General features: G+C 33.8%; 4 long non-coding RNA genes and 1 other non-coding gene across 7 annotated transcripts; 3 read left to right on the top strand and 2 right to left on the bottom strand.

Annotated features, from left to right (window-relative positions):
• Window positions 1-5252: 5252 nt before the first annotated feature.
• On the top strand, window positions 5253-5334 carry TRNAL-AAG (transfer RNA leucine (anticodon AAG)). The gene has a single exon. It is a non-coding gene; the product is annotated as a tRNA-Leu (tRNA).
• A 77310-nt stretch (window positions 5335-82644) lies between these two features.
• On the bottom strand, window positions 82645-111476 carry LOC143249612 (uncharacterized). The gene is made up of 3 exons (XR_013027860.1): window positions 111360-111476; window positions 110708-110814; window positions 82645-82779 (listed from the first exon to the last, which is right to left on the bottom strand). It is a non-coding gene; the product is annotated as an uncharacterized LOC143249612 (long non-coding RNA).
• A 6037-nt stretch (window positions 111477-117513) lies between these two features.
• LOC143249613 (uncharacterized) lies at window positions 117514-212342 on the bottom strand. Of its 3 annotated transcripts, none has more exons than XR_013027863.1 (5): window positions 211896-212342; window positions 189410-189450; window positions 125984-126066; window positions 124763-125075; window positions 117514-121099 (listed from the first exon to the last, which is right to left on the bottom strand). It is a non-coding gene; the product is annotated as an uncharacterized LOC143249613 (long non-coding RNA). The 3 variants fall into 3 exon arrangements; XR_013027862.1 differs by lacking the exon at window positions 189410-189450 and adding an exon at window positions 190545-190694; XR_013027861.1 differs by lacking the exon at window positions 189410-189450.
• Window positions 207933-222099, top strand: LOC143249614 (uncharacterized). Its single transcript, XR_013027864.1, has 3 exons — window positions 207933-208093; window positions 215029-215127; window positions 221239-222099. It is a non-coding gene; the product is annotated as an uncharacterized LOC143249614 (long non-coding RNA).
• A 22586-nt stretch (window positions 222100-244685) lies between these two features.
• Window positions 244686-255426, top strand: LOC143248372 (uncharacterized). The gene is made up of 3 exons (XR_013026949.1): window positions 244686-244995; window positions 252346-252450; window positions 254418-255426. It is a non-coding gene; the product is annotated as an uncharacterized LOC143248372 (long non-coding RNA).
• Window positions 255427-288358: the final 32932 nt, after the last annotated feature.

The following is a 288358-nucleotide window of genomic DNA, read 5'->3' on the forward strand; positions in this document are numbered from 1 at the left end:
CTCTGCCGAATTATCAAAGTTTATTTGCATCACCATAATTTTATTCAAATGAGAAATTTCTCTATTTATTGAAAGCCAATCAGTTCACAATTTTTAAATCAATGATATCAGGCCATATCAAGCAAACTTAGCAACACAATGTTGCTAGAAATTTATATTTAGATGCAATTTTTAAATTACTTATTCAAATAATAAGATACTATGAATGATGTTCTGAAATTAGCCTTCTTTCATGAAGTGTTATTATACAAAAGAAATTAAAATAGATAATTAGCGTATATCTGTGCACTATTAAAGCTGTTTAATAGGTTATAGATTTGAATTCTAAAATATTGTTTAAAATATAAATAAATGGAAAATAATAGTTTTTACCATTATACCAAAATTTAATTCTATAGTATTTAATATTCACAGTAACTGCTATTCTCTTTAATAATGAAAAAGAGTACAAGTGTATTTTCAAGGTGCAATTCTAAAATTAAAGTTTATTATCATATTGCATATGTTAAACTATAAGTTGTATGTAATTCTTAGAATTTACATATCATGAAAGTTTCTGTTTCATACCATTCTGGCGTTATATTTCAGTGATGTTAGTTATTATTGAAAACAATATAAATTTAATTAAGTACTAAAGTAGATAGATGGAAATATTTCATGTGAAGTGGATTGATACCAATAAATTACAAACTGAATTTCGAAAGTTCCTCCGAACCACCTAGTGTAAGTTTCATCAGTGTTTAAATGACATTATGACAGACATTTTAAGGGAAGAAATGATTGTCTCCCAAATATTTGGCACGAAATTGAACAATAAGTGGGCAGAGCACCTGACCAGAACAATATATCTTTGGTTCATTGGTTTCTGGGGCTCTTTGAAGTCTTCTCTGAAGCCATATAAAAATTGCAAGTAGCAATTCTTACCAGAAGTGCCCAAGATCACCTTGCACGCGGGACCCGATAATTCTTGTTGTGGTGCTGGAAAAAGAGACTGAAACACAGTGATGGCCAAAACATCTCACAGCGAGAGGTTGCTTGTAAAGTGTTGTGTACACAACATGAGTATAAATGATGACCTGACATTTTACTTTGAACTTTGTGAGTGTAATGGGTAGCGACTGAGCTATGCAAGTGGACACGTAGTGGCTGTACTAGGAGTTGGTCTGAGCACCCAAATGGCACCCAGTTATTATGTGAAAACAAAACGCTTTGCTTTTTAACTCTCATTTAGGTTGGAAATTACTGATTTCACACCATTGTAGAGTTTATAAAACGGGCAGCTGTTTTGGTTGTAATTGTCCATCGGCGGGTCTGCAATATGTTTAGAGATTTACAACGCTAAAATCCGGGTTCAACTCTCTATGGTTGGCAGAGTCCGGATAGTCCATTGTGTAGATTTGTAACACGAAAACAACAACAATAACGTTTTAATTTGTTGAATGTAAATAAATACAACTGAGAAGTTCTTAGAAAAAACTTTTTGTTTTAACTCTTAAATAAATGTTCAATTTCAAGATAGAAATGTGAAGATAATATAACAGAAGTATAATCCAACCATTTAAAAACAACAATAACAGCATGAAACCAGCTTTGGAGTTATCGTACTGTATAAATGATAACCATAAGGAAAATAAGCGACTTACGTTTCAGTTTTACATTTTGACTTTTATTAGTCAGATTGTAGAGTGCAGTGCGGGCGATAGTAAGTCTGAGGCTTAAAGTCTTAGCTCTAAACATTACCGTAAGATTATTATATACAAACATATCATATGTTATGTACGTGTTTTAGTGATAAAGGAATTTTAAAACATTTTTACCTTTTTAATTTCTATACAGTTTCAGCATAAGCACATGGTCCAGAAATCATTAGATTAACTTATTCTAGTTTTTTATTATCTGTAGCAGATGACGTCTATTCTGCTTAGAGAATATTGCAGTAATATGTAGTAAGAATTGGTGGATGTGATATCCTTTTCCGGCCGAGTTGATGTTATCTAAATGGAACAGCCAATAATGCTATAATAAAACAAAGGTCTTGGGACGACGTTGTTGATCGAATATACCTTTAGATTTCAGGTATGCTTTTTAGTTCAGTTCTCCCTGGAGTTCAATAAGTAAAGATCTATCTTAAGATCTTTGTCTTTAGTTCAACGGAAGTCTTTCTTAGAGTAAGACAGTCGTAGAGCTGAACACACACTTTGGTAGAAGCGACTATGTTTCTGTCTGCGATTCTTTGCTTCATTTTAATTTTTGTTTGTCTAATAACAAAGACTGTTTTCATTTTTACCAGCTTTCTCAATTTCATTGTTTCACACTCTATGAAAACTCAATTAAGTTATCAGAATCAAAATAATCTTCGTCATTTCCCAAGCGAATACTTTATTATTAGTAGGTACGTCTATCCGATACTTCTCAGGATTTTTTTTGACATGAATATATTATAGGGTAAACACACTAGATCGCACGCTTGTCTCAACCAAACAGTTATGTGTGTGTGTGTGTGTGTGTTTGGCCTGGCATGGCTAGACGGTTAGGACGCTCGACTTGTAGTTTGAGGGTCACGGATTCGAATCCCCTTCACGTCAAACATGCCGTGGAAGTATATAATGTGGCAGTCAATCCCATTGTTCGTTGGTAAAAGACTAAGGTAGGAACGGATAATGCAGATAGTCCTCGTGTAGCTTTGCGCGAAATTAAAAACAGACAATCTATATATTTATAAATAAGATCGAAATTAGGTGTCAAGGTGTTATTTCATAGTTTCACCATAGCATACGTTGTACTTTTGGGAGAGATACTTTCAAATGTTATCTTTAACTTGTCAGTCGTTAGTGCGAGACACAATCAGTAGATTGTCCGAGACCAATACTGTGATTAGTGTTTTAGCGTCAGAGGTTGTTTAATGGTGCAGGGGCGTTATTTGGATAGGACAAGAAGGGTCAGTTGCCTTTTTCTATGCTTGATAGCGTTTGCTTACAGTATGTGCATGTGTATGATATATACGTATAATGGGTAGCTTTCACTGTGTCATTGGTTGTAAAATACTATCGAAAATAATCAAACAAAATTTTAATTGTTAACATAAAAAAACGATACTGTCCACGATCCTATCTCTTTTAGACTTAAGAAAAATAGTTATATTTCTTTTTTATTCGTTTGTACTTTTTAAAATGGTGTCTGATAGTAATACAAGTTGAGAAAAATATTACTTCAGAAACGAGGCTTACATTCACTGGTGAATGTAACATTCCCAACGTGTTATCTCAACATGGCCAGTTTTGACACTAGGAAAATCGTAAAAACACAGAAAAATCAAAAACTGTCTGTACCACTGTTTAGAACCTGCTATAGAGTATTTTTGTACCAAATCCCTTGTAAGTTGGTTGAACTACACATGAATAGTTAATGAAAACTCAAACTTCTATTTTCCTTGCTGAACAAAACTGATTAAAATATAAAATTCTAAAACTGTTTATATCTATGTTAGAGCCCTGTCAAAAGATATTTTTGTATCAAATCTCTTGTAAATCGCTCGAGATAAGGCAGAGCAATTGTAAAAAAAAAATCCTCTAGAATTACACCTTTTTTGTAACACCTTGACTTCTTTTCCTATAATTCCTAGCAATGGGCAAGTTTACTATTTTTGTTTGTCAACATGCGGGACTTGCAGAAAAGTATTTTTGTACCAAATCCAAAGTAAAGTCGTTAAAATACGGCCAGGTAATTGATTAAACCTCCCAAAGTTTATTTTTTACGATCTCCAAAAGATTCAGAATGGGCATATTTAACTTTTTGCATGTCAATAGGTTGAATGCATGAACTTTATATTTGTTCCAGTTTTTATTTTGACTGATGTGATCTCATAGGAGCGCAAACTATAAACTTTGGGGTTGTTTTACCTTTTAAATAAAAAATTCTTTAAAAAGGCCTAAACTAAAAAAAGAAAAGAAAACGGTGTGTGAACGTATAGCCCTACAAGGTTTGAAGTCAGTCTGTTGAGATATAAATGAATAGCAATCAATTGGAAAGTGTTTGTAAGAAAAGGAAAGAACAGTGTGTTTTTCTGCGGAGAAATAAAAATAATAATCATAGAAACATTCTATATATATATATATGTGTGTGTGTATCTTTTGCGTAGAGATGGTGCCTTGTTAATATGCTATATTTAACCACTTTGTTTTATTCCTGGCTCAGTTTTTACTACCGAAACTATGATCACCGATACAATTATTTTAATGTTTCAGGTAAGTTTAAAGTTCAAATATAAAGAAAGATAGCTAAATTGTAATGATTTTGTGAAAATTAAGTAACCAAGTGAACTTAGGCACGGGAATTCGGTTTATTTTACATTCTTACTTACTTCCTGGAAGACATGAAAATCTGAAATTTTTATGCAGTGCTAGCGGTTTTTGAGTACAATTACTAACTGTAAATAATAAACGTAACGCAGCTTCAAACGCTAGTATGTGACGTCAGACTAAGGGTTCGGAATTCATTTTACTAATCGTACTTCGTTTTTACAAGTTTTAGTATTCGTCAGCACGGCTCGTGGTTGATTGGATTTCATTGCTTGTAACTTGTGTTAACTCAATACATCAACAACTGTACCTTGTACTAAGAACAACCATTCTCAGAAGTTCAGAAAGGCCCATGTGATGACATGAAAACAAAGGATAAGTGAAACATAATTTGAATATTTAATTTGTATATATAATTTGTTGCTGTAAGCTGAGAGTGTATGTAATATTTTGGCGTTATTGGGAGGCACATTAAAACAAGTTGCAAAACTTAACGAATGCAAAAATATAAGTGTCTAAATTTGAGGCCTCTGCCAAATGACTTTCGCGGCCCATCCTATAATTGGTCCTAACTAAGAATGTATACATTTTTTTAAGTATAAGAAGCTTGTTCTAAAATTAAGTAGAAAAACAACTAAAAGCAATGTAACTAAATAGACGTATTTTACTTTTAGTATTCATGTTGACTTAGCCTGAGTAATAGAATTTTTTGAAGTGGTTGCTCGACCTCAGCTGTACAAATCATTTGGTATTCAGTGATTTAAATCACTGGAATTTTACTACACTAGCAAATAAAACAATCGTATGTTTAATTCAAATTATGCTAACGATAAAGTATGATCGAACAAGAAAACTACAGTAGGCCTATAATATAAAAATAATTCATAAACTTAAAAATAAAACTTTGATAACGTGATTAAAAACTATAGGGATTATTCTAGAATATTCAGAGACGGTAGGGTGGCCGAGTGGTCTAAGGCGCTGGTTTAAGGCACCAGTCTCTTCGGAGGCGCGGGTTCGAATCCCGCCCCTGCCAAATTATTTTCTTGGTCAGAATTCAATTTTTGTTTTTTCTATAATTTCAAGTTCTCACCCGTTATGAAAACGCATTTTTGAAAATGTCTTAAAAATAAAGTAGATTTTCTTTGCAAGAATTGCCAAATAATGTGCGTAGTTGTATTTCATTTCTTTAAAAAATTGCGCGTAATTATCTATTTATCTGGAAATATTTAAGTATGTAGATATGCATATATTTACTAAGACATAATAAAATATTTATTACTTATGGTTACCACTTAATAACGGATCAAGTTTGGTCATCTCGGATGTTAATCATAATTAAATCATAATACTACTCTTATGTTATTGATATATGACACATGGACAATAATATTTACATATATGTAAAAACGTTTTTACATATATATTTTCTCTACAAGTGGGTTTTCTCGTCATCATGAATACTATTTACAAACACGTTCCAAATTATTATTTCAATACATCTAGATGTTTTGATTGTAAAATCGAAAACACAAGAAATAAATTCATATTTTTCATTTGGTGCTAATTAAATTTATTTTATTTTAAAATTGGAAAAAATTGCACCAAAATGTACGCGTAAGCGATGATAGATTTGGTAATGCAATAGTGAAAAAGTAAATTTAATTTTAAAATGAAACGTATTTAATTCAAACGAAAATTTTTAATAATCGATTTAAAAACAGCAATATAATATTTTAACACCATTAGATCGTATAAGAAAGATATCAAAGCTGTAACTACCGAAGAAACATTGGTTTGAAATCATAATCAACACGTAAGCGTTTTTTAAAGTAAATAAAATGTGTACTGTATTTTTGTATCTAATTTCTCTAAGTTACACTTGAGTAAGATGATAGACACGTAGAGTCATTTTATTTCATACTTTAAGTATTATTTAATTCCTGGCCAGGTTAACCACCTCGACACTCGATTAATAATTTGAGGTTCGAATCCCCGTCGCACCAAACATGCTCGCCCTTTCAGCCGTGGGGACATTATAATGTGCGGTCACTCCAACTATTCGCTGGTAAAAAGAGTTGGCGGTGGGTGGTGATGACTAGCTGCCTTCCCTCTAGTCTTACACTGCTAAATTAGGGACGGTTAGCGCAGATAGCCCTCATGTAGCTTTGTGCGAAATTCAAAACAAACAAACAATTTCGTTCCTGCCTTTGTTTTCAACCTTGGATAAAATAACGCGACTCTGACTGAATTCGAACCCGCACTTTCGTAGAAACTAGTGCCTTAGGCCGCTCTCCCACCCTACCATGCTTATAATATTTTTTTTAAATAAATGCCTATTTTTATAAGAACCGCCTCTTACAAATCTCAGTCATTTGATTTATAAAAGATTTTCAGGGTGACTTGTTTGTTTCATTTTTTGAATATTCGCGCAAAGCTACACGAGGGCTATCTGCGTTAGCCGTCCCTAATTTAGCAGTGTAAGATTAGATGGAACGCAGCTAGTCATCACCACCCACCGCCAACTCTTGAGCTACTCTTTTACCAACGAATAGTGGAATTAACCGTCACAATATAACGCCACCACAGCTTGAAGGGCGAGCATGTTTGGTGCGACGGGGATTCGAACCTGCAACCCTCGGATTACGAGTCGAACGCCATACTCACCTGGCCATGCCGGGCCGTAAGATTAGTTACTCTTAATGGATAATTACTTCTAATATATCAAACTAAATATAGGAGTTAATATGCACGATAATTTTACAAATGGGCCGCGAAAATGATAATTTTACAAATTATCGTGCATATTAACGGCTATATTTATTGGTGTTGTCAGTTTTTAGGTTTCTATTGCTAAATTATGAAAATTTTTGTTTTCATGAATATTAATGATAAAGTATTTACAATAATTACTCCAATAAAGATGCTTCGCCTTACGTGCAAAAAAGCTACACGTGGGTCTATCTGTGATCTCCCCCATCATTTGTGTCGAAACCAGTTTTTGACATTATAATCGGGCCCGGCATGGCCAAGCGTGTTAAGGCGTGCGACTCGTAATCTGAGGGTCGCAGGTTCGCATCCTCGTCGCGCCAAACATGCTCGCCCTTTCAGCCGTGGGGACGTTATAATGTTCGGTCAATCCCACTATTCGTTGGTAAAAAAGTAGCCCAAGAGTTTGCGGTGGGTGGTGATGACTAACTACCTTCCCTCTAGTCTTACACTACTAAATTAGGGACGGCTAGAACAGATAGCCCTCGAGTAGCTTTGTGCGAAATTCAAAACAAACAAACAGACATTGCAATCACGTAGTCTCACCTCTGAGTCAACGGAGGAAGGGGCGTAATAACTGACAGATGTCTTTGGTAGGATACAGTAGCCTTACTAATCTATAACATTTGCATAAAAGGTCAAAATTTAAGTAAAGGCCTTATGATCAGTGGCGTCGCTAGGTGCTTAAAAGATTCGGGGCCTGGGCTCTTAGGCCCAGAAATTATCGGCGTTTCGGTATGATGTGGATCGTGGTTTTCTATTTTGATTTTTAAACACACCAACTGGGGATCCGGGGCATTGATTCCGCGTGCCAGTGCCAGTGCCTTGTGACGCCTCTGCTTATGACGTATATTATATAGAATGTTTAAACTGACAAAGCATGGTCTGTCTAAGTACATAAAACGTAACAATAAAAATATTATAAAATTAATTTGATAGCTGACGATTAAGGAAAAACAAACAAACAAAAAAACCCAACGTAAACGGATCACTAAATTAATTCAATTTCATTTTTATCTTCATATTTTCGCTCTGAAATAGCCTAAGTTACCGCACTATTTTAGAATGTCTCGAGGGAATATACCCTAGAGATCTTCCAGTTTCCGTCTGTCTTGTGCTGGCGTACTTCTGTAATTTAATTACCAGATTTGTTTTATCTCTTTTCCCAATCCAGCACACACACACATACCTTGTTGTCGACGTATGTGATTCTATGGCCCGGCATGGCCGAACGTGTTGAGGCGTGCGACTCGTAATCTGAGGGTCGCGGGTTCGCATCCCCGTCGTACCAAACATGTTCGCCCTTTCGGCCTTGGGGGCGTTATAATGTGACGGTCAATCCCACTATTCGTTGGTAAAAGAGTAGCCCAAGAGTTGGCGGTGGGTGGTGATAACTAGCTGCCTTCCCTCTAGTCATACACTGCTAAATTAGGGATGGCTAGCACAGATAGTCCTCGAGTAGCTTTGTGCGAAATTCAAAAACAAACAAACGTGATTCTATTAGTGACAAAAACGTTAGTTAAAACCATTTCGGTGCCGAACTACGGTTTCAATGGCGTAAGCGGATGGGTACTGACACAAATTACCCTGGACATGGGTGCTAGACCATTGAAGGTTAACTCCCATCTATTCGCTAATATCAATTACACATCTTGGAGAGACATATATGTCTCGATGAAACCTCCAGTTTACAAGTTTCCAAACCAAGCTCTAACAACTGGGCCCCCTACCTTCTTTCTGTCACATACACATACACAAAATATGCATATAAAATGCTTTTAAACACGCTATATATTTATTTCTGTGTGTGGGGGGGAATTCATATTGCGCTAATAAGAACTTATGTGGCTTTAATTGTTATATGATATATTGTAATGAACCAAATGCTTGTTTCGCGAGTTTTGCTTTTGAACATACTGAATGAGAGATTTAAACACGCCATATCAAATCTAGGAATCCAGTTGTGTTTTCTTTTATGCGTCTCCTACTAACAATTTGTTTTTCATAAGATTAGATGAAAGTATTTTATAAACTGAAACCGGGAATACTTCTATTACAACTTGGACCTGCAGATGCAAGTGCAAATAAAAAGTAAAACTAATAGGACTTGAGAATAGTTTGTTTGTTTTGTAATTTCGCGCAAAGCTACTTGATGGCTATCTGTGCCAGCCGTCCATAATTTAGCAATGTAAGACTAGAGGGAAGGCAGTTAGTCATCACCACCCACTCTTGGGCTACTATTTTACCAACGAATAATGGGATTGACCGAAACATTATAACGTCCCCACGGCTGAAAGAGCGAGCATGTTTGGTGCGACGGGGATTCGAACCCGCGACCCTCAGATTATAGGTCGAGTGCCTTAACCCCCCTGGCCATGCCGGGCCGTAAGATTAGTTACTCTTAATGGATAATCACTTCTAATATATCAAACTAAATATAGCCGTTCTACTTCACATTAAGACTCAGAAAACAACAACATCAACCAACCAAACAACAACAAGATTGACAAACACAGTTTTATGCATAATTTTGCATAACCAGTTCACAACAGACTCCTCATTCAGATATTTTGGTATAGATCGCTATATCATATATGATTATGACATCCCTAAATATCTCTCTCTACTCAGTATGTATGATAAGAAAAATGCCATGTATTTTATACCATAAAATATCACTTATATTAAGGAATTTGTTTGTTTTGAATTAAGCACAAAACTACACAATGGGCTATCTGTGCTCTGCCCACCATAGGTATCGAAACCCGATTTTTAGTGTGTAAGTCCACAGACATACGTACAACTGTGCCACTGGGGAGGGTTTAGATTAAGATATCAAAAGTGTATTTAAAGTGATATTTATATGCCTCTAATAACGTAATCAAGTGAAAATCAAGTGAAAAAGTGTCGATTTGTTAACAGAACTTTTCTGAAGTGTAGAACTGTTACATGATCATGTTAAGAGAAGTACCAAAAAGACGCTAAATGCTGTAAGTTTTGGGTTTATGGACGAGGGACCTGACGAGGGAAGTAGGTTCAGTGTAGTAACCTGTAAAGTGCTTGAACCCTGATCTCATAGTGTAAACTATCTAGCATTAAACAAAAAATAAATATGCGTTCAACGAAGAAGGAAAATATTTTCATAGCATCTGACCCTTCCAGGTCACAACAAACTCGACCAAACACTCATAAATCGACTTCCCACCTGCATTGTAGCCGAATATTTTATTAAGGTATATCTTGGTTATTATCGAAAACAAGACAAAATGCTGAAAAATGTATTACCAATCTTTGACTTGTAGAATTCTGATGTGGTGTGAGTTTTATTCAAACTAATATGTTCACAGTAGCTAGTGTAGTTCCCCCCGCTAGTACAGCGGTATGTCTCCCGATTTACAACGCTAAAATCACAGGTGCGATTCTCCTCGGTGGGCTGAGCAGATATCCCTATGTGGCTTTGCTATAATAAAAACACACACAGCTAGTGTAGTAACGAAAGACGGGTTATTTTATAAAATATTTTTATTTTTCAATATATTGGAAAATTTAATATGGTTTGCATTTGGGCTGCTAAGTTAGCATGCCAAGTTTTGTTCGGATCCATCAACTTGTTAGGAGGAGATGTGTCCATAAAAATACAGAACATTTTCCTTAATATTCGATAGTTACCGCACGGGTATGGTTTGGTATGTATAGCGCATGTGCGAAGAACGACTGTGCATCGGCTTTTGTTTTTAGCTGGGTAATGACGAAATGAACACCATTCTTTCCTTACATTGTCCGGCCCGGCATGGCCAGGTGGGTTAAGGCATGCGACTCGTAATCTGAGGGTCGCGGGTTCGAATCCCCGTCGCATCAAACATGCTCGCCTTTTTAGCTGTCGGGGCGTTATAATGTGACGGTCAATCCCACTATTCGTTGGTAAAAGAATTGCCCAAAAGGCGGTGGATAGTGATGAATAGCTGCCTTTCCTCTAGACTTACACTGTTAAATCATTTAAGAGAATGTGCAGTTGACACAAATATTGATAATACTGTCAATCCCAAATTAATCTGTATTCCTAAACTCCAAAAATCACCTTATTAATACAGATTAAGAATTGGGGTCAAAAGAGTCATTACAAACTATTTACCCATTTCACGAACACGTGAAATAAGATTGTATTATTTTAAAAGAAAGAAGTGTAATTCATACATGCTTATCGAAAATTTTACGGAATGCAAACAAATCTTAACAGGAAAATCTATCGAAACATTTGATTTCATCTACATATATTTGAGTCTACTCATAAATGAAATTCATGAAAAACTTAAGCCTACAGTTAATATGTTTATCAACAACGCATGCAAGTAAATGATCCTCATTGACTTTTTGATAATACTCATCATACAAACTATCACTGTTTTTTACTGAATGAATTAATGCAAGCCATAATTATTGAACGTAACCACAAATTCGTACGAGTAGGATCTATTTAAAAAACACGAGGTACAATAGTTACCAAATGTTTTCTACATCCTTTAGTAGTGGAAAAGATCAAAACTTTCTCTTTTTTTGTTTCCGTGTTGTAATGGCGATAACATGTCATTTATATAGTCACTCAATAATAGGTTGGATGTCCTCTTTCTGCCCGAGAAGATATATTAGTAATATATAACATTCAGGTTAAAAGGTTTGTTTTGGATTTCGCAGAAAGGTACTAAAGGGCTATCTGCGTTAGCCGTCCCTAGTTTAGCAGTGGAAGGCAGCTAGTCATCGCCACCCACCCACCTCTTGAGCTACTCATTTACTAACGAATAGTGGGAGTGACCGTAACATTATAGCGTATCCACGGCTAAAAGGGTGAGCATGTTTGGTGTGACAAGGATTCGAACCCGCGATTTTCGGGTTACGAGTCGAGTGTTTAACCACTTGGCCATGTCGGGCCAGGTTTAAAGGATTGGCACTGTAATATCTTTGCTCACTGATTATGATGTTGACTGAATGTAACAGCTGACTAAGGCCTTGAGAGAACAAAAGTCAGGAGGTCACACTATTGGTTGGACAAAGAAAGGAATATACTTGTTGAATTTAGGGGCGTTTCTTGGTGACGTTCTACTTGGATTTCATTGTGACTAGTTCCACAGAGATTCATTTTGAGGGACGGAAACGATTCAATCACTGATGAAGTCCCCCGCTAGTACAGCGGTATGTCTCCGGATTTATAGTGCTAAAATCAGGGGTTCGATTCCCCTTGGTAGGCTCAGCAGATAGCCCGATGTGGCTTTGCTATAAGAAAACACACACACACACACACACACACACAATGATCGAAAAGATCCATTTGACTAGAAGGAACGAACACTTTTCGTCTTTAATTGAGTCTAAATAAAGACTGTTTTCACTGCTCTTCAATTGAACCAAATCTGTTTGTTTTTGTGCGACTAATAACTAAACAAAGTCATCAACTACAGAACGACCCTCTTATTTTCTGACTGAATGTGTTAGTATTATCAGATGTGCCTGCGTTCCATTTGTCAGGAAATCAGTTTTTGATTTCGCTGATGAAAATAGCATACCGATGGACGACAGATTCCGTCTCCAAGCAGAAGATTATTTTATTTTTGAACTTGAATATCAATACATCTTGCAACTTCTCAAGAAGGGCGACTTAAAAACTTTACAAATTAACAGATTATGCACTTACATCGATGATACAGTACTAAACCAAATCTATCAAATTTCCTTGACATAATAATAATTTAGGGCTCCACTTGCTAGGCACGCCACGAGAGGACGCTACACGATTGTCGACCTCAGAGAGGGAGGGAAGAGGAGACGATTATTTCATAGTTTTACAAAATATCACCAGAGAACGTGTTTTAAGGAACGCATTGCTAGGTCACCAAAGACAAATTCTATAGAGGGCGTATTTACATGAAAACGTTTTACAACAAAATCGTAAACAAATCATAACTATTCTTGTAGGATGCAAATTTAGTTAGGAGTTTTTGTTTCGACAAATGCTGACAGGAAATCAGTACAATATACATAATATTGTCCTCTCCCACTCACAGGAACTTAGTTTATATATACAAAACAACAACCCTACAGGAACTTAGTTTATATATGCAAAACAACCCTACTTTACAACGATAAGCTTAGTCACATTTCTTGATCTTGGTAAATCGTCTTGAAAAAGACGTTTATTTAAATATAATGTAAGGATTTAAAATTTTCTGTTTCACAAGTCTGACTAAAACATTCGTATAATTTGACAAAATAATTCATTTACTCATGTTTTACAAAGGTGGATGATATTTAAATTGTTTTTAATATGTTTCATCATGCGATTACATCTTAATATTTTAAGTGTTACACAAGTCAACGATAAAACTTTTATAACAGTGTTATACATGCCAGTGTTTATCACACGTGCATTTGAACGAAACAAATAATTTACAGTACTTAATGTTTTTATAAACACTGAATAAATCAACACTAAACTCCCAGCAGCACAGCAGCATCTTTGCGGACTTCCACCGCTAGAAAGTAGGTTTCGATACCCGTGGTGGGCAGAGCACGGATAACCCATTGTGTAGCTTTGTGCTTAGTACCAAACAAACAAAAAAGACTTAACTTAAAGATTATAGTTTTCGTTTCTTAATAAACTCTGTAGTAACAATTTTGCTACATAATAAATGTGGTTAATCACTATTATAGAATAACAACACTTACCATTTGTTCAAAAATCTGTGAGGACTGAATTATCTTCTATACCAGAGATGTAACTTACATCTCACACGTGTGGAAAAACCGAAGTTTCAAGTACGACATACCAAGTTGGTTATATTTGTGTTCTTTCTAACTGACATAATTAACACTAAAACATACAAACACCAAATAACACTTCAACCACTTACAGCTAACGTTATGTCGATCTTTTACTAAGAAGAATGGTGACAGATAGAATTTATAGTTCAGTTTGGTCACAGTCTGACGAGTTTGATATTCAAGGCCAATGAACGGCTTGGTTTTAGAAATTATACAGGGCAGAACGTCAAGTTTGGTTTGGTTTGTTTTGAATTTAGCGCAAAACTACTCGAGGGCTATCTACGCTAGCTGTCCCTAATTTAGCCGTGTAAGACTAGAGGGAAGGCAGCTAGTCATCACCACCCACCGCCAACTCTTGGGCTACTCTTTTACCAAAGAATAATGGGATTGGCCGTAACATTATAACTCCCCCATGACTGAAAGGCGAGCAAGTTTGGTATAACTGGGATTCGAACCCGCAATCCTCAGATTATGATTCGAGTGCTTAACCACCTGGTCATGCCGGGCCCAGAACGCCAAGGACAGAAATATTTTTTGAACTTTAATATAAGCTAAAACCGATAACACTTTTATTACAACGTACGGAATACTTTTATTAAAATAAAAGTGAATTATGATAGATTGTTGGTATCTATGTATTTATATTGTATTTAATATTATATTGTAAATAAACTCTACCTAAATTCATGTTCATTTTATAAATCACTGAATGAGTGTTTGACGCATTTTAATTAAATACAATTTATGTATTCAGTTAAACTATACGTTTATAAAAATCTGATAGTCTATGATAATACATAATTCTAATGTTCACTACACTTAACTAGAGGTTTTGTATGATACTGAAATATAAAAGTCAGTAAACACAATACTCGCGTGTTACATATTGATATACAACAATAAACGTATATTCTCAACACTTGACGGTTTGGTGTACAATTATTACATACTGATATAAAACAATAAACGTATATTCTCAACACTTGACGGTTTGGTGTACAATTATTACATACTGATATAAAACAATAAACGTATATTCTCAACACTTGACGGTTTGGTGTACAATTATTACATATTGATATACAACAATAAACGTATATTCTCAACACTTGACGGTTTGGTGTACAATTATTACATACTGATATAAAACAATAAACGTATATTCTCAACACTTAACGGTTTGGTGTACAATTATTACATACTGATATAAAGCAATAAACGTATATTCTCAATACTTGACGGATTAGTGTACAATTATTACATACTGTGCCCGACAAACGGTCAGACTGTATCAGTTTAGTTAGAATAATTTTTAAAATGAAAAATCTATTAAGTTATAATTTATGATATTTACATAAACAATGCGACGAATTATACACTCGAATGGTGAGAGAGTTAGCTGTTTCTAATAGTTGTTGATAAATTCGGTTACGAGTTCAGTCACATCCTAATTTTGAATATATGTCTACAGCAAACAGTCTAAAGTTCAGCCGAATATGGGTTACTGTTCAAATATAAATATCCTGTCTCTTTCATCACTGATAATCAGGCTGGTGCAATTCTATTACATAGAGGAAAGAATGATGAACCAGCCGTTATATGTAAATGTATTGTTAAAAATAATTTCTCTACTTATAAATCTACTTTACGAGTTTTTTTTTTTTCACAGTAATGCTTATTTTCAGTCATATTCATTATATTAGTAAACAATGTTAGTTTGGTTTATTAATTACCTGCTAATTTATATTTTATTCTATTGTAATGACAAGGAATGCTGTTTACAATAATGAAATTGTGAAAAAGATAAAATCCAGCAGTGAAGAAGAACTAATAAAACAGAAACAATAACAGTTAGGTTTATCTACTGTTGTACAATAAAACAGAAACAATAACAGTTAGGTTTATTTACTGTTATACAATAAAACAGAAACAATGACAGTTAGGTTTATCTACTGTTATACAATAAAACAGAAAGAACGACAGTTAGGTTTATCTACTGTTGTACAATAAAACAGAAACAATAACAGTTAGGTTTATCTACTGTTATACAATAAAGCAGGAACAATGACAGTTAGGTTTATCTACTGTTATACAATAAAACAAGAACAATGACAGTTAGGTTTATCTACTGTTATGCAATAAAACAGGAACAATGACAGTTAGGTTTACCTACTGTTATACAATACAACATAAAGAACGACAGTTAGGTTTATCTACTGTTATACAATAAAACAGGAACAATGACAGTTAGGTTTATCTACTGTTGTACAATAAAACAGAAACAATGACAGTTAGGTTTATCTACTGTTGTACAATAAAACAGAAACAATAACAGTTAGGTTTATCTACTGTTATACAATAAAACAAGAACAATGACAGTTAGGTTTATCTACTGTTATACAATAAAACAGAAACAATTGAATCATCTTATGCCTATCCTACTGGGAACGACTATTAGATCATTCTATTAACTGAAGAATAATTTGAATATTCATATTAGAAAGTTCAAGAGCTTTGGGAAAGGAGAATTATATCTGACCAATGAAGGTTTCATTTTTTGTTTAATCGAATGGATGGTATTCAAACAGTGGATCTCAAATATTAGAGTGTAGCTTTACAAAGCAAGACTGAACAAGATTTTATTCTAGAAGGACAGAAATGTGTTATTCGTGTTGCATGTGTTGATTATATATATTTTGTTTACGTATCGATTTAATTACCATGGTATTGATAAGACATCTGATAACATTCTCTGTGCTTTACCAAATTCACAATGACAGAATTTATGTACACAGATTTCTCACTTTAATACTTACGTAATGCTATGATTCACAATGAAAAGTAACTGACTAAACAGAATAAACAAAACCTTATTAATAAATGTGCTTTACAAGTGTACAATATTTTAAAAGTATTAAAGAAAGAACAGTGTGAACTCAGCGATTTTAGTAAAACTTATCATTCTTGTAACGTTAATTTTTGACGAACGCGTTTGGCTGTATCTGAGAACAGCATTAACATGAGTGAATACATTTATTGTTCAATCTATATTTAACCAAAGAGTTAAAGTTATCAAGTTCTATCAACGACATTTGCTGGGATACTATAGAGAAAGAAACTAGTATATGGTACCGTTATATGTTAGAATAAATCAATTTAATTGGACTCCACAGATACACTTTTATAAAAACAGTGCTAATAACTAGATATTAAATTTTGTTGTCATGCCACGGCCCAAAAGGTATAGAAAATTGTCAGTGGAGCAGAGTTTACATAAAAGCTTCATATGATGCTGGATGGACTTTCCAGCAAAATGTTGCAGACTTGAAATGCTTCCCAACTGTAAAATACACCCTGGATTGTGAAACCGTCATTGCTTTTGGGGACATCTTGCACCCACCTCCATTCTCCTCCCTGAGGCAGTCAATCAGCACGCGCGCCAATAATTGATAAGCATGTGTTTAGAACAGACTTAAGTTTTAATACTTGGAAAGAGAGCAAACATTAGTGTTATTAATCAAATATATCTTGGAAGTTTTTTCGATAAAGTAGGGAATTTTAATTTTAAAGTTGTACGTTTCCTTTTTGTTAACAGAATTTATTAGATTTGTTAAAATTTGTTGCAACTTCGAATATTTTATTCAGAAATCTCAAACGATAACACAGACTTTTCAGCAGAAGTTTTCTTTTATCATGGCACCCCTCATTGGCTCAGTCTGCGGACTTATAACGCTAAAACCGCGTTTCGATACCCGTGGTGGGCAGAGTACAGGTGGCGCATTGTGTAGTTTGCACCCCGCTAGCACAACGGTAAGTCTACGGATTTACAATGCTACAATCGGCGATTCGATTCCACGCGGTAGGCTCAGTAAATAGCCCGATGTGGCTTTGATAGTTATAGGAAAATACACACATTATAATGTCTTAAGAAACAGATAATAGTTCTACTGTTATAATAAATCTCTGGCACTTTATCCGAAATTTAAAGCAAAATACTTCATTGAAATTCCGCGTTACTTATATTAGGACGTACTATGTTTATAAGATCATGAAAATAGGGGTTGAAGTTGAAATAAAAATCATGACGTAAAAGTAAGTTGAGGGTGAAACCACTTTTACTGGCCCGGCATGGCCAGGTGGGTTAAGGCGTGCGATTCGTAATCTGAGGGTCGCGGGTTCGCATCCCCGTCGCACCGAACATGCTCGCCCTTTCAACCGTGGGGGCTTTATAATGTGACGGTGAATCCCACTATTCGTTGGTAAAAGAGTAGCCCAAGAGTTTACGGTGGGTGGTGATGACTAGCTGCCTTCCCTTTAGTCTTCACTGCTAAATTAGGGATGGCTAGTACAGATAGCCCTCGAGTAGCTTTGTGCGAAATTCAAAACAAAAAGAAAATTCTTTTACCATATCCCATTCAGCATTTTTCAAAATTTGTGAGAAATATAATTTATTTCAAAGTAAGTTTTATAACATTGACAGTTTTACAAATTTTTTCATGCAATAATCAAAAAATACGTTATGAAAATTGATATTATGTTGTTGTTTTGAATTAATCACAAAGCTACACAATGAGCTATCTGTGCTCTGCCCACCACGGGTATCTAAACTCAATTTTTAGCGTTGTAAGTCCGTAGACGCACCGCTGAGCCACTGGGGGGCAAATTGATATTATAGATTAGCATAATAGTTACAGATTATACATAACGTTTTATCTTTGCCTCATATAAGCTAAGACAAACCCACACATTCCACTTCTTAAAGTTATAATTTTATTAAAATCGAAGATAAGTTGTACTAAATCAGTTATTTTACTCAGTGTGATATTTGACGCAGTTTCAATAATAACTTTCAGGAATAACGTTCGTCATTCTAATATTACATACTTCAACTATAGTTCACACATTTGTAGCACCAAATCGAGTTCAAACTATATCTGTTATGTATGACTTTCCTAAAATTCTGTCCTCTTAAAGTAAGCTTCCCTCTTAAGAAGTAGTCACTTTGGTTCATATCGTTTACAGTCACTTCCTTTTAATTAGAGGCTCGGCATGGTCAGGTGGGTTAAGGCGTTTGACTCGTAATCTGAGGGTCGCGGGTTCGAATCCCCGTTGCACCAAACATGCTCGCCCTTTCAACCGTGGGGGCTTTATAATGTGACGGTGAATCCCACTATTCGTTGGTAAAAGAGTAGCCCAAGAGTTTACGGTTGGTGGTGATGACTAGCTGCCTTCCCCTAGTCTTCACTGCTAAATTAGGGACGGCTAGCGCAGATAGCCCTCCTGTAGCTTTGCGCGAAATTAAAAAACAACCAACCTTTTAATTAACTTTAAAATACTTTTCTTCATAAACGAAAACAAGCAAACAAACAGTGAACAATAATTTTTAAGTATAATATCTTAGCAAGTGTACTCTACAGCAGTGCATGGTAGGTCTATCACTTCCTATTGTGACATTCCTTGGGAGTAAAGGGTTCTTTACGTTAAAATTCTTATTTCTTCTAACAAATCCTCAAATTTTGATTTCAAGTTGTACAAGCGGATTAGAATGGTGATCCATTCTTCCTGGACAAGATACCAGTCCGTAGCAGCCGGTACCCATTATACAGCTGGATAGACTGGAATAAATAGTATTGAGTATCTTGTTCAAAGACACAACAGCATGATGCGGGTCAGCCTCGATCTTGCAAACAGCCATTCGACTGTAAGTTCAAAATACAAAACCACTGAGCTCGGTACCCCTATTCCTTCCATTAACGTGATTAAAAAGTAAAGGTTTATGTTTTTGTTCTGCTCTCTTAATACTACAAGTGCAATATCTCCATATGCATCTATTTACAATAAAATGAACATTTAGCATTAAATAAAAGTTTATCCATGCTAATAGCTTACCAGTCAGATCCTTGGTCAGGACATGGAGGAGAAGACATTACAGTTAGAAAATAAAGAGACTTTATCTGTACGCATATGTATACTTTTCGTAGTTGGCAACTCGGTTAACACAGGCTTTACTTTTTTACTCTATGGTAACCGTGTTAGTGAAACTTAATTTAAAAAATCAGTAAATTTCTTGTGAAAATCCAAAGAGGAGGGGAAGTTATACATGACTGAGGGTATCAGAGATGTGGTTTTGAATGACTAATTCCGGAAAATCATTGGAAATGAGTTTGAATCAATTATTCTGATCCACCCGATCAACAAACTAAGTACCAGGAAAAGTAATCAGCCGGTAATATAAATTCATGACATGATTCAAAAATACTTGATTGGAGTACGTTATGCTTGTTTCAGACTCAAATCTATAGACAATATCAACACCAAAACAATCATCGTATTCACAGAAGTATCAAGTAATGAAAATAATAACACTCATTACCATTTTCATAATCATTAGCATGTATTATTATTACCATCATTATAATAATTTATTATTATTACCATCATTATAATAATTTGTTATTATTACCATCATTATAATAATTTATTATTACCATTATCATAATAATTTGTTATTATTACCATCATTATAATAATTTGTTATTATTACCATCATTATAATAATTTATTATTACCATTATCATAATAATTTGTTATTATTACCATCATCATAATAATTTGTTATTATTACCATCATTATAATTTGTTATTATTACCATCATTATAATAATTTATTATCATAAGTATCATCATTTATCATTTGTTTTATTACTACTACCGGTATCTTTGTTTGTTTGTGAATTTCGCGCAAAGCTTCACGAGGGCTATCTGCGCTAACCGTCCCTAATTTAGCAGTGTAAAACCAGGGAAGGCAGCTAATCATAACCACCCACCGCCGACATTTAAGCTACTCTTTTAATCAACGAATAGTGGGATTAAACGTCACATTAGAATGCCCGCACGGGTGAAAGGGCGAGCATGTTTAGTGCGAGTGGGATTCGAACCCGCGACCCTCAGATTACGAATCGAACGCCTCAACACTCTTGGCCATGCCGGGCCAACCGATATCGTACTACGACAACTATACACGATCATTGGTGTGTTTAGAGCTTTACTTATTAGTTAATATTAATTCGCTATACCTGAGAGGTTCTGTAAATCTATTAACTGTAGGTTGAACTATGTTAAATAACTTACATTCACACGTTTTTCCAGGAGTTTTACTAAAAGTATTATCTTTTATCAACCTACATTTAACTTTGTGTTTAAGAAGCACAACTACAGAGAAAATCAAATTTAGAATATATATCTAGTAATTTTGCGCTTAAATAGGGCCCAGCAGAGTCAGGTGGTTAAGACACTCAACTCGTAATATGAGGATCGCGCGTTCGAATCCCTGTCCCACCAAACATGCTTGTCCTTTGAGCCGTGGTGGGCCTTAATATGTGACGGTCAGTCCAACTATTCGTTGTTAAAAGAGTAGCCCAAAAGTTGGTGGTGATGATTAGCTGCCTTCTCTCCAGTCTTACACTGCTAAATTAGGGACGGCTTGCGCAGTAGCCTTCGTGTGGCTTTGCGCGAAATCCACAAACGAGAAACGCCCAAATGACCTTCTGTAGCGAAATACTTCATAAGAAGAGGTAGTGGTTTTGTTTCAGTGAACAAATGAATCAAACTAACGAATCTTTTGAATCGACTCAAAAATTGAAGTAAATCAGATGAATCGAATTTCTTATCATTAATTAATATTTTATATGTAGACAAACATTTCATTTTTTCTACTATTATTTAAGACAAAGTGAATTAGAAATTACTTTGTAAATTTATTATCATAATCAAGTTATAAGCATGTAATATACTGTAACTTAATTTCAATATTACTTATTGATAACGGTACAGAATATGAAATTCAGAAATATATCTATTTTAACTATAGTTATGTATGTTTTCAATACTGTAATAAGTAATATTTTAATATACTTCTTAGTTAGGTGGTACATGATAATAATATTAAATAAGTCCATTTATAAAAGTTCACCGATGACGACATCAAGAATCTAGTAATTTCAGATAATATCAAGACATGGGTAAATAGTAGTAATCAGTGAAGTATCAGATAAGGAATTAGTGAAGTATTTAGTGTTTGGATGTTGAATAGTTGTTGATTGAGCGAGGATTGACCAAATAGTTACTGAGTAAGAATTAGTGCTTCTGGAAGGTAATTGGTAATTTAGTCAGCATTTGCTATCACCCATAAACATTTCTTTGAAACGTTATTAATGTATTAGTTTCGAGTTTATGTTGATAAGTTTGTTGTAAATTTAGACCTATAGCTTGCGTCAAAGTGAACGAAACCTGTAGCAAACGTTATTGAAGAAATAACTTACACCCTTGTGCAAATTAATTGAAACAAGACGGAAAATTACGTTTTTTTTTCCTTTTTTTGCGTCTAATTTCTGAGAATCCAAAAATTACTCACAAATTAATACATGATGTGACCGCCTTTAGTTTTCAGAAGATCATTAATCCGCTTTGGCATCAAGTCCACGAGTTGCTGCAATCTTTACTAATTTTTGGATCGCGGTACCACACCTCAATTAGCTTATCTTTTGTAGTACAGTCTTTCCCCGAAGTCTTTCTTTACAAATCGCCCAAAGATTTTCGATAGGATTTAAGTCTGGAGAGTTTCCAGGCCAGTCCAGCACCTTTATTCGCGTTGTAGTCATAAAGTTCTTCACAAGTTTTGATGTATGGCACAGAGCCAGATATTGTTGAAAAATGCCAGATCCATCTGTAAATCTCTTTTCAATTCTGGAACGACTCTTCTCTGCAAAACTTCGATGTACTGTGGTCCTCGCATCATACCTTCTACGATATGTAAGCCTCCGATGCCATAGTACCTGAAAAAGCCTCAAAACATCTTCTTCAAGGGATATTTTACGAACTGATTGATGTGAGATTCTCGAAGTTTCTCGCATGGAAATCTGCAAACATGCAGACTTCTTTGAAAAAATGAGTCTCGTCACTGAATAACACCTTCCTCCATTGTTCTTGCGTCCATTTCTTGTATTTCAGACCCAATTGATACCGTTGTTTCTTCATTGAGTTGGTAAGAAATTGTTTTTTGACTTGTCTCCTTGCCCTTTTAATGCAATTTTGAATGTCGTAATATTCCTCAAACTTTCGTCATATATCCCAAAAATAGATCAACCGAACTGCAAAACATAGGTAATGATGCCGTCTGTGTGAAAAAATGACTATTAAAGGAAATCAGCGGGTCCAGCGAGCCTACACCGACCGCCATGCTGAAAATATTGTAAAATGACCATTTGTTTCAATTAATTTGTACAAGGGTGTAATTTGTTATTTTTATGTGGATTAGAATTCAAATTGCTTTGACCAATTAATACATAAGAACCCGACTAACAATAGAACACGCTACAATAATAATTGTTAGGTTTTAATAAAAGCTTAGCTTTGTTATTACTCTTTATTAATATATTTTTCGTATAGAATGTAAGGTTTGTATGAAAATATACAATATAAAAAGAAATAAAATATTGTTAAGTGTTTTTTTCTTAAATGGTGTCATCTATTGTTGATTTGTTTTTCATAGATAGTAGAAATATACCACGCAACATATTTAAAAGATTCAACTACAAGTAAAATTATTTAATGATAACGCATGTATATATATATATATATATATATATGAGTATTTTCAGTAACAGATATAAAAATATTTGGCTTGGTGTTTCGTATTTCCAAGAAAAATTGCAAATGTGGTCAACAGATGGCACTGGTTACCTGATATGCAAATTTAAGGTATTTATATAATGCTCTAAGATTTTCTCGATCTTTAGCTTAAGTTTAAATGTCGTTAAGGAATGGTATCGCCATCCTTAATGATGGGCTGACTATTTTTGTATTAGGCTTATACTTTGTTTCTTACTTGTTCATGTTTTATGAAGTTTATAAACGCATAGTGTATTCATTGCTGATGAAGGTAACTTCTTATAAAAACTAAGAAATGATGAATACTTTTTAAAGGATGATACTTCTAATTGTTTGTTTTGTTTCTTAATTTCGCGCAAAGCTACACGAGGGTTATCTGTGCTAGCCGTCCCTAATTTAGCAGTGTAAGACTAGAGGGAAGGCAGCTAGTCATCACCATCCACCACCAACTCTTGGGCTACTCTTTTACCAACGAATATTGGGATTGACCGTAACATTATAACACCCCCACGGCTGAAAGGACGAGCATGTTTGGTGTGACGGGGATTCAAACCTGTAACCCTTAGATTACAAGTCGAGTGCCTTAACCCACCGGGTCTACTTCTAATTACTACTTTATAAAATTACACAAATGTTTAGATAAGTCATATTAGCTCGAATAAGCTTATGGTTTGGTTAAAATGATTACTTTTAAACAACGGGATATGTTTCAATAATACACTTAGGATTTATTCAAAATTGTTATACAAAACCTCCTAGTTCAGTCATAGTTATAATGTCAAAATGTTATGGATTATACAAGAAAAATTATAAATGATTTTCGAAACATAAGAATCCTAATCATTGTTGGGAATGTGTCTAACAAAACTTTGCAATATTGTTTAATTTATTATTATTTTTATGATTTGCCTTATTTACCGAAGCTTGATTTCTTTATAAACATGTAAGTCACAGAAACATAGCACGTGGGAGACATATCTCCACTTTTCCACTTAGCGCACATAAACTGTTAACAATATTGTTAGCGATCCTAATTAGGCACACACAATTAGGTTTAAGAGATTTTCACTTGAAAAAACTGAGACTCTTTGAAATATATGAAAGGACACATTAAGTGTTGAAAAACAATTTAAATTACAATAACACTTTTTACCGTTTACAAAATAATTTAGTATCTGTTGCATCGTGTTTTAAATCCACAGACAAAATATATTACCGAACACTTATCTAGTTAAAAAATAATAAATAAAATAAAAACTCACTTAAGTTGTTATGAACCAACTTCAGGAAAAATGTTGCGATTCGTTTTTTTTTTTTTTTTGGCGCGGATGGGCAAGTCTTCAAATATCAATTCTGCAGCTGCCCAATGACAGATTAGGTTAAGAAAACGAAGCAGATATGGCGGGATCACTATGTTGTGTGATTTGTCTTTGTCAGGTTCGTCTGTTATTTTCTGAGTAATATTTAAAGGAGTCAAGCATAATGACAAACCTAACTTACCAAACTTACTTCAAAATGCAAAGAAATTGAGACAAGATAATACTTTTGTTGTTACTGATTGCGACAAAAAGTGGGCTAAAACATGGGAAGATCCTGGTCTTACTTGGGCGTCTGGTAAGGCGACACACGATGTATGATTACACCACGTAAGACTAATAACAGTTTAAATTAGATTTGTTGTCATGAAATAATATCATACGCTTGCATATTACCACATTTTTTCTTGTCTTTGTTTAGTTGATGTTCTATAGGTCGCAAAGAATTTTGTAAGTAAATTATAACTGTAATTATAATGATTAATTTATTACTCAGTTGAAGTAAACAGCAATTAATTAATTATTTATACTATCTGTTAATTTATTAAAAGTTAACCTTGCTTAGAGCGAAATTGAAAGCATAAAACTTTTAGCACTTCAAAAAATAAACAAAAAAATAAAGAAAAGGTGTTTTATCATAAATTATAAAAGAATTCTTTTAGTTAGTTTTTGTAAAGTAGTTTGAGATTGAAGCTAAATAAATGTTTCAGAGTTTCTTAAATTTTCTTGAAAATAAAACAAACAAACAAACAAACACAAAACAGTGACGCGCAATTCAACGTGCAAATCATTCAAGTCACGTTTTCTTAAAAATAAAAATTTAAACCTTGCGCTCCAGTAATTAACAAAGTGGTAAAATCCCACTAGATGGATTTATTATCCACTTGTTGAACAAGCGAAAATCTTGACTTACGAGCGTCATATATATATATAATATGCACTAACGATTAAGGTAGCTTGTTACAAAAACGAGGGAATGCTAGGTAATGTTTTCAAAGACGACATCTTTAAACGTACGTTATTCGTTTTCACTGACATGTTTGTTTTGTTTTGAATTTCGCGCAAAGCTACTTGAGGGCTATCTGTGCTGGCCGTCCCTAATTTAACAGTGTAAGACTAAAGGGAAGGCAGCCTAGTCATCACCACTCACCGCCAACTCTTGGGCTACACTTTTATCAACGAATAATGGTATTGACCGTAACATTATAACGCCCCCACGACTGAAAGGGCGAGCATATTTGGCGCAACAGGGATTCGAACGCCTTAACCCACCTGACCATGCTGGACCAACTAATAGTCTAGAGCAGTGGTTCTTAACCTTTTTCAGTGTTTGCACCCCTTTCAAATCAGTAATCATTTCTCGCACCCCCTGGAAACTTAGAAAACTTCTTCTTAGGAGAAATATAAAGCATACTCTTATGTAAAAATATAGATTTGCTTTAATTATTCATGGGCATCCTCGCACCCCTTGGGAATCATCTTCGCACCCCCTAGGGGTGCGGGCACCCCTGGTCTAGAGGGAAAGAAGTTGATCAACAGCTCTCACTACTAACTACTGATCCAATAATGAGATCTGACTGTCACTATTTGTGGTCGTTGTGATTAGTAGCATTAACTGAAAAAAATGTTTATAATTAAAGTGAAATAAATAATTTGTTTTACCAATTATTACCGTAAAAAACCTGATTTATTGATAAGTAGTTTACAGCCATGTCTGTTGTATTCCAGCTGATCTGCTGAGTTCTGGTATTGGGCGAAAGGTCTAGTCGGCACTGGATATGACAGATTTCGGATGGATGACTCATTATAATATATTCTCATTTGCTATCAGTCGTGGACTCTTAGAATTATGGAACTTCTATGGCTCCAAAGTGTTGGGTGGCATTTAGTTGAAACTAATCACAAATTATTCATTCTTATATTCACAGTCCTAATATCCAATATCCGATTCGGGAAAAGGTAAAAAAAAAGTGTACTTTGACCTAGAGGTAGCTTTAAAGGAAAAAAACAACAACTGTGTATTGTATGCATGGTATAACTGTACACACATAATTTTACAAAAGCAAGTTACTAATGTTCCCAGTAGATGGCAAGACATGCCACATTTAAGGTAATTTTTATGGCCTAAACGTTTTGTTAAAAGAAAAATGGTTTTGCCAGGTTTACCTAAGAAAGTCATAGGGCAAGTTTAACATTAATGATATTAGAAAACTTAGCAAAAGCTAATTTAAAAAGGAAGGAAAAAGGAAGTTTTCAAATGAACTTAATTGTTTATTCGCAAATGAATAAACTTATTATTTTTTGCATTTTGTTTCAACAATTTTGGTAACTGTCCAACTCTGTAGAAACATTTGCAGTCATTTCACTTTGATGTAACAGCAATTTCTGAAAAGTTTGATTTTATACGAACCGAAACGGCCCGGCATGACCACGTAGGTTAAGGCGTTCAACTCGTAATCTAAGAGTCGCGGGTTCGAATTCCCGTAGCACCAAACATGCTCACCCTTTCAGCCGTGGGGGCGTTACAATGTGACGGTCAATCCCACTATTCGTTGGTAAAAGAGTAGCCCAAGAGTTAGCGGGGGGTGGTGATGACTAGCTGCTTTCCCTCTAGTCTTACACTGCTAAATTAGGGATGACTAGTGCAGATAGTCCTCGTGTAGTTTTGCGCGAAATTCCAAAAATAATAAAAAAGAAGCGAACAGAAACTATAACTGTTGCACTTTCAGGATAAGACGTCATTATAATTATCGATTGCTTTCTTCTGGGTTTTAACAGAATTCACGTTACAACTGCATGCCTATCGGGTACGTTGCAAAAGTAAATTGAATTCAATTGTTTTTCGTGGTAATAGGTTTACATATTTTATTTTCGGTTAAAATAGAATTTAAATTTATTTGTCATCACTCACGAACGGAAGACAGTAAAGGCCAGAAAATTACAGGGTTTACATCATTTCAACTTCGATTATCACTTTATTACTTGAAATAAAAAAGAATGAAAAAATGTAAGATGACAGTTTTTCTGTGAGACTCCAAGTACACTTTTTATCATTATTTTAAAAACTTGGAGGAAGATATATTAAATTTTCACGTAATATGAAAGTCAGTCGTATTTCTTGGACCCCAGTAGATTTCCCAGCGGCGAGATTAAAAAAGAAGAAGGAAAATGTTTTAGTTTGGCCTCAGGTTCTGAACGTGGAAAGCAATAAAACTCTCATGATAACTTTTCTGACATTGAAGAAAAAACAGATTCTGTAAATCGTTTATAGTTTCATTTTTGATTTAATGGAAGAAAAATGTCTTATTATTGTTATTACAAAAGTCTATCTGAATTTATGGGCACTTGATCTATGTCTTTTTTTTTTACAGTTTTATGATTTCTATCTTTATGCAATATACTTGGCATAACATGTGTGGTAATACCTATCATAGTTTATGTAACAAGTTGTTATGGCTATGTAACTAATAGGTGGTTCAAAGGTTCAAAGATATAATAATTCAAACGTAGACGTTCAAAGTGTGTGACTTGGTGAAGTGAAAAATAGACAAATAAGAAACATACAACTCAAAGTACAGATGTGTTATTTTATAATTTTGTGAACAAATGATAAATCAGATAATACACAAACTAATAGGAGAAGAAATTGGACACTATTTTATAGAAAAACAAATGGGAAGTAAAACATGAAATACTATTTTACAGAAGAACAAATGGGAAGTAACACGTTAGATACTATTGTACAGAAGAGCATTGGAGAAGTATTTGACACTAATGTGCAAAAGAAAAACTGAGAAGTATAACATTAGACACTATTGTAGGAAGAGTATTGGAGAAGTAACATATTGGACAATAATTTACAGAAGAACAATTTGGAAATAAGACATCAGACACTATTGTTCAGAAAGGCATCTGGGAAGTAACCCTTTGGACACTATGGTACATAAGAATGTTACAGAAGTAATACATTGGATGCAGTTTTACAGACTAGCAATTGGAAAGTAACACACTACACACCATTGTGTAGAAGAAATACTGGGAAATAACACTTTAGACACTTACTATAGGAAAAAAATTGAGGAGTAAAATATTTGACACTATTTTACAAAATAAAAACCTGAAAGTTACAAATTAGACACTATTTTATAGAAGTCAAATTAGGAAGTAACACATTGGATACTATTATACAGAATAATAAGAGAGAAGTAACACATTACACACTATTGTACAGAAGAAAAAAAACTGGAGAATAATCAATGATACACTATTGTAAAGATGGAAAAGTGAAAAGCAACACATTGGACGCTATTGTACAAAGAAATAAAGGGAAAGTAACACATTCGACACTATTGTAGAAAATAACTAATATGTGAAACTTTGTACAATATTATACAAGTCAACAATTAGGAAGCAACAAATTTAATACTATTGTACGGAAGAACAACTTGGAAGTAACACACTGGACGCTATTGTGCAGAAAAGCATCTGGAAAGTAACACATTCGACGCTATTTTAGACAACTGAGAAGTAAATCTTTAGACACTATTGTAAAGACTAACAACTGGGAAGCAATACATTATACATCATTGTATAGAAGAAAAAACTTGAAAGAAACTCATTGGATACTATTATACAAAAAAACATCATGAAAGTAACATATATGGCACTATTGTACATAAGAAAACCCCTAAAGTAAGAGATTAAATACTATTGTAAAGAAGAAATACTGGGAAGTAACAATTGAGACATTAATGTATATAAAAAAACAACAATTGACAAATATTACGTTATACACTATAGTACAGAAGAATAATTGAGAAGTAATAAAGAGGGTTCTGTTCTGTATAAGAACAACTTAGAAGTTACATATAGGATACTATTTAACAGAAAGGGACTATAAAAAGTAACACATTGAACAGTTTTGCACAGAAGAAAAATTGGAAAGTAACATATAGGATGTTGTATAGAAGAGAAACTGGGAAGTGACATATTGGACACTATTGTACAGAAAAAACACGTGAAAAGTAACATGAGAGACACCATTGTACAGAATAAAAACTAGCAAGTAACATAAGGGACACTGTTATATAGAATAACTAGGAAACTATATATTTGACACTATTCTGCAGAAGAGTAACACTTTATACACTATAGTACAGAATAAGAACTTGGAAATTACACATTAGTACTATTGTACAGAATAACGACTTGGAAGTTGCACATTATTACTATTGTATAGAATAACAACTCGGAAGTTACACGTTAGTACTGTTGTACAAAATAACAACTTGGAAGTTATACATTTGTACTGTTGTACAAAATAACAACTTGGAAGTTACACATTAGTACTATTGTATATAATAACATCTGGAAAAATATCAAACTCAACACTATTGTACATAAAAAAACTGCGAAGTAACACATGGAATACTATTGTATAGAAGATAAATTAGAAAGTAACATATTTTACACTGTTGTACAAACTAACAGTTGCGAAATAAGATATTGGATACTGGGAAAATACATTAAACCGTATAGAAGAAATACTGGGAAGTAACACTTTCGACACTTAGTATAGCAGAACAACTGAGAAGTAAAATATTGGACACTATTTTACTTTTAGGTTTTTATTCTTCTCAGTTTCAAAGCTGAGAGAAAATACGGCCTGCATAACAGCAGGATATATATATAATTAATCTGCGGATTTTTTATTCTTTGTTAATTTCGCTCCAAGTTTCGTGAGGGCTATATAAACATAACTGACTTTAAATTTGAAGTAATATACTAGTCGTAAGACATCAAGTTAACAACACCCACTACTTTTGTTTTATTAAATAGTGAGATTCAATTATCACATTTATAGCGTATTTACAGCCTCAGAATATGGAACATGTTTTTAGAGCAACGGTCATGACCCACAAGTTCTCAGGTTCACAACAGACATACTAATAATTAGGCACTTGTCCAAAATACATCAAACACAACAACACAGAAACAGTGCCAATGGAAGTACAATAGCAGAACCTGAGTGTGCTATTTCTTTATCAGCTTGTGACGATCCAGACTTTGGAAAGACGTTAAATGATTTCTTCCCGCCAACATAGTTCACTCAGGAGATTATTAAAATAACAATATTTAATTGTCCATATAATGAAGCTACAACACTAGAAAATCTTTCAACATATTGATTACAAGAAAAAATTTGGATGCATATATACATCTAAATAAAATACTGTACGAGCTAGGAAGACAAGATTTTGTGTGCATATAACCTATATAAAAACGAATATATCTCACGTTACGTATCGTCACGCTTAATTTTTCGAAATAGGAGTAATAATAAAAGCTAAAATGCATTTATCCAGATTGAATAGTTTGATTGCTGTCTGCCTATTTCGAGTTTAGAGACGGGGTGCAAAGGAGCGTGAGGTGGGAGTTCTGTGAAACCTTGTAATTGTAGTAAGTGCTGGTATAATAAGCCTAAAGTAAAGACGTAGTGTGGATCACCTAATCTGCAGCCAAGTGCATAAAATGTATCACGAAAGTAAAATTATATATTTAATTTGAAACTTTAAATCGTTTTAGAAGTTTTATAGTTATTTCAGCAATATATTTGATAAACTATTTAATCAATGGAGAATCTAAATTAAGAAATCAACAAATATTTTTTTTCAGTTTTGTTGTCTATACATTTCATTTAATATTTTTAGTACCTAGACTGACAATAATGTTAGGTAATACTTTTATCGCTAAGCAGTATGAGATAAAACCATTGTAACCAAAACGTACTAGCTTTTCTATATATTAGAAGTTGTTAATATAACTGCTTTTCACCAATAACAGGGGCCTGCAAATTTAAATCTCATAAAAGTTGTTTTGATATTAATAACGGATTTTTTTTTAATTCAACTATGTAGATTTCGAAAATAATATTTACTTTTTATATCCAATGAGATTTTTTTTTTTTTACAAATCAGGAATAAGAGCTCTTACTAAGATCAAATTTATCACACATATAACGTAATATGTTTGGGTCATTTACACAAACTTTTGTCGCCATTTTGACAAATAAATAATATTTAAAAAAAAAATATCAAAGTGCACGCACAAACAAATAATATCCAATTATTAGTTGATGCTCATAAACTTCAAATTCTTAAAGTGCGTACGTTAGTACTAATTAATGCCCATGTTAACTGTGACTATTGTTAAAGAAGCTTGTTAAAAAAAGTTATTAACAGGTTTCGATCAAAAGTAAATTTTTTCATAACCAGTAAACAATATATATTTATGTAATTATACTCAAGTAAATATTTCTAAAGTTTTATGCACAACTTGAGGCCATTTTCACTACTAGGGTGGTACAGAGACTTGTACAAGTTAGTATCAATTAGGAGTTTATCTTCTTTGAATTTGTGTAATGAAAATGATAACTGACGCAGAAATAGTTGGATACTGCATTAAGGCTTAGCGATGATTTAAAAGTGTAATATTATTTTGAGCCCCACTTTCATCTTGCTTAGAGCTGTTCCAGCAGCCATAGACGTCATAATAACAAATATTGAAGCTGGCGAGTATAACAAAGCTATATAATTTTTCTTACTTATGTTAGCTTGTTTTCCTTTACTGTCCGTGATAATTTTATCATTTTGCTACAGCCCCCATCCCTCGGTAGCACAGCAGCATGTTTTTCAACTTATAATGTTAGAATTAGGTTTTGAAATCCGTGGTGAGCGTAACACAGATAGACCATTGTGCAGCTTTGTGCTTAACTACAAACAAACAAATAATTTTAATACATTTCCAAACAACTTGTTTATTGCAGAGTTGATTTAGAATGTGCTTCGTTTTCTCTTTTATTAAACAATGTGCTTACTGTCAAGTTTCCAAACTGTGATTCGGAAAAGGCAGTTCCTGTGAAACATGTAGATACTATAGAGGAGACGACAAAGTTACAGTTGACATAGAGACATGAAAGGCCTCTTGGACCATGGGCTTTTGACAGCCATAGTATATGTCTGCATACTTGACCAGTCTTTGTAACTAAGAGCTTGATAGATGACTAAGCTATCTAAGCTAGTACAAGGTAACCTCTCCTCATTACTTATAACTAGATGTAACAAAAGATATGCAGGGTTGAGGATAAGCTATTGCAGCAGTTGCTCTGGGTAGTTTGAATTAGTAGAGCCTGAGCACTCATTATTGTTATGTCTTGTTTAGATATGTTCCAGGATTGATCTCTTAGTAGAGCTGTTAGGTTTCTGCTCAAGCATTCTATGTATCAGGCACACTGAGGGAAACCACCATTTAGGCCAGTTAGTAAAACTTTGTTCCAGTAAATGGTAACAAGTTTGACATGAGTGGAGAGGTGTGTCAAGAACTTTGTTTTGGTTATATCGCTTAGTTGAGTTAGATGTCTCCAAGTTTGTCTCAAGCATTAGTATCTTGGAGATGAAAAACAATGGATATTTTCAACCAGTAATGCAGAAGGTGACTACAATTCTGTAGAAAACCATCTAGTTCTAAAAGATTCGAGTATAGTTGATTGCACATTTACATTTTAAGATGAAGGAATTGCGATTACAAATGATATATTTCATGGTTCATTTATATATAATTAATTTTGTTTTGACATTAGTTTCATTATAAGTAATTCTGTCAAAAAAACATTGTAATGTTGGGTGGATTGTGAGTTGTAAAGAGCACAGTTTTTAAAAATATTTAATGATGCAAAAAGTTACAAGTTTGAAATTAAAGATTTGTTTCTACAAGTATTGAAAATTAATCTCAGTTCAAGTATTATAGATTTTTAATAGTGAAATATTTTTTAAGAATGTGCTTTGATGGAGTTTAGTAGAGTCACGGTAAACCTCAAATAAGTTTTGTTTATGAATGAACATTCAAGTTCAAATATACATAAAATAGTAAATACTGGGTTGCATCCATTCTTACGTATCAAGTAAACTTTGTACAATGTGTGTAAAATTGATGTTCTTATTATGATTTATTCTATAATTATCATTCAGTAACGTGAAACATTGACTTACTGCTGTGTTATCGATGAAACTCTTCTTGACCTAATAGTTTTGGCACCATCATCGGAATCTGTGGGTTCGAATCCCCTTCACATCGAACATGCTCACTCTTTCAGCCGTTAGAGTGCTGTAACGTTACGATTAATCCCACTGTTCGTTGGTAAAGGAGTAACGTTGGTGGTGAGTGATGTTGACTAGCTGCCCATTTTTACACTGCTATATTATGGATGGCTAGTTCAGATAGCTCTCGTGTTTTGCACGAAATTCGGAACAAACCACAATGAAAGCTTTCTTTATATTTTAGTTTTACCAGTAGGAAGATTAATACTGAAGATTACTTAGTTAATAATCTTAACTGTTTTCGCATTAAAATCTTTAATTTTCTCTTACCTTCAGTAGAATTAGTGATAAAGATAAACGGATTACTACTAATGTTGTTATTTATGTATATTTTATAACAAGTTTAAAATCCTTACTAACTGAAACTGGTAAATTCTTCACTATAACTTTTATCACAACAGAAAAAACTTACATTTGTGTAGTCATTTATGTAACTGGGGAATCTACAACAATTTAGGTTGTATCGAAATGAGAAGACGAGAGCAACAACAAGACAACAACACCAGAAAGACAAATTTAAAGAAAAATCACGGTAAAATAACTTCCCAGACAACATATGATGTCTGGAAATCCTAAAGATTTACATGGTCTAATATATTTTAAAATGCACTTCTTCTTGCACGACTGTAATCTTTAGATAGAAACCACTCAGAGGTTTAAGCATAAAGGTAATACATTTGTGAAAAACAATTTGGAATAAGGCTTCTAGTTTACCAATATTTCGTTGAATTCTAATTCCTTTTTGCATTAAATTCATCCATATTTACATAAGTAATGGTAGGATATATGTTTTTGATCAGTGATAGCAAACCCCTGAATCTAAACTTTTGTAGTGTTTCTATATAAAGAAAATAATGCATAAAAATAGCACTTATCTATAAAAATATGGAAAATTTGGTTTTAAAGTAATTGATTGGGTTGTGAGTTTTTAAGAACGTTTGTGCATGTATTTAAGAGTTGTAGTATTAATTTATTAACATTTTAACTAGCTGTAAAGTTTTAATTTACGTAATACTGTAAAATGTGTGTTTATATTTTGAAAGTTTAGTGCAAACGAAGTCGCCTTATGTGTTTAAGTAAATGGCTGACTTTCGTGGTTTATGGTATAGCTATGCTCAAGTGATAGAATAATCAAGGAAAAAGACACGCCAAAATGGAAATCTTAAAACAAAGCAAGTTGAAAAAGAAAATTCTCTTACAAGAGAACATGGCATCATAATTCTTACAACCAAAACAAATTTGTACAAGACGACATATTTGACACTATTAAAAATGCAGGTGTTTTATCCGAACAGTGACGTCATTCTCAAGAGTTTTTGAAGTAGATTTTCATGACCATTCATGGATGATGGAGCGAATTGAAACAGGTATGGACATTAAATATCAGCATTTTGAAGTTAAACCAATTGCTTGAACTCAGCGAAAGTTGTTATTTCTAACGTATTACCTGAAATAAATCATGGAGTTACAAAAAAATTTGTGCAAATTTTAGAAGGGTAGTCAGTCCTGTTTGTACGTTGCCTATGTCAACACATTATCCAGAGTTTAAAACACGTTAAAAGGTTTAGATTACAAGTGTATATTGAACCGATCAGCGATACTGACGTTAAAAATATTCCAAGCCATTTTAATTATTTTTAGATGGTTATGAATGTACATTTTATGTAAGTTTGTCGATACACTGTTTCATTTATTAAAATATATTGCCCTTTGATAAACGAACGTGAAGAACCAGTGATTGTTAATTTAAATAACGAAGACATAACACAAAAAGATCCTCAATTGACAACGTTTAATAACACTAGGGTTTGTCAGCGTCATATTGACAGCAGGTATATAAGTATAAGATTGTTAGAAAGAAGAATATGAACAACTAATTGTTAATATCATCTTAGAAAACAAATATTACAGATTTGACCCGAAATGACTGGAAATGAATTATGAAGAAAACGACAGAAGGTCAGTTACAACAAGACAATCAAACTGTTGCAAAAAAAAGGTGAGAAATAACATAAACCAAGAAAACTGTAAAGCATTGATTGATATGAACAATTTAAAGTAAACGGTAGGGACTAATACACAAAATGGAATTATTACGAAAGAAAAAGATAATTTAGGACCAAGTGATATGATTAAAGGTAGTGTTATGACCAAAAACGACAGAAGCTCAACAAGCAGAACAAGACAATCAAACAGATTTAACTGATGTAAATGAACAACAAATTGTTACGAAAAAGATAAATAATATAGACCAAGATAATCTTAAAGCAGTAATTGATATGACCAATTTTGGGGAAAAGGTAGAGACTGATGAGCAAAATGGAATCTATACGTAACGCTCTTTAACAGAATCTCTTTCATAAATTAATTCAGTAAATAATGGTGATATTGAAAACAAGTCTGCGTAATGATTTAAAGGAAAACGGATGTGATGAATTAAAATACTTCGATACAGAGATTGGTGATGAGATTTGGAAAAGCCATTATCAAAACCAGGCTTTTTAAATTTTGAAATGAAAGTTAAAGGATCGTCTAAAATTACAATTGACTCTAAAATACACAGACAACATAACAGGTTTGACACATCCAATAGCGAAACTAAGAGGACATATTGTAAGTACAAAAAGATCAGAACAGTGTAAATAAAAGAAAAAAACTATATTATTTTGTTCGTTGCTTGATTTGAATTTCGCGCAAAGCTACACGAGGGCTATCTGCACTAAGTATCTCTAATTTATCAGTGTCAACTTAGAAGGAAGAAAGCTAGCCATCACCACCCACCGCCATCTCTTGGGCTATTCTTTTACCAACGAATAGTGCGATTGGCTGTAAGTTATAACGCCTCTACTGCTAAATTAGGGACGGCTAGCGCAGATAGCCCTCGAATAGCTTTGCGCGAAAAATTCAAAACAAACTAAACCAAACAATCCTTTCAAATATACCTTATGCATTTATGAGTTAGAAGGAGGCAATCATTAAAGAATCACTTAATCAACTTTCACAGTTTTATACTCTCATCTTATCTCTGAAGAAATAAGTTGTATGGTAGTTTATCTGGTAGGTTAAGAATAATATAAAAAAGCAGCAAGTTCTAAATTAATAACAACTTCTGAACAATTCAAGCTACTTTGTTGTTCCATAACTTTTTAAATTACTTTGATATCACTTACTCCTATTTAACATTAAAAACTAGTTCAAACAAAAAGTCACAACACATTAATACTTAATAAACTTACATTAGTCTTGTTACCTCGCAACTCATAAGCGAAACGTTATTGTAGCCATAACGTTAGATATAAAAGTGCACGCGAAGATGAATATGACGGAAAGAGGTACAATGAACAACCAAATATTTTCAAAATATTTACTGGCTGAAATATCGTTCTTGCAACATACTATGGTATAGTACTATCTCTTTGTGATACTCGATTCTTGCAACTGAATTGATTCTAACTTCCTACCAGAGCAAGTTACGAACTTAAGAGTAAAACTAACAATCATCCAGGCAGTTAGCATAGCGAATTATATGTACTTTTATTGTTTTTACTTATAAATATTAGAATGAATTGTTTCACCAGTTGGCTATCCTTGTCGTTGACGATATTTTAGGCCATACTCCCAATAATGTCTCACCACATTTGATTAACTTAGAAGATTTAGATTAGTCCTAAGTACATTATTTAAGTTACAAATGGTAAACAATCTCTGTAATAAAAGTATTATAATAAAATTTTAAATTATAAAGTAACGACATTCGATATGTTAAACAATATAACCAATAGTAAGTTATAACTACTAAATAATATAGATATTTTACGTGACAAACAGAAACACCAGAGGTTGGTTTGAACTACTGTCCTGGAATTAAGTATCTTTTAACCAATGAGAGTGACATCTGTGATAATTTATGACGCGCGTGTTACTGTTTGAAATGTGTCGACTTAGTAGTAGTACGTTTTCTAAGGTTACACCCAAACATTCAGGTTTATCAAGATACAAAATAATAAATAGAGAATAATACCTGAACTGTCCAGGAAAATATAATTATTACGATGCCATATTACCATACTGTATAATGTGTAAGAATAAGAAACTGTCAACTCTTCAATTTTGTAGTTTTAAAAATATACATACAAAATAAAAACAATACACACGTAAAATATTAAGTTATATATAATAATTTACAAACTGTACAATACAAAAAATCTCTCTTTCTTGGTAGATTCGCGTAGAAACTGTCTCTCAAATTCAACTTAATCATTTCAAACATAGTTTGTTGAAATTCAGTTTTAGGCCGTATATTCAAAGTTGAAATTCACGCTAAACGTATAGTTACAAAAGTTTACTGTTCCAATGTCAACTGCACCAAAAACTTGTTCATATTTTCATAAACGGTTTTCAACAGTTCTCAAAAAAGCACCAGACTTACAGAATTTACAAAAGTTAGGACTAAATCTTAAACTTACTAACTGTTTAGAGTCGTAAGCTAAAAACTAATAATAGCTTATAATAAATATCTACGATTAATACCTAGGTTCAAAAACTTTTAAGAGCAATAAAGAAATCTCTGTCTCAAATGGCCACGTAAACTAAACTAAACCAAACTTCTCAAAAAACACTTCTCTCTTATTCTTAATGGAAACTTAAGACTTTTTATATAAAACCCCAAAGAAAACCGTTACAAAGAGATCGCGTGCCAAAATCCGTTAAGTTATACGTTAGTAATTAGGCGAAACACCTGCAGCGCCTCTCAAGTGAGTTTTTACAGAAATATTTCAAAAATACGGTATTGTATCACAATGTTAAATGTAATAAAATAATAAACATGTTAAACATACTATTTTGTATGTCTGACAGTATCACTTTCACTAACTTTAAATTCTTTAGAAACACATAAAGTTGGTTACGTTAAAGGTTTGCTTGGAATTAAACACAAAACTAGACAATGGGCTATCTGTGTTCTGCTCACTACGAGTTTCGAAGCCTTGTTTCTTGCGTAGGGAGTCCACAGACATACCGTCGTGCCACTAGGTGTCAGGTTACGCTAAATATTCTGTAAGAGCGGAAAAGGAAACACTATAAGTCTGTAGAAAGTTCAATAAAATAAGGCTTAGGAAGGAAAGATTTAACACTCGTTAATATGGTAAAGAAAGTAATCATCCAAAAATACTATAACTAATGAAGTACTGTCATACAATATATGATAATGCTATATAACTAATATCAAATATATGTAACTTAAATTAATAGGAGTTAAAACCAGTGGTGGTCAGTAAACTAAACTGGTTCACTGTTACTCCAAACAACATTTGAATGAATTAAAGTGAAAACATAAAAGTTTTGAAAAGATCGTAATAATTTGTAAAACTCCTCAACCCACAACCTGTAGCAAAATTATTGTTGAACTTCCCACAGAATGGAATTGTTTGTTTGTTTTTTGAATTTCGCACATAGCTACTCGAGGGCTATCTGTCCTAGTTGTCCCTAATTTAGCAGTGTAAAACTAGAGGGAAGGCAGCTAGTCATCACCACCCACCGCCAACTCTTGAGCTACTCTTTTACCAACGAATAGTGGGATTGACCGTAACATTATAATGCCCTCACGGCTGAAAGGGCGAGCATGTTTGGCGGGACGGGGATGCGAACCCGCAATCCTCAGATTACGAGTCGCACGCCTTAACACGCTTGGCCATGCCGGGCCCAGAATGGAATTAAATTTGCGTTTAAGTATCAAAGAAAAACCATGTTCGTGAAAAGTGAGACTGAGTTTGTGAGTTCTCCACAACATCTTGTAATGGTGTTTGTTTGCTTTGAAATTCGCGTAAAGTTACACGAGGTCTATCTGCGCTAGCCCTCCCTAATTTAGCAGTGTAAGACTAGAGGGAAGGCAGCTAGTCATCACCACCCACCGACAACTCTTGGGCTACTCTTCTACCAACGAATAGTGGGATTGATCGTTACATTATAACGTACCCGCGGCTGAAAGGGCGAGCATGTTTGGTGCGACGGAGATTCGAACTCGTGTCTCTCAGATTACGAGCCGAACGCCTTGACCCACGTGGCCATGCCGGGCCTGTAATGGTGAACAAATTATATTGTATCTAGTAAGCTAATGGCAGTAAACATTGCAATATAACTTGTTTCTGTTAATCATACTTTGGAGTGAAAAGTTTATAAGTTTAAAGCTGAATGTGTTTTTTTTAAATGATATGAGTTGATGATATTGATATTTAAGTCCAGATGTTGCTCTTCGTTTTCAGCGTAAGTGCTGTTGTTTTTTGGAGAGTGAGCGTTGGCGGATAAATTTGTTTCGTTGTTTCAAGGATACCTAGATATAAGAATATCATCGATATATTTACAAATGTGCAAATGTTTATTATGGATTTTTTTCTAAACTTTGTAATGTATGGGAATAATTATAGAATAAACACAAAACTGCAAATTGTAGGATGAAATTACTTTTAATTGGAATTCCATATGTCTATTGGACGACAAGCTGGCCGAGTTACACAATTCTGTTATTAATTAGAAATATTCAAGGTCTTCAAGAATTCCTCGTGAAACAGTGGCAAACTTTGTGAGTGGCAAGTTATAGAGAGTTCTGTGCTTAATGATGCAGAGCAATAACTTACCCAAATTATTAAACTACGTGTTTTAATTTTATCATTAGGAACACTGACATAAAGGTTCCAAAATATTTGATAATATTGTAGTATTTCTTTAAATGTTCTTTAATGTACTTCAGACTATTACCTATGACAAGTAACAAATACCCAGGCGTGAATTTTTAACTTTGGGAATAAATTTCTATCTGTGTGATGTTTTCCAAACGAATTCAGGTATAACACTGTTTGGATGGACCAAATCTATTTTTAGAGATGTATAGTGAAAACACAGAACGATATTAGAAAGTTTAGTTTATTTTCTTATGTTCAGCCAAACCGAATATTTTTACAGAAAACATTATGACGTGTTAGTTTTGTATTTGTTTCACTGATCCTTCAGACAAAAATAAAGTTTTAATGCACCGCCCGTTTCTATACCCACTCTTTGTAGCTTCAAAACCTCACGCTATATGTACTGTGTGCTGTTCTATTCAGTTTAATTTAAAATAATTATCATTTGCACGTGCAGTGTTTACGGATTTTCAACCTGGTAGAATGTTCGCAAACTGAAGGTCAAGTCTAAAATACATATAAGAAACTGGTATTCAGATGCCATCTTTTTGTGAGTTGTAAAGAGGTCAAGTCACTAACGCGCTCCATCAACATTATCTTGCTGTCTTAGACTTGATTAAGAAAGAGAACTGAAGAAAGACATTTGAGGTATGCTGGGAAAACTCGTAGATTGTTATTTGGCACCAAATTGTCGGAATCCGCAAATAAAAGAAAAGCTGTTTTATTATTTATTTATAAATTGATTTTTGCTCTAAGAATTCTTACAGACGTTCATCATCTTTTTTTCTTCAAGCAATTTCTTTCCAGGTTATTGTTCACCAAAAATTCAAAGTAAGAATTGTCAAACAAATTATGCATTCTCCCAGCCTTGATGTTATAATCTAGTCATGTGCTTTTCTAATCTACCGCCTGTGAATTCGAAAAAGCTTTTACGAAAAAGTGGGGACTTTCGAAGAAATTAGTTCATCACAACGCTCGCAAAAATGCTTGGGACTTGAGGGTTATAGAAAAGTTTCGAAACTTCTCATACGTTAGTTCTGTACAATATTTAAATAACATTCTAAGGTATTGCATTAGTCTTTGTGTTATACAAGATTCTAAGAAAGTTTTAAAAAGTTTCATATGAAATTATTAGGAAAGTTAATTTTCGTTTTTTTTTTTTTTTCTGTTTCAGCACCACAACAGTGTTGTGCATATCACGGGATATAGAATCCTGGAATCCACTGAGGGACAGTAAAGTTAGAATCTTAATGTACAGAAAGTTCACACAATATTCTTATTTGATAAGTTATATGCGCGGTAAACTGATCTACTTAGAAAAAACAATAAGTGATTTTATTTCTGGTAAGCAAAAAGCTACACAATGGGCTATGTGTACAATGCCCAACACGGGTAGTGAAACACGGGTTTTAGCGTTATAATCTTACATACTTACCACTGAACCACTGGAGGGTGTGACAAGTGACAATACTTGTGTAAAAATGATTATAGTTAAATATTTGTCCTAGTTTGAGAACAACCTGTAATAATAAAACCGATTATAATGTGAGGGTCCATAGCTTGTGGCCTGTTGTTGCAAAAACGCGCTTCACGTTTTGGAACTATGATTACACTTGAAGATTGAGAGACAAATCCCAATATTCGCTCAAACAAGAGCTATTGGGTGGTACAGTTGATCAGCTGCCTTCCCTTTAGCCTACTAATTCAAAATAAGGAACGTTTATGCACAGATAGCTCTATGTGTAGTTTTATCTAGTGATTCTGAAACAAGTAAACAAACCTCTCTGTTCCAAGTTTAACATTAGAAATACATTTTATTTGATCTTGTCTTCATTTATCAACGATTCAAGATGTGGAATACTGCTTAAATATTCGTTAGTAAAAATCAAAGGAAAAGCAAGATCCAATAACCCAATCATATCATAACCATCAAATACTAGGTCTCCTTTATCATCTCTCAAGGGTCCTACTCCATTTTAATATCTTGTTTACCTATAATGTATTTAAAATAAATCGTTACTGTTAATTTTTATATTTGCACCCAACCGTTTCTCCGACATCTGTTCTAATTTCGTGTATCACAAACTTTCTTGATCTTCTATAACCTTATAACTCTTCTATTATATCAGTAGATTTAAATTTATGTCTTTAATTTTTTCTTAAATACTTTGTGAGCCAATCTCGTTTTTTATTTGTAGCTATCATTTTCTTTATATAAGAAATATGTTTGCCTTGAATAATAAAAAATCAGTGTCTCTAAATAATTCAACTGCCCAATTCACAACAAATAATTATTGTTGCATCCCTTCAACATGTGCTTTTTTGAAGTTTGTAACCAAAATATTATTATTTCTTATCTCCATATGCAGCAAAACATAAAACCTAATAGAGCAATGATCACTTGTACCCACATGATCCCCAATTTCTACCCCCTAGATCATTTCTGTATTTGATGTTAACAATAAATTTAAAATAACATTGTTTCTAGTAGTTTCCTTGACTAATTGGTAAATAAAGCTAACCTGAACAGTTTCCAAAAACTTTTCTCCCTCATAGTTTGAATCTAGTATTTTCCAATCTATTTGCTTGAAATTAAAATCACCCAGAATTATTACTTCATTAACAGCTGAAATATTAATCTCATTATGAAAATGTATTTTAAAGACGACTGGTATGGGTATTAAAACTTTAATTACAATAACGTACAGAACAACGTTTTGACCTTTTTGGTCATCTTCAGGTTAACAAAAATTTCACGCTAGTTTCATCAGTATCATTTGGTAGTTTGCAACAAATTCCCAATAAAAGCACTTTCCTCTTATATTCACTAATATAAACCCAAATGGATTCAGTCTCCTTGCTATTATCATTGATATCTTCAATTTAAACAGGATGCAACTCAGATTTTATATATAAAGTCACTGCACTCCTCTTTAATAATCTATTCCTATTAAATAGCCTGTAATTCCATGCTTCAAAGAAATTTCTGTCATTAAAATCATCTACATTTAATCATAATTCAGTTATTCCCATTATATTAAAATTCTCCATTCCTACCAGTGCTATAAAGTAATCTATTTTATTTCTTATAACTATGTCTGTACTTACTTCCTATGCTAAACCTTTCTCTGCTTTCTAATTCCATTTGCATTTAGTTCTTCTGGTCCTTACTATAGTTTAGTCCTAGCTTAAAACTTCCTTTACAGCTGAGTTAATAGCCGTAGCAAACAAGTCAGCCCTTACCCTATTTAAATGTAATAAACTATTCATTTCAAAAAACTCCCTTCTTCCACTGAACCGACACCACATGTCTGACCAGCCAATCTGCTTATCCTTATATATTAACCTAAGCCTAGCATTTAGCCCTTTTGACCAACTTCTAACTTTATCCCCGCAGTTAATTCTGTGCAATGCCCTTGATAAAATTCAGTTATAATCTTTTACTTTAAGAACTTTTATCGACTCCTTGTATTTATTAAGTAGTTCCTCTGACCTACCTTTCCATACATCATTAGAAATCTACATGAACCACAAAAACTACATCTATGCAAGCCCCCTACAGTATATTTTTTCTCTGCCAGTTATAGCCAACACCTGTGTCTTTGGATAGCATAAGTTGATTTTTTCTCCCTATTTACCCAATAGACTATCCTATCCACACACCTTGTCAAGAAATAACTATAACTTCCTTATCATCCATATCCTTCTCTGACTCTTTTGCTTCCATTCCTTTCAATAGTTCCTCATCCGCAGAAGCCAAGGGCTAAAAGTTGTTGCTTAATAGAATAAGTTCCTTATAACCAAAATTCACTACTTTTAGGCCAAATAGTACTCTTTATAATTTCATAAAAGTCTGTTAGCTGATGTATCCCTTGCGTGGAATAAGTTTCTCCTGAACTCCTGCTATCATTTCCCACAGTCTACACTTCTCTTTATCTGTTGCCTCTACTTTAATTAGGATAGCCTCCAACTTTTCCTCCAGCTTACAAGCTCTACATAAAAATTGCAAATATTCATTACTAGCTTTTTTAAAAGTACATGCCAGTCCGAGTTCCCAAATAAAGTCCGCTTTTACACTTTATATTTACACCTAACAAACTATGAACGCTCAACACCCACAATTGTCTTCACCGTTGTATTTATATTTATAGCCTGAAAATAAATAATCAGTAACAAATACCAGTAGCCTGTTGTTAACACTGTTAATGTTACTATTAACCTTAACGTTTAAAAACCAATTGTATTTTTATCACTACTTTGTCTTTATAGTAAAGCAATAAAGTTTATCTTTAATTATATAGAGATTAGAAAAAGAACTGAGTAAGTTAATGCTTAAAACATTAAGGGATTTTAAACTAGTTTTTAGATTATATTTATTCAATGACACAGTGTATTTATCCTGTTTTACAATTTACCATTAAGTTGAATATACCTAAGCCTAAAGTACCGTTAGCATACTGAAACTATTTTATTGTAGCAAAATTTACATTAAACTTTAAGTTAAAATTTTGACCAACTTATTTTTACTTGCCAAAATTACCGTATCTAGTCATTATTGTATTATCTAACCCAAATCACTACAAATTATATTTGTATAACTTTCAGAAATATATAATTGTATAAGAGCTTAAATTTTCAACGTCCTCCTTCAGTTGGTCCGACTTGGACAGGTAGATTAAGGCGTTCGACTCGTAATCTAAGGGTCGCGGGTTTGAATCCTCGTTGCACTAAACATGCTTGCCCATTCAGCCGTTGGGACGTTATAATGTTACGGTCAATCCCACTATTTGTTGGTAAAATAGTAGCCCAAGAGTTGTCGGTGGGTGGTGATGACTAGCTGCTTTTCCTCTAGTCTTACACTGCTAAATTAGGGACGGCCAGCGTAGATAGCCCTCGAGTAGCTTTGCTCGAAATTCAAAACAAACAAACAAACATTCTTCAGTCATGCTTCAGACACATTTACCAGAGAGTATACAGGAAACCCACAGATAGTTGTAAATACGTTCACTGTAAAGCAAGCCACACAACTGTATAAATAATTACAGACCGTACGGTTTCATGAATAATTAAGAAAAAGATGTTGCTGCAATATTTCTTGACGATGGTTAGAGCAACACAACGTGATCACCAAACCACTCGAAGTCCAATAGAGAGCAAAAACATTATTATTAAAATCAACATTATTTCCCTTGTGATAGAGGACTCCGGTACATTGGAGAAACGAAAATACTAGGAAAATTTACAATCAAATAGCGTAACAAACACACAAGACTAAAATATCAGTATATCTTCCGAGCGTTCGACTCGTAATCCGAGGGTCGCGGTTTCGAATCCCGGTGGCACCAAACATGCCCGTCCTTTCAGCCGTGGGGGCGTTATAATGTTACGATCAATCCCACTATTCGTTGGTAAAAAAGTAGCCCAAGAGTTGGCGGTGGGTGGTGATGACTAGCTGCCTTTCCTCTAGTCTTAAACTGCTAAATTAGGGACGGCTAGCGCAGATAGCACTTGAGTAGCTTTGCGCGAAATTCAAAACAAACACACAATATCTCCCGAGTATATGAATATTTTACGTTGGAAAGGCTTATTACATAACTTTTTTAACAAGTATTCAGTGTTCACCGCCTTCTCATCATCTACGTACAAAATGTCAAATGTTGTCAAAATGTAAATTTTTTGCATAACCTTTAAAATTATTTGAGATTATGTATAAAATTATGCGCAACGTTGACAGAAAACCCGAAACCTTATGTAAATAGCAGCTCTATACGAAAGCTCACAAAAAACTTCGAAATTCAGTCAAAGTGTATCTGTATAAATTTCACAAAGAAGTTTGGATGTTAAATAAAGTTGATGTAATTCGAGGTTCTTATCCAAACTATGGTTCTATTTATATTTTCAGACGACCTTAACACCTTTTATACAATTATAACATTTTGTAGTTCAGCACAACTTATATCCTTCACAAACAAAAGTTCAAAACTTTAATTAAAAGCAATTTCTGCTACAAGATACAAATATTTTCCTTTTTCAGTAATTACTAACCAGGTTATTCTGGCTTGTTGTTCAAATCTGTTGTATTTTATAATTAATAACTTGTTTGTTAAATCTGTCTTTAAGTAAGGTGTAAAGTTTCTTGAAAAGCTCTCTTTAGAATATATGAGTCTTTAATAAGAGAATCCTCTTTAAAACATAACGTTCATGTCTTCTACAAGGGTAATTAATTACATGCTTAAAATTTGATGGCTTTCTAAGTAAGCTGAGATGAAGTTTGTGATTCCAGTGAAAAGAGCCACTGGTGGCTGGAAGACAAGTCAGAAAGTTTAGTTCAGGTCACATGATAGCAAGTTGCAGATTGTTTCATCTTAACGTGCTAGTTGTAATGGTATTATAAAAACTGGTTTGAAAACATTTATATGAAATTAGGTTATATTACATAAACAGTATATCTGATTCTAAAAGGCATGTTTTCATGACTTACTACTAAGCGTTTTATGTAACACGTTTGGATTATCAGAAGCTGAGACGAACAACAATAGATATACCTGTATTAGCTTTTGAAAATGGAACACATACAAGAAGAAAAATGAGGTTTTTCAGTATACAAGAAATAACAAACAAAATTGTAATTGATAACTTCAAGTCAGAATAAAATATTTTCATAGTTACGAAAACTGGAATTTAATGTAATGCTTCTTTTTAGTGTCGTGTCAAACGAATGATTTATCTCTGTGCAAACTGATCAAGTTTTTATACTAGTTCAAGTATTATTTATACCTTAATACCGCTTATGTATGGTATAATTTATGTAAAAAATTATATTTGTTTTTGTTGAAGGACCTTGATTATAAATGTGATTAGACTCTGTCTGTGCGCACTTACGACCAGAGCGAATTTCTCTTTCAAAATCATATATATATTTATATATTATTTAAGAATTGTCCAAAAACAATTTAAACAAAGATTGCTGGCTCTTGGCACAAAGCTTAAGGCTAATGGTTTCGGCTTCTTGAAGTTATAAAGTGCTGCTTTCACTTATATACCACTAGGAAGAAAAATGTACCATTAGTTAAAACTAAAGACGCTTAAAAAATTGTAACCTTATCATATACGTTTAAAAAACTGAGTAAATCCCAGAACTATGTTTTTATAAAGTCGTTATTAAACTTTTCTTGCTGTTATTTTTTGAATTGTAATAACAATTTAGTAAAAAGAAACAGTAATTTGTTAAAATCGACGGTGATGCCGTCAGCTGCAGAGACAGTTAAGTGATGAAGCTTGGTTTGTTTGAGAAGGAAAAGAATACCACATATCGTGAGACAACTGAAAATCTCATACACAAGAAAAGCTGTAGAAAAAGAAACCTCCTATAAGAAAAAAAAAATAGTTGTTTTTACTTATTCCTGACAGAATGAATAGAGCATATAGAAAATATCCTGCCGTTACGAGAGTTGCGGCTGTACGAGATTAATAGAAAACAACGTACGCCTCGTGACACTCGAACCGAAAAGGATGAATCAAAAATCCAAAATATCTGATATCCTAGTTAGCTGTCTAACGCAGATTAGAAACGAAAAAAATTAACATTACACTCTCTTACAGATTTTACCAAAGGACATAAAAGAAAGTTACTAAGTGGGAGCTAGTTTTTTTGTAGTTATATTGAAGAATGGTTTCTTCAGAAGGTTCCGAGTATGAAATGTACTGATTAACGACACTTGTGATAGAATTTGTTTGTTTGTTTTATTTTTGAATTTAGCGCAAAGCTACACGAGGGCTATCTGCGCTAGCCGTCCCTAATTTAGCAGTGTTAGGCTAGAGGGAAGGCAGCTAGTTATCACCATCCACCTTCAACTCTTGGGCTACTTTTTTTACCAACAAATAGTGGGATTGATTGACACATTATAACGCCCCCACGGCTGAAAGGGCGAGCATGTTTGGTGCAACCGGGATTTGAACCCGCGACCCTCAGATCTCACTTGTGATAGAAATAAAAAAAATATTTTTATTGAAATAAGTCACAACTGAATTAAAAATTAACAAATTTTGCTCACTTACCAGTTACATTTAGGGTGTTTTAAGACAATTAGATTGTCTACATGAATTGATATGTAATATAATAATTATTATGTGGTACTTTGACAGACGCAAAGGGATAAGTACAGCAAGCCATTGTAGGGTTAGGCGTAAGCAGCTTTATATTTATATTAATGACTTGCGTCGCCGCGGATGCAAGCCTGCGCCACTGGCATTATGTTTAAGACCTGTATATTTAGTTGACGGCAAAATCCTAACCATTCATCAGTGCAATGAGTTACAGTTGGCCTTATGACTAGAGATATATTCATAGCGTGAGATTGTTGAATGATTATGAGTAAAAACACAAACTCGCTGAAGACTAAAGCATTCAAAGCTCTGCATGGAAACAGTGGAAAAATTTGTGAAACTGATGATTTAAAAGTGTTCTCTCTGTTTTTTCAGAAGCCTGTTGCAAATAAGTCTGTGATGTCAGACAGTGCCATTAGATTTAAGCACGATCCACGATAAAAGTAGTAATTTAGGTTGCAAGAGCCTAAAACATCATTCTTATGAAGAGAGAAATTAGTATCAGTGTTATAATAACGTGTAATGAAACTAATTAGAATACTTAGTGGTTAAATTAATAAGAGTAGCCTGTAGTAAAATTAATTAGATAAAAGTACTTATAATAGGATATAATAATGTATTATAACAGAAATTAAATGAGGGATCCGAACAACCCTAGAAGACATATTCTATACATAGAACAGTAAGCTTTTAGGGGCAGCATGCTGAAATGTCACATGTAGTCACTTTTGTTATGTGACTTAGATTATCAGCAAAATCTTAGACTGATTGTAAGGCAGCGAAATCATAATTCGTAAGAGGAATAACGCGGAATAAGTGACTAAAAAGGCTAATGACGCAGTGCTTATTTTTAAATTTAGCGCAAAGCTACACGAGGACTATCTGCGCTAGTCGTCCGTAATTTAGCAAAGACTAGAGGAAAGGCAGCTAGTCATAACCACCCACCGCCAACTCTTGGGATACTTTTTTACCAACGAATAATAGGATTGGCCGTCACATTATAAAGTCCCCACGGCCGAAAAGGCGAGTATGTTTGGTGCGACGGACGGGGATTCGAATCCGCGACCTTCTAATTACGAGGCGAATGCCTTAACGTGCCTGGCCATACGGGGCTTAGCAGTGTTTATATTATTGGGATATTAAAGGGAAGAGATCATTGCCAGTGACACTTGAGTTATCTTGACCATGTAGGATAGCTACAAGGAAGTGGTCTACTGAATGCCAGTGACACCTGAGTTATCTTGACCATGTAGGATAGCTACAAGGAAGTGGTCTACTGAATGCCAGTGACACTTGAGTTATCTTGACCATGTAGGATAGCTACAAGAAAGTGGTCTACTGATTGCTGGTGACACTTGAGTTATCTTGGCCATGTAGGATAGCTACAAGGAAGTGGTCTAGTGATTGCTAGTGACACTTGAGTTATCTTGGCCATGTAGGATAGCTACAAGGAAGTGGTCTACCAATGGAAATTTTTACAATTCGAGTAGAATAACAAAAGAACAACAGAAAAACAAAGAAAGAAGTGGATAAACAACAATAAGACAATGACTAGAATTTTGGTGTTAAAAAAAGGTTCCTTTCAGCAAGATTAGAGAAGGATATAGAGATATAGGTGCCAACCTTTACAGCAGAGAAGGAACCTCTGATCTGACTGGTCAACCTAAGTAGAATATTATGAAATAAAATAATATTTAATGATAAGAAGTCCTTGTGAAGTTACGGTTTCTTCATTTGGCAGCTGTTAACGTATGTGAAAAACGAGTTACAATAATTTTGATATTTGTTTATGTTTTATCACGACTACAATATGTTACAGTTTATTCGTTTTTACTAAGGCGAAGTTTATTAATATGGATGTAACTACAAAATTCAGAATAACTCCAACTTTTGAGACTTTCAAATACACTTTTCTAAAATCATGCATAATGTTAGGAAAACACGTAGGTTCAAAAAATCAATTAAAACTAAGAATATGGGATCTTAAAACTAAAGCGATTTCAAAATGTGAGCTTCTCTCTATCTTTCTTTTTCGCCCCTGATGGAGAAATGTCCTCGTTTCGAAATCTCTCGGGTTATCAGGTATTATTTGTTTTAGAATCAGTCAGTCAATCTATGCATATAGATGAATAATTATATATAATTAAGACGTACATTGCCTCTGCAGTTTGAAATTTCTTTGTTTGTAGTTTTGAATGTAATTTGAACATTTGATGTTTTTTAGTTTATTAGCAAGCATTGACTAGTTCTAGCTTTCCGATTTATAAATTAATGTCCAGAAAATATGGTTAATATATGTTGGGACACTTTATTAAATAGTTATTTTGTAAAAAAAAAAAAAGTTCTCATTAGAGAGTCGTTTACAAACTGAATTTTAATGAAACTAGGCTTGTACATTTTGATAAGAACTATTGTAAATCACATATGAAAGAAATCTAGCGTTTTCTTACAAGACGTAGGACTAAAATGCGTTTCGTAAGTGCTTGTTTAATTATTAAAAAAAACAATCATAATGAAATTGAGTGTTTCGGCTAGTTATCAATAGATGCCGCTCGTTCTATCCAATCAGACATAAAAATTTTTGCTCAATCCCGCCTTTACTGTCTGCAATGATGAGCAGAAAGTAAATGATAGTTGACTTTCGCTAAGAGATTAAAACGGCAGTCACGTGATCTGTTTTTAGGTTTTGGTGATTATACGAATCTAGAAAGGATTAAAATAGTATGCAAGAGAACTTCTGTAGTCTCTTTGTTGACGTTCTTAAAACCTTTGTTTAATTAACGTACTAATTAATCATTCATATTCTTCTCGTCCGATCAGCTAAAAGAACATAATCCAAGAGTATTAGCTCTGCCTATCAACTGAGAAGGTTCTGATTGCTTATTATTACTATATATATAAAATAAGGACTGACGTGCTTCTAATGTTTCTAAGGTCTGGATGATTGCAGTTTAGGCATGACAGGAGTATTGATAACAATGTGGTACCTGTTGTATTGTTGCTAGAACTTAACACATATCGTAGGTATACAAAATTAAACACAACAAAAAGCTAATTAGGTATTCGTTAGGTAAACTGCAAAATGTATCTAATGAGGGTTCTGAAATACAAAATAAACACAGACTTTCAGTTTGGTTTAAACTTGTTTATTAGTAGAGTTTCTCTTATTACTATAATCAAAGAGCTATAGTACCTTATTACTCTAATCAATAAGCTATAGTACCTTATTATTCTAATCAAACAGCTAGTGCACATTATGCTATAATTAAACAGCTAGTGAATCTTATTACTCTAATCAAATGCTAGTGCACCTTATTACTATAATCAAACAGCTAGTGCACCTTATACTATAATCAAATAGCTTGTGCACCTTATTACTATACTTAAACAGCTAGTGCACCTTATTACAATAATCAAACAGCTAGTGCACCTTATACTATAATCAAATAGCTTGTGCACCTTATTACTATAATCAAACTGCTGGTGAACCTTATTACTATAATCAAACTGCTGGTGAACCTTATTACTATAATCAAACTGCTGGTGCACCTTATTACTATAATCAAACAGCTATAGTACCTTATTAGTCTAAACAAACAGCTAGTGCACCTTATACTATAATCAAATAGCTAGTGCACCTTATTACAGAATATGGTTTTGAACTTTAAGTACCTAGCTGAAGCTACGAATGTAGTTCTAATGGGGAAGCATTTATTATTCATATCAAACATTTTCTTTATTTTAAATGAAATAAGATGTCGTTTTAATATTGTTTAAATTTGTTATTTTCCACCATAGAGAGGTTTCTGTTCAGTTTAGTCCGTGCTTTCCTGGTACGATAAAATATGTTCTATGCAGTTTCCGTTATGTTTATTTAAGCGTGTTACTATGCACCAGTTGGTGTGAATATTCAATGTGTACTGATGTCGTCAATACACAAATGAATGTTGGCAATGGTAAACATTTATATACAGTCTTCTGATGAGAAATAACTGTGAATAAAAATGTTATCCTTGCACATACCGAAATCCAGGGTTGGAAACGTATCGTCTTTCAGATATACACTGTGATTTACCGTTTCTAAATATAGCAAATTTAACGAGAAATAGGATTGAATGATGATTCAAAAACAAAGACCCTGTCTTTTTAAGAATCGGTCTTTCACAGCTTGTCTCACGACATTACTTTAAATGATCTATTTCAAAAGTTACCGACAGTTTTGCGTGATTTTTAAAATTATATTTACACACAGCTTTCTGAATAGAACATAAATAGAAATTGTGCAATAGATTTATAAACTGAATATGGCGATCAATATAAACTTGTTTAACTTAAAAGTTTAATGTTTTTTTGTCTTCTTTAGTTTCATCTTTTACTACAGTTCCTCAGAAGCTGAAAACTTAATTCTAGGAGCCATGGTGGGCCGAGCAAAGGTAGCCTAGTGAATAGTGTTCCTGACTGCGGATTAGAAAGTCCAAGGTTTGAGCTAAGTTACGTTGCTGGTCGCACTACGTTTTCAGTTGTAAGCGCTTTAAGTTTTGATAGCTATGCTCGATACTCGGTTAAGAGTAACCGCTTTGGTAGCAAGTGCTGTTACTGGTTGCCATCTCTCTGGTAGCGGTTTAATATTATGGATGACTATGTCTGAATTTGGTCTACAACTTGTGGCCTGGCATGGCCTAGCGCGTTAAGGCGTGCGCTTCGTAATCTTAGGGTCGCGGGTTCGCGCCCGAGTCGCGCCAAACATGCTCGCCCTCCCAGTCGTGGGGGCGTTATAATGTGACGGTTAATCCCACTATTCGTTGGTAAAAGAGTAGCCCAAGAGTTGGCGGTGGGTGGGGATGACTAGCTGCCTTCCCTCTAGTCTTACACTGCTAAATTAGGGACGGATAGCACAGATAGCCCTCGAGTAGCTTTGTGCGAAATTAAAAAAACAAACAATATTTCGTTCTTCCTTTAGTTCTGTATTTAAAGTTTGTGCGAAAAGTAGCTTTGTGCGAAATTCCAAAACAAACACACACAAACAAACAAACAGGTCTACAACTTAATTATATAATTCATGCATCGCAAAATGTATCATTTAGGTTGAAAATAATTAACACTAAAAACTCAGTTATTTGTGTCATAATGAAACTACTGCGATAGACATCATGATAAAACCAATCAAATCAAAGAGAAATATTGGGGATGTATATATATATATATAAGAAACCAGGTTAAATTATTGTTACTATTTATTCCAAGATGTCGAACGAAATAGCAAGTGACAGATTGAGAAATATATTTTACTAGATGTACTTGCGCAGTGTGTCCCAAAAGCGTTCTCTTTCAAGAATAAATAAAACCAAAATTAAGAGTAACAAATATTTTTATTCCTTGCTTTTGAACTTAATATATCATACTTGCTACGTATTACAATTTATCACGGACCATATGTATCAAATTTTTGATATTTGTCAACAAGATTGATGCACACAGTTTTCTTTCTTAACACAAATATATTCTAATATACAATCAGCAATACAACTTATAATAACGGCTATTACAAATAATTATTTAAATAGAACATTTTTAGAAACTTACAAACAGTATTAAGTCTTCTATCTGGTCTGGAACTGAATATTTTATCAATGTTTCGCGATGAGCGAATTAGTTTGGAGTTGGTATCAGTACAGTTCACTTAATGGGTAACTCTATTCTTGTTTGGTCTCTTGCCGTTTACAAATTGGCTTTTATCCGACGAAGATGTATAATTTTTCCTTAAAAAAGTAACGTTTTAATTTAATGCACTGAAGTTAAAGGGCTTATAATGTTTGAAATTTATAAACGTTCCTGGTCACATATTTGTATTTCTCCGATTAATAAGCATTTATCAGAGATGTACACTATATGGCCAAAAGTATGTGGACACCCCTTCTAATCAGTGGGTTCGGCTATTTCAGCCACACTCATTGCTGAAAGGTACATAAAATCAAACATACAGCCATGCAATCTCTATAGACGAACATTGGCAGTGGAATAAGTTGTACTGAAGAGCTCAGTGACTTTCAACGTGGTACTGTCATAGGATGCCACCTTTCCAACAGGTCAGTTCGTCAAATTTCTACCTGCTAGAGCTGCCCCGGTGAGATGTAAGTGCTGTTATTGTGAAGTGGAAACGTTTAGGAGCAACAACAGCTCAGCCACGAAGCGGTAGGCCACATAAGCTCACAGAACCTCACTACTAAGTTCCAAAATGCCTCTGGAAGCAACGTCGAGTGCTTCATGAAATGTGTTTCCATGGCCGATCAGCCGCACACAAGCCTAAGACCACCATGTGCAATGTCAAACGTTGGCTGGACTAGTGTAAAGCACACTACCATTGGACTCTGGAACAGTGGAAACGCGTTCTCTGGAGCGGTGAATCACGCTTCACTATCTGGCAGTCTGACGGATGCCAGGAGAACACTACCTGTCTGAATGCACCTGTCTGTGCCAACTGTAAAGTTTTGTTTGGGACTGTTTCTCATGGTTTGAGCTGAGCTCTTTAGTTTCAGTGAAGGGAAATCTTAATGCTACAGCATACAATGACATTCTAGAGAATTGTGTGTTTCCAACTTTGTGGCAACAGTTTGGAGAAGGCCCTTTCTTGTTTACGTATAAAAATGCCCCCGTGCACAAAGCGAGGTTCATAAAGACATGGTTTGCTGAGGTTTGTGTGGAAGAACTTGACTGGCCTGCACAGAGCCCTGACCTTAACCCCATCAAACACCTTTGGGATGAGTTGGAACGTCGACTGCGAGCCAGGTCTTTTGCCCGACCTCACTAATGCTCTTGTGGATAAATAGGAGCGAACGTCGCAGCCATGTTCCACAATCTAGTAAAAAGCCTTCCCAGAAGGATGAAGGCTGTTGTAGCAACAAAGGGGGAACCAACTCCATATTAATTCCGATGGTTTTGGAATGAGATGTTCAACAAGTACATATGGGTGTGATGGTCGGGTGTCCACATACTTTGGCCACGTAATGTAGCTTTTGAGGTCAATAGTTTACTAGCTTTAGCAACACAACAATACAATAGCTGTCACTTGTTGCGTCGATTTATAAACGTTGAAGCGAGATTCTAGAAATTTCAGTTGGCAACAATACGTTAGTGCTTTCGTGAAACGCATATTGTTGATTCTTACATTCGATAATCTTCTACATGTTTAAAGAATAGGTGTAAATTTCGCAATACACATTTGACACTAAATGTTACATGACTTCTAAATATATATTCAACTAAAAACATCGATATTAAAAGAAATACATAATAGTAAATCTTTTACACACTGTGTTGTCATATACAGAGTAAATATTTTTTCTCGTGATTCATGTCGTGCCACGTTTTGCTCACGTCGGGAAAGTACTAGTTGCAATGTTAAGCATTCCTTATGAAACGTCATTTTGGTGTCTACTGATTGACAGACAGACAGGCAACACACTACTTTATACTGGTGCGAATGGCAAAAAAAGGGTGATCCATTGAGGATATTTCGGCCCCCTTTCGAGGAACGTAGGCAACACAACCACTATGCACATTACGTGGTTCGCATCTAAAAACTTCTAAATTTAGGCCATCTTTTCTTTTTGGTCATAAATTGGTAAGACATGCTTTCAGTCTCACCAGTTATGTTAGAGAAATAGGAGAACAATAATTAGTTCTCGATTATAATGCTGAAATTATTTTGACAGAAACTCGTAATTATCTTGACAAGTCCAAACGGAACGAGCAAACTTCTGAAATATCAAAACAAATATAATGCCAATGAAACTTTCAGCTTTTAAGATCCATGTTTTAGGATTAAAGTAGAAATGTGTCCTTTGTGTATGTTATGTTAGAAAAATAGATACCATGCATAACTAGACTAAGTTGAGGTTTTTTTACGTGGTTTATCTGTAAAATTTATTACTCCTGGTAGATGGTGCTGAAGCTCGACTGACTGATTATTTCGGCAAACTTTGCAAGTTAGTAATTTTTGTGAAACCAAAATATCAAACAGACGCATTAGGCTAACATGAGCACATATCAAAACTTTTATTCTAATTATCCACGGATATTTCACATAGGACAAGAAGTTACAGTTCTTATAAGAAAATATGAAAGTTTTAATGTTGAAATACTACTTTCATGAAAGTATTAGTTTGATTTATTTTGAATTTCGCGCAAAGCTACACGAGGGCTATCTGCGCCAGCCGTTTCTAATTTAGTAGTGTAAGATAAGAGAGAAGGCAGCTAGTCATCACCACCCACCGCCAACTCTTGGGCTGCTCTTTTACCAACGAATACTGGGATTGACCATCACACTATAACGCCCCCACGGCTGAAAGGGTGAGCATGTTTGGTGTGGCTTTAGCCATCTGGCCATGCCGGGCATTTTTATGTAAGTAAACAACTTTAGATGCGTGTGTATAATGTACTGATGTTGCTAATAAAAAGTTAACAACATTTATGCATCTATTTCACATTTTTAATTAACGAAAACATAACTCAGATACTCATTGAATGTTGGTATTTTGTCCGAATTACACATAATAACAGTTATAGTGTTTAGAAGCTATGTTAACTCAGCGATTTCTCATAAAATAGATTGATGAAATACCAAGACCTTATTTCATTAGTTTGAGGCAAATGTAAGTTCCATTTGATTTCGAAAATAAGTTTTGATAAGTTGTGTCAAATAAAGTATTTTAGATTCTTGAAAAAACACAAATGAATAAAAATAACAGTCGAGGTTTTGGATCATCACACAACGAAACATACCCACAAAAACATTGCTCCAAGGATCTTACTTAATGGTACTTTTCGGTTTTGGAAACGTGAATGTTGATTTTAGCTTCAGCTTCAAACATTCCCACTTCCGCTGCTACTTTCGAGTGGCTTATATTGGGAAGGGAACTTAGAGAAAATGGAAATTCTAGCCTGTAGGAAACTTCCCGACTTGTAAACAAGGCCAACAATTGCACTTCACGTTTGAGAAATATTATGCGAGTGAATTTTGCTGCTACAGGGTAAGTCTGGGTAATTCAAATGACCAGTAAGTTACCTGATGCAAAAAGAGTAAAGAAATTTAATATCCATATCATTAACTTTAATTAATTACATTCTACACAACGTTCTCTTTCTGGCCAGAATCGAAAATTAACCATTATGTACTTTATGAAATTAAACTATTTGCAAGAAGCACGAGTGGTTTTATACTGAGTGTGACTAACGTTGTTTCCAGAATTCCGTATTTGGAAATGGGCATAACAGGAGGAAGAAAAATGAATAATCTTATTTCAGTGGGAGGTAAAATTTAGAGAATTTTTGAATCTTAAAAGATTAAATATTGATATTTCAGCTGAGAGGGAGAGATATGCTGAGGGCAAAACTCTCTAATGGAGTCTGTCTCCCCTTCACTTCTCCCAAACCTACCCTGTCAGATGTGTCAACATTGTGCGTGGTAGTATAGTACATGCGTATTTTAATTTAAATAAAATTATTATAAATGATCAATAATGTAAAACTTGTGATCCAGACAATAAAATTAAAAAATTCTGTATAATCTTAGATGATTAGAAATCTAAAAACATTTTAAACTAACTTTAAGTGTTTGTGAATATAAAATCAGTTGTACAGATTAACTCAAGAGTTAGATGTTACGCGCTTAAATCTCTTCTTCCTAGATAACATTAATTTTGCACACTAAGCTCATAGGTCCTTTGTCAGCCTGTTTTGTTCATACACTAAATACTCATAAACAAATGTAAAACCGATGACCACTAATTAAAGAATCTGTATATATGTTTTGGAGCACTCTTATAGCAAAGTCACATCCATCGAGGGAATCGAACCTCTGAGTTTAGCGTTGTAAATCTGTATACTTACCGCTGTCCCAGCGGAGGACCAGTCTGAAGAGAATACACCGAAATTCATCACAAAATTCACTGTCTTTGCCACCACAATTAATAATTTGCATGTCATAAAGTGTTAATTTCTTTTAGGAACTTTGTAATAAAATCTAGTTACCAGATTAAATTAGAAAATGTATTTATTTTAAAGTTATATCTGTAATTATTCACCACCCGTCACACCAAACGTGTTCATCCTTTCAGCCGTGGAGACATAATAATGTGAGGGTCAGTCCCACCATTCGTTGGTAAAAGAGTAGTCTAAACGTTGGTGGTGGGCGGTGGTCACTAACTATCTTCCCTCTAGTCTTACAGTTTGCGCGAAATTAAAAAAAACAGACAATTTAAAAACATCTAACTAGTTTCTTCAGTACTACTTAACACTTACTTAAATAGATAACGCAGCCTCTTTTGGCCTTATTTATGCCTGTGTGGTTTCAGTTCTTTTTTGGAATTTTTTTCTTTTTTTGGCGGGAGGGAATGGTGTACATTATTTGGAAACAGTAGCCACAAGGTAAAACAAGTAATTTTTGTTTAGCACAATAACTTCCTAATAAAAGAAAATCTTTGTTCATGTTCCCGGGAGCGCTAATACTTATTGCCACCCAAACACAGTTCCTGTCATAAACTTAAAAGTTACCAAAACATTTAATTGGAAATTCAATTGGTTTATTGAAAAATAAAAAAATATTCCACACTGTTTTCACAGAGAGACTCCTTGTTTAGGGTCTGAACTGATAACGATAAATGACCAATACTTGCATCTCTGATTGCTTTGGTGTGCCAGTTTATGTACTTTATTAATTAAGTCATTAAATATAATTGAGAGGGAAGAAGAGGGATATTGTTCATTTTGAATTTCTTTTGCTTTATTTCTAACATTTTCTTACAAATGTCATTGAAGTCCAGTTTTTTAAATCACCTACCATGATTAGTTTTCGCAATCTTGTGTCAGGTTTTACTTTACATTTACTGAATAGACATATCTAGTTAATTAATGTTTATTGTAAAAGCTACATTGTAATTTTGGAATAGTTACTTGTGTGAAACACTGATTTATCCATACATGTATCTAGTTTTCTTTCTATCAAGCACCTAGCTTCAAGACATAACGGATACAATCGCAACTACTAATCGAAAATATACCTTAATCAATCGTTACTAGCACGAAAGCTTTCAGATGTTAGGTTACACAAGCATCTAAGATTAACTATATCTTTTCACCAACTCCGGCAATATTCGTCTAGGACCTCAGGTTTATAACTTTAATGACGCATTTGAGAGGTTCGAAGATATATTATATCTAGGTAAGAGAACACAGATTATTTGCATCTATATAGCGTGTAGGCTTTTTTTTCTTCCAGTTACGACCATAAATGTAACCTGAGAATAGGTCGAAGCATTCAAGTAAGAGAAATATTTCATTGTAAGTTTTATTTATTTTTTACTAGAAACTTAATCTGAGAGTTGATCGCAACATTAAAAAAGAAGAGATTTTTCCTTTTCAGTAACAAAAAAACAACAGTTACTAAATATTTGTTTATTATCCATCCATTCTTATTTTTATAAATTTGAAATTACTATATTATGTGAATTTATTCATAATTAAGTACAAAACTACACGTCGGGCTTGCTGTGCTGTGCCCCTACATGTGTGTTTTCTTACAGCAAAGCTACATCGGGCTATCTGTTGAGTCCACCGAGGGAAATGGAGACCTTGATTTTAGCGTTTAAATTCGATGCCCCTACAGGTATCGAAAGCCGGTTTTTAACGTTATAAGCCTTCATACTTATCGGTTAGCCACAGAAGGCAGTGTATACTAACCAGACGTAAAAATGTCGAAAACCCAGTTATGTTATACTCTTTATATACATATTTGAGTATAAAAGAGTTTTAAACCTCAGTTGTTAAACTATTATGTATATTCATAAATAACAATAATTAGTATGCAATTCCATTTGTTAGCTCTAGAAGCTTTCTACATTTATTCTGAAAAAAAAAATTGAAGCTCTTAAGAAGTCGAACACGTCTCAGTGTTAAATCTGTTTTGTTTTAGCGTATATTTAATAAGCCATGTGACTCTTAGAAGCGCAAGTGTTAAGTTTCAGACCACGTGCATTACCAAAGTAAATATTTATTTTACGACATCATTGTGTTTTTTTTACGTAATGGTCCATCACGTGGAGCTTACATAGCATAGATATAAAATGCTTCTAGACTCGGTACGACGTGACGTACGTCTTAAACACGAATTTTTATTGGAAAAAAAAACAACACGTGTAAAAATAATGTATGTGCGTTAGTAAAGCTCGAACGTTCAGGTTCACGTACTGACCAATACTTACCCATCTGATTGCTTTAGCATGCAAGTTTATGTACTTTACTGACAAAAGGATTTTCTAAGAGAAGATTCATCATGATCTGATTTTCAGAATCTTCTGCACATCGCAATTTATAGTATCACAAGTTTATATCTCGTTAGTAACAGTGTGTTTACTTTAATTAGATGAAAGTCTTAATGCTAAGAATTTCCCTCGATTTGAATTTAAGCAACTTTCGTTTTATAAGACAGTTATTATTTCTTTCGTTTTAGAACCTTCCGTTGGCGTGGATCTAAGCTATGCACCTATTTTTCTTCGTAGTTATAGAAGTTGTCTCTTGAACACAGAACTAGAGGAACCATATATCACTTTGAGTTCCATCGCTTTCCTTCTTCGATATTCTGTGCCTTATTGTAAAGCTTTCTATTTCTTTTCGGTTTTCTCGTCCATTTTTTCCTCCAGATACTTTAACATCTGTGGAAACACAACCACACTCAATTGAATTTTCCGGGGAAGGGGAATTCTTTTTTTCCGTCTCTGTAAACCCTTAACAGAATTTTTGTGGAAAACTAAAATTTTTCTGGAAAGTAGAAAAATTATATTTATATTTCCAAAAGCCTGTAAAGCAAATTAGAATTGACCACTTACAGACATTGCATTTCTGTAACAAAATGTAAGTTAAAAGAAGAGCTCTGTCTTTCTTTTATAGTATTGGTTGCTTTTATAGGAAATTTGAAAAGTTAGTGATACGCACAGACGGTAGAAAGAGAGAGTAAAGAAAAGAAGAAACTTTCGAAGAATAAGAACAGACAAACATGAGATCTGTCAGACAAACACTTGTTGAGAACATAGCTACGTTCATAAATAACACGAATTTTGCAGGAATAGCTTTGGATAGAGCACACACTTTTATAGCAATGTCAAAACAAGTTTTTCTAATAACATGCAAAGAAAAGTCAAGATATAAACATACAGAGTTTTAATAGGTCTGTATAAAAAACAAGGAAAAAGGTTTAGATATGATATATAATTCTTTAAATGTGACCCTTTAATACAGCATTTGGGATCGATTTTCTGATCTTTGCTGATGTGTTTAGACCTTACGTATTGCAGGAGATAATTTATTTTGGGATGTTTCTTTACATTAACAATATGCTGATTTTTGTACAACTTTAATGGTTTAAGGAGTTAGAATATCTGGTAAATTTGGGTTAGTTTACATGTGGTTATATTATTCTGTGCTACGCTTGATTTACTTATATTTTATGACAGTGTCGTTCTGCGACTTCCATTTGATTATTATGCTGTGTTTGTCTTGTCAAAGTAACGTTACGTTATCAAAAAGTAATGAAAATAAATTTAAAAGGGTTGATTATTTTAAATGACATTAATTCTACGACACACAGTGTTAACAACACTTTGTATGAACAACTCGTGTAGGCTAATGCAGTCGTGTCATCGTAAGTGCGAGTTGTAGGGCAATATGTTTATCATCTATAAACCTGATTCATAGCAAATTTCTGATAATTCGATAGCATAATGCCACTACAGTGTGACTGGAAGTATATGCCACAGCTTGTCCGACAAAAATACATTTTTTGTGAGGTGATTAAATGATGTAGAATTAAAAGAACATAACATTTTAAGAATGGGGCTCTAACAGTACATTCCAAAGTAACCGGATCTTGCTTATATCCACATAAACTTTGATTACGAAAGAGGATCTTCTGACCCAAAACGCCATTGTATCGAACCTTGATAAATATTATACCATTAATGAGATATTAAACTAAGATTTGAGATTGACGAAGACGCACATATTAAAATTTCACAAATGTCCAGCTGTATCTTGAAATCAACTGGTATTTTCTTGATAAAAAGAATGACCTAAAAACTCGAATCACAGCAATTCCATTCGACCATACTTGTAAACTCCCAGGATGTAGCTTTAATAAACTTTTACGTTACTCCTCTGCTTAAATTTGGTCTTGGAAGTAGACGTTCACCAACAGCGGAACATTTGTTGAGAGTTGTAGTTTAATATTGACCTCACTATCCTTCACAGAAGGTTGTGATAAGGAAACTAGGGTTTCAGGCATTTATTCTTAGTTATGGTCATTAGGCTGAGCAAGACCTACTGCAGATGAAGCAACTTCAAGAGCAACAAGAAATCTGACGCATTATTCTTATGAAGTGTAATTAACCTCAACATTTGCTTGATGTCGTAGTTATTCATTGCTAGGACATTTTATTATCAATTATACAATGCCCATAAAGAATGAGATAGTTCGTCTCCTGAAAGTATTTGGTTTAAACTGTGTTATCTTTAGTATCTTCATATTCTTTTGTTTTCTATATTTATCCAAACTCTGTTGTTCATGTAAACCATAAATATTAAATAACATTATGAATGTTATTGAATTTGTCCTTAATTAATTTCCAAACTTATATATATATATATATATAAGTTAGATTAAAATGTCAAGTTAAATTTCATACCATTTGTAAGTTTATCAACATTTTGAATTTGGACTTTATCAATAAAAAAATAATTTATCGAGTTTCTTTGTTACTAAGGTTAAATATACAAACAAAATCTTATAAATAATTGTTTTGTTTATTTCGAAGCTACTTAGATTATGTGCTACTGTTTCTACTTTTGAAGTGGCGATCAGCAGGAAGACATTACCCATTTCAGCTCATCAACGAATATTGGAATTGCCGTCACGTCATAACGCTTCCACAGATGTAATGACAAATATATTTGGCTCCAGTTTTCGATCCCGTGAACCACAGGTTACGAATTCCTAACACCATATATGCCGGGAACCAATTGCACGTAATTTACTTAAAGTTTAGGATTGAGGCTAACTATGAGTATTTCTTCTTCGATTGCGACAAAAGTTAAATACGGTGTCGTGTTCTCGTCTACAGCTGTGTCCAATAACTACCTAATTTATTTTCATCCATCTGCTAACGTTCTGGTAATATATTACATTGTATATTTATGTCACAGAGTATAACGATAGAAAGGTAGATTGAAGGATTATTAGACAAGCGAAACGGATATATGTACATATAGTGTAGATCAGACATAGCTTGCACTTCGTTCACCTAACATTAGCTTGTAACTTGAGAGATTACAAGATGTAATACAACAGACAGCCTGGTCAACTAGGATGGTATTGGAATAAATGGATCATTGTCAAATCCCCTTATCGCTTGCACATGTATAATATAAACAGATGGAAGTCTTTGGTTCTGATATTGTGTTAAGTTTGATCAAAAAGGATTATCACCCTGCATGGGTGGGTAGTTGATAAGATGATAGAACCATTTAATTAATTAATTGATGTATCCACAGTCTTTAACATTTGTCTGTCTCGTCTCTTTATTTATGTGTCTTACATAAAACCCACAACAAATGTAAAAGCAGAATAATTGATGACTTTTCCGCATTGCTCCAACATCCTGTTAGTAAAACAGTAGTACTAAAGAAATGCTTTCAACTAGCCTTGTTTCCACAATATGGTTGTCGACACAACGAATGGAAGTGAGTTGTTTCTTATTTTGTATTATTTTTACCTTTAGATTCACCAAGTTCTACTGTTAAAGTTAAATGGTTCCGTTGAGAGAAAAACATCTGGAATATGTTTGAAGAAACAAGTCGAGCATTTTTCAAACTGTTTAGGAAAAATAACAAATCAGCCACAAAATAAAAGAAACACAAACTACAAGAATGTGTAGAAACATTTTGTGTAGAATTTTATAGTTTTGGTGAACGAACTTTTGGGTACTTTAATTTGTTTTTTTTTATTTCGCTCAAAGCTACACGAGGACTATCTGCGCTAGCCATCTCTATTTTAACAGTGTAAGACTAGAGGGAAGGCAACCGCTTATCATCACCACCCACCGCCAACTCTTGAGCTATTCTCTTACCAACCAATATTGGGATTGACGGTCACATTATAACGTCTTCCATGGCGGAAAGGTAGAGCATGTTTGGTGTGATGGGGATTTGAACTCGCGACCCTCAGATTACGAGTCAAGCGCCCTAACTACCTGGCCATATTTCTCCAACTTATAGAAATTTATTAAATATACGTAAATAACAATTAGAAATTTTAGAAGTTTTATCTCACCTATCATATCAGGTAAGCTTCATGTTTTGTCATTGTTTGATTTTCAGGTACTTGTTTTCGGATTATCTGAATATGTAAAATTTTTATTTTGGAAAGCTCTTACATTTCTTTATATACAAACCACCTCTCGCCAAAAAAAAAAAAAAAAGGTTTTGTAAACTTCCTATTAACTTTTTGTCCTTATAGCTAGTACGTTTCTCTTTGCCCCTTGGTATAAACATATCTTATCTTTGAGAATAAAAGCTCGAAAAACTAAATAAATACGTGTGAATGTTCAAAAGCTGTTCAGACTCATAGCTTGTAAGAGATCACGCGGTATTAGTATAAGAAAAGTTAACAAACGTATAGAAAGATTGTTGTGTATCCAGAAGAGTCATATGCTACTTATTATTTAATAATCCTTTTTAATCATTTTTACTATCCAGTAATAAGCCACAGTCGACCCAGGTGACGTATGCATTATCTTCTCAGCTCGTTTTCATTAAAAAGGGTTTCCATGGTAACAGCTAGAAAAAGATTATCTTTCGAAGAAGGTTTCAATAATGCTTAGGATACATACTTTGACATTCTAGGATTTCAAAATATTGAAAGATAGCAACATATACTTCATTTTATAGTCGAATAAAAAGAGAAACCAATCCAGAGAAAAAGATCCCCGAAACATGAGCAACTAAAATGCACGAATTAGAAAATTAATGAAGCAGGAAAAGTGAAAAAAAAAGAGAACAAGAGAGCAAATCACGTGAAAGAGAATAAAATGGAGTCATTACTGTAGTGTTCTTTTTTCATTTTCTATCCAATATCACGAGCAAACAGCAGAAGAGAGCTTCTTACGTTTCATTTCTCCTCCACTTTCACAGTACTGATATAAGTAGGAACTAGATAGAAATGCCACTGAAATATTAGTCCTCAGGTGCTGGAAAAACAAGATTTCAATCAAGCTCAGCAATATGAGTTGTTTTTGATGTTCATACTCAACCGTTAAGTATTGTTGACACAAGGCTCAAAGCTATCGTGACCTTTTCCTTATAAAAGAATCTCCCATTGGTATTTGATGTAGATTTAGAAGAAGACCACATGACCAACTCAAAGTTGCTGTAAGGTTAGAGAAATTTTAGGTTCTTCGATATGCGTTAAGATTTGTTTTGCTCGAGAACGTAAACTTGTCTACGTACTTGTTCAATAATACGTGAGTATAAATTTGTTCGAGTGTTTGTTAGTAAGATTAGTACAAGATAAAAGGAGAATTTGATACAAGGATAAAAAACCTAATATTTGTATTTTTGGCCAAACGACTAAGGTTATCTGTTGTCATATCTAATCTTGAACTACTGACTAAAGGGAAGGTAGTCATCCGTCTGTAGGGTTGACTTTTGGAGTACTTCAACAGCCTAATGAATGAGAAAAGTTTTGTATGGGTTCGAACTGGGCTTGCCAGTTCCAAAGTTCTACTATAGGGACAGTTGTTTTAGCAAATATACCACATTTACTATTTTATTATATTTGATACTAATTCTTGCTACTAATGTTCTGTTTGAAACATTAAAATAAGATTTCTTGTACCTTTAAGCATATTCCATTTGGTTTTATAGCCAACACAGTCGCATTATTTCTTACTGTTCAGATGGCCTGAAGTTAATTAAGGTTTTTATTTCTAATATCTGCTTGTTTTAAGTTCGAGAGGAACTAATGATTAGTATCCATATGCAGTAAAAAAAAACAAAATGTATGTTAAAAATGAAACGTTTTATAGATATTGGTTCCTCGGTAGGACAGCAGTAAGTATTCGGATTTACAACGCTAAAATTAGAGGTTCGATTACCCTCGGTGGACACAGTAGATAGCTTAATGTGGCTTTGTTATTATAAAACACACATATTATGGATATTGACTACTTTATTTTAAATGGAATAATAGAATTTTACTTCAAAGTTGAAGTGGCTTTAATTTAAACTTTTTTCTTTGTCAGAAATTGTTATTTCCATCTAAAGAACAAGCTTTTAACAGTATAATAAAGTTACCATTTATTTACCAGCTTTTAACAGTATAATAAAGTTACCATTTATTTACCAGCTTTTAACAGTATAATAAAGTTACCATTTATTTACCAGCTTTTAACAGTATAATAAAGTTACCATTTATTTACCAGCTTTTAACAGTATAATAAAGTTACCATTTATTTACCAGCTTTTAACAGTATAATAAAGTTACCATTTATTTACCAGTAATTATTCTCCGAAACGCATATCACAGGTTTTTCTTTCTCAGTATTTCCAAACTTTAAGCAATATTTCAAAACACCAACATATTTCAAAGTAAATTCACACTTGTGACAAGCTCTTTATGTGTGATTTATAAGTTCCAAACTTACTGACGCACTAAGATTACGCGACCACTCACCACCAGATTAAATAAAACTGGTATAGATGAATTTCTAAAACACTTTCTTTATAATAAAAAAATCACAATCAATCTTAACCTATTGTGGTCACTCACAAAACCGTAGCGAATTTCGTTAAGGTACAACAACTTAGCACTCGTTTTAAGTGTACCTGTTAAAACTGTGTCTATGCAGTTTGACTGATTTATCTTTACAGCGAGATTTTACGATTTTCAAACGTTTCAGGCGTTTCTTTTTGTCGTTTTTAGAAGTACTAAAGTAAACCTTTTTCGTTGTTGTTTTTAAATAGACAATTAAAAATGGTAGATACGATGCATGGGCCTCTTTTATTTTTCAGTTTTATAGAGCTCGTTTCTTTAAAACACATTCACGAGACACTTGAAAGAAACCACAAAGCCAATAATGTTTCTAAAAATCATTCAGCCATTCTTAGTCGTCTAATTTTATTTTTCTTACCCGTTTCGTCGAGTTAAAATCAATAAGTTTGCTATAATTTAGCTGAGAATATAAACGACGTCTTGTGCTTCATTTCCATCATAGACTTCTTTACTTTAAGATTTCGTATAAGATTGAAGATCTCTAAGAAGTTTTTTTCTCTAAGCTTTCAAAACAATAACTGGTTTACGCAAGGTAACCTTTCTTGAACATTTTCCAAAGTACAAACCTTCTCTGTTAATGCGAGTCGAGCTTTCATGATGACTCTTTAGTACAGATATGAGGAAAAATTCGTATATAATTTAAGTGTATTCTCTATGGAAATTATATATAGTAAGCAAAAGATAATTTTATGGACCATAACGACTTACTTTCTGCGTCTTTGTTCATAAACATCTCTGGGCCCGGCATGACCAGATGGGTAGAGCGCACTGAGGGTCATGGATTTGAATCCTCATCTCACCAAAAATGCTTGCCCTTTCGACTGTGGGGTTACGTTATACTATTACGGCCAATCCCAATATTTGTTGGTAAAAGGGTAGCCCAAGAGCTGGCGGTGGCTGGTGATGACTAGCTGCCTTCCCACTAATCTTATGCTTCTCAATTAGGGATGGGTAGGGCAGATAGCTCTCCTGTAGCTATGCGCAAGTTAATAAAACAAACAAATTGAAATGTCCCTTGTTAAAGGGTTTCATCTTACCCAGAAAACATGTATTGTTCTACTTAGAACTACAGACATATTTAAAATGAGTGAAGATATCTAACAGTGATTTAATCATTAATATTTGGTAGGAAGAAGAGGATAAAGAAAAGGCTCTACAAAATTTTATATTTCTTAGCAGTAAGAAACCAAACTAATACACGACTGTCTAAAATTTCATTATTTTCAAATTCGTTACGGTCGATTCTCAGATTAGCGTTAAGTTTTTAGAGAAACATTATGAATTATGTATGATCAACTGTATTTAACTGAAGCTAAATATTATAAATACGAGAGTTTAAAATGTAAAAAACTATGACTTAATAAAGAGGGTTGTTCATGTATATAGAGGCACAAACAAACCTAACCCTGTAAACTCTATTACATCACCTCAAATATATGTAGTAGAAACCTTATTAGAACCTCTAAACATAGATAACATAATCTTCATTACCTCTCGTCATAAATAGGTAGCATCAAGTTACACTGCACAACAATTCTTTTGAAAAGTTTTGCTTCCTGAAAAGTGTTTGCTGATTGTGGCAGGTGCCTGGTGGGTATTCACAAATATAGTTTTGATTTTGCTTCATCACGTAGAAACTCTGAGAAATACTTAACTATTTACCGGGAATAACGTATTTAATTGCGTTTATGTTTCTAATACGCTATTACGTTCAACATAATTAAAAGTGTTTTGCAACGTGATGCACCGGACATTGAATACAAACGGAAATCAGGAGCAAAAGTCATCGAGCTTTGACTGATTCCAGTTGCCCTGATGTCGTTTTTCCATTGAAGCAATGTCCTGGTGAAACCTTTCACCGTGTTCGTCACTGACAGCACCGAGATTTGCGGGGAAGAAGTTCAAGTGTGAGTGGAGGAAATGAATCCTGAGTGACATGTTGCACTTCATTGTTTTGTATGCTTTGAGAAGTTTGTCTACAAGCTGAATGTAATGTGGGGCTCTGTAATTGCCAAGAAACTTCTCAACAACGTCTTTGAAAGCTTTCCAGGCAATCTTTCCGGCCCAACTAAGAGATCTCCGAACCGCTTGTCACTCATAACATATCTGATCTGAGGGCCAACAAAAATGCCCTCTTTGATCTTGGCCTCAGTTATTCTTGGGAACATCTGTCTTAAATTACGAAAATCTTCGACTTCTTTGTTCATTGCTTTCACGAAATTCTTCATAAGTTCCAATTTTATGTGAAGAGAAGGCAAAAAAAAATTGAAAGTCGTTGCTCTGTTACTGAGACTGCAGCTCGGCTATACAAAGTACTGTTGTTTCATCTGTGAATGGGACAATCGTGCCAAAGAGTCACATTATTCTAGACAGAGCTGGCCACTCCGTAAAAAGTTAGTTCCAGGACAGAGCAACGACTTTCAGATCTCCACAGATATTCCAGTTGTATTTGCTGTACTGGATGTGCTTCAGCAACATTTCCATGTTTTCGTAGGTTTCTTTCATGTGTACTGCATAGCCAACAGGTATTGAAGGGTGAACGTTGTCATTGTATAACAGAACAGCTTTGAGGCTTAACATTGACGAATCAATAAAGAGACGCCACTCTTGCGGGTCATGGCCACAATCCAAAGCAAAGAACAATCCTTCGATGCCAACACAGAAACAGAGACTGTCAACTTGTGCAAAGAATTTGGTTATATCATCTTGGCGGCTTCGAAAAACAGAAATTTTCGTACCTGGTGACAGCAAACACCATTTCTGCAGTCTCGAACCCAGCAATTCGGCTTTTGCTTTTGACAGACCCAAATCTCTGACCAGATCATTTAATTCTGACTGTGTTATGAGATGTGGATCTCCTGAGGAGCACGGTTCAAAATCCTGATCAATGTCACTGCCAGTTCCCTGCATTGCAGTTTCTTCATCTAGTTCGTCTAAGGTTCATCCATCTGGTGGTTTCGGAATTGGAAGACTGTCGTCATGTGGCACGGGTCTCATTGATGAAGGCAGATTAGGGGTATTCAATTGACTTCTTGTTTCTGGCAGAGAAACCAGACACATTGGTCAAACAGAAGTAACAGTCCGTCACATGGTCTTTCTGTTCTCGGCATATCATCGGGACAGCAAACGGCATTGTCTTTCGAGTGCCTCTGAGCCAAGCTCTCAGAGAGACAGCACATGTCGCACAACAAATGTGAGGCGCCCATTCCTTGTCTTGATCACCAATTTTACAGTCAAAGTACAGGTGATATGCTTTCTTCACAAGAGCAGTCATTGAGCGTCTCTGATGTGCAAGCGTATACTCGCCACAAATATAGCAGAATGTATCGCGGTTGTTACGACATTAACGAGTCATATTGACCAACACCAATCGTCTTGTAAAACGTCTATAACATCTAACTTACTTGTTACAGTGCTACTGAGGCAATGCTATATTCTGAAACAATACGTACACACTATAAGGTCAATATCAATCCAATGAGCAGCATCTGTGTATGCAAGCCACTTTTATATCCTGCTTCGAAAGTGTCAAGCTGGCTCCGGCCTGCCCGGGCTGCATACTTCCATAGAACAGCTTCCAACCTGGCCTGATTTCATGCCTGGACATGCCCAGACTGCACATAACATTGTTCATAGGTCTCTTACAGAAACGAAAATTTTTGGACACAAATATAAGAAAAAACATGACAAAACTGAAGATTTCGATGAAACAGTACGTGATGGGCAAATTTGCATGTGATTTTTGTGATCAGCAGCCAAAAATTTATAAGGAACACCCAATAGTGTTCAAGAAGCAAAACCTGTTTATGACCTCTCGTCATAAATAGGTATCATCAAGTTATTACTTAGTTGTTGGTAACATAATCTTCATTACCGCTCATCATAAATAAGTATCATCAAGTTATTACTTAGTTGTAGGTAACATAATCTTCATTACCGTGCGTCATAAAGAGGTAGCAACAAGCTGTTACTTATTTGTAGGTAACATAATTTTCATTACCGTGCGTCATAAAGAGGTAGCGACAAGCTGTTACTTAGTTGTAGGTAACATAATCTTCATTTCCTATCGCCATAAATAGGTAGCATCAAGTTATTACTTAGTTGTAGATAACATAAGCTTCATTGCATCCCGCTAGATGACACTGGTTTATTTACTAAACCGTGTTCTTTGTTAATTCACATCTGTGTCTTACTCTAATGCCATGTCAAAACGAAGGATGTACTTATTTGATTTCGTGCATTTCAGAAACTCTCTATATAATCTGTATATATATATAATATATAGCATAAACTCCATTAGCACACAACGCTTTGTTCCTCTCTATAACTCATGGTTAAAATGTATTAAGACCTGGTGGGTGGTTGCTGATAGCATTGATGAAGAAGATAATGTATGTTCTGTCTGAATAGAAAGAGAAAATAATAACAACGTAGAAAAAAACAGAGTCTTATAATATCTATCTATACACTACGTATATAGTAATATAATCCTATTATCTTGCCTAACAATCTACTTTTCCGTATCAACTAGCTGTAGATTTATTACATATACATTCATTCAAGTATAGTGAAACACATGGCTTACTGTGTTTAATAGAACTGATTGCTGGTTGTTTCTTGTGATTGACATACCTTTTAATGATTAATATTTTTTCTTGTTTTATTTACTGTGCTTTGCTAAGCCTTTATGTTAAACTTTGGTTTACATTTACATTCCTTTATGATTTTCTTCTGTTCTAATCTTTTCATATTGTATTCTGTAGGTGTGTGATTTGTAACTTAAACAAAGACAACTTTCTTATAATCTGTAATTTAACTAGAAAATGTTTATGTTATCTCTGACCAGATCAACAAATCTAGTTACTATGTAACATCTTCACTGTTTGTAATTTCCCTTTTTTTCTTCTATAGATGAAATCCAGTTTCTCTTTTAGTTTCTTATTTTAAAACCTGATAATTTAACTTTACTATTTTAGTTCAGAAATGCGTCGTGAAATTTAGTTTTTTCTTCTGTTTCATGTACTGAGGAAACTGCCTTTCCAAATCTAAAATATCACTTTTCCCTTTTGTTAAAAAAGATAAAACTTCGCTTTCTAAACATTGTGGAATAATGTTCTCTGCTTCTGATACAGATGTTGTTGAATCGTGTCTGCTGTGTTTATTTAATTACTTAATCGTGATTCAAATGTTGTTGAATCGTGTCTGCTGTGTTTACTAACTCAATTCTGATTCAAATGTCGAATCGTGTCTGCTGTGTTTACTTACTCAGCCCTTATTCAGATATTGAATCGTGTCTGCTGTGTTTACTTACATAATCCTGATTCAGATGTTTAGAGGTATGTGACTCGTAATGTGAGAGGCGAGGGTTCGAATCGCAATTGCTCAATAATAAGAAGTTAGTTTGTTATGATGAGTGAACGACATATCTATGATTTTCAACAAACTGATGAGAAAACAGCTACTCCCATATTTCATTTAACCTCGGGTCGCTATTTGGATATTTTATCTAACGACAACTCATTCAATATTAGAAGCTTAAACACAATTATGTATAAATGACGACTGGAGTTAACTGGGATAATTAAAAAGATATGTAAGTTCCAATACATTATTTCTAAATGAAGAGTTGTTTTTTTCATCTGTTGAGAGGTGTAGTTTTTGTTAGCACGCCCGTTTCACAGTTGAACTAAGTCCAAACCACCTGTTAGTCCTTGATGTTTTTTCCTCCGCTAATTAATTATTGTATACTGAGCGCCCACACAATTTCGCTGAAAATGTTTGTACTATTATACGCCCGATATTGTAACAAACTATTTGGCTAGCTCGACCAAGTGACTGTAACAAGCTATGTTTTGATAAGTTACTTCGCTAATACGAGAGAGGATATGGGATGTGTTTTAATGAAAAGAGCAATAAAAGCTGGTACAACTGATTATTTCTGTGCCCTTTTTACTGGTGTGAGGCTTTATTTTCTTAGATTCTAGCATCAAGGTTGTTTATTGCATACAAATTTATTTTAATGACAAATTTATGCTATCAAAAACATTTAGCACGAATAAGATTCTACAGTGTGAGTTCAGTTTCAACTAAAGTTTTGGATGAATAATATAGGGAAATAAAAGATGTTTATTTGTGAATTCCTTTCCAGAGTAAATTATCTTTCATGCACCTATTATTAGACTTTTTTTGTATTAGCTTACATACAGACTTTCTAATTCAGATGACAAAAATATTTATTTTAGGACGATTTTATATATTTCATAAAAATTATTAATACTTCAAGTTTTGAAGTGTATAAGTTTTTATTATGCAACATAAAATAAATTAATTTATTTGTATTCACTACGTTGGTGTCAAGAAAATGGAAACCAAAGAAATTTGACTTTTCACTGATGTGACGCAAGAGTATATAAATCCGTGTCTATTGCCTTTATATTTTTCAAAATAAAGCTGTATGTAAATTACAGGTTGAACTATATTAAATGTATCTTACAAAGTGAATTAGTTTAAAATATATTTTAGAAACAGCTTAATAACACATGAGAGTATTGAACGCCCTCTGTAGAGTTTGTGGTTTCCAGAAAACATGTTGCCACATCTTATCATTATTTTTAAAATTCAAATGCGAAACTATTTAAGTAATTAATCTTCAGGAGATGAATTTATTTCATTGGTTTTGTGTCAGTGCTAAGGATGCATAAGAACAGTCGCTCAACTCAATTTTACATAAAATAAAGTTCTTTGAATACTTTTCGCATAATCAGGGCTGTCGGGATACGCTGTTCTAATTAACAAAGTTAATTATCTATTTCACCTGACAGTTAATTTAAGTTAAGGCGATTTGATCGAACCTATTTAATTGATTATTACCCCTATTAACCTTTGTGGAAAGTTTGTAAGCACTGCTATGATACACAAAACAGGAACTTTCCAAACAATATATTTGCTGAAAGCGAAAGGCTCGGTCAGACTCAGGAAATAATTTTTGTTACTTAAATATACAGAGAAAACACCACAAACAAATTACAGACTTAGACCAAAGTATGATCGAAATTTAATTAATATAATATTTAAGAGAGTAGGAAAATGATAATAGCTTCATTTTCTTTTTGTCATGAGTGTGCATAATAAATTTGAAATTAAACATGTTACTATATCTCACCAGATGCCACCCTTGTAGCAAATCTGCCTGCTCTTAGATTCATTGAAAACTTTTTCAACTGCAAAGATGATCCCTTTCTCTCTCTCTATCACACGTAAGACGTGTTTCAGCATTCTTCATGTACAACTTAAAACGTTGTAAGTTATACAAGGTAGCTACACAAGGAGATATATGTGCTATGCTCACCACTGCATCGAAACCCGGTTAATAGCGTTATAAGCTGTCAGACTTGTGCTGAGCCACTGAAGAGGTTGTAGAATCTTACTTTTTGCCTCCACAGAGGACTGAATATTATCAATTTGTATCAAGGCACATAGTACGTACAGCCTAAACAGTCTGCTGTAGAACACATTGTGTGCAATTACCAGGAGCGGTAATCTACCGATTTTCTGCCTGTTGTATCTTGGCCTGTGGTAATCTAAACTACCACGTATTTTTAGTGAATGTGCACTACTGGACTCTTACTTCACGTACAAAGGCAGTCCTTTGAAAAACATTTGAGATATAACATCCCCAATTATAATTGAGTTTCTTTATATTTTTTCTTTGCACCAAAAGTACGGAAACTTTGTTTGATAGCAAAACACACTAACCTTTTATGGATTGTTTTTTTCTCATTTAGTACGAAGATAAAATTTTCAACTTACGATTAAGCTACACGTGCAAAGTTATTCAACAAAAATCACTGAAAGTTGGCAAACATTTTTGCGCACGCCCACCCAAATATTCACGTGAGCTATTGGTCTAACACTTTTACCACAGCTTTGCCTAAGAGTGAAAGTGAAACGTTTCTTAGTTTTTTGTTATTCGGATTAAAGATGACTGGTTTAGAGCACAAAACTATAAGGTAAAAGGACGTGCAGATATATAATTATTGGTTAGGCCAAGCAAACTAAATGATCAGTTTCTAACTCAAATCTTCAAACGAATCCTATGGTTGGACATTATTATTGATTAGTTATTGCCAACGTTTCAACTTAAGCAGTTAGCATAAATAACGATATATCGATTGCATGGAACGATAACAAGAAGCTATTAATCTAAATTCCATGGCGTTTATAAGAATGAAGCTATTGACGTTGTTTTAGAAAGAAAAAACTACCATCACAAATTTTAAACAACATAGTCAGTTTTATAAAGTAAGGCCCGGCATGGCCAGATGGTTAAGGCACTCGACTCGTAATCCAAGGGTCGCGGGTTCGAATTCCTGTCACACTAAACATGTTCGCCCTTTCAGCCGTAGGGGCGTTATAAATGACTGTTAATCCCACTATTTGTTGGTAAAACATTAGCCCAAGAGTTAGCGGTGGGTGGTGGTGACTAGCTGCCTTCCCTCTAGTCTAACACTACTAAATTAGGGACGACTAGCACAAATAGCCCTCGTGTAGCTTTACGCGAAATTAAAAAAGAAAACAAAACTGTTTTGAGTAACACGATTATGATTTTATAAAACTAATGTAGGTTACAACTAAGTGTCACTTTTTCATTTGCTGTGGTTTGTTTGGTGTGTATTGACAAAAAATAATAAATAAACTAAGTTATAAAAAAAGATGCGGTCAAAAACGGATTGAGCGTGTAACTTAAAGGAATGAAATTAAAGTTGGCGGCTAAACTGGTACCTACACTTTTACCATTGATAATACTTATACAGTAAATATTCATTCATTAGTTAACTAGTCAGCGTATTTTGTTTCACCAACTATTATACCTCAAGCTGAACCAAAAACGCGGTTTAACTAACTTTTTGGACGTACTTTTTCACATCTAAGGTGTTTTTGATTAGATTATATACATTGAGATTTTAAGACAGTGCTAATTTCCTTTATAGACAAAAAGTAAGAAAATTACGTACTTTATACAGAAATTTTTAGTTAATTTTTATTTATTGTGTTGATTTATTTATAATAAAGTCGTTCCGATGTATCATACATATAGTTAGAAGAATACAGACTGAAAAATGGTTTCTGTATAGTTGTGGAGTTAAAAACCATTAGTCGGTGCACAACACTTAAGAATTGGTTGTCATTAGTGCGACCGGTCGTTAGTTTCTTTGTTCACTTTATTTTCTGTTGTGTGAAGTGTTTGTTTTCTTGGAATCAAACTTCATGTACCTGAAGCATGCCGGTTTACATAAGAGACAGTGGAAGTGCCAGGATGTTTTCAACAAGAGTCATTATACTTTTGGTATCACATTCATGTACCTAAAGCATGCCGGTTTACATAAGAGACAGTGGAAGTGCCAGGATGTTTTCAACAAGAGTCATTATACTTTTGGTATCACATTCATGTACCTAAAGCATGCCGGTTTACATAAGAGACAGTGGAAGTGCCAGGATGTTTTCAACAAGAGTCATTATACTTTTGGTATCACATTCATGTACCTGAAACATGCCGGTTTACATAAGAGACAGTGGAAGTGCCAGGATGTTTTCAACAAGAGTCATTATACTTTTGGTATCACATTCATGTACCTAAAGCATGCTGGTTTATGTATGAGACAATAAAAGTGCCAGGATGTTTTCAACAAGAGTCATTATACTTTTGGTATCACATTCATGTACCTAAAGCATGCTGGTTTATGTGTGAGACAATAAAAGTGCCAGGAAGTTTTCAACAAGAGTGGAGCTTTGAGCTTAATTTCAAGCAAAGAAACAACATTTATTAAGCAATGTTTGAGGTTTCGTGTAATCAGGCGTTTAAACAAGGGAAGTATGAAAATTAGTAGAATAAATCACCCTCACAAGAATAGATAAAAAAAGCTATGGTAATCGTCTACTGTCAGAAAACTCAATGAAGTAATCGCAGAAAACCACGTAGAGAAAATGTGCTATAGGTTGTAAAAACTATTTTTATATTAATGCGTATTTAAAAACTTCAGAGTTTTTCAACAGCGAAAAGTGAAGGACTTGGAGAAATTCCTCAGGAGGAAAACACGGAGATCCTTAAATCAGTTTCAAAACAGCCTCATGACATACAACATTCATTATTATTATCTAGGTTTCAATAAAATAGTTGTAGCAGTTTTTTTTTTCAGTAGTGGCTTGTAAAACTATAATCAATAATAATATGGCTGGAGATACTGCTCTGAACAAACACAGTTTATTCTAATAAAACGAAGCGATACTGACTGGTATAACGGTGCATAAGTGGCTTCTACATTCTTGAGATGTTTGATTAAGTTCGAATAACTTATGATTTCTTCCCTGTCAGAAAATTTTAGAGAATGGAAATCTCGACTTTCAAGAATTAACTTAAAACAGCCTTACCATTTTTGTAAGAGTTTGTTTAGTTGTTGTATATAGCGTTTGGTGCAGTATGGCGAAATGTTTTTGCTGTAGGCTTCAATGTTTGAATGATTTTGAAGAGAAACTTTGTCTGTAGAGATGAAAAAATGACAACAAATAAAATATGTTCTTCCTTTACAAGATTTAACATAAGAATAATCTTTTAACATACGCTGTATATTTTTAGTAGTTTTGCCAGGTTTGAATAAAATACTTACAGCAGTTTCTCTTGTAGGCTTGTGAAACAAGAATAACATGAAAAACGAATGGACAAATTTTCTGCAACAATTGGAAAAATCAATGGTTTTGGCATTTTCAATATTTTAGCAGTCTTAGCCATTAAAAAAGAAGGTTTTGATTTTAATTTTAAAACGGTTTTTGCCCTATTTTCATTAGAATATTTGTGAAATTCCTGAGCGAACCCTATTATAAACCACTATCGTAGTTCAATATTGCATAGCAGTTTTAATATTTCTTTAAGCTCTTAGAATACTATATATATGATATAGATGTAAAATAGCTTGTTGAAAGAGTGTACAATATGTTTGCTCAAGTGACAGATGAATTTTGATAATCTTGAAAGGATGACTGCTTGTTTGACAACAATGCAAAAGAGTGAAAACGTACCAATATAGAAAAATGATACAGAATAGAAAGCTGTGGTGGAAATATACTACAACTAGCGAGATATCAAAGTTCAGTAATAAATAACTTTAGAAATAACAGCTAGAGGACTCTGAGATAGGCCAGGTTATAGTTGTCATGGAGGAAACAAAAATATGAAATAAGGTGTCACTGAAATGCCTAGTGATAAATTAATTAGGCTAACCATATTTTACCTGCTTTCGGAGGTTAGCATGTTAATCTGACAAATGAAAGTAGACCTAAGATTGTTTTTAACTCTTAAGATGGCTTTTATAAATTTTATGTTATCATGCCATTTAGCAATTGTAATACATTTGAAAGTTTGATGGAGCTTGCTCTGAGAATGGTAGAAATGCAAGATCTATGTAGATGGCATCTTGATGTTGGGAAGCATGTTTACTTTTCCTGCTGAAATTTTAGATATTGTTCTTGAGAGAATAAAGATAAGGCGAGCCTGAAATTGGAACCAGTTGGTTATATTGTTGGTAAGGAAGTAGTGTTTAAGAATGCTAAGAATAACATAACAGTCACAGACTGGTCCAGCCCATGATTAAATGAGAAATATGTAGCATCCTAGACTCTGTATCACGCCACTAGCATTTTGTGGGCAACGTTTTCTAGATAATTTTAACATTGTCAGCAGTTACTAAAGCTGAAATACACTTTAGGTGGAATGAAACATTTCAGCCACTAAAATATACTCTATTTGAGGTTACAGTGCTACAACATCCAGGAGAAGATTGTTTACGGGTATTCGATACTAATACTAATGATAATGACATTGTAGTTGCATTGTAACAGGTGAAGGATGGTGTAAAACATTTGGAATGTATGGTAATGACTCCTGAACGTTGACACCATATGACAGGTTAAAATCTATTTGTAGTTGTAGCACTGCAAAAGCTTTAGTTTTAGAGCTTGTTCATGACTGTGTAAACCATGTTTCACTGAAACAATTTATGGATTTAATAAAATCCAAAAATATGTTTTATTACAATGTTGCAAAAGCACAACTTTGATATACATCATTGTTTGGAGGATCACACAGTAATGCAGTTAAATTGTCTTACCTGCCAAAGAAAGCAGGGCAATTTATTGAATTTTCAGATCCTACACACTGTGTGGCTGAAAATCCATTGTAGCAGCAGTGGCTGTTGGTTGAGTTTTACATTGAGTGATGATTCCATAACACAAATTACTCTTTAGGATCTCTGAGAGCAGCAAATATGGCAACAAAAGTATGTTTTACTGCTGCAACAAGACGTGGAATTGTGGTTCTTATTCTGTATCCACAGAACTTTTAAACAAGATATATTTCGGATTTTTAAGTTCAATTTCTAGAATTTACCAGTGCATATCTCACTCAGGAAAGTGGTTTTACAGACCTTGTTTACATGACACAACTGATTTTGATACAAACAGTTTACTCTGCGTGTTGGTAAATGGAAAAGCGGTAATGTCATAGAAATCTATGGTAAATATGTGTAGATTTTAATTCGTAGAAAAGTGGCCCTGTAATGTCTATTTTATCCCCTACAGACTGCCAAAGGTACTTGATATGTACTGATTGTTATCAAATATTTCAATAAGTAGGTTCAAACTCATCCATGGGTTGATCTATAAACACAGTCTATTCTGATATGTTGGCTGAAGATCTGGAGAAATCAACAAGGAGCTAATTTTAAGACTTAGGTAGAGGTTCTTTGGCTCTAGTTTTACCTTAGAATACCACCCAAGACTTAGGAATAGCCTGTCGACTCCATTTGCAACTGGGAATACCGCACAAGAGTTAGGAAGTGACCTGTTAGCTCCAGTTGGACTTAGGTATACCATACAAGACTTTAGGAGTGACCTGCTGACTACAGTTCTACCCGGGAATGCCACAAAAAACAAACTTAAGGAATAGTGCCCATTACTGAGAACTATTGTTAGTTATCTTGTATGATTACATAAGATGTTTGTTTTTTGGAGTAACTTCTTGCGCGATTACAACATTATAATGTATGAGATAAAAGTCCCAGGACGTCCAGAGCACTTTTGGCGTCAGATATGCTGTTAAAGTTGTCTATATATTTGTTTAGAGAAAGAAAAAAGCAAACAAACCAAAAAAGACTGAATATGACAGAAGACTTATGTATTTACTATAAATCTTTCAAGGGCCAGAACCCCAACTCTTTACCCATTCAATGAGTACTGTTATACTTAAAACTTCGAAGCTTTAATGTTTAAATTCTTTATTAAGACATCTATAAAGGTAATTTCATCAACAGACAACATATTATCAAATTTTGTTCCTATATACTGTGTCGTTAACGCATCTGTATTGTTTTCATCCAATAAAAATATTTGTTATGTTAATACAAAGTCCCACCTTATCAAATGTTTGAATTATACAACAAACAATAATACTTTTTTAAAAGTCCCTTCGTTTACTTGGTTTGTGGGTGATGTCAACTGGTGGTTTAGTACCACAACTCCATCATTTAAAGTTCCGACGTTTTATCGACGTTTCCAATATTGTAAGATCAGAAAGTCTGACACTGTTGATATACTGAAATAAGTTGAACTAACTTTAAAGGTTGAGTATGTAAACAAGCAGACTTACAAATACACTCTAGGGCACAAAAACTTTATATAAGCAGGTTTTAGCTTTAACAGCTCATCGATTCGAGGGAGATACAAGTATTACATTGCTCCAAGTCTTTTCCAAGTTTGTTAAGTCTGAATAATGACTCTACCTTGACGTACAAGTTACGTAAAGTACATCTAATGTTCGACAAACCTCAGGCAAGGGGGAGGGGAAACATATGTAACTACAGTTCGACTGATGATTAAATTAGCCTGGTAGGAGCAACAAGATTCCGTTCTTAATCTTCGGAACGTGCGATGAATTTCATGAGAATATATGCTCACCAATCAAATAACGTCAAGGATAATTTATTTTATAAGAATTATAGCCATAATCAAAGTTAGTGCAAAAAACACATCGTTTTACAAGAACAAGCTGAGACGTAATCTAGCCTCACCGTTTACAAGCATTTCAAAGTTAATGAGGTATATAAAATACTGTAAGATATTGAAACCTTATATTGAACGAATTTGCTCACGCGCTTTTTTCAAATAGTGTCAGAAATAAGTAGTAAAGTTTACTTAAGGACAACATAATATGCAAAAATCTTTCAATATTATTGTATATGTTTAAAATGCCATTCAGCTTTCGCAGAATGTGTATTAGAAAACTAATAGGACTGAGTTTAGACTGTTTCATTAATATTATGTATACACCATGAAGAGTCACATTTTAAAATATATATTTATTTGTTTCAATTGAATGAGATAACACAGAAAATCTGCACAGTCAAACCATTGTAAAGAAATGAATCTACCTCATTGCCTATCTCTCTCTCTGTCTTTTCGTTTGTTTGTTTTTGAATTTCACGCAAAGCTACAAGAGGGTTATCTGAGCTAGTCGTCCCTAATTTAGCAGTGTAAGACTAAAGGAAATGAAAGTAGTCATCACCACCCACCGCCAACTTTTGGGCTACTCTTTTACCAACGAATAGTGGAACTGACCGTAACATTATAACATGTTTGGTATGACAGGGATTAGAACCTGCGACCCTCCGATTACCAGTCGATCACCTTAACCCACCTGGCCATGCCGGGCCCTCTGTCTTTCTAATGCATGACTATCTAGATCGTATGTGAAATCCGTACAGGTTTTGATAAGTTTATTATAAAAGAATACTAAGCTCTCGATAACATAAAAAAGGAATTTATATAAATTCTTATGGCAGAAGTAAGTCTTCCTTTTTTAATATTGTTATAAAAAATAACAAACATATATACTTCTTTGGTAAACAATTATTTATTTCACAAGTAACGACTGTTGTTTTGTTGGTGCAAAGCTACACAACAGACTATCTGCATTCTGTCAACCATGAAGAATTGAACTCCGGGTTTTAGCGCTGTAAGTCTACAAACTTTCAGTTGATCCAGCGGGGAGGACTACTAAAAAAAACATAGGAAAGCATTAATACTGGCTTTTTTTAATGATATTTTATCAACTTCTCGAAGTAGAAGTTAAGTTTTTCTGTTCTTTGTCTTGCATGTAAAGAGAATTTTCAAACTAACCTGAAGTTTATAAAGATATATGTATATATTTATTTCTTTTAGATTCTGAAGCTAAAAGTCGTTTCCGATCCGTAATGTAAAGTGAACCATGTTTTACACATTTACTGAATTCACGTTAACGTTATATCAAACAACAACTTGATAGCGTTTTTTTTTTTTACGTTTTGCCTTTCAACACACACATACATCTCGCACCATTCGGCAAATTTAAAAGCCCTTGTAACTGTATAAATAATTCTTAATAAAGAGAAAAGAAATTCAAATATACTGCGACATCACATAAGATATTACAGTACTCTATTATAAAGTGGGTGGTTTTGTGTACTTTAGTAAGTGGCTAGAAGCTCTTTCACATAGTGACGTAAGCATTGGTTGCCAAGCAACGTACACCTGTTTCAACATTCGTGTTTAAACTTGTTTAAACAACTCACATAACAAGCGTGTGGACTTGCGATCATAGAAGCTGAGGAGATAAGAAATATATCGTATGTGGAATCACTTATAGTGCAATAGTTCAGATGTAATGTCTGTCTTCCAAAAATAAGATAGCTTTAGAAATACTTTCTGTCCATCACATTATTAAATACGAAAACACGAAAGTCGTAATTTAACACAAATATTTCACCGAAACTGAATAAAATCTTGTAGCTTAATATAGTGTTTATCAGAGTACTAAAACACAAAAATCGCAAGGCAGAAATTCGCATGTACATGCCTACTGGAACTAAGAGAACTTAGCTAGCCAGGCAATTATATATACGTGTGCACTGTAAAAAACGAAAAAAAAATACTTCACGGTAATCCTATGTATGTGACACGTGCAAAGCAGTAGCAGAAACTATTAATACAGAGCCGTTGTAAAACGATGGTTTTTGGAATAGAAAATCAAAGTTTCTTTTAACATAGATACATATTCAAAGAGTAAAGAAAATGATAATGATTTCTAGTAACTTCAGAATACAGTTAAGAAGAAATGTTTCGTGTGCATGAGGCCATATGATCTTATTTCATCTTCTAAACAGACAAATCAAATCTTAGAGTAGAGACAGCACTATAGAAACTTTTCTGGATATAAATTTGGGGACGTAGGGCTTCCTTATTTTGCTATGACAAAAACAACGGTGTGTAGTTGTGATAAAGTCTGAAGTAAGTAAAATGTCCAAAACGTTCTTATACTGTATATGAAGTGGCACATAGGGAAGAACGTAGTTTGAGAGAATTTTTAAATGAGGCGTCAACAGTAGGTCGATAGATGCAAAAAAAAGATATTCTTTAGAGAAAATTGAACACCTCACGTTATAAAGGGAACTTGTAGTCCTTCAGAAAAAACTGAACACCTCACGCTATAAAAAACATTTGTAGTCCTTCAAAAAAACCTGAACACCTCACGTTATAAAAGAAACTGAACTTTTCAAGTTATAAAAGACATATGTATTACTTTAGAAAAACTTAACACCCCAAGTTATAACAGGAGCGGGTATATTTTAGAAGAAGCTAAAGACCCCAAGTTAAAAAAAGTGTGTTCTTTCAGAAAAAACTGTGCATCTAAGTTATAAAAGAAACATGTATTCTTTCAGAAAGAAAATGAACACCCAAGTTACAACATAAACATGTTTTATTTCGAAAGAAGCTATAAAAAAACATATATTATTTCAGAAAAACTGAATACCTCAAGACATATAAAAATGTGTATTCTTTCAAAAGAAACTGCATGTCACAAGTTATGAACAAAACGTACACTTAAAATGCACAAATTAATCCTATAGCTTTAACAGTTTTTAAAATATTTTACTATTTTATCTGGACTGTGCATAGGTAAAATTGGCGCAGAGCGTATGCGAGGGGGGTCTACCCTTTTCTGCAACGTGATAATGTATTAGAACTTCACAATAAAACGTGCTAGGAGTGAAAAGGAAAATACTCAACAGAAGATCTTGTTTGTTTATAGTTAGACACAGTTTGTTTCGAATTTCTCGCGAAGCTACTATAGGGATATCTGTGCTAGCCGTCCCTAATTTATCAGTGTAAGACTAGAGAAAAGGCAGCTGGCTAGTCATCACCACCCTCCGCCAACTCTTGGGCTACTCTTTTATCAACATATAGTAGGACTGACTGTCACATTATAACGCCCCATGGCTGAAAGGGCGAGCATGTTTGGTGTGAGGGGGATTCGAACCCGCGACCTTCAGATTACGAGTCGAGTGCCTTAACTACCTAGTCATACCGGGGCAGTTAGGTATACATCCACACAATGGGCTACATATGCTTTGCCTATAACGGGTATCGAAACTCGATTTCTAGAGTTCTAAGTTCGCAGATATTGCTGTGCCACTGGAGATCGACATAAGAGAATCTAATGCTCATAAATTAAAACACTGGAATATGGAGTTACACTTGTTTAAAACATTCCTAGGCTCTTTCTAAAAAACAGTGAAGGATAGAAAATGTAGAAAAATAATTTTCTTTAAAAGATTAAAAGCCAGTTAATACGGCAGATTTTTCTAAAAGCACTTCAGTCATGCGTTATGTGAGTGTAAGAAAAGGTAATGCAAAATGCCAGGTATTGTGAGATATGTTAGATAACAACTAAAAAGTAAATTATCTAATAGTCAAATATAAATATCTTTAATTGAAATGAACATGAGAAAGGAAAATGTGAGTGTTGATATTACTAAATATGTAAACTTATGAAACTATGTTTTAAATTAGAAACAAAACTGTGAAGTATCCCAGTACTGTTGCTGACAGTTTTAAAATATCTATCTTCACGTTTCCCTCTCCACCTTCCATTGTCTTCAACTGGGGCAGACAGAGGTCTAAGAAATTGTATTACTTCTAAACACCTTTTGTTTGAAGTTTAGCACAAAGCTACATAATGGGCTATCTATGCTGTTCTAACCACGAGTATATAAACCCTGGTTTAGTAATGTAATCCTTTAGAGTTGTCGTTAATAATAGCCTTCATTATAATATTTAGTTTACAAATTTTTACCGTTATGAACTCGGGGAACAATTATTGATATATTTTATATATTTTATTCGATTTGGTTGTATTATAAGCGATAAAATCATAACACACAGCCTTAATTAGTTGTGATACTTTATCTAACCATTAAATTCTGTTGTATTTACCATATATTTCTATTTCTTGTTCCTTACGGCGGAGGCCCAGCATGGCCAGGTGGCTAAGGTACTCGACTCGTAATCCGAGGGTTGCGTGTTCGAATCCTCGTCCCACCAAACATGCTTGCCCTTTCAGCAGTGGGGGCGTTATAATGTGACGGTCAATCCCACTATTGGTAAAAGAGTAGCCCAAGAGTTGGTGGTGGGTGGTAGTGACTAGCTGCCTTCTCTCTAGTCTTACGTTGCTAAATTAGGGATGGCTAGCGCAGATAGCCCTCTTGTAGCTTTGCGCGAAATTCAAAACATAACAAACCTTACGGCGGCGGGCGACTGACTTCCCTCTTGTCCATAGTTCAGAACTAGTGATTTCTGTAGTGGAATTTTATGGACCTCTGACCTGGTGATTTAGTATACGTAATCATAAAGTTAAATTAATACTGAGAAGTTCAGTTCATTACTAGTTGAATTCGACATCTTTATTTAGTTAAAAAATGTTATCAAACGATGTTTCTTCTTTTTCTTTGTCAAACTTTGTTTTCCTACAAACAACACGTGTTCAAATTATTGTATCTTGTTTTACTTCTTGTTTTTTATTTGTTGTTAAGCATCAAACCTCACAATGGGTTATTTGTGCTGCGTTCAACGTAGAGATCGAATTCCGAAATCTAGTAGTGTGAGCCTTCAAGCGAAACAGCAGAGCCAACAGAAGTAGCTATCGTTCTTAGATTTCCTTTACTTAGGATTTGTTGCAACATATAATGTGTACCGATTGCAAAAACAAAGTGGTTTTACTGCATCTTCAAATCCACGTAAAAGTAAGCATTCCAACTTTATAAATTATAACAAACACACTGCAGACTGTGTACGCACATCAAATGCTGATATAAAACTAGATATCTATTTAAATTCTTCCATTTCTTGTCGTTTGTAGAATTATAAAAACCTAATCAACTGATCTCTGAGCAGTATTGAAGCTTGCCATCTTAAGTATTTCAACCATTAAGTCTTAGAAAAAGATTAAACACGCACACACAAATGCAGTCACAAGTACATACAAAGCAATCGTGTAAAACGTCCAATCTCGATAAAGATAATAAAATACATCTGTGGAATGTAAGCCTGTGCAAATATTGACAGAAACGTTTTGCAACTGGGGGAGAAACTAATATGGAAAACCTTTATCATATGATCGGTCTAGTTACTATACATGCATAAAAGCCGCAGTAATGTCTAGTCGAGAGCTATAATTATCAGTAATTTTACTTTCGTTGACAGAAAGTTTTACTGCTCAATAAACGACACTCCAGTGCACACGTCAGACTTCAAACTGTTCTTCAACGAGATTTGAAAAGACAGCAATATCTACTAAACATCTAACATTGTCCAAATGTAACGAAAGATTTGATAATTGTAATACAAAACCATTCCCAGTGATTCGGATGTTGATTTTTTGTGGTGTTTTTTTTTTTCTTCAGGATCATTGACTTTTATACCATTAAGTTGTCTTTCTTTTCTACCAGAGGAAGAATAAAATTATCTGAACAACGACGAACTTAATACATTACTACAATAAAAATACGAAATAATTTACCAGCCGTCAAAATGTGAAGTTTAAAGAGTACTTAGTCCAACAAATGATACTGGTTCTTAAAACAATAGCTGTAATACTGACTAAAACCTCCAACAACAGCTGTAATATTAATTACAAATGCTCACAAGGGTAATGATTCCAAACAAGAGAAAGCAAATTTGATTTTAAATAAAAGATTGATGTAGTACTTATTCCAATAAACGACAATAACGTTATTGATTTCCAAATAAAAGATAATACTAGTGAAGATAATTCTAATAAAGGTAATTTCAAAATTAATTTCTAATATGTAAAATTTCTTAGGCTTATCCTAGTTAAAAAGTATCGTGAATAATGAACAAATACATCGTTTGACTATATTACATTAAAACGATTAATTATTACATTAAGTCTAACCACGAATTTGCAGTTCATATAGTCAAGTCCAGTCATACTCTGTCTGACGTTCTTAGATCTTGAGAACAGCCCTGTAATGTATTTTCCAGTCCAAAAGGCTCTGTCGTAAGGTTTTTGTTTGTTTGTTTGAATTTCACGCAAAGTTACTCGAGGGCTATCCACGCTAACCGTCCCTAATTTAGTAATGTAAGACTATAGAGAAGGCAGCTAGTCATCATCACCCACCGCCAACTCTTGGGCTACTTTTACCAACGAATAGTGGGATAGACCGAAAATTTTAACGCCCCTACGGCTGAAAGGGCGAGCATGCTTGGTGCGACCGGGGTTTTGAGAGAGAAATCCTTCTTCATTATGTTGCATACTGTTGACTATGGTATAAACGACTTTTGATAGAAATTCTAGTGTTCGTGACTTATCATCCTTCACAAGACATCGCATTGCACTTACAGCTGATGAGGTACGACTAGTTACAGGTTTCATTGGGATGTCTCTATGTCTTAAAGTTTATACATATTTCTTTATATTACAATGTCATAAAGTATAATGGATACCCTCGTCTTAAAAAAATCCATAGATGAACAGCTTAAGGATCTGAGTATATGGATATTTTATTACAAAAGCGATCAATTTCAGTAGCATCACATTAACAGCCAAACAATGTCAATGTGTATTCCTGATACATTTTTTCTTACCGGGACTTTCTATTGGCTCTGATTGTCATGTGACTTACTGCACTGCATATCGAGAATCATTTTGATAGAACATATCCAACCTTACCTGGACAGACCTGAAAATACTTTTAAAACAAACATAATTTTTTAACGAATAAAGAATCATGTGGTGAACGTAATAACATAATTGTTTTTCCTAACAGTTTTTTTTATCAATTTCGTATTTGTACGATTTATTTCAAGTAATTTTTAAAATCGTGTGATGATATTCCGTTATCTTTTTACTATTAACGACATATTAATATTGTTTCTGTACACTCAAGGCTACGTTCCAAGTTTATTGTGAGACTAATCGCTACACAGTTCAATTTGAAATTAACAAGTGTTACTCTGACAAGTTATGGTAGGACACAAGGGACACATTAACAATATTAGCATTTTATTTATCGTGACATATGGTAACGTGACTAAACAAGGTTAGTACTTTAAAAAATATAAATGCTTTGACAGAGCAGGGAAGTTTTTAATCAAAGCTGTGTATATGAACACATCATTCAGGTTAGTCTGTCAATATTAACTCTCTACGAATTTGGTTTGTTTCTTTGTTTTAAATTTCGCGCAAAGCTACTCGAGGGCTATCTATGCTAGCCGTTCCTAATTTAGAAGTGTAAGGCCAGAAGGAAGGTACCTAATCATCACTACCCACCGCCAAATCTTGGGCTACTCTTTTACCAACGGATAGTGGGATTGACCATCACATTATCACACCCACGCGGTTGAAAGGACAAGCATGTTTGGTGTGATGGGGATTCAAACCCGCGACCGTCAGAGTACGAGTTAAGTGCCTTAACCACCTGGCCATGCCGAGCCTTCTATAAGTAACAAAATTAAAACAGAATGTTGATAAGAATTATTTTGCTTATTATTTTTAAAATTGTGACGATTTATAGGGAATTCATCATCATTAAATGTACATGGAATGTAATTTAGCCAAATGGTAACAGTATATACAGAGTATAAACGAGTTAACTGTTTAAAGTTTTAATCTGAATTTGTTAAAACATGCAATGAAAACTTAAGATATGCTGAATTCCATGGACGAGAGATTTTTTCGCCATCTCCTCTAGCATATTTATATCGAAGAGTTTATTTCTGAATTATATATAGCCATATGTACCAAAGATGAAGGGCATACATTTGATGAATGGGTCTATAGATCAGAAAATGGTTGTCGTAGTTTCATCATATTTCGTGCAAAATATCACTTGAATTATTATAGTTTTCAGTATTCTGGTTTTAAGACTTTATTTTATTGTGTACTGGATTTAGTTTGTATATATTATAGTATTCGAGTGACGTATTACATTAGGGTTTTTCTGTATATATTTTGTTGTTGCTGAACGGGGCGCTGCTCAAAATTAAATCTAATTTGTTTCGTTTTTTCATACATACGTCTCCCCTTATGCGCCTCCTGTTTGAAGTGTTCTAAAATTAAAATTTGGTTACAATGGCTTCCACAACTTTACGGAGTTTGAAAGAATGTTGTTATACTTTGCTTTTTGTTTTATTCACTCTTTTCATAAGAAGCAATATTATGCACATTTGGCAGGCTTAGGCATGAAGGTTTTACAGTAAAAAGAAAAGACTGTAGGACTGTTTACTGTAACCTGCAAGAAATGACTATACTTTGAAGATATTACTGTAGACTCAAAAAAGTGATCACGCTATGGGGTTTATTTGCTGTAAACTTCAAGAACTGGTAACACTGTAGGGGCTATATACTGTAAAATGTGAGATATAATTCAACTATGGATAACTTGTGTGTGTGGTTATATTCATCCATACGTTTCATTTACTTTTCTATTGATAAAAAACTCATTCTCTTCTGTATCCTTTAAAGTTGACTGGTCATAATTACTTATAAACAAAAGTGTTCACATTAGAATATTGTATAAAATTCGGTGGAATTTCATGTGTCTCAAAGGTTTCTTTATATAGGCGAGTTCATTGGCAGTTTCTTCACGATTAGAGTAGTGTATGATCACCTTGAACAAGATGTTAACACACTATTCACGCTTCACGTGGCCACCAAAATTACCAGAAAATGTAATTATTTCTTGTCGTTAATGGCAGAAGTTACCGAAATTAGTCTGTAAATGTTGGATTTGCATGTTAATTGCATTTGCTATTCTTTCTACGCCTAAGACTTACATATGTAAAGATGAAAGTGTACGTACACTTAACATTTAAAATATAGATACATTTTTTATTTTGCATACAAACTCAAATATCTAATCAGTAATTTTACCATTTCGCCAAATCCTGTGATGCTTTTTTGATAACCGTGCACCTTTATAGTAACCTTTCAGTGTAATTTTCATTGCATAAGGCTGTCATGTCCAAAGTACACTAAACCTTCCTGTGTTGCTCTCATAATCCATCTAATGTTTATGAGGATGACGGTTTCCTAGCGCCAGTTTCAAAAGCCCGGTATGTCTTGGTACGGAATAGCAGGAATTCTCGTTTCATTCTTCAGCTGTTTAATGTCTGCAATAGTTGAATGGGAAGGCTTATTTATGTTTATCCGTGTTGTCCTCGTTTTTAGATGAAGATCTTTCCTGATTATGTTTAGTACTGTTGTGTGATACACGAAGTTGGCCTTTACTACTAATCTTTGTATTCATGGTTTTGATGCTTACTTGTTACAAAACTTTGCATTTTGTTTAACACGAATGAGGTACGACTTACTGAAGGTCTTTTTCTAGATGGTCCTGGGTCCTAGCTTCATCAGTATTCCTTTAGTTTCCAGAGTCATCAAATACGTGAAATATTATTGTCTTGGAAATCGTAAACCTCCCAATCTGAACAGACTATGAATGTTAAAATAATAAACATGCAACGTTAAAAAAGCCAATACACAATTAAAATGATTTCAAAATAATGACTTTACATGTCATCTTCAAGAGTGAAACTGTAAGCAATGAATTTCACGTTTTATATTTTCTTAAATACCACGTGTAATTTTGTATAAATATCGGAACAAATCTCGCTACATTCTTCTACAGACATTCGTCGAACCTTCATCTCTATTAACTAATTTACAATTCTTTTTAAATCTCATTATGTCCAGTGATTCTTGGTTAATGTAATACCTTTAGATTGAGCAAATACAATTGTTTTTTTCCTGAAATGCGCTAGGTTGTGTGTGTGTGCTTTCTTATAGCAAAGCCACATCGGGCTATCTGCTTAGCCCAGGGAGATGATCGAACCCCTGATTTTAGCGTTGTAAATCCGTAGACTTACCTCTGTACTTGCGGGGTATGCTAAGTTGGGTTTTATTTACATGTTCTGCTATATCCGAATTTTTTATATTTTATACACCTACTATGTTCAGCTATACAGTATTTTGAATTACGTTTTGTTTGTCCAACATAAATACTTTCACGTTCGTATTCAATTTTATAAATCCCAGATTTATACATCATTTTACTATTGTATGAAATTTATTTTATTTTATTTTATTTATTGGTTCAAATGTAGAATTAAAACCTCTGTTGTTTTAAAAAAAACATTAAATAAGCTAGTAATTAGATCTGGAATATATCGTAATATTAAGCATTCATTTTTAATTTTTATCCTAATTTCTTTTGAATAAGATGTGTGTTTGTGTGTGTTTTTCTTATAACAAAGCCACAAAGGGTTATCTGCTCAGCCCACCGAGGGGAATCGAACCCTGATTTTAGCGTTGTAAATCCGGAGACATACCGCTGTACTAGCGGGGGGCTTCAATAAGATACCTTGATATATTATCGCCACATAAGTGAATCCGTTAACTGCTCTATGAAGCCCCGCATAGCCAGGTGGTTAAAGCACTTGACGGTTAATCCGAGGGTCACGAGTTCGAATCACCGTCACATCAAAAATGCTCGCCCTTATAGCCGTAAGGGCATTATAATGTGACGGTCAATCCCACTATTTGATGGTGAAAGAGTAGCCCGATAATTGGTGATGACTAGTTGCCTTTTATCTAGTCTTACACTGATAAATTAGGGACGTCTAGCTCAGATAGATCTCGCGTAGGTTTGCATGAAATTCAAACCAAACTGCTCTATGTAAAATAGTTGGGTTAAATTCTATTTTAACTACTATATATTTTACCAATAACAATTCATTCTTAAATCATCTTGTTTTGCACAAATCCTTAAAATTTTATGAATATCATTATAAAATGCAAAATTACAGTCAGGTCACGTGATATTTAAAAAAATATGAAATTTGAAATTCATCGCTTGTAATTCACTCCTGAAGATAACGTGCGACACGTCTAAACATGTATTGTCATTATCTTAATCGTGTATTGATTTGAACGTTGTATATTTATCATTTTACCGTTATACACAAGTGATTATTTATATATATGTATGTATATGAATGATTTTCGTCGGAAGAGAATATTACATATCATTCACAAAAGTGATATATTTTCGGTGGTATATCATTAAACGATAAATATTGTCAACATTTAGTCCTGATATATCCTGTTACAGCACAATTTTATATCGACTTTGGTTGTCACGTGATTTGCTGATTTACATATTCAAAATAATGTTAATATAACTAACTCAAACTGTTGCAAAATTACTAAAAGAAGCTTAAACATTTTTTTTCAGATTTGATAACTGTCTTCTGAATTTAAAAGCAAGACTTATTAACGTTTGGTTTATGTTTCTTTTTTATTTCAGATACAAGAAGGAGAACAACACATTAATAATCAATTCAAAAATCCAATTATATTTGTAGAATTACAAAAGTCAAAATAAATAAGGGATAGAATGACCACATATCTGTCGTGGTAAATTGAGAAGTACTTTAGGTTAAAACTAATTTAATCATATTGAGATAAGAAACGGAGAACAGAAAATGTACCAGAAGTCTGGTTCCACAGGGAAATGAGATTCGAGGTATAACACATGAAGAAATCATATGTATGTCTCATTTCATTAGATGGTTAGATTTGTGGGACATTTTATTAAGGTTAAAAAAACGGGAGATAGTTAAATTGAAGTTGATATAAATCAAACACACGATAGAAAGAAAATAAGACGACGACCAGTCCTTGACAGTACTTCTGCTTTATCATTAATTTAGATGAAAGCAGTGTTTAGGAGATTATCTTTGCAAGATTCTTGCATGACCTTGTATTGAAGGAGTTGGAACTTTTATTTATAAGAACACCCTTCTGTTGATTTCTACAATCGCAACTTCCCCTTCTCGTCAACTATAGGCCCTGCATGGCCAGGTGGTTAAGGCACTCGACTCATAATTTGAGGGTTGCGGGTTTGAATCTCCGTCACACCAAACATGCTAACCCTTTCAGTCGTGGGGGCATTATTATGTGCGGTCAATTCCACTATTCGTTGGTTGGTAAAAGAGTAGCCCAAGAGTGGGCGGTGGGTGGTGATGACTAGCTGCCTTCCCTCTAGTCTTACACTGGTGAATTAGGGACGGCTAACGCATATAGCCCTCGTGTAGCTCTGCGCAAAATGCAAAACAAACCGTTCCTCAACTATATTATATTGTAAAAACCAGATACTAAAATATTAAACACATTATTAAAACGATGAACGTAACTTAAATATAAATTGGAATAAAATTCTTTGTTCAATTCAAAAATGAAAATTTATTAAATTTAGTATTTTATGACAACAAACCATAGTTTGGAAAATGCTGCAATTATATGATTAAGATAAAAAAATAAGAAAATAAACCATGAATCTATAGTGATGTTATTTCTGTATAGTTCTAGTTTTATCCACCAGGTTGGTTAGTGTGGTTAAGTTAAAAAAGCCTACGCTAAAAAACGATTTTCAATACAATATATAAATAAAGCATGTCTATAGTTCGAGAACTTCAAGGCGAGAAACTGAAAGATAGCTTGGAAAGCAAACTTCCTATTTCATTTAATAAAGATCCTAAGGCCTTCTTCAGCTAAATAGGAGAGTGCGAAAACCAATTTCACCTATTAAATTAGGGATGAAAACAGCTGGAAAACTGAATAGAACAAACAAGAAAATGTATTTCATAATTTTTTTTAGTGTTCGTTTTATTAACAGTGTTGTTCACCTCAAAAGGAACAATGTTGAGGCTGTGAACTTATAACGTTAAAACAGAGTTTCGATACCCGTGGTGAGAACAGTATTAGCTAGTCTATTATATAGCTTTGTGCTTGACTATAGAAACAAACATTAAATGTATTAATTGAAATGTTTAATTTATATTATTGTTTATACTTTTTGTTTGCTCTTTCGATACATCATTTGTATTTCCAGTTTTGACTATGGATTTAGGATTATCCGAGTCGCGTGAGATATTATTTGTATTACGGCCAGTATCATAGATAACATCTAAGGTACTCAAATGATGATATAGTATATTCTAATTGCTCTTCGGCGACTCAGTGGTAATTCTGAGAATATCTAACGCTAAAAATTGGCTTTTGATATCCATGGGGACAGAGTACAGGTAGCCCAGGGCGTACCTTTGTACTTTACAACAATAATTTTAATAATTATGAATTTTGTTTTATGGCATTGCAGTGCGGTATGTTAAATGAGTTACATTTTTTAGTTCTGATGAAGTAGGTAACTTGTTTTATTAGGAGTTACTGAAAATAATAAAAATGAGTGTCACAAATATGTAAAAAATTACAAACAGAACTAAAGCAAACAGAATATTAACAGTCTTGGCACGTGTAAGAAAAGCTCATTTTCTGAAAAACAAGACTACGGTAAATAAGTAACATAACTATTAAATCCCACTCTTTATTCTTTAACATTAAGCTCAGTATTGTTCATATTACAAACGCAACTTTACATTTCATGTTGTTAAAAGCTTTTGAAATTTCACGTCTTTTAGTTACTCTATCGCTGAGGTAAATAAATTTAACTAAGCTGATTTCGGATATCGGGACGTGGATCCGAGGGTCTAGGGTTGAAGACTTAGTGTTACCATATATGGTTCAAACTTTCAACCGAAACCACGGTTAACCCTGTAACAGAGTGCTGAATTTCGGCCATAGATAACTGAGTTTGAGTTCATGAGATACGACAAATTATTTACCGCACTTTAATTTTTGTGTGCGTTATAAACGTGGCAGACGATCTCTTAGCATGGATGGTGGGTGACAAGGTACTGATGGCTGGCTGTCATTCCTCTTGTTAATAGTTAATCCAGGGAAAGCGGTAGAAAACCTTAGTACCTTTGCCATAAATTCAAACAGGAAACAAAGTTTCCATAATTCCAACCGTGGAGAGGTTATAAACAACATTAGTTTAAGAGTAACAACTTCACACTGCAGTCGTTATCAACTTTTTATTTTCTGTCTGGTACGCAGTTCAAAATTAGGGACGGATGACGCTATGCCTAAACCTCAAAGGATTCTGACATGACCCTTCAGCCCAATGCTTACATAAAGTTCAGGTAAGCAAATTAAGCCAACTCTTATTCGTTCTTTTGACAGATTCACCACTAAGCACTTGTAAGATCTTGACTATCGCATATTAATCATTGTTATTAGTTATAAATTTACCAATTAATAATTAGACTTAGATGATCCTATAGGTTGTTATTTATAGTAATCAAAGATTCATCACTGGCTGAAACTTAAGCCTTGCGTAGATAGCAGAACATTACTGATTGGGTTTCAGTAAAGAATGTTCAGGTTTCAGATGTCTTCCGTTTAAATAGTTGTCACTGTTTTTATGCCTGGAGATTTTTAATGTGATTTGTTTTGATTAATTATTATTATTCATAATTAATTCAATGTATATATATATATATATATATATATTTTGTTTTGACTTTATAGTTTATGGTATGCGACATCTACCTTAAAGTTAAGTACACTAAACATTATAAACAATCTTTCTATCACAACTGTGACAACGTATTTATAACATTTTTACAAAGCGTTTATATTTACTAGACCAGATATCAAAATAAGTTGAAAATAGCATAAGTTTTAAGATATGCGTGTGTCAGCGTTAATAGGTTTACGTGTGCTCTGAGCACCATGGTGTTAATATGTGCTCTCAATAAGATGGTATTTACTTATTTCTGGTGTTAGCATGTACTCCAACAACAGTGTGTTAATTTGAAACCTCAGCAATACATGTTCTCTCAATATTACAGCATTAACTGTTCATAATGCCAACATGTACACTTAACAGTGCAATATTTACATTTACCTTTTGAACAATGTGATTACGTGTACTTCCAGTAACATGGTGTACTCTCAGTATCATTATGTTTGCTTTACTCAGAGAGCTTGTTTATAATAAGTCGAATAGTTGTTTGCAATATTTCCTATAAAGTATGTTTGTGTATATATTTTCTTATAGCAAAGCCATATTAGGCTATCTGCTATGTCTGCCGAGGGTAATCGAGCTCCATGATTTTAGCGTTGTAGTTCCGTAAAGTTACCGCTGTACCAGCCAGGGACATTTGGATAAAGTCATTACTTGTCTAACTTAAAAGGTTTTAATTAAATATTTATATAATGTACATTATAGACGTATGAAGTAGCCATAAATATACATTTGTATGCAAATCATTGGTAACAGAAAACGTCTATTGATTCTGTTTCAATGTGTAGATATGCAGAAATGACGTTAATTCGGTATCCATACAGAAAACCATCTGCCGTTATAGGTTTTTAATTATCCAGTTTAGTATTACTTATTTCGAACGGATCGTAACTTTGTCATAGTGGTGCACTCTTTAAAATTACTTAAATTTATAAATATACAAGCTGAGGTACTAGCCCTTTGTCTCGATTATGAACTTCAAAAAGTGTTGGGGATCAAAGCTATGATTGTTTGTTTTTTGAATTTCGCGCAAACCTACTCGAGAGCTATCTGCGCTAGCAGTCCCTAATTTTGCAGTGCAAGATTAGAGGGAAGACAGCTAGTCATCACCACCTTCTGCCAACTCTTGGGCTACTCTTTTACCAAGGAATAGTGGGATTGACCGTCACATTATAACGCCCCGACGGCTGAAAAGGCGAGCATATTTTGTGCGACGGGGATGCGAACCCACGACTTTCAGATTACAAGTCGTAGGCCTTTACCCACCGGGCCAGGCCGGGCCCCAAAGCTATGATAAATAACACATAAATCTTAATTTTCACACAATTTATTTATAACATAAAATATTATTACTTCACCAAATGTTTGGCTGTTGTTGTTTGAACTAAGCACAAAGCTACACAATGGGCAATCTATAATCAGCTCACCACGAGTATCGAACGCGGTTTTTAGTGTGGTAACTCCGTAGACATACCGCTGAGCCACTGGGTAGCCCAAGCATTTTGCATAAACCTTTATAACTCAGTATGAACATATATTTAAAACAGGTTTACACTGCATGATGGTCACGATGACTTTGTAGGAAGACGTAGCAGCCAATGTATTGGTGATACGGGTCTTTCTGTTACCTGCTTTTAACACCCACTTCTTAATGCTCTTATAAACTGTATCACATTGTTACTTAGTTGACAGTCATTGATTTACGAGATGAAATTATAAGATCAGGGGTTAAAGTAAGTAGTAAATATAATTCAAGAAACGCTTCTTCGTCTTGTGTTATCAAATACATCTGAGTTTATGTATCATTGCGATAATAACAGCCATTTTTTTCGTTACATTTCTTCATAGAGACTGCTAGTGCACTATCTGAGATATATAAGACATCGTGTGTCTTCACTCACGCTGTGTGTTTGCTGTGTTATAGAAAATTTAATGTCCGTGTATTTATTTATAGCACTGAGTGGAATCAAAATCTTAATTTAGTTTTGAAAATTTGAAAATTTACCGCTATCTCACCGCGGGGAGTGGATGAAAAAATTAATAGTTTTATTTGTTTGGTATAAGAACATGGCGCTACCTATGAATACAGTTAACGTCTTACGTCAAAAATCATGAACGCTAAAAAATAGCAATAATGGGGGTGGAGGGTTTGTGAAAAACTAATTAACGTTCTTTGTTCCAGAATATCATTCATGAAGTTTGTTTGAGACCAGCCCAGCAAATTAGGGGTAGTAAGATAAGGGACAGACGGACACAGTTTTTTTGTACTTTATATATGTAGATTACTGTATAGACAGCATAATGTGTGAAAACAAATGTTGATTTAACATATAACACAAAATATACTTTAGTGGTTCAAAGTAATGTAGTTTACAATATTTAAAAAACAACAAGAGAAATGCTGTCATAGTGAATAAATTACAACTTTCATTGCCACATATGTTATTGACTGATTTACAGAAGCAAGCAGCAGAGCGAATGTGGAAGTACTTTAAAGGCATCTTTTCTGTGCGAATCCTGGTGGGTCATGAAAATAAAAGGATAAAATGCTGACTTAACACATCTTCTTCATGGACCGCCTTTCACGTGTTAACACTAGCTTGAAGAACTAGAATACAGATGAAGAAACAGTGCAAGTGAAAATGTTACAGTTGAGGAAGTGGTAAATAAGAAAGAAACAATAAGTTTGGGAACTTTGGAAAGACAGAGGCAAGGATAGGGCGTGGAATTGCAGAGTCTTAATATGAGAGAAAACAGACCTATCATGAATGAAGCTAGAGAAGAAAGAAAGACAGACTTAAAAGAGATTATTTAAGTGTAGGAAGAAGTAAAAACAAATACGGATGATAAGACTAGTTTGTAAGAGCGGGAGAGAAAGAATGCAAGAGAAGGGAAAACGAGGAGTTTTAGGAACATTAAACGATAAGAGTATGTACTGAAGAGATTTAGCAAAGTGATGAAATAAAGGTTTGGTAAATATAGATCATAAGAATATGTACTGAAGAAATTTAGCAATGTGAGGAAATAAAGGCTTGATAAATATAGATCGTAAGAGTATGTACTAAAGAGATTTAACAAAGTGAGGAAATAAGGGCCTAGTAAATGTGAAGGTCCGAGAAGATGAAAAGAGAAGAACAAAAAAAAAAAAACAAGCGTGAAAGAAATGATGTACATCAGGAGACGTTACACATAAGACCAAACAAGACATGAAGATTTGGGAAGAAAGCAGAAACGTCATTTAGAAAACGATTGGGAAGGGGTTAAAAAAAGAGTGACCTCGTCTGGACACCTCTGTTCAACTAAAGTCCCTATGTTATGAAAACTGCTATTTTGGACCCCTTTCCGAGCTAGAGGGCTACGATCGCTCTTGTGAATTCTCGCAAATGATGACCCTAGAAGAAAGATGAGGCGAGAGAAAAGGAAAATTCAATGTATGTTGTAGGTTAGAACGATAGAGGCTGAGCAAAGGCTTGCTAACTAGATGCTGTTAGTTTATTTTTGTTGAAATGTCTTCTCATTCAGCTGATATAACGTAATAGGGAGCCAGCCAACTGAGTGAGGCTAGAAGTTCAAATATTTCACATACAATCAAATTTTGTGTACTAAGTTATGCATAATATGGGCTAATATGTTACATGATGCTCAAATAAATATTCAAAGAAAAATTGGTTTCGTTTGTTACTGGTATTTGCGCAAAACTATACAAAGGCTTCTAAGTGCGGAGTGTGATTTTACAGTAAAGGAACATGAACCTTGGGCTATTAGATTCATAGTCCAGTACACTTAACCCAAGAGTTTTCTTCCAAAAACTGAACTATCTTCTGCAACAGTTCCTGCGCATGTGATATATTTCTTTTACGTTCTCAATAAGCGGGAATTCAAACTTTGTTTGAATTCAATTAAACATATGCGTAATCGAATAATTCACACTATTAAAACAGTACGGTTTTCTAGTGTTCACCTATTTTTTTGGGGAGGGAAAAATTATTTAAAATATTACATCGTGTCAGGTTCCTTTCAAATCGTTAAAGACAACATAAAATATAAGCATACTTAAACCACTATTCTATTACGAAGTCAACGTGTTGACCATGTTCACCATTTTGCACAAATTCCCACTCAAAACTGTATATTTATTCACAAGTTTTCTTTTTTCTCCATTTTTGCATACAAATGAACTGCTTTTGATACTTTTCTTTTGTTTTCATTATCAATCTTCGACACATTTTTAGAAGAGACACAAAAAGCTCCTTAGGATTCAACTTCTATTAATTCACAATTCTGCTGACACTAATCAATCTTGACGTTGATAAGGAAAAGACACATTGCTTTCGTTTGTCATTAGCTAAAGAGTTGCCGTAAGTTTCCCAAACCTCGTCTTTTTATTTCAAGTAACGACGAAGTTGACAGAGTAAAATGAGGAAGAAGTTGAAATTTAAAAAAAACAAAAACTCTTTTAATATTAATTATGTATAGTGAAACAGCATATTAAATTTATGTCGGGAATGTTTTTTTTTAATAGAAGAAAGACCAAAACCATAAAAATAAAATAAAAAACAATAACGAATGATATGATAAAAAGAATTTTATTCTAAATTTGTGTCATACTCTTTCAAAGCTAGGTGAGACAGCAAAAAAAACAAAAAAAAACAGTATGAAATGCATGTTTATTTGTTTTAAATTTCGCCCAAAGCTGCGAAAGAGTTATCTGCACCAGCCGTCCTAAATTTATCAGTGTAAGACTTTTGGGCTACTCTTTTTACTAACGAATAGTGGGATTGACCGTAATATAATAACGTGGTTTGAGCCCTTGACCCTCAGATTGGGAGTTGAGCGCTTTAACTACCTGGCCATGTATTTTGTGGGACAGGGATTCGAACCGTGACCCTTAGATTTGGAGTTGAGCGCCCAAACAACCTTGTCACATGTTGGGTAAATTACATCTTTTCCTCGAACACGTATTGTCATTGCGAATCGCATTGTGTGTGTGAATCTGCGTCGCAGATGTTTGACACTAGCTTATTATATTTAGAAGAAAACAAAGAGATCCTATGGCGCGTGATTCTTGTTGTGTTAGTTTTGAAACGAAGCACCGAAAAAGGAGGGTAGACAGTGTAATTTAATTTTTTTACAATCGTTCACTTGTTTTCTTAGAAAACCTAAATTGTGTAACAAAAACGCATTCTAGTTTTTTTTTTTTAAATATTATTATATAAAGCAAATCCGTTGACAGGGTGGGGTTAAATGGGGGCAATTGCCCAAGGGACGCGATTTAAATGGGTCCGGCCGAATGGAATAGATAAATTTTTAAAGTTAAAATTCTAATTCAAATTACCTGTTTCGTACTACTATTAACATAATAAAAAAAAACAAAGACTTTGTCATAACAGTCAGCAGTGTCATTATATAGGGGGCCCGCCATGGCCAAGCGTGTTAAGGCGTGCGACTCGTAATCTGAGGGTCGTGGGTTCGCATCCCCGTCGCGCCAAACATGTGCGCCCTCTCAGCCGTGGCGACGTTATAACGTGACGGTCAATTCCCCTATTCGTTGGTAAAAGAGTAGCTCAAGAGTTGACAGTCGGTGGTGATGACTAGCTGCCTTCCCTCTAAATTAGGGACGGCTAGCACAGATAGCCCTCGAGTAGCTTTGTGCGAAATTCAAAAAACAAATAAAGAAACATTATATAGGGTCTATGACTGTTTTGCCCTGGGGCCAAATATTGCTGTCGGCGTGCCTAATAAAAGTTATAAAAATAATTGTTTGTATTCTTTATAGCAAAGCCACATGCAGTGGTGGATTTAAAGTAGTTTGAGCCCCGGAGCTACTAATTTTTTTGTGCTCTACATCTCATGTAATTTTACATAGAGAAAGCCATCTCTGGGTCCCCATTAAGGCCATTGGCCCTGGGGCTGAGCCCATTTCTAGTCCCTACCTATATACGCCACATGGAGTTACCGGCCACGTCCACCGCGGGAATCGAACTTGGATTTTATCGATCAAAGTCTCTAAAACTATTGCTGACACATTAGGAGATAGTTAATTAAAATTTTATTGAAGAACTTGAAAATACGACTTGATTGTTTGTTTTTGGAATTTCGCACAAAGCTACTCGAGGGCTATCTGTGCTCGCCGTCCTTAATTTAGCAGTGTAAGACTAGAGGGAAGGCAGCTAGTCATCACCACCCACCGCCAGCTCTTGGGCTACTCTTTTACCAACGAATATTTGGATTGACCGTCACATTATAACGCCCCCACGGCTGGGAGGGCGAGTATGTTTGGCGCGACGCGGGCGCGAACCCGCGACCCTCGGATTACGAGTCACACGCCTTACGCGCTTGGAATACGACTTGAAAGCTTAGAAAATGTTTTAACACACTTTGGATCCTTTTAAGAATGTATAGTTTATGTTTTTGTTTTATCAATAGAGAGGTGCATAGTTGACAAAAATAGCTTGTATGTTTTATGGTAGAACTGTGTTATAGGTTAGGTACTTTAAACTTGCAAAAACAAAACCTTCCTTAGAGTTTCTTCGCTAGAATAAAAAACATAGTTATATATATTTCTTCTGTAATATTGAGGAAACACTTGTGATTTATCCTGTGTTTTTTTATTATAACGAGTTATTATTCTATCTGAAAAGTTTCAGTTAACATAATTTTCTTTAGACATTTCAAAGTTTTTACTTCTGAAGTTATTTAGGTTACTGTATAGACTCCTTCGCTTGATAATAGCTTCGGTAAGTGAATTTATTTAAGCTAAGTTCTTGAGTTTGTGAGAGAAAACAGAAAAGGCAGTCTAGAGATACATTATGAAGAGGAAGTTAACACTGGTGTCAATACTGGCACGTATATCATGCTTTCTTGCACTGTTTTGAATTGACCTAAATACCACTCCAGTTGTTCTCGTGTGGGCTATTCTAGGGTTTTCTTATGTATCTAACGAAAAAATAAATATTGCAAATACCAAACATAAACTTACCGGTTTTCTTGAGTGAGAAATTTAGACTTCCTACCAAGCTTCTACATTAATACATTCATAGAATGCAGAATAAACTCTGATGATGTTTTATGTTAGATAAATCAGTGGTTTTTAAATAGAATTTTTATGAGTTGGTAATTATTTTGACTTTTCTTTAGATTTCTAATATATATGGAATCTGTCCAGAGAATAACTCCACACCTGTTTCCATTATTTCTCACGGTATAAGAATAGAGTGGCACTGAAATGATCAATACGATAAAAAGTTTACAGATAGCAACGTTTCTAAAAGAAAATTTTTGAATGTACTGATTAAAGAGTATTTTGTTAAACCTGAGAATTTTTTGTTATTCATTAAGTTATTTAATGTGTTTCGGAAATCTATCTCTCCATAGTTTTATTTCTAACGATATGGCCGTGGTTACTAAGAGCTGGCCATTATTTAGATCTCAAAGAAGAGTCATTCACTAGTGTTTTGATGTTAAACTTCTTAGAGACAGTATGTATGTCAATGAAACATAAAATGATTGAAATAGTCATTTTTCCAATCGAATTTTTGTATTTAAATTTTTCGTAACTGATTTGATTCCATAAAAGTTTGTGTTAAAATTTAAGCTCAGTTATAAAACGGTAAAGACTGGGAAATAGCTACATGTGAAGTTAAAGACATGGAAAGTAAATTAACATCTCTTTCGGTCACTACTGAGTGACACGTTTAGTGAAAAGAAACGCTTCAAAAATGATTAGGAAACAGAACTACAGCTGTATTAAAAGACAAGTTTAATATTATTAAATACAGTAGCGCACCTACGTTCTACTTTTTTAGCATGGAAGATGAACCTTATTATCAGCTATATGACTTCAGTTGTAAGGAATATATTGACGAAAGTGTAGTTGATAAATCTTAGAGAAATTTCTATAACTGTTTCTCTTAGCAACGAACTTAACAACGCAAAAATTCAGGGTGCGTCTCCCGCAGATAGCTTATTATGCAGCTTGACATTAAAAATGAAAACAACAAAAATAAACAAACAAATAAATAAAAGCAACAAAGACTACAAAATTTTTTATAATAAAGATGAAAACGTTACAGCAAGATATTTTTCTAATTTAGTAAAACTATCAGAAGAAACAGTGTAAATATAATGCTGAAATCGCTCTTGCCGACTTAACTTACTTGTCAGGTTTTATTTATGGAGCAGATTCTTTGCAGTAGATATTTGTGACTTGTTGGTGATAAATTTTAACAATAAACAAACAACACACAGCCCATTTGTTTAAAAAATTAAAAACAAGCCACATTTATATACAAATGTTCTTTACACCGTTTGATATCACAGTTGTATCCATAGTTTTAAATAATTGACTATTTTCCTCAAAGTGCACAAAGGCTGATTCAGTTACTTTAAAACACAATTTTACAAGATAAATTATTCTTCCTGCTTGGTTATTACAATACAGTATGTGATAATGTTACTTTAAAAATCGTCACTGTATGCTCTTTATCCCCTAAACTCACTATTACGCAGTTTAAATCTAAGTAACCATATCGAACTACAATTTTGAGGCGTATTTGTACTCCAACAGAAGCCTAGAACATTCTATACGCTTCACGATATTATGATGCAATAATATTCAATTAAAATAACGAGAAAAACCTAGATGATTCTATTGATATGACGCAATAATATATTAATCACCAACTCACACGTAGAGAACTACACAACGTATGATTTGCAAACAGTAATGCCAAAAACAACCCAACCGGTAATACACTATTGAAAAAAAATAAATTCAACACATGCGCTGTATAAAGAGTCTAAATCATAGCTTTCGTATTAAACTTACAAAACGGAAACAGTCGTGTATATCTAACAATGTGTTTGTAAGTTTTCCTCACAGACAAGAGTTCTGATACCGATGGATTGTCACTAGAGTGATACCTTAAGTTCTGGATATATTTATGTTATTCTTTATTAAGACTACTTGAAGAATTTCTCGAATATAAAAAATTGTTTGTATAAATGAAATTATACCAAAAACAGTGATCTCATTAATATATAACATGGAGAAAAGTCTATTTTTTTTGTCGTGATTATAAAATTTTATTAGTATTATTTCCTATCGAATAAATCAATTGTACAAGAAATCTTATGTAAATTAAAGAGATATATATTACCGATGATAAGCATATTTAGATCCCCAGTGACACAGCGGTATGTCTGTAGACTTACAACCTAAAAATTGGGTTTCGATGCCTGTGGTGGACAGAGTCTGGATAGCTGATTGTGTAACTTTGTGCTTAACTTTGGAATACAAAGAAATACATTTGATAATATTCAATATATATGGGATATTTTTACACATTTCTGTTTCCAAAACAGAAAATGTGGCTCTTGTAAACTAAGACTTTGAAAAAGTTTTTGATTGAATTTATCAACGTTAACTGCATAATGCCTTAACTCTCATTGGATTTGATAGTGTAGTAAGCAAGACATTAAATTACCTATGATTACTGCATCATTTTATGTAATGTATGAATCTATTCGTTTGACTAAAATCAACTTTCATGGAGGAATACACGAAGGTGAATACTTTACTGTCTTAATCTTTAGCAGTAGAATATTTTTTATTTCTTACTTAGACTTCGTTTTGTTTCTACGAAGATACTTTTTATTCTTACTGGTTATAAACAACTTTTCATTGGAGTTGAAATATGGAGAGGTGATATTGATTGCCCTTTGATTTGAAATGGAACATTATTTGTATGAAACGACTAGGAATCCTTCCATTTAGAAAGCCAGATCTAGGGTAATGCGATTAACCAAATAAGAAATAGATGGCCATTATTTACAACAGTTTGAAATGTAAAAAGTAGAACTAGCTGGTGCGACAAAAAAATGAAGCAAAATGTGGATAAGACTAAGGACGGAAAGAACCATGGTGACTGACAAATCAACATAACGATGAAAATAATAGGATTTAAATAATAATCCTGGAACATGATGACTGTGTAATGAAACAAACAGGTGATGTGTTTATGAAATTCTACCATTAACAAAATGAGGTGATTATTCCAATCGAAAGAAGAAAAGCAGTTGAAAAAGAGTCATTGACTAAAAGACAACACAATAGAAGATGACTGTAAATGTGCTTTAATGTTATTAAAAAAGTTAAAACAGTACTGAAACAAATGAGGTAAATAAATTACCAAGACCATACGGAGTAACCAAAGAGATGTTAAAAAGATTAAGATAAACAAATGAGAAACTGTTTCAGACCTTCAATATGAGCTAGAACTTCAAGAAAAGCTTCATCCCAAAGAAAGGGAATAACATGAGAAAAACTACAAGCTACAAACCTTTGAGTTTTACCAGCTCTGTTGGAAAAATAATAGAAACGATCATTAATGCATGAACCATACCGTTTCTGGAAGAAAATAGGATTATTTTCAAGGAGTTGTGTGGATTTAGAAGTATCGATCAACGGAGGACCAGAAAAACTGCCCTAGCAAAGGAGGTTAAAAAGATTTTACAAAACCAAAAACGTGTATGGACAATCTATGTAAATCTTCAGACAGCATACGATAAAGTTTGGAAAGAGAAACTGGAAATTAAATTTAAAGATAGAATCAATGGCAATATGTACAAATGGATCTACTAATTCTTGCGCAACGGAAAGCCATGAATGAAGACTGGATCTAGTCAAGGAATGAAAAGAGGATTGAGAAAACGAGTGTCAGAAGGTAAAATTTCGTCACTAACCCTTTTTTTCATTATAATCAATGATCTGATAATAGAACTCCCTACGCAGCGTGAAAGCATCATTGTCAGCCAATGATTTTGCCTTCCAAAATGTAGAATACCTAAAAATGACAAGAGTGCATGTAAATGGAAAGGCAAAACCAGTTAAATGATGAACATACTTTACTTTAGAAAGAAATAATAACGTCTTTAGATGTAATTATAAGCAAGCTATAAACAAAAAAAATTTTGAGCTATGCTCAAAATCACAGAGGCCAAATCTTGACTTAGATTGACTCTTATGAAGAAGCTGGCAAGTACGGCAGAGGGAGCAGTCAACAAATTCCAAAAAAAAAAGAGTACGTGTGGGAAGAGTATTACAAACTCTCGTGTACAGAATGTTACCCTGGGCAACAGCAGCAAAGGGAAATATCAATAACAATCCCGCATATAACACCTAAATCATGAGACAACACTAGTAAAGCTGCCAAAAAGAATATGAACAAACCCAAGTTTATCTCCAAGCCAGATCCCTCATGGGAAAATAAATCCATACACATTGGTTTCGCTTACAGTGACCACTAAAAATCCATTCAGGTGCAACGAAAATATGACTGACTGAGACAAGGAAGAATGGTCTAATGCCTTTACAGTGGATCGTAAATAGATGCAGTGACTAATGAAGAAGTAAATATCTATATCTGGTGAGCAAGAACGAAAGATCGCTAAACCAACAGGGAAGGTTTTTACAAACTACAAAGCCAAAGCTGAACCAATTCTAAAACAGCAGATATTCTGTTAAACAACAAAACAACTGCAGGCATCAAAATTGTCGATTTTAGTGATGCAATATCAGTTATACAGGTTCTCCGAAACCACAACAGGATAAAATAGCAATCCTTACCAGAAGCTTGAGAAGACTAGGAGAAACATGAAGACAGACGTTGCTGTAGTATATTTCATTTAAGAAAACAAAGTTGCGGGTGACTTTGCCAAGCAAGAAGGCCAAGAAGAGCACACAGATCAGCCTACAGCAGTATAGTGTCTGAGATAAAGATGGAATGCAGTGTATACAAAATACTACCCTGTACATCCTTCAGACAAGACCTGGTGATTGTTTTATACCTATAAACAGGGAACAGCTATTTAAATCAATACAAGTACAAAAGTTAAATATAGAAATATTGCAAATTTTTTGTGTAGCACCAGAATGGAGACTACAGATCCAGTTTGTAGCAGTGCCTTCTTTAAAGGCAGCAAAGAAAGACTTTACAGTAAGTTGACATCCTCTTGTAGAAGTTGTATGTTAATGCAGACCAACTCGTTCATCTTTCTTTATAAGGTTAACAAAGGTGGCTTAATTTAGTTTCGTTTGCTATAAGATCACAATTTTCAGGAAAGTTTATCTGCGACAGTTAATTCCAAAGGAATTTGTTATTTGCTAACTGTATTTTTGCTACTGTTTACATACTTTATACAGACGATTTAGTACATTACATTCCAAAGAGTTTGGTGTCTTACGCAGTGCTTATCACTTTCTGTGAGATAGGACCATTTAAAAGGGCGAAGGAGAACTGTCATTCTCATATACTAGATGGTGTATGGAAAGCATGCAGGGGAGGAAGTTACGCTTTAGAGAGAACCTCCTTACGGAGCATTTCTCAATTGAAACTGCATTGCAAAGCTATTTATAGTATAAATTCAAGGTCGACAGGTCATGAGCGGGTGTAGTGATATGGTGACAATGACGCGGTAAGACTTCAGAATCGTTTCAGTACAATGCACTGAACATATTAGCTAATATGAGTTGATGTTATACAAATTAAACAAATGATCTGTTTCTCAACTAACATGAGTTGATTTTATAGAAATTATCCTATTTCTCAGCTAATATAGATTTTTGTTAAAACTAATCTAGTTATTTGTTTTTCAGCTGATAGGAACTGGTTTTATACAAACTAATTCATTGATTTGTTTCTTGGTTAATATGTACTTATTGGCCCGACATGGCCAGGTAGGCTAAGGCGTTCGACTCGTAATCCGAGGGTCGCGGGTTCGAATCTCGGTTGCACAAAACATGCTTGCCCTTTCAGCCGTAAGGGTATTATAATGTGACGGTCAATCTCTCGTTGGTAAAAGAGTAGCCTAAGGGTTGGCTGTGGGTCGTGGTGACTAACTGTCTTCCCTCTTGTCTTACACTGCTAAATTAGGGACGTCTAGCACAGATAGCCTTTGAGTAGCTTTGCGCGAAATTCAAAACAAACCAAACGTACTTACTTTATATAAATCAATCTACTCATCTTTCTCTTAGTTAAAAAAAGCTGACTTGATACTAACTAGTGTAGTGATTTGTTTCTCAATTAGTATGAGTTGGTTTTATATAAAATAACGCAATGATCTTTTGTAATGCTGACTCTCAATGGTTCATAGGTAAGCATGTAGGCTGTAACGCCAGAAATGTTGTTTCCATACCCATGATGTGCAGGGCACAATTAGCTCTTTATTTAGTTTTGTGCTTATGAACAGCCTACCAAGCTTTTCAGCTGAAATTAATTCACTTTACATAAAAACTAATTTCGTAATCTGCTATTCATCAAATACGATCCAATGAAAAACATAGTTTTGTTAAAACCGTTCTTCATCTGACAATTTTTTTATAAAGTTTATTCTTGAAAGAACATGTAAAATATTCTGAAATTATATTTCAGAGTAATATATATTTTCTGTTGTGAGAGCTATCTTTAAAAATAACTGTAATTATATTTTAGCTAAGGAGAAGAAATAAAAATTAACGCTCTATCAACTAACATATATTAACTAGCTATGTACTTAATAAATTTGTATCATATACAAGATTATTTAACTTTTCTAGATTTTTCTGAGTCACTTGTATTTCATTAAATTTGTAATCAACGCATATTGTATTATTAATTTTGATGTACTCTAAGAAAGAAAGCCATCCACTTTATGAAAATTATATGACAATGTAATCAAATTAATTAATTATTTATTTATGATAAAGATTCACAAGTAAGAGTTATATAAAGTTTATATTTTACGATACAAGCTAGATATTGAAAATATGAATTCTTCATATCTTAACCAACGAGTAACACGAGGCATTGGTTAATTTTCAGCGAACGGAAAGAATATTAATTATACAGGAAAGAGTTTCTTGTATGTATTTTATGGTATTTTATTTGTTATGTATTATTCTTCATACTGTGTATAAATTTACTTTTTTGTTTTAATTGCACTTTTCTCCTACCTGAACTACAGATATCTGTAGCTATGCTTAAAATTAGTTCTTTGACAGGTTAAAATGTTAGTGCTCAGAATATTTGCAGAGATATTACAAGATACTGTATATGTTACGTCTTGAAACTTATATGTTAGGAAAGTTTATAAAGCAAAGGATATTTGAAGCAATCTACTACCGAAAAGTTTAATTTTACTCCGCTCACCCCTAGTGCAGCAGTAAGCCTATGGATTTATACCACTAAAATCACGGGTTCCATTCCCCTCAGTGGTCTCCGTGACTTTTCTATAAGAAAACACACATTTTGCTCTGTTATTCAAGTTGCCAACTGACATGAATTAATGAGATAAGAATAATTTTATATATATTTTTAATTTGGTAATTTAACATCCATACTTTCGTAGTACTACTTAAGTGTGCTGAATAATTATTATATACATCAAATTTCAAAAGTTTCTCCTCATGGCTTAAAACGCAAACTTAGAAACGTAATACGCTGAAATTTCGCTATTTTTTCATTGCTGTGGAAAGTAATGAAAAAATGTTTAATGTTCATTTAATAATGAGAAATTTATATTTCTCTAAGTTCTAACAGTTGTCTACTCGTACGATTTGAGTTAGTTTTCTGTAACAGTACGTAACATAAGACACTTCTAGGAAGCTGGCTGAGGCCATTTAACTCCAACAACAAAAGACTGAGTCTAAGTAGCTCGTAATGGGTAGAAATTACGAATAAAACGATTTAAGTATGAGGTCACTCCCCTTATAACTTACGACGTTTTCTATTTCTCGTTTAAACTAGTTTCATGTTTGAAGGAAATGTTACACACATAAGATTTTATCACTCAGCTGTTTTAGATCCTGCGTGACAAGTTCATTCATTCGTTAGTGCACGCTGACACAACGACGAAAACAATATCCTGCTCAAAGGCGACAGACGTTGGGGCAGGATGAAGTGACAAAAGTTATAGCTATTGCTTGGAAACCATCCAACGATGGCTGGCAGGCTGTCCACTTTCACTGTCGTTCTTCCATGACTCGACGCCAAAACTTTAAAGATATCTCACCAACTGATGACAGGCTAAAGATCAGACCTTCGTTGAGTATCAAAATTTGTGAAAAAAAAAACCCAACAAAAAACATGACATTGTAGGAGCACTGAAAGTATATCTGTAGTTTAAAGATCTTCATTAAGGTTTCTTAAATGTTCTTTAACAATTAAAGAAAATGAAACGGTGCGTGTAAAATTTGTTATCTTATTGTTCTTTTGTTTCATGTTTAGCATAACTACATTTTTATAAAAAATCTCTATCATGTGATAAAACTGTTGTTTTGTGGCTAACACGGTTTAAGCCATTCCATTCGTTAAGGAAAACTTTTGAATGATTTTGATAACGTTTGTTCTAAATATATTTGAGGTTATATATTTGTAGTTGTTATTAGCCGACAAATTTGTTTATATATTTGTAGTTATTAAAATATAAAACATAAATCAGGAATAAAAAGGCAAGTTAATAAAACATTTTTTTCTTGGAACTTCTTTATTAATTATTAAAACATACGTTTTATATTTATGAAACAAAATGTGATATAAACAGTGGCGATAAAAAACAGATTTTATTAAAACTACTTGCCAGTGTGTAAAATATGACGAAAACGAGTAATGAGCTCTACGTGCTAAACTTATAAACACAGAGAGAGCTCAGAGGATGTTAGTTATTTCCTCAGTGCGAATAACAATTACTAGAAGTATATACAGTTCTTGCATTAAAATCGTTAAAAAAAATAAAGAAATATGAAAATTGGTCATTATCAGTAAACCTGGGAAAGTTTTTAAAATTTTCAATCACGAAAATGTTGACTGAAATTATCAGTATGTGACTATTTACTAACTTACAACGTTAAAATTTGAAGTTCGATTCCTCTCAATAGACACAGCAGATACCCAAACGTGGCTTTGCTCTAAAACAAACATTATGTGACTAATTAGAATTAATAATTTTTTTGCTTCATTATGCGGTACTGAAAACGTTTAGAGGTTTTTTTACAAAGTGAAGTAAACAATCTTTTCTTTGAAGAAGTTTCCATATTTTCATGTTAGGGTTAAATGTTATGTCAAAACATTATATAATCGAGTATTGAATAAGTGACATGTCTCCAGTAATGAGGAAGTACTTAAAACTTTTTGGTTTATATCTTTTATTTATTAATTAGTCATGTTTTTTGTTTGAATAAGTTAGTTTTCTATTATTATTTTCTTAGAGAAATGTAAGTTATTCAGTACTTATACTGTAAAACCAAATCCTTGAAGCAACGTAATTAGTCTAATTTTCTAAACAATACAGGTATAGAAAAGTCGCTGATTCTAGGTGTGTGTAATAAAATTGACATATTTTCCAGTGTTACACGTTTAGTTTGTCTAAGTTTCAGAAATGTTTCTATTACGGTATTGATAAAATATTCAAACATTTCTGCAATGTGTACTAGACTTCCGTGTTCATTTAAAAATGTATAAACGATTTCATATTTACATTTTTCAAAATTTTGAATTCAGATTTTGTTTAAAATTATTAATAATCGATATACAAATTACGAGTTGAAAACACGATAACCGTGTATCATATTGATCTATATATCCTCAGGATATCTTGCATAATCACTTTTAACAGAATAAAATTGCTAAGAAATCAGACATTGATCCTCTTTTTTTACCATCAGATCAGTTTATCAGATATATGTATTTCTACTGACTACTTTTCAGTCGTAGTATACTTAATTAAAAAACAAATACACTTAAATTTAATCTCATCAATTGAAACAGATGTGGTTTAAGTGCTAGAATTATGAAATTACAAAAATGCTTGAAAAACATTATTACATAGATCTCTAGCTAATAAGATTAACACACCATTAAAACTGCAATTATTTATTATCGCAAAAACAAAGTTACCAGACATAAGAAAAAATATATACACGTATTTAATTGCATTGTTTTATTGAAAATTGACTTTTAACGCGTGTTTTTGGGAACGAGTTTTTTTTGTCAGTGCAGTATATTTTCTGACGTTGGTCGGAAGAAACGTGGACGAAACACGTAAGAATATATCTTTGCTTTTTTAATAGTAAATAATTGTGATTTAAATGCTGTGTTATTTCTGATAATTAAATAAATGCCACAAGATATATGAATAAACCAATTAATTATATGAAGCTCATTGGTACGAAAAGCTCAAATAGAAGCAAATACTATAAACATACAAAACAATTAGAATTTGATACAATAATTACATTGAAAAAGCTATACCTAGTGTGATCATAAATTTTTGCTTTTTAAATATAGAAATATGTATACATAAACAACTCGTATATAAACCTGGTGAATGCCATGTAATTGCTTTAAAGCTCCCCTATAATTTAATTTATCTTACAAAAACCTGATTTCAAAATTTATAAAACGCCACATAACTGTTTCCGAATTCCCCCAATAAAAGTATAAACGCGAAGGTTTGAGAACTATTATGGGTACCTCTACCAAACTCCACGTGCATTTTACTGAAATTAAATACTAGGAAACAGCCTGCATACTAAATCGATGCACATACCCTTGTGATGACACCACATCTCTGAAGGGCGTTAATAAAGAACGTGAAACAACCACACCACTCTGGAAGTTCTATCTACGCTTTGGGTGGTGAACCACACCACGCTGTAAGTTCTATCTACGCTTTGGGTTGTGAAATGACAAGTTTGGATTGCGAAGTTTATCATAGAATAGTCTGTCGAGGGCTCTTACAATTTTATACGCAATTTTCTTTGTTAAACGTACATCGAATAATACATAGGTACTGTATTTCTGAAGATGCAACTGAATTGACGCTTAGCATATTCTAAAAAAAAAAAAAAAAGGATACTACCAACTAGTTTCCCTTACGTTTGTTTCTCATAGCTATTCGAATGTAAAACAAATCTCCAGAAAAGGGGGCCAGAAGAAGAGGGGGTTGTACAGATTCTGACAAAGATTTACATGAATGGGAAGTGAGTGAAACGTGAAGAGAGGAGCGCCGCTGTCAAAACAGCTGACACGTCACTTCTAGGGTTAATGTAAAGACTAACGTACAGTAGTGTCTCTGGTGGAGCTACTTCAAACAGCGAAGAGCTACTACAACGTGAACATTCATTTCGCGGCATCGTAACATTTCAAAATGTACCCACATCTGTAAAGTTCCTTTACAGAGTCAGTGAACTGCTGCCCCTTTATACATCATACGATTTTGTCATGTATAAATCATAGAATGTCATTATGTGTTTAAAACAACAAGTATGTTTTCTTTTTGTGATGCGGAATATCTCTAAAGAAATCCCGCCAACCGAGGGTTCTCATATGTCTTTGTACAAATGTTTTTTATCTTTGGTCCTCAGCTTCAAGTATATCACCACGTTGACACCAGTGCTCATTAATTCGTTCTGCTTTGACAGCGAGCGGCTTCTGCTCTTTAGATCCAAAAGGCAGATTCGCGACTTCCTAAAGCTGCTGCTAAATGGTGGCAGAGGGCTAGGAACTGATGTGTGGTAAATCTCTGTCTGATATTTTGACCCTTTTGAAAGATACAATGAAGGGACATGTCTGCTAACTACTAGCTAAAACATGGATGTTAAACGTACAATTGAAGTAAATGAGCTCGTTGCCTAATTTAAAAAAAAAAGTAATTTTTTAAATGTTAGGAGATCTTTTGATAGTGCTTATAATAAACTTCTCAAGTTCCGAGAGGAGAGCCTCATTTATGGCAAAGCTGTTAAAAACTTGTAAATGTCAGGCCTAGGAGCTTCACTTATAGAAAAGCTGTGGTCTCTAAAGATGCTTTAAATAGATATCAAAGAACAAGAGTCAAGGTTGATGTATGTTTTTTATCGTTATATAGACGTATATATAAAAAACACAATTGAAAAAGTATTTTTTTTAGAATAGTTTGATTAAATAGTCCATGAGATTTGATTTCATTTAGTGTTTAATCAAATGAAGTTTGATTTCTACAATCATGTCTTACGGTATTTCAGTTCTAAGAGCTACGATGGATTACATTACTACTGTTGAGCATAATGTAACTGCTTGTATTTTTATAGGCTTTAGACTTATGTGGTACTTATCGATTGGTTCTATAACAACTAATTACAACTTAAACTATCGAGACCTAATTGCACTCTGGTACATTCTCACACTGACATTCACGAAGCATTTCCTCTTTATGCCCTTATTTCAAATATTGTATCTATATAAATATAACAGTACTGTTACATGTAACAGGACGCCATACACAGGACATACCAAAATTGGTATAGAGGCTCATTAGATCCAAGGGGTACATACAAATTTTCACTTTCGCGTTTCTTGCCGATACTTCGCTCCTCTATAAATGGATCTTTGCCAACTGTGGTTTGGAGGTTTATTGGATCAGTAAGGAGACACATACAAAGCTGCGACTTCACATTTTGTGTTTTGCAGTTTTAATGGATGCTTTATTGCGTTTTTATACTTATATATAACGGAAGCAACTCTTCATTTTCTAAGATAACCTGTCATTCAGGGTTGGGCTGGGTACTCCAACTAATATTTATTTTAGAGCGATAAACACGTTTATACATCAAAAGTGCAATAAACGGTACGTTTACAACGCTAAAATCAGGGGTTCAATTCCCCTCGGTGGGCTGAGCAGATAGCCCGTTGTGGCTTTGCTATAAGAAAAACACACAAACACACGCAATAGTGGGCAGGTAAAGAAACGGGTAGAAACAAACATGCTAAGATAGGTATGTATAAAAAAAAGCGAACATAGATAGACACTTAAACATAAAAAATACACTAAAATACATTAGACTCACAAGCACATATAGATAAATATATAGCGTGTTTGAGTAACAAACTTACATATAAAAAAGCGACCAGATAGTACTTCATATTGAACGTTATTAATTATGTTAACAACAGATTATTTAACTATGGAACACAGGTGATGGGGTCATACAGATCATAAAGTTTTTATTTTTAGAACGTCTATACGTATATTACTATATTCTAAATCTTCTAAACCTGAGGGAAGGTTTTGATTGCTTTTTTCCTTACAAATAAGCCCGATATCTTTTGAATTTAGCACAAAGCTACACGAGAGCTATCGGTAAAGAGAGCTACATCATCTATAAACCTCAGTTCTGTTAATGTTTCACCATCTATTTCATACCTTCATTTTCTAACTCAGTTTATCTGAATACTGTAAACACATATACTCAGACATTTGTAAAATTAATATATCAACCAACGTAAGAGTCACAAGTCCCTTTTTGTTCTCTTCTAAAGCCTTATAGCAAAACCTGTCAAAGTCGGAAATTGCATAGGGCGGAAACCTATGCAAGCCGGAAATATCAAAATGTTGCAGCATTTTCTTAAGATTTCTCTTACAAAAAACATTTATATGGTGGAACCTGCGTAACACGGACGGAAGCTAGCTTTCACCAACCTTGTCTATCAACAAGTAGGATAAGAACCTGAGTAAAGTGGAAAAAATGTTTTTGATTGAATATTAATTTCTTATTTATTTAATAATTTATTTAAATATTAATAAATTATCGGACATTTGTTTACAGTAAGTATTGGTTAAATATGTTCTGTTCTTTTTTCTGCCGTCATTATTTTTGCAGGTAAATAAGATTCATGATTTATAGAAATATTTTTGTCTTTTAAGTGCAAAATTATACTCTTTAAATAATTCCCACGGAAAAAGAAATTCCTATCTTCCATAATTTTAAAATTTAGGGAAAAGTTACCATGGTAATAGATAAAAGTGAAAATCAGCGCTGTTTCAAAAATTTAAGGAAGAATCAATTTCCTGTAGAATGGAAAGCGAATAATAAAGTGTGGATTCCTGAACAAATTAGAATGAAAAAAGCGAATAATAAAGTGTGGATGACAAGTGCAATATTCCAGGAATTTTTGAACAAATTAAACAAAAGAATGGAATCAGAAAATATGTATATTCTACTTTTCATAGATAATGCAACTTGTCACCCTAAAGTTCAAATTTCAAATGTTCGTTTAGTTTTTCTACCTCCATGTACAACATTAGTTCTACAGCCATTAGATAATGGAATTATACAGTGTATAAAATTGAAATACAGAAAACTGATATTATTACAAACATGGACGACTGTAAGAGAGCATCTGAAATGACCGTGAAAACTGACATGTTAGATGCAATTACATTTTTAAGTCATTCAATGAAATGCGTAAAATATGAATGCGTAATAATGTGCTTTCAAAACTGTGGATTTATTCTTAGTAATGGCGGAGATCGTGGAGAAGTTGTTTGTTATGACGATTCTAGTGAAATCCAAACTCTGATTGAGAAAATTGATGCAGGTGATTCTGTGAACGCGGAATGTTTTGTGAACGTTGACAAGAATATTTTAACAGAAACTGATGAAATTGATTTAAAATATATAATAAAATCGCAAGATGGTAACAGTGTGAGAGATTCAGAAAGATTAATACGCAAGTGTTAAGTTACATTAACGCTATCAAATTGTAGGCAAAAATGAAGGGAGAAAATGAACTTCATGAAAAGGCCGTAGATTTGACGTTCTCTTTTAACCGCATGAGAAAGTCCATTATAAAAACGAAACAGTTGAATCTGGACACTTTCATTAAATAAATTTGATTAAGATTTTGTGTACTTAAGTATATTTTGAATGTCTATTTTTATTCAAATAAATATAGTATAAATAGTGTAATAACTTTATTCACAAACGTCTTACTTCCCTTGAATCAAGTAAGTATAACGTTCTGCTCAAAAATTATATATATTTAAGTTTTTGCATGTTCACTATGTCTGAGCCAGAAATTTTACTCGGTCCCCCGCGTTTCCACCTTAGACAGGTTTTACTGTATAAGCTTCTCAAATCTTCTACAACTTTTATCCCTTCATTGAGCACTTACTTGAACATTTCTTTTCCCACCTGTCTCATATTTTGTCCTATTACATCTTTTTAAATTCTATAAGAAATATTTCATCGCTTGTATATTATAGAGCGTTATAATGTGACGGTCAATCCCACTATTAGTTGGTAAAAGAGCAGCCCAATAGTTAGTGGTGAATAGTGATGATTAGATGCCTTCCCTCTCGTCTTACACTGCTAAATTAGGAACGGCTAGCTCAGATAGCCCTCGGGTAGCTTTACGCGAAATTCAAAACAAACAAATAAATAAATTCCGTTATGTTTCAAATCTTTTATTTTATATTTGTTGCCCATGTATTTCTTCTGGTCCATTAAAACATCTTATCCTCAATATTCCATATCCCAGAAATTAGTATGATAATACATTGATACAGACATATTCTTACTGATTTATTCCACGTTTTTATTATTTTCATTTTTCTCTTTTTTTATTGTATTTCTAAATAAAGCTCCTTTATTTTTTCCTTCCTGAACTTGAATGCATTTTTTCGTCCTTTTGGATCTTCTCGTGTTTCTTATCTTATTTGTTATCTTTCTATTTCTTTATATAGTACCTAAACAGCTATGTGTTTATTTAATCTTCATAAACATTTAGTCTGTAAATTATCGACCTCATTCTGTAATCATTCTTTAATTTCACGCCCTACATCAAGATGGCGCTCTCTATAGAATTAAGCTTGAAAACTTTCTTTCTCTTTTTCTCTCTAGATTTAGTTCATTATTATTCTAGCTTGATTTCTATTGTTGTTATTAAATGTCGCGCAAAACTACACGAGGGCTATCTGTACTATCCACTCCTAATTTAGCAGTGAAAGACTAGAGGGAAGGCAGCTAATCATCATCACCTATCGCCAACTCTTGCATTACTCTTTTTACCAACGACCAGTTGGATTGATCGTAATATTATAGCACCCCTCACGGCTGGAAGAGCGAACATGGGATTCAAACCCACACACCTCAGATTGCGAGTCAAGCGCCCTGACCACCTGGCCAGGGCGAGTCCTTATTATTGTCATTTTACTATTTTAAGTTTTTCTTAAATGCTTTTCCAAATGATACGCACACACATGTATATTAGATAGTAAAAGGTTTAAAGGCCTACTTTGTTTTACTCTTGTATTCATACAGATTTTTGTTTTGATTATAAATACAAATAGTTGTTATATCGCCCCCCGCTAGTACAGCGGCATGTCTCCGAATTTACAACGCTAAAATCAGGGGTTTGATTCCCCTTGGTGGGCTGAGAAGAAAACTCTGTGGCTTTGTTATAAGAAAACACACACTGTTGTTATATTAATTACATCGTCACACGTTTCAAACGCTTCCCATCTATTTACATTTCGTATATAACATTATCAATTTTTTCTATATTAACTAAATGAAAAGTTTTAAAATTAATAAATGCCTCCCAGTAACTCAGGGCTTAGTCTGGATGTTTATAACGCTTAAAATTACGGCGGGTTATAATTATAAAGTTGAAATCTGCCGGTTGTTTCTTGTGATATGCACATCTACAAGTAATTTTAGAGGAACCATTTACAATTTTATTTCAAAAAACCCTTAAAGACATGGCATCTGAAAATGTTACTTTTTCAGTGTATATGGTGCTATACATATTGTATCACAGGTGTCTGTTGTATACACCAGTGAGTTTTAGCTCCTATAATTTATAATAATGGTTTAAAAATTAAAAGATTGTGTTTTGTTTCCATAACTTAGCTGTTTTTTTTTCTCAGACCAGTCAATCATTTCATATTGCAGTACTATCATTTTCACTTTTCGCACATTTCTGAGATTTTTATCACTGAAATTTATATAGAATCTTTGTTGTAAAGCTGTATGGTATAATATATGCTTAATTTAGTGCTTAACAAAGTGAAAAACATCGGTTGACAAGCTTAAAAAGAAGTTCCACTCTTCTGATACTCAACCAGTTGCAGGGGTGACTGAAGTTGCCAATAGTCTATTCAGAATGAGCTGGAAACATCAAGATAAAGATGAGCACTTCACCACATGAGGAAAATACCACAGAATCTAGCAAGACAATAGGAGCTCTAAATCTTGCGTGCATTGTTGAATAAATGATGAAATCTGAGGATATAATCATTACTTATCACGGTGATGGAGGCAGACAGTTGGTAAATACTCTGTTATCATTGATGGCAAGTACAGGTCTTTTCCAACATTACCTATTGCCAGTAAGAACCGCTCCAGCCTTGCACAACTTAAGTAAAGATTTTGAACATTTTTTGCCGTATATGGTGACGTTGAAGCATCAGACATTTTTAAACAATTACTTTACAGGAAATATATGTTACAGCTCATTACTTTGATAAACAAGTAGTCCTAGAACTTGGAACTAATCGTATCCCAGTTCGCTTGCTATACCATACACACTGCACTTATGCTCAACAGAAAAATGGTGGAATTCCACAGCAAGGTGGAGAAAGAAATAGGTCCATACAAAGCATATTCCTCTTGTCTTGTTAATGTCTCACGACTCTGTGACAAAGCAGTTCACTGACTGCTTCACTCCGCTGGTTCCACGTGACTTTGATCCTAAAGCCTGGAATAAAACAACATAATTTGATGTACAGATTGCTCAAAAAAAAAGTTTAGCAGTAATTTTGAAAAAGAAAGTTCCACTGTAAAATTCATTGAATATTCTTAGTTCATATCCATAAAGGTTTTTACGACCAAATAAATAAAAAACTCTATAGTTATGTTTATTTTTACCCATATTTTAATAATTAACCAGCATCAGTTCAGTTCTCTAACATTTTTGAAATAACACCCTTTCCAGGTTTCGATATTCATGGTGAGCACAACACAGGTAGATTTAAACAACAACCAAACAAGATTTATAAAATTCATAATGATACTTCACGGTAATTGCTTACCTTATACGTTGCTCATATTATTTATTTACTGTTACGTATTCTAATTTATTTTGGGCGAGTACCAGACTTAATATGTTATATACGTTACGTGTTAAGATTTTAAATAGCCGGAAATTTTAATTTTAATTTAGAAGTTAATTGAACGTCGACATGTATCGCAGTTATTTGCCAACAAGATTAATACACACAATTTTCTTTCTTAAGACAAATGTATTTTAATGTACAAACAAAATTACAACTTAAAATAACGGTTTTTACACATAGTTATATACAAAAGTTTTACAAACTTACAAACAGTGCCAGGTCCATACCGTTTCTGATCAAATATCTGTAGTTTTCCAATTAGCACGCATTTATCACAATTATAGCTTCAGAGGTTTATAACATACTAACTGTAGCAACCCAACAATATTATAAAAAACTGTTTCCCCGCATTATGTTGATTACCGTTTATAAGGTGATGAGAATTTACAGAAATTTCAATTAAGGCAATAATACTGGTATTTTTCATACACATATCGTACATTGTTGATTCTTACGCTCAAGAATCTTCTATAAATTTATAAAACAGGTGAGCCTTTCGCAATACGCGTTTCACAATACAATTTACATGCATTTCTAAATATATCTTTATCCAAAACAAAGATGAATATTAAAATAAAACTTAAATAGGAAACCAGTTACACTACTTATATTCTTGGAGTAAATTATCAAGTACCGTTTCTTATTGTCCTCACCTTCTAGTCATTTGTCCTTTAACCCAGCAGTATCAAATTATTTCATCTTTTCTATAATTATCCAGCTCTATTGTTTAGTCCAACTGTATTTGATGCCGTTATTCTATGTAACGTTTCTTTAAGCAATTCTTCCACTACTGTCAATCTCACTATTTGTTGGTGAAATAGAAGCAAAGGGGTGGCGTTAGATAGTGATGACCAGTTGTTTTCTCTCTAGTTCCCAGCGTCCGTTTCACCAGTAAAGTCATACATAATTCCATAATCGCTGCTTTTAATGATATGTCTTGATGTGGTATATAATGAATACATAAGGTATGTGATGACTGAATAGAAGATACGACTGGAAGCCTTATCATAGTGAGCCCATATTCGATTTTCCTCGTTTTCAGACTGAGATACTTTTATGTTGCGTAATCGTTGCTGGGAGCACATGGACAGCTATTGCCACTGACCTTTGGTTTGTGGATTCTTATATTTTACAAGACGCCGCACCTTTCTTAGCACGGCTAGGATTCAATTTGTTGCAAGTCTTTTTGTGGATAATTCTGGTGTCCTAAGCTAATTCATGCTATTTAATTTTCTGAATTAACTTCAAGCTTAGGAGTTTAAAATCCACGCTCTAAACACATTTTTACAATTTTAGTGTACGAATATTTTGTGTCGAAAAAAACCCATTGCATACTTGTGACAAAAGCAATAATTTTTATGTGATATAACACTACCTAAGAAACGACAGACAGTATCAAGATATAATTCTTATACACACGGTTTCATCGTGACTTTATAACGGATGTAGATGACACATGACTTTTGATTTGCACATTAAAAATAATTTAAAAATCACGTACTAAGCCATGCAATTCCAATGTTTTCCTTCTTTCCACTTTAGATCATTTGCCTCTAAATACTGAACTTCTAAGAAGACAATTATTGACTCCTTTTTCATCTCTACTTCCAATTTTCTAATTTCGTATATTTCAAACCAAATTTTCATTATAATTTTAACCCTGTTTTCTCTTTCTGCCTTACTTTCTTCTGTTTTCCTTTTCCATTCTCTCTTTCTTCTTACTATAACAGTTGGCCAGGTGGGTTAAGACGTTCGACTCGTAATCTGAGGGTCGCGGGTTCGAGTCCCCGTCGCACCAAACATGCTCGCCCTTTCAGCCGTGGAAGCGTTATAATGTGACGGTTAAGCCCACTATTCGTTGGTAAAAGCCCAGAAGTTGGTGGTGGGTGGTGATGACTAGCTGCCTTCCTTCTAGTCTTACACTACTAAATTATGGACAGCTAGCGCAGATAGCCCTCGTATAGATTTGCGCGAAATAAAAAAAACCACCAAGAAACCTTCTTCTTGTGTTAGGTGTATTCAATTATTTAAAAGGATACAGACTTCTTTAATCTTCTTTCCTGTTGATCACAACTTTTCCTGAAAGGTTTTACTAATTCTTCTAATACTTTCATCAAAGGTCTGATCTTTTCTTCTAATTCTTACCTTAATCTTTAAACGTATACCCTGTTTTGTTACGCATTTGTTGCTCACTTTCAGCCCCCCGCTAGTACAGCGGCATGTCTCCGGATTTACAACGTTACAATCAGTGATTCCACTACCATCGGTAGGCTTGGCATATAGGCCGATGTGGCTTTGCTCTTTTTCTTATAACATTTGGCTCAATCTTAAAAGTCATGTTCTGTTCGTTCCTCATACAACTTGCCTTAATCTTAAAAAAACGTATCTTATTCTTGCCCCCCGTAGTACAACAGTATGTCTCCAGATTTACAACGTTAAAATCAGGGGTTCGATTCACCTTGGTGGGCTCAGCAGATAGCTACATGTGGCTTTGCTATAAGAAAACCCATATCTTATTCTTTCCTTATAAAATTTGCCTCACTATTTTAACACATATCCTACTCTTTCCACATGTATTTTGCCTTAATCTTCAAACACATGTTTACATACATTAAGCTGTTTCAAACTTCATCATCACTCCTGAACTCGTTTCTTGTCCTTTCTTTCTATCAGTTTCCACTTCTACCTACTCATAATTTCTCATATTCTGAACGTCATTATATTTTCTCAATAAATTAATACCGGTTAGGGTCGTATGGAGCCATCTGAACAGTTAAAAAGTTAAGAAAAGAGCTACAACGTTTAACTTAGGAATATTAATTTTATATGAAATATAAACCACAAATATATGCTGGTTATTGCATGAAATTAACATATAAAAAGCAACAACAAACAGGCTGAAAGTAAGAGGGCAAGAAACAACAATTTGTCATTAAAATCACCGAGTACAGTTATAGTCCTTTGTTGTAATAGAACAAAAAGTTAAAGAGTTAAATAAATAATATCTGCAGATAAAGTAACTTCTACAATGTTAGACAATTTTTTTCAACTAACGAATTGCTTATCGAAGGTATAAAATGGTTGTACTATAACATTCTCCGTAGGGTGTTTTGTTAAACTATACGACAATTCAAGTATATTGAAAATTGTGTGAAATGTGGAAGTTTTTCACAGAATGTATATCGATATAGGTTTCTATATTGCTTTGTTATGTCTTAAAAGTTGTCACCCTACTTGACAACTACCTTTCAAAGACGGCTTGGCATGGCCAGGTGGTTAGCGCGCTCGACTCGTAATCTGAAGGTAGCAGGTTCGAATCCTCGCCACCCCAAATATGCTTGTCCCTTTCAGACATGGGAACTTTATAATGCGACAGTCAATCCCACTATTCTCTGGTAAAAGAGTAGCCTAAGAGTTGACGGTGGGTGGCGATGACTAGCTGTCTTCCTTCTAGTCTTACACTGCTAAAATACGGGCGGCTGGAGTGTTAGCTGCTCCAAGGGAACTGAGAGAACTATGTCAAACACAATCGTGTGTCAAAGAGTAAGAACTAAGAAACTGTGGAAAAAGAAATGAAAAACAGCTTTTAGTTACACGTTCATGATGAAATCTGAAATCACTTGTCTGTTCTGCTGATTACAAAGAAAGGTGTTCCAATTTTACACTTTGGTTCCTGAACTAATAATGAGGAGCTTTGATTACCAGTGACGTCACTATTATAATCTTCTGTAGTTTACCTTGAGCTTAATCATTAAATCTCTAAATTAGAAATGTCACATGATGCTTAGATGTATCGCATATTGCTTATTTGACGATTAGAGTATTTCCCACACGAGAAATCAAGTGGCAAATCTGTTATTAACGCCACCGCATCGAGGTGTTATAAGAGGCTTAAAACAGATATTTTAAAGCATTCCTCCTGCAGTTGCAAGCACACAACCATGCCTCACTTTATCTGAGGCGTATTAATGACTCAAAGTTTGGTTAAGTCATATCATTTTACGATTTATACATAGAGAAACTCACCAATGAAATAACAGGTCATTCTTGGCAACATTAATAAAATGTACAAACTAAGAGAGTTATGTGGCAAACTCATAAATTGCTAGAAATGTTTGCCCTCAATTTTGTTATTTATTCGAATATTTAGAACTGTTGGATATACTATATATGCTGCAGTTAATCATAATTTTACACTTAGCAATTGCATAAAAGAAATTAAAATAGTTTTATTTATTTTGAAAAAAAATGTTTTATTATTTATTCATGATATATTTTCTGATGTCACGTGATTTATCACAATTTTCTTTTTTATTCAAGAGGATCCATTTTGAACTTTGACGGAATTTCTGGTGTAGAGAACAAATGCATGTGTTATTATTGTTAAGAGTACGAAGAGGTTCTTTGTGACAGGAGCAAACAAGTCGTTCCGACAACGGAAATATCTGTATTCACTGAGCCGTTACCAGGATGTTGCGCTGTCCTTAAAACATCTCTGTCAAAACGTCTTCCAGTATAGCGTCACTTCCGGTTTTCCCAGTTGTTTACCCTAATGTAGAAGAAACAAGTATTTCTTAATTTTAACGACTCACGATTACGAAATGTCAAAGGTCTGCTTGAGGAACAAATGAAACAATAATTTCCTTTCGAGGTACCCGACTAATACTTGAATATTCATTAACTCTTCTTGTAAATACTTTGTATTAGGGTTATCATCTTTGTTTGTTTTCAGTTCAACTTTTATAAAAATGTGATAATAAATTTTGAGTTAAAATAATTTCAAAAAGCAAGAGAAATAAGTAATATTTATTTTTATGAGATATGATATTTTCTCCTAATTTTTTCAAGAAATAAAAAATCAAATAGATAAAGACAGCAAATAAGACAAATAAAATCCAACTAGAAAGGCTGGACAAGGCCGAGTTGTTAGGGCGTTCGTCTTATAACGTGAGCGTCACACAAAACATGATCGTTCTCTTAACCGTTGGGGCGTTATAGTTATAAAGTTACAGTCAATCCCACTATTCTTTGGCCAAAGAATAGTCCAAGAGTTGACGGTGGGTGGTGATGACTAGCTGCCTTTTCTCTAGTCTCACACTCCTAAATTAGGGACAGCTAACGCAGATAGCCCTCGTGTAACTTTGCGCGAAATTAAAAAACAACAAGAAGCAAACAGTCGAACCACAAAGCAGAATAAGAAATAGAATGAGCAATTTAAGTTCGAGCATTAATAAAGCAGTGAAGAAATAATTGAAACATGCAAGTATAGTGAAAAGGGGAAGGAAATAAGGGATATCAGAAACAAGTGAATAATCAAAATAAAAGCTCAAAGGAAAACGTAAAAAATCGAGGGAAAAATGAGTTAAAGAGACAGAATAAAATTTGATTGGGAAATAAAAGACAACAAAGCAAGCAGAAAGCGATTTTTAATAAACAAAATTAGCTGTGGAAGATTTTGTAATGAAGTCAAGCGTTGTATTTTGTACTTGTATTTGAAATTTGGAGCAGCGTATGAAAAATTCGAGTGAAGAACGTTCTAACAAAATATATCTATTTTATAAGTAATAAGATCATTCTGTTTGTTCGCGTTAGAGCTGTTTATTTAACTACAGCTCTTCGTTTTCTAGAAAATGTCGGACTGGTACGAGTCGGTGCTGTAACTCAAGCAAGCTGAATGAGCGGTAACGTGTTCTCTTATTTTCTCAGCTTTTCCACTCTCACTCTGAACAGACTTCTGAAGGTGGTCGAGTTTCGGTGTACAAACCTCACACCGAAGTACTGGGCCTCTGTACGCGACCAGATTTATGGCTTCATAACTCAACTTCAATGAAAGCGAAGTAAAAATTTAGTTAAGTGTTTGTCTCCGCACGAATCGACATATTCTTACAGAGATAGAATAATACCAATGTACTATATAGTTTCTAATTTTCGTTCCCTCGCAATTTGTTGCTTGTGAGTTGAATTTATTTATTTTTTGACGCTGATAAAGTAGCGATAGGCTTATAATACGTCTTTTACAAGTCAGTTATTAATTACTTGAGTTACAGGCAAGCTAATACCGAGACCCGCCATTGTGAAGGAGTTGCGAGCAACACAATAAAGACGCCTCATAAGAAGAAATGAAGAGCTTTTTGAAGTTAACAGTGGCCCAGCGCTTTGTCTGGCAACTTGCCAATTTATCAACTTAAAAACAGAGGTTAGTAGGGTGTTATAATTCAAATATATTATATCATACAAACTGAAACTGTCACAGCATACAATTTATTTATTTTTTCCCTCAAATACAACACTGACCTTTGTTCAGATAAGAATTCACTCCAACTTAATATCTGAAAATCATTTTAACAGACTTAGTCCAAGTAGTTCAAGTACTCTTTCGAAGTTCCCAAGAAAATAGAAAAAGCAAAATGAACGATATTTATATTTTCGTAAGCTTCGTGTGTTATAAAAAAAAAATGAGAACGTAAGAATTATGATATCAGGTTTAAAATTCAAATGTCTAATGGTAAGGTATCAAGAATACAACCCTCCAGTGACACAGCGGTATATTTGTGGACTTACAACGCTGGAAAGCAGGTTTCGATATTCGTGGTGGGCATGGCACAGGTAGTCTATTATGTAACTTTGTGCTTATTACAAACAAATAAACCGAAAAAACAAAGTAGAATTTCATTAAATATCTAAAAATAAAAAAGATTTTGTTTGGTTTTATCATTATTCATTTTCACATTTTGTTCAAATTTTAGGTAATTTGAATTCACTATTCTAGTGTTTTGAATGAGTATTAATTAAACTAGCACAATATAACAAAGAATCGCTGTCATAGTTAATAGTTTGTACAATGTAACTATTAATTACTAACTATTCTATGTAATTAAGTGCTAGTTACTAATTTTCTTCACTGTTTGGGCTGTTAATGTACATCCATCAATAAAAAAAATCCTGAGAAGGTCTATTTCTGTTTTTATATTATAGTGACAGGGATTAAGATTGGTGCATTATCTACTGGCCTGAGTGTTGTAGTTCGCATTGTGTCAGACTGTGATCTGAGATACCATGGTTTGCGTCCCATTTTCTAAAATTCGCGCTCCGAAAATTGGGGCCGTGGATGCTTTAAAAGAATTACGATCGTATCCCTGTATTCTATTGGACGAGCCCAAGAATTTATTCGGGCTTTTTTGACCAGCTATTTTACCTTTAAACTGTCAGTTCAAAATAAGGAGTGGTAGCTTAAATAGCTTTATGCAGCTTTGTGCAAATATCTGAAAGAAACAAATTCTCGAAAAAAAACACACACTACCAACAAGCAAACAAAGAAACTTCAGATATGAATCTAAACTAAAAGGCTGTATGTATTTTAAAAATAATCCTATCTTGTTTCAAGCAACATTCATTTCTGAATACTTTATCTTACTATTCTGAATATGTAAGTGAAACTAATTTTTTTCTTTCAACTCCTAAACAGAACGGAGCACGTGTATGAAGTGAAGATGATATTATTATTAAAAACTATCAAGAAGTCTCATTTACAGTTTTAAAGAGACGAACAATTTTGGACTCATATCCACTCATACATTTTGAAGTCGAAAAAAGGTATGTTTGTTTTTTGTTTTTTTTAAATTTCGCACAAAGCTACTCGAGGGCTATCTGTGCTAGCCGTCCCTAATTTAGCAGTGTAAGACTAGAGGGGAGGCAGTTAGTCATCGCCACTCACCGCCAACTCTTGGGCTACTCTTTTACCAACGAATAGTGGGATTGACTGTCCACTGCTGAAAGGGCGAGCATGTTTGGCGCGACGGGGATGCGAATCCGCCACCCTTAGATTACGAGTCGCACGCCTTAACACGCTTGGCCATGCCAGGGCAAGCGACAGCAGGTAAAATGATACGTAGTTTTGTCCAGAGAAAACTAACCTTCCCGTCAAAAACATTTTCTAGTCTATCAGAAATATCGAAACCTGTCTCAACCGTCCTAAATTGTTAAAAGCTGCAAATTGGGATACAACTGAAAGATAGCAAGCTTATTTATATATATATATATTAATGTAATATATTTTGTAAAATGTTGTTCAACCAACATGGTTAAATAACATGTACGAATTGCGTGTTTTAACGCGTGGCGTGCTCATTTATTGGAAATTGAATAACTTACACAGTTATAATATATAATAGTTGTCACGTTTATGAATTTTGTTGATACTTCTAAGATGGACGCAAATGTAGAATTCATGGGTGTATATTTATGTTATAATTATTCACAGCAACCATCCTTACACAAATAATGGACGTGATGAAGGTTCTCGAGTTTACAAGATGTGGAGTCAGCATAGTTTTGGTGAGTTGTATGTTTATTTTTATGCCATATTGTTCTTTCTTATTGATAACTCTGTATGACCAACAGAAAGTAGACGTGTTTATATGATCCTATTTCTGAAATAGCTTATACAGAAGGAATATTATTTATTGTACACAACAATATAATGCATTTGCCCCCTGGAGATATAACCTTCAACACAGAGATTCGTCTTCCGCCTGGAGATATAGCCTTCCACCTAGAGGTAGAACCTTCCACGTAGAGATGTATTCTCAACCATGAACTGTATCGTTCATCTTGAGATATTTTTTTCTATCTACAATAGACCCGGAATGGCAGGTGGTTAATGCATTCGACTCACAATATGAAGTTTGCGGGTTCGAATCACCGTCACACCGAACATGCTCGCTTTTTCAGCGGTGGGGTCGTTATTATGTACGGTCAATCCCATTTTTCGTTTGTAAAAGAGTAGCCCAAGACTTGACGATAGGTGATGATTACTAGCTGCTTTCCATCTAGTCTTACATTGCTAAATTAGGGACGGCTAGCGCAGGTAGCCCTTGTGTAACATTGCACAAATTTAAAAACAAACACACAGATAAACTATCTATAAATAAGTTGTCTTTATATTCGACTTAATGATATGACTTCCATATACACACACATACACATATGCTATCTATATGTAGAATTGTATTTTCCAGTTAGATAATTTTCTTCTATTCACAGAAAATCTTAAAACCTAGGTATTAATTCAGTCTAGAGGTACAACTTCAACCTAAATGTATGCTGTTTATCTAGAGAACTTTCATATATTTTACCTACAGATACAACGTTTATTACTAGATGAATCTTCAGTCTAAGGTTACATCTTCACTGTAGAGGGCCCGGCATGACCAAGTCGTTAAGGCACTCGAATCGTAATCTGAGGGTCGTGGGCTCAAATCCCCGTCACATCAAACATGCTCGTCCTTTCAGCCGTAAGGGCGTTATAATATATTGGTCAATCCCACTATTCGTTAGTAGAACAGTAGCCCAAGAGTTGGCGGTGGGTGTTTGTGACAAGCTGTCTTCCCTCTAGTTCTACTCTGTGTAGCGCAGATAGCCCTCGAGTAGCTTTGCGCGAAATTCAAAACAAAACGAAAACCACTCAATGTTGAGACAGGATTTACATCAAGAATGACGTTTTCTATGATGAACTTAAACACTCAAAAACTGTTTATTATAGATATATAGTGGTAATGTTGAAACGGATACTGAAGATAATAAATGATTTATCACAAACAATAATTGTTCACATAAAGCAACGCACATTTAAAAAAAGTATTCATATAATTAGTTGCTACAGTTACAGAAATTTCAAATAACAAAATGTGTTGCTATACTGCAAGGAACAAATAATTCAGTAACTTAAACTTAAAGCCGAAGATTGTTTAACGATATTTCTGACTTTGATCTTAAATAGGTGCATGTACTTACTTAGCTTTCGCTTTTATTTTACCGTTTTTAAAGTATTCATCTGAATATTTTAAAGCACGCTTTTTTGTATAACAGTAAAGTACGACTGCTCACGGTTTTACTAAAATTTTCCCTGCGTTATTAGATTTGATTAAACTGCGATTTGGTTATGAAACATAACACGTTTATGATTGAATATGTCGAGAAGATTGTATAAAATTTAAGGTTTAGTTGACATGTGATCATCTCTTTATTTAACTTTTATTAACCAGTCACAACTAAAATAATTTGTGCGTCACATCTAGCATCCTAGGCATCCGAATTTTCAAGAAGACTTTAATGGCTGGTTTTGGATTTTATTTTCTTTCTTATTTTCTCATTTGTATCACAGTAATTCATTAGAAAGACATCACCTTCACCTCGCATCATACGCTTCCTTTAAATTTTACGGAAAATTGAATCCATTTCATGTTCACACCCGAGCGCTAATGATTACGAGAATTAAATTGGTCATCATTTAAAGACTGTAGAAAACAGATTAGGATTTAGCTGCAGAGAAATGTTGTTGTAATTTCTACAACTGCCACGTAGAAAAGTTGTATTCAAAGAGGAAAGTTCCTTGTTCATTAAATTTAAACAAAGCATGTCGAATCACATGTTAAGTTTGAAACTTTTAACAAGCTTGTCCGGATGCAGTGGAAATATATTTCTCAAATTACATTAATTTAAATTCAATTAAATCCACAATTAAGAAATATTTCTGGTTCTGAACTCAAAGGTTTATTTGAATATACTGTATATTGTAATCTTCAAACAATAATAACTATTAAAGACACAGAACTTCGCCAATGTTTAATTTCTGGTTATGGCTTATTAATTCTTAATATTACTTATGTTAAATAAAAACAAAACACCAGTGTGTGTTTTATACACAGATTTTTGGTTTTCACCTGTTGTAAGCCTTTTCTACTTTAAAGTAAGAAAGATTTTATGTTTCCTCAAACCCTAAAATTAATATAAAATCAAACTGAAGAGTGATTCAAACTTTTCAGCTTAGGATATAAGTTAGCAATCTTTCACAATAAATACTGTAAGTTTGTTTTTCTGTAAAGTGTCCGAACAAAGATAAAGAGAGCTTGTTTTTGAACTTTGCACAAAGCTACGCGAGGGTTATCCCCGCTAGTCGTCCATAAGTAGTGTCAGACCAGAAGGAAGGCAGCTAATCATCGCCATCCACTAGCAATTCTTAGGCTACTATTTTACCAAAGAATAGTACGTTTGACTCTCACATTAAAACACTGCCATGGCTGAAAGGATGAGCATGTGTGGTGGCACGGGGATTTGAACCTGCGATTCTCAGATTGTGAGTAACGTGCCTTAACCATCTGGCCATGTTGGATTCATTTAGAGAGAAATTCACCAAATTTTAAACTGAAAGTGGAAATAATAATAAACAATTATTTTAACTGCTAATATTCCGTATTTGGTTTAAAAATTCAAGCCTATATGTCTCTATTAGGTATAAATAATCTACTACTGTGGAATAAGATAAATTAGTTTAATATTATATACATATACATGTGCCAATGGGTTATCTGTGTTCTGCTCACGACGGGTATCCAATGTGCCAATGGGTTATCTGTGTTCTGCTCACGACGGGTATCCACTGCGAGACTTGTCATACAGACACTTTTAAAGCGATGTTAGAGGAATAACTAGTACATATATATGTCCTCATGTATAACTTAGGCATTGTTCTTAACCAGAGAAATTAGAAACTTCTTAGCTATGTTTATGAATATGAAATAGCGGAAATTTTATGTTCTTTTATGCAAAGAAATTTATAGAAACTTACAAGAATTTTAGGCTTTCGTTACAGAGTTTTTGAAATTTATATACTGGTTTTAGTTATACCTTTCGTTAATGAGTTTTTAAAAAGTCGTCAATATTAATTAATTTTCATTCCTTTAAGGTTGTTATACAATTTATGTCCGAGGTTATGCATCGCGACCTGGAAACGAAAGTGTTTTTTGCACAACAAGCACAATACAGTAAAAAAAAAAAACCAACAACGCTGAATTAATATGTCCGTGCTATTTTTTGCGTCGTCATTCGATTTATTGGCAGGATGAGTAGATGCACATGCAAATATATAGAAGCTGGAGTATTCTGCACCGCTTTATATAACCCGCTAATTTGGGCAGCTTGCAAAACTATTAATCAAGTCTTGTTGTCAGTTTTCCACTCCAACCTCAAGGGTATTCAGTAATGGAATTCTAAATCCCACGAGCTTCTGTATCGACAACGTTTACAGGCTTTCTTGCGTGTTTTCATTTCATTTAATAGATGTATTAAGAACATGGTAATTTCGGAAGCTTTTACAAACCAGTTTAAGCTACTACCGACCTGATGCACTAACATGAAAATCAGTTTCGTAAGAGCTGTAGTTCAGGTATGCCAAGTAGATATGGTCTCTAGAAATTGGATTAAAAGCTTGGATTTTTGTTTGTTTATTAGACGCTTTGTGACAAGGAACGTTATTGCATTGCCTGGAGAGGCAAAATGTTGTTCTGCTAAAGTTGATATGGCAGAAACTTGCCGTAATAACTTTTCAGAGTTAAGGCATTTAGGGTTAAATTTCTATTAAAAATCTGAGGAAGAAAATTAAACTAACACTGACATACTGAAGAGAATTTCATCCATGGTTAATTTGAACATTACACTATAAAATCACAAGAATGATTTTGTATACTATTATATAATTTCATAAAATAACTTTTAAGTTAATTTATATATATATATATATATATATATAACACAAAAATCTATGTGTCTGTCTTTTAGTCCGTTATCTATTTCTACGTCTTTAGGCTACTATCAACCGAACTTTGTGGGATGATCAGGTTATTCGAAGCTCATATGTCCTCCACCCTGTTATTGCTGTTACTGAGCATTTTTTTTAATCTTTTGAAGTAAATTAACGAGAACTCCATTCGTAGATAGCGCTACGTTCTCCCCCCCTCCCCCAAAAAAAAAGTATTAAACTTTCTATAACTCAACATACACATAGTGTAGGGGAAGACATACAAACGTCTCATGTCTATCTCAGTGTGCTTTAGCACCCTCTATCGAGGAACGCAATGAAACAAATGGTTACCAATATTGCAATATTAAACTCAGCTGAAGTTTCTACACTGACAGCCACCATAAGGTTGATAAAAAGAGATGTTTCTTGAGTTATACTAACTTCTTACTTAGACTGGTGATGTTTCAACTTCAACCCATAAGTCACTTCTGCGGTCAACGACCCTCAGTTAATCAACAACGTGAAACACTGTGGACGGACATTAAGAGGTGGGTGTTGAAAACGGGTAAAAGAAAGCACCCCTACTTTAACCCTGATCATTGTACATTGTATACCACATTTTAGGTATATATATATATATTGAATTCTTAAAGCTTGTACAACACTTTTGGCGAGGTAATAATGAATACTTAATAATAAGTTAGGTTATAAATAAATTGTGTGACAGTTGGGATTTTGTCTTATTTATCATAATATCCATCCCTACATGTTATAAGTTCATAATCAGAACAAAGGACGGAATAATCAGTTTACATATATCGTATTTTTTAAGCCAGATATAAATGAAACTGTTGAGTAGTTAGAATATTTCTGTGTAATATCTTCTGTTCTTGTTGTCTCAAAGTAAATGTTTGTATATAAAAGGGATATTCTCGTCAATATTATTTACATAAAATAATTTGATAGTATGTGTTGTTGTTGTTTTGAATTAAGCACAAAGCCACACAAGGGGCTATCTGTACTCTGCCCACCACGGGTATCGAAACCCGGTTTTTAGCGTTGTAAGTCCGCAGACATACCGCTTAGCCACGGGGGGTGGTAGTTTGGGTTGTATTTTCTTGCTTATAAGTAAGAGTCAGGAACACCTAGAATATCAGTTTATAGTTATATGTAAATATACAATACATAATTGTTTTATTACAAAGCTTCAAAACGAACAATCGGTATTCTACCCACCGCAAAGAATTAACACTTAAATTTTAGCGTTGTAAGTCTGTTACGTTACTGCTGATCCACCAAGGAACATAATAAGTGTGTTATTCACTTTTGGTGGTTTTTCACTTAAAATTGTTCATAGAATTCATTTTAAGTACAAAACGAACAAAGAAGAACTAGAGGGATTCCTCAATAGCCACTAAACTTGATTTTGTTTTATGCAGGATTAGGGTAAATTAACCTATGAGACTTTTCTTATTCGTTTTTATTAGCTGTATATTTTGCGCCAGCAATACGAAGCGTGGGACGCGCGTGTACCCAATTCTATTTCATTACTCATTAGGATCTATACCAGGCTTCCCTCAAACTGAAATTATTTTAGGCAAGATTAGAGTAAATTAATCTATGAGACAGGGGCATGACCAAGTACATCAAACAAAAGAATTTTACCTCCCGAGTCCAAAACTGTAATTCGATCTCAAATCTGCCAAGAGATGGAAGAACTATGAACTAAAATTATCTACTTTATAAATAAACAAAAAGTCAAAATCGTTCTATGATTCCCTAAGCCGCAGCTGAAAACGACATACCTGTGAAATTATACGTAATGGATGATTATAATGGGTGTGGAATAAAACGTCGATTCGTTCATACCTCATTGTGACTCAACACTTCAATCAAAATACATTTCATCTCACTTTCATAAACCTAATCGTTTTGCATGAGTCTTATTAATTCAGAAATTTAATCACCTACAGGAAAAGTTTTTGTGAAAATATGTCTCAACATACAAAATCCCAATCAGCTGGCGAAAAGGTTTGTTTCGTTTGTCTCATCTGTTTGTTCTTATGTATTAGGCGAATTTTTGTTTAGCTGGTATACGTTTGTAAAGCCTTTTAAATTTTATGATATTATAATCGGATAAATACGTCATCAACTAGTCATCAAGCACGAGGACATGTTCAGTCTATAAAGTAGAACTTGTTATTAACATATATTTTCACAACAGCGTATTCGAAATGAAAATAAAGATCGAGCACGTTATTCTAAAGTGATTCTAAATATGCAAATTAGCAAGTTCCATGATAATCACAACAGATTTAAAGTTGCAGTACAACGGCATGATGTATTAGGACTACATTTTGGTATTGTTTAGCCCTCAGTAAATGGCCACTTTTGGGAAGGGTGTGTAACAGCTCTTTCCGATGTGAAATATTCATACACTAAGATTATTAAAATATTCAAGGCAGGAATATCTGTTTTATTTAATGCACTGACAAATAAAGAAATATGGATCACGTTTGGGTACCAGGACCATTCAAAAAGAGTTAATGTAGAAGGATCTCCATTTGAGAAACTGAAACAAGTTACCTACACAAGTTACTTTCACAATATATCCGTTAAACCGTTCCATACATTCAACAGTGGAAGAATAAAATGGTTATTCACACTATTCCACAGGAAGACATACCATTCAAATTACCGGATGCAACACCTACGGATTTCTGTAATTGGACATTTAGAAACTAGAACCAGGAAACTGTGATTCTCTTACACTGGACAAATTATGAGAACCAAACAGAGAGAAGTAGTGGGCTTTAGACATGACAACCTTGCGTGGAACCTTTTGCAACTGAAACTGCGCTGAAAAGCTATTGTCCAGATACACGATCGTCAAATAGAGCATGATCGTACGTGGCAACACGGAATTATTTTTTTATAAAGTACTAAATTCTGTATTCATAATAGATATACTGAGTTTTTACTACTTTATAAGAATAATATGTCCAAATTATGTGCTGCTCTTGCATTTATGATGTTTATAATCGACCGTGGCCAATCAGTTATTGCCTCACAGAAGAAGGGAACGTTAGATCCAGACTATATGCCTTGATAAACTTTCCATAGTTCATTCGCTATTGTGACTGTCAGCTTACAAAGCTACATTTAAAGACTGAAAAGGCAGACACAAATATCCATTGGAATTGTCTAAGAAGATTTTTCAGTAACATGATTGAATGGGACTTCAATTCCTTTGAGCTTCTTTCTCATGAAAACAACCTTTGTCGACTTCAGCTCTTTGTTTATTATTTCCTTAACGCTACCAGAAGATTCATCATAATGGTGTTAGGCCTGGAGGATTCTCTTGTATAATTACAGTCTTCACATTGCGGAGAAGAACACTGTTCCAGAGTAGCTTGACTGTGGTTATCGGAGCTTCCTAAACACTCAACCGTGCGAAGTGTCTTACTACCCTAGAAAAGACAGAAGACACTCCTTATCGGAATATTGTTCTATCTGCCTTTACACTTCATTCATCTAGTGGCTAAACAGTAAGTATGCAGGCCTGCGATGTTAAAATTGGTGTGGGTACAACACAAATATCCCATTGTTTAGCATTGTGTTTAATGACAACAAAGCAACAGTTGAGTAAATGGTTTCCATGAACAAAATATATAGTTATCAAACACTGTGCTGCCTCTCAGTATGTCCGCAGATTTATAACGCTGGAAACCTGTTTTCGATACCCGTGATGGGCTGAGCACAGATAATCCATTGTGTAACTTTGTGCTTAACTTCAAACAAACAAATACTGTGACAATGTACCACTACTTGTTTTTAAGACTACACACCATTGCTCTAATATATAGAAATAGCCTAATAAAGTCCGATTAAGTCATTATATCGGCCCGGCATAGCCAGGTTGTTAAGGCACTTGACTTGCAATCTAAGGGTCGGAGGTTCGAATCCCCGTCATACCAAACATGCTCGCCCTTTCAGCTGTGAGGGCGGTATAATATGACGCTCCATCTGACTATTCGTCGGTAAAAGAGTAGCCCCAGAGTTGGCGGTGGGTGGTGATGACTGGCTGCCTTCCCTCTACTCTTACACTGCTAAATTAGGGACGGTTAGTGCAGATAGTCCTCGAGTAGCTTTGAGCGAAATTCTAAAACAAAGAAATGAATTCATTATATATATATTTACTGTCGCACGTTAAACTATGAAACTACTGTGGAATTGTTACTTGCATTTCTTAATAAAAACAGTGCAATAAGTTATTTCAAATTTAACAGTAAAGTGAGAAGTTACTGATGCATATTGATCTAATTTAACTGTGCATTTAATTCACTAATTTTAAACATTTTAATGAAAGTATAATTTACGTACATGAAAGGTGTTAGTTTGACTCTTTGCTCATAGGTTATCCAGAAATAAAAGGTTAACTCAGATCACGTAAAATATAATTATTAAAAAAAGCTTCTGGGTGAAGGTTACAAGAGTGTGTAGTAATACATCGACCACATTGTGTCTACTATATTCAGAGCCGACGAGGCTTTTTGTTAATAGCAGGGATACAACAGACATACTATATGTATTAACGGTTGAGAAGCTACTTATAATAATAATAGCACATTATTGAAATTCAGTGAAAAATGAAGGGAAACCATGGTTGAAATATTAACGAAAATTATAGAATTTAGCTAAAACGAATTGTTTGTACTTTCAAAATGCACTTACCCTTCACTTATTTCATCAGAAAAAACGTTTTCGTGAATAAAAGTACGTGTGTATTCTGAAAGAGACTTAGCACTCTTGAGTTATTTTACTGTATTCTAGATCGGAAATTAGAAAACATAGTGCGGAAACAAATTTTCAACTCTTTCGACTGTGCAAAAAAATAAAAGAATATTTGATAGTAATAAACGTTTATTTTTCTTTATGTTTTAAAGCTAAGTAGGTGACATATGTGTTAAAGTACCAAAATAATATTTATTAATTAATATTTATTCACCACTTAAATTAAAAAACAACAAAAACATGAAAAATATTTCCCACTCTTTCGTTTGTACAACGGTTAAAATATATTTGGTAGTAATAATAAAATAATAAATACTTATTTGTTTATGTTTTAAGATCAAGGACGTAACGTATGTGTTAAAATACCAAAAGATATTTAATAACATTTATTTACCACTTAAACTTATTTAACCATTTTTTTTAATTTCGCGTAAAGTTATAAAAGGGCTATCTGCGCTAGTCATTCCTAATTTAACAGTGTAAGACTAGAAGGAAGGCAGCGAGTCATCACCACCCACCACCAACTCTTGGGCTACTCTTTTACTGTCAGGGGATTGACCGTCATGTTATTATGCTTTCACGGCTGAAAGGGCGAGCATGTTTGAACCCGCGACCCGTAGATTACGAGTCGAGTGTCTTAACCACCTGGCCAAGCCGGGTCTCCGTCCAACTCACAGAAGGAATAATAGTTAAGGATGATTGCTTGACAATGAATGTTATAGCATGAACGGGATTAAGTTAGTGCAATGTAAATTTTCATGTTTTTTTTATTTGCTTTGCAGCAAATCAGTATTAGGATAATGATTTTATAAAACTATACTATTTATTTATTTTAACATAGTATGTTACTAAATATTATTTTCTAAATTAACCTGCTCATCATTCAAAAGAACTGGCAAATCAGTAAGCCTGGCTTCTTGATCCCAGAACAGGTCTAGCGGCCACAGAGACAACTAAATTAATAATTCTTGATAAGGATTTTTGAGTGAAAGTAAAACTAATAATAGTTTGTAAACTACATTATATTTACTATACTCAATGCTGACGAGACCTTTCTTCCGACACTAGGGATTTCCAGAGTAGCTAAAAAACAAGACATCATTGCAGTGGAGATGACAGTCTATATTTGTGATTACCATCTTGAGCAGGAAAATGTAGTTTTTAATCAAGTAATAAAAATAAAAAAGAGGAAGAAAGAGAAAATAATGGTGTTCTGACCTCAAGCGCCTTATGATATACAACTCATTCATTATATCCTAATATTTTATTAAAAATTTCCAAGTGTTGAATAGATATGGTTACGTAAAAAGTGATGAATGAACAATTTTTACGGTGCATCTAACACCAACATTAATCCTTTTTCAGGTTTCTCCAAAGTTTTATCAGATCGAAATACTTAGAAGTCTGTATTTCCAGAATAACTTCTAATAGGTCTTAAGGATCATGTGGTTCGTGAGAAATTGCCTGTGTATTTAATAATGTTGAGTTGTTGTTTTGAAGTAAGCACAAAGCTACACAATGGGCTATCTGTGCTCTGCCCACCACGGGTATCGAAACCCGGATTTTAGCGTTGTAAGTCCGCAGACATACTGCTGAGCCACTGCGGGGTCAATAATGTTGATGCTTGGTGGTTTGATGACACAAGTTAAAAAAATAAAGTGATTTAACAAGACGAGAACTATTTAATTAAAACACGCTATATTGAAGGTAATTACTTTCGTCTTGTATAAATATCAGCATTTTGTTTATTATATAGCCAGTGAAATATACTTATTTCTTAGTGGAGACTGATTTAGAAAACGCATGTAATGAATGTTATATAACTGATATATGAACTAGAATCAAGGGAACCAATAAAAACACTGTAGTTTAATGATGTGGTTTAGTACCATATTTCTTCTTATGATTTGCAGTTTCAATAAAAGTAGAAAATGCAACACGTGTATGAGCTATTTGTTGGATTGCATTTTAAATTAAATCCCCGCGAAACAGGATCATACATCATATTTAATTACTCAGAGTGTAGGACCATGTAGTGACGTTAATATGGCCGACACCTGCTGCAATCATAGTTCAAATTCAATTTATTATTTATTTTATCACATATATTTATCCAGTACAATATATATTATAATACTTGTTGAAATAAAGATGTTATAATCAGCGTGGTTTCTGTAAATGGTCACTCATTAACAAAGAGGCCCTGACTAAAATTATTTCTGTAAGACGAATGATCAAGAACCAAAGGGTTAGAATGTTTGTTCTTTTTGTAACTTAACCTGTCAGGTACAACAAAAACAACAAGTATCATGGTTAGATAGACTTGCGTGATTTGTTCCATCAATTACAACAAAGGTTTTTCAATTGATAAATTTTTGTAGTTTATCAAATACAGTTTGTAGTTCTTGAATGAACAGGTGCGTATAATTTGTTCAGTTGGCTATAAAAAACACAGCAACATAAAACAAAGCGTCATGTTTGTGTGACTCAATCTGTCAGGTACAGTCAAAGGGTTATGGTGACTATGATCAAAAGTTGGGTATAATTGGTTTCTGTCAACTATATATAAAGTGTCGTGATCGAAGAAGTTTATGTAATTTTTATTATCACAATTGTTCTACCTAATAACGATAAACTGTTAGGCTTGACATCTTTTAAAAGGGTGTTATAAATAACGTTGGAGCTAAATCTCTTTACTTTCTACCTCGACTAGGCAAAAAAGAGAAAACATGAGAGAAAACTCTCGTCAACCGAGGAAGTTGGAGTTGTTTCATACACTACGTTCAAAAATGATTTCAAAGGGAACAATTGATATAAATTGTTATCCCAACTTTAGTAGAAAACAACAATATCATATCATGATTGGATAGTTTAGTTTGAAATATTTCCAGTCAACTAAACGAGTAGAGTTATGATAAAAGAGGTTTATGTAATTTAATCCTTCAATAATAATAAAAGAATCGTGATAGAACTAGGGCATTAAAGTTTGTATAAGGCTCACGTCTGGAGAGACATGCAAGAATTATCATGTGAATGAAAGTAAACATATCATAATGGGGGAAGCTGGTGCAATACACAAACGTTATGTCCAAGAGATTTGTGGAAGGCATTCTGTCCAAAACACAACATATACTTTTGATCAGGGAGGTCAGTGTGAATCTCTTCTGTCAAATGCAAAAAGTAACTTGAGTTAGATAGGCTTGAATAAATTGGTGTGCACTCTACAACAGGAATTTCTGAGAGGATATCTCTGCACAAGTTATCCTGTCAAGTACAACAAAAACTTTTGATCTGGATGATATATGCAAAGCCACATGGTTAGGGTCCTCGACTCGTAATCTGAGGGTCGCAGGTTCGAATCTCTGTCAAACATGCTTGGTCCTTTCAGCCATGGCAAAGTTATAATGTGACAGTCTGTTCCATATTCGTTCGTGAAAGAATAGCCCAAGAGTTGGCAGTGGGTGGTGATGATTAGCTGCCTTCTCTCTAGTCTTGTTGGCGGTAGGTGGTGATGACTAGCTGCCTTCCCTCTAATCTTACACTGCTATATTAAGAACGGCTAGCGCAGAGAGATCTGTAGAAATTGTTCTGTTGACCACATTAAAAATATCAGAAAAATCTGTAAAATTGTTCTGTTAGCAACATAAAAAATGTATTATCAGAGAGATTTGTAGAATTTGTCCTGTTGACTGCACTAAAATATATTATCAAAGAGATCTGTAGAAATTGTTCTGTTGACTACATTAAAAATGTATTATCAGAGAGATTTGTAAAAAATGTTCTGTTAACTCTGTGGGAATTAATTGTTCTGTTCATTAGAGCAAAACTATTTCATGAGGGAAGTAATTAGAAATTATTCTATTGTTTAAAACAAAAATGCATGTACCAAGAAACCTGTGTAATTTGAATTGCGAAATTCAATTGAATGATTATAATAGTTTAGATTTTTTTGCAATTCTTTCTATAAACCGCAGCACAAATTTCATGATCAGAGAAATTTGTGTAATTTTGTATAAACTTTTATAGAATGTCACGGTTTGAAATATTTATGATATTTATATCATTTAATGTAAAAGAATTATGGTTGCAGATGGTTATGTGAAATGTCTTGTCAACGTTATAACAAGATGTTAATGATCAGATAGGTTTACAGATTTTTTGGGGTAATTTTGGTGCTTAAGAGTAACAAAATGTTTCAGTGGTTTGCTCTGTTGACTTTAAAATAGAATTGGTTATGTTTTAAGACTGATAAATAATTTATCCTGCTCCTAATAACAAAAATAAGATGTTCAGAGTGGTTTGGGTAACTTGCTCTAATAACTATGATAAAAGACTTGTATTCGAAAAGGTCTGTGTAATTTACTTAAATTATAACATATGGTATTCTAAAGATGACTGGTATGGATATTAAAAATTTAATTAAAATGAAGTTTTAATACCCATACCAGGCATCTTTATAATACATTTTTACTTCAAGTTGGTTTCTCATAATCATGTATAACACAGGGTGTTTAGGATCCAAATGAGAAATGTCACAAAAACATTTAAAGTGATTTTAGCGTGTTTACTTTGAAGCAAAATAAAGAAATTATGAAAACAGAAAAGAGAGCTACATACATTCGAGTATTTTCTACGAGGTAAGTTATTTTTTACAAAATTATCTCAAGCGATGAAAAACTAAAAATAGCGTATTGTCAAATAACAATGATTGAATATACTCCAATGAGCACGGGAAACTTAACACGTGCATAGGAATAAGAAAAGGGTATAAGTTTATTTCGCTTTTAATCAACATGCTATTATCTACCACATACATGTGTAGAAACATTATTTCCCAGAATTCCATGCAATCACACATAGAACTGAAGATTGCATATTGTGAAACTTTTGATCTATAATTTAGGATATGTTTCATAATTTTAAAGAACAACGAAAAATAACTTATAGAAATAGAAATGTGTACGATATTTAAAGTAATTGAGACATATTTGTTATTCTGTATATTAATAATGTTGAAGGACTATGTTTATTTATGATTATGTTATCTGTAAGTGTTTTGTAATTTTTACTTTAGAGCAAAAGATAAATACAACTTCATTTTTCTATAACTAACACAGGAGGGCGCTGTTTCGGTCTTACTGGAGAGAAATGTGTCCGTTCTTATAACAAAAATCGCATCGTTTCTTCAGTTATATTCGAACTTTTTATTTTGAACGAAAAACAGATGTTAAATTTTCTTTACCATGGAGTTGATTCTGTATATTCTGTAGAATTCAATAAGTAACTGTCTTTCTCTTTTACAAACTATCATATGAATGATTGGATCTTTGTGTACTTTTAGGTCTAGTACTTGGTGTCATTTTGATTATATACAAACAATAATGTTATTGTACTTCAAAAGAAATTCTGGAATGCTTATAAACAAAACCTTTACCAACTAACGTTCCTATTAGAGATATATACAGCTCTCTTGAATGACTTTTACTGTCGTCAGCTTAACTTAGATTGGCTGAAACAAACCTCGAAACCACAGTTTTTAGTTGGTGGTAGTACAACTTTTGTTACTTTTCTGTGGGAATATTACTTTTAGTTTTTACACTCTGTGTTGTAAGATACTTACCAGACAACTACTGATTATTTCAACAAGGTGTGCACCTTCCAGATCTCATATATCTTGTTCTTAAAGCAATGTTTCTCAGAAATATTTGAATAGAGGCTCAGAATATTGCAAAATGATTGTATGCTTTGTGAGAGACTAGATATTTGTTTATGCTTTACGAATACACTGATTTTGTTAACAAATAACTCTGACCAAATATTATGATAAATACACAAGTATAACAAACATTTGATATCACTTTCTATAAGAATGCATGATAGATTTTTTTTTCGGACTAACCGCATTCAAGCCAATTTTTTAAAGAAAAAGCAAATATTGGCACATGGACTGTACGTTACAATAGTCGAAATTCTAAATACTTCGGCTGCAGATCCTTCTGTGAATGAAGCAACAAGATTCGTGAAAAGATAAACTGATCTGAGCACAGTACAACAACATTGAACAGGATTTTAGCGCTATCTTTCTGTTTCTTTTGTTTGTCAGTTCATCTATATATTTTTCAGAATCTTTAGTTTCTGGTATGCTATTTTATTATTGTTTTTTCATCCAGTATGTAAGTTAATATATAGGGTGTATATTTATGTATTGGTTTACTAGGCAGAATCCGTAACTGAAATTGCGTTGTGAAGGTTCTGGGTTTCAGTTTTGTTCACAAAATAAAACAAACACTCTGGAAAACAGATGGCACTGATCACACACACACACCAAAAAAATGGATTGGTGCAAATGCTAAACTTTTTGTATAAAAATATATTTAACTGATATAAAAATAATATCTCAAAATAAAGAAATTAAACGCATAAACAATAGTTTTCAAAGGATATACACTTGTTTATTAAACAGAAGAATTTTAAATCAGGTTGGTCTGTGGGTTATGCTTAACCTAACCACCAATGAATGAGTTGCTTGTTTTTTTAATAACTTCTGATTATTAACTTTTAATTTTGATCATAGAAGTCGTAATATCAATTAAACAACAAAACATTAATAAAATTAACAGTGAATATTAAGTTTGATACTTGACAAAACTTAAAGTTTTTTACAGTTTTGTATAGACAGACTAACAGGCCAAGCGAACAGATAGATAGAGACATGAGATATGTAGAGGGATTGAGGCACGAATACATATGGAATTACAATGAGAAAAAGAGTACCATGAATGCAAAGCGTGTAGCATATATATAAAAGAGAGAGACAGAAAACCCTCTGTGCAGACTACTATGTGTGTAAACTATGTGGTTAATGTATGTAATTTTCTCAATAAAGAAACAACACAAGCATTGGGAAGGAGGAGGCTTAGGAAATGGATAAGGAATGCTGTTAAGCAGGTTTCTAAACCTTCCTAACTGCGCATGCGTGGGTTCTTCTCGTTGGGCGACCAGATAAGATTTTACGTAAATCTCTATAAAGCCGTACAACTATAATTCATTTTCTGTGTTTCACATATTTTACAGACAATCTTGACAAACGAGCGAACATATACGGATGTCTTTTAGTAGAGAGGCTACAGTACCTTTAAATGTTTCAACTACAACTCGCATTTAGATATGTTATATTGGGTGATATGTTTACTGAAAGCTGTTTGTCACTACACGTGGCCGAAATTGATAAACGGTCTTTGAAAAGATTGAGTGAGATCAGATGCAGTAAGAAAGAAACCTTAGTAGAAACACCCTGAACATTGGGGAAAGGAGGAAATTTCAAATAGTATACGAACATATATTAGATTCAAATTAAAACCTCCAGTGGCACTGTGGTATATCTGCGGACTTATGCAGCTAGAAATCGCTGTGCCACTGGGGGGCAACTAAAGTCTAAAGGAATGTATGTGCAAGTTGTATTAAAGACAGTAACATGACATACTCATGTTAACAATTTTAACACTTTAACAATTTTGTTTGTTTGTTTGAATTTCGCTCAAAGCTATATGGGGGCTATATGCGCTAACCGTCCCTAATTTAGCAGTGTAAGACTAAAGAAAAGGCAGATAGTCATCACCACCCAGCGTCAACTCTTTTGCTTCTCTTTTACCAACGAATAGCGGGATTACCCGTCAGATTATAACACCCCCACGGCTGAATGTGCGAATACGTTTAGAGTGACGGGGTTTCGAACCCGCGATTCTCGGATTACGAGTCGAGAGCCCTAACTACCCGACCATGGCGGGCATACCTGAAAAAGAATGGATCTTTTGGCCAGTACTATAAAACACCTGATACGGCGACATGTTGCTCTCTTCGAAACTCGTAAAGACCTAGCTAAAAATGAAACATTTGAAAATACTAGTTGTCTTATTGTAAAAATGTATAATATTTTTCATTCTGTGAGGTTTAGTGGTTTTCGAAAATTTGATTTCAGTGTTTAATGTCTCTTTCGTGAATGTTTTAGATCGCGTTTCAGCTGAAGGCTTTACTTGTTTATTTTGAATTTGCGCAAAGCTACTCGAGGGCTATCTGCGCTAGCCGTCCCTGATTTAGCAGTGTAAGACTAGAGGGAAGGCAGCTAGTCATCACCACCCACCGCCAACCCTTGGGCTACTCTTTTACCAACGAGTAGTGGGATTGACCGTCACATTATAACGTCCTCACGGTTGAAAGGGCGAGCATGTTTGGTGCGACCGGGATTCGAGCCCGAGACCCTCACATTACGAGTCGAACGCCTTAACCCGCCTGGCCATGCCGGGCCTTGGCTTTGCTTATTGTAGTTTCTCAAATGGTTTTATTTGTCTGTGCATAACAGACACGAATTTTATTTACTGTCTTGTCTAGTAAAGGATAAAGTATTAAACCAGAATAAAAGTTCCTTTATGGCACTAAATTATATCTTATAAACAAACAAACAAACAAAAAACATTTATTTCTTCATCTTCTTTTATATAAAGCTCAATAAAGAACGAAAACTATGTTACTTTCTATGTCATCCCATTACAAATGCCACTAATATTTACCATAACAGTATTCTGTATTTTAAATAATTCAACTGTGGTGTCTATATTTAAACACTTGTCAGGAAAATTCAGTTTTCACTTCCGAACTGAGTGCTAGTGAACGTATGAAGTCTAGATGTACCTTTGAAAAATGTTATAATCTACACTGCGTTCAAGTAGTATTTTAACTGAAGCCGTCTGTAATCTTCTCCTTCGTTCATGGCGTCAAGTTGTGATTGATTTGCTCTAATTGCTTTAAAGTTCTGTTGAGAAGGAGGTAAATTCAATTATGAAAATAAATTTACGAAATCAATTAAGTGTATCAGAATTCTAGTACATGCTTGAGATTTTCGACGAATACATAATAAAATTAGGACGTAGGATACACTATAAAATCAAACGTATAGTTTAAAATGTAACTTAAGAAGTGCATATTTTAATGTCTATTTCGTGGAGTCAATTTTATATCATGAATTTATACAATTTAAAAGTTGTTTATGCACCAGGAAAGCGCGACAAAAAATAGTTTCTAGGCCTTTTATTTTTAGTATTTTTCAAATAACACATGGGTTCATTTCTGTTTCATAAAATAAACACACAGTTATATTTGTCTCTTGCTTCAAAATCATGAAACTCAATAAACAAATATATTTAATTATATATAACACAGGACAAAATATATCTGGTTTATTTCTCTTATTTATTAAACGTAGTATTACGTAATAAATGATCAAAAATGTATAATACATGATTAAGGTATTATGTGAAATGCTGAAAGTAAAATTATTTTAAAGGATAAGAAATATTCATTGTTAAGGTAAAAAAAATTGCAAGTTTCTATATCAAAAAGAGAGAAGCTAGTAACTTGCAAATAAAAAATAAATTAAAACATACGCACATAAATTTATTCTTTCACTAAAAGGAAACGTGGTTGTAATCCATCACTTCAGGACTTTGATTAATGTTTTTGTGTAATTAAACGGACGTGGATATGGCACCAGTGGAGAGGTATTGACTAGAAATAGATAGAGTATGAGTAACCTCCAGAGAGTCACAAAGACTTTTAGGGGAAAAATCCACGAAAGCTCCTGTTATTGTATGATGGAAACTCATTATTTCCATTTTCACTTTGTGTGGCGAGAAGGATAGATTAAGAAAATAGCAAAAAAAGTAGAAAACAAGAGAAAGAAAGCCTGAAACTAGAAAAAAAAACCCATTCTGAATACTGAGAAGAACAAAAAATGAATGTAATAATACACTAAAAAAAAAGAGATGAAACATTGGGAGTGAATTGAGATACAGATGAAATAAAATTCAAACAGTGACTAAAAATAATAGTAACAAGTATCACAGAAGGAAACACAGGGCTTTGGTGTTCCGGTTTTACTGGCCTATTAAATTTGAAAAATATTTTCGCTTTTAAAATTTTACATAAAAAAGTTTTCTCAAAACTTATTGGTCCATCCCAACTAATAATTTTTGATATTGAACAAAAAAGCCTTCTTGGTGTAATAGTTTTTTTAGATAAAAGATAGGTTTGAAAGACTAGTTTATAATTATCTATTCTGAGATCCATAATGGGAAAATTAAGACGAATGTGACAAAGAAAATATTTGCAGTAAAGCATGAATTTCAACACATTTTTGGTTTGAGAACTTGTTACGTCAAAAGTTCGTTTACACTGTAGCAAAATCATCCGTTATCCCATGTGTTTATATGAATTATATCACACTGATTGTATAACAGTTTGTGGTATGGAGAAGTTTAGAATTAAAATTGGGTCACATATGGATCAAACTATATTCGTCAGTAGCTATTTAAGCCTTTTCACAACAATAAGCCTGTCGATAAAACCTTAATATAAAATTATTTGGTTTAATACATGAATCATTTAAAGATTTAAGTCGTTACATATATAAACGATAAAATAATACTTCGTTCGTTTTGGAGATTTCCATTTCCCTGATGATTATTTCAGCCGAGTTTTATAGGTATATACATACTTGCAAAATAATGTTACGGTTTCTTAATTTTTGGGAATATTTTTCATATTTGATATACTTATGCTAAATCTTCTAATTGCATAAGAATGAACATTAGTTATATTTTTACAAGAGTTTACAATTATCCGTTCCTAACACGAAGGTCTGTACCATAAAAAAACAACAAAAAAACGAAACATTCTATCTGTCTATCTATTTATCTATATCTATCTATCTATATATATGTATGCATTAAAATCGCGCACGTGTATGCGAGTATTTTGTGCCTGTCACGTAGAGGGTGAAACACTGTTTCAGTGATGACAAAAGTCTTGTGAGAGATGAAGTTGTGTATGCAAACTGGTTTCACTGCGACGTATGCAGGTCACGTGATAACATAAACAGTCAAAACGTTGACAGTAACAGGTATAATCTTGAATTTTTATCGCATTCTTTGTTTCCATTGTCTTGACCGACTACATTTAATACACCTGCTACCGTGACCTTACTTTTATTAACTTTCTGAATAGTCATTCATTTAAGGGCTCCTGGAAGACAAGTTTTATTTTTCGTCACGTAATTGTAAGCATATCTTAGTTAAAACGACTTTAAATGTGTTTAAAGAATCGTGATCTCATTTCTCACGATGAACAGAAAAATAGATTTAAAAATTCTTTTCTTATCCAGTTTTCAAGAAAAAATCACTAATGTTGCTGATGTGATAGGTTAAATCTCGATTTTTAGAATAAACAAAGCAGTACACGCACACGTTCGGGCCAGTTACTATAATATAGGCAAGATTGAATCTCCAAACTTTTTCTGAATTTTAATTGCATTAAATGTATGTAATAATAATTATAATACACCTCAAAGATAGTGTCATGCTTTGATTTACTATTTGAAAAATAACGACTGGATTATGAATTTTTTGTGAAAGAATATTCATTTATCTTTATATATCTGTAATCGCTTATAAGGCTAATCGAGAAAAATTTTGAAAGGATGTTTGTTTTGAATTTCGCGCAAAGCTACTCGAGAACTATCTGGGCTAGCCGTCTCTAATTTAGCAACATAAGACTAGAGAGAAGGCAGCTCTTGGGCTACTAATTTACCAACGAATAGTGGGATTAACCGTAACATTATAAAGCACCCAGGGCTGAAAGAGCGAGCGTGATTCGAACCTGCGACCCGTGGATTACGAGTCGAACGCCTTAACGCGTTTGGCCATGCCGGGGCCATTTTGAAAAACATATATAATAAATTTGGTATTCAATGATTAACAACTAATGTTTCGTTCGCCTTGCTTTTTCACTGAATAGCATAATTTGTACAATATTTAATAAATATATCGATTAATTAAAGAGACTAGTGTTTAACAGCGGCAAGAATTGATAACGAAATATATCAGTACTAGTTAGTTTTGTTACCACAGGTATCCATGGATGTATCTCCTGGTTTACTAGTTAGAGTTTATTTTCAGTAAATCACCTTTGATTTATTTTGTTATGTATGACACCGTGAGTTTATATTGAATGACGTCAAACATATGCATGGTGTAGAAGCTCCATCTCGTCTTCCATTTTTAACACTTGTGTGAAAAAGTCATTTTATAATCTTTCTCCCTGGCTACTAGTTACATAGTTCTGTGGAGTCTATGTTTTCTTTCAGATCACAGCTTCAGACCAAGATCTCTAGTTTGTCATAATAGAGTTGTAGATAGTTTATATTGTGTATTATCAACTGTAAAACACTGAGTTGGTGAGCATCAGTTGCCAGTGAAACATGTTTAGTGTGCAATGCGTTAAAAATCTAAGCAAAATAGCGAATAGCACTGATTAATATAGTTGATATTAGATTGTTTTTACTATAGATGCATTAAAAATTTCACATTGCAGAAATTATCAGATTATTTTCGTTAATTGTTTTAGACTTAAGAGTGTTAGTTCATTTCAGATATGATACTTTTAAAACCAATTGCTTATTTTAACCTATTAATGTGTGTGTCTTTTTTCTTATAATAATGCCACATCAGGCTATCAGCTGAGTCCACTGAGGGAAATCGAACCCCTGATTTTTGCGTTGTAAATCCATACACTTACCGCTGTACCAGCGGGGGACCAACCTGTTAATTACCTGCACGTGAACAATGAAAATAATAATATGTGGTATTTTCAGCCCTTATAGCACTTCATTTAACAATTGTGCTTAGCTGTCAAATCAGAGGTGACCCCAAAATCTAGGCATATGTATTCTTAATTCAAGAAGAAGGGAAACTACTTAGCAGTACCGTACGCCTACATAGCTACCCTTAACCGAAAAACAGGGTTGATTTTTATTTTTCTTAACGTGTTCTCAGTAAAACACGTGTTTGTTTTCAGATATTTGCGCCAGACTATGTAAGGACTATCCACATTAGTCGTCTCTAATTTTAAACTGACAGACTACAAGGAAAGCAGTTAAATAACAACCTTCACCGCCAGCTTTTGGGCTACGTTTGTGTGACGAATAGTGCAATGACTTTCATCTTTATAACTCCCCCTTGGTTCAAAAGTGTGGAGCATAATTTTTTTTTTTTTTTTGGTAACGAAATAAGATTGATGGATTTCTAGATCCATCTTCTAACACGCAAGCTAATGGACCACGCTCGGCTTCACTTGAAAGTGCTGAGTGGGTTCAGCGGCATATCGCGAAGTCGAATCTTTGATCCTCCATATGGAATCCGAGCATGCTATCCACAAAATTACTTCTGACTTTAACTTTTTAGTTTTGCTAAAGTATCTAGGTTAATTTAATGAACGTTTGTTCAGATTGTTGAAACTAAATGATTTCCTTAAAAACGAATTAATTATTTATATAAAAACTATTTTGAGAGTGTACAAAAATTGCTTGAATAAATTAAAATAGAATCAGTTATCTCACATCATATCATTATTAAACTAACTGATAGTATTAGACAGGTAATGTATAGCTGTGTAATATTCAAAATCACACGATATCATTCTTTTTTTATAAATCGATTAAAAATCTTTGGACGAATATGTTAAAATCTAAATCCACATTAATTTGTATATATGTATTACTTTCTAATGTAAGCACAAATTTAGGTAAATAAAATGACAGATTTATACTTTATTTATAACAGTTTTATAGACTTCATGAGAATACTTTACATGTGTCAAAGGTCATTTGTATACAAACTGGTTCAATTTCATTAAAACAAACCACGTATGACTGTCATTATTTTAGCGGAATTGTTTGTTAAATAGGGTGTTTGTGTTATAAACTCGGGATTGAGTGGCATCATTGGGGCGCTTTAGGCCTGGAGCCGTTTCTGATGGAAACCGGTTATTGTCCCTCTGTTTCAAGGTCATCATTATATTACTATATCGAATGAAATCGACTCCAAAACATTTATGTTTATCCATGGCTTACGGCGTCCTCTGGTGGACACATTTTATTTCGTTTAAGTCTGATTTGTAATTTATTCAGGAAGAAAAAGTAAAACGATATGAACTATAAAAAACAAAATCTATCACAAATGAACCTTATTTCTATTTGTATCTTTACTTGATAAGTGATTAAAATTATTCTTAATATTTGCAAAGAAATAAAAAAACGTTACTCACACACTAAATCTGTTTTATTATTATTTACAGAATTGTTATTGAAACGGATTTTATTATTCTTCGAAAACTGGTAGAAGTTCGAAATATTGTCAAGTATTTAAAATTTAAAAATACATAATAATAAAGTAAAATGATGAAAAGTTCCGACTAGTTCTTACATTTCAATAAGCATAATATGAGAAACCCTGTCCTTGAGCACATTAACGAAAGATGTTTATTATGAGATACATACAATATAACATTTTACTATATAAGTGGTTTTTGCATTGCGTTTGGATTTTCGTATTTTGTGTATCTACTTAGGATGCTTAAATAACTTCAGTATGTTACTAGACAGTCCTCTGAGTACTAGGGCAAAATAATCCATTTTCTATGTTATAACTTCCCGATTTATTGTTTCGTGCCCCCCAGTGACTCAGCGGTATGTCTGCGGACTTATACGCTAAAATCCGGGTTTCGATACCCGTGGTGGGCAGAGCACAGATAGCCCATTGTGTAGCTTTGTGCTAAATTCAAAACAACAAAACAACTTATTGTTTCGTACGATTTTAATATTTTTATTTCATTCACTATCGAATTGTCAAGGTAATATCTACTAAAACGAGAATCTAAAATGCTTATTGTATATGCCTGCAGTAAATAAAATAGCTTGTGTGACTGTAAATACACATATCTATATATACATAAATATGTTACATAAGGTCTGTCATTAACACTACCTGAAGGAAATGTCTTTGTTTTTTCTGAATTTCGAGCAAAGCTATCTGAGAGAGCCGTCTCTAATTTACTAGCGAAATACTATAGGGAAGGCAGCTAGTAATCATCACCCATTGGCAATTCTTGGGCTACTCTTTTAAAAACCAACGAATAGTGTGTTTAACCATCACTATATAACGCCAACACGGCTGAAAGGACGAGCATATTTGATGGCACTGGGATTCGAACCCGCGACCCTTATGTTGCAAGTCCCCTGTAACCCCACCTTTATGTAGAGGTGGCTCACTGAGATCGCTTAACATAAAACACTATCTGGTATCCGATTCACGAACGAGTATTTTAGCATACAGTCATTTTATACAAGACTATTGGTCAATTTATGCCACGTTACTATTGCATATGTACGTTCATTGAATTGAGAGTTATTTTATCTTAAAGTTAAATCAACAACAAATTTGAAATAAACTAGATATATGTCATTGCAGATTTTCCATTTACTACATTTTCAATCCTGTTTGAAGAAAGTTTAATACATTTCGTACCTAAAGTTTTGATATTTTATCAGTTTTTATTTTTGTATCTGTTATTGAGATATGTAGTAGATCGACATATAGGTAGATAGATAAATTTGAACCTAGAATGAAAAGTTTGTGGGATCAAAGTTTAACACAACCAGCTGGCAAGAGGAACCACTCATGCATGTGAGTTTTCTATATCGTATACAGAAATCTCAGGAAACTGAATTAAAAGTGTGTAATCCAGTTGGCAAATTGTGAATATTTGTGAAACGCATTCTTAATGATTTACATTTTAACAGTTTTTGAGATAATAATTCTGAAACTTTTCCAACTTAAAAATTAAGAAAAAAGCAAATATAATTATAAAAAAAATCAAATGAAGCAGGGAAAGACTGGAGTGTGCAGATGAAGTTAAAATATATATGTATATATATGCAATAGGTTTACCTGTTTGAAATGTATAATTTGGAAATAATTTGCATCTTGATATCGTATAGCAGTGAAAACTGTTCAACAAGAAACGAAAAAATGTAAAACTGAATGGTTTGTATCTTTCTCTGTGTATATATATGTATGAAGTTCAATACTGACGAAACTTGAACGTTTTTTGAGCTTTGAATCTGACGAAAAATACGCATTAAATATTTATTTTAATTCATATAAGCATTATTAAAACTCTTACATAATTTTCTTAAGTTGTGGATTTTATCTTCTAAGAAACTGTAACACAAATAATTAATTTTGATAATCACTAATTTAACTGGGATTTAGATTTAACTTAAATCATCCAGTAACGCTGGTAATGTAATCAATGTTTAAAACTATATCTCATAATATTTTGTATGCAGTAGTTACTAAACATTTTAAAACAAATATTTGTTTATTTGTAATTACGTAAAAACTACACCATGAACTATCTGTGCTGGCCCGGCATGGCCAAGCGTGTTAAGGCTATCTGCTAAATTAGGGACGGCTAGCCCAGATAGCCCTTGAGTAGCTTTGCGCGAAATTCAAAAACAAAACTTTCTGTACTCTGGCTACCACGGGTATAAAAACCTGAAACCTGCAAACATACCGCTGTGTCGCTGCTGGCTTAAAAAAATTAGCTAGCGATTAATAATGAATATTCTATAATGAAGAAGAAAATGATAATTGGGTGTAAAATTAATTTACAATAAATCAAGAAGATGAAACCCCTTACATGATCTGTCTGAAATAATTCGGGTGTCTTTCATTTTTCAAACACATGTTCCTGAGGTAATTCGAGAAATTGTTTGATTTTTTTACTAGCCTTCTGTAACATATAATATCATTAAATACTTAAATTAAAAATAACCAACCTTTTTCTGAGCTCATTTCTTGAAATTTCCTTAAACGAAAGGAGTTGAAGTGAATATAGATAAAACATGTAAAAAATTAACTAATTGAAAATGCAAGTTAAAATAAGCCAGTGGGCTTAAACTTTACTGTTTAAATGTGTCATTTAAAATATATTATGGTTAATTGTTTACTGTTTTGTTAGTTTATTCTAATTTATTAAACATGCTAAGTTAAGTCATTTATTTTAGATTAATATGGATAATTAAGTCATTCATTCTGGATCAAACTAAGTAAATTAAGTCATTTATTTTTACATTAAGCCAGATAATTAAGTCATTTACTTTGAATTAAACTAAGTAAATTAAGTCGTTTATTCCAGGTTACACTGGATAGATTAAGTAATTTATTTTAAAGTTAGGTTAGGAAAATTAAGCCGTTTATTTTAGATTAAACTTGATAAAATAAGACGTTTATTCCAGATTAAACTGCGTAAATTAACCTGTTTAGGTTAGATACTAAACTAGTTTAGTCAATTAGTTCAGTCCAGTGTTGAAGTAATTACAAGAGGTCGTATATTCTGGAGTAAAAGTCACGATAAATATCAAATAAGTATTTCAAATAGCTTTGAAATTAAGTTGCTAATAATGTTCTTATTGAACTTCTGTCGTGTTGTGTTTCCTGTACGAAAAGAGCACGATAAAAGAAACTTTATCAACATTTCTTCTGCCAGAGTTGACGTTTTCATTAAATTAAACCTTTAAAAATCAAAAAACAAAACCTCGCAACGTTAATGATTAGAATAATGAAAACATGCTGAGACTAGACATGACTTTATTTTTTTATCAGTGCGCTATTTTGCTCTTCAAGAAAACTTTTGGGTTAAACATATTCTTTTACTTTGATAAGTTATAACAAGGTTTGCCATGAAAATAATGTTTAACATAGAAGTTCATAAATCACTGTCAGAAGCTGTAATGTTTTAGATATTGTCTTGTCCGCCAGAGGACTTTGTGTAAAGTTGACTTTTTGAAACTGAAATAGATAACAGAATTTATTAATAATGAACTTTGGGTGGCAGACTCCATAAAATAATTTTATTTTTTTTAATATTGCGTTCTTAAAGTATATTAAAAAAGTACACACATGAGTTTTGTTTTTTTAATAAAATTTGGTATCTGATTAAAAAGACATTGTCATCTTGTGTTTGTTAGAAATTTTGTGACATTTTATATGAAACCTTTGTTTAAATTTAATAATTTAAACTAAGTATTGGGCAACAAATTCACTTTTATTTATGCAGACAGATGTCATATTTTAACAATTAGTAATATTAACGAGGTTAAATATAAATAAGTAAATGTTTGGGAAGTGGTAATAAATCTTCATTTAACTTTAGTTCGAGATTTAGGTATGCATTAAATATATTTAAGCCCGGCATGGCCAGGTGATTAAGACGCTCGACTCGTAATCTGAGGGTCACGGGTTCGAATCCCCGTCGCTCCAAACATACTCGATCTTTCAAGCGTGGGGGCGTTATAATGTGACGTTCAATCCCACTATTCGTTGGTAAAAGCGTAGCTCAAGAGTTGGCGGTGGGTGGTGATGACTAGCTGTCTTCCCTTTAGTCTTAAACTGCTAAATTAGGGACGGCTAGCGGAGATAGCCCTCGTGTAGCTTTGCCCGAAATTCAAAAATAAACACTATATTTAAAAAATATTTTGCGACAGATGTCATGAGTGGGTTGTGTGCGACTTAGTTCTTAGCATGTTCGGACTGTGAATCCAAGGAATCATGGTTCGTAGTACTTTGCCGTAAAAATGCATTCTTTACTTTTAGACCTAGGGTTTTCTGTAAACATGAGATCAAATTTTGCTTTCGATCACTTAAGATGTAGCTTAGAATTGGCGGTGGGTGCTGTATTTTAAGTGCTTTTGCTCTATTCTATCAACTCAAACTTAGGGACAGCTAAAGTTATGCATGCTTGTGGGAAAATTTTCAAACAAAAACAAACAAATATATAGACTATTACTGAGAGGAATGCCAGATTTCGGATGCTATATAATGTTAAGAATGAGAATACGAGTTTCAAACGACATCTACTTAAACGAATAAATAAAATGAATTTCAGAAGTTTTAAATTTCTGCCACTTAAACAAATAACTCACTATACATCACAGATATATATATGATTAAACAAAATTTTATTATGAACATTTAATACTAAAATCATGTTTGTAAAAGCCTTATATTATAACATGCAGTAATGAACAAGTGTATAGAAAGATACGTAAGAGTGGTACAGTTGGGTTTTGCTTTAAAATGCTGTAAGCTATGTAAATAACCGGATTCATGAGTTACATCTTGGAAATTGTACTTTTTAATTATAAAAAACAACAACTTGTAGCTAAGCCTTTCTATAGAGTATATTCAAACACTGAGCTAATGTTATCTTGAACACTATTTTCTATTTTTATTTTACATCAAGTTTGTCGCTCAGAGTGAAGGCAGTTTACCTTTTGATTGTTATAGCGAGCACAGGTTACTATCATTAACACGCGGTTTGCACAGATATATTTCTTTGTTTAGATATCAATCTGCACACAATGTTATAAACCCACAAATGTAACTGGTGGAACTGCTTGTCGTAAAAGGAGAACACAAATATTACGTTAATCTTTCTGAGTAGCATGAATAATGATTTTTCCCTCATGTATTAATATTCTTCTAGTATACCTTTTACAAATTAACGTAATGTTCTTTGAGTTGAATGGTTTATTATGTCATTAGTATACTATATACAAATAATGTAGAATAGTAAATGTTCTGTTACGTTAATGTTTCAGTGCAACTCTTATAAACAAATAACGTAGGGTTTTAAAACAGAGTACACGACAGTTTGGGATTGGTTTAAACATTTTTAAGGTTGCGATTAACGAGTTACTAAAAGATAAAATGCGTCATAAGAACTCACCTAAAGTTTTATTGTTGATTTCTAATTCAGAATATTTCGTATTGTCATGTTTACTGCCTTAAGTTAGTTCTAATTAATTTTAATTTCAAATTAGTTAAAAAAAACTTCTTGATATTAATTTTTAACAGTGTTTGATGATTTCCAAGGTTAATTTAAACCCTTACTATTAATTGTGCAAGGTAGTTATTAGTGTAATATTGTTTGTAGTGTCAATGTGAATTATGATGAGTAATTCTTAATAGTCCCTCAGTGAACTAACGGTAAGTTGATGGACATATAGCGCTGATATTGGGGCTCAGATCCCCACGGGTGACACAACAGATAGCCCAACGTTGCTTTGCTCTAAAACAAAAATTCATACAATAGTTCTCAATATTAAATTTGTTAGTGTTTATGCAGTTTCAACGTAAAAACTGACCACGTCACTAACATTGTTCTTATTTATAATTTTCAGTGTTCAAATTGCTTATTGGATGTTTTATCACATAACTTTGATATTTGCGTTTTAACAGACAGCATGAATCATCCTCTTCAGAATACGTGGGTTACGTTGTTAGCATAAACTTCCCAGACTTAGAAGTGGTAGCCATAGGAAAAGAAACCAGTAAACTGTGCCCACTGCCGACATGATTATTATAAACCAAATAACAGGATTAACTGCCAGTGTTATGACGCTCTCACAAACAAAAGTGACATATCACAACTTTTAAACTTGAACCTTTCTTCTATAATCCAACACACTAGCCATTGCATAGGCTAGTCTCGGTCCATATAGCCGTGATTATCGGTAAAAAGACAACTTATTATTTTGGACAGTTATAATTTAGAATAAGTGTTGGTTGACATTCTTTAAAAATACAAGGGTTTAAACAAATCGGAAAAGATACTTTTAACACTCGGATCATAATGAAAATAAATAATTCAGTACGTAAGGTTGTAATTATACAAACAAACTTTTTTAGGCAATATACACCGAGCCTCACGTGGTCACAAACATCAAATATAAAGCCCTCCATTTGAGTGTGAATGTATACTGTGAAACCAAACACCGAAATTAAAACAAAAAATGGTAGCATCATAATACAACGAAAACCAAGAAGTAAACTTCGTTTTGTCTTCAATGATATTCGGTTTATTGTATTATTAATTGGAGAAAACTCACAAAACTAGTGATACCTTGGACTCTATTGTTTTATAAGAAAAGCACATTATATCTACTTTCAACTATATTGAAAACGTATTACACTATGTAACACATTTTTTACTTTTTCTTGTTCCTGGGCAGTAACTGTTATTTCCCGATTGCTTATGCCTAAAGTAAATGAAAAAAAAGGCCTATTTTTCTCTTTAAACTTTGTTTTTGTGACCTGAGTAATGAAATTTTCAAATTTACCCATTTTCCAGAATATTCCAGGTAGATTCAGTGCTGTGTAGGTGATAGAAAATTTTCAAGAACTTTATAGAATGTTGTAGAACTTACAAGATTTTTCTAAAATGTTGTAGAAGTTACGAGAATTTTCAAGAACCTTTTAGAAATTTCTAGAATTTTCCATAATAATATATATACAGGGGATTACTACTCACCACTTCAGTTTAGTTCTAGCTGTCTATATAAGCACATAGACATATCTGATTTTATTAGAGATGGCTTCAAGAAGCTGCAAGCATTTTCCATACGCATTCTGCTATGTATGTAGCCAATTTATTAAGGCAAAAGCGAAAACGTACCCTGTGACAGCATCTGCTAAAATACATGAAGCCTACAAGACACATTTCGGCATGCCTGTCGGGGATCAAGACAAACCCTGGGTACCTCATTTTACCTGCGAGAACTGCAAGAAAACTATAGAAGGTAAGACGGATAATTTTTGTTTGCTTGAATAATAAGATTTTATATTATACAAATTTTAGACCTTTTAAAATTTAAATATATTTCTGTGCACCTCAAAGAGGAATACAACAGCGTCAAGACCTTGCTAGAAGCCTCGAAGTATGATGAGTATTGCTGGGAGGTTATTGGATACTTCAAAATGGTGGTATTTTTGATGGGTCTCCAAGTAGGCTTTACCAAGTTTCCCTGTTATCTTTGCCTTTGGGACAGCAGGGACACCGCAAAGCACTACAACAAGAAGCACTGGTCACAACGGATCGAGTTCTCTGTGGGGAGGCACAATGTCAAGTGTGAGCCACTAGTGGACCTCCAGAAGATGTTGTTCCCACCATTGCACATAAACTTGGGTCTCATGAAACAATTTGTCACAGCTCTTGATAAGGAGTCTGCAGCATTCAAGACTTCTTCCCTAAGCTGTCTGAGACAAAGGTCAAAGCTGGTGTCTTTGTTGGACCACAAATAAAGATCCTGGAGTGCACAGAATTCCCCAAGAAGCTCAGTAAAAAGGGGGAAAAAAAGCTTGGGGCAGCTCTGTCGTAGTGGCTCTTGGCTTCTTGGGCAATCACAAGGCCGAAAATTATGTGGAACAGGTTGAGGCTCTGGTGAAGAACTACTGCAAAATGGGCTGCAGGATGTCTTTGAAAGTCCATATCCTTGACGCACTACGACAAAATAGGCTGCAGGATGTCCTTAGAAGTCCATATCCTTGACGCTCATCTTGATAAATTTAAGGAGAACATGGGAGCATACTCAGTGGAACAAGGCGAGCGCATCCACCAAGATATACTGGACTTTGAACGCCACTACCAAGGAGCGTATAACGAAAACATGATGGGAGATTATATTTTGGGGCTGATACGTGAAAGTGATTTACATTACAGTCGCAACTCTCGGAAAACTACTCACTTCTAAACATTTTTGTATAACTTTAGTACAAATACATGTAAATCTTGATTCACATGCTGTTTTATTCAGACCTTATGTAAATGAAAATGTGCAAATTTGTCAGTTTATACACAGAAAATAGATTAATTTCTAAATTTCATTATTTTGTTCATAAAAGCAAAGTTTAAAGGAAATAATTTTCTGTACTTTGATAACATAAGCAATTAAGAAATAACGCATACTATCCAGGAACAAAATTTGTGCTACATGTGTTAAATTTGTGTTATGAAATGTCGTTTCAAATCAGCTGAAAATACCGATAATATTTTGCAAATACTTTGGTAAGTTAAACATTTTACTTCGAAATATTTATGCTTTACAATCAGGAACTCTATTAAAATATTTAATCGGTATTGAATTGACTCTAGCACAGTGGTGATAACTAGAATATCGAAGAAGGACATCAAGCGTGGGCTCAAGAACAAGACAGGGGCTGACATCGTTATTCTCAAGCAGCTCTAGGAACCAAGTGTAGAGACTAGAACGAAAATGGAGACTTGTATGTGCTAAAACAAAGGTAAAGTTTAAGAATCCTATAAGAACTAATTCATTATTTTATTCTTCATCCGAATTCCCGTCACAACAAATATGTTCATCCTTTCAGAAGTGGCGTAGTGTTATAAAGTGATGGTCATTCCTACTATTCCCTGGTAAAAGAGTAGTCCAAGAGTTTGCAGTACGTGATGATGGCTAGCTCGCTGCCTTCCCTCTAGTCTTACACTGTTAAATTAGGGACAGCTAGCGCAGATAGTCCTCGTGTAGCTTTGGGAGAAATTGAAACCAAAACCAAACCAATCTTTATCCGATCTTTATCCCATCTAGTTTTTGAGTCGCCACTGGGGGTATATAGTATTAACCAAGACATTTTACATTCAAGTTTGGCCTTGCTATTAACTCTAAAGAACGAGTATGTTTAGTGACGGGGATTCGAACACACTATTCGCAAAGTATAAGTCGAGTGCATTGGCTATTAGACCACGTCAGGTCATATTTTCATCCACCTATAGGTACCAACAAATAGACTTCTATTTTCAAACAAAAGCAGCGTTTAAAAAACAGATAGGTTTGTTTATTTGTTTTTGAATTTCGCGCAAAGCTGCTCGAGGACTATCTGCACTAGCCGTCCCTAATTTAGCAGTGTATGACTAGAGGGAAGGCAGCTAGTCATCACCACCCACCGCCAACCCTTGAGATACTCTTTTACCAATGAATAGTGGGATTGACCGTCACATTATAACGCCCCCACGGCTGAAAGGGCGAGCATGTTTGGTGTGAGGGGGATTTGAACCCGCGACACTCAGATTACAAGTCGAGTGCCTTAACCATCTGGCCATGTCGGGCCTCTTGAAAAGGTAAGGTTAAAGGTTTTGTTCTTTAAATCATTTTACGTAAAACAAACAAACAGCTGCCAATAATATTTTATTTAGTGCTCCTAGTTATTTTCATTTAGAGTAAGAGGACATTCGATACATTAAAGTTGTCGAATGAGCTTAGATTTTGTGCACATGTTTCTAATAATTATTAAACAAATGCTTGGGTTGAGTCATCAGTGTTACAGCAGTAAGCATGAATGCTTATAATGCCAAAAATCTGGTTTCAATACCTGTGGAGGGCGTAGCATAGTTAGTCCATTGTGTAACTATGCGATTAACAAAAATCAAACAAACTGTGCGTTGAATTTGATTTCAGACTCAAGTTGAAATGAAAATTAAATGAATTACCACAACAGGGTTAAGGGCCCGGCATGGCCAGGTGGGTTAAGGCGTTCAACTTGTAATCTGAGGGTCGCGGGTTCGAATCCCCGTCGCACCAAACATGTTTGCCCTTTCAGCCGTGGGGGCGTTATACAGTGACGGTCAATCCCACTATTCGTTGATATAAAAATTGGCCAAAAGTTGGCGGTGGGTGGTGATGACTAGCTGCCTTCCCTCTAGTCTTACACTGCTAAATTAGGGACGGCTAGCGAAAATAGCCCTCGTGAGCTTTGCACGAAATTCAAAAACAAACAAAAAACAGACAGCGTTAAATGTTTGATAAAAAATGTAGACTGATAAGAGACATTAAAAACTGTCAGCCTGAAGGGTATAGAAACATCCATATAGACGTTTAAATAGGTTTGAACAGGGGTTTCTTTCAAATCACTAAACCATCAAAAGAAAGTATTCTGATATCACTCAATACCGTAATAAAACCTATTCCACCTGGCCGGCTTAGCAGGTGTTCTATTTTTATATTGTATCACGTCGTATTTTCATTTTAGTTAGACGTTATGTTGTAAATCTGTTGTTGCTAATGTGAATCGCTGTGAAGGGTATTTTTTGTTGATAATACCAATATTTATGACGGATATTTGTTGCTGCTAACGTGAATTATCATGACGAATTTTTATTGTTGTTAATGTGAATTACCGTGACGAACAGTTGCCACTAATATGAATGAATCACTGTGACGGACAATTATTGTTCTTAATGTCAACCACCGTAAAGGATTTTTTGTTGTTGTTAATTTGAATCATCGTGATGGCTGTTTGTTGTTGATAATATGGATCATTGGGGTGAATATTTGTTGTTGATAATACGAATCGTTGTGGTGGATATGTGTTGTTGATAATATGAATCTTTGTAGTAAATATTTGTTGTAGCTAATGTGAATTGCTGTGACAGATAGTTTTTGTTGCTAACGTGAATCGTTATGACAGATATGACAGCTCTTCAGGCTACTTAACAACCATTTCAATGTGTAATGATCTGCCGCACAGCGCGACTGCAAATTTACGACACTGGAAGCTGGGTTTCGATACCTGTGGTGGGTAGAGTACAGATAATCCCTGATGTAGCTTTGTTTTCACTTTAAACAAAAACAGCAGTGCATAAACATAAATAAAAAAATACAATAGAAATAAATATATTTCTGTAAGTGCATGTGTGTGTGTATTTCTTTTATAGCAAAGCCACATAAGGCTATCTGCTGTGTCCATCGAGGAGGATCGAGCCTCTGATCTTAGCTTTGTAAATCCGAAGATTTACCGCTTTCCCCGCAAGAGACATTTCTGTAAGAGAAACATCTTTAAATATAATGATATTACCTATCTCGATATCTTTCTTTTGGAAGTAAACCATTATAAAAACAAATTATAAAACTTGGGATAAAATTCTGGTAACATATTTTTAGAAATTTTTAAAAACTGTTTTGGAATTTTAGAGAAATTCTACAAAATACTTCATTTTTTAAGAAGGTTCCTTAAAACATTTTCCATTAAACAAATGCAGCTTTTAAAAGTTTTGTAAACATATCGATATTTTAAAGCAGTTTCAAGAGTTGAATTTTATTTGTTTAGAATGTAATTGTAAATAAGTAGTGGTGGGCTTATATCATAAACATTGTTTTCCTATACTTTTTAATTGTATATTCATTTTATTTAATTTTATAGCTTTTTACCTTGCAAGTAAGTCTGTTATTGATGCTTTGCAAAAATCTCTCTAAAGTAGTTAGTTCACTTCTCTAGTTGTTAATACAGCTATATCCTTCCAGGTTTAAGTGATAGGCTGGAAGAAAGTTAAATAGATAAACCGCTCACCGTCAACTCTGGAGTTACTCTTTTCGAACATTAAAACGTTCCCTTACGTCTGAAAGGCGATCATGTACGGTGACAGGATGAGAACTTCAGGCCCACAGATTGCGAAGAGAGCGCCCTACCCATCAGGTCATGCCTCCTGGTGTCAGTTGAGATAATTTTACTCTTACTTAATGTTAATTACATATTTTACTAATCCTACATTTTAATTTTATCCCTTAATTTAAACTACTGTATAAAAGTACGTCACATTGATATTCTTAAGTGAACATCATTGTTACAGGGTAATAATAACATGGAATTTGAAATCAAACGTTTTGGTAACAGACAATCAAAACATGAATTATAACAAGCATGAAATTAGCTTCGACGATTTAGTGTGAGGCTAAAACAACATATCCTGGCGACAAAGCGTATTTTTGATTTATAAGTAATGTGCTATTTTCAAGTACCCCTGTGTTGAATTAGTCGTTATTTATAAGTTAATAACCGCACCCTCTAGGGGTATCCCATTTACATGTTCAAACTGTTTTCCGTCTGCTTTAACGTATAATTTCACCAACCGTGCACTGCATTATTACTTACGTCGACTATAGTGTAATAAATTATTTAGAAAGTGAATAGCCATTATTCAGACCATTTAAAATTTTCTTTCGTGCGCTTTGAAGTTTGACTGCAATTGCAAACGCGCGTGTCCATTTTAATTCATTTCATACAAAAGTATTACTATGTTAAATGCACGTAGTACAAATTGCCCGCTGCTAGTTGTTCATGAAACTTGTGTAAGTGAAACACGTGTATTAATGGTTTTAATTTTGTTTACGGTCCGTGTTCTAAAATTCCGTAAACACTAAAATGGGATAACACGTTTCTTCAATTAGTTAGATATTTTCCAAAGTTATATTTTTCTTTTCGTTGTTGTGTAATATGTTTTACAGCTAAAATATGAGTGCAGGCTGTATAAAAATACTATCCATTCTATAAAATCTGCACATTAAGTGATTGGTATAAGTGTGTTTGTTTGTTTTGAAACAAAGCTATCTGTACTATGTCCACTTACGTGAATCAAGACAATTGCTTTAGATCTTTGTATGTCCACAAACATACCATTGATCCACTAGGGGACTTGACAGTTTGATTTGATTTGTTAGAATTAAACACACAGTTACTCAATGGGCTATCTGTGCTTTGTTTACAACGGGTATCGAAATCCGGTTTCTAGCAGTGTGAGTCCGCAGACATTCCGCTGTGCCACTGGAGGGGGCTTAATAGAAATGAAAGTTTTCTTTCATCCTTGGAGCATCTCAAATTTTTATTTTTGTTAGAATGATTGGTTAAAACGGGATCAGATGTGCCTACTTGACAGCATACCAGTCTAAGAATTCGTGGTTCGCGACCTGTTGTTCCCAAATCATGCTCTGCACTTGGAGCCTGTGGATGAGATAAGAGAGTGGCGTTGAAATTCCACTACTTGGTCAGATGACAGCAGCCCCAGACTACTGTCGACTGTCTGCCTTCCTTATGGTCTGTCAGTTCAAAATTATGAATTCTGCACTACACATACGTGGCAGGGGTTTAGCTTAAAGAGAGACATGCCAGTGAATTTCTCTCCCCCACTGGGGCGTTCAGGAATATTCTTGTTCCTCTTTAAACCCGCCCGTGGAATTTGAGTTGACTACTGTGCGATGAAATCATGACAGGTATTTAGTTTTAAAGGAAAGTCGACTTTCCCAACTGGGGTCGGGGTTGTCAGTATCCCCTTTCGCTCCGCTCGCGATTTGACTTAGGTTAGAACTATTGTTTTCATGCTTCATGCTGACTTTTGTTTGGTTGTTCTGAAAGTTATTGCTAGTTGTGGTTCTCAACGTGAATTAGTTGATTGATTTTGACAATATTAGAGCTGTCCGGTCGGGTCAAGGTGGCAGAGCGATGGCCAGCAGAGCCGTTGGCATGACGTTGACTGTGATGGTTGATGATCTGACTGGAGAAGGAAGAAAGACCAAGAAGGAGCAAGACAGCAGGCAGTAAACGAAACACTTTTCAAATGATCCAAGAGCAGGGTCAAGGTGTGACTGGGATCTATTATGAGTTCCTTTGCACAAACAGCCATATATGTAAGAAAATTTTTGAACTGATATCTAAAACTGATTTCTAATCTGTTTACATTCTTTTGTAATTGATGTGAAAGCTAGAAAGAAAATAATGATCAGTTCCAAATGTGTTTCTTAATTAAGCCGTTTGTTAAACCTCTATTTTGTAGCTTGCACTTTAAAAACAACAAAACAGTTAGGCCTAACAAACAGGTAGTATGTTTTTAAAATTTTATGTTATATAGAAAATAAACGCTTATACGAGATTAACATATTTCATGAAAGTGTTTTTCTCAAATGAGGAGAATATTTAAAAATTATAATTGGTAGAAAAGAGTGACAGATCACCATTATATTATGGATGTATAGGAAGCTTTTACCACAGAATAAAATAGAATTTTATTTAAAGATGGCGTAATAAATTAATGTAATTAAGTCAAAAATCAAAATTTATTCTTTTAAAACCCTGATTAACCCTGACCAACATAATTTCAAAATTGATAGATTAAAACACTACGAAAAGCATTTAACCTTGTTTTTGTGTACATGTCTGTGTAGATATCTAGTGTAACAACATCCAAAAATATGCATTATTTGTTAAAATTAATTTTTTAATCTTTTTAACGACTGAAACGCGGGTTATGTATTGGTAATGAGTGAACGTTTAGTGTACTTTTTCAGTTATATTTTAATTCAGCCTACTTTGCCTTTTACTCAACGATCTTTTAGTTGTTCAACTTATTTTCCTTCAAACCTTCTTTCTTTTAATCATTTATTTTGTTTTATATACTGACAAATAGACAATGCTTTGGTAGCTGGATACATCAGGCAAGATATTAGACAGTAGTAAATACAAAAATATGATGGAGTACTATGAATTTGTTTCGTTTTTTTAATACATAGGATTAATAGATTGATGGATAAAGAGAAATAAATGTATTCAGTATACCATACAAAGCTATGTAATGGATGGTGTATATCCTTGTATAGCACTGCTTACAATGTATATATATATATATATATATATATATATATATATATACCTACAAAGAATAATAATGAAGATAAGTCTGTAAGCAGCCTTTCTAATAACCTCTCTAATTCACTCCAGCATTATATAGTATTCTGGATGTAAGATATAAGAAGTGGAACTGATATGGACTGTACCCTCCAATCATGTCAAATTCTAATGGATTAGAAAACGTAGACAAACATTTCAATTGGCTGCCAGTTTGTTATCAGTGATTATATCAGCAGACTGAGAGAAGGTTTTGTTTCTGGCTTGTTACCGACAATAAGCTGCCTTACGTCCATGGACTTAGAGACCTTATTGTGCAATTCTTGAAGCTGGTTGTTAGGAGGTTATTGTCAACTACTTTTTCACCAGCTGCAATAAAGTAAAACAACTCTTACACTTAATGTAAAACAACATAACTAAACGTGTAACACAACTCACACTTTAAGCAGCCATATTCAAGAGTGATTTGTATGCAGGTCGACTGAAGACATTTTGGGTTAATATCCGGACATAATTACATTGATACCTGAAACACAATTACAGATCTACGTCAGATAGAGAACTAGACACTTCAACTGACTTAGAAACAAAATGAAATAATGGGAAGGTAGTTAATTAGCAGGTTTGCAATTATAAAGAACATTTGTCAAGATGAACAAAAGTTGCCGAAACGAGACACACAGAATCCAAAATGTATTTGTATGAGTAGCATACAAATATTCAACTTGTTATTTTATTTTTTTATTCTATAGTAATTGATGTCCTTTCTCCAATTAGTTTTAATGAAGAACACTATCTCTAGGGGAAGAGTATTAAAAATCTTCCCTGTAATTTTGTTGAAAAAAGTGGGTTGAGTTTCTTGCAAACTTCACAAGAAAAGAGTCATTTAGTTATCTGTTCGTAGCCCTTTACGAAGCCCGGCATGGCCAGGTGGGTTAAGGCGTTCGACTCGTAATCAGAGGGTCGCGGGTTCGAATTCCCGTCGCACCAAACATGCTCGCCCTTTCAGCCGTGGGGGCGATATAATGTGACGGTCAATCCCACTATTCATTGGTAAAAGAGTAGCCCAAGAATTAGCGGTGGGTGGTGATGACTAGCTGCCTTCTCTCCTGTCTTACATTGCTAAATTAGGGACGGCTCGCGCATATAGCCCTCTAGTAGCTTTGTACGAAATTTAAAACAAATAACAAATAGCCCTTTACAGTGGTGCAGTGTTTTGTTACTTGCTTTTATTTAAAAACAACTTAAAACGATAAAATTAATGGATTGTTGTAATCATATACAGAATGACATTGTTTTTAAGTGACCGTTTGATATGTGGATAAAATATATTTAATCACGATATTTTAAAAATCAAAACACCATCATTAAGGTTTGATAAAATATTTAGCTGTAATCTTCAGCTTTTCATAATAACCTTTTAATGCAGGTTTCTTAAACTATTCCCTTTATTACAAGATAGCTGTAAAGAAAAAATTGAAAATGTTTTACAGTTTCAAACAATTTTATCTCCAACTTAATGGTAAGTAAGATTTGCAAGGGATAACATTAATTATTGGTAGTTTTTGTACCTGTCATAACTAATACACTGAGTGTTTTAATTATTAGATGGCACGGTTTTGTTCAGTCACTTTTTATACAAAGAAATGAGAAAATTTAGAAGAAAGTCATTCGTACTTTAGGTATATAAATAAACCTTAGGTGAATCATTTTATCTCTTGGTAGGCATGTCCTGGGGATTATAGTAGGCATACAATGTGAGTAGTGCAGGATATGTGGTTACAAAAGAAAATGCGATGCACATTTTAGGGCCGTGTTACGGATGCACTACAAGAGTGACAGTCAAATTTTACTATTCACTCAGACAAGAGTAGTCCAAAAGTTGGCGGTGGATGCTGTTGACTAGCTGCCCTTCCTCTAGTCTATCAGTTTAAAATTAGGGACATCTATCTATACGCAGATAGATTTTTGTTGTATGACTGTGTAAACTTTCTGAAGTAAATGTTTAAAGTTCTTGAAGTAACAAGTTCTTAGTTCTTTGTCAATTTTACAGAATATTATTGGGTGCTTTGCCAGACCTGCTCACAAATAAAAAGATCACAGCATTTACATGTTTTTTAAGATTTATCGTGTACTTATTATAAACTTTCTCTTTAGCTCTAAAAGCAGAATACTTCAGGCAAATACATATTCAATCACAGATGTGGGAGATGACACGAGAAATCTAACTTCGTAAATTCAAAGGAAGAAAAGAAAGCATTTTTAGCCAAGTCACAAATTCCTGACCAATAAGTAAAGGAAGTTAATAACAATATCACCAGCAGATGGAGCCAGAACGCTATATTTCTTTGTGTTTACTAAAGATTATGCCCCCATCATTCTCCCCTCTACCTGCGTGATATGACAGAGGTAAATCTAATTCTAAGTATGAAGAACATATAATTTTATCTACTTTTGTGTCTTCACACAATTAAAGATTATGTGACTACTAGTCACGAGTGTGTCTTTCAAAGCGGGCCCTCTGACCTGTTATTAATGAAGTTTTCCAATCGCAGGTCAGTGATCTGGTAGCTCTTGCTAACCTCAGATGCTTTACAATGACTGATCTAACTGAGGTTGCTAGTGCCAAAAAGTGATGAATATAATATATATATTCATCACGTGATGTTTAGTGATCAAACATGATGGTCTCAACTTTAAAATCACCAGGTGTGTGATTGAAGAAAGCCACAACATGAGGAAAGAAAATCTTATGCAATCTAAGGGGAGGATAATGAAAAACATTTTAACATAGGCATTAAATAAATAATTGGCTTTAACTATATTATCTTTGGTTAACGCACGATTTGAAAATATATTACAATCAGTTAACCATAGTTAAAACTATGCATATATCTATCTATTTGTTTGTCCTTTCCTTTTGAATGTCTTTTTTATATTTTGTGGCGGCTCTATGAAGAAACAAATGTTCTAACAAAGCACAAAGTACGTAAAAATAATACACAGATCACGCATATGTCGTTCTTCGCATTTTCATACCTTATTCCTCTGCACTATCGGATTAAGTGTTAATTAAGTTGCACAAGATAGGTCTAAAGAATCTTTAGAAATGTCTTTGGAATGTACACTCTCCGAGAGTTGAAAAGCCAAAAGGTAGCATATCGAGACAGCTGTTTGTTTGTTCTCAAATAGAGAAAATATGTTTTTTGTACGTACTAATTCGTTATCGTCCCTGGTATACACTTCCAATGAGCCAAAATAAATTTAATCCTCAGAGAGTTCGACTTAAAGTAAGTTGGAATACGGGTTTTAATACGTTATTGCTTGGTGTATTGGTTTGTTTGTTTCGCATTTCGCGCTTGATCTCTCTAATTTAGCAGTGCAAGACTAGAAGGAAGGCAGCTAGTCATCACCATCCACCGCCAACTTTTGAGCTACTTTTTTACCAAGGAATAGTGGGATTGACTGTCACTTTATAACGCCATTACGGCTGAAAGATCGAGAATGTTTGGTGTGATAGGGATTCGAACTCGTGATTCTCACATTACGAGTCGAGCGTCGTTACCACCTGGCCATGCCAGGTCGAAAATTTAAGTATTACTGTGGACTGAATACATTTGTGTGTGTTTCTAATGGAATTATTCTACGTTTTTTTTTTCTTCAGTGAATAAATAGTTACACTGTATGCGTTCATCGTATTTGTCTGTGTATGAGGCGATATTTTATACTTTTAACGCAATGCATAATTTTACCCCTTGTCTTACACACATGTTCGAAGATAGGGATAAAGTAATAACTATCCGGTTATCAGCATATTTAACCAAAGTTTCGTTGTTCCTTTAATTTTTGTTTTCCTGAGTAAGTGCGTTGACATCTTGACTCCTATCGAGTTACAATAACCTATTTGTAACAGTATCATTTGTCTCGCTTCTTTGTAACTAGAAATTATTTGTCTCACATGAGAGTCACAATTAATCAAGGTATCTATGATTTGAAATGTATTTATTACATCCGCCATACTATACTATTGGTAATATTATATCAAAAAGATTAATTTCTGTAACGTACATTAATTTTGTTAACGTGTTTTTGTAATAGTTCACTATATCTTAAGGTTTAGTTTTTGTGATAGAAAATGAGTTCAATTAAGATGAAAACTTTGTAAAGCTTTTTAATACATGTTTGTGACTTAAGTTATGCCATATTAAGCTGTCTGTAGCGTTTGAAGAGCATTTTTTAACACATCTGTGGTTGTATTGATTAGCCCATAGCGCAGGTTAGCACAGTTTAAAACTTATAAAAGTAATATTCTAGACTTGCTTGATAACAATAGAGGTCTTCCTATACATCGAAACTCAAAGAAATGCATTTAAAGTGCTCTAAAAATCTACGGTTGTTTCATACACCGACAAATACAGTATTTGTGCAAAGGTTATCTTGACTATTAACTATTGACTATTTTGAACTGATAGATAAGAGGGAGGGCAAATAATCAACAGCATTTATCCCCAGCCCTTGGTCTAATCTAGTCGAAGAGTTGGATTTTACAGCCACACTTATCACACACGCGTACCCCCAAAGGTTGAGCGCGATTTTTTAGTTTCCGTGGTCTGTAAATGTCTCTTTATGAGGATTCAGAATATAAAAAAATGAAACATGAAAAATGAATCTCGAATAAAATAGGAATGGTTGATCACAGCTAAAAGTTACCTCATACTTTAAGATGCATTTGTTTAAAGTTCTCTGAATATTTTTGTAAGGATACATTTTCCTTTCTTTCTTAAGTATTTGTCGTTGCTTGATAATCATTTGAATTATATGCAAAATTTAGTGTTAGGACCAATGTTTTCATACCGTGTTTCTCTGACAGAACTTTTATCAATAACTTATCTTCAGTAAATTGTGGATCATTTCAAAGTGAAAGAAACTGTTTTCTTTCTGAAACTTGTTTTCGATATATGTAAACAAAACATTAAACGATAACATAGGAGATAAACAAAACACTAAACAATATCATAGGAGATAAACAAAACGATATAAAATCACTTTTAATTTCCAGCAATTTCTCACAAAAAATTAAAAATATATCTTAGAAATAATGGGACACTTTAGAAATATGCCATTTTTATGCATAGAAACAGATGTCGCATGAGGTTATTTGGTTATAACAATATATGATGTTTTTCATTACTTAACGTTATTTTATTTGGACGTCTTGTAAATCAAATACGACGTTTCTCTTTAATTTTCTTTCTTTAACTTCAGTCTTTTTCGTCCTCTCTGTATAAACAGTCTAGAGACAGGCTTATTTTTCTTACACTGAACTGTAAAATTCGAGTGACCAATCCAATACTTTTCAATTTTAACGCGGTCTCATTACGAATTTGATGGTTAGAAACTTGTTTGTATCCGAAAAAATTTAAATTACATGGTGGGTTATTAAGTGTCTGTCGTTTAGTCATGTGAAAGAAAATCGTTTATAAAATTTACGTTCCACCAGCAGCTACATTACATGGTTTTGCTTCCCCGTTTCACGGCTATTGTTGTCAGCACACATGTAATCGGCACTCTTGTACGATACATGTGTTACTATGGTGAAAAGACGGATACCGGTTAAAAGACAACAATGCTTATAGCCGCTATGCTTGTTACCCGGAGGGTTCTCCTTACAAGAGTATTGATAGCGGGTGAAAGATATAGGTAGATAGGGTGAGCATGGAATGTGGTACAATGAAATAACACCAGGGGGTTTCATTCCAGTGAAAACTGTAAAAATGGACGAACACATGCGAGTTCCATGAACCGGAAGCAGATGGCTGAGCGATACCATTATGCGACCCAATTGTGTTTTTGATGTATGATCAACATGGCGTTACTTTATAATAGAGTTTTTCTTAGCTTTTCACACTGTACTAAAAGAGAGAACACAAAAGATGACACATGTATTACACCTTGTCGTACATGTCGCTACTGTTCTTTTCCTTCATGATGGAACGAACACTTACTGTGAACGTTATGAAATGTCAGTGTTATTTCCTACGTTATTCTTTCTTGATATTCGCCACGTTCATCTGTCCATCTGTTTGAATTTCCTGTTGTAAACTGTCTCAAAGTTACCTTACGAAAACAAACCACGAATTAAAAGACGGAAAGAACCAATTATGAACATCAAATGACATAAGAAAAACCGTTTTTGGAAGAATTTCAAGCTGACTATTTGTTTACAAAAGTATTCCCCAGTGGCGGATTTTTAATGCAAAAAAAAAAATCCGTTTCAACGTCCACAATTGGCAGATCACAGATTGAGTAGCTTTGTGTTTAATAACAAATAAACAAATAAATTCATAAAATAAAATAAAAATGATTTTAAAATGCCTAACAATCGTTCATTCTGGGTTCTTTTAACAATTAAGAATTTAATGTTTTTAAATATCCGTAGCGTGCAGATTGTTTGAAATAGTCAAAAAGTAATTGAAAAAGACAGTAGTTTTAAAAGATATTTACAGACACGTTTAACATTACAAGGTACTTTGATTTGAAATTCATGTTTTAAATTACAAGATTCACGTGGACTGCCTAATCATTTCACGACGGAGGAACACGTCGTATTGAAAAGTTTAGTTGACCTGTAAATAAATGAATTGTGTGAAATATTTCATGAACATCTCGTTGAAAAGAGGTTCTTCACTGTCAAACCATAGATTACCATAAATCTAGTAGGCATGGTAAACTGATAGTTGAAGATAAAGGGAGTCAAGAGGAGAAAATATTAAACATATATATATATATTTTTAGTCTGTTCTTTTCGTGTGAAAACCAATGTATCTTTATGGTAGTGTAATTAGCTCACGAGTACTTTATGGTTATGCAGAATGTGTCACCTTTATGTCGTGAAGGTATGTTTTTTTCTTTACTGAAAGAGCTCATTTATTGTTTGCTTGTTTTTGAATTTCGCGCAAAGCTACACGAGGACTATCTGCGCTAGCCGTCCCATATTTAGCAGTATAAGACTAGAGGTAAGGCGGCTAGTCATCATCACCCACCGCTAACTCTTGGGCTACTCTTTTACCAACGAATAGTGGGATTGACTGTCACATTATAATACCCCCATGGCTGAAAGGGCGAGCATGTTTGGTGCGACTGGAAATCGAGCCCGCGAACCTCAGATTACGAGTCAAGTGTCCCCCACCTCGCCATACTGGACCAAGCTCATTTATATCTTCTTTTAAATGTTCTTCGAGGTAAACTGGAAGGAAAAAGTAATTGATCTTGAAGAGCATAGGTATTGTGGAAAAAAAACCCGTAAGAAATCAAACATAGGACAAAAATAATCAAACAAAAAGGACACTTCGTCAAAAATTGCATACTGATACACGAATACAATGTCTGAAAAATTCGCCCTGAAAAAGACCAGTCTTTCTGTTTGTTTGTTTTTATATTTAATCTGATAAGATAATCTAACTTTTAAGATAGTATTTTTTCTGGTAGTATTTGAGAAAAATCAGAAGATGGCGACTTCTGAAGTCTTGGATGCAGCTGAAAAATTGTTGAAAAACAACATAACCAGCCAATCAGGTGAATCTTCAACTGTAGTTCTACAACGATTAGAAACAGGGGCTATAAACTAGATGTACTTTCATAAGGTCTTCGAAAGTGTCTTGTTACAAAAGTAAATAAACCCAAAATTAATAGTAACAAACATTTTCATTTTTTTCTTTTGAAGTTCATATATTATGCCTACAGAGTGCATAATTCTTCTCGTGATTCATAACATGCCACGTTTTACTGACGTCACGACAGTACAAATTGCAACGTTAAGCGTCCTTTATGTGACATCATTTTAATGTCTACTGACTGACTGACAGACAACATGCTACTGTTTAGTGGTGCGAGTGGTTCGAATAGTGATTTCTCCAGGCAGCCTTCGACCCCTTTTCGGTAAAATAACAAAACATAAGCAAACGGTAAATATCAGTTGAAAGATATGGACGTTATTTGTAGAATTGCATCATTTACACAAGATACGATGTGTGATTTTGTAAGTATTTGTAGAAATATGTGTTCTCTTAGTTCAGACACATTGAACTTAGAATAAACAACGAAAACAGAGAAATTCGTACTATAGGATAATACGTTCTTTATATATATATATAAATATAAAGACAGAAACAAGGAGATATTAATATCGAAACAATCTAAATGTTAACTCAAGAAGCGATACAATAGTATGAATGTATATATTATAAGACATTTGTGACACGAGAATATTGGAACCAGCGTGTTTCGGTAGGCCACCCACCGGGAAGGGTGGTTCCCTCAAAGCATTACTTCACATAATGACAGTCTTTACTTCACGGCTCTGTGACCGCGGAGCCGAGCAAGGTTGATATTAACGCGGTTCTGGTCCGTCGCTGACCTGTCGTTTGGGTTGTAGACGTGAAGCGTTCCGCCTGTAGGCTGTGATTATTGGTTATGTTTTATGTTACTCTCTCCAGAGATAGTACACACCTTGTCTATTGGACTAGGCGTAAGTAATAGTAGTGTTGCGACTTAGCTCTTCTGTGGTTGGCTTCTTCTCTTCTGGAGACATCGAAAACGTTTTTTTTTTCCTTGTCTAATTTGAGTTTTATTCACTGTTCTTTCATTTATAGTTTTCTTCACTAATCGCTCGCTCTCTTGCGTTCTTGGAAATTTTGAGCATTTATATTATGACAGGCGAAACTTATGACTAAGTGATTGACTAGGCTCAATATTTTCGTTTTTTTTTTTCCCGAGGGAAATAGTTATGGGAATTTTATATATTTTTTATTATTTTAAACATCAGCCTGATTGTTTTGTTTGTTTGTTTTTAATTTCGCGCAAAGCTACACGAGGACTATCTACGATAGCCGTCCCTAATTTAGCAGTGTAAGACTAGAGGGAAGGAATCTAGTCATCACAACCTACAACCAACTTTTGGGCTACTCTTTTACCAACGACTAATGGGATTGACCGTAACATTATAATGCCCCCACGGCTGAAAGGGCGAGCATGTTTGGTGCGACAGGGATTCGAACCTGCGACCCTCAGATTACAAGACGAACGCCTAAACTCACCTGTCATCAGCTTGAGAAAACTAATTCTATTTTTCACATATAATCACGCCTGTACTTCCCGTGTGTCTGTGTTAAGTACACATACTTTCTAAGTCCTGTCTTCCATATCATCTCTAATTCAATTACATTGAGTCACCTGTCGCTGTATTTTTAGTAGTACTTGTATATGCTTCAGAACAATCCCGTAAAAGTAACAGATATTCAAAGGTTTAACTTCATATTGTCTAACTTCGACAACTGAACTCAATAAACGTTATTAGCTCATGAAGTCGTAGTGACTTTTTTTTTTTTGCAGTAAATAACTAGTTGGTTTCATACTTCAGATGCAAAGCTACTCAAGAGTCCTAAGCATTGCCATTACTAATTTTTAGCTGATAGACTATAGGAAAAGCAGCTAACCAACAACACCCACCACCTACTCATGTTCTTCAAATCACACGTATTTTCTTCCTTTCCAATTTTTTGTATTATAAAACTAAAATCATCTTTGATGTTTTACAAACCATATTTGCTGTATTTTAATGTAATTATGTAAGTATTAAGATAAACTGCAAGATTTATATTTTTCGTGGTGTACAAAACGTATTTTTTAACTCCTCGAAAGCTTTATCTGTTTTAGTTAAAACTGTTTTATCTGTTTTTCTTACTGTTCTTCTTTTTTCTGTATAATCAAAATTCTTATAATCAAAATTATATTCCCATTTCTAAACTTTTGTTTTAGTTTCACAGGAAGAATAATGTTGTTGCATAGGTGCCATTTCCGTTTTACAGTTCCGTTTCTATTTCACACGTTGTATCTTTCTTTGAAGATAATCCTTTAGTTTTATTGCTTTGTTACTACCCTTTAATTAAGATATTGTCTATTACTTAACTTTTGTGTCTATGCGTTGCAGGTTTTGTTTCCGCTTTTATTTGGTATCGTTTCCCGCTGGAACGTCGTTAAGTCTACAGATTTACAACGCTAAAATCAGGGTTTCGATTCCCCTCGGTGGGCTCAGCAGACAGCTCGATGTGGCTTTGCTATAAAAAAACACACACCTCTCGGTGGACTCAGCATATAGCCTGATGTAACTTTGCTATAAAAACACACACACACACACGCATTTGGTTTCACGAATCTTTCTTTTCCGGTTTCACATATTTTCTTTTCCTTTATTAAGCTTTTTCAAAGGTTTTTTTTAGTTTATCAATTTAATTTTCATTTTATTTCTGTTTAACATGTATTATTCCTATTTTATGGGAGTTTCTGCTATTTTACACGTCTCACATCTTTCACTCAGGACTTATTTTTTAAATAAGGCTTTATCTCTGTTTCTTAGGATGGTGTCTATTTTTGAAGTTCTGTTTCTCTGTTAAACGTCTTGTTTCTATTACCCATATGTAATTTCTGTTTCACGAATCATACGGCCAAGCGGTTAAGGCACTCGACTCGTAACCTGAGGGTCTCGGGTTCGGATCTCCATAACTCCAAACATGCTCGCTCTTTCAGCCGTGGGGGAGTTATAATGTTACGTTTAATCCCATTATTCGTTGGTAAAAGAGTAGCCCAAGAGTAGGTGGTGATGACTAGTTGCCTTCTCTCGTCTTACACTGCTAAATTAGGGGCAACCAGCGCAGATAGTCCTTGTGTAGCTTTGCGCGAAATTCAAAAGCCACGAATCACACTTTTATTTCATAAGGCTCATTCTTATTTATCAAACTTTATCTCTGTTTTCAGTTTCATAAGTTTATTGTTTTTGATTTATAGGTTTTGGAGACCATACCTGATATTTTCATTATTATTCCTCTTTCAAATATTTTGTATCTTACACGGTTTAGGTTTTGATTTCAAGCTTCATTTATAACTTATACTCTTTGTTTTTGTTTCATGATATTTTCTTTATATTATTTTTGTTTTCTCCTTTTAAGTCTCGTTTCAATTTTTCAGGTTTGATTCCTGTGTTACAGGTCTTGTTGCTGTCTCACATGCATGGTTTGTATTTTTTTCCCAGTTTTTATTCATGTTTTAACATATCCTTCTTTCCATTTTAATGCTTTAATCACTGTTTGGGTGGTTGGTGATATTGTTTTCGCGTAGCTCTTGTTCCTTGGCCCGGCATGGTCAAGCGTGTTAAGGCGTGCGACTCGTAATCTGAGTCCCGGTTCGCATCCCGGTTGCACCAAACATACTCGCCCATTCAGCCGTGGGGGCGTTATAATGTGACGGTCAATCTCACTATTCGTTGGTAAAAGAGTAGCCCAAGAGTTGGCGGTGGGTGGTGATGACTAGCTGCCTTCCCTCTAGTTTTACACTGCTAAATTAGGGACGGCTAACACAGATAGCTCACGAGTAGCTTTGTGCGAAATTCCAAAATAAACAAACAAACAAATTCTTGTTCCTCCTACGTAAATACATTTTCTGCTTCAAGACCTGTTTCCAATTCCACGAGTTTCTGGTGGTTTTTTTTTTGTGTCTTTTCAGGTATTTGTTTCTATCTATAAATAGTGTTTTCATTGCTTAAACTTATTTCTGTTCCAAAGTTAACACATATTATGGATATTATTTTATTAATTTTTAATCCATTGTAAATGATTGATATTATGTTAGATCAATTACAAACTTATATTTGTTTGTTTTTTTAATTTCACGCAAAGCTACACGAGGGCTGTCTGGGCAAAATTTATCGACTAAATGGGCTAAGACTAAAGATAGGTTTAAAATAATGATATCAGATTGTTATGATAGTTTTAGCTTTTCAGTACTTTTACAATTTTAGCCTCACGCAAACAAAAACAAAGGCGGACATTTTCCTTTAAGTGAGAAAATTTTTTGTAATTGTTGTTTTTGTGAAGAAAAACGCTGCACAATAGACTAGCTGTGTTTTGCTCACCACAAGTATAAAAACTCGATTTTTAATTATATAATCATATTACTTGCCGCTGAGCCACTGGGAAGCAAGAGGAAGAAATACTAAGAATTTACAATAATCTGTTGGAAATGGCATTACGTGTTAAATAGAAATTAGCTATTTTACGTTTATATGTTATTTCTTAAGGAAAAATGTTTGATAGCAAAAGCTATGACGTCATGATTACGTAATATTTTATTTTTGGGTGCAGTGTTTGTTAATATAGAACAGCAAAACAGAGGTTTGTGTAAAAACAACTATATAAATAACATATTTAGTATACAGACGCTTATATTTTGAGAGTAATTTCTGATTAAAGACAAAAAACATTCGAGAAACTATTTAATTTTGTGTATTTATTTTTATATGAATATGACACACACACACCCTTTCTTTATGAATCTAACTTATGATAAGAAAATCACTGATAATTAAACGGTTATAAGCTTGTACTTTTTCCGATTAATATAGAATAATACTATAACGTTAGCATTGTTTATCATTATTTTGCCATTTATATATAAGTTTATTTTATCATTTTTTTAAATAAAAAATATCTTCTTTAACAAACGGATGCGTGGAATTTTCGTTTTCAATACGTCATTCCAGGAGATGTCTTTAGTTTTGTTTTCACGTTATCATTTTATGAAACGAAGAAACAAACCTTAGTATTGTCTGTTACAAATTTTTCGAGGTTTTTGTGTATTTGTAATGGACTTGGATATAAAATAAAGAATAGAGGTACAAGCTATTGCTGTTACTCGTAAGACAGACAGACAGTTTCACAGATATGATTAGGGCACATGACTTGCAATATTTGGGTCGTGTTTTCGAGACTCGTCACCGAAGACGCTCGCTTTTTCATTCGTGAGGGCATTATAGTATGACGGTCGATCTCACTTTCCGTTGGTGGAAGAGCAGTCCAAGTGTTGGCGGTGTGTGGTGTTGACTAGTTGTTTTTCTAGCAGTCTATCAATTTGAAATTAGGGACAGTTAGCGCAGATAGCCCTCTAGTAGTTTTACACGCAATTCAACAAAACAAATACACATTAAAATTCGTCTTTTGGTTTAAATAATTAAAAATTGCCTTATTAGTAATTCCAAAGGGGTTATCCCTTTAGCTCAATTGGTAGAGCACTCATGTCGTATAGGGTCTTGGAATCAGGTTCAGATCCAAAGAGAAGAGATATATATGAAAAAAGAAAATGACGGAGTTTCGTAGCTGGTTGTTGTTCTTTAAAAAACACTATTTAGCTGCAAATTTATAATCGCCATCATTTCTTCAGCATCCTCAAATATTCTTAACTTGATTTAGTTTCTTCGTCACAGCTTGTACTCTTCGGGATATCTGTTTTTTTTTAAGTTGGTGTGTTATTTTCATTACAGTTACGTCCTTAACACACTTTTAAGCGTCACATATATCAAATAAAGTATGATGTTTACAGAATTATTCATACCAAGGAACGTAGTTCCTCAAAAGAATAGGGCGTTATTTATACCATTAGATGAAATCTCTCAAAACATTAGAATATTATATATATACCACTGGATGAAGTCCCTCAAAACCGTAAGGCATAATTTATGCCATGGAATATAGGTTTTAGTGATAATATATCCTATACATGAAAAAAGAACAACTTTACAGCAGTTCACAGGTGTGCAATTAAACCACATTTGTGTGTGTGAATTATATGTATGTAGTAATTTTCATACCAGTGTATTACACACATAATACTTTCGTTTGACTAACGGATATTACCTACTTTATAATTTTAACACATGTTGACCAAATTATCTTTGAAATATTTCCGTTTACTAAAAATGCATATTTTGTTTCAAAATTGTTATTTTTGACAAAATGTTATTATTAAGGTTCTCTCTGTGTGTACGTGTTTTATAGTAAAGCCACACCGGGCTATCTGCTGAGCCCACCGCGGGGAATCGAATGCCTGATTTTAGGCGTTATAAATCCGTAGACTTACCGCTGTACTAGCGGGGTACGTTAAGGTTCTAATATGACTGCGGTTAGCAGGATCGAATTCCTTCACCGAGTGTGCTACTCTTTTCGGTAGTGGGTTGCGTTGTAAGTGAAAGTCAATTGTTGGTAAAGAGTAACCAAAGAGTTGGCGGTGGGTGGTGTTGACTAGTCGCTTTCCTTTTGGTTTATCATTTTTAAATTATAGGACGGCTATCACAAACAGCCCTCGATATTTGGAAGAGTTCCGAAACATCAATAATAGTGGCCACGAATTTACAGCCCTCATTAAACAACATCGCTGAATACTGAATAAAAATTAATAAACCAAAAACACAAATCTTAGTTCAGGCAGAACTAAAGAAACTAATTATAATGAACCCCAAATTTTATATTCGCAAAACGCTTCTCAAACAAACAGCGACATTTCTTTGTCTTACCTTCGATACAAAATTAACCTGACAAAAATGAAATCTGAAACAAAATCTGGTAAAGAATAAAACAAATTAGAAGTCTGTCAGGAAATAATACAGGAACAACACCAACTAACATGTTAAACATATACAAACAATTCATATAACCAATCATAGAATACACTTGTCCAGTCTGGATCAATGTCGTACCGAAGAAAATTAAAACTCAACTACAAAAACAAGAAAATACAATACTCACTAGCACCTACAAAGTTCCCCGCTCAATAAACTCTAAATTTTAAGATAAATACGTGAGCATACAACAACTCCATAACAGACTTCACAGCACGTACTTTAAGAAAACACATAAAAAAAAACGAAATGTTATGGGCATTAGATTGCTATATCATACATAATGAAAATAATGTACCCCTCACTCTTAAATATGTACTACAAGTTTAGTAATATACCACCTATTGCTAGACCTACCTAATTCCTCATGTTGTTATTTTATCACACAGTGTATTAAAAAGGTATTTGTGTACATACACATAAAATAAGCCAACAACGTGAAAAACATTGGATTATATGGACTATCTAAGTAGCAAGTGTGTTCCAGTGTAAATGATAAATGTTCGAACGTAAATGGACATGACCCTGATACGGGTTTAAAATTAATAATAATGAACATTTGTGACAGCAACACCTTCTTTTATGTTGCGTTTAACATTTAACAGTTGACTCAAACATAAAATTATTAACAACACCATAAGTGTGGGAGGGAGAGGTCAAGTTTGTACCTGACCCTTCCAGGTCCACCAAAGGACCTAAATATCGACAGTTAGAAACAGCGAGTGATTTATATAGTGTCAAGCTTTATATAGGAGTATAAAGACACTGCAAGTGCTTATGGTATTTTCTTTTGATTTGTTTAACATGATTTCTTGTTTCAAAGCATTACTTTGAGCTGCTTGTAATTATTATTATTTTTTAAATTCGTGTCTTAAACTAAAAAAAATAATAGATGTTATACAGTTAATCAAATATTTGGAGTAGTTTTCTCTCCTCAAACCCTAAAGATATTTTTTATATATAGGTATGTTTAATTAATAGCATTACGAAAATGTTTTTAAAGGTCGTTTGGTTTGTTTGCTGTTAAATTCAAAGTTACACAATGACTCAATTTTTAACGTTATAAGCCTTTTAAATTACTGCTGAGCTACTGAAGGGGACACGTTTTTAAAGCTTCAAAAGTATAACACACAGTTTACAAGAACATAATTTTGATCTATTGGACAAAGCTGTAGAACCTGATTCAGTTTTTTTTTTTTCAAAGAGATTTACATACTAGTCATAAGAAAAGTTACAGATAAATTGTTTTCATAGTGGGCTCGAGCTTAACTTTTGTTTTTCCTTTGTCTCTGATCTGCTCTAAGCTTATATAGAATTGTACACGTGTGTATAACTAATTGTGTATTTATAGGTATGCATAAGTAACTGTGAGTTTGTGTAAGTACATAAATATTTTGGCTACTTATAGAAACTTATTGAAGTGTGTAATTATTAAAAAGGATTATAAGTTTGTGATAAATAACAGGTTAAAAACTGAGTGAATAGATTGTTCAGTAGTCTCTAAGGGAATGAAACTTCATGTCCACAATGTAATGGATATATTGTTCTGCTCTCTTATGTACTTTCACTCACAAGATCAAAAAAATAGTATTGCTTGACCTGCTTTGGAAACAGTAAGACTAGCTTGTTGGTTCGTCAGTTGTTCTGAATGACGACTGTAGTTAATTCAAGTGAAAATAAGTAATAATAATAAATAACTAGTGGATAAACTCGTGCAGTTATTTGTCTACTGAAACATTATTTAGAAAAAAAAATCTTTCACGCAATGTGGTATTGTAGAGCATCGAAAAAATGAAGTTGTGGCAGTGGCTATTAAGGCAAATTGCACAGATAAACTAGTACTTTGCGTACAAAGCGTGTTTAAACTTTGAGCTTAATAGTCGAATTTTAAGCGTCTGTTTCAATGTGTACTGAGATGTAATGGTATCACCTAATTTATAAGTCACTGGAAAGTAAAGAATTAACTTAATGTGCTTCATTGCGTGTTTGTTTATATTACTGTTATAAACATCGTATTTTTTGCGTTCATATTGAACACTGTACATGAAATGTTCTTTTCACTCGTATAAATGTAAACTAAAAGTACCACTGTATAATTAGCCAATAAGAATATTGGACTTATATGCGAGCTAGTACGCATAAACATACATACTCCTTAGAATTTTTATCATATAACGAGTGCACGTTAAGAAACAGTTTAAGTCGTGACAATATAAATTACACGACATCAAGAGCAAACAAGCTTTTTAAATAAAAATCAGGCTTATTTTCAATTAATCCAATGATTAACTTCTCATAATATCTACAAAAGAGTTAAATTTATATCACATTCAAGCAATAGTTAAGAAAATGTCAGATCTGGGCATCGGGAACGTGTTAGCCACAAACACTATCTGTACATGACATGGTTGAGCTATTAGATTTAGAAAGCAATCAATCTTTCATCATATTTGAACAAGCTTAAAGCTTATATAAGATATTTTCAATAGTAAAGATTATAAAGAGGTTGAACAAGTTATATTAAATAAAATTGGAGCCTTACCACGTCGTTAAAGTTCATGTTGCCACGTCTTGCGATGCTGTATCTGACGAACCTATATTTGGAAAGCCCAAAATTATATCTTCCACCACAAAAGGTTGTTAAGCACACCATTTCTCTTTCTTGGTTTCTATAGTCCGTCTAGTTTACGAAGAAGACGTTTTTTCTTGCACCTATTTCAACATTGTGATCATATAAAAATCCACGAACAATACGTCTTTGTATGGAAAAGCACGAATTTCAACTACTTAAGTTATTTTGTGGCTGTTGAAGAGGAATTTCGTGGAAGAAACTTGTGTACGAGTGACTTTTTTAGACAGAGATCATTCTTGATTATGTTGTGCACTGTTGTCTTGGGCAAGTGGACCTCTTTTACCACTGTCCTTTCTGTTCGTGAATTTTCATCTGTTACAAGACGTCTCACTTTGCTTGCCACGGCTATTGCAAATCTCTTTCTGGTTGGTCCTGGTGCCCCAATTTAATCCTTATAGTCTTTTCTTTCATGTGCTCTTCCAAAGTCATTAAGTGCAAGAGTCACCCTTATCTTGTGAATTTTTATGAGCTAAGCGTATGAATATTTTGGTTTTGATAGAATCACACTACTCATGAAACGCCACATAATGCTAAAATGTAGTTCTGATACATGTGTTTCCACCGTGACTTTATATCGGTTGTGATTGTCACGGGACTTGCTGATTTGTGCACTGAAAATCGTTTTAACACAACATACTAAACTGTGTGAACAGTGGTCATCCAAATGACACATCTGGACGCAGAGTTAAACATATATTAAATTTTTAAAATCATTCATAACTTCTTATCCAAATTAAGTTTAAAAGTAGCTTATGAATTAGTAACACACTCCTGTATAACAAACTTATGAGTTAAAACAATGACGAATACATTCTAGTGTGTCAAACATATTGGTTTGGTTTGAATTTTGCGTAAAGCTACACGATGGCTATCTGCGCTAACCCTACCTAATTTAGCACTGTTAGACTAGAGGGAAAGGCAGTCAATTATATTACAATTGCCATAACAAGTAGCGATAAAACCATTTGCCCAATACTAGAGCTTATCAGTCCAACTGGGATATCACGAACATAGCAGTGGTTGAGGTTCTATTTATATCATCAGTTTTACATGCGCAACCAATTATGGCGTGAATTAAAATAAATGAATTAAAATTATTATGAATTTTATCTAAATTGCTTAACTATCAAAATTTTTGGGTAAGGTTTAATAAAACACGATAATATTTATTTATTTATTTTATTTTGAACATAAATAATCATTATCCAAAACTATACTGGTCAAAAATTGCAAATAATGCTTTCAGCATTTTGACTTGTTTCCCATAGTAACCAAAATAAACAGTAATAAAATAACGAAATATTATGCTTAGAGTAATGATATTGTTGTTGTTTAAGCTTTTTACTTTTTTTTACTGATTCGCGCAATTTAACTCCGGTTTACAATAGGGTTAGAACAAGTGTTAAGAATGGATTAGAGAGTTATTTAATAATTATAACATTTCTTTGGATATTTCTTACTTCTTGATATAGAATATAGTTTTTCCGTAGAAACAAAATTGTAAATTACTATTAAATATACCAAATTCAGATTGTAGAAATCTTGACCACATCTCTACTGTGAAATGGCTATTTTGTACAAGAAGTTATGTAATTGCTTTGCCATTTCTGCCAAGTTTCTTACTCGACTGCTAAACTTTCTCGCTTTCAATGCACTTCCTTTGTATTTCAAAAATTTTCTTAGAGAATAAACGCTAGTGAAAATCCTCCCATAAATTTTGCTCATTTTAAACAAATTTGTGTAGATTTCTCTTGTTTTCAAGAATAAAGGGACGAAGGATTCAGTCTCATTAAGATAATCCGCAAAACTTTTAAAGCAAGACATTTAAAGTGAATTACAGAGCTTGAAAAGAAAGCCCGTTATGGGCTGGGAGTTCACTTTTACTTGTAGACTTTCACCGGATACGTAGGACTTTGACCAACGGCAGAGCAAGGTATGTAATTTGCCGCTCAAGACATTAGTCAAATGCACATATATTTATTTATTATTTTATATGAATTAACATTAATATCATTTGAAAAAACTTGTTCTCGGAGGTTGTCGAAGAGCCACATCGTCAGCGGGTAAAGACGACATTAGTAATTATATGAAATTGTGACTAAAAGCAAATAAGAATATGTTGTAGTGCCAATCAAACTATTTCTACCACATAAAGCGCCGACTAGTCCTTTCGCACAATACCAAGTCTTCTATTAGACTGTATTAAATCACTAGTTGAACACCTTCGATGTTAGCTACAATTTTAGTAATACATAACAAGGTTTAGCACATGAGGACAAGTATAGGATAGTCATAAAATATTCAGACCTATGTTAGAAGTGAGACATTATATTTGGGTTAGGGTTAAGGGTGGGTTAGGTCTGACGTCAGGGTTGAGGTTATTCTGAACGAATATTCCGAAAAGGGAGACAAACTTATTAAAATTGAACAATAACCCACGACAACAAACGAGGCCAACGTGATATTTGTGTATTTTGATAATTCACACAAAAGAAGACATACTTGCAAACTTGAAAGCCTACAATGACACAAGAAGGTTCGAATGAAGACACATTTTTTATAAGAAGACGCAATAGATTTTTGAGCAGGTGGACCTCAGTTCAATGATTGACTTTTACACTTCGATAACTTCGACTTTCCTTTGACTTACCATTACGTATTAAAGTACTGTTGTTACTAAAGTTCAAGGGTATGGAACATTCTTAGGTATAAAGCTTGACACGAGGCTAGGACGTAGCCCTGGCTCATATTGCCAGCAGACCACCCAGTCTACATTATTAACGTCGGTACCTAGTCCGTGTTGCACGTGCGGCCACTCCTCCTTTCTGGTTTCTAGCCGGGATTGGCCCTAATGTTTTAACCTTCTTCTAATTATGATATAGGCTACGAGGCAAAATAATGTCGAGAAAATATCAAACACAGTCGTGCATGTGTGTGTGTGTTCTGAGGACTAAATTGGAAATCTCAGCTCAAAAGTTCAATGCTCTGCTGTGACACCTAGTGACCACATTATTAATCATAAAAAACGCAGCAGTTAAATCGAATTGTGATAGCATCATTCATCAAAACCATGGCAGCTATGCCTAACCTATCAATTACATTGTACAAGATGCCAAACCCATTAAAGCAGCCGATAAGGATGAAAACGAAAAACTTACATCTATATAAACCCCCTCTTTTTTTAACTGCCACAAGAGAATTACAAAAGATGGATGGAATACTGAGAAATATATTCATTCCAGAGTTTAAATCAAGACCAAATGGCACTAAGCCTAAACGTTATGACAAAGTCTCCATTCAGTAGTATGTAAAACTCTATGGACGTGTTTTTGCATAAAGCGATTCAAATTCCCCATTTTTTGCTCTTTCATTGATATGCAATTTGTTCTTTCTTATTATCACTCTCTAAAACTTCATCATTCCTAAGGCTGGCAAATAAATACATTTTTGTAAGGAATTCGGTAAAGAGTACGTGTATGTTCCTTACAGCAAAACCACATTGGGTTATCTGCTGAGTACACTGAGGGGAATCGAACCCTTGATTTTACTGCTGAACCAGCAGTGGACGGGTAAAAAGTAAACGACAGTATTTGATGTAAGCGTTACTTCATTATCTAAGGGTTTTTTCTCATACCAAAGATACGTTAGGCTATCTGCCATCGAAGGGAATCGAACCCTTGATCCATTAATCGGGAGAGTTACCGCTGTCCCACCAGGGAGCCTTTATTTAGGTATCTACATCTAATCTGCTCGTCATTCTATGAGTAGTTTGGATAAATGTGTGTGGGTAATATCACTGAGGAATATCTCAGCAGTAGTCAGAATATTATAATAAATGTATCCGCCAGATTGTTTGTAATTAAGCACAAAGCTACACTATGGGCTACCTGTGCTCAGCCCACCATGGGTATTGAAATCTGTTTCCTAGAGTTCTAAACTGTAGACATACCGCTGTGTCGCTGGGTGAGTATTAGTACATTTTGACCTCCTTACATCAATTACAAACTTTGCTTAACGTCGGTAGTAATTTTATTTACAAATCTACTCTATAAACATCTGGTAACCTCCTATATATAATTATTTGGATTAAACTTAATAATAAATTATTAATTTATTTATATAACATATCCACATTGCTATTAAATTTGACGGGATACTAAAAACTCTCTTAAAAATTGCCAATCTTACCACTTGGCCAACTTCAAAGGGCATAATAACGTGATGGTGACCTATAGCAGAAGAGATAAAGATTCGTAAATGACAAAACTAAAAATCAAGAAACGTGTATTTTAACCACAGGCGTTACAAATATTAGAAGAGTAATTCTTACAAGAGTCAAAATCTTGAAAAATTAGGGAGGGTTAAATCCTATTGATACTGGTATATACACATATAGTTGTAATAAGACTGTTATTAAGCACAAAATTACACAATGTGCTGTGCCTACCATGTATTTTAAAAGACAAAACATCGACAAGTAAAAATATCACAATAATGTAATTATACATAAACAAAGGCTGCCAAACATCCTTCTCTAAATACGAAGTACTACTAAAGCAGATGAAAATAAAGATACTAAAATATTAAGAAAACGGTACGTAACTAATAATAGGGCCCAGCATGGCCACGTGGTTAACATACTCGACTCGTAATCAGAAAGTCGCGGGTTCGAATCCTCGTCACACCAAACATGTTTGTTCTTTTAGCCGTGAGGGCGTGAGAATATGACAGTCAATCCACTAGTCGTTGGTAAAAGAGTAGTCCAAGAGTTGGCGCTGAGTGGTGATGACTAGATGCCTTCCCTCTAGTCTTACACTGCTAAATTAGGGACGGCTAGTACAGATAGCCCTCGTGTAGCTTTGCGCGGAAGTTAAAGAAACAAACTAACTAGACATAATCGTAAAATAAGTAAAGTAGCATTATAAATTAAGAAAAATGAAGGAAAGGATTGGAAGGGCCTGGTATAGCCAGGGGGATAAGGCACTCGACTCGTAATCCGAGGTTCGTGGGTTCGAATCCCCGTAACGCCAAACATGCTTGTCCTTTCAGCCGTGGGGGCGTTATAATGTAACGGGCAATCCGACTATTCGTTGGTGAAAGAGCTGTCTTCCTTCTAATCTTACACTGCTAAATTAGGTTCGGCTAGTGTAGCCCTCGTGTAGCTTTACGCGAAATTCAAAACAAACCAAGCCAAGAATTGGCAGAGTGAAGAATTATCCAATCATCTCGATGTTTTACTTTCTTGGCCCAGTGTTTTCTTAAGAAAGATAGTATAAGAAATTAATCAACTTAAAACAAAGATAAGAGAAAAACACAAACTTACATTTGTTTTAAGATTAATGAACTGGAACGATATAAAGAAATGTCAGAAATGTTACTGTGAGAGATGTCATCTGATACATTTAACTTGAAGATGAGCCACTGATGATGAAGATGTCAGAAGGTCGACAGGTTGAAGAGCTGGACAGATTGTCTTTGGAAGATAAATTGTAGATTTTGATTAAAGTAGGAAAGCTATAGCCGTTAACTTTGCCTTTTGCAGTTTATAACATAACGTGGAATGAAAGTATTTTGATTTGTTTCAGACAAACACGAATCTCTGAAGTTGTGAAATAACAACACGTTTAGCCAAGTTATTAAGGATTGATTACAATATTAACAGAAGTAAGACCATACACATTAACATGTATCTTTGAAGTTGTGAAATAACACCTTTAACCAAGTTATTAAGGATTGATTACAATATTAACAGAAGGAAGACCATACACATTAACATGAATCTCTGAAGTTGTGAAATAACAACACCTTTAGTCATGTTATTAAGGATTGATTACAATATTAACAGAAGGAAGACCATACACATTAACATGTATCTTTGAAGTTGTGAAATAACACCTTTAGTCAAGTTATTATGGATTGTCCTTGATGATGAGAAACCCATTTGAAATAAAAATGTATCTCAGAACGGCTGGTATGGGTGTTAACACTTTTCTTGATAATCAGAGAACAGCGTTTCAACCTTCCTATGTCATCTTCAGGTTAACAAAGACAGTTTGCAACTGACCGTTGCCTGACACGTCTCAGGACGTGTACGGGATTGAATGGGGTGATGCAGTTGGATCTCAAGTCATTCATGAGTATAGGTATAAAGGCGTTTCATTATATTGGTTTAATTTTGGTTTTAGTCGCTGTATAAGTAGGGCTTCTTTGATTTTGCGTTTGTTTATATTTGTTTCTATACTTAGTGTCTGAGTGTTTTCTATGCTTGCGTTTATTTGATTTGCAGTGTTCAAAAACGTGTGAAGGTGTTTTCATCAGTTTTATGAATGTACTTTTCATTTTTCTGCTTGTTTTTCCAATGTAGACGTCGTGGCAGTTGTTGCATTGTATTTTGTAAACTATGTTGGTGTTGTGTTTGTCAGTGTAGTTTTTACATACTATGGACTTCAGTTTTGTACCAGGTTTTTGAATAAATTTGGTGTTTACTGAAATGTGATGTTTTGTTATAAGTTTTTTTTTCTTCCAAATGTTGGTTATTTTTTCGCTGATGTCAGGAACATATGGTATGTAGCAGTGTAAGGTTTTGTAGTTTTGTAGGTGTGTGTGTATAATTTTTTCCACGATTTTTTGAGAAAATTTGTTGATGTTGATGAAGTGTTGTTTTATTTTGTTGATTTCATTATTAATTTTATCAGATAAACATAGTTTTGTGGCTGTGTCTATTTGGTTTCTTAATATGTTGTGTTTTTGTTTTGTTTCATGCGCTGAGTCCCAGGGAATGTATAATCCAGTATGGGTGATTTTTTTTATTTCTGTTTTGAATTGTGTATCAGTTCTAGTGGTTTTGAGGTTAAGAAATGCTACTTGGTTAGTTGTTTCCTGTTCACAGGTGAACTTAATGTTCGGGTGTATCGAGTTAACGTGATTGAAAAAACTTAGTGTGTATTCTGTAGATGTGAATCCAGCAATTGTATCATCAACATACCTGTACCAGAATAGTGGTGGGTGTAAGGTTGAATTGATCGCTTGTGATTCAATCTGTTTGATAAAAATGTTGGCTAGAACTGGTGACACGGGATTACCCATACTTCGGCCATTTATTTGTAGGTAGTTTTGGTTATTGAACATAAAGTTAGTTTTGGTGGTAGTAAATTTTATGAGGGTTGCTACTTGTTTGCTGGGGAAGTACATCAATGGGGTTGGGTCTTGGATATATAGTTCTAGAACTATCCTGCAGACTTCATTAGTTGGTACTTCTGTAAAGAGGGAGATTACATTAAAACTGGTCATTAAGGCTTTATGATTTAGTTCATTAAGAATATATTTAAAGTTTACAATATTAATAGAAGAAAGACCACATACATAAGATTCGAAGTCGTTTCTACATATCACAGACAACAGTGTACAACATAATTTGAAGGATCTGTGTCTGTAAAAACGAAATAAATAATATTTACACAAGTTATTTCCATGAGATATGTATTCAATTGCCACATACTTCATGCAACTGAGGAATGAAACGGGTATTCATGTTATTACGTACCAAGACATACTGGTCAAGTTTTCATATTGTTGAAAGTGGCTCAGAGAAATTGTCATTCTCGTACCAAAAGGTATTATGGAAAGTAAACAAGGTCTAATAGAGTGCTTTCGATATTATGGGGTCCGGCATGGCCAAGTGTGTTAAGGGGTTCGACTCGTAATCCGAGGGTCCCAGGTTCAAATCCCGCTCGTACCAAATGTGTTCGCCTTATCGGCCGTGAGGGCGTTCTAATGTGACGGTCAATCCCACTATTCGTTGGTAAAAAAGTAGCCCAAGAGTTGGCGGTAGGTGGTGATAACTAGCTGCCTTCCCTCTATTCTTACACTGCTAAATTAGGGACGGCTAGCGCAGATAGCCCTCGAGTAGCTTTGCGCGAAATTCAAAACAAACAAACAAATCGATATTATAGCCTAACGACAGAGCTTTTTGTTATAAAAACTACACTATGATCATGTATAGAGACTTTTAATGACGTACTGGATTTTCAAATTGGTATCACAATAACATGTGCAGTCTCTGTGGGCAAAGCGAAATATATATTTAACTTCAAACACTAATTTTTAAAGTAATGTTTGGATATTATTACTTATTAAGTTTCATCTTATGAAGAATGACATAAACGACTTAATATTACAATAATGAAAAGCTACAATTTGAAACATTAAAAGAACGTTTTAGAATTTGTTTTACGCGATTAAACAGGAATTTTTAAAAGCGTCAGAAAACTTTTTCCTTAATGATAAATACAGTTCATGATCTCATAGGCCTGCAAATTTAAACTTCATAAAATTATTTTGGTCTTAATAACGGATTTTCCAGATTTTGAAAGTAATATATATATTATTTTCTATTACGTAAGGATTTTATATAAATCGAGAAGAAAAACATCAACTCTCACTTAGATCAAATTGTTATTTCGTTTACCACAATAAATATTTTTTATTATATTCTTAACAAAAGATACAAACAAACTAAAGAAAATTGGGAGATACTTGGAACAACAAACTAGAGAAAATGGGAGATACTTGGAACAACAAACTAGAGAAAATGGGAGATACTTGGAACAACAAACTAGAGAAAATGAGAGATACTTGGAACAACAAACTAGAAAAAATGGGAGATACTTGGAACAACAAACTAGAGAAAATGAGAGATACTTGAAACAACAAACTAGAAAAAATGGGAGATACTTGGAACAACAAACTAGAGAAAATGGGAGATACTTGGAATAACAAACTAGAGAAAATGGGAGATACTTGGAATAACAAACTAGAGAAAATGGAAGATACTTGGAACAACAAACTAGAGAAAATGGGAGATACTTGGAACAACAAACTAGAGAAAATGAGAGATACTTGGAACAACAAACTAGAGAAAATGGGATATACTTGGAACAACAAACTTGAGAAAATTAGAGATACTTGGAACAACAAACTAAAGAAAATGGGAGATACTTGGAACAACAAGCTGAAGAAAATGGAAATACTTGAAACAACAAACTAAAGAAAATGGGAGATACTTGGAACAACAAACTAAAGAAAATGGGAGATACTTGGAACAACAAACTAAAGAAAATGGGAGATACTTGAAACAACAAACTAAAGAAAATGGGAGATACTTGGAACAACAAACTAAAGAAAATGGGAGATACTTGGAACAACAAGCTGAAGAAAATGGAAATACTTGAAACAACAAACTAAAGAAAATGGGAGATACTTGGAACAACAAACTAAAGAAAATGGGAGATACTTGGAACAACAAGCTGAAGAAAATGGAAATACTTGAAACAACAAACTAAAGAAAATGGGAGATACTTGGAACAACAAACTAAAGAAAATGGGAGATACTTGGAACAACAAGCTGAAGAAAATGGAAATACTTGAAACAACAAACTAAAGAAAATGGGAGATACTTGGAACAACAAACTAAAGAAAATGGGAGATACTTGGTGTCAAATGAAAATGTATTCTCGTTCCTCCTGATTTTTGTGTGTGAAATCTATGTTTTTTAGTCTCAAAACTACATGTTCTCATCTTTCTTTCATGTATTGTGTCTGAAGCATCTAGTTTCAGAGACTAACAATAATCATGTCGTATTACTGATGTTTTGATGAAATCTTTTCACGTGTTTTTCGTTGAAGGCACCAACATTTTCAGAGAAATAGTTAATATCTCAATATAAGAAATGAACTTTCAAGCTTATATTACGACCTAACTCTTGAATTTATAGAGCATGCTATTGAAAATATTTTCGTAATTTGGGTCCTCGTTGTTTTTGAAAAAAATGTCATTAACATCTTTAAAGGCAATCTACGATTCTTTCTAAACTTTCCTCATTATTCGTTCGAATTGTTCCTTCAAGGTCAATTTCCTGATCTGAAAACCGACAAAAATGTACTACAAATATAACTAAATATAGTCGGGTCATTTAAACAACCTTTTGTTGCCATAGCGACGAATAAATTATATTGAAAAGAAAATAATAATCTCAAAATGCACGCCATTTGGTCCGTTAACCTTTTATATACTAGCGGTATGTTTCTCGTGGTTTCTAGAATGATGGATAAGACTCTCACATCGCGATTGTTCTAGAGAAATCTTTCGCCGGTGATTATCAACATTTTAAGCGCAACACAACATGACTCGATTTTTATGAAAATGATTCATTTATGTAAAAGTACATATGACGCATTGTGAAAAATCTTTACGTGATGGAGAAAAATGTATATCATTTTCGGATTCAGTGTACAGGAATTTGTGTAGAAATTTTAAGACAATAAAACCATCGCAGACCTGTGTTATTTGCAAGAGCTACCAATAGAAAAATGAACTATCAAAAAGATTTAGTTATTTGCAATTAAAACTAGTTTTAAAATTATCTGTATAATACCTTAGCAATATGTTGGATGCAAGAGTAATCACATAATATATTTATATAAAATATACAAACTATTTATTGTTAGAAATATAAAAAAAGTACAAAATTATGAATGATGCATAACAATTAAATACTCATGATACACTGCATTTAGTTAATTTTAAAATACCACTTTTATGACAAATCAATAATGGAGTAACGTTTTATGATTGGGAATTCTGGTTATATTTGTTTTAACAGTGAAGAAGCCAGTTCTGTCGGGATTTTATTCTTCATGTAAAGTAGAGACAGTTTAATGTGCTAAGTGATCATTAGCTGGATCAAGAGATATGTCCACTTTTATTCTTGTTATGTCTGGTTCTTTTTTTCCAAGTTCAATAGCCAACCATACATTGTTTTTTTTTTTTTTTTAGCGGTAAATATGTTTATTAACACTTCTCTTAGTATTGTGTTCAATACAGTCATGCCAAACTTCGAGTAACGCTTACTATTTAGTCAAGCTGTTTAAACAACCATGAAACAAAATGTTGTGTACAGTCCGAGAGAATTGAATCCGTGTTTGAAAATCTTGAGAGCAGTGTAACAGAAGAGTGTTCCGTAAACACTTCAGTGTACAGCACTTTGTTTTCAGTGGAAAAAGATAAGATATAAGGAACAACACTAAACAACACCTGCATAGAGCATTATTTACTTGCTTTGAGGAACTTTTAGCGCTTGTATAACAAAGAGAAGAGGTAAGAAACAAAAGAGAAAGATGACGTGTTGTGGGTTTAGTTTCTGTTTCTTTATCTGAAAGTGTGAATACGGCTGTATGTGTTCACATCTTACTTAAACCACTGTGCACATAAAATATTTGAGATGCATTTAATTATATTTTGTTTTTTGTTTACAGGCAATAGTTAGAGATGGTTAAAAGGCTAGATGTTTTTTTTTTTTTCAAGTAAATAGTTACAAATCTAGTATGAAAATTAACACAGGCTTGTATTATTGTAGTCTGATAAATAGGCGAAATTTAGTAGTTCAGTGTATTATAGATTGCTACCTTGTTTTAAATTTGAAAATAAATTATGAGATAATTAAATTGCTCACAATTAATTGTACTTGTCCCTCTGTAGCTTAGCTGTACGTTTACGAACTTACAATGTCTGCTTTGTATTAAAACACGAACAGCAACTGCAGTCAAGGTAAAAAACAATTTTCTGCTGCAGTTATTGTGAGATAGTATTTTAAAAGGTCAAACATGTGAAAATCTGGATATTTTGGGAGAAAAGCGAGTAAAATATATCCTGTTCTAAAGTTAAGCTAATTGCAAGACTAAATAAACATCTAAACATGCTAATTTGAAGCGAGTTGTATGAATTACCTCCTCAGCTTATTTACGATTAAGGTTAGCTCCTCAGTCATTTGATGAATGGAAATGAAGAACGGTGATTAAAGTTGTTTGTTTGTTTTTGAATTTCACGCAAAGGTAAACGAGGGGTATCTGCGTTAGCCGTCCCTAATTTAGCACATGTAAGGCTAGAGGGAAGGCAGGTGGTTATCACCACCCACCACCAACTCTTGGGCTACTCTTTACCAAAGGATAGTGGGATTGACGACTGAAATGGCGAACATGTTTGATACTACAGGGATTCGAACACGGAACCCTCGGATTAGAAGTCGAGTGTTTTAACCACCTGACTACGCGAGTCGGTATTACAATTCGATACACTGTTTTATTTTATTTAACGAGTTTCTTTGCTTCTTAATTTCGCGCAAAACTACTCGTGAGCTATCTGTGCTAGCCGTTCCTAAGTTAACAGTAATAGACTAGGGTGAAGGCCAACTGTTGGGTTAGTCTTTCGCCAACGAATAGTGGGATTTACCAACACTTTATAAAGCCGAAAGTTCAAACATGTTTGGTGTGAAGGGGATTTGAACCCTCAATCTTCAGATTACGAGTCGAGCACCCTAACCATTTTTAACGAGTTGACAGAGTCCTTTTCACCCTGGTCCAGCACGGCTAGGTGGTTAAGACACTCGGCTCGTAATCCGAGGGTCTTGCGTTCGGATCCCCGTCACGCCAAACTTACTCGCCCTTTCAGCCATGTTGACACTATAGTGTGGCGGTCAATCCCACTAGTCTTTGGTAAAAGAGTAGCCCAAGAGTTGGTAGTAGGTGGTGATGACTAGCTGCCTTCCCTCTAGTCTTACACTGCTAAATTAGGGATGGGTACCGCAGATAGCCCTCGAAATTTAAAACAAACCAAACTTTTGAGCCCATAGTTGCAAATGGTTAAAATAAATGAAATAATTCATGCTGATTCATCAAAAATACTAGAAATATACTAGAAGGTTTAATTCAATACATTTATGCTCACGTTAATAGGTCAACCTGTCGTGATTTCAGTTTTGCTGATTTTTATACTATATGATAAAGATCTAACTGGTGATGTCCCCCACAGGGATAACGGTAAGTCTACAGACTTACAATGCTAAAAACAGGCGTTCGATTCCCTTCGGTTGACACAACAAAAAGCCCGATGTGGCTCAACAAACACACACTAACTAATTTGTTTTCAAAATTATTTGATAAATAGTTCGTACAATAGAACTTATTGTAAATGTAATTGTAACTCTAGAAATACATAATGTTAAATCTTACAGTGAATTTTGCATTTAGCATAATTCTATACATTTCTGAAAGAAATTATAGATATGCATTTCTGCGCTAGTTGCAGTCCAAAGATGACAAATCCATAATTCATATCTCTTTGCTACCCTCCCCCACTGCCACCCTATGGCTATAATGCAAAAAAAAAAAGAAAGAAAGATTAATATGCGTGGTTGGGTACAGCATGATAGCTTACTGTGTAGTTTTGCAATTAACAACAAACAATGAAAATCAAGAAGTGAAGAATGGTGTACTTTGGACATAGAAGTTTTACGAATGAGCCTTTTGCAATGGAAATTATGTTGCAGATCTGTTTTAAGTAGCACCACAGTAATCTGGAATATAACTAACCATGACGACACGCACTGTAACAACGTGGAGAGGCTTGCAAATCGTTTTATCATTGCTCAACCATTGTATCTCAGAACGAATGGTATGGGTATTAACATTTTTATTGATAAGCAGAGAGCAACGTTTCGACCTCCCTTAAATATTGGCTATTATCTTCATTTTACGATTTGTTGATTATGAATAAACCGTGTTTGTTCAGCATTAACTATAATTAGCTTCATTAAATTAGCAAAATGTAAACATACTCTTGTCACGGTCTTTCGTTTCACTCGGTTGCAAGCAGGACATATGACTAATAAATAGTGGTTTAAATAATAAGGTAGGACTATCCTGAGCCTAACTGGACCTGACAAAATATTCTGCTTTCCCAGAAACAGGAAACGAGACATATTTCAGCCGAATGACATGTCTTAAAAGCAGGAGTATATTCATGCTGGAAAGCCTTAAAATGATAAAGTGTCATTAGTATTTTGTACGCATGCGCACTACAAATTGTGTGTTGCCATTTTAGCGTGGAGTGTGGTTTGTTCTGAATTTCGCGCAAAGTTACACGAGGGCTATCGGCATTAGCCTTCTCTAATTTAGCAGTGTAAGACAAAGGGGAATGAAGCTAGTCATCACCACTCACTGCCAACTCTTGAGCTACTCTTTTACCAATGAATAGTGGGATTGACCGTTACATTATAAAACCCCCACGGCTGAAAAAGCGAATATGTTTGGTTTGACGGGGATTCGAACCCGCGACCCTAGAATTACGAGTTGAGTGCCTTAACCACGTGCTCATGCCGGGCCATTTAGCGCAGAGATATACATTATCTACGCAGTGTTTATCGCGAGTAACAGGATCCCGGATGTGAAGGTAGGAGCATATTGAAAGAATAAAAAGTTCAAAAGTCAGACTATGTACGATGCAGTCAGTGAATTTAAATTCCAAATTAATAGTTGCCTTCTTAAATACATAGGAAATAAACAAGGAACAAACACCTTTTCGTTACTATATTTATTTTAATATGTTATGCAAGATTTGACTGTGTATTGCTTCTATACAAACTTGTACATTCGTCGTATGAATATTCTAATGTTTCGATTACAGCTCTTGGTAGCAATTATGACAGCACTAATAAACTAACACTGTTTGGCTGTGACAGCACTAATAAACTAACACTGTTTGGCTGTTTAGGAACATATATTTTAAATTTTTTCGTAACAATTAGCAAGTAGCAATTATAACAGCATTAAGAAATGGTGACATTGTTTGGTCAATAGTATGGCCTGGTAATTATGACACTTAGCTCGCAATCTATGAGTCAGAGCTCGAATCTCGTCACCGAAAATGCTCTCCATCGTAGTCGTGGGAGCTTTATAATATGACGATTAATTATCATTGTTCGTTGCTAAAAAGAGTAGCACAAGAGTTGACGATAGGTATTACTGATTATCTATTCTAGCCTATCAGTTCTAAATCAACTGTAAAAGTATTATTAAACAATGACAATGTTTGGCTATTTCAGTAGCAAGTTTTTGATAATTATTATAACAGGTCGTTATAATTAACTATTTTAATTATGTTTTAGTGTTATTTCTAGAGATATGTAGGTTGTATAAAAAAATATGAAAGGTTTAGAAAATGAAATGAAGATAAGAAAAAACCGTTAAAAAAAGGTTTCATCAGTGAATTTTACTGAAAGATCCCCAGGCAGTATTAGCTTGAAATGCAAAATTGTGACATAAAATTATTTTATTACTAATAACACTGTATGTGGTGGAGTTCTGGTTCTAAAAAAACATTAAAGCCAAAACATGAATTTGTCAGACTGTATTTAAGAAAAATATGAAGGAAAGAAGGGAGAAAAAAAGATGTGGAGGCGGAGAACAGTGATAAAACAGCTAAAGAATGTGGTAATGTATAGAATAGTGATGTGGGTAGGGCATGTTTGGCATATTGATGAGAGTCGTAAGAAATAAACTTGTGAGAAACGAATTCAGAAACTAAAGCTTCGATGGAAGGTGACACTATAAATGAAGACGAGATAAAGAAATTTAAGGATAAGGCAGTTCAAAACAGGCACATAGCTCATGGAGAAATAAGGATAAGGCTGTTCAAAACAGGCACATAGCTCATGGAGAAATAAGGATAAGGCTGTTCAAAACAGGCACATAGCTCACGGACAACTAAGGATAAGGCAATTCAAAACAGGCACATAGCTCACGGAGAACTAAGGATAAGGCAATTCAAAAGGCACATAGCTCATGGAGAACTAAGGATAAGGCATTTTGAAACAGGAACATAGCTCACGGATAATTAAGGATAAGACAGCTCAAAACAGGCACATAGCTCACGGAGAACTAGGTTTGCAACGGAAATATATTACTGATTGAAATGATTTTTTTTCTTCAGCAGCCAGATGTTAAGTCTGACAGTAGGATGAGGCCTTTTGGACCTTAGCACCGAGTGTAGCTCCCCGCAGTGGGAAAACTACCAATGTAACTCACGTGATCATTAACCACGCCCTGCTAATTACTGAAATTAATCTGTCAAAAAGTTGTCAAGTGTCGGACCGGTGTTTGATTTGATTTTTTTTTCCCCCAAGTGAATAAATTTATCTCAAATCAGTTTAGACAGCGGTATGTCTGATAATACATTAATGTACCTCTAATTATAAGGAAACTAGTTACAATGGGAGGATAATGATAACATTTTCAAAGTATTAATTTATAAAACAGTCACAAAAAACTGTTTAAACAAAATATAAAATTGTAAAAAAAACGTTCACTTATTTGCTTATTTTTTATCTATCATTTTGTGTATTGTTTAATGGGATGTTGTGTTTACAGGAATTGTATGACAAATAATGCTCGATTTCTATTGGTTAACTTGAGAATAAATTAAAATATCTTTGCTTTACGTAGTCTTTCTTCTTATACAAATAATGCTTTATACTGCACTTATTAACAACATAAACGGAATAATTATTTTGTTTGTTTGAAGTTAAACACAATGATACACAATGAGCTATCTGTGCTCTGCCCACCATAGGTATAAAACATGATATCCTATGTCACCACCGCAATCTGTATATTTTTCTCATTGTTGAAAGGGCGTGCCATCTAGCAGTGAATAAATCAAAATAATTATATCATTGCATAAGCGCAGTACTCACATCTATTAAGTTCACGTTTTTTTTTTAATTTCGCGCAAAGCTACACGAGAGCTATCTGCTATAGCTGTCCCTAATTTAGCAGTGTAAGACTAGAAGGAAGGCAGCTAGCCATCACCACCCACCGCCATAGCTGAAAGGGCAAGCATGTTTGGTGCGAAGAGGATTCGAATCCGCGGTCCTCGGATTGAGACCTAACCGCTTGGCCATGACGGGCCACTTGAAGTACATGATTCTGCGTCATTTTTATCATACTTTTGATCAATATATTATAAAATCAAACAAGGAGAAGTTGTCCAAACTTGCCTTAGCTGGTAAAGGACAGTTATATAGTGCTTTAAACAAGAAACGGTTTAGAAACATTCGAACAAAGTGTTAGCAATAAAAGCGATGTCTTAGCCTGTTATTGGAGCTTTATTATAGGTGATTTACTTTGTTACTCTGGATAAAGTGTTTAATGAAATAATATATTTTTGGAATTGTATAGATTAAAATGATAGACAAGTGTTTCGTTAGAACACGTAATTACCATCTCTTTCTTTTCATTTTTATTGAGATTTCTGGCCAGGTGGTTAAGGCATTAGACTCGTAATCCAAGGGTCGCGGGGCGTTGTAATGTTAAGGTCAAACACACTATTCGTTGGTAAAATAGTAGCCCAAAAGTTGGCGGTAAGTGGTGATGACTAGCTACCTTTCCTCTAATCTTACACTGCAAAATTGGGGACGGCTAGCGCAGATCGCTCTCGTGTAGCTTTGCGCGAAATTTAAAACAAAGTATTGAGATTTCAGAAATGTTTTTTGAACTAGAATGGATTGTACGTACTCTTGTAAGTTTGTTGCTTGAAGACTTATTATAATAAAGCTAATTGAAAATGCTGTACCAAAGCATGTCCAAAATTTATTGAATTCTTTCTATATTTACCTACATTTTGTAGCTGACAAATATAACATTGTGTTGATAACATATATGTTCAAGCTATTATGTTAATTTGATATTAAACAAAATAAAACACCCATACAGAGCAAACTAGAACGTCTTTCTTTTTTCATTGACAAATTAAGTTCTAGTTTGAAAGTGATTATAGAACTGAATCGAACGCGTGTTCTTAAATATCGAGAAATTTATAGCGATAAAAAGAAAAAAGTGCTTAAGTGGTAATGTATATTTGACTTTAATTCTTGGAAATCCAAAATGAAAATTCTAGTTTTCTTTACATGGAGATATTTAAATTTCAAGCAATTCTGCCATGCTTATTCGGTTTCCTGTAAAGCTAAATACGCAGAAAGTGCGGTAGGAAACGACTTGAAAGCAAACAAGAAACAATATGTGAAGATGTATAACTTGTTTCAATAAAGTTACATCCCAGGTTTACCATTTGATAAATACAATTCTTTTCTTTCCAAAACCTTTCCCCTTTTCTTAATGTAAACAGGGATTTTCCGTAAAAGATCTGGAAATAATGAATAATGTAATTCAGTATATAGTACACATAGTATGTAGCCGTATATCAGCTGGGCTCTATAAAGGCCCTTTGTGTGGTATTCATAGGATTTACCTCAGTTAGTCTAACGGCACGAGTCTCTTTTATTGCATCTGACGGGATTAGATTTAGAAGGAGAAGACGAGAAGATGGAGATTTCAGAATAGCTATAAATATGTTGAGAACCGGTTTGTATTAAAGCTTTTACTTCTTAGATCCACTATCAAAAAGCCTCGATGACAAATGTAAATCCTATTTGTTGCAAAGTTTGCACGTTTTGCTCTTTATTTTAGGTATTTATATATATATATGCGTATATTTACAAAGTACATTTTCTAATGTAGTAAATGGGTACAAACCCGAATTAAGTTATTGGTGCTTTGTAATAACGAACAGAAAAGGTAATAACTCTGGCAAAATATCTATCAATGTCCTGTTACCACAACGTTCACAGAAACGCACTCGTAAAAACAAAAGTAATTTATTTGTTATATAGAATAATTAAGTACCTCTACTTTCCTGTTCAATTAAAAGAGCGAGACTATAGAGGTTTTTCTTCTCTATGTCAATGCTTAACTATCATGAGCTTATTTTCGTTGACTTAGTTTAACACATACATATACTCATATATTAAGTCTGTAGTGGAGAGAAGACAGAGAAAGCAGCTTCATTCGGTAGTGCTTACTTAAGTTCAATATACAGAACGATGCTTGGTTAAATATGATATCATTATTGATATGTCTTGTATCTACGTTAACATTCTGGAAGTCAGCGGTGTATAAACTAAACTTCTGTATTCCAAAAAGCGTACAAAACAAAACGCTTTAATATTTCATGAATATACGTTTTTGTTTATGTAACATCAATATCACTCCTCTCAACAGGTTTTATCAGGTACATTTATAATTTACCATTTTTGGAAACAGCACCTTCTACTTCAAATTCTTTTTTTTTTCTTCTGAAAATATCGGTAAGTGGTTTTATTTAACATCCAGAATGCTGAACCGGCACTCCAGGTTTGTCAGCTTTTTAGCTGATATCAGTATTTTGTTTTATAGAATCTGAAATATTTTAGAAGGCCGATCTTGATCTAAAATATTAATGTCTGAGTTCCCTGAAAGGATAAGAGATTTTGAACCACACCAGTGCGCTCTCGTAATACTTATTAAGCCTTTTTTTATATAAATATATAACATGTGTTATTTTAGCATTGTTGAGAAAATAAAATGCTTATCAGTAAGATTTTTTTCTTAAAATCGGTGACTGCTACAGAAATGATTAGTGTGTGGGACATTGACGATGATAAGGCAAATTCGTCAATAACGCAATTTCCTTTTATTTGTGCAAATAATTTGCAAGACAAAGAATATCAGTGCTAAGTATAACGATATTAGTTGTGTAGTTTAATGTGCCAGGTCTAGCACAGTGATTAGCGTGCCAAAATCTAAACATGAGGGTCCATAGTTGGGTTGCATAACGGCAGAATTGAGCTCTGTACTCGCGATCCGTGAATACTTTATAAGAGCGACTGTCAAATCCCACTAGACGATTAGAGTACTTCAAGTGTTGGCAATGGTTTCTGTTTACTAGTTGCTTTTCCTCTAGTTCATGAGTTCAAAATTAAGGTAGAATAGCTCAGATATTTCTGGTGTAGCTTTTCGCAACATTCCGAAACAAACAAACAAGTGGAGATTAATGCTCGTTTGTAAAGAGAATACTGCATTAATTTACGAATGGAACTAAGTAGTATTATATATAATATATATATATATATATAAGGACAATCTAAGTGTTAGTCTGTTATAAGATTCTTAGGAAATGCAAGTTTTCTAGAGATCGTTAGAGGCAGGATAGAAGGAAGAAATATAATATTTTGTTTACAAATATATAAGACAAAATATATTAGAAATACAATGTGTTATTAACCTGAAGATGACCTAGGAAGGTCAAAACGTTGTTCTGTACTTTATTTTAAAGTGTTAATACCCATACCAGCCGTCTTGAAAATACAAATATAATGTTTCTAATGATGGCAATGTACAGAAGAATAGATCAAAAAGACAAAGATATGTTTCGGTTCATTACAGCACAATAACCCCAGTTAATTTTACACTTTACATTAAGGATAAATCGAAAAATGGATTAATCTATTGTGAAGTAGAGAATTGCGCCCTCACGAAAACGTCGTCTGTTTATAGCTGATAACTTGTTTAACTTTATTCAATCTAAAGCTAAGTTTCCTTAATATATGATATTTGAATTTATTTGAATATATCATCTACGTCTATAATTTAATATTATTAAAGGAGGAACACCAAAGGAAACTAAAGTTGGGTAAGTATGTTGAGGTAGTATTGGTACAGGAAGGAAAGAAACTGAAACGGAAAGGTCTGTTTGGCATAGATGAATTGATACATTTTAAAATTGATGTGTCAAGGTAGCATTTTAACTGGCGAGAAGAGAACAGACAAGAGCAAAGAGCAAGTACCTATGGGATGTGTTGGTGGCACACTAGAAGAAATTTCAACTGGTCTGTTGGTTTCAGTGCATAATTAATGATGCAACGGGTACAAAGACCAAAAAAGTGCTGATCAAGGTTGAACGCTATTCCCATACTAAGACCTCCACCTGTTTCAAGGTTAAAATGCTGTCTAAAACTACAAAGTCGGTATACTTCCCATTGTCATAAACACAAGGTGTATTGTGCGTCTCAGTGAGAGTCTCACAACTTATCGGCTGCTTAGCAAGCGTCATGACGAACTAATAAACTATAGTCTACTTGAAGTGTTCTAAAAAAAGATCTGCCGCCAGATTTATTGCTTTTATTTTTCTTTTATTTATTAGCTGCATCAGCAGGCCCGGCATGGCCAAGTGAGTTAAGGCGTGCGACTCGTAATCTGACTGTCGCGGGTTCGCATCCCCGTCGAACTGAACATGCTTGCCCTTTCAGCCGTTGGGGGGTTATAATGTGACAGTCAATCCCACTATTCGTTGGTAAAAGAGTAGCCCAAGAGTTGGCGGTGGGTGGTGATGACTAGCTGCCTTCCCTCTAGTCTTACACTGCTAAATTAGGGACGGGTAGCGCAGATAGCCCTCCAATAGCTTTTCGCGAAATTCAAAACAAACAGAGGTTACAGTTCTTACATACTTTTTTAAAAATAATTCTTCAGTAAATTTCAGGAAATTTTGTCTATAGGTTAAGTGTCTTTCAGGAACAAAACCATTAGGCTGATATTACTCCAGGTGAAACGCTAAGGAAGCAGTGTGTATTGATCTACACGTCTCAACGAATTTAATCATATTCCGGGCAGTGACTATGTTCAATATGATACACTTTCAGATGAAAAAACTCAGAACTGTACAGATTGAAGTTACGTATTTTATTTGAGCCTTGTTTTAATTTAGTTTTCGATCAGAATATTTGAAACCTACATACTTTATATATTTTTCCCTTTCAACAACTAAATGAAAATTATTCCGATGTATTAAACTTCTATTATAAATTATTAAATTTGATTCGAAGTATTATTTCTTTTAATATGTGTAAAACTGAACATTATGTATTTTTCGCTTTCAACCAACAAAACAAACTTTTCTGACGTATTAGAATTATATTAAATTTATTGAACTTGGTTCAAACTATTATTTGTTTAATATGTGTAGAAGTGAACATTCGAGAAACATTTCACATGTAGAAAATGCCAAAAATATAAAACTAACGTATAGATAAAAATGAACAAATTTATACGATTAAATAACTCACTTAACATAAGACCCTGAGCCAGAATCTCAGTTAAGATCACATTTATTTCGATTTTAAATGTTAAGCCACGTATAAAAATGTTTACACTTTATTAACCTACACACACACACACACAAATATCATAACCTGACAGATATACTTAGGATCAAGTAAACAAATGGTTCTGGAACTTATATTTCTATGCGGAGCTTCCATCCATTAAATATCAGTTGCTGAAAGCCACAGAGAGAACTGAATATTAACTAAAATATTCAGTGCAGATACAATATACCTAACAAAATTAACGTATGCTGGTTTTTATGTCTTCTTTGGTAATCTATTGTAATAATTTTGTAATCAGAGGGAACTTTATATATATATATATTTCTTTTTTATATATAATTACAAATTAGGATCTAATTATCCCGTAATCTGTGTAAATAAATATTTGTGCGTATATAACAGGCAAAGACCTAAATCGAGAAATGTAGTCAATGGCAGGACGATGCTGTCATTCTTGTGTTATGAGGCATTGATGACAATCCGCCGATTACAATATCGCCTGATTACATCAGTCAACTTTTTACTGAGGTTTGAATTAACAACATTGGGCGAGAAATGATCAAGACATACCGCGCAATGTTGTTAATGCCTGGCAATTGACTGAAGTATTGTTTTTTATCGGACTTGAAACAGCATCGTCCAAAATAAGTAGCCAGTGTTAGTGGCTGGGCATTTTCAGCAATGCCCAAGATTTGTTTGTTTATGTGAAGTTAAGTACAAAGCTACGCAATGAGCTATCTATGCTCTTCCCACGAAGAGTATCGAAAAGCGGCTTCTAGCGGTGTGATTATGCACTAATCCCGCTGTGCCTGTTGGAGGTTGATGCTTAAGAGCAGAGAGAAATTACAGCATTGTCTCTCCTTTGACTTTAGCCGCATTTCTGCTATTGTCTGTAAAACTCCCCCAAGTGGCACAGCGGAATGTCGATACCCGTGGTGGGCAGAGCAGAGATAACCCATTGTGTAGCTTTGTGGTTAATTCCAATCAAAGAATCAGTCAGTAAGGTATGTATACATGTAAATATATATAGATATTGTATATAGTGTTTTTAGTTGTTATTCTTTAAGGTACGTAGACACGGTCACGTTTATTGTATTTTAACATATATACGGGTGTGTGTGTGTATGTATGTACATATCAGCTTATTACATACACAGAATAAAGTTTTGAAACTTTAAAGTACAAATCAAGTACTCCAAATTATATATATTCCACATATTTTTCTGAGTAATTCGCACTTCACTTACACGGAAGCTAAAACCACATAGTTTCTCATGTATTTTACTATAGATGTTGCTATGGTCCAGCACATATTTATTATAAACAATTTGGTTGCAAGGTTTTTCAATTTCAATCAGTTACGTTATTGAAGGTAGTATGTAAATTTACTTCGAAAATTGTTTCATCAGTCTCAAGATAATCAAGTCTTTCAACATATCAGTTCTCGCTCGAAATTCGTGAAGTATTAATAATACGACATTTAGAGTACGGCGAAACTGATCGAAAATAAAGCTACTTTCTATATGGTAATAAGGTTCTCTAGGTAAAAAATAGGGCTTAAAATACCCAAAGCGATAAAATAAGATTGAAGCATTATTCCAAAGACTGTAAACAAGCTCGAACACGTGGTATCCCATAATCAATAGCAAAGTGTCATGTTTTGTACAGATGGTATGCTCCGATGTTATGCTCTAACACAGCAAGTGTAGGAAACATGACCAGATTTAACTTGACTTGATTTTTTTTTAAGGAAAACACACATAATTGACACTCACAGGAAATGTTGTGCATAGAAAAACAATACATTGTAACAAATTTAATTCTGGTTTCCTTAAAGACTGCCTTTTTCCATGAACTTCCTACAACACAACCTGATTTATTACCAAATATATACCTGGTATTAGCTGGGACAAGAACAGCAGGATGCTCAACTCATGTTGCTCTTTTAAAGCTTCTGGGATTCCAATGTCACCAGGACGCATCCTTAACATTTTTAAGCATTGGAAATATTCTGATTTTAAAAGATTTTTCTAACATTTCGTGAGAATACCATTCTCTGATTGACATAATCGTAAACCAAGATAAGTCACTAAACCTGACGTTCTTATACAGCGCTTTTTGCTTCTTTCACTCAGATTTCACATCTATTAATTAGATGTACGAACTATATCAGGAGGTAGATTTAAACTGTATAAGTCACAAGAATCACACGTACGATGTAAACGCACATCAAGTGCTGATATCAAACTCCAACTATTGATTCTTCCTCGTTTGTACGGTTATAAAAACCTAATCAACTGATCTCTGAGTAGTGTTTAAACTTGCTAGTTCATGTATTTCAACTATTAACACTGTGATAGCAGCCATGTCCTGATAAAACAAAAGATTCGTTAGCTTATTGGGCACATAACAGACAACGTATGTTCCGTGTAGCTATTCTGTCATAGGTAACGACATAAGTTTGTTTGTTTTGGATATTTGTGCAGATCTCCGCAAGAGAGTCATGTATTTGCCTGGCTTTTCTTTATTTTGAACTGATACACTAGACTAGAGGAAAAATAGCTAGTTAACAACACCAACCACAAATTAATGAGTTACGTTAATTGAATACTGGGATATGACTGTCACCTTTTAAAAACATTCCTGGTCCCAAAGCGACGAGTACGATACTGTAGTAACGCTACGTGAGCCATGCACCGTCGGGTTTACTGTTCGACACGTTAACTACTAATATTTACCGTGCTCAATGAAATAATTCTCCTCTCTTTATCATGTGAATTGATATATGTTATTTTTTAAAATTATTTCACAAGTAATTAGTAGGTGAATATACTGTGATGTACAAAAATTATATACACGTCAATATCCACTAACTGGGGAACTATGTGATTGTATGGACTTGTTGTATACGTCTTTATATTTGTGCAAATTTGTTATCTAAATCCGATGTAGGTGATTTTGGGTCCATATTGACACCCCAGTCATTTACAAAAGGGAATATTGTTAACCTGTAAGAAAGGTTATGGCATTTATTAACAGTGCTTTATAATAGTGATTCCCACATGCTGGTGCAGGATTGTGTCAACGCAGATACGTGCCTTGGCACCATTCATTTATTTAATTTACAGAAACTTCCTCCATCACTCAATACTTCAACGGGTAGATAAATGCCACGGGTTGACTTCTGGCTAGAGAGATGAGATGTCACTGCCCTTTCCCAGGAAATATCGTCGTTTAACAAACAGCAAAGTGATGCAAAGACCGGAAATCATGAATTCCAAAGACGGGTATTCATAACATAGCGAACGGCTTCAGTAAGAAAGTATCAGTACGTCCATGTAAATGGTATCCCTTAATGCTTTATAGTCCTGGTATCATTGTCAAAGTTCGAAGGCCGATCATCTCAGAAAGCTTCTCCATCAAGAAAGTGATTGCTAGAAAGTTCCACATGTTCCAATCAACTGTGAGAAAGATATTTCACAAAAATTTTCCTCTTGTGAAAAAGCATAAGTCACAAATGTACAAGCTGCTCCCAAGCGAAATATTAACAGCAGAAAACTGTACTAAAGTACCTTCCACGTGGGATTTGATAGTTTGTAGTAACACTGGACGAGATCTAGATCCATTTGAACGACTGTGGCAGTAAACGAACGATTTGCAATCAGTCTTTAGATGATTAATAATTTCAACATGGTATGGAAAATACATAGAAGATTTTCGTTAGGTTCTATATTTCCGTAATTTTCTCCTGTAATGGAATATTTAATCCTTATAGTTCGACTTTGCTTTACTATAGTAACTATATCAGGGTAACTTATTAACAATTATTATACAATTAGAAATATTTACAGCGCATGGTCAAAACGTCAAGAAGGTTCAGCAACAGGGATGAAATCTCAAATCATACGTTTAATTCTACATCATCGTTTCCATAAACCATTAAATCTTTTCACTTTCCCGACATATACGTCAAGTAACCCGACAGCACACCCCTTGAATTTCTGTGCATTTGGTTTGGTAAATCAGGGTTATCGAGGTGGACGTCCACATACAGGGTACATTTTTGGAAATTTGGAAAGTTTTCAAGACTTCTGGTCTTAGGCTGATTTCATTGTTCTTCCAAAAGCTTGTTACTTCGGGTTTGTTTTGTTTTTTATTTTTGCGCAAAGCTAGCCGTCCCTAAATGAGCAGTGTTTATGTGTCACTTATTTAACTCTACATAAATAATATTGTTTCAAAGTAATAAACAATTAAATTTGCGTATTCACGTGAAACGTGTTCGTTATTCAAACAATTCTTACACATGCCCCCTTTTGTGTATTACCACTTTACTCTCCCAAAGTAAAAGTAATGTGAGAGTGGGCTTGCGTTGTACTAAATGCGTTTTTTTCTTGACGCTTGGCTGCTGTTAATCACGAATCTACACGATACACTATATGTGCTCTTTCATTCCCTGTAGAAAAACCCGATTTGTAGTATAATAAGCCTGCTTATTCATAGCTGAACCACTGAATGAGTTCTTTGCTAAGAAATCTAATTTTAATATCTCATTTTAAAATAAGAAATCTTGTTTGTAAACTGTATTTCATTTATCATTAACTCGAAAGACAAATTACTACATTTAGACAAAAATATTTTAAAGAAACAACTATGAATACCTTTTTTATTTCGCTTAGATATTTCAATTATTCTTCAGACAATACATAATACTTATTGGCTTTAAGAACCTTTATCTTTTGCTATGTTCTTTCCTCTACTTATTTAAGCTATGTAGAACGTTTCAAAAGAAAATGTTTGATTTCTTACCGAAATAAGGCTGATAGAATATCTGATAAAAATGATGTACACTGGAAGCTTGAGACGAGTGTAGTTGGACGTTAAATCTGCTTATTATCACGGAAAGTTTGCTAACGGTATAAAAAAATCATCCTTTGCTGGTTCGCGTACTTTAGAAATAAAAGTTGACCTTTAGGCACGTGTTACACAGTTATAAGTTTTATGTGATTACGATTTCGTTCACCTTTACTGTAAGAACGCTACACGTGTGTTTCCAAGCAGGAAGAAGCCAAAATTACGTTGTTCAACTTTCATCAAACGGGATCATTCTACCAGAACGAGGCCCGAGGATTTCGATTTCACGGGGGTCCTGATAAAATCTTAGCCAATTTCAGGGTTGAACTCGCTCCACCCTTCCGTCTAGCTCTGACTGAATACAGATAGAAGCAGCGTCTCTTCACAGAACACCAGACCCTCTTAAACCCACTCATCAAAAAGGAGACCACGTAATCTATAACATAGTTGAGTGCAGCAGTGAAAAGGAAAATAAACACACAGACAGATCGCTTACTGACGAGGAAGTAGGCCCTTTTCTAAGACTAAATAACATTGTTCGGGCCACTAGACTTCTAGGTCGTCTAATAGTATATTTCTACACCCAAAGTAAAGTCAATTGGTCGTAAAGCACAATACGAGAAATTCCTCTAGGACACCTGAAAGCCTAGTGTTCGATTTTTTGACATATATATCTTTGTAGGTATATAGCACATACCAAATTTTTCTAAAACTCTGTATCTTAAATGCATCTAGGGATCATCTACAATCTTATATTTGAATTAAATATGAATTAAAGAAAACAGAACATTTTAATCAGTGATGTCGAGTAAACCCACTTGTAGAGAAAAATATATATGTAAAAACGGCTCGTTTGGGTTGAGAAAATATTTTACGTAGAGGAGCGAACAACGTTTCGACCTCCTTTGTGAACCTGACGATGACCGAAGAAGGTCGAAACGTTGTTCGCTCCTCTACGTAAAATATTTTCTTAACCCAAACGAGTCGTTTTTACATATATACAGAACATTTTGTATTACACTGTATTATACTGTAATACTGTTAGTTTTTCTTTAGACTGTTTTATAACAAATTATTCCCTAGATGAAACCAGTATTTTTTGTTCTTCAGTTGGACTTGAAACAATAAGGAAGACGTGTGATAAAAAAAATTACGAAAATATGGAGCCCCCCGCTAGTGCAGCAGTATGTCTCCGGATTTACAACGCTACAATTAGGGGTTCGATTCCCCTCGGTGGGCTGAGCAGATAGCCCTTTGTGGCTTTGCTATATGGAAAAACACACACACGCGAAAATATAAATACTAACTAGTATTTCTGCATACATAGCTAATTATCTTTAAAAATATTTTGTTTACCATTTTATTTCGAGGTTCTATTTTCTTTTCCAGATTGATTCTAGTGTTAAGTATATGTTCATAAGATCTGTTTACGATACTCCAGATTTTTATATACGTGATATTTTCTGCATGGATAACCGACATTATATGGGTTTGCCCCTTAGGTAATAGTACTCTAGGACACGTGTGGAAGATTTTTGTTGTTTTGAATTAAGCACAAAGCTACACAACGGGCTATTTGTGCTCTGCCAACCATGGGTATCGAAACCCTGTTTTTGCGTTGTAAGTCCGCAGACATACCGCTGTGCCACTGGGGGGGGCTCGTGTGGAAGAAATATATTTCTTGGGAATAACCTCTATTCAAATAATACACTACAAATAGAAATGTATTTTAGAAAGGTCAGTTCAAAATCTTTCTAAACTGCAAAAAATAAACAAACAAAAATATTACATTTATTTTCCTTAAGAAACATATCACTTTTTTTGACCATACTAAATGTATTAATAAACATATCACTTTTTGGCCATACTCCATGGCCATGTATTAAGTTGTTGTTGTTATTTTTTGAATTAAGCACAAAGCTACACAATGGGCTATCTGTGCTCTGCCCACCACTGTTATCGAAACCCGGTTTTTAGCGTTGTATGTCCACAGACATACCGCTGAGCCACTGGGGGGGGGGAAATGTATTAAGAAACATATCACTTTTTGGCAATACTAAAAGTATTATTTTGATTCCACATAATTTTCTAAAGAAAGAAAGAAAAACAACATGCCTTTATGTGATAGATGTTTAAAATAGAAATAAAAACACCTTATTTGGAAGTTAATTCACCTAAAAACTCCTTTGTTCTAGATAAATAAACTTTAAATCTAAGAATTTCTAAATAGAATAATCTTAGTAATCTGCTTTGATCAGATTAATATCTCTCTACCTGATTGTCTGACTTTTCGACGAACATAAGAAATTTACATATACTAGATTCTAGAAGACGGGTAAGTCGTAACTGAATCCGTAAAAACGACAGAAACGTTAGCTCTTAGAGACAGAACTGATTATCGGATAAAATTTTCTTGCTAAACAAGTGGCAACTGTTGATGCCTACACCTGCTCAGCATCTAAAAATAAGATCGTAAATGTTCCATTATATTGAAGTAGTACCAAAACCTTGATTTAATATCGCCCTTAAAACTATCGCTTCTGGTAAAAGTTACAAAACTTCTTTAAAACTAAGAAACTATGCTGTCAAACGATCAATTTAAAATACTAACACGATGTTTCCGTTAAGAAGTATACAGTTTGTTTGTTTTTGAATTTCGCACAAAGATACACGAGGGCTATCTGCGCTAGCCGTCCCTAATTTAGCAGTGTAAAACTAGAAGGAAAGCAGCTAGTCACCACTACCCACCGTCAACTCTTGGGCTACTCTTTTACCAACGAATAGTGGAATGTACGACCACAGTATAATGCCCCCACGGCTGAAAGGGCGAACATATTTGGTGCGACGGGGATTCGAGCTCGTGATGTCTGATTACGAATCAAACGCCTTAACACATCTGACCATGACGGGCCAAGAGAAGTACACAGAACAAAGCACTCTCTAAAGATGCATTGTGACGAACGACAGCCTTCTGGACCAGAGTATAGAGTCAATAATATAATTAGAGTTTCCAGTTACCATACTGTCACATAAAGCTTGAAAAAAGGTTTTTCATAACTTATTTTGTTTTTCAAATATTTTCCTATAGTGTCACGTCTTTACGGCTTTCTGTATTTCGAAATTCCTAACACTCCAGTTTTGTTATGCAGTTGATTGATGAGGTGAAAATTTTGAAAGAAAAACAAACGTAAGTTACTTTGAGTTATACTTTCTATACAGAGTAAACGTTCTCTAAAATTTGTGCCTTTATGCTGATAATTTTATGCACCAAACAAATGAACAACATTGTTTTGAGTGAACGTTGTAGACGTAGTTCTTAAACGAATAGTTTTTTTTATCTGAAATAATTCTTGAACTTACAAATTATAAAAACGTCCTTGCTCACCTTCACTCACGTTCGAATGCATTGTGAGGCTTAATGTTCGAGTAACTTTAAATGTCTTTTAAGTTAAGTCGCTCTAGCAAATTAACACCAAACACCTATACATTTTTGTTATCAGAAAGTGACTTTTGTAAATTAACATCAAACACCCTTATAGTTTTATCGTCAGAAAGTGGCTCTAGTAAACTAACACCAAACATTCTCGTAGTTTTGTTGTCGGAAAGTGGTTCTTATAAATTAACAAGAAACAACCACGTAGTTTTGTTATCAGAAAATGACTTCAGTAAAGCAATACAAAGCATCTATGAAACTTTGTGTTAGACAGCGGATAGAGCAAATTAACAGCAAACCAAAAGTATGTGACGTTTTGTTATCAGATAGCTGATCCAATAAAGTGATCGAAACACCTATATTGTTTTATGTAAGAAAATTGATTCAGTAAATTAACAGTAAACCAAATATAAATGTAATTTGGTTGCAAAATTGTAGCTCCAATAAACAAACATCAAATACCCAGTAGTTTTGCTGTCATAATGTAGCTTCACTAAAGCAAACACCATTGTATCGAAAAGTAGCTTTAGTAAACACTCATGTAGTTTTGTCATTAAAAAGTGAATTCAGTAAACTGACTCCAAAAATCACAAAAGTAATTTTATATCGGCAAGTAAACTAATAAACAAACATCAACGAAAATTTGTGTAGGACAGTGGATCCATTAAACCAATATCAAACCAAACATTCATGTGGTGTTGACAGCGTTTAGCATCTCATAAAATTAGGCCCGGCATGGCCAAGTGTGTTAAGGCGTTCGATTCGTAATCCGAGGGTCGCGGGTTTGAATCCCCGTCGCACCAAACATGCTCGCTCTTTCAGCCGTGGGGGCGTTATAATGTTACGGTCAATCCCACTGTTCGTTGGTAAAAGAGTAGCCTAAGAGTTAGCGGTGGATGGTGATGACTAGCTGCCTTCCTTCTAATCTTACACTACTAAATTAGGGACGGCTAGCGCAGATAGCCCTGGAGTAGCTTTATGCGAAATTCAAAAAAACTTACTAACAAATAATCATAAAATTAACGAACTTCAAATGAAAAGCAGTTGGTACAAAGATGAAATTATACATTTCTTATCTGCATTTTCATTGTTTGGAACTATTTTATCCGGCCTAATAAGTCCTGCTACAGGCCTATTCGGCACTTAATATTGCAGGTGTAGTGTGGTTAATATAGTTTTAGTTGCTTTCACACATAAAATCCTAGGAATGAAAATGTGTGAAAGTAAACGCGTCTTTCTTAGTTTTTAACTTTAAAACCATGTGATATAAGTAACTATTTTAATAATTCTTTTGCTCATGCAGGGGCTTTACTTAATACATAATGTTAGTAAATGTTTCACTATAATGTCTACTTAACTAAACTACTGAAGTGACATTATTTGTTCTGAGTTAAGTCTTCCTCTAAGGATGCAGTTTGATTTAACTATTAAAAACTCTTTCATTTACTTACTCACTTAAGCCCTTATTTAAGTTGTCAATAGTAATATTCCTTGCAGCTTTTCTTAAATGTAAATGTCCAATAAGTTACAAGCATTTTGATAGCTTTTTCTTCGATTAAACAGCACACAGAGAACTTACAAGAAGTTATGTTAGCTGACAGGGCTAAAATGAAGATGTTAAACGCCACAAGGGGGCAAAGTCAGGCGTCAAACCTTTTGCTATCTCGTGAAATTTATCACCTCTAGCGACCGAGAGGTGATATTTGCGCTGAACTAATCACAGAAGGTGGGTGAAAGAGTACAGATTTCGAATCGCATGTCTAATATTGATTTCAATGACTTATTGCACCAGCCTAGTAAGTGGCACACGTAAATCACATTTTTCTCTTTTTTTTTCCACCTTCCCACGACTTACGTTGTATTTAAAACTCATTATTCATGTTTGCTTCTACGGAAGATCAGACGTACGTTGTAAATTGTATATGGTGTAATATGCATGTAGTCTTAGCACAGATTAGTGAACGTGTGATACGGGGCGTATATAATTGTTTTTCACCTGTAGCCTTACTGAATTAAGGTTCCATAGTTCAAAACTTGTTTCGACGTTAAATTACGAGTTGCATTGCTTAAAGACTGTAATAAGATATGTACACCTTGTCAAATAAACTGCTACTAATAACACAGGCCTGCGATGGTTTTATTGTCTTGAAATCTTTACATGTTCCACGGTTATTTCCGTACACTGAATTCAATAATGATATCTGTTTTTTTTTTTCCATTATGAACAAACTTTTCACAAAATGTCAAATGTACTTTTGCAAAAGCGAATCGTTTTCATTGAAATAAAGTCCAATTTTTTGTGCTTAAAATATTTAGTACCACTGTCTAGAGATTTCTCCAGAACAGTAGTGAGTGAGAGATAATCGATCGTTCGAGGCCTATAAATTTATCACTGGCCCATCGATCGGATAAAAAATCAGAAATAATAATTTAAATATTATATTTTAGATAAAATAGCAATTATAAATACCGTTAGTTAAATACAGACTAAAACGACAGTATAAAATTATTTTTAATTTAAAGAAATATTAATTCATCCTGAAACTATTGAATAAACTTTGTTAATTTAGGTTAAAATATGTTATCTGTATTCTTAATCTTCAAAGGATTGTTTGTTTGTTTTGGAATTTCGCACAAAGCTACTCGAGGGCTATCTGTGCTAGCCATCCCTAATTTAGCAGTGTATGACTAGAGGGAAGGCAGCTAGTCATCACCACCCACCGCCAACTCTTGGGCTACTCTTTTACCAACGAATAGTGGGATTGACCGTAACATTATACGACCCCACGGCTGGGAGGGCGAGCACGTTTAGCGCGACGCGGGCGCGAATCTTCAAAGGAACAAATGGAAAATATCCGCTAGAGGTAAACTAGTTTCTTAAATAAAGTATTTAATTTACGTGAGTGATTTTAAAAGACAACAAATTTTCTTTGAACTTAGTAGCCTTAAAAACTCTTTATAAAGTTTACTTTCTTTGTCACACATAAAGTAGATGTATATAACAGTTTGTTTGTTTTTGAATTTCGCATAAAGCTACTCGAGGGCTATCTGTGCTAGGCATCCCTAATTTAGCAGTGTAAGACTAGAGAGAAGGCAGCTAGCCATCACCATCCATCGCCAACTCTTGGGCTACTCTTTTACCAACGAATAGTGGGATTGACTGTCACATTTTAACGCTCCCATGTCTGGGAGGGGGAGCATGTTTGGCGCGACGGGAATGCGAACCCGCGATCCTCAGATTACGAGTCGCACGCCTTAACACACTTGTCCATGCTTGGCTGGTATATAATAGGACCAACCGATAAGCTTCAGCTTTCTTGTTGTTAACTTATTACGTTTTATAGTAACCCACCCCAGCATGGCCAGGTGATTAAGGCGCTCGACTCGTAATTCGAGGGTTGCAGGTTCGAATCCCCGTCGCATCAAATATGCTCGCTCTTTCAGCCGTGGGGGCGTTATAAAGTAACGGTTAATCCCACTATTCGTTGATAAAAGAGTAGCCCACGAGTTGACGGTGGGTGGTGATGGCTAGCTGCTTTCCGTCTAGTCTTACACTGCTAAATTAGGGACGGCTAGCGCAGATAGCTCGTGAGTAGCTTTGCGCGAAATTCAAAAAACAAACAATCTTAGGTTTTGAAAAATTTTTTTGGGAATAATTATATATGTATTTTTATAAAGACTGTTCAGCATTATGATTTATCTCAGAACTGTGTTTGCTTCAAATAAATGATAACTGAAGATTTAAAGTTGTTTTAGGTAATCCTCCTATCGTTGATTAATTAATTTTAATATGAGAAGAGCGAACCTAATTATCTTTTGTTATGATTAATCTGAGAAAATGGAAACAAATTAAATTATGTTTAATCTGAGAAGAATGGCTCTAATTCGATTTTTTTATATTTAATATGAAAAGATTGGATCCAATAACATTTTATGATATCTTTTGATAATTTTAAGAAAATGATCCAAACGTTTTTTAACCAAATCTGCTGTTATTTTCTAAAGTTTACATGCAATGGGTGGATTCCAATAGTTATTCTACGTCACATTAATTCGTACAGTTCCTAAGTTTTACCGAGATAATCGCACATTTGAAGACTATGGAGTTGCATGAGATACATAACAGTAAGGTATACTATAGAAGATCTTAGCTTTCCTAGGAAACAGCTTTAGTTCATTTCGATTAAAGCATTATAAACATACTCGGCTCAAAATTTCCATAGGTATTATATACTAAAATATTGCAAGCACATATTCCGGATATGAAAGAAATCCGCTTATCGAATCTTAGGGCTAAAAATAATCTCTACTGAGGAAAACATTTTTTCTTCATATTTTTGATACATATATTTCTTTCATATCCAACATTCACATTTGTAAATAAAATAATACTTTCGAGATTTATCAAATTTTGTTAGCGACGACTATATTTCGACTTTAGAACTGGAGGCCATAACTTATCCATAAGAACTATACCTTGCGTAGATCTTAAAAATAAACATAATAAGATAGCGTGGATGATATACGGCTAGACCAACTGATGTGGGCCGTTCATAATTTGCTGCGAGTGGTTACTGATTATGTACCTTTTCTTTTATCAATACTGGTCTTAATGATTCCGTGAAAATGGCTAAAATTGCATCCAAATTATAAAAGACTGCTTTCTCACGTGACGGAAATTCATATCCAACCTCTGTTCTTTTGGTTTTTTTTCTTTGTCTTCAACATCTGGCTAGCGCGCAGGATCCTGTTCATCCAAGCCTACTCGATGCCGTAGGCAAGGTTAGGCTATGCCGAAAGTGCGGTTATTTGTTTGCTTCTATGATGGTTTCGAAATTTGTTGTAGGTGCCATTTAAACACTAACCCCGATAATCACCCGTAGTTATCTTCTCTCTGTTAGCTGAGTTACTGGTTCTGGATTAGTTAATTTTGTTAACTTATTGTTGTAAACTCAATTTTAACCAAACGAAGTGTTAAAGTTTTCAGTTTTTACAAATATAATTAAAACACCTCCTGTTATCTACCTATGTTTGCTTCTCTCTCTTTTTTTTCGAGAATTGAGTTAAACAGTTGTGTTTAAAACTTAGCGGAGTTACTTTAAGATAAAAAATGGATGAAAATGTGGTTAACGGTGTCTTTAAGTCTTTGTTGTTGTTGTTTTCATTCAGAACAATTAAAACACTTAGCTCACGAGCTATAATAATATTTTGCATATCATCTAATTATTCGAAGGAAGATTCCCCTTAATTGGTTTTGAAACAAAAGCACACACATTCATTTAATATCCATACAACCTTTAGAAACAGTTTAGAAACCGCTTTAGTTTCCTATTTGATAAAGTATACTACAAATTTCCTAAACGTAGTATTATCTTGTAATGTAAAATAAAAATTAGAAAGTTAGCGTTATAAGAATAATTTGAAAAAGTTATAAGCAGTGAGATGGGAATTGCTCTTGCACGAGACCCCTAAAACAATAACAACTAAACTACAGAATCTACAGTTACATTAAGTAGAGTATGCTGGGAGATGTGTAATATATTTGGAAAATCAGAAATAAGGTGGGCATTTAAGAACTGGTTAAAGTCAATTTTAATCACAATCACTCTTTGAGTAACAGTACATGAAAGTCGACTTATAGATAGTAAATCATAAGACAGTTGAACATTGCTTTGCGAAGAACTGGAGAAACACATTTAATTTAGAAATACTATATCTTCGAAACATTTCTATGTACGAGTATAATGTTAAACAACACAGTTATGTTTTTTGGTCATGTACCTCAATATGTATAAAATAAGAATTTGGGATGTAAATCTAGAAGTCAACATTGAGTGCAATAATAGTGTGTGTGTTTTCTTATAGAAAAGCCACATCGGGCTATCTGCTGAGGTCACCGAGAGGAATCGAGCCCCTGATTTTAGCGTTGTAAATCCGTAGACTTACCGCTGTACTAGCGGTGGGCTGCGATAACAAAAACTACTCAGAAACCAGGGATGAAGCAGAGATTCGACCAAAGCCAATCAAAAATTTTTTAACCATTTGTCTTCCATTTAGAATCAATACGATAAAACTATCATTATACGGTCACTAAATAAAAATAGGTTTAAAAGATTTAATCCCATGTAGTACGAACTATATAAGCGTTATCGATGTTTCTTTGTTTTTCATGTTGAATTTAGTACAAAATACCTGCCACATAATCTTAAAATGGTTGACTAGTTTTCAGTACAACTTAAAGTTAAATATGATATTTAAGAACCCTCGCTTGAGTCACTAATCTGTGTCAGTCTTAATTATTAGGGTTAACTTTCTTTTGCGAATTGTTTCTAGTTTAAGCACTATTGTTTTATTGAAATATTCTATAATCCACAGAAGCCACAGTGTTTGAAATATTTCAGGACATACAAATTTTGAAATACATGTTTGTTTGTTTTTATTGAAAGAAGCCTATCTTTAGGCTTGTAATGGGCAATGTGTACAAAAGCTTGAGAGATTAAAAAAATTGTAAACTAGCTAAAACTTGGAAATACATATTAGTTGTTAAGCAGAAACTACACAATTGGCTGTCTGTATTGTACACACCAAAAGTATCAAAACTCGCATTTTAAATGATAAAGCCTTCAGATTTACCACTAAGCCACTAGGTGAAACTGATTAGCATGAAAGAAATTTGCAGATTTTTAAGAAGCGTTAACTTCTTATCACTGTTTTTTTTTTATGAAATGGAGGAAATTTGTCACTGAAAAAACATTGCAAAATTACGTTCTAATTTATTTATCCTGGATTTTCTTGTTCAGCAGACAACGGAGAAACTAGGTTCTGATATGCTTTAGGAATGTCTTGTCTAGGAAAGATATGAGAAATTTGTTTTCAAATAGTTCTGTAACTTTTTGTTCATAACAAATCTAAGAAATTACGTTTCGAATTATCTTGTGAATTTTTCGTTTAAGAAGCATAGAATAAATTACGTTTCAAATTTTTCTGATAATTTATTGATCAGAACACACAAGAAATTACGTTTTGATTTATTCTGATAATTTATTGTTCAGAACACACAAGAAATTTTGTTTTGATTTATTTTTGAAATCTTTTATCCCAGGAGGAAGAGAATCAACTAAGTTGCTTTCTCTGAGAATTTCTTTCTTTACAAAACACTAAAGAAATTATTTTTGGATTTTGTATGTTGTATAAACAAAATATTCACAGAACAAATCCGTTCGACTTTTACATTTTACTACAGATTTTACAGTGAGACTATAAGTAAGAGTTACCTGAGAAAAAATGTCTTGTTGAGAAGATGTAAGTTACGAAGTTTCATTTTCTTGTATTCTATTTTTCGTCAGGAGTAATAGATACGTTTAGAAAATTCTGTGTATGGTTGGTTTAGGAATTGTTTTCATTGCTATAGTTCCTCATTCCATAAAGATGTATATGATGGGTATTTTTACGTGATCAAAAACCTTTAATTAAAAGTCTTCAAACTTATTTTTATGGGTTTGTTTTTAAACAAATGAGAATTTCCAATAAAGAAGAAAAATTTTACTTCATTCATCCAACCATTTCAAATACGTAATCGCATATAAAAATGGATAATGCCTTATAACTCCATCACCTTTTTCAACCTTTCTACACTATAGATGCAATTTTATGGATATATATACCGTAAAAGAAATTCTTCCTGTTTATTTACAAAATGCAGCCTTTGGTAAATTCCTGACATCAATTAACGTTTGTACAAGGTCCTTGGGTATCCTTGACGTCTGTGAAGTGTTCACAGACTACTTGCATGTTCGTCAACGAACTCAGTGACCTATTTTGGCCTAATTAAACATTAGCGGTGAAAAATGGAAAGAAAAAAACTTAAGGAAGCTGAAATAAAATGAATACTGAAATGTAAAGCTGAAGATTTACAACTAATCAAAAATCAATATTATTATTTTCGATGGTTTTGCCATTTTAATTAAAAGTTAGGAAAAACTTCACACTTATCTCTATTAATTTTATATGTCTAAAAGTTATGAAAATAATAGCTTGAAACTAAGGCTTTTATTCTCCTGTCGATAAAGTTCTTCCATAAGAACGATTTTTTCAGATCTATAATAGCTGTTAAGTGAAACGAGTGTCAGACGTGAAAATTTGTGTTAACAACGTTCCCCAGGTAGAACCAGAAAAAAACTTGAAACAGAGAAACGACACCCTATTGTTAATGTGAGGTATTCAATTATATATACGCTTAGAGATAGATTTATAGAGGGTTTTTAATTTCAAAGATTGCAGTGTTAACCCGCCATCGTAGCGATCTGAGTTCATTCGCTATATCTTCGATTTAAAAATGCACATATCGAAAAAAATTCTATGATTGTTTATTTTCGACATTTTTATCGGAGAATTACATAAAAATTATTTGCTTTAGCCATTTCTATTTTTTGAGCTGATAGGCTAGAGGGAAGGGAGGTAATCAATGATTCAGATTATCGTGTGTGTCTAAAATTTGAGGTTTAAACCATCACTCTTAAAGTGGACTTGCAGCCTCAAGGTGCGGAGCGTGTTTTTGCGCCAAAAATGCGAATAAGCTCTCCGATTCACACTATGGTTACGATAGTCAGCAGGCTATTGACTGAGCTGAGAAAGATAAGGCTTGATTTTTGTCACACGATATCGGTAGAAAGAACTTTTCTTTCTTCTTATTTTGTTTCTAGTTTTGAAATGAACTTTTAGGCTTAAATATATATACATATAAATGTATGTAAATTGCTAATATTCAAAACAAACTAAATAACTTAGTAATTCAAAATGTTTGGTTATTTTTAACACTATTTATTAACTTCAATATAATTAAGTGAATTACTGTTCAAAGAGTTAGAAAATTTAAAACGTTTTTTTTAGAAAGTGTTGCTTATTGCTATTAATACGAAATGGGTACTTTTAAGTTGTACATTTATATTTTTATTTTCCTACAACAATTTTTTCAGAAGTATATCTTAAAGTTACTGACATATGTTCGTCCGGCACAGCCAGGTGGTTAGGGCACTCGACTCGTCATCCTAAGGTCGGGGGTTCGAATCCTCGTCACATCAAACATGCTCATCCTTTCAACCGTGGGGTCGTTATAAAGTAACGATAAATCCCACTATTCCTTGGCAAAAGAGAAGCCCAAGAGTTGGCGGTGTGTGGTGACGACTAGCTGCCTTCCCTCTAGTCTTATACTGCAAAATTAGAAACGGCTAGCTCAGATAATCCTCGTGGAGTTTTGTAAGAACTTACACATAAACAAACAATACTAATGCATGAAATATCGTTGTTAATATAACTGCAATTGTACTGAAGCATAATTGATCACGTAATGAAAAATAACTTTTACGCCATACATTTCAATCCTCTTCACCCAGGGACATAGTGCTATGTCTACTAACTTGTAGAAGCTGAGTTTCGATACCCGTGGTGAGCATAGCATAGTTAGACCTTCGTGTAGTTTTGTGAATAATAACAAAACAAATATTTCGATAAACTTAAAGCCTTATAATTATTGCTTGTTTGTTTGTTTTTGAATTTCACGCAAAGCTACTCGAGTGCTATCTGCGCTAGCCGTCCCTAATTTAGCAGTGGAAGACTAGAGGGAAGGCAGCTAGTCATCACCACCCAACGCTTTTTAGGCTACTCTTTTACCAACGAATAGTGGGATTGACTGTCACATTATAACGCCCCCACGGCTGAAAGGGCGAGCATGTTTGATGCGACCGGGATTCGAACCCATAACTCTACGGATTACGAGTCGAACGCCTTAACACACCTGGCCATGCCGGGCCAAGAAATAAATAAAAGTCTAACTACCATGGAGAACAAGTACAGAATCTGGTCAGTTTCCGACAATTCAGTTTGCCTTAAGCATAAAATATAATGAAATATACATAGAAGATACATGTGCAAACACACAGAACAGAAGATATATTTAGGGATAAAAATCAAAATATCATTGGAGAAAGACAGAAAGATAACTAAATTAACATATAATGAGATAGATAAGCAAACTGGAAAATGTTAAAAAGGTTTTAACAAGCATGCATTTTAGTAATATATTGTTTTAATGTTCCGAGACATCAATTTACTATGTGGCAACATCATTATATATTTGATGAACATAAGCTACACTACCTAGTTTTCATATTGAACACCAACACAAAGATCATAATTTCTAATCAGAGTTGTCTGGTATAGTTGGCTAATGAAAGTGATTAATCTACAGTTTGCATGTGTTGCGAATACTTGCTCTGATAGAACAACCAGAACGTAAGGACAGCCGTGTCGTGAGATAATGTACAGGAGATTGAAGGATATTCAAACAGCTGTTTTCTTTGTCGTTCGGAATGTACTTTGATATTATTTCCTGATGCACGCACCCTAATGAATGAATATATATATATATACACATAAGTAGTCCAGGTGTTTAGAATAAGTCAGCTCCCTGATCAGTCATCTCTCTTAGAGCAATATTCATCATGTAGTCATTATGTCTGCATGCAAACTCTATTCTCTAGAGATACACACGCGTAAGTATGTAACAGTTAAGGTGTTAGCATAATGTCTTTGGGCGTAATAAAAGCAGTCTATTGATACTAGTTTAAAGTTTCTAAAATAGGTGTTATTTACCACATAAATACGAATATACGCCCTGGTTAAATTGAAGATTTTTTTCCATGAGTTGGCTATTTGAAATTAAATACTTTGTATTAGTTTTTTATTTATTGCAATTTCAGTTTTTACAGTGTTTTATACAAGTTTTATACTAAAACATCGATTTTTTGCGGATCTTAATCTTAAAATTATGTTTGTTGTTGTTGTTTTGAATTAAGCACAAAGCTACACAATGGGCTATCTGTGCTCTGTCCATCACAGGTATCGAAACCCGGTTTTTAGCTTTGTAAGTTCATAGACATACCATTGAGCCACTGGGGGGCAAAATTATGTTTAAAGTTGGTTCTCTAGCTTTCGTGCTGTAAAATAAAACAAACACATTTCACTTAATATGCTGTGATTTCAAACTGGTGATTTAAATCTGTACGAAGCATATCTTTATATGAATTAATTTACCCCAGTATTTACCAAATACTTGACTTTGATACTTTAAAGGAAAATCATTATTCTTAATTTTTCAGTACGCCTTCCAGTCTTCTTTACCTGTCTCCGAAAATGAATACCATAGTAACAAGACTACTCCAAACAAGCGCCCAGCAGGGATTAGGATGTTTCTGTCGTTTTGCGTGACTTGCGTGACTGTCTAATTCTGCAATTCTATTATTCGTGATAAGAAGGTCATTACATAGTGTTCAAAAGGTATATTTCAGAATTCCAACATGAAAAATTGTAATTTTTTTTCGCAAAAGTTCTGAAAAAGAAATCGTATTTTAAAGGAGAGTTTAGTGTGTTTGAAAATGCTTTGTCACAGTTTAAGATTGGTGGTTCTCAGCTTTCACCAATGAAGCTAGTGTTACTACTTTTTTAATTTTGCAAGTGAAATAGTTTGAAGAATATCGAACAAAATATTCTGAAGTCTCGCTTATAAATGTGACAGGAAGGATGACATTAACTGAACTCAGAATAGAAGGTTATTGTTTTTGTAATAAAAATTAGTGATTACATAAGGTATGAACTTCTAAACGGAGAAGGTTGGACGAACAATATTTCCTCACTCAGTGGGTTCCTTCATCAAGGAAATATATATAACAAAGGTACAGACTCTAAAAAATAAAACCAGAATGTTCTGTAATTAGCTTTTAATGGATTTGTAAAAAACAAAAAAAAAGAATGACCGAAACAAGCAAACAAAAAGAAAGAACAAGGAAAAAAAATTACCTTCTCACAGTTAACTTCACTGGGACAAAGAAGTATTTTCTTTTCAAACAAGGTCATTTATTGTCGCCAAGGGAAAAAAACCAACTACAGAAACGGTTGATACAAGTGACACGTGTCTGGGCTACAACGACTTGTATTGATTCAGCCTGACAGAAGCGACATCGTCGAGCCAGATGGTCTCTCGATTGAACGACTCTGGTAGTTCAGAAAAATCTGAAATATTCGGGGGTTTTTCCACCAAGAGATCTCTGTTTCGCTAACCCTTGTCCCAAGTGTTATCAGTCCCGACTTTCTTGTCGGCCCCTACTGGTAGGATGGTTTTCACGTGACATTTCTGAGAGAACTTTCCTTTTGATATTATGTTTCGACGGCACATAAGCTTCAGCTTGATGTTTAGCAAACATCTGTGAATGAGCTCGGTACAGCCAGAGCCGGGAATCGGTTCGGGTTAGATCGGTTAGAGTTACTGATAATTACTGTGGTGATTCACACCAACTAGGAATGTGTGAGACGTGTCAGGGAAAATCTAATGATACTTAGTGCGTTACTGTTACGCATCCCTATAATACGAAATATAATTTATACCGATGGATGTTTTTCAATCTGTAATGCACGCATATTTAGATCGTAAAAGAAACTGCCTGTGTTTGTTCAATTCCCATACCCAGTTCTGACATCTGTTTGTAAGTCAGCTGTAAAGGAAAACATTTATTACTGCGTAGAAAAGTAGTTTTGTCGATGTAGTTTTATGCACATCGCTTAGTATTTTACAAAAGGAAATAAGAAAATTCCGTAAGTAGAAGCGGATTTTTGAAATCACTTTTGAAGTGTAAACAATCATGTTGTGAAACGGAGTAGTGATATGTATAGTTTTGAAAGTCTATCAGTTTCAATTGAAATCCTAAATATGGTTAGTTTTTGAATTATGCACAAAGCTACACGAGGGCTATCTGTGCTAGTCGTCCCTAATTTGGTAGTGTAAGACAAGAGAGAAGGCAGCTAGTCATCACCACCCACCGCCAACTCTTGGGCTACTCTTTTACCAACGAATAATGGGATTGACCGTCACATAATAACGCCCTCACGTCTGAAAGGGCGTATATATTTGGTACCACGTGGATTCAAACCCGCAACCCTCAGATTACAGGTCGGGCGCCTTAATCATCTGGCCATGCTGGACCTCTTAAATATGGAAATATAATATCATTCTTGATAAGTACAGCAGTGACAAGCAGCAACAAATCAATAACAATTATAATTATGCTGTCACTAATGATAAGAACAAGAGGGAACGATTAGCAGTGATGAGTCTAAAAAAACAGGAATATTAAAAGTAATCTCCATTTCCTGACTGATCGGGAAAGGTCATTTTATCATGGTCGTTAGAAACGCAGTTCCGATAGCTTTTTTATTGATTTTTACAAATTAACCCGAATTAATGATTTTATCTTTCTTTGATGTGCGGAATCAGCTAGTTTAATTACACTATTAAACTTTGATTACCGTCTGGTCATCTATCTCTAAATACGTTTATAAACATACACAAGTACTAGTATTCAGCGTTATGTCCACGTGTAAGCACATCAAAACATTTGAGTCAATTTCGTGACTTCGTCTTAGGACCCAATCAATATAGGATGAGATGTTCTACATGGAACTGAACCATAAGAAAGTAAAGTGGCGAGGAATTATCGGCCTACTCAGTAATTAGCATCTCGCTGCCGCCCGGTAGTCCCGATAAGGATCTGTTGTCAGATTTCATGAAATGCCCTAAGAGGTTTTTTAGTGAAGTTAGCCTTACTTTAGAAATCTGCTACTTTGATCGTTTCTCCCAGTGGTTTTAAGTTATAATGAAACAGACATTTCAAACTGTCAAGTCCAATGATGCAGAAAACCATCCTATTATCTGTCAAGATTAACAAGACTTTACTTTTAGCTTTAGCTGACAATATCTGGGGATGCCAAAAATGCAACAGTTACTGAAGATTGTCTCTCAGGTTTTAAGTTCATTTTTCAAAAGGTGGAATGCATCTAAAGGTAAAATAGCAAAGGTACTTTTTTATTATGAAATATTACTTCTTTGGAAATTTCAAGAGAAAACATGTCAATTAAGTTATTTTGTTACAAAATATGGCTGGACGTTGGTTGAAAGTGGTTCAGAAGGTGCCATATTTACATCACCATTAACTTGATAAAATATATGATGTGCTTCTTCATAATAACAAGAAGCGCTAGTTTGCCCTGTAATAGAGGCCTAGAGTTCTGAACTGGTGAGCAATTTAACTTTCGGTGCGTTATAAGAGTTAAAGTTAATCCTTGGCGTGAACAGTAGGTGGTGGAGTGCTGCACTCTGGCTGCTTCCCTTCTGCTCAACAGCTCAAAATTAGGAACGGCGACAGATAGTTTTAGTAACTTCACCAAAATACAAAATATAAATCATAACATCAAAACGTTTTAAGAAAAAACCATTAATGTGCTCTGGAATGAATCAAACAACTAATGAGCAGTTTAATTCTTTGAGTGACAAAAATTTTTAACGGATAATTTTCGTAAAATGAAAATTTACTTTATACAACACTTGAAATAAATAAAAAGTGACATGATTTTTTAAAACCAATTTCACACGAAACGTTTCTGTTAATTCTTTCTTTTTCAGAAAAATATCTTTCAATGAGATTATTGTCTATAAAATCGTCAACTATTTTACACATTGAAATTTACTGTAGTGATTTGATAGTGTGGGCTGCAAAAGGTTACACTATATTTAGAAGATATTTTTAAACCCGCTCTCTCTATGTATATATGATGTGCTTTGTCCGTGATTCTACTCGCAAATTTTTACAGAATTTTTCCCATTGAAAATATTTCACAACAAGCTTAAATTAGATTTCTTTATCAGAAGAAGTATCGATTTTTTTTTTCTCATTTCAACTCAAATTCTTTATTGCTTATAATCCATCATTCTTTTGCATCTTTAATATTTTTATTTCACGTTCTGTTCATATAATTAACCAGTTTACAACTTGTTTTTTCATTTATTTTCGTTATTACGTTTCGTGATTTTTGCTCTTTTATTTTTTCAGATCTCTTTCTTTAACCGTTATTCTCCAGTGTGATTTTAATTGAGTTCGGATAAAGTATATAATAACTTCAGATTTGACAAATATTTCGTTCAAAGTATGTTTTGTTAGTCGGCTGTTAATGAATTCACTATTTAAGAAGGAAATGTTTTGTGAGAAAAAGCCAAATAGCTGTCTTATTGACTTTAAGGAGAGTATATTTGTTTTATTGACACTACGGTTTGGATAGCTGTTTATTCAGAAAATGGAGTGGATTCTCTTTTATTGACACTAAGAAGCGAGTAGCCATTTTATTGAGAATATAAAGAGGAAGGCTATTTTATTGACACCCTAAGAAATAGATAACTGTTTTATTGACACTAAAGGGTGGATACCTATTTTATTGAAAATGAGTAGTTGAGAGCTATTTCATTGATATTATGGAGTGGATTGTTGTTTTGGTGTATAACCTAGATTATTTAGTGCAACGTTAAAAATGCATTATCCAATGTGTAATATAACCACGATTAATAAATCGGGCGTATAAATAATTATTATTATTTAATCTGGTGTTTAAATTATTTACATAGGTAGGAAAAATATTATTTAATCTGGAATGTAACTGTTATATTCAGTTGAGTGTATTAACTATTATTATTCAGTCTCATGTATGACAATCATTAATCAACTTGACATATAAATATCATTACTCAATTTGGGGTAAAATATTCATTTGTTACAACAACAATTGTTATGGTGCGGACAATTTCTGTTTTTTTATGTCTATTACTATGTGAGCCTGGTGTATATCTATAATTTAATCTGACATAGATATTCTTATTCAGTCTGATGTATAACAATGATTATTCATCCTAGTGTATAATGCGCATTCTTTAGTATATAATATAACGTAAGCTAGTCAGTAATGGAAGATAACCTATAACGACCAGGTTGAAACATAACATGATCAAATTGGTATACTTTGTGCTAGATATTGTGAAGTACAGTATATATTGTTTGGGATGAGCTATTTATTGGACATTACTCAATCTGAAGCAGTTATATCATGAAAACTAAAAGTGAATTTTATAAAATTGTGATTTGTACTACTTCTGTTAGTGGTGATGTATCTTTTATATGTTCTATCCAGTTAAAAAACCTTTCTCAGTTTGCTAAACCTCTTCTAAAATAAGCAGTTGACTTTCAAGGAATAGAATTAAGATATTGTACAAAAAGAGGGGATTGAATGTTACCATAAAGCTGTTAAAGTAGTTATTTCGTAGTTACTGAAATATGTTAAAAACAAGGAAGTCATAAAAGATACAGAGAAGGAACACTAAGATAACACTCAGTGCACTGATAAACAAAGATTAACATATAACATAACAAGTGTGAGTAATAGACCAAGAAACCTAAGTAAGGTGTAGATAGAACAGAAAATAAAACTTTAAGAATCAGTGTTACGTATTAGAATTTATCTCGGATGAGCATCCAACTGATTATGTTAACGTATTACGATTTCAAATAGCCTGAAACTGAGTTAAATTTTAGTTTTAATATAGAAGTTAGTTGAATGTAAAGATGTATCAAATTATTATGTTTGCCAACAAGGTTGATATTCAGTTTTTTTCTTAATACAAAAATATTTTAATATACAAATAATAATACAATATATAATAACAGTTATAACAAATAGTTACTACAAATAATGACTTATACATGAAGGTTATGCAAACTTACAGACAATACTGAGTCTTCTATCTGGACTGGAAATGAATATGTTATCGACGGTTCACGATGAGCGAATTAATTCTGAGTTTATATGGCTACATTAAACTTATCGGGACATTTTTACCGCTGAAGTTAAACAATGTCTTAACGTCCAAAGGTAATTCGTTGAAGTTAAATGATTTGTAATATTCGAAATCTATAAACGCTTCTGGTGAAATATCTACAGTTTCCCGATGTTTATAGCATACAACTGTAGCAAATTAACAATATATAGAACCTCCGCGTGTTGCGATGGCTACTTTTTACAAGCTTGAGAGGAGATTTTTTAGCCATTTCAGTTAAAAAACAATACTGGCAATCACTAGTATTTACATATACACATAGTAATTGTTTATTCTTACACTTGAGAAACCTCTACAACTTTAGCGAATAGGGGGGGTATTTTACAATAAAAATTCAACAATATAACTTACATTCATTTTTAAATATATATTTAACTGAAACAAACGTCGATATTAAAATAAATACATAATAGTAAATCCGTCATATCAATTAGTCGAATGGGAAGAGGATCATGCTAATGAGATGTCCCGTGCTTAAAATTCAAGGGCCATCTTCGAAACAAATATTCATATTGATTAATATGCGCTTCTTGCTAGTACAGCGGTATGTCTCCAGATTTAAAACGTTAAAATCAGGGGTTCGATTTCCCTCGATGGGCTCAGCAGATAGTTCGATGTGGCTTTGCTGTAAGAAAACACACACACTCTGTCAAATAAGTTCTCCACCTAACTGGTCCAGGAGTAAATCTGAAGGGTTATAATGTTAAAAGACAAGTTTCGATATCATTGATAAGCACAGCTCAGACAGTCCATTGTACAGCTCTGTGTTTAGCAAGAAACTGACGAACAATGCGTCAAATATATATACAGGCACAGAGCAAGTGTAAGAAGACCACCTAAGCATCAGGATGAATCCTTCGTTCGACAAGAGTGAAAAAAACGTACTAGTGAGAGAGACAATCTAACAACTTCCGAACAGCAAAAATATCCGAGGTAAAAAATAAAAAATGGGAGTTTACTATATGCGGTAAAATAGCTAATCCAATATTATAGCAGGAACGGAAATATGTGACATAAGTCATTTTATTGAACAAATATAACATTATATGTTAAGGAAGAAAACGGTGAAATGACTGATGAAAACATTAGTTTTCATTCAATTGCATATAAAGGAGTCATAGCAGAATATAGTAACTAGTGGAAAATTTTGCCTTTTACCAATGGTTGCAAGACTATTCACAAAGAATGATCTAGAAACCAATAATAAATTTGTAAAAGACGAAGCTGAATTCATAGATGGTTAGGATACTTGATATTATCCTTACAACATAATATATTATAGGAGGGGTTACAGGCGTTTCTTTTTATCAGTTATCGACTTCATAAACAATACCGAGAAACAATGGTCTAGTGGGAAACCAAAGTTCATTGTGGACTTCAAAATACCTTAATGCCTTGAAAATGTAATTTCAGCCAAGAGATTGTGTGGTGGTATCAGTAAAAGGAAAAGTTGTTATTGTTGTTAGTTATAAAGTGCAACTTCCGGTGGTTGTGTCAGAAAAAAAAATTATTATTGTTGTTTATCACAAAGTACAAAGCTACACAAAAGACTGTCTGTACTCTGCCCGCTACGGGTATCGAAATCCGATTTCTTGCTGTATAAGTCCACAGACCTATCGTTGCGCCACTCGTGAGTTAGGGGTACGGGTGAAAAAAGATAAAAAAGCTGTGTGATTGGGTCTCTGTTCAAATGGTTGGAAGTCAAGGATGCAATCAATCTACAACACAGCATTTCATATCTAGTCCATATGATCTGATCAGAGATTCTGTGATTAGGTTTAAGTTGTTTCGTTATCATTAAATGCAATGTTTTAAAGAGCTTGTGGCATTTTAACGACGTGAAATTGTTCACTGAGAAAAACAAACAAACATTTTCAACAGCAGCAAGAGACAAAGTTTTCATTGAGTATTAAAAATAGCAGAGATTTATTTGTTTAAAAGCAATGTACTTCAGCCAAAACCATGGTTAATAACAAAGCTGTGGAGTATAAAAACGTAAATGTTTTCTATTCAAGGTAAGAGATGGATGCGACCACATTTAAAAGAATGAACGCACAGTTGGTGTAGCTAACGCATTTTAAAAGTTATTTTACCCATTGAAAGGTGGCAATATTAAAAGAATGTCCCACCTGAGGTTTTACCGCTCTCTAATAAGGTCTGTTGAAATAAATAGATCTGAAAGAATGATAGTAAAGAAGGTGAAATGTCAGTGCCTGAAAACTTTCAATAAGGTTTAATATTCAGGGTTACACGAGACTCAGGAGGTATTTCCGTAGTCTACTTATAAAAGTCAAGACAAAGCTTAAGAGATTATTTGATAAAATTGTTGTAATGATACCTGTGGTTCCGCAAAAGGTAAGAGGGATTAGTGGTGGTAACCGACAGGAATAGGCCGGAGATTACCCAGTGAAGAACAATAAATGGATCAGGATCAGAATTCAATGATGTCACTATGATAATTATACCACCAATCAGTAACTTATCTTGAAATGGAATGTTTTATGAATTGTCCTTTTAAATACGACAACTCAACATAAAGTAAAAGTGAATCATCAAACATCTTATTTAGAAACCTAAATACGTCTTAAAGTGTGTAAGATATGTTGAGCAAAAACTGTACACTGTATATTTATAATTTTCTAAATAGAACAGTTTTCTTTGTTGTAAGCACAAAACTACCCAATGGGCTATCTGTGCTGTGCCCATCACGTGTATTGATATCCGATTTTTTTTCTTTTTAGCGTTGAGCCATTGTGTGTGTGTTTTCTTATAGCAAAGCCACATTCGGCTATCTGCTGAGCCACCGAGGGGAATCGAACCCCTGATTTTAACGTTGGAAATCCATAAACTTACAGCTGTTTTATCATTTTGGGAATTTTTTGCTCAAGAAACAAATCAGTCGGTTGGAATGCTGTGAAATTACGACAATGTTTTATAAGTAAACAAATACGTATATAAAAACTGGAGCCACGCGAATGCATAAAATTTACATGTAAAAAGTTATAGATTACCCAAGGGCGGGACATTATATGAAAGTAAGAACAATGGTAATACAAGAGAGGAAAACAAATGTCCAAGTGGAGGTTTTATAAAAATAGTGATTATATTATGGCAGAAAAACAAGACGTCTATAGATTTAGTGTATATATTTTAGAGCGGTAAACTGAAATACACGAAAAAAAAAAAAACCAGCAGTTATACAAGGATGAAGAAAAGCTGAATTATTGTGATTTCATAAATACACGTATCTATAAGAAAGATGTGTCGGAAATGCTGAGAATAAAGGCAAAATGATCGAATCTGATCTTCAACGTAAATAACTTTATTTAAATAACACGATTTATAGTGAAATAAAGTACACTTTATGTCAACTGTTATTTCAATTGATTTGATCATTACTTGGTTGTAATACACAAAAAAATTTTACAAGAATATTAGAGATTAAGAATGGTAGTTTTTGTTTTGAAAAAAAATAATATTTGGGAGTTTTAACTGAAATTGAAATGTTGTACAGTATTTACTCTATGCTGTCGGTTTTCATTGTTATGTATTATGAAACGTAAGAGGGTACACCATAAAAGGTAGAGGAGAAAAGCATATTTTAGTTATAAACACAGCAATCTTGAGTCTTCATCACATAATATATACAAATATATCTATAAAACACAAGAGCTTTAATTTCATCATATATCTAAATGATTAAATATATATGAATCTGTATTAAATAAACAAGTACAAGAAGCTTACCGGCCCGGCATGGCCAAGCGTAATCTGAGGGTCGCGGGTTCGCATCCCCGTCTCGCCAATCATGCTAGCCCTTTCAGCCTTGAGGGCATTATAATTGACTATCAATCCCACTATTCTATGATAAAATAATAGCCCAAGAGTTGGCAGTGGGTGGTGATGACTAGGTGTCTTCCCTCTAGTCTTACACTGCTAAATTAGGGACGGCTAGCGCAGATAGCCCTCGAGTAGCTTCGTGCGAAATTCAAAACAAACAAACGAGCTTACCCTGGCGGTGCATAGCTTAAAATTATCTTTTAAGGATGATGTTATAAAAATACAAACATTTTTAAATTTATTCTTGATAATGAGAAACCCACTTGAAATAAAAATGTATCTCAGAATGGCTGGTTTACAGGTTAACAGTTTTTTTTTTTTGTTAACCTGAAGATGACCTAGGAAGGTCGAAACGTTGTTTCAATCAAAAAGTGTTAATACCCATCCCAGCCATTCTGAGATACATGTTTAAATTTAGTTGTCACTATAAATACTGAACACTACTCGAGTGTACCTAAAAAGAATGATGCATCACATTTTTTATGAGTCAATAATTAATATGTTAAGCAGTTTACATATGATAGATATTTTATAAAATTAGAAACCTTTGTTATAATTCACAATGGTTCAGGTTTATATAGTTTTTGTTTCAACGCAAGTCAGATTAAATCTGTTATGGTTATAGTTTGATTTCAAAAGAATGAAGTGGTTAAATAAAAGTGTTCACTGGCCTTAGGTAGTGTCAAGTCATTCGTATAAGAAGTATGAAAGAAACAAAGACAGCAACGCACGAATATATTAGTTCGTTTTACTTTTTCCAAGGCTCCGTTTGTTTTAAAATTCGCGCAAAACTACAAGATGGCTATCTACGTTAGCCATCCCTAATTTAGAGTGTAAGACTAGAAGGAAGGCAGTTGTCATCACCACCCACCGCCAACTCTTTGGCTACTCTTCTATCAACGAATAGTAGGATCGACCGTTACATTATAACGCCCCCACGGCTGAAAGGGAGAGCATGTCTGGTGTGACGGTGATTCGAACCCATGAACCTCGAATTACGAGTCGAGTGCCTTAACCATCTGGCCATGCCGGGCCGGTTACTTTTTCTACGGACCAAAATTTCTCCTTTGCAATTTTCTAATCATTGAAGCATATGTATCTGGATTTCATTACGTAATTCGTCAAGGTATAGCGTAATATAAATATATATCTACTACTCAGATTCTATAAAGCTAGCAGTACGTGAGTTTATCCATCCTGCTTAACCCTCATTAATCACGTGCTCTTGTGAATCTGTACTTTGGATGTTTACATAGAGTTAGATATATTTCATTATATATATGTAGTTTAACTCTTCTGCTATCGTATTTCACGGAGAATTGTGTGATAAATCTCTTCAACTTAATACGTGATGAGTAAGATAGCAGTAAAGCCCCAAGCATCTTGTGCGAGTGATGAGACCAAGTTTACATACATCAGTCAAAATAGAGCGAAACTTCCTTTTCCATTAAGAATATATTTATGGTTTAAAGTCTTACTGATTTCCTTATTAACTTTGCTCGAATTTTTCTTATAGCATGAAGCCGTTTCATGTTTTTGCTTAACATTTTGATGTCTATTTTATTTAGTTCACTTTAGTTTACTAAAACTTTCTTAACGGAATCTATTATTTGGATATTTTTATTTGCTCTCGGTACTTATATATTTCCAATAACTGAAAAATTAACTTTTGAATAATGACAGTTTATGAACTGAGTTAACAATTTTGAGCCCATGTTTTTCATAACTCTCCCTCGATTCTGCAGAAGATGACCACTGTTCTTTATAACTAATGGACTTATCTCCCTCTTTGACAACCCTAAATAGTGATTATTAGCTTAAACAACACGTGCATTTCTATAAATAATAAAATCACGAAAGAAAATATATTATATAATTTCACGATCTGTATCAGAAAGCTGAAACGTTGAGTCAATTATTGAGATCAAATATCATTGTTTGTTGTGGATAGTTCTGGATTCTCACGTGATCACGATAAAGAAAAGTCACGGCATAGCGTTTCACTTCACTCGCTAGTCCTGTTTAACGAGTTAGGTAGCGTTGAAGTTTAACAATCCGAGAATGACCTTTAATTTAAGATTGATACGTGAACAAAATTAAAGAAAACTTTTATTGGCATTATTATAAGTCGACTATATTGTCTTATATCTGAGCATCCTTTGTTTTGGTGTTTAAAACCATGAAACGAATTCTAATTTAGTCTAAATTTATAATTCAGTGACCTTTTTATCTAACGTTTTACGTCATGTTTACTTTGGCCGCTCTCTATTTTCTTTGTCTTTGATGTCCATGCTAATGATATCTTCTTAGTAATGTCGAAACTGAACTAGGAGTGTTTAACATTTTGTCTGACAGAGCCTGCGTACACTATTTGAGTTCAGGCAAGAAATGCACAAGAATACACCAGAGGTATGCAAATGTCTGCATTTTAGAAATCTTAGCAGTTTATCCATGGAATATGAACAATAAGACATAGAACTGGTAAATAAAGTCTAGCTTTCGAAAGCAGTTGCGACTTTTGAATACAAAAAACTCTACAGTCTGTCAAGCTACTTTCTCTACTTAATAAAAATAGGAGGGTGAGTATTTGACTAAACCGAGTTCAAGCTACTTACCACTGACTAAACGCTTAGAGGATTTTACTTGTTAGTCACCTGTTAATTTCTAGCCCAAGGATATTCACTTTCTCTTGGGAAGAGGATTTAGACAGTACTTTATCAAAAGCAATGTTTGAAAGTAACTTCAACCTGATAAGTGAAACTCCCATCACGGTACCAGTTTAACATATTTCTGAGAAAGCTTATTACACTTGGAGTTTTTCTCAGTCCTCTTCGGGTATTGTATATATATATATATAAGAATACTATGTACCATGAAATCTGTTTCTAGGGACCGTTTTCATAGTTCACGCATTTTTTGGGGCGGAGAAAATAATGAAAATGGAGGAGGAGGGATATTTCACCTGATAAAAGTTCCTACTATAAATCTTCCTTTCTTTGTTCGTTGTCCAGGTGTGGTTATTGTTAATTATAAACTAAAGACCTCCAAGCAGTATTTCAATTAACGTAGGGGCTGATAATACCTCATACATCAAGTCATTTTCCCCAATGTTACTAATGGATATACTATAGCACGTCCCTAAGGAAACTAAACAAAAAAGGAAAGCCGTCACTCTGAATATCTAGAAACCTTAGCCCCACCTCGTAATATATGTATACGTATAATTACTTTCCAGTTCACTCAAAAAGAAACCTATGGAATCTGATACTGTCAAGTCTTGTGTGACTTGAATGAAGTAAAATGTATGTATATTATCTACCATACTTCAACTTTGTATTTTTTTCTTTCTAGTTTCGGCTAAACATGGCCAGGTGGTTAAAGCGCTCAACTCGTAATCCGAGGGTCGTGGGTTCGAATCCTCGTCACACCAAACATGCTCACCTTTTCAGCCGTGGGGGCGTTATAATGTGACGGTCAGTCTCACTATTCATTGGTAAAAGAGTAGCCCAGTAGTTGGCGTAGGGATGATGATGACTATCTGCCTTCCCTCTAGTCCTACACTGATAAATTATGGACGGGTAGCGCAGGTTGCCCTCGTGTAGCTGTGCGCGAAATTAAAAAACAAACAAACAAACAAACAATTGACGCAATCACAACAAATCCTTTGAACTTTGTGTACATACTCTTGGAGTTTATAATATTTTACAATTATTTATCGCTGTTCTCTTTGTTAAACTAAATACCATATGAAGGGCGTGATATATATCAGTTCTTTGCTAAACATAGTTGCGCTATGGTTACGTATTGTGAAGTGTTACTTATTCGTGTTTGGTGAAAGTGTCAAACAGGACTACTGTCAATTACGAAGCGGTACTAAAGTTATAAGTATGTATATGTATAGCTTACATTCGGTTTCATGATGTATACAGATCAGTTAACACAATAATTAGGGTAGGAAACCGATATCCCGTAAGTATAGAGGAACGTTATCAGATTGCAACCTCCAAATGAAAACTTTGTTATATGCGTTTGAAATTGGCAACTGTATATGTATAAAAAAAGTATTCTATTAACAAAATCCAGACTTAGACTCACGTGGAAGGATAGTTTCGTAGAGTCCGTGACAAAATAATCTTCATTGATTAGTGCATTCAGTGGTGTTATCGTCAGTTCCAGCAGGAAAGTCAACTTAACTCTGACCTTTCCAAACCGGATGAGGACTTTTTGAAGACATTGTATATAAAAACGCTAAATAAATTATACACTTCAGTTCTCCCATTATTTGTCTTTCGCCGGCTAACATGCTTGTCTGCCAGAAGGTAACGACGGGGTTCCCTAATGTGACACTGTTTTAAAGTTGTTTTTTATTTTTTCACACTTCTTACAACATACTTGTGAATCGTGTACATTAAATAATCGTGGTAATTGGATTATCATTGAAGTTTCGGATGTACAAAGCATTGGATTGACTAGTTATATAAATCTGACAGATAATACCATAAAAAAACGATACATGGATACTAGTTCGTGTTAAGAAAGGAATCCAGAGTTTTTAAAATCTTCAGTTACTTATCAGGATTACCATTCCTCATTATTTACGTTCACCTACCCTCTGCTGTCTTTCTGTGACGTCATGACTAATAGTATTGTTTTCGCAAACGAATACCTACCAAGACATTCTGTCCACGTTACAGAAAACCATAACAGTACATCAACCAGCAGGTGAGGTGATGACTTATGCCCCCAAAACTGGAGCTCACTAAGATGTTATCAGTAAAACCACTTTAAGATAAATGGTGACGTACAATAAATTTTCATGGTCCCATTTTTGATTTGAGCAGAATAGGATCCATGTATTGTATATAAGCTGGTCATTTGATAAGGTGATTTTTTCTCCCCCATTACAAAAGTTGTGAAAGAGGTTAGAACATCCGGCGGATTTTCGTGTAATGATCCGTGAATGGGGTTTTGACGACAACAACTACAAACAATCACCATCCGGTCCTGATTTCTACTCTAACCTCTAAAATACTTTCGTGTAATTATTCTATAATCTTATATAATCTGAAGTAAAAGCTGTGGGAAAACTGGTAAACTAATAACAGTCATATTTGTAAGTGTATCAAAGAGCAATTCAAAAACCACTGGGCTCGTACATATAGGACAGAATAAAAACCAGGTGCCAGTTATAAATGAAATTGCAGAATGGGTGTTAGAGAGACAGATGACCCACGTAGCAGTGTATATGCACTTTTTATCAGTAAAAGGGGTATAGTGATAACTTCACAAACTCACTTGAATATATATAAATATATGCGCGCGCGTGTGTGTATTGTACTAGTTTTGAAACAACAAAGAAAGCAATAGTGCTCATGCAACTAGCTAATGTAACAATGAAGAAGTGAGTAATCTTTTCTAGGTAATCAACTAAGGCAATCGGTTTCTGCAACACAGTTTACATGTCTATGCAGACCAGTTTTATATAATTATCAACGTGTTTCTAACAATACTTTAAAAATGTTCATGCTATAGTTAATACCCGCATTAATGGAGCTTCTGAGGAACAAGGATATAGTAAAATAAAGCTAAAAATGATCATAATCCAAGGGTTTGTTTTGATGCAACACATTTGTGTAAAAATGTGTTTTCTGATAGCAAAGCCACATCTGCTGAGTTCAATAAATGTGTGAAGGTTAACATTTTAGAATAAACCCAGATTATCAATAAGTTGATAATTATTTGTGGGTATTTTATCACAGAGATTTTTTTAAGTTTTTGTTCTTCTCTTTAAGAATCGAATTGACAAATTTATATGCAAAAACTGCTCGTTTGGGCTGAGAAAACACTTTTACATAGAAGAGCGTTCTATGTAAAAGTGAACCTTACGATGACTGAAGAAGGTCGAAACGTTGTTCGCTCTTCTATGTAAAAGTGTTTTCTCAGCCCAAACGAGCCGTTTTTGCATATAAATTTCTCAACAAGTGGGTTTCTCGTCATCACGAATTGACAAATGTAATTATAATATGTACCTATGATTCTTAGGTATATACGCATAGCAGGGAGAGATATTTGTTTTAGAGAAGTTGAAATGTCCGATAGTAAATCATAATTTACAAATCGTTTAGAAAACATTGTTAAATCTGTTCGCTCAGAAAACATTGTTAAATTTGTTCGCTCAGAAAACATAAAGTTATGTGAAAATGTTAAATAAGTTTACACACTTATAAGCACGATAGTTAAAAAAATATAGCAAACGTAACAGTTTCTAAAATTTATTTTACACGAGTAACGTTTTCTAGAGATAAGAAATCAGAATTATTAAAAACAATTGTTATACTAATTTATTTAATTAATATAAATACATTAACGTTTTAGTTAGACAAGAGAATTTCCTTCAGTCTTCTCGCACAGAATATATGCTCTGAATTGGTATTAAATATTAAAAAGTCGTTTTTCATACCATTAATAAGTTATGCGCCTCTTTTTTCATCTTTATTGATTGCACTGAACAGTTACAACGTTGTAATGTAAGCGAACCTAACTTATCATATTTTGTATCTTAATTAAATTTAGTTTTCACAAATACAACAAGAGTTGAAAGAAAATTTTATCTTCATATTCATCATTTTATAACCAGGAAGCTCAAGTTTATTTAGATAAGGAAGGATTTCCTGTTATGACTCTGAAGAGTCATTTAAATTATATACATATATACTACTTTCACACAAAAACATATTTTTCTGCTTGTGTACATAGCGAAAAGTAATCATGATTGCCATGGTAACTCGTATCCTTCAAATTGAGGCTTTACCACGTCAGTATGGTGGAAGTTTCTATGGCTTTTTGATAAAATTCAACAAAAAATTTTCTGATAGTCCTCACCATGATTCATATTTCGGCTCATATAAACAGACGTACTACTTAACAAGGCAATTAGAATACCGTTTAATCGCACCAGTTTATGACCTTTATTCATCTGACGTCACATGTTCATGTGAAGTACGTAAACAAAATTCTAATACAACGGACACTATTACAGGTTTTCAGTACCTCTTTTGACGTTGGCGTAAGCAACTGTATGCTCTAATAGCATATTTATACGTGTACTTACTGAGAAAAATCATTATTTATATCTATTCATCGTGAAAACTAACATATGAGACATTCTGATAATCGAAGGAACCATAGTTCCACATATTGGTTTTCAAACACATATTTATTTCTATACAAGTATTATTTAACAGTAACGTTAAATTATCACACTACATATATTTAATCTTACTGATAGATTGATAATATAAATTAATTTCGAGAGGTGAAGATAATTTTGATGGAGTACTGAACTATGAGAGCCTGGCATAGCCTAGCGCGTAAGGCGTGCAACTCGTAATCCGAGGGTCGCGGGTTCGCGCTCGCGTCGCGCCAAACATGCTCGCTCTTTCAGCCGTGGGGGCGTTATAATGTTACGGTCAATCCCACTATTCGTTGGTAAAATAGTAGCCAAAGAGTTGGCGGTGGGTGGTGATGACTAGCTGCCTTTCCTCTAGTCTTACACTGCTAAATTAGGGACGGCTCGGTGCAGTGGGCTACCAACCTACTCTCTTAAATACTTGTTGAAGAATCTGCAAGCGATTGCGGCCCTACGTTCCTAGATGGAATCTAATGTTGATAACTAACTAACTGAACTATGGAAAAAACATATTTCATTGTTTGGAATAATAGATTAATTGTTATTTCACGGTTTGTATCTTTCTGATTTGTATTTTATTGTTTTCGTTTTATAATACTTGAATATACTTGCGGATTATACATATTGCCTGGGTAGATGTGAGTAGATATTTACAAGAGCTAAATATCCCAAGATTTGAGCTGTTAAATTCTTTATTAAAAAAATGAACACCAAATTAATTTAAGTTATTTTAGTACAGAAAACAGTAAACGGCGGAGACAGCAGTTTCTTTTGTGGCGTTAAAATGCTCGCTATATTAAAAATAACAAAACATAACCGTGTTCTTGAAAATATGGCAAGTTTGAGAATTATTAAACAATACAAAAATCATTAGTTATGAGATAATAAGTCTTGCTTATAAATGTGAGAATTTTTATCATCTACCTCAAGCTTACAGACAAAACTACATGCATTTAAAATTAATGTTTTTGATAAAAAACTAGACAGACCCAGTCATACGTTTCTAAACAAACAGTAGGTGTATCAAAGTAAGTTATGTTGTTAAATATTTGTGTTTGTTTTCAGTCAAAAAAATAAAAAACGAAGGCAAAAATGTAAAAACAGAGTTATATTTAGAATGAAAAACAGGTTTACTTTGACGCTTTATTTATATACTGTTAGATGGAAGAGGAAGCCTTGACTCTTACAGCCTTCATTTTATGATCATTTTTTGCGTCAAGTTATGTTTAAAACATTCAGAATTATTTATGAATCTGATGAATATACTTGACAGTTTAAGCTCCTGGAATGTAGGTGGGAACCGGATCAAATATAGCAGACTAAGTTAGATAAAATATTTATTTTTTAATCCTATGCTAAGAGCCTTGTTGACAGTTCAAAAACGAAGATGGCACTACAAAACGATTCTACTCTGATATTTATTTACTTCGTAGTTTTAAAAAAATCGGTAAGAAAATATTTTTGTGAGTATAAGCTTCAGATCATGAGATAAATTACCACACTCAAATCGGGCGAAGCTGTCTGCTACAGCTGCACTGTGAGCCTTCGTGACAGACGAAAGACACGCAACCACAGCTGATGATGTACGTGTCAAGAGCTCTGGATGATGGCTTGACGCTGATTAACCCATTAAACCAAGAGTTCTACGGTAAAGTTGAAATGAGGTAGTCGATTTCTTCTGACACATGCGGTAGACGTGACCACATGGGACATGAAACAAGTAGACCCATATATCTATGTATCAGTAATTCCCATCACTCAGAACTGCAGACCTTCCCAGATTAGCTACAAGACAATATCTGTCCTTTCAAAGGAGACTAAATAGAAGGTAACGTCAGGACAATATCTTCTATAAAATATATTATAGGATTTAATATATATCTTTACTTTTTCAAATACAACTGCTACTTGTAACTACGTCGTAGCTTTATAAATGTGACAGTGAAAAGGTCTAGCTAAAAATAACTACTGATTTTCTGTGTGAATAAAAACGATTAATATATCTACATGTTGCTATCACATACCATTTCTGCTGTCACGCAGGTTTAAAATACTCATATAGCGATAAAAATAACAATTGAACTCGCAATTACTCCCAATGACCTTCTGATTTTGTAGATAATTATGTTTCTTCTGTCCTTTTGCCCTGAAAATAGAACAAAGTATAAGTGTATTCTGACCTAACCCATATCCTGTTACAAGGTTTTTCTCAACTACCGGTTAAGTGAATTTTACTGTCATTGGATAGAACAAGGTTTCATGTAATTTATAAGAAACAGTCGTGGTTGGTATATATAAAAAGGGTTTGTTATTTTTCTTTGTCGTTTGCTTTGATTGTTTCTTTCGAATTCGCGCAAAGCTATACGAGGGATATCTGCGTTACTTTTTAGCTTAAACAATAACAAATTATTTATTCGTGTATCAAAACGCCCAGATTGTGTTAGGCAAGGCCATTATGTTACTCCCTAGTTTTAGCTGCACATTTTAAGAAATTACCTAATTGCGCAATAGGTAATTCTCAAACGACATTTTTTAGACTTTTTTTTTGTACCGAAATAAGACAAGGGCTATTTTCTATATCATTTCGTCTTTATCTCCCATTCTACTGAAGTAAAATGACAGTTGAGGACATTGTCTCTAAGATAAGGTCACTGATTGCTACATATGTTATGTTTTACATACCGGAGAGGATTTATAAATATTCTATTCAGAATAAGCTAGGAACTTTTTTTTTTCTTCTTAAGAATCCTGCTCGTTTATCAATGTGGCTAGTAAAGTGTGTTGTAGTGAAATCAGGGAATCTTCTTCATGACAATAATACTGAAACATTTTGATGTTTATGATTCATGAAATGATGATATAGTCGTCTAGGAATAGAGAAGATTAAGTTCGTAAAGGAAGTAATTATCCACTGGATAACGTTAATACCGTGAAGAAAATTAAAGATTTTTGATGCAAAAAGTTGAATAGAAAAATTATGCGAGGAATGATGATCAATTTGGTGAAGAAAGCTAATTATCTGTAGAAATTTAAAAAGTTAGAGGATGGAATGAATTATATATAAATATATGACAATTGATGAAATTAGTGAAGGCTAGAATAAAAAATTATAAATAGAAATAATAATCAAAGTATGAAAAATGTCATGGAAAAAAACAGTTAATCAAGAAGAAATAAAGAATTTAGCGATGAAAAAATATCCAAAGTAGAATATAATGTTTGATGAAAGAAATTCAAAAAATCTATACCACAAAATTGACGAAGAAAATGAATTATTTAGAAAATAATATCGAAGTTGGCGAAGACAACAAAGTACTTAGGAAATTAGTCCGTTAACGTTGGTAGAGAAAATAAAGCATTTACCGAATTAGAATTCCAAAATGCCAAGAAAAATTATATGTTTAGAGAGAGGAATAAATTTGGCGAATTGAAGAAAAATTGCTATCAACAGAAGGACGATGGAATTAGTGGTTGTAAAAGTCATGCGCAAGAATTTAAAATGTTGGTAGGAAGCTTAAAATTATTTTGAAAATGACAACAAAGATGGGAGAAACATAAATGGACACGAGACGAATAATAAATTTCGTGAAAAAAAAGAACAAAATAAAATATTAATTTTGAATTATGTTAAGCGGTTAAATGTCTGGGTAAATGACGTTAACCAGTAAAGTAAAACTCCAGAGAAATATTCTAGTCTTAAAAAGTATTCAAGTTAAAACATAAACAAAAAAACTGGGTTAAGTTGTCGATATGACAGAAATTAACTACTAATTTTAACACAAAATGTTTTTATTTGTGTTTTTAAACTTTATGTTGTGCTTCAGTTATGTCTTAAATAGACTGAAGAGGTAAATAAGCAGATAATTACGAAAAATCAAGAGAATAATGATATGAATATCTTTGTAAGATGATAAATTATTCAGAGAGTGATGACGAAGCTGGTGAAGGAAAACTGATATCCAGAATAAGATAATAAAGGCGAGAAAACTGATGAAAATGAAGAATTATCTAAAGAAAAATATTAACGTTAATGAAAACAACTTAGCTACTATAAGTATTAGAATTGTAGTTAAGGGAAGAAAGTTTGAAACATTGATAGTATTGGTAAAACAGAATAACTTAACATTATAAGAATAACAATATTGGTAAAGAAGATGAAATTAACTATAGAAGAACGATAATACTGATAAAGTAACACATTTTAATTTCAGAGGATTTACAATATTGGTAAAGAAAGGCCGGTTAAAGAGTGAATGATAATAATAATATTGGTAAAGGAGAGCAACTGAATTAAAGAAGAATGATAATACCGGTATATTTGAGCAGCTTATTTTTGAATAAAGTGATAATACTGGTAAAAGAGAGCAAATCAAATAGAGAAAATAATAAAAATTGTAAACTAAAGCAGGTTATTTGGAAAAGCATGATCATATTTATAAATATGAAGAGCAAAATTTGAGAAGACTGAAAATACTGGTGAAGGAGAGAAACTTATTTAGATAGAGAAGAATGAACATACTGGTGAAATAGGCAACTTAATTAAAGAAGAATGATCTTACTGGTGAAATAGATAACTTAACTAGAGAAAAATGATCTTACTGGTGAAATAGATAATTTAACTAGAGAAGAATGATCTTACTGGTGAAATAGGTAACTTAATTAGAGAAGAAAGATAATACAGGTAAAACTAGCAACATAGTTTGAGAATAACGAATATACTGGTGAAATAGGTAACTTAATTAGAGAAGAATGATCTTACTGGTTAAATAGGTAACTTAATTAGAGAAGAATGATAATACAGGTGAAACTAGCAACATAGTTTGAGAAGAATGAACATACTGGTGAAATAGGTAACTTAATTAGAGAAGAATGATCTTACTGATGAAATAGGTAACTTAATTAGAGAAGAATGAACATACAGGTAAAACATGATAATGTTAAGAGTGTAAAGGAACATGTCTTAAGGAGAAGAATAAAACTGCTAAATGAGAGAGATAGCAAATCATAATGTTATGAAAGGATAACAACTTAACTTTAGAAGGATGATAATCCTGGTAAACGAAAGTAACTGAGGTAGACAAGAATGACAATACTAGTAAAACAGACATTTTTTTAATAGAGCAAAATGGTAATACTGGTAAAGTATAGAAATTTATTTGAAAAAGGTTGATGAGACTGTTACAAAAAGTAAGCTAAAGCAAACAAAAATTATAATATTAGGAAAAGAAACAAGAGCTGCTAAACTAAAGAATAATTATAGACTGGTAAAGATGTTAAATTTTCAATATAATAGTGCTTATACTCGTAAAGGAAGGCGACTCAACTAATAAAAAACGATAAACTAATAAAGGGGTCAAATTTCCGAGATAATAGTGCATATACTGGTAAAAGATAACACTGGTAGAGGAAACAGTTTTACTGGAGAAGAATGATATTAGTAATAAAGAAGAACAACTTTATTACAGATGGTTGAAACTACTGGTGAAGGAGAAGAGCTTGATTAGGGAATAATGATAGTACTATTAAAGAAGATCAGCTTATTGAGAGAATAATGATAATGCTGGTTGAAGAGGTAACTTGACTCGAGAAGATTGATAATACAGCTAATGGTCAGCAACTTGAATAGAATTGAATGGACGTACTGTTAAAGGAGAAAAACATAACCAGACAAGAATAGCGATACTTGTAAATAAGAGAAACCTATAGAGCGACGAATGGTAATATTGGTAAAGAACAGCAAATTAACTAGGAGATAATAATGATAATATTGGTGAAGAACAGCAAATTAACTAGAGAATAATGATAATATTGGTGAAGAACAGCAAATTAATTAGAGAATAATGGTAATATTGGTGAAGAACAGCAAATTAACTATAGAATAATGGTAATATTGGTAAAGAACAGCAAATTAATTAGGGAATAATGGTAATATTGGTGAAGAACAGCAAATTAACTATAGAATAATGGTAATATTGGTGAAGAATAGCAAATTAACTAGAGAATAATGGTTATATTAATAAAGAACAGCAAATTAATTAGGGAATAATGGTAATATTGGTGAAGAACAGCAAATTAATTAGGGAATAATGGTAATATTGGTAAAGAACAGCAATTAACTAGAGAATAATGATAATATTGGTGAAGAACAGCAAATTAATTAGAGAATAATGGTAATATTGGTGAAGAACAGCAAATTAACTATAGAATAATGGTAATATTGGTAAAGAACAGCAAATTAATTAGGGAATAATGGTAATATTGGTGAAGAACAGCAAATTAATTAGGGAATAATGGTAATATTGGTGAAGAACAGCAAATTAACTATAGAATAATGGTAATATTGGTGAAGAATAGCAAATTAACTAGAGAATAATGGTTATATTGGTAAAGAACAGCAAATTAATTAGGGAATAATGGTAATATTGGTGAAGAACAGCAAATTAATTAGGGAATAATGGTAATATTGGTAAAGAACAGCAATTAACTAGAGAATAATGATAATATTGGTGAAGAACAGCAAATTAATTAGAGAATAATGGTAATATTGGTGAAGAACAGCAAATTAACTATAGAATAATGGTAATATTGGTAAAGAACAGCAAATTAATTAGGGAATAATGGTAATATTGGTGAAGAACAGCAAATTACTTAGGGAATAATGGTAATATTGGAAAAGAACAGCAAATTAATAAGAGAATAATGGTAATATTGGTGAAGAATAGCAAATTAACTAGAGAATAATGGTTATATTGGTAAATGGGATCAACATCTTTGGAGGAAGCTGATAATAATGATGAAGGAGATTATTTTATTTAAAGAAAAATGAAAATGTTTATAGATAAGAGCAACTTATCTATAGAAGAGTGATAAATTGTATTAAGAGAGAATGTTATATAAGAAAGTGTAGTTTAGTGATTAAAAGTGAAATAAAATGATAGAAAAATTTTTTGAATCTGGTTGTTAAGGATGATGATATTGACAAAAATAAAAGATAATTATTAGAAAAAGAAATGCAGAAATGTAAAGGAAATTCTATATAAGATGTGAAAACTCAGAGGATACGTTGTTTGAATAATTATATTATAAAAAATAAAAGCAAGTAAAGAAATTATATTTTCCCCAGAAAACAAAATGAGTTGTCGAACGGCATTAAAAGGATCTTTAAAAGTTTCTACTGAGTGTCGATAATAGTAGATTTTATGAAACGTACATAATCAGTTTGATTACTGCCATCCCATAAATCGTTTTAAAGCTGTAAACGTGGTATATAAAGATGGCTTACTAAAAATTTCATGATTTAGTATATAGAATCTTATTTCACAATAGAAATTGTGAACTTGATTGTTATTAGCTTACATAAGAAATCCATTTCAATATATTTTGAAGATGGCATGCTCTTAAAGATGGAATGCTTTAATTATATTTTTAATCACACAGTGGTGATTTAAAAGACTGGTGAATTTTCATGAGATTACTCATATCGTGTCTAATACTTGTACGCAATAGCTTTTTCAAGTAGATGTAGAAAGTAATACACAAATGAATGCATGACTCCTCTCTGTATTAATATAGTAAAACAAAAAATAGAACTGAAGCTCCAACCACATTTCGAAGGATTAGGTAGGCTCTTCTATTGATTCGTTATACAACTCTCTCTATATATTTCTTTCTATGGTTTTTACTAAGTCACAGGTAATCGTTAAAGTAGTTTGTAATTTATAAGTATCACAAAGATATAATCTTTTAACTCCTGCATGTTATTAGGATATTAAGGTAGTTGACATAAAATATTAGTGAAAGGATTATTGGTTGTAGTGGACGTGTTTAACTTAAAACAGCAAAACGAAAACTGCATAGTCGTCATGAGGATATGGAATTCAAATAATCATAAATATATTGTGATAGCTGTTTCAATTATCCAACTGTTCTACAATACTGGACATAGACTTTTTTTTTTTTTTTCCAAGGGAACATGATGCTTTCCTTTATATCTCTAATTATGTCACATAGTAGAGTAACTGCTGCAGCTGGTACAGTTGGAGTTTAGATATCTCGATAACCATTTGTTTGGAACATGAAGAAAATGCTTATGTATATATATATATATATGTATGTGGTGTTTTTAATCTTATACTATAATGCGAATACTTAGTTTGCGCCACTTGTTTCTAGTATATCATTCTTATGGATTTTATCAAGCCACTTTAGAATTAACCTTGTGTCTTATGTTATTCTTGCATCTAATATTTTTATATATTTTACAGTGATAGGTATAATTATTGAAACATTGAATAAGTTGGGTAGAAAACACAAATATCACTTACTTTCTTGCCTTCTATTGTATAACTTTTTTTTTTGTTTTACACCAGAGTGTAGTCACATGTTGATAATTCGCACTCTGAATGGTTTCGTCCAACCAACCAAAGAGTGACACGTCATTATAATGCATCTAAAACTACAAGCAGCGCTATAATTTCAAGCTGTAACGTAAATTCTCTAGTGATTATAAGATCAAGTATGATACATGACGAATGTGCAGAATTCAACATTTCAGCCGATAAGGTTATCCTGTAGAACAGATTGTGGCGAAATTCCTTGTTTCAAAAGGAACTTTACTGACCTTATGTCGTGAAACCAATAGTGTTGATAATAGAAGAAATTAAGGTAGAGATCCTAAATGTTTTTATATGATAAAAACTGTAATAAACAAAGGATCTTGTCAGATCCAGAACGGTAAAATATATATTCTCGTCTCATTAGATGTGATACTATTAAAAATCATTACACATATAATTAAAGTTAAAGCGTGAAATAGGCATCATTAGTGAAAAATGTGTTGAGCAAATCAAAATGAAAGTTGATGCAGATGAATCTAAATTAAAAGCATTCGAAAATAATACACGGCAGTTTTTCTTCCGATGGGAAAATCGAAATCATTTTGGCGTAAAGCACCAACAATAAAACATGGTGGAGAATTAATACACATGTAAGATGCATCTCGGCCAAAAGTGTTGAAGGTGTACACAACACTGATGGCACTATGACTGCTGATAGGTGCAAGTATGTCCTTATCTAGCTTGTCATTCCCTCAGAAAAATAACTTGTTATGTAAGAACTCATTTTCCAGCAAGATAATAATCCCAACCATGCAGTAAATTTAGTGTGTGTTTTCTTATAGAAAAGCCACATAGAGCTAGCTATCTGCTGAGACCACCTAGGGGAATCAGAACCCTGATTCTAGCGTTGTAAACCCGTAGACTTGCCGTTGTACCAGCAGAGGACGGTAAGTTTAGTAGAACATTATATAGAAAAAAACACTTGCTACCATGACTTGGTCTGGACAGTGTTTCGATATGAATATTACTAAAAGAGTGTAGGATTTTATAGAAACTGTCAAGGTTATTCAGCAACTACATAACTTGCTTGAATTGTGGGTAGTAATACAGTATACTTGGAACAATATTTCACAACCATTCTTACTTATGATAGCAAGAACCAAAGAGTAATTTTTTATTTAAGTCAGTTATAAAATATTTATATACTTTATTTTGTATTTTATGTAATAACGTATTATTTGGACGCTAAACTAACTACTTAGATGTAAATTACTCGTTGTTTGTGGCTTCTGTATATTTATTACCTGCTATTCCATAATTATTTCCTTACTGATATAAGCTTAATAAATGACTTTAACTATACAAATGCGGTCGATTTCAGACTCGGTATAACTATTGAAGATAGTTAAATGAATAGATTTAATGAGATGAAATACTGTGGTATGAGCTGTTAAGTATGTGTGTGTTTTCTTATAGCAAAGGTACATCAAGCTATCTGCTGAACCCACCGACAGGAATCGAATCCCTTATTTTAGCGTTGTAAATCCGTAGATTTACCTCTGTACTAGCGGGGGTTAAGCCGTTAATTAGCGAAATATTTTGGATGTGCTGTATTTACGTTTTTTTCTTTCTAACAAGTTTCTCTGGTATTGTTATTTACCTGTTGAATTAATATTTGGTGTGTCCTAGCGAATTATACTGAAATCGTTCCTCAGCGTCTCATTTAACGAATCTGTCAAAAAATTAAGTTGATTGAGGGCGTGGAGGTGGAATCAAATCTGTAGAGGAACAAAAGAGGCTATTGAATAATGCACAGTCACGTTTCGTATCGATGTTCATCTCCATTCTTCACTATATAACCACAATGGAGGTAATAAGAAAAGCTATTAGTGAATTTTTGTTTTATATTGTGAGCGTTTCACAATAATGAGCGCAAATAACCCAGTGATAAATGAGAGACCATTAGTTAAAGTAGTTTTTTTATCGGGCCGTGTTTTGCTTGAGTGTTTTAATGGAGCCGAGACGAATTTCTTTGTATTTAGAGGTAGACATTTGTAGACTGATATGTGAAGAAACAATCCGTAGTTTCAAGACTTGTAGTTTCATAACCGAATGGGTAATCAACCAATGATTTGAAGTGTTACATAATAAAATATTTTTTAACGGACTGTTTTTGCAATATTTCCAAAGTTTTATAAAAGCTCTAATCAAAACTTGTGAGAAGAAATGTAATTGGATAAACCGAGATGTATGAGGTTATTTTTATTTCTGATTTTTTTTTGAAACATCCCTAAATCGGACTCTGGATGAGGTGATTACATTTAATCGAATATCAACATCTCTCTCACATGATTCATAAAACAACTTTTATGAAATATAATATACAATAAATTATTCTGGGTAGGTTAAGGGTAAGGTTAAGGAATTACAACGCTAAAATCAAGGGTTAGAGTCTCCGCGGTGGACAGAGTGCAGGTAATCTAGTGTGTAGCTCTGCATTGGCAAAAACAACAGCAATGGTATTTCAATTATCTTCTTTATTAGCGATCTCTAGACTAGATTTGGGATAAACTTAAGTAAAATGAATATTCTTGTGAGTGGCAACCAGTCCAACTAATCTCGTGTACAACGGTCGTTCTAGACCTAATTTAGCAAAATTTACATTTGTTTTTAAGCAGCAAGTAGAGTTTAAATGTTTCTCTCTTCGTCTTTTAAAAATTTTCTTTTTGTTGGTTTACAGTAAAGTGTTTTATGTTAAAACATTAACGTTCTGTTTTATTTTAATGTATTTATTCATAGACTGCGCAAAATACCAGTGGTCTTACGTTAGGCTTATTTATATTAGAAGTTAAGTTCACATCTGTTTTATATTAGAAAATACTCTCTTTAAACTATCATGATTTACTTTCAACAGCCATTGCTACTTACCATTCGTCATGTGTTGACTCGATTTAAAACCAGAAAAGAAGACGTCTGGTGTGCATGAAAACAATTTCTAAACGGCCTGATGTTAATGCGGATAAAAATGGTTATTCTGAAATTAGTCCTGTCTGAAAATACCCATAAAGTCAACTTCATGTTCTAAAATAAATTATTAAAAAATACTCATAATATGCAAATTACGAATATTTGACCTATAAACAAACAAGTAACTGCCATTGAGAACAATACTAAAACTGTATACTGTAGTGTTATAAAACAGATTAGTACTGAAGAGAAGAAAAAACAAGTGTTACAGCTAGTGTTAAACTTTGCGTATTTGAAATCGTGGATGTAAAGAATATGGAAGTTTAATATTTAGTGAGCAAAGTACATTCGAAATACAATACAATAAAAATTCTCAAACTATGCTCCTTTAGTATTTCCAGTTTTCATATTTCATTTTTTTGATCAGACAATCAGTTAACAAAATTTGAAAGAATTCTTAAATAAGTATTGCCGATTTTTTTTTTTCCATAAGCACTTATCGATTAACACAACCGGATTTAGCAGGGTGATTTCCTGTCGTCAGCGCCTCCTAAGCATAGGAAATGAAGAATGTCTGTGGTTGTTAGTTTGAGTCACCCTGGCGCCCTTTTTGGTGCATCGAAATTTTGTCTGTTGTACTCTGAAAGATTCATTTCAACTTTATGTCCTTCGCCCGAGAGAATCGTCACAAAACGTGACAAGTGGATCAAAAGCAGAAACTGAATGGAGAAAAGTAAACAATATTCATCACACTCGTAGAATCGTAGTTTTCATCTCTGAGTTAACAACTACCTAAGAGAAAATACATTTACAACTGTACCAAACTAACTAATAAGTTCTTCACATGAACCTTCGTAAGCGAAAAATTCATCAAGCAATTACGAAACTACGCACTGACATGTACTTGACAGTTTAATTACATCTCTGGTAATAAAACATCTGTATTGTCTGATCAAATAGTTCGTCCATTCTTTGCCGATAATTGATAATACAGACTAGAACAATATTATATAGTACAACGATTCAGAATGATGTTCCACAGTATGTTACTATCGGAGCTTTGACCTTCGAACTCTGACATCAAGTTAGTTGCTTTATTTATCTCCAGGTGCGTCTTGTGTAATGTGTTATCAAACAACATTCAGTTAACAACAAGAACAACAACTCAGACTACTCAAGTGTCTTCGGAGAACGACGTAAGTTTATGACCAAGTATATATTCTCCTGGAAATTCTCAAACTAAAAAAAACCCAACAAATACATGATTATAGTAACTCTCACGTCCATTAAACAAAACACTTACACACAGAAACTCACAAAAAAAAACTGAAAAAGATAAAATCGCCTGCACTATCTCTTTCTTCAGCATATAATAATATTAAGGAAAAATTAAATGGAGGAGAAGACGAATAAAAAGTAAGTGGTGATAAAAATCCAGTCTGAACCCATTTGGTTGGTATTTGGATTAACGAACACGAACTCAAACAATGTCGTCTGAACAAGTAATATAGCATTCCTCTGTTGAATGAAAACTATTAGTAAATCTAGTTGTGTCTTTCGACACTTTTCAGGGTGATAATGAAAGACCACCAAGGTTTTAACGTTAATTTGGTGTTCATGGTTAATTAACTAGACCAATTACTGACAAATCTTGTAACTGTATTCATTATGCATAGTCGTCATCGCTAAGATAGCGACGTTGTTTTTGCATTTGTGAAACATTATTGGTATAATTACTGTTTATTAGAAAGTTTCTTTAGAAAGAGTTTTTAACATATAACTTAATGTAATTTATTGTGTTCGTTATTGTCTAATTAACACGTTAAGTAGTTGATTACTTCTTTCTGACAAGGGTTGTATTGCTTTTAGCTTGTTCTGCAGAACAGGAATATTTTATAGACTGTTCCTCAATATTTCTTGAAGTAGATAAGACTATGAACTTTATGATATTACTTTAATTAGTGGAAATGTTTGCTTGAAGTCCAGTTGTTGTCTACTTCAAGAACAAATGCTCGAGCGGTCCACAACATATCTGTTCAAGTCCTAAAAAAGACAATGGAAACAAATATTTTTTTGTATTTTGCAAAACGCAGTTTAAAGTATTATTTATTTTTGTATTGTACAGTGATGTCCCCAAACTAACTTTATCCTTCTAGTTAACCATTTTTATCTGTACTGGTGTAGTGTGTTATTTCAAATCAAACGTTTATTCTTCCACATACGTTTGTTGAGTTTTCTGGCACAGTAAGTTAATCTAAATTAACGTTTATTCTTTAACAGATTGTTTTTCATTGCTCTATTATAATTTGGTTTCTCATACTAGTGTATAACACTACTACTAGACTTTATTTAAGTCTGGAAGTTTCAAGCTTAGTTTCGTTATCCTTAATCCTCACCCTTCTCCTTAATTTTACTTTCTAATTAACAGTTTTATCATTGGCCAAATTTCTCTTTTTTTTAGTTACTAATCACTTCTAAGATGTAATTTTATGTGCAGCTTAGTTTGAACTTTGTACATCCTGCTGGGATGACGAGAACACCGGAACTTTTTACCTGTAGCACGTAATCACACAGAACGATTTCCGGCACTAGTGTCGGTGGTCGTAGGCTTCATTGTAACAGCCTACATATTTTCTTTAAATAACCATTGCTTACAGATTTGGAGATTTCATATTTTATTAAATATCAAGTTAAAGAGGAACAGTTACTGTCAAGCCTTTTAAAATTCGAAGAGATGTAATCCGGTGTTGTTGTATGGAAATTATTCATGATAGGACAATATGAGCGTGTGTTTTTTTCTTATAGCAAAGCCACAACGGACTATCTGCTGTGTCCACCGAGGGGAACTGAATCCCTGATTTTAGAGTTGTAAATTCGAAGACGTTTGTGCGAATACAAAATCACAAACATGAAAAAGGGGAACACAAAAAAGAAATTATAGCAACCTATCAGATGGTGTTTGTTATTTTCAACATGAACAGCATCTAATGCAATATGTGGATTACATGGCCAGGTCAAATATTCGAAGGTTCAGGCCTTGCTGTCCTTAATTTATAATTGCTGACTTGAGGGATGCCAACCAAGCAACAACGCCCTCCACTTACACTCTTAACCAAACAGCGAGATTTAGACTCCAGGTTTTTCCTACATATCACGCATGCTTGCCCTTTCAACCGTAGGGATGCTATATGTGACGGTGAATCACACTATTCACTGGTAAAGAAAGTAGCCCAATTTTGGTAATGGGTGGTGACGACTTCCTTTGGTCTTTTAATGCTAAATTAAGGACAGCCAGGGCAGATATCTCTCACGGTGTTTTGCGCATAATTCAAACAAGCAAACAAATCTTCCTAAAAGTAGTAGTATTTTGTAGGATATTTAAATTTAATGTCACTACTTCACAATCAAGGAAGTATTGATGATATATCAATTTACTACCAGTACTGGTAACGTTAGTAATGGTCAGCAGTAATTAAGAGTTCTTTCACTGACTCTTAACTGTTCATGAGAGAAAGGTTTCAAGTAATTAATTAAATATACACTGCTGGCCAAAATCTTAAGGCCAAGAAACGTAAAGAAAAAATATGCATTTTGTGTTGTTAGACTTAAGGACTTATTTGAGTAGAGCTTCGAAAGACGAAAATAAGAAAAGGTAAAATAAAAAAACATTAAGCATTTAATAGAGAAAATGTGAACTCTATGAAATTAGCCTCAATACTAGCTGGTCAAAAGTTTAAAACCATACCACAAAGAAGTCCTAAACAGGGTAGGAAATGCTCAACAAGGGATCTTAGTAGTGAGTTGCACAGCCGACATTGCGAATAACTTCAAACATTCGCTTTGGCATGGTCGATATAAGCCTTTGCAGAAGGCTGGCTAGAATGTTATTCCAAGTGGTGAAGATGGCTTCACGAAGATCATGCATTGTTTGGAATTGACGTCTATTTCTACAGACATCCCTTGGCATCCACCCCCAAACATTTTCAAAAGGGCTCATTTCACGCCAACACGCTGGATGGTCCAAAAAAATCACGCTATTCGCCATAAAAAAGTCCTTTGTCCTGCGGTCATTGTGGATTGCAGCGTTGTCCTGCTGAAAGATCCAGTCATTTCCACACAAGCGAGGGCCTTCAGTCAATAAGGATGCTCTCTCTAACATGCCAGTGTAGCCAGCTACTGTTTGATACCCCTGTATAACCTAAAGTTCCATCGTTCCATGGAAGGAGAAAGCACCTCAGATCATGATGGAACCTTCTTCACTGTGTCGTGTAGAGAATGTCTCCGGTGAGATATCCTTATCGTGCCAGTAACGTTGGAAGCCATGTGGTCCATCCAGGTTAAATATTTTCTCATCAGAGAACAAAACCTTCGTCCTTTTTTATGTCTCAGTTTGGTGCTTCTCAGCAAAGTTTAACCGAGCTGTTTCGTGGTGTGGAAGGAGGCGTGGCCTTTGAAGACATTTACGGTTTTTAAAGCCATTCTCTCGTAGATGCCGTCTTATTGTTCTTGAGCTGCATTCTGCTTCCGTAAGGGCCTTAATCTGGTTCGACGATCGGCTGGTATCTTGCCAGAAACCTGTCGAATCCTCCTGCTCAATGAGGGCGAAATTTTTTTGGGCCTACCACTTGAAATTCTCGTTCCGTATCCCTCAGGGTCTTTTAAGAAATTTGCAATAGCAGTTTTACTACGCCCAATCTCACCAGCAATGGCACGTTGAGCGAGACCTTGCTTTTGCAGCTCGGCAATTCTGTCGCGTTCAAACTCTGTCAACTTTTTAGCCTTTGCCATGTTTTTACCGAATGTAACACAGGAGATGTCAGTGGGAGATGTTGACAACGCTAATGCTTGAACACAAATGACTAAATTTCGTTACGTGTTTACCAATTAACGCTTCGTTTCAGTATGGTCTTAAACTTTTGGCCAGACTAATTTTATAGTGTTCACATCTTCTCTATTAAATGCTAAAAACGTTTTTTTTATTTTTTCCCGTTTCTTATTTTCATCTTTCGAAGCTCTCCTCAAATAAGTGTTTGAGTCTGACAATGCAAAATGGATATTTTTTCTTTATGTTCATGGGCCTTAAGATTTTGGCCAGCAGTGTATATCTACTGAAAAAAATTTGAATCAATTGTAGTAAACAATGTGTTTGTTTGGTATTTTTCGGTCAGCAAAGTCACAACAGGCTGTAACTTGTCTCCATGGAGGGGAATCGAGCCCCTGAATATAGCTTTGGAAGTCCGAAGACTTACAGCTGTCCCAGCGAGGAACTGTTAGATACAATTCTGTTTGTTTTGTTATTATATACAAAGCTACACAAAGGGCTCTTTGTGATCTGCCCACCAGAGTTATCAAAACCCGATTTGTAGCATTATATGTCCATAGTATAAATGCCATTAGGGGACAGTAGACAAATCTCTTAAGAAATTTAACAAAGGTGTAAATGCAATTTAAAATATCATCTTAAGATGTATTTATGAAAATAAGAAACAAAAATTATGTTCTACATTTAACGAGTCAATTATGTAAAGCATTTAAAAAGCATCAGAAATTTTATCCTATCATCAAACTAATAAATAAGATAAAATACATGATACGGAATACTAAATATAAAATAGAATTAGTAGATAAAATGTTTTTTGTTTTTTTTTACAAAATAGAATGTGAATGAAATAGTATTTATATTGGTCAAATTAAAATAGATTTAAAATACTAATTACAAGAACGTAAAAGTTATGTAAGAAATAATAAAATAGAAACTTCAGCTATAACTGAACATATAAAACTATCCAAGATACAATAGTATGAAAAAACCTTTTAATTCTATTTCAGTCTTGTAGTATTATAGCATCAAATACTAGAGATACATTAGAAATTATGAAATGTAAAGTTGATTGTTTTAAATTTCGCGCAAAGCTACCTTAATTCAGCTGTGTAAGACTAGAGGGAAGGCAGCTAGTCATCACTACCCACCACCAACTCTTGGGCTACTCTTTTACCGACGAATAGTGGGATTGATTGTAAATTATAACGCTCCCACAGCTGACAGGGCAAGCATGTTTGGTGCGAAGGGGGTTCGAACCCGTGACCCTCAGATTACGAGTCAAATGCCTTATCCACCTGGTCATGTCGGGCCTCATCTTCCTGATACAATACATTGCCTGAGATAAATAATTAGTCAGGAAAATGATAATAACTAATAAAATTATCTAAGAATTTGCTTCTTAGTAGTAAGTACCCAAATCTTATTGATTCGTCTTTATGAATTAACCATGTTAAAGATCTATATTTCAAGTTGTTAACTGTGAGAAAGATACAAGGTGAAATAAACGGTATTGTTTTCTCTCCTTGTATGCTATTTATTTATTAATTTACGGCTATTTCTAGGATCACTTTCCTATTCATTAGAAATTGTAGAATAAGTAAGGTGGTTTTATTTTATTTCTTAATACATCTAACGATTCCGTAAACTAATGGGACTTTGGGTGTTGCGTGTTGTTCTAGATAACTTTATTCGTTAGCTGTACAGTTTTGTCTTCCATACTACCCAACATGCACGTAAAGGTTTCGTCTTTTCAATCGAAAAAGAAACAAACGAAAATATAACGTTTCGTTAATCTTAGGAAAGAAAGCAGAAACTGTAGATAATTGGATCTTTTTGATTTGGCTATTTTTAAGGAGTAAGTGACTTTATCGTCTCTCTCTCTCTTTCATTTTTTATGAGGAGTTGGTGCTACAAACATTTAATTTTATACAAAAAGAAAGATTCATTACTTTTGTAGCTGTTGCTATAGAACCCAGCGACTATAGTTTCCATAACAATTGTTTTCGAAACTTTAAACATCGTTAGAATGATATCGATAAAAAAGGTAGAATGACACTATAAGAACAGAAGCAGTAGAACTAAGTTGCCGTTTTTTTATTAGAACACTCAGTTTTGATATCATAACAACGTAATTACTTTAAAAGTTCTGGCTGCTTCTTTTGTGATTTATCTACGTGCAATTTTACTTGGTTTAGGGCCTTCCATTTTCTTTTTTAATAAGTATTATACATATGATATGAAATGCCTGTCTTAAAGATTTGATTATATATGCGTTTCTTTTTCATTGCAAAATTTAAAAATGATAGAATAAGACATGAAAACTAGTATATTTGTATGAATTTCATGGTGTGTGTTCAAGGATGCTGAATAATAGAACCAATACGTGATTTCTTCACGCAGATAGGCCTAACGACGTTTATTTTAATGAGTGAAAGTTTTAACGTCGGGTATCTGACAGAAAGTATAGGAAATAATTATCAAATTAAGGAGTACAAAAAGGCAATTGTTACGGTGATATCACTCCTTTATATTGCAAAACATTAGTTGCACCAAAGTACAGTAAATTATGTTGCGGTTGGTTTCCAGCCAACCTCTCAAAAAGTGCCATACCAGTATAAATCCTATGAAAGTAAAAGCATTCATGAACTGTTAAGCAGTAATAGTGTGTTTTCACTCATGGTTCCTAGAACTGAAATAACATATGCTAAGTGTGTAGAAATCAAACTTTCAAGCTGAAACTTCTGGCAAACCTCTGCGTTTCTGAAGGAGTTTTGTGAAAGGCTTTGATAGCACTATTAATAATAAAAGTGGTCAAGATGGATAACCTACCCAAACGTATGCTAAAATATCTGTCTGTATGTCTTCACAAGGTAGACGACAGTATAGTAAAGCTATTTACCAAGACTTTGATGTAAATATAGACGTGAATGTTACCTCGAAAACACTAATATACTCTTAGCATGAAGTTGTCTCAACAGACGTCTAACCTTTCGTAAAGCTCTGGTGAGAAGAGATAAACATATTATGAGATTTAAACAGTTATCAACATACAAAAACAGAAATAAGCTAAGTTGGAGTTGTATGTGTTCTTTATCGGACGGTTCAAGTTATTCAGTAATGAATTAACGACAGTTTGTCTGACAACTGTGTCATAGCGAATGTATCAGGATCAATTGAAACATGTGGCTGCATTTCAACCAAAAATGTCAGTGGTCTATATTCAAAAGTTATGGCACCCAGACTGCTGACAAATACAAGTAGATTCGTATCCATTTTTTTAAGGAATACGACTTACTGGGAAGGGTTTTATTTTCCAGCAAGAAAATGTTTAGAATTACATAGCAACTGTGGTTAAGCGACATCCTGTGACATCAAAGAGTTCAATGGAATGCTCATTACTACGGGTTGACCCACACAAAGTCTCAATATAAACATTTTTATGGCTGTATGGACTAACACAAGACCTTAAAAGGGACATGGGTGAATTGTGAGGAAGTACAGAGGACAGTTGGAACAACTTGACCATTCGTAAGCTGATAAACTCTATGGTAATATGGGAGCAAAGGATCATGCTCTGTGTAAAGCGAAAGACCCGCCTACGAAATATTAGTTCATTGTATAACTTATTCGTTTTCGTTTTGTTTATTTTATGACAATTCCTACCATTAATAAATAGGTCATGTAGTTACCATTATTTGTTGTCTGTTTGTGCGTAGCTTGTGCGTATCTGTTACTGTATATATAAATATATGTGCGTATGTGTGTGTATATGTTAGAATTGTTTATTTTTGATATGAAATGGTATGTTGCTTTTAACTAGTAAATATTAGATAAAAATAGTTTTGTACCAATTCAAATAAATTTTCTTGCATATTATAACTACCTAAACAAAACTTTAATTGCTAGTTACTAATCCCTTAAGTATAATTATCCAAAAATTAACCTCTATAAAGCGATCTCAATAATTTCAATAAAGAAATTAAATGTCTTTTTAATACATAAGAAGTTCAATGTTATTTTAATAAATAATTACTATTTCTTAATTATTGTTCTCCTACTTAAGCGATAGTTTATTGAAGATAAAGTATTTCAAATAAAGGTTTCTACTGAAGTGATTACTTATAACTCACGTAGTCTCAGAATATGTGAAAAACTTACGTAATAAATTATGTAACCATGTTCTCACTTTGCCTCAAGGGTGAATAAGTGAGAATCTGTAAATAAAATCAAGATTGCAAACTAAATTACAAATTTATTATTAAAATCAGTATAAATAATTATTCAAAAGTAATAATATATAATAAGTGATTCAGGTGTTGAATAAAATATGTATATGTTATTCGTCACATTTCGGTTCTCAGTTTGAAGCTATTTGCCTTTTGTCGACCGCGGGAAATCGTTCTTTAACGTTATAAGTCCATACACTTACTGCTGTCCCAACAATAGATTCGTATACATAAAAGGATTTTCGGAATTATGATGGCAGGTTATTGCTAACATTGATGTCAAACTTAAAACTGAAGTATGTATTTTAGTATTAAACCAAAGGATGAAACTGTAGGATATGACGTAACAGTAGTTTGAGTATGTTTTCGTTTGCTATTTGTGTTTTCTTTATCTTACACATCATCCTTGTTAACTGAAGAGTCAGCTGAAAGTCTGTGAGGAAAAGTTGATGAATTTTATAAGAGCAGATAAATATGTGAGATAAACCTTCCATGAAAACATCAGAAATTAACATTTATATATTGTGTGAGTTTGACGCAGATATGTATTGGAAAAAATTAGTTACGAGGGTTAATCGAAATTTTTATTTAATTCTTATCAGTCTTACCTTACTCAATATAAGCTTTGGCTTTTGTTTTCATCTCGTATTTAGTTACAACAAACTGCTCCATGTGAGTTCTATGGTGTCTTTTTTTTAACTAAAATGTTTTTAAAATAAGTATGAGACGGTATGGAAGAAACTATAAGGGATTTTAAGAATTGCAAGTTACTGACGAGTAGGGGCCCGGCACGGCCAGGTGGTTAAGGCTCTCGACTCGTAATCTGAGGGTCGCGGGTTCGAATCCCCGTCGCACCAAACATACTTCCCCTTTCAGCCGTGGAGGCGTTATAATGTGACGGTCAATCCCACTATTTTTTGGTAAAAGAGTAGCCCAAGAGTTGGCGGTGGGTGGTGACGACTAGCTTCTTTTCCTTTAGTCTTACACTGCTTAATTAGGAAAGGCTAGCACAGATAGCCCTCGAGTAGCTTTGCGCGAAATTCATAACAAAACAAACCAAACTCATAAGAACGAAACACAAAGAAAAGAAAGAGAAGTAAAGGCCGCGATGACCCTGTAAGAGAAAGAAATGTACGTATTAATATAATATATATAAAACCAGTGCATAAGTTGCAGATGTGAGCATAAAACATATTTAAATAGAAAATCAGAATCTGCATTTTCTTATTTGCCTTGAGCTTGTCTTTCTACGTAAGGTAAGTTTAACCGGTTTGTGTCTTATTCTTATATTTGGAAATTTTTTACAATTCTGTAGGTAGATAACTATCTGATATGACCAATAAGCTGTCATGGCAGAGTATTAATACTTGAATAAAATATTGAACAGAGTGATATTTTTGTCGACCAAATACAGAACCTCGAAGAAATTACACGTAGAACAAGGTGAGAAAAAAATCGAAAAGTTAGAGCAACACGGCGTTCATTTGTTCCTCTCTGGCCTATTACAGTCGTGACGAGGCGGTTTATTTCGTTACTGGCCCCAGTGTTCTTGGTAAAGAATCACATGCCCTAGGACGGTTTGCATCTAAGGCTGCTGTTTCTTTTTATACGAGGTCAGTATGAGGTTACTTTATTTCTACATGTTAAGCTTTTATTTTTATAGGCAAGATACTGTTTATTTAGTTTAGTTCAAGTTAGGGTTCATGTACATGTACATGGTACATTTCTGTCGTTATATGAAACCTATCATTCCTTCTAAACCTTCTTGGGATACAATTGTTTTTTATCCTTCTATAGCTTCTTATCTTTATTCGAAAAACATGTTTTAGGCTATTTTGAGATAGGCTTAATTTTTTTACATGGCTAGTTTCCATCAGTATGTCCAGCATTGCCAGGTAGTTAGGCGGTCGACTCACAATCTAAAGATGACATGTTCGAATCCCCTCCACCAAACATAGTCGTCCTTTCAGCTGCGGAAGCGTTATATTGCTACGGTCAATCCCACTATTCGCTGGTAAAAGAGTAGCTCAAGAGTTGGTTGTGGATGATAATGAATAGTTACCTTTTCATTAGTCTTACTCTGCTAAATTAGAGACTGCTAGAGCAGAGAGCCCTCATGTAGCTTTGCGCGAAATTCAAAACAAACAAACAAACAAACCTATCATTATAGGAAGTGTGCCATTATTTTAGACCATGTTGAGATATAAACTAAGTTATATTCATGGTAGGTTATTATGTTTCTCAGAAACATATTATTCATTTAGGCCTGCTCAAGTTTCGGTTAACTTGTATCTACATGGTTTACTATCTATCCAGAAAATATGCTTTACTTTTTAGAAATAGTCTAGGCTAGAGGCAATTTCTATACATAGATATATGTTTTAATTTTTACATGAAGCTTGTATATTTTTCAAACCATTCTGTATTTGCGTAATCTTTACGTATATGGTAGGTTCCTATAAGAAACCTGTTTTCAGGTTTAAACAATATGAGTTAGATTTAATCTATCCACTGTAGGATACTTTCTGTGGGGTAGTTTTATAGAATCATATCTGTAATAAATAAAGTAATTACCTTCTTTTTCATTCTTCCATGAAATAATGACACTTTCAATACACGATTTTATTATGTTGGATAATATTCACCCACAAAAGGAACTGCTCTTGACATTGAAAGGCTAAGTTTTACTCCGAAAAGTTTTAAAACACTTTTTAACGTGAGAGACAGTTATGTTTTTTATTACTTTACTCAGCCTTATTTTATAAGCTCTGCACTTAAAATGAAACATAACTTGAAAGAAATCAAAAATGAGAATTCTATGTGACAGTTATTATATTCCTGTCTTTGTGGTGAAATTGAGGTGAAGGACGAGGGTTAAAGTTATAGTTTCATGTGTAGAGAAAAACTATGTCGGTGTAATCTTAATTTATATTAAAATTATCCAAGTTATCCTTTTTAATTTCACGCATGAAAAGTTTAAGGATTTTCGAACATGACTCTGATTAACTCTAGCATAATTTACAGTTGTGCAGAATAACGGTTACAAGTCCGCGTATAGTGGTTAATATCATCTAAAAATTCAAAACGACATTTTGGGATCATTCTGATATTCGTTGTTGCTGCAAGTGTGACTTATATTTGCTCTTTCATCTGTCTTCTTTATTGACTGCTTCACGTCTTCCTTGTTATATTAAAGCCGTACAGTAAGACTAATTTGAAATATAGAAACACAAAGAAAATTCCATTCAATAGTGATTTGTCTGTCAATGAAATATATTATTGTGTGAATGAAATTTCAATGATTCTAGAAAGCTGCTTGACGTGAGTCGTAATGATGATGTTTTCTCTTTAAGCAAAAATGAAAACACAATTTCTTCTGATTTGCCAAGTTTTTTATTATATTTCATAACTTATTCGCAATTAAACTGGATTCTTTTTTTTTCTACAAAAGGGTTATCGCCTTTTAATTTGCATAAAATAAAATAATTTTAGTTCCGTTAATCTACTGGTTATTCTTAATTGAAGTTTACATTTTGCTAAAGATTATTGACGTTTGTTCATGATACTAAAGCTGTCTTTATGGTCCACTTGTTCTTCAGAGTTTAATTAATTTTAAAACAATTTTGGAGCCTCACCACGTCGTCACAATTGGCCATACTCGATGTTACAAACGTGCATCTTGATAATAACCATGGAACTGTGATAGAATAAGTTTCTGATTACTACGTAAGTTTTCTATATATGTCAATATCTATAGAATTTCTTCTGTGACGTCAGTTTTCAGTACGTTTAAAAACTAAAATATTGATTGCTTAGAATGTTTTTAATAGTTATTTAGTTTTTATTTTGTAGTATAATGTATACAAGTAACAAACAACCAGACTGTCCAAATGCTTTAAAACATCAAGTTTCGTTCGTTACCCTATTTGAGTCGATTTTTAGTAATGTTTGTTGAAAACTCTAATTTTAACTGATATTGTGCAATTAAGAAAGGAAAATTAATTTTTAAGGGAGTACTTAGTAGATAGAGTGTTCATATTATAATTCTGAGGATTCGTTATTTGCGTTTCGTTGTCGGAGAAACGTTTTCCACACTTTGGTGGCATTGTAAGATTTCAGAAACATACAAAATATTCAGTCAAACAAAAGTAGCCCACTCGGCATGGAGATGTGGCTATGGGCGCTCGACTTGCAATCTGAGAGTCGCACCAGAAATGTTTACCCTTTCAGTTGTGGGGTGTTATAAGGTGGCGGTGAATCCCACTATTCATTGGTAAAAGAGTAGCCCAAGAGTTGGCGGTGGGTGGTGATGACTAGCTGCCTTCCCTCTAGGGACGGCTAGTGCAGATAGATAGCCCTGATGTAGCATTGCGAGAAATTCAAAACAAAGGTAGCCCAAAACATGGCGGTTAGTGCTAGTGACTACCTGCTTTCTCCTAGTTTATGATTTTAAAACTAGTGACAGCTACGGGAATTTGACACTTTTAATTATTTATAGCCTACTCCATTTAATTACACGCCTTCGGTGTTTCTTCTTGTTTGTAGAATGTACAGTCAATGCTTTATGCTAAATTATAAAAAAATAAATCTGAAACCTTTTGACTGTATAGTTTGCCACTAACATATAGACCCACGTCTATACAATTCGTGCTTTTTTGCATTTTTTGAACACCCTGCTACACGTTTATAAAGCTCAAACTATGAGATAAGAGATTAAAAAAAATTGATATTTAGTTTTACATGAAGAGGTTTCCATGCAGAGCAACAACTCTCTGGAACATAATACATTTCTGAAATTGGTTTTAAAAACACGGAATTAAACTTGATTAAAGTCAGTCAAGCTTTTCGCTTACAAAGATTACGTTTTAGCTTCCATGAAGTCGGCGATCCCAAAGAAATTTGTAGCTCTGAGTTTTCGTATCACTTGAGCTTCACGTATCGAAACTACGCTCATTCAACAGGAAGAGAGACTGAACAGGAAATTAATTTTGCTGTACTGAATGAAAGGATCGTTTATAGGTAGAGATAACTATATACAAGTTTCAAATTCTCTTTACAAGTATAGTTAAATATAACGTGTAGATATGACACAAAGTTAACTAATTAAATTTAAACTGTCAAACTAAAACGTTAGCGTTCGATACTTTAAAATCGACTGACTTCTAAATACTTTTTTCATTATTTATCTTTGCAAACTTTCTCTACTTGGGCGAATACAACCTAAATGAAGGTAAAAGTAATTATATAACTGAGTTTTCTAGAATCAGAATTCTAAACGAAATATTTTGAAAAAGAAATTTCTTTTCATCCAAAGAGATAAAAAGAGAGATAGAAGTAAAATTCGAATAATTCTTCAGATTTAAAGTTTTGTATTTTGTACTGGAAATAATCAAATGAGATTTTTAAAATTATATTTAATATCAAAAGATTAGTAGAACGAACTTAAAAACAAAAGAGTAGTTTAAAAATCGAGTAAAATTGGAGTAAAAGCCATTTTGTTAAATATAATAAGATGCTATTTCCTGTCAATAAGACGATAAGGAACGTCACCTCTGTAGCTGCCACTTCCTGCGTGTTTATACTTTGAATTTTAAAGTAAAATTGTTGTGAATACTTTAAAGAATGTGTTTTCAAAGGAATTTTAAACAGTCTCCTCCATCGAGATAGTTACCATGACCCTACAACAGCACCAACAAAGAGTAAGAAGCCCAGCATTTCCAAAAGAAATATTAACTATGTCTTCGAACTTAGGGACTGATAACAAGTCAACTTTTCACAACGCATACAAATCTGCTTACAAAAACAGGGAATAATGAAAATGGGGTTAAGTTTATTAACTAATTATGTGGTTTAGCACCATAGAATTTCACAAAATAGGTGCAGTCACAGTTTCCTTGAAACGATATATTTTGGGATTCATAGACTCTGTTTAATCCTTCAATATTCGTACAAGACTTTTCTATACAGATCTCGCTCAAGACGGATTTTAAATCTGTTCTGCCTTGGATGCTCTCACAAAATTCAAAAGTAACAAAATCCGATGGACGTGATAGGATACATTACATAACCTTTTCCTGAAACAGAAGGTTGCCCTGTGGATTAATTTTAAATCCAAAATGAGATGACGGAACCTATTTTATACAAACAAAAATGAAAGAAACTTTCATTGACATTGTAAATAGATGTAAAAAAATCAACCGATTTAAGAACGACTCATCTATGAAAATAACAATATAGCACAATGTCTTGCAATAATAACAGCATTATACAAACATTTTTTATACAATATTTTAAAGTAATAATAACCACACTAAACAGATAATTATCACACAAACAGTAAGAGTTTTATAATATTTTGGGAATTTATTGTTACATTTATATGGAAAAGACAAAACATCATGTTCATTAAATACTTACGTCTCCTTTTATCCTGCTAATGAAGTGTAAAAATATTTCCAAATAAGAGAAGAAAGATGTGATTTGTTAGGAATGTTTCAATAATTATATCATTGCATGTGTAAAAAAAACCCAACAAAACACCTATAATAGAAAGTTTAGATAACAAACAACATCTCTTCTGCTAGTATAAAACTGCGGTTGCTTGAACCTCATCTCTGAATGACATCAAGACGAAAACACATGCTTATCTAATTTTACTGCAGTAAAAGGAGTGAAAACTCTTCATTATAATAAAGACAAACTCTTTATCTAAGAGCGCCTGAATAACTAAGATTATCAAGTATTTTGTGAGACTTATGAAACTGTCTATTTGTCGGATTATTTGTTGAACGTCAGTTAAAAAGCAAAAGATATTCAAGAAAGATGGGTATGTGAGATAAACACTAACATCTGTAAGGTGTTTAACACTGTTCATCTTCTGTAACATCTGTAAGGTGTTTAACACTGTTCATCTTCTGTAACATCTGTAAGGTGTTTAACACTGTTCATCTTCTGTAACATCTGTAAGGTGTTTAACACTGTTCATCTTCTGTAACATCTGTAAGGTGTTTAACACTGTTCATCTTCTGTAACATCTGTAAGGTGTTTAACACTGTTCATCTTCTGTAACATCTGTAAGGTGTTTAACACTGTTCATCTTCTGTAACATCTGTAAGGTGTTTAACACTGTTCATCTTCTGTAACATCTGTAAGGTGTTTAACACTGTTCATCTTCTGTAACATCTGTAAGGTGTTTAACACTGTTCATCTTCTGTAACATCTGTAAGGTGTTTAACACTGTTCATCTTCTGTAACATCTGTAAGGTGTTTAACACTGTTCATCTTCTGTAACATCTGTAAGGTGTTTAACACTGTTCATCTTCTGTAACATCTGTAAGGTGTTTAACACTGTTCATCTTCTGTAACATCTGTAAGGTGTTTAACACTGTTCATCTTCTGTAACATCTGTAAGGTGTTTAACACTGTTCATCTTCTGTAACATCTGTAAGGTGTTTAACACTGTTCATCTTCTGTAACATCTGTAAGGTGTTTGACACTGTTCATCTTCTGTAACATCTGTAAGGTGTTTGACATTGTTCATCTTCTGTAACATCTGTAAGGTGTTTGACACTGTTCATCTTCTGTAACATCTGTAAGGTGTTTGACATTGTTCATCTTCTGTAACATCTGTAAGGTGTTTGACATTGTTCATCTTCTGTAACATCTGTAAGGTGTTTGACATTGTTCATCTTCTGTAACATCTGTAAGGTGTTTGACATTGTTCATCTTCTGTAACATCTGTAAGGTGTTTGACATTGTTCATCTTCTGTAACATCTGTAAGGTGTTTGACATTGTTCATCTTCTGTAACATCTGTAAGGTGTTTGACACTGTTCATCTTCTGTAACATCTGTAAGGTGTTTGACATTGTTCATCTTCTGTAACATCTGTAAGGTGTTTGACATTGTTCATCTTCTGTAACATCTGTAAGGTGTTTGACATTGTTCATCTTCTGTAACATCTGTAAGGTGTTTGACATTGTTCATCTTCTGTAACATCTGTAAGGTGTTTGACACTGTTCATCTTCTGTAACATCTGTAAGGTGTTTGACACTGTTCATCTTCTGTAACATCTGTAAGGTGTTTGACACTGTTCATCTTCTGTAACATCTGTAAGGTGTTTGACACTGTTCATCTTCTGTAACATCTGTAAGGTGTTTGACACTGTTCATCTTCTGTAACATCTGTAAGGTGTTTGACACTGTTCATCTTCTGTAACATCTGTAAGGTGTTTGACACTGTTCATCTTCTGTAACATCTGTAAGGTGTTTGACACTGTTCATCTTCTGTAACATCTGTAAGGTGTTTGACACTGTTCATCTTCTGTAACATCTGTAAGGTGTTTGACACTGTTCATCTTCTGTAACATCTGTAAGGTGTTTGACACTGTTCATCTTCTGTAACATCTGTAAGGTGTTTGACACTGTTCATCTTCTGTAACATCTGTAAGGTGTTTGACACTGTTCATCTTCTGTAACATCTGTAAGGTGTTTGACACTGTTCATCTTCTGTAACATCTGTAAGGTGTTTGACACTGTTCATCTTCTGTAACATCTGTAAGGTGTTTGACACTGTTCATCTTCTGTAACATCTGTAAGGTGTTTGACACTGTTCATCTTCTGTAACATCTGTAAGGTGTTTGACACTGTTCATCTTCTGTAACATCTGTAAGGTGTTTGACACTGTTCATCTTCTGTAACATCTGTAAGGTGTTTGACACTGTTCATCTTCTGTAACATCTGTAAGGTGTTTGACACTGTTCATCTTCTGTAACATCTGTAAGGTGTTTAACACTGTTCATCTTCTGTAACATCTGTAAGGTGTTTGACACTGTTCATCTTCTGTAACATCTGTAAGGTGTTTGACACTGTTCATCTTCTGTAACATCTGTAAGGTGTTTGACACTGTTCATCTTCTGTAACATCTGTAAGGTGTTTGACACTGTTCATCTTCTGTAACATCTGTAAGGTGTTTGACACTGTTCATCTTCTGTAACATCTGTAAGGTGTTTGACACTGTTCATCTTCTGTAACATCTGTAAGGTGTTTGACACTGTTCATCTTCTGTAACATCTGTAAGGTGTTTGACACTGTTCATCTTCTGTAACATCTGTAAGGTGTTTGACACTGTTCATCTTCTGTAACATCTGTAAGGTGTTTGACACTGTTCATCTTCTGTAACATCTGTAAGGTGTTTGACACTGTTCATCTTCTGTAACATCTGTAAGGTGGACACTGTTCTGTGTTCATCTTCTGTAACATCTGTAAGGTGTTTGACACTGTTCATCTTCTGTAACATCTGTAAGGTGTTTGACACTGTTCATCTTCTGTAACATCTGTAAGGTGTTTGACACTGTTCATCTTCTGTAACATCTGTAAGGTGTTTGACACTGTTCATCTTCTGTAACATCTGTAAGGTGTTTGACACTGTTCATCTTCTGTAACATCTGTAAGGTGTTTGACACTGTTCATCTTCTGTAACATCTGTAAGGTGTTTGACACTGTTCATCTTCTGTAACATCTGTAAGGTGTTTGACACTGTTCATCTTCTGTAACATCTGTAAGGTGTTTGACACTGTTCATCTTCTGTAACATCTGTAAGGTGTTTGACACTGTTCATCTTCTGTAACATCTGTAAGGTGTTTGACACTGTTCATCTTCTGTAACATCTGTAAGGTGTTTGACACTGTTCATCTTCTGTAACATCTGTAAGGTGTTTGACACTGTTCATCTTCTGTAACATCTGTAAGGTGTTTGACACTGTTCATCTTCTGTAACATCTGTAAGGTGTTTGACACTGTTCATCTTCTGTAACATCTGTAAGGTGTTTGACACTGTTCATCTTCTGTAACATCTGTAAGGTGTTTGACACTGTTCATCTTCTGTAACATCTGTAAGGTGTTTGACACTGTTCACAGGTGTTTGTGTTCATCTTTGTAACATCTGTAAGGTGTTTGACTGTTCATCTTCTGTAACATCTGTAAGGTGTTTGACACTGTTCATCTTCTGTAACATCTGTAAGGTGTTTGACACTGTTCATCTTCTGTAACATCTGTAAGGTGTTTGACACTGTTCATCTTCTGTAACATCTGTAAGGTGTTTGACACTGTTCATCTGTTCTGTAACATAACTGTAAGGTGTTTGACACTGTTCATCTTCTGTAACATCTGTAAGGTGTTTGACACTGTTCATCTTCTGTAACATCTGTAAGGTGTTTGACACTGTTCATCTTCTGTAACATTTGTAAGGTGTTTGACACTGTTCATCTTCTGTAACATCTGTAAGGTGTTTGACATTGTTCATCTTCTGTAACATCTGTAAGTTGTTTAACACTGTTCATCTTCTGTAACATCTGTAAGGTGTTTGACACTGTTCATCTTCTGTAACATCTGTAAGGTGTTTGACACTGTTCATCTTCTGTAACATCTGTAAGGTGTTTGACACTGTTCATCTTCTGTAACATCTGTAAGGTGTTTGACACTGTTCATCTTCTGTAACATCTGTAAGGTGTTTGACACTGTTCATCTTCTGTAACATCTGTAAGGTATTTGACACTGTTCATCTTCTGTAACATCTGTAAGGTGTTTGAAATTGTTCATCTTCTGTAACAACTGTAAGGTGTTTGACATTGTTCACCTTTTGAATAAAAAAGAAGAATATTCTAAACGAACCGTGATTCACAGTAGTATCATTAAGCGATTGATTTATTTGAATGTTTTTCTTTGTTAAACGCTAGAAACTGGGTTTCGATGCCCGTGGTGGACAGAACACATGGAGAGACCTTTGTGTAGCTTTAATAACAAATAACGGCAATAATAAGCCCAGTTAAACTACTTGTACTCTGGTAACCTTATAATCAACTAAAACTTCTCGGAAAGTGGTGTTTATTTGGTCAACTGAAACTATATATATATACAAACACCTTAAAATTCAATGGTGCAGTGAAACTAAAGGTTTTAACAAACTTGAAATATTTTGAACTCTTGAAATTAAATTATGACCAACTTTTTGAGAAACAAAGAAAGTTGATTAGGTTTTATCTAGGGTTTATTATTCAATACAGATACGATTATACCACCGTATCTGAAATGTATTTAATAAGACAGGCAAAGTGTCTAAAGTCTAACAGTATAATAGATGCAACTTGATTAAATACAAATATAATGCCAAGAAAGAAAGTGTGGGCTTGCAGTCTGTTCGATTTAACAATGGTTGATCGAAAATTATTAACTAAATTCAGTTTTTTGTAAAAAATCCGAAGAATTATTGAGAACATATATCAGTAAATTGATACCGTGAGTATTCGAAATGTAACACATAAAAACATCTGAACGATTTCTCTCTGCCACGAGCTATAGATCATGTGGTTTTAAAACATAAAAAATCAGATCTAATATTTGATTAAAATTAGTAATCTCGCGTTTAGTAACCTAAAAAAAATTAAATTTAACATTACTGTTAATATCACTGTTTAATTATAAATGTAGACAGGAACAAAGAAGGAAATTTCATTATAAAAATAGATCGAAGTCGATTCAAAAGATGCTACGTTGTTGAAATGAACAATATTGAAGTGTCACCTTTTCACATTCTTTGTTTGAAGTTATTTGTACTCGTGAAAACAGATCCATACATCCGTGTTAATTCATGTTTTGTGCTTGTGATTTGTTTGTCCACGAACTCCTCTTACAGTTTTCGAGATAGTGAAACCAAGTTTTTCACATGGACCCGAGGTGGACCGAGGAGAGATGTATGTAACCCTTGCTTAGGGTTAAAGCACCTGAAAGTACACCCGGGTATGACAAATATTTTAGGGTAGAGTTTCAGAGCTGCTGAGCTCGAGCTGAGCACTGAAACTTGTGTTCGTGTCCCCTTTAGGGTCCTGGGGGTGCCATATTTGAAACTGTGTTCAAACCCATTCTCACAAACTGGAGGAGCCAAACATAGTAAACGTGCTGAGACATCACGGAAAAGTGTACTAACGGAAGTTTTAATTAGGATAAGAATCTCTTTGAGATAGCTACGAAAGAAAAAAGCCCAATGGTGGAGCTTGTTTGATACATTGAGACCTCTGTGAATCATGAGAGGCCTTTGGACTCCACATCATAGTGCGAGTATTTTATGCTAGTCACATAGAAGAAAGTATTATAATGCAAGTTTTTATTATAGGTTTATTAAGTTTCATAAAAGTTAAATTCTCAATACTGTTTTTCAAGCAACGTTTTGGTTAATGAATAACACGAATGTTATAAAAAGGTACTCTTACCACTTACTATATAAGTTAATGTTACGTAAACAATCTTGTGCATGAAATTTTAAATTTCTATTAGTGGTTACTCTAGTCAAATTGTTAAATGCACAAAAAATGATACTACACCAGTTATGTGTGTTTACACATTATAACCATACATTTTAAAGCCATAAACAAAACACATTAACATAAAACAAAATACGCTGCATATTTTTATAAAGGATCTTGGGCATATTTTGTTTCATGTTAACGTGTTTTGTTTATGGCTTAAAAATTTATGGGTATAATATAATTAATCAGAGGTTGGGATTTGCTGTGTTTAATGCAGTCCTTTCTCATGACTTTGTTTATTCATTTAGCTTCATTTGGATGTAATTATTTAATTTTACTAATATACTTACATATATATAGTGTTGAAATTAAATATAAAATATGTGAGGGGAAGGTAACATTAAAGAGAACACTATGGAAATTCCATCCTTTTTCATCACACAGTTAATCAGAAAGTGCAACATCAGTATAAAATGTTATAGAGCTGTACTGTATGGTTGAAGCGTAAATCTAGTCATGTCTTTTAGAACTCAAATATTATGACAAGCAGGTAGTTTTGTCTGGACCATGTAAAAATATACAGTAAAGTTATGTGTTCAAGTGCAAGCTGAACGAAGGACCCTGAAGGTGAGACATAAAAGTGGCAGCGACAATAATAGAACTGGTCGATGTACAAAATCGAAACTCCCAAAAAAGTGATGTTATGTAACTCAGAATCTTCGTCTTCGTGAGTTAGAAAAAACTGAGCAGATCGTTCCAACAATCTTGCTTTAAACACAGGTGTGAAAATTACTTTGAAATCAGCAAAAAGCGATCTCAGTGAACATGTATCTGTCTAAACATTTCTTCTAAGAAAGAGTAACCAAACCAAAAGATTAAAATAGGCATCGAAACTTAAACAGTGAAATGAGTAAAAAGTTGGTTACGTGTGCTCTTTACAAATAATCCAAGCTCGATTTCTACTGCAACAATAATCTAAACTACTTGTTCGAAGAAAGATTTATATCACATTCGATTTAACATCTTTAGTGGATCAACTGCAGTTTGAGTTAACATCTTAGCCAATGGTGTCAGTGATCTACACAGAGTTGATGATATCCTGCCTGCTGACAAGTACAGGTAGATTCTGATTCATTATGCCATATCCTAAGGAAAACGACTGGGGATCCATTTTCCAGCAAGACAGTGATCGTAGGAGTCCAATAAATGTGTTGAAACGTTATATTTATGGTAAAGAGTCCAACAAAACACAACGATCAAAGCCACGATTTAGTGTGCACAAAATCCATTTGAGAATAATTTTTAGATTTTGTTTTATAAAAACTCAGAAGGTCAAAAAGTGATCGAAGAAATTTGGGTAAATTGAGAAAAGTAATGCAGGATATATTACACAACAGTACCTTGGTAAACTGTATGGTAACATGAGAATAAGTTGTGAAGCAAATGGCTTACATATAAGTATTAGTGTACTGCAGAATTTATTAGTTTTACTTTTAATTGGTCTAATAAACCATTACTAACTTCTTAAATCTTGTGATAAATCCTTTGATTATCTCTACGTAATCTATTAGTTCTCTTTTCATTTTAGAGTAAACAAATGGCCAAGCATTGTTACTTCAGGCATGCGACTCATAATCATGAGGTGTTAAGGCATGCGACTCATAATCGTATCCCTGTCGCGCCCATCATGCTCGCCCTTTCAGCCGTGGGGGCGTTATAATGTGACGGCCAATCCCATTATTCGTTTTAAAAGAGTAGCCCAAGAGTTGGCGGTGGGTGGTGAGTAGACCAAGAGTTGGCGGTGGGTGGTGATGACTAACTACTTCCCCTCTAGTCTTACACTACTAAATTAGGGACAGCTAGCACAGATAGCCCTCGAGTAGCTTTGTGCGAAATTCCAAAACAAACAAACAAAACAGCTTTGTGCGAAATTCAAATGAAATTCTCAACTTTACCTATTTTCCTGAACATTCCAGGAAGATTCAGTGCTGAGTAGCTGATTGTGAATTTTCTCAAACTTAACAAGAATTTTCAAGAACTTTCTAGAATGTTGCAGAATATACGAGAATTTTCTAGAATTTTAGAGTTTTCAGGAATTTACCACTCGCCACTTCAGTTTAGTTCTAGCTGCCTAAGTGAACACATAGATCTACCTGATTTTATCAGAGATGGCATCAAGAAGCTGCAAACATTCTCCAGACGCATTCTGCTATGTATGTGGCCAATTTATCAAGACAAGAGCAAAAAAGTATTCTGTAACAGCATCTGCTAAAATGTGTTAAGCCTACAAGCCACATTTCAGCATGTCTGTCAGACAAACTCTGGGCACCTCATTTTACCTGCGAGCATTGCAAAAAACTCTAGAAGGTAAGATGGACAATTTTTGCTTGCCTGAATAATAAGATTTTATATTATACAAACTCTAGACCTTTCAAAATTTAAATATATTTTTGTGCACTTCAGAGAGGAATACAACCGCGTCAAGACCTTGCTAGAAGCCTTGAAGTGTAATGAGTATGGCTGGGAGGTTATCGGAGACTTCAAAATGGTGGCGTTCCTGATGGGTTTTCAAGGAGGCTTTACCAAGTTTCCCTATTATCTTTGCCTTTGGGACCGCAGCGCACTACAACAGGAAGCACTGACCACAACGGACAGAATTCTCTGTGGGGAGGCACAATGTCAAGTGTGAGCCACTTGTGGATATACAGAAGGTGTTGTTCCAACTCTTGTATATAAAATTGAGTCTTATAAAACTATTTGTCACAGCTCTTGGTAAGGAGTCTACAGCTTCAAGTACCTTCGAGACTTCTTCCCTAAGCTGTCTGAGACAAAGGTTAAAGCTAGTGTCTTCGCTGGACCACAAATAAAGGAGATCCTGGAGTGCACAGAATTCCCCAAGAGGCCCAGTAGGAAGGAAAACAAAGCTTGAGGCATCTTTGCCGCAGTGGTTCAGGACTTCTTGGGCAATCACAAGACCGAAAATTATGTGGAACTGGTTGAGGCTCTGGTGAAGAACTATGGCAAAATGGGCTGCAGGATGTCCCTAGAAGTCCATATCCTTGACGCTCACCTTGATAAAATCAAGGAGAACATGGGAGCATACTCGGAGGAGCAAGCGAGAGCTTTCATCAAGATATATTAGACTTTGAACGTCGCTACCAAGGAGCGTATAACGAAAGCATGATGGGAGACTATATTTGGGGACTGATACGTGAAAGTGATTTACATTACAGTCGCAAATCTTGAAAAACTACTCACTTCTTAACATTTTTGTTCATTTTTTATATAACGTTAGTGTAAATACATGTAAGTCTTGAATCATATGTTGTTTTATTCAGACCTCATGTAAATGAAAATGTGCAAATTTGCCCCTTTTTACATAGAAAAATAGGTTAATTTCTAAATTTCATTATCCAGGTCACAAATGCGAAGTTTAAAGGGAATAATGGTCATTTTCTGTACTTTTACGACATAAACAATTAAGAAATAACACGTATCATCCAGGAACAAAATTTGTGTTGCATAGTATCATTCATATCAACGGATGACGTATGTACTCTTGAAACATAAATGTCCTTGTATAGATAAGCTATCAGGTTCTGGACTTCTGTCTCTACTTATATATTTACACACATATTCAACTACTCCAAGGTTATTTTAGTATTTCCTTCATTCTTTGTGTTAATCCGCTGCTCATAGAAAGGCTCTGCGTGTTGTTTTATAAACTTTCAAAGCTTCATTTATTCACCGATTCCAGACCGAATTACAGCTGTGACTAAGAAGGATTTTCTCTAGAATTTCATAAACTTGGTAAATCAGAAAAGCAAGAAGAAATTATCTTCCTATAAATTTCAGGTGTTTTTTTTTTTTACCATAGAGGATTTAATACGTTCTGCGATCTTTTTTAGGAATCATTAGGCTTCAAATATGTAAAATCTCCACATAAGCTACATTTTAATATAATGTCACTTAAGCCCTATATTGTGCTATGCCTGTACACGGTGGAAGTTTTCATGAACTTAGTGCGTATATACAAACATTAAAATACCATAGATGACAGAGAGGTATTTCTATATAAAGCACAAAGCTACACAATGAGATATCTGTGCTCTGTCCGCAACGCGTTTAGAAACCCGGATTCTAGTGCTGTACAGCTTCCACACAAACCGCAGTGCCAGTGGGAGGCTGATAAAAGTCAAGTCAATTGAACAAATAACAGTTGATGCTGGAGAGTCATTTTGAAATATCTATAAACATTAAATTAATTAATGACTTACAAATAGCAATATGAAAATCATTAATTATTTGTCTAACAAGTCTAATAGATTTATTGGTTTGGTTTGTTTTGAATTTCGCGCAAAGCTACACGATGTCTATCTTCGCTAGCCGTCTCTAATTTTGCAGTGTAAGACTAGAGGAAAGGCAGTTAGTCATCACTACCCATCGCCAACTCTTTGGCTACTCTTTTACCAAAGAATAGTGGGATTGAGGTTACATTATTACCTCCCACCACGGCTGCAAGGGCGAACATGTTTGTTGTGACAGATATTCGATCCCGCGATCCTCGGATTACGTGGTGTCGAGTGCCTTAACCGCCTGGCCATGCCGGGCCGTCATCTTACAAGAAGAAGAACGGAAGAGTTCGGTTTCTTTGGCCATCACAGTCCAGATAGCCAGCCTATTGTGTAGGTTTGCGCTTAAATGAAAAAAATAATAATAAGAATTTGAATAAACAGCATTATTCTGTGATAAAAACGTTCAATTGTTATATTTTTGAAAATCATCACGTGTTAGTGACGTTGGTTGGTTTTGTGACAGTTTTTCTGTTATAGAGCAAAGCCACATTAGATTATCTACTGTGCTCATAGCGGGATTCGGACGCCAGATTTTAGTGTCGTGAGTTCGTAAACTTAATGCTGCCACAAGGTGTCTGATCTCTGGATTTCGTAGTTGGAGAACCTGCTTCTAATTTATTCGCCACTATTTACTAAGGCCCGGCATGGCCAAGCGCGTTAAGGCGTGCGACTCGTAGTCCGAGGGTCGCGGGTTCGCATCCCCGTCGCGCCAAACATGCTCGCCCTTTCAGCCATGGGGGCGTTATAATGTGACGGTCAATCCCACTATTCGTTGGTAAAAGGTGGGTGGTGATGACTAGCTGCCTTCCCTCTAGTTTTACACTGCAAAATTAGGGACGGCTAGCACAGATAGCCCTCGAGTAGCTTTGTGCGAAATTCAAAAACAAACAAACAAACTATTTACTAGCATTATGTTTTTCAGCATCTTAGACATACCTCTTATGTAACTGCTGTTTTTTTTTTTTGATAAATTGTTGTTAGGCTTAATTCCGACCGTAATGACTGGCTTCAAAGTTTATAAGCATTAAATTCTGAAACAAAAACAAACTAAAATACGAAAACAAGTAAAATAAACATAAGTAATGTTTTGTAAGATGTAACATAATAACAGAGCACCAGCCATAGCATGACTAACATTCCTTATGAAACACACACACACACACAACGTATTGGCTAGCACCTGTAATTAGACAGATAGGCATTATTGTAGAGAAATAGACATACACTCGAGTAACGCAAGTTCGTAACTTCCTAAACGTCACGTGCTATCTGAGTCTTTCGCAATAACTTGGGAGAAAGTGTTTGATTTAATGTAGCGTGTGCTATACGGGAGAAGCCATTTATCCTTGGACATATAGACTGCAATATTTCCAGTCCCATACTTATCAAATGACAAAATTAATTACTAGTGAAAATACAGTTATGTGAAAAAGTTAGGACACCCTATGAAAGACTGAGTATTTTTGTAACATTTCTGGATATATAGATATTTAATCTCAATTTTAACAATACCGAGAGATTATAGCAATATAACTAAACAATTAAAACTGAAGAAAAGACTTTTCAAGATCTTCTGTAAATGTAATTCTACAAAAATGCATATTCTAACTGAGGAAAAAGTTAGGACACCCCCACATTTATTCCCACTTAAAATGGCTCAACTCACTCACAGGTGTATCACACCAGGTGCACATGATTAGAAGATCGTTACTCAGCATTTTGAATGAGGCTTGTCCTATTTAAACCTCAGACATTTATTTTGGTGTGCTCCTGACTGTTAAAGTGAGAGTAAACACCATGGTGAGAGCAAAATAGCTGTCTAAGGCCTTCAGAAAGAAAATCGTAGCTGCTTATGAGTCTGGTAAGGGATTTAAAAAGATCCCAAAACATTTTGAAATCAGCCATTCCACTGTCCGGAAAATAATCAACAAGTGGAGGGCTTTCAAAACAACTGCTAACATGCCCAGGTCTAGTCGTCCAAGCAAGTTCACTCCGAGAGCAGACCGCAAAATGCTAAAAGAGGTCTCCAAACACCCTAACATGTCATCATGGGACCTACAGCAGGCTCTGGCTACTGTTGATGTGAAAGTGTATGCCTCTACAATCAGAAAGAGACTGCACAAGTTTAACTTGCATGGAGGTGTGCAAGGAGGAAACCTTTGCTCTCTAAGAGAAACATCAAGGCCAGACTGAAGTTTGTCAAAGAAAATGTAGACAAAGACCAGGACTTCTGGAATAATGTTCTTTGGACAGATGAGTCCAAAATTGAATTATTTGGACACCAGAACAGAGGACATGTTTGGCATAAACCAAATACAGCATTCCAGAAAAAGAACCTCATACCAACTGTGAAGCATGGAGGTGGAAGTGTCATGGCTTGGGGCTGCTTTGCTACAGCTGGACCTAGACAGCTCACAATCATAGAATCCACCATGAATTCTACTGTGTATCAGAGGGTGCTTGAGGATCATGTGAGACCATATGCACGAAAATTAAAGCTGAAGTGGAAATGGACCTTGTAACACGACAATGACCCAAAACATACCAGCAAATCCACCAAGGACTGGCTAAAAACTAAGAAATGGAGAGTCCTGGAATGGCCAGGTCAAAGCCCAGATCTTAATCCCATTGAGATGCTGTTGGGTGACTTGAAACGGGCTGTACATGCAAGAAACCCCTCAAACATCTCACAGCTGAAAGAATTCTGCACTGAGGAGTTGGGCAAACTTTCTTCAGACCGATGTCAGAAACTGGTAGATGGCTACAAGAAGCGTCTCACTGCAGTTATTTCAGCCAAAGGGGATAACACTAACTATTAGGGGGAAGGGTGTCCTAACTTTTCTCAGTTAGAATATACATTTTTGTAGAATTACATTTACAAAAGATTTTGAAAAGTCTTTTCTTCAGTTTTAATTGTTTAGTTATATTCCTATAATCGCTCAGTATTGTTGAAATTGAGATTAAATATCTATATATCCAAAAATGTTACAAAAATACACAAGCTTTCATAGGGTGTCCTAACTTTTTCACATGACTGTATTTGCCATGCGTGTTCCATTCTGAAGTTGTACCAACCGATGATCATGGTGAACCGTGTCCAGTGGGCTTGCCACATGCTACATCAGCTCGAAACAATTAGTTGGTTAAAGAGCTAGTTTGAAAATCTCTAAAATATATTTGAAAGTGCTTCAGGTAAAATTTCATTTACACTATATTTGCATTTGTTAGTTAACTTTGTTAGCCAATGCAATCAGACCTTGCAGAGCTTGTTAATAAAATTTTGCACCGTTTTATCCAACCAAAATGGGGTTTAAAAAATACATGTGGATACAAAGCATTTACCAAGATTGGAAAGATCCATTGTATCTCTTTACTTAGCAGAAATTATTTCAGAGAATTCAGTCGGATTTGTATTTTGCAAATTCTATTTAGATTCTTAAAATTGTGTCGATTTTTTTTTTGTTTCCTGACGTATACAAAAATAAATTAGAAACAAATTTAAGAAATATGCGAAGTAACATCGTAAGAACGTTATTTAACTTTCGTAGCTTTTGCACTACCTATGCTAGCAACATTGTAACGGTATATTTGCTTATATTGTAAAAATAAATTAACAGAACTAACTGTATGTTATTTATAATTTTATTTATCTGTCTTCAAAACTAATTTTACAAGAGTTATAAAGATTTATACTTTTGCAAGAGTTTAGGATTGAAAGCGCTTAGTTAAAGAATCTAATAAATTCTGTATTAGTTTTATATTACTTTAATTAATTAATAAATAAAGTTCATTTATAGGCCAAAATTCAGTCAATAGGCTAAATGTGAAATTATTTTGTACTGTGTTATCAACTTAAAACTATATATGTATATTTTATTATTTTATTCATCTAGAATTCATTTTTAGTCTGAAATAATTGGTTAAGATGTAAATACGATAAAATAAATTTTAAGTACGACTTACACGTTCGTGAAAAATAAAACTTAATTTGTGGTTCTGATAAAAACACTATGCCTAATAAAAACAATAACAATACACAAGGTAGCAATAATAATACCAAGTATAAAATAATCCCAGCTGCGTAACAACAAAAGCCAACAAAAACACACTAACAAGAAAAACAAAAATGGTGCACATAGTAAGAATTATATCAATACGAATAAGAATAATAAAACACTACATAGGTAACAATAATAACACCACATACGTAACAATATTAATGAAAATAAAACTTAATGACGATTAAAATAATACACCAAACAACAAGATTTTACCAGCTATTAACAATAAGAAGGTCAAATTTGTAACAAATAACAACAACATATATAATGAAAACTAAACCCAATACATTTGAGATAAAAGAAATATGTTCAGGTTTTGCTTAATTTTAACTGTAGAACATTTAGACCTTATGGCGATTAATTTTCTCATGTAGTGTTTGAAACCGACAACTACGGTATGAAGATATTTCTCTGACATGTTATTCTCTCCATCATATGACTGTCACAATTTTCAGAGTACATTTATAACTATCTTGCTGTTACACGTTTTTTGAAGAAACCAATTAATTTCATTTTGTATTTTCAAGTCACGTGAATATCTAAGTTAGTATAAATTTATATTATATATACATATTAATTCTCCCTGTTTCTCACAAGCAACCAAATTACAACCTCGAGACTTTTGAATAAACTGCATTGAAATTTATTTTCCGTAAGAACTAATTTCACCTGCAGATGTTTCAATTAAGTGCTGTAAGTTCACTCTTAATTATAAATCAACTTGAATTTAGAAGTTTCGAACATTCAGACAAACACGCACGTGTATATCTATATATATTATGATTTTACTATCTCATACTTAACAACACCAGGCAAACAATTTAGGAAATTGCAATCAACCACATAGAAACTAGTCGCGTATAACAATTTCTGCTTCATTGATTCTTCCATTACCTAAATTATATACTAATCTTTTTAACAAGACAAGAATCTTTCCAGATGGAAACACATAGAATCCTATTCGTTCAACCTGTGCTCCAAGAAAATTAACCTTCAATCCATCATGCTCTGAGGGCGGATCACCGATATCATCTGCCATCTTACTTTCTTATCAATCAAACATTCCAAGTATAGAGATCAAAGACCATAGTTTCCAATTTTCATATGAAATTTGCAGCAATTTTAGTATTATCGAACTATTATGGGATGGATATTTAATTTTCCAGGCATAGAATTTTGGTTCATCTAGAATGAGAGTAAATAAATATGAAAAAAAAAAACATACAAAAAGTTTTGCAATATAATCCATATCATTCGTAGTAAGACGTCTTGAAATTTAATTTAGTTTTACTGGAAAAGTGAATTAACGAATTTTTGATTTAAAGCAATCAAAAAAACTTATTTATGGGGTCTGTAAAAAAAAAAGAAAAGAAAAATATCATGCCAGGACTCAAAAACTCAATCATCTGTGCTTAAATCTAACAAAACTTCGCTTAAACATATACTTTTTTTACTGAATCACTTTTAACGTCGGCTGGTTTTGACGCATCTTACTTTATTGAGTTTTCCAAGGCTAATAAATATGCAAGAAAACACATATTGCTGTAAAAGTGACGTTTTTTGAAACATGTACAAATGTGTTCTGGTAATTTTAGGCTATCGGGTCAAAGTGTTCAAGTTGAAGACATGATGCTCTCGGTGTGGGAAGTGCCGCTGCCCTTTCTCTGTATTTAGTTTAAACTTAAGAACAGCTGTATCTAAATTTTATAGGTTTTTGACTCGGCCTTTTAGTCCACGTGCGCTTAAGGTACTGTTACAGCTTAAAATTCCATTTTTAATTTCTTTTGTAAAAGGTCCTCCGCTACTACAGCGGTAAGTTTACGGCTTTACAACGCTAAAATCAGGGGTTCTATTCTCCTCGGTGAGCTCAGCAGATAACCTGATGAGGCTTTGCTATAAGAAAAACACACACACTTTTATCGAACTTAAAATCTTACTGTATGTAAAACGTTGTTTCAGATGCACATAAGAATATTTGAACGAGAATGCTGTTTTGAGTCTCTCTTAATATAGCCACTGGTTACTAGAGATATTTCAATATTAGATGGTTTTGGGATCCGGTGATTGTTCTATATTTGATATTTTAAGTATTTTGGTTATTTTTCAATAAGCCACCATTATATCAAAGTATGGTAGATATTTTACATTTATTGTAAATATATAGAAACAAAACCCGCGAGTCATTTTGTTTCTTGAAATGTTTCCAGAATTAGTAAGAGAATAACATTTTAACGCCCAAACAGTGGGTGTATGTATGCTGTGAAATTATAACTTGTGGCACCCAAATCACCCCTGTATTTCTTATATACATTCATAGAGCATGAAATTGTCTACTCAGGTAGTGATAGAACCAACGAAGACATGTTTCAGCGTACGTAATGGTCCCTCCATAAAGAACTAAGATGAGGTCTTGCTGCTTCCAGCTTATGAGTTTATTCATAAAGCACATGAAAAATGACTAAGTCTATAATAATGGTCGTTACAACCTGCTAGAACGAGGGAAGGACGGACTAAACTCTGCCAGAAAAAGCAATCTCTTCACACTATTTATTCATTATAAAGGAATCTGTGTTGTTTAAAGAAATAATATGGAAAAGAAGTTTTTATCCCTCCAAATCCTATTGTATTTTACTTATTCACTGGTGTGTTATAATTATTTTAAAGGTAAGTGATAAACAAAAACGTGAGTTACCTAAGTAGATAATACTTTGATTTACCATAAGGATTTACTGAATAAATCTTTGGTTTTTAAAAAAAGGTTTTGCTATATGATTTAGTGTTGAAAGTAATTTCTAGGAGAAACGTTTCATTATTTTATTCCTGGAGAAAGAATAATATATTAATCAATATGTAATTATGAATGTATTTTGGAAATTGGGATAATCAATAAGAAAGAGAAATTACATCTTACCATAATGGATATAACATGTATGTCAGTATCTATGAATGTGACCAAAACTCTTGCGTTACACTGAACAGCTCTGAAAGAACATGCATTAAAAATTTACATTTTGAGTGTTTAAGATTCGGACAATTAGAAAAATAACTGTGGTATGTCTAACAACCATTTCTTTATAACATAACACAATTTTAAATATATATATTCTCCTCACAACACTAGGACTGTACGTGAGAGTGTGATTACATCTTTGTTGATGTATGTTTTAAACATAGTACCGAGAAACCGAAGTTCTTAAAGAAATGATTGTTATTTTTTCAATAAACGATGCCACTTTTAATATATGAAAACATTAAAGTTTATAAGAGTAAAATTTATGACACTTTTGAGCTCTGCCAATTGAATCAATTTAATGTATTGAGTTGCCCTAGGGCTGAGTTTCTGTTAGTGTTGATTAATTTAGGAAGATTCCAGTATCATCCCAAGCCGTTACCATCTGAAGGTGTAGAATACTTACTTTGTCTCTTATTATTATATCTCTTTTTTGTATTTTACATCATTGCCAAAAGCGAATGATAAAAATTCTCAGAGATAAATAAAATTAGAGTGAAACAAACTTTATGTGTGTGTGTATATATATATATATATACTGTTGTTATTTTAGGAGCTATGCATGATCTATGATAAATTCTTCCAATTAAACGTAAATTTATACTTATATTCAAAGTTCATGGCTGGTACAAAAATTTGAGTAAGTTTGTTTTTATTGAATCCCGAACTAATGAGAATAGTTAAAGTTTTTTCGTGTAATGATTTTTCAATAAATACATTCTTGTTACCGACAAGAAAGCTTCAGTTTATAATTTGTTTCCTTTCCAGGGTTACCTTTATATAACTTTCTTAAAAATAAATTAAACATCAGAAAGAACGACGTTTTAAAGTTTACGCACGTTTTTAATTGGTTGTACATGGTACAACTTTCGTATATTTTGTTTACAACGTTTAACCCGCTTTACCTGATGATACCAGTAAAGCAGGTTAACAGTTGCGAACCAAACAATAAACTTCTGTTCTTGAGAACATTTCCACCAGTGACTGAAATGTCGCACCTGTTCTTAAAAAAGCAATTTTCCTTTCTTTAACTTCTAGTACAATAAGAGAAATTTTTACTATGTTCAATCGATAAAAACTTGGTAGTTGTTAACCTTATACTTACTTTTTTAACAA

The sequence above is a fragment of the Tachypleus tridentatus genome, chromosome 4 (assembly GCF_004210375.1).
Source record: "Tachypleus tridentatus isolate NWPU-2018 chromosome 4, ASM421037v1, whole genome shotgun sequence".
Classification (NCBI taxonomy): domain Eukaryota; kingdom Metazoa; phylum Arthropoda; class Merostomata; order Xiphosura; family Limulidae; genus Tachypleus; species Tachypleus tridentatus.